Here is a 265,964-nt window from a genome sequence, read left to right as displayed (position 1 = left end):
GACCCATGAACCCTAAATCGCAGTGGCTCACAGCAGCATGCTGTGTGCCCGCCACAAGTCACCACCAGTCTGGCCCATGTCCTCTCTCTGAGACCCAGGTAGATGAAACAGCTGCCACCTGGGACATTGTTAGTCACTACACAAGAGAGAAAGAGACCTCACAAGAGTTTTGCCTAGTCTGGAAGACATACCTGGCCTTCTGCTCACAATTTACAGTCTGTGGGGACAGAGTCCCAGAGAGCAGTTTCCAGGCTCTCAGCCTCACATGGAAAGGTGCTGACTCGGGTAGTAGACGGCCGTCAGCTGTGATTGGTTGGCCATCAGCTGTAACAAGTTAGCCATTGGCCACTGATACAACTGCCGTGGCTGAGCTAGCAAGTGTGGATTGCAGCTAGCAAGTGAGGTCGGTTGGTTGGCAGAGAAGTGGACGGCGGATTATGGATCCTGTGGCTCCTGCTTCCTGTGTCTCCAACCAGCTCATATTGTCCAGTGAGACTATAGTGGTATGACTCCCCTACCTATGGCTTCGTGGGTGTTCCTTTTTGGCCTCACCATAACCTGCGTTCTTGTGCAGGGAGCGGGAGCTGAGACCCTGCATGACACAGTCCCATTGTCCTTGTCACGCAACCCACCCAGCCACTGCATGGTTAGGAAGTGCAATCCTTCCAAGTGCCCAGAAAAGGGGACAACTGGAATATTTGGAGTATAGCATAATACTAATGGTCACCATATCCATTTTCTAATCACCACACTTGACTGATTCCACAGTATCCTGAGCCTCAGTTTCCTCATCTGTAAGGAGGGAACAGTAATTTTACCTTTCAAGATTGTCAAGCTGACCAAGTGACATAATATCCAAAAAGCCCGAGCCTTGGAAAACTGACTCATAGTGATCTGTGTTCCTGTGTGATGTTCCGGAATACCCTGGGACTGGCCTATTTAACCACTGTTTGGTGAAACGACAAATCGAGCTATAGAATTCGGAAGTTTCCCATGAAATGAGAGGATGTGTTTTGTTTGCAAAGTGCTACTGTTCTCTAGGCTCATGAAAGCACCTTCAGGGGAGCCCGAGGGGAAGGAAAGTTTTCATGGTGATGGTCAGCAGCAATAACAAATGTGCAAATGTTATTATGTCAGTAAATGGTCAAAGTGCTGTACACTTTTGGAGGGCTCTTTATTTAGGACTAATTAAATACTCGGAAGCAGGAAGATTGAGAAGGTCCTCACGGGGAAGTTACTCCAGGCCAGCAAGACACTTCAGGGCCTAATTACAGCATTTGGAAAGCTCCAGAAGACGAGGAAGTGAGTGGCTCAACTTGGAACCACACTGCAGAGGAGGAACGCAAGGCTCTCAGGGTGAAATCACTCGAGACATTGCAGGGTTCTGGCGCCCCACCCTTGGTCTCTGAGGGTCTCAGGTTTTGTGTGATGTGAGAAAATGGACCTGGGCTTTGTGCTGGTGGTTGTGAAGGAGGAGCTGCCTGAGGAATGGTGTGTTTTAGTTTCCTATGGCTGCTGTAACAAATTACCACAATCTCAGTGACTTAAAACCACACAAACATGTTCTCTTCTAGCCCTGGAGGTCAGAAGCCCAAAATCAGTTTCACCGGGTTAAAGTCAAGGTGTTGGCAGGACTGGTTCCTTCAGGAGGCTCTGAGGGGAGAATCCATTTCCTTGCCTTTTTCAGCTTCAAGTGGTGACCTGCATTCCTTGGTTTGCGGCCCTTCCTCCATCTTCAAGGCTCACCACTCTAGTTTCTGCCTCTGTCATCACATGGCCTTCTCTTCTGTCATCAAATTTCCTTCTGCCTCCCCCTAATAAAAACATCTGTGATTATATTTAGGGCCAACTGGGATAATCCAGGATCATCTCCCCGGCTCAAGATCCTTAATGTTATCATATCTGCAAACTCACCTTTGTCGATCAGGTAACATTCACAGGTTCCAGGGATTAGGACCTGAGTATCTTTGGGCCATTACTCAGCCTACTACATGGGGCAGCTGAGATGGATTGGAAAGCAAAAGGGGCAAACATGAACCCAGCCTCACTCCACAGATCTCTCCTTGGGTCCCAGGGAAGGAGACACTCTAGGCCATGGCCATGGGTGGGACCTCTGTAGTGACCCAGGAGAGCCTGTGTCCACACCTCTCCTTTCATCCATGTGGCCAGTACTCAATACACAGAGCTACAGAGCAGCAAAGGCATATAATCAATCAATCCATCTATTAACAAATGTATGTTCAGCACCTACTGTGACCTGTGGGAGGTGATTCAGACCTGGGGCCCTGCTGGGTTCTCTGAGTGGAAAATTAATTTAGCAAATATTTATTGAGCCCCTACTAGATGACAGGCACCATTCTAGGTACTTGGGATCCATCAGAAGATAACCAAGACCTCCCTGCCCTCACGGAACTAACATTCTATTGATGGAGACAGAGAATAAAGAATCAACCTAAGTCAATCATATACACTATTAGGAGGTGATGGGGCTAAGAACAAAAAAAGATAGGACCGGGTAAGAGGGCTGTTGGTTTACCCAAAGTCACACAGGTAGTTTATGATGAAACCAGAACTTGAAGTGGCTTGCATTCCATTCTTTTCTTTGCTTCTTTTTAAAAACTCATTTAATTTTTTTGCACAGGTAATAGGTTTACCTGGTACAAAATTTAAAGGTATAACAGGGTAGATAAAGAAAATAAGTCTGTTTGGTTGGTGCAAAAGTAATTGTGCTTTAAGCTGCAATGAGATACCCCCTCACACCTGTTAGAATGGCTACTATTAAAAAAGACAAGAAATAAATATTGGCAAGAATGTAGAGAAGAGAGAACGCGTGTGCACTCTTGGTGGGAATGTAAGTTGGTGCAGCCATTATGGGAAATTGTATGGAGGTTCCTCAAAAAGTTAAAAATAGAACTGCCATATGATCAGCTATTCTACTTCTGGGCATATAACTGAAGGAAACAAAACCAGCATCTCAAAGAGATGTCTGCATGTCACATGTTCACTGCAGCATTACTCACAATAGCCAAGATATGGAAACAACCTAAGTGTCTGTTGCTGTATGAATGGATACAGAAAATGTGATATGTTTGTATTTATATCTATATATCTATATCTATCTTTCTATATATATATGAATATTTATTGTTCAGCCATAAAAAGAGGGAATCATGACATTTGCAACATGATGAACCTAGAGGGTCTTACGTGAAGTGAAATAAACCAGAGAAAGACAAATACTGTAGGGTATCACTTATACCGTGTTTCCCCAAAAATAAGACCTAGCCGGACCATCAGCTCTAATGTGTCTTTTGGAGCAAAAATTAATATAAGACTCAGTCTTATTTTACTATAAGACCGGGTATAATATAATATAATATAATATAATATAATATAATATAATATAATATACTGATGTGATGTGGTGTGATGTGATGTGATGTGATGTGATGTGATATATGATATAATATAGTACCGGGTCTTATATTAATTTTTGCTCCAAAAGACGCATTAGAACTGATTGTCTGGCTTGGTCTTATTTTCAGGGAAACACGGTATGTGGAAAAAAAAATTTTAACAGTTGAATTCATAGAAACAGAGAATAAAATGAACTGTGGTTGCCAGGAACTGGAGGAAGGGGGAGATGTTGGTCAAAGGGCACAAACTTTCAGTTATAAGACGAATAAGTTCTCAGAATCCAATGCACAGCACGGCAATTATAGTTAATGCTATATTGTATCCCTGAAATTTGCTAACAGAGTAGATCTTAAGCATTCTCACGCACACAAAAAGATAACTGTATCAGGTGATAAGTATGTTAATGCATTTGATTGTGGTAATCATTTCACAATGTACGTGTATATCAAATCATTACATTGAGCACTTTAAATATATCCAATTTTATTTGTCAGTTGTACCTCAATAAAGCTGAGGGGGAAGAAAATCCCTGCCTTTGAGGAGCTTACATTTTAATGTGGGGAAACAGATAATAAACAAGATAAGTAAACAAAATCTATAGTGTGGAGATGGTGACAAATGCTGCGGAGGAGGCATGTCGGGAGTACTGAGAGCTGGAATTTTAGGTAGGGTGTCTGAGAAGGTGACATTTGAGGGAAGTGATGGCCACTGGGGTCATAGACAAGCTGTTGCTTTCCAGCTCTCCCCTCTTCCCATTGTGACAGGCTGCTCTGGAACAATCCCTGTCATGTTTTATTGCTGTGTGCAATTCTCTTAGAGTGTTCGCAACCAATTACCTCATTTATTTATTAATTCTATTGATCCTTTTTATTTGTAATGGGAAGGAAACAAATAGCTGTGGAGTGTGGACTTTGTCCTGGGCGTTGTGCTACATGCTTTATGTCCATCATTCCATTACATCCTCACAACAACCTATGGAGATAAATTGGGTTATGCCCAATTTAAACGTGAGAAAACTGGTTAGTCACTTTAAGCATCTGGACCAGTATCATATAACTATTTGGTTGTTGCAAAAGTAATTGTGGTTTAAAAGGTTAAAAACAGTTGCAAAAATCCAATTACTTCTGCACCAACCTAATAGTAAGCTGAACATCTGATATTTGATCTCAATTCAAGTCTGACTCCAGAGTCTGCTTTTTCTATAACACCATGAGTTACGGATTTTGTAATTGTCTGTGTCATGGGGAAGAGGAAGCAGGTACCTGGGACAGGAGACACGTATAAATTGAACCAGGTGATGCCGACACTACCTTTCCTATGCCAGATTACTAATTACTGACCTATGTTATTCTCACAAAAAGTCCCATGGATTTGGTAGGCAGGTGAATTTAGTGGGCAGGGTAATTATTCCTTTGTTCCCATTTGGTAAGTGGTGAAACTGAAGCATAGACAGTTTTGTTGGTTTGCCCAACGTCACACAGGTAGCTTATGATGACACCAGAACTTGAAGTGGCTTGTATTTCACTCTTCTCTTTGCTTCTTTTTAAAAACTCATTAAATTTTGTTGCATAGATAATAGGTTTGTTTACCAGGTACAAAATTTGCAGGTATAACAGGGTAGATAAAGAAAATCAGTCTCCACACCCTGTCCTCCATCCACATCCCATTCCCCAGAGGCAGCAACCATTAACTTCCCCTTCTTACCCCAGTGGAAAAGGCAGAAGACAGAATCAGATCTGCACGGGTGCTGCCCTACCTTGGCTTGGAGTTCTGATTCAGGCTTGGTCACCTATTTATTAGCTGAGTGACCTTGGGCAAGTCACTAAACATCTCAGTATCATAGTTCTTCATCTATAAAGTGGGCATAATGTCACCTACCTCAGAGTGTTCTAGTGAGTTTCAAAGTGGAAGATAACATGCATGAAAGTTCAGTGTAAAGCACGCAGTGCTGCAAAAGCTGGTAAATGTTATTGTTTTCTGCCTTTGCTTTCTTCTCTTTGGAAGAGCCCAGAAATGACCACTATGTTCTCAGAAACAGTGGAAGGATAAATGGGAGATGGGAATCATTTTTACAGGATAAAAGGAAATGATTAAAATTGTACCAAGTGCAATTAAAGTTAAATATTAGAAGAAACTTTGTTTTGGAATCCCAAAGGGGCTCGTTCTTGAAAATTTCTCAAAAATACTACTACGAAGACACTAATATTCCCAGAAGCTAGTGGATGGATAGAAAGGCGTCTCCAGTCCTTTTCTCTCTGGAAATTAGAATTCAAGAAAGAGAGCAATTTAAGTCAAACCATCTTCTGTCCCCAGGTCCAGCTCTGGGGTGGCCAGATGGACTAATGGCCACTCACCAGGAATAAGATGGCCTCTCTGGTCCCTTCCTTCCTGAATTTAGTAATTCTCTTGAGTTAGAGAGAAATTTAAGTCAAATGACCTTTTGCCCCCAGGTCCAGCGTTGGGGTAACCAGATCAGTTAATGACCCATCAGCAGCCCCATTAAGACCTGGCCTTTGCTACTAGCTTGCCAGTTCTAGATGCACTTCCCAGGGTGACCTACCCTGGAGACCACCCAGAAGTTGGCTCTGTTGTTTGGGGCACAGAAAAAACGTTTCCATCCTCAAGGAAATGAAAAGGCTATAATCTGATGGAGATTTGGGGAAATGGGTAGGGGGAAAGAATCTTCTTATAGGAAGGAGACATACACAAGAGACTGGTACATCCCTTTTTGGACACCGGCAAGGACTAGAGTGAGACCTTCATCCCTCTGTGCCAGAAAAGAGGGGAAGAGGGAGAAGGAAGGACAGACCCTGACTCGTCTGCTGTTTCTCATACCCCTGATTTCCTCATGGCTTGTGTGAAGGATCTCCACCTCCCTTATGAAAACAAGTCCCCAACTCTCCAAAGTTTACAGCAGGAAGATCTCCAGGCAGGAGGGGCAGTGGGACCATAGACCACCATGGTCCCTTGGGTTTCCCTTTGCTTGGGTGCTTCTCTCTCTCAGACCATTGCTGCTGCCACCACCTTAGTCTACTCAGGAATAAAGTCCCCTGCCTTGTCTCCTCTTCATGTGAAGGATGAAGGTTGGAAATTCCAACATAAATATATAATAAGGGAGCAGGCAGGGGATGTAAGCAAAAGAATGTGCAAAGACTGAAACAGTCTGTCTTGTACAGCACAGGTGCTCAGTTCCCCTAGATCTGTCACACCCTTCCCAGTGTCCTGAAGTAGCTTCATAGAGTCCTGAAGGATTAGCACAACTTCACAGGCCCCTTGGTTTCTTCATTCCTACTCCTTGCCTGTCTGGGTGTGGAACAGAAGGACCCACCTCCCAAGAACTAACTCTCAATCATCTTGACCTTTTGAGGTCAATATTAAGGGGAAAAACCCCACTGTGCTTATTGCTTCAGGATCTTATCCTTTCTGGTCGGAGGGATAGAAAAGGCCTTTTTCCCAAAAAACAGGAGACAAGAAATAACCCCAGCCTTGTAAGGAAGCCCCACCTCATTCACCTAGATTCAGCAGAATAATATTACACTCCCAAAACTCTAGCATCACTTCCGTACCACAAGGAGGGGCTGCAGAGGTCCCCAGTCACGCATTCACTGTGAAGCCCTATATCTGACATTTGTGGAAACTGGCTTTACTGGGACCAGGATGGTAGAGGGCAGTATTGCTGAATCTACTTGGTACTGGGGAAAATAGTAAACTTAATGGTCCATAAAGTTATCATATATTCTTATTTATGAGAGTCTTCAATAAAAATATCTTAAATTAGTAGGCTCATGTAGGGCCAGCCCAATGAGCCCGCCCTTTCAACAAGAGTAATCAAGGTGAGAATGAGGACCCCCATCCATTCCCAGGATTGGAGCCAGAGTCAAATCAGCCTGGATCTAAATCCAAGACGATATTCTGGGACTTAATGTAATCAGATGGTTAAAGAGCCCAGGCTTTCAAGTCATAAGACCCAATACCACATCTTTCACTTATTAGCTATGTAATTCTGCACAGGTTGCCTAACTTCTCTGTGCCTCCGTTTTCTCATATGCAATACGAGAATAATATCTCCTTTCTAGTAAATAAAGCTTAAATATTGTAAAGACCTTAGCACAGTGTCTGGCATGTAGTATGTGCTCAATAAATGGTAGGTACTGTTGGGGGAGTGGTGCAGAACCAGGCCATTCCAAGGACAAGGGCCTTGATAGAGAAAAGGTCAGATGGGACTTGATAGGACATCAAGCAAAGAAAGATAGAAGAGACCCTTTTATGTCTGTTGAGGACATTGCTGCTCCTCTCTCCTCCCTACGGAAGCCATTGCTGGGTCTTCAACATGGAAACTAGGAAAACTGAGTTAGGCATCTTCTCATCCTGTTAGGTTTCACCCTCTTCATGGGTAGACAATCCCTAAATCTTTTTTTATTTTTTTTTGTTTAAGATTTTATTGGGGAAGGGGAACAGGACTTTATTGGGGAACAGTGTGTATTTCCAGGACTTTTTTCCAAGTCAAGTTATTGTCCTTTCAGTCTTAGTTGTGGAGGGCGCAGCTCAGCTGCAGGTCCAGTTGCTGTTGCTAGTTGCAGGGGCGCACAGCCCACCATCCCTTGTGGGAGTCAAACTGGCAACCTTGTGGTTGAGAGCCTGTGCTCCAACCAACCGAGCCATCCGGGAGGCAGCTCAACTCAAGGTACCGTGTTCAATCTTAGTTGCAGGGGGCAGAGCCCACCATCCCTTGCGGGACTCGAGGAATTGAACTGGCAACCTTGTGGTTGAGAGCCCACTGGCCCATGTGGGAATCAAACTGGCAGCCTTCGGAGTTAGGAGCACGGAGCTCCAACTGCCTGAGCCACCAGGTCAGCCCCAATCCCTAAATCTTTTAACCTTCATGCCAAGACGTGTCAGGTCCATGGCATTGAATGAAAGAAAGGCAGCACCTGTCTGTCCTCCCCATCCCATCCCCAGAGCAGAGAGAGTTGGATCCCTTAGGAACCCTGAGCAAGAGCCAAGCCCAGGTGTCCAACCAGTGGGGCTTCATGGAGCCCTCTCCTCAAGGTGATGGAGGAGGATAAAGATTTATCTTCCATTTAGCACCATGATGACGAACTTTAAACCTCCCCCAGGTCTTCCCTGGTGGGCCCATAGTGGGGCCAGATGTTACTATGGATTGCACAGTATTTTTTATAAGTTTATAGGCTTTAAAAGGTCAGGCTCTTTGGTGGTAAAAGTTTTACAGACCAGTAAAAATTTACTGCAGAAAATGGAAACACAGCTGTAATGGAAAAGGCTAGAGCCAGGAGTCTAGAGGATCTCAGCTCCATCAATAGCTACCTGTGGGAATTGAGGCATGTCATGAAGGCTCTCGGGGCTCTGTGTTTTAACCTGGAAAATGGGAGCAAGAACAGTGATAAGGATAGATGATTGGAAAGCTCCAGGCACATGTGTAAGTGCAGTCTTCCTTTCCAGGGTGCTGGGAAGCAGCTACACACAAAGGGAGGCCCAGGCCTGTGGGTGCTGCAGTCTGCAGCTTTTCATTAGCCACACTGGATCGCTGCCATCTGCATGTCTGCCTCCACTCCCTGGGAGGAGCCTGGCCGTCTGCAGCCGGAGCTCAGGAATCAAATTAGCTGAGCCTCTGCTTTTCCCTGATCCCCACTGGCCAAGGAGAGTTCATCAAGGCCTCGAACTAATTCTTATCTTGTTTAAAAGGGGCAGAAGTGACTCCACAGTTTCATCGGAGGCAATTTACACCCCGCCACTGGCCACAGCTCCAACTCCCCTCTGTCTGTTGTGCCATCAAATCCATTAATAGGAAATTACTTCAGGGCAAACTTGATTGCTACTCCATCAGAGAGGCACGCAGGCAATACATCTCCATCCGAGGACGGGGCCTGCCCGGCTCACTCTAATCCTGTTACCTAAGACGCTGATTCTCTAATGCACACACTGTGCTGGAGACATCTTCCTTCCCTAACACAATTGGGCAGTCCCAGAGGGTTCCGGGTCTGTGAGACGGGGTGTCCAGGCTTTCTCATTGCCCCCTAGGTGGGTCTTAGCACAGGCCGGTGGCTGGCACCCAGCTCCACAGTGTGGACAGCCCACGTTCCGGAGTCCCACGTGGGCAGCGCTGAGCCACATTCAGGCCACCTTGGGTTCATAGCTCAGCCTTTTTCTGCTGCGTTTGCTTCTTCCTTCTGCCTCCTCTTTCTTCTCTTCTTTTGCTCCTTGTATTTTCCTCTTTTTTCTCCCCTCCCTCCTTGCCTTTCACTCCTGTCTTCCTTTTACTCCTCAGTTTCCTACCAGTTTTCCTTTTCTCACCTTCCCTTTCATCTTCCTTTTATTTTTTACTTCTCTCCCTTCTCCTTCCCCAGATCCCCCCTTTTCGATAGTTTTACCTTCTGTTTCTTTTCATCCTCTTCTTGCCCCTTTCCCTCCCACTTTGGCGCTGCCCCTTTCAGAACAAGTTCAGTGACTAATGCGTCTTTCTACTCTGTCTCCACATGGCTCTGCTCTGTGGAAGGAATGAGCCCTGGGCCACACTGGCCTCCGCTTGGAGCAAGAGATGAGGGAGGGCCTCGTGTATATACCCAGGGAGAACTTGGGAGCAGTGGTTAGGGTGTGTGTGTGTGTGGGGGGGGGTGTTTGTGTCTGCTGTTCTTCGATGATGAAACAACTATAATGAAACCCCAAGTGGATTTCTTAGTGCCAAAGGTCAAACCCTGGCTAATGGCCATATGAAGGGACCCCATCAGTGAATGAATGCAGATATGCAGATTTGTAGATTTCATCATGCACACAAACAAGAGGAGAAAGCCTTCTAGAAACCTGCAGCAGATTTCTAAGTGGCAATGAAGGTGAGCATGAGCCTGAGAACTTTGCTCATCGCTCCAGAGGCTTGGCTGGAGGATGCAGAAACCCACAAACGCCCTCCCGAGTTGGAGCCTTTTGCAGAACTCAGCCTGCCTGGAGGCTCATGGCCGCCTGGTTCTTCTTGCATTACCTTGCCGTGTTGTCAAGCCTGGAGTCTGAGTACATTCTTTTAGGGGAGGGGTGTGTTGACCCTTTAAATTCTCTAAAAGTTTGGGGCCCCCTATTTTCTTCTATTTTCTACCACTGTCCTCATCATCTCCATTCCCTCAAAAGGAATTCTTGGAGCTGATTTTCCTTGTTTTTCTAGATTGTGCAGGAAGGAAGTACATGACCTAAAAGAAGGGCAGCCCAGGCACCTTGAGCTTGACTTCAAGGCTAAACCCTGGCTAATGGCCATATGAAGAGACTCCATCACTGAAAGGTATAATGCTATATGCAGATTTCATCATGCACATGAATAAGAGGAAAAATCCAGACAAAACTAAAAAGGATTCACCCCTGACCAAGGTGGGTTTTTTTTTTTTTTAATTTAACTAAAATTCAGAAAATTCTTCTTTCCTACAGTGTTCTCAGTCTATTCAATACTTAAATCCAACTGGAAAAGGGACCAAAAGCAACGAAAATGTTCTGTGGTTGAAGCTTGCCATGAATGCACTGTACTACAGTCACCTTCAACACACTCGAGGTGGAAAAGCGCACATATTCAAATGGCGAAGTGGGGGTGGGATGCCTAAAGTATAAATTCACAGCAATTCTTTTCTCAGACAATTTGTCGGCAACAGTTGGGTATACAAGGGATAGATACTTGCCTATTTAACTTACCAAACAGAAAGAAAGAAAGAAAAGAAACACTTCTTTCAAGAAAACCACATTTAAAAGGCAAGTGTTGAGATTGCTCATGAAATGATATTAAGCAACACAAAGGGGGGGGCAGGATACAAATTTATATGTACAGTATATTTACTTTATTATATACATATTATAGAAGGAAATTATAGAAGAACATACACCAAAATAGGGACAGTGGCTGTCTCTGGGTTGTAAGTACGCCTATGGATGATTTTAATTTTTCTTCACTTTTTTCTACAATGAACATGCATTGCTATTATATTTTACCTTCTATAGTATATAAAATAATTATATAGTATATAAAATAATTGTATAGTACACACACACACACACACACACACACACACACACACACGAGGTCCGACAATTAAGTTCACAAACTCATCCTAGAAACAGTGCTACATACCTCATTGCTGAATATCACTATGGCCACCTTTGAAGTACTCCCCTTGGGAAGCTCTGCACTGATGCCAGTGCCTAGTCCACCCTTCAAGGCAGTTTTGGAATTCTTTTTCTGGAATGGCCATCAGAGCTGCCGTCGTATTACCCCTGATGTTCTGAATGTCATCAAAATGTCTTCCTTTCAATATTTCCTTTGTTTTCGGGTAAAGAAGGACGTCATTGGGGGCCAGATTAGGTGAGTAGGAAGGGTGTTCCAATACAGTTATTTATTTACTGGCTAAAAACTCCTTCATAAACAGGGCCGTGGGAGCTGGTACATTGTCGTGATGCAAGAGCCATGAATTATTGCAAAAAGTTCAGGACGTTTTCATATAATGTTTTCACGCAGCCTTTTCAGCACTTCTGAATAGTAAACTTGGTTAACTGTTTGTCCAAATTCATAATGAATAATCTCTCTGATATCAAAAATGTTGGCAACATCATTTTGACTCTTAATTTGGACTGATGGAACTTTGTTGGTCATGCAGAATTGGTTGGCTTCCACTGTGCACTTTGATGCTTTGTTTCAGGGTTGTATTGGTATACCCATATTTCATCACCAGTGATAACACAGCCCAACACATCATCTTGCGTCTCCTAAAGGTCTTGACAAACTTCGACTCTCCTTTGCTTTCATTCATCAGTGAGCTCCTTTGGGACCATTATTGCACATACCTTTCTCATGCTGAGATTTTCAGTTAAGATTTTCCTGGACAACCAAGATCGCACAGCAGGTAAATGCTGTATTTACCTTCTCTCACAACCACGTCAAAATTACAACTAATCTACAAAACAACCATTATTGAGAATCACCTAAAATCAAGCTGAACTGAAGCCTTTCAACTAAGGACTTGCAAGAAAAGCCACCTCCAGACTGGTAGGACGGTCAGAGATGCAGAACGGGCTGGTCTCACACCTGCATGTGACCATTAAAGATTGGGAGGGCTATTTTGGCTATATGGGTCCCCCCAGTCTCCTAAAGGAGCAAGAGATCCCAGCTCTCCCCAGGCCAGGGGTCCAATGCCAGGGAGAAAAGTCCCCATAATTTTTGGTTGTGAAAAGTAGTGGAGATTGTGACTGAGTGACAGTGTGGCTGCACTCCCAGGAGTTCCTCCTAAAGGGACTGCGCATAGACTTACCCACCAGTGGAATCACTCACTCTGAGCTCCAGCACTGGGGCAGCAGCTAGAAAGGCAGCAGGGACAAATGCTAGAGAATTGAGTTATCTGGCTTGGGGCCAGGGCTGGAGAGGAGGCTTTCTCCTGGATGAAGGAGCTGGTGGAGGCCATTGTCTCTTTGTTGAGCACTCCCCCATCCCAGTGTGCTAATACAGGTGGCCACCCTTTCTGAGTTTCCACTGTTTGTTTGCCCCATCATGGCAATTTGAGACGTGACCCCACCCAACTTTCAGGCATACCCAGGCTGCTTTCAGTGTCTTTCTCATGCAGACCACCTGCCTTGGCTCAAGCTGCACTTTCCTAGGGTCTCTCAAATGTTCATGGAACCCAGAGAGCAGCATCTGGTTTGACCATGTTCTGCACCTCTGGCTGAGCAGCCCTAAACCGGCACTAGTGGCAGCCAGCCTTGGTTCGCAGCTTGGCCTCTTGAGGTACTTCCAAGCACAGCATGGGTGGCAGACATCTGCGGATTTCTTTATGGCTCTCGCTAGGTGTTTCTGGGTGGGGCACAGGCTGTGGCTGAAGTAGACCTGAAGCAGATCCCCTCCAAGGTGGTCCTAGGGCTGGCGCCCCCAGTGGCCAGCTTCAAAACAAGCTGGAGCGTCACCCAGCCGCCTTCAAGTACGACACATCCAAGGGGCAGACTGGGCAGGCACCAGAGTCCTGCTGAGGCAGATCCTGCTCTGTAGGATCAGCCCCTGCACAACAACTCTTCCACTATAGTCAAGGCCAGTCCTCACAACTAGTGGGCCCAACAGTCAGTCCCTCACACTGATGTGCAGTTATCAACCAAGGCTCAACTACAAGAGGAGGGCACACACATCCCACACAAGGGACACACTTGGAGTGTGTGGCTCAGGTGACCAGAAAGACTGTGCCACTGAACCCCACAGCACACCTACTACATAAGGCCACTCTACTAAGACTGGAAGACATAGCATCCCTACCTAATACATAGAAACAAACACAGGGAGGCAGCCAAAATGGGGAGACAAAGAAACATGTCCCAAATGAAAGAACAGAACAAAGCTCCAGAAAAAGAACTAAGTGAAATGGAGATAAACAATCTATCAGATGCAGAGTTCCAAACACTGGTTATAAGCATGCTCAGTGATCTCAGGGAGAACTTCAACAGAGAGAGAGAAAGCATAGAAATGGAGATGGAAACCATAAAAAAGAATCATTCAGAAATAAAAGATCCAATAATGGAAATGAAGAATATATTACAGGGAATTAACTGTAGATCAGATGAAGCAGAAGATCCAAACAGTGATATAGAAGATACGGTAGCAGAAAACACCCAACCAGAACAGCAAAAAGTAAAAAAAAATCCAAAAAATTGAGGAGAGTTTAAGGGGCCTCCAGGATAACGTCAATTATACCAACACTCGCATTTATAGGGGTACCAGAAGGAGAAGAGAAAGAGCAAGGAATTGAAAACGTTTTTGAAGAAATAATGACTGAAAACTTCCCTAATGTGGGAAGGAAATGGACATACAAGCCCAGGAAGCACAGAGTCCCAAACAAGACAAACCCAAACAGGCCCACACCAAGACACATCATAATTAAAATGCCAAAGGTTAAAGACAAAGAGAGAATCTTAAAGGCAGCAAGAGAAAAGCAGTTAGCTGCCTATAAGGGAGCTCCCATGTAACTGTCAGCTGATTTCTCAACAGAAATTTTGCAGGCAAGAAGGGAGTGGCAGTAAATATTCCAAGTGATGAAAAGCAATGACATACAATCAAGATTGCTCTACCCAGCAAGGCTGTCATTTAGAATTGAAGGACAGATAAGGAGCTTCCCAGACAAGAAAAAGCTGAAAGAGTTCATCACCACCAAACCAGTAATACAAGGGCTCTTACAGGGACTTCTTTAAGATGGGAGGGGGTAAAGGAGGGGTAAAAGGGGAGGGATTAAGAAGAACAAACTGGGTGTTAACACAGTAGTCATGGGGATGTAGGGTATAGTATAAGGAACATAGTCAATAATACTGTAATGACTAGGGATGGTGCCTGATAGGTACTAGACCTATCAGGGTGATAGATGGGAGTGGGGTTGGGAGCAGGGTGAAAAAGGTGAAGCCATTAAGAAATACGAGTTGACAGTTAATACAGTATGGGGAATATAATCAACAATGTTGCAAAGATCATGTAAGGTGCAAGATGGGCACTGGACTTATCAGGGGATCACGTCATAGACTGTAGATGCCTGACCACTGTGCTATACACCTGAAGAGCAGAAGTAGAATAATATTGAATGTCAACTATAACTAAATATATAGGTACATATAGTCACGGGATGTGGAGTACAACATAGGGAATATAGTCGATGGTATTGTAACAGCTGTATAAGATGTCAGAAGGGGTAGTAGCTTGGGGGGTGGGTTATCGCTTTACAAGGGGTTTAAATGTCTAATTATTGCATTGCTTTGTACATCTGAAATGAATAAAAAAAGGTTTTCCTAAATGTTTCTCTATCAATGTTTACTTGGTCTTCTATGCTTTTTACATAGTCAGCCAATGATTTTGACGCACAATTTAATGAATTTTGGCAATGTTTTCATCAGTTCTGCTCATTACTGGCCTCCCTGACCTCTCTTCATCAGTGACACATTCTCTCCCCTCAGCAAAACGTTTAATCCATTTGTACACTGCCATTTTCTTCATGGCATTATCCCCATAAACTTGGACTAACGTGTCCTTGATTTCACTTCCAGTCTTGCCAAGTTTAACAACAAATTTGATGTTTGTTCCTTGTTCTAATTCAAGCTCAGATATTCCCACGACAGCACACAAAAACACACAACAACAATAATGAATGCCACTCAGCAAGACACCACCACACATCAATAGGAACACAGCTGTGAGACACTGATATACCAAGGTTATGAAACCTTACTGAGCTGTTTGTACAGTGCTGCCAATGTAAGCGCACGGTGGCATGTTCACGAACTTAATTGTCAGACTTTGTGTGTGTGTGTGTGTGTGTGTGTGTGTGTGTGTGTATTCCTTCTAAAATATTTCAATATGAATATTTGAGTGAGGACAAAAGGGCAGACATTAGGCGACTCCAGGTCCCCTTCTACTGTCTGTAGAGATGCCCAGTCACCTGCTTAGCTAGGGGCACTATGTCACTCTGTGGAGCAAGAGCATGGCCCTACTGCTCCTCCTACCTCACCCCTCCCAGCCCCAGCCCAGTGCTACAAGACATACTTGCTGTGGGACATAAATTAAGGCAGCTGCCTGGAGCACCTCCCAGCAGACAGACTGTACCCTTGCTCCAGAGGCTCCTGCAGCCCCTGGTCCCCAAGCTGCTCCTTGGCCAAACCACCTGGCTGAATGGGTGGACTGAGCTCCAGCCACATGACAGCAGGGCAGGCTCCCTTCTCAGAGGTCCGCTCCCCTTCCCTCCCACCCTGAAACCTGATTCAGCTGAAGAATTGATTGCAGGCAAACTTGGCAGCTTCCCAACCCGGATGGGCTGAGCAGTGTCAGGCTGCAGCCTCAGAAGGTGCTGGGGAGCAGCCTGGAGAGGCAGGCTGGCTGGGACATGAGGCTGGCAGAGTGGGAATAGGCTGGCCCTCGGCAGGGCCCACCCTGAACACCAGTCCTCTCCGAGGCACCCACACCTTGGGGAGCTCACCATGCTGCTGTGGGTCCCACAGACGCTGCTCACCTTGCTTCTGGGCATGCTTCTGACACAGGGAGAAGGTAAGGGGCGACGGGTAGGACTTGGTCAGCCATCTATAGAGGGGATGGAGGGGGTGCTTGATTCCGCCAAGGGTTGAAGAAAATTGGGTTTTGGGGTGGGTACAGCTGCAGGAAATGCATGGATCTCCCACATATGAGCAGAAGAGCATTTTGAGGCACTGTGGTCCAGCTAGAATGTTGGGGAGGTTGAGCATCGGGTGACAGCAGGGCTTGCTGAGAGGGGAGCAGAGAAGCAGCCTGCTGTGGTGGAAATGCGCAGACAGGTGCAGGAGACGGGCTCCTCTCCACTGTGTCCTGCCCTACACTCGTCAAAAGGCAGCTGCAAAGGATCTTCATGCGCTCATTTGGTCCACTGCTTCTTGTTATAAATGGGAATGCTGTGGTTCAGAAAAGGGGAGTAATTCTCTCAAGACCACACAGCTCGTTAGCGGCAGAGTGGAGACCAGAATTAATGTATCATCTTTCCCCAGCTTCACTGGTTTCATTGCATGGGTTCTTTGGGTTTCCTAAAGTTCCCTTCCAGGGTTAAATTCCAATAACACCAAACTTCTCTCTGCATTCCCCACCCATTCTTTCTGCCTCCTGTGGATGCAGGGTATTTTAGTCACAAAAGGATCTGTTGTTTCCTTTTGCTGCAGATAACATTCATTCCCCATTTTGGAAGTTTTTCTCCTCATCCAGAGCTGGGTTGAAGCTGGGGCTGAGGCACAATTAGGATGGACGGGGGGCTGGACAGACATGAAGGGCTTATGGGCACGATGATTTTTCTCCTCGTGAGCTGTCATTGGGGAAGCTCAGCAGGACAAGCAGACCCAGGCTGTAAGTTACGACTGTTCTGGGGCTTCCCTGGCTGAGAAGAAATTCTGCCCCTCCCAGAAATGGCCCTTTGCTCTGGGGCCTGCAGGGCCCAGTCTGGTTCTCTCCAAACTGGTCAGGGTCCCAGACAATAGAATCTGGGCTGCCACTGCTGTAGTGAAGACACACAGGGCTCTGGGTTTGAATCCCAGTTTCTCTACTTGCAGAACATAGGACTCACCTTTCTGAGCCTTGGGGATCTTTATCTGTAAAATGGGCTATCACGACACCCACCCCAGTGGGCTGTTGTAAGATTGAAATGAGTAAAATGTTAACTAATATTATTCTAAAGGAGACACTCAATAAATGCTCTCTTATCTTCTCTCACTGCTTTCCTGTGTTCCAAGAGAATTTGGAAGTTTATCAGGGATAGGTAGGTGAGGGGCAAGAAGGGGACTCTGTAGGACCAATTTGCTGTACTGGTTACACTTATCATAGACAAGATGAGAGAAGAGGCAGTCTTCTTTAGAGAAAGCCAGGCCCGCTGGCACTAGGTCTCACCTTGCCAGTCCCCTCAGGCCTTGGAGCTTGTACCCTGGTCTTTAGGGTGCTCTCGCTTCCCCACCCTACACCTTTCACCTTCATATTTCTTGGCACCTTTCAGGAAGTGCTTCTACCATTTCCTAGAGGGCTATCTGAGGTGCACACGAACTCTCCATAGAATGGGGCTAGGGCCTAGGAACTGGGTTTTCTCGTCACTGTTTTGTACTCTTGCTCTGGGAACAATTTGGTGTCTCCTTGCTTCCTCCACACCTCACCCCTAACCCTCTTCCTAACTCCATCAAATTTGCTCACATAGCAACCTTATGAAGGGACCTGGTAAACTGTCCCCCAGGAGTTTGTGTGCACATAGAAGTGGGGAAGGGGAGCTACTTGGGGTGGATTTTGCTGGAGGGAGAGGAGATGTCAGTTTTCCCTGGATGTCCACCCTTCTTTCTTTGTCAGTTGCAGGCCGAGGTCAAGGAGATGATGAGGAGCTTTGTGGACAGTGAGTCTGACCTTGGCTGAGGCAGACCCTCATGCAGACCATTGGGCTTAAAAACAGTGCACTTAGGGCCACTTTTTTTGCATCCCTCTCACCTACCGGTTTCATACACCCAGGGCCAGCTCCCCTTTAGCTCCCCAAGAGCCCCTTACCAGAGCCCGCAGGCTGACCTCCTCTGGGCAGTTATCTACTCTCAACCATTCTCAGCCCTTGGCTTACTTCAGACCTCACCTGTCTGTTTTACCTTCCCTTACAACTCAGCTTCCTCTCTCATATAAATTAATGCACAGTTTACCCTTAAGAGATAATACCTTTGAATTTTGGCAGAAATCTCTGAAGATAAAATGCTATAGTGATGAAAATTTCAGTCTGTGGGGGTATCTGGAATTTTGTGAGGTGGGAATGGTGAGGACACTTTCCTTTTAATAGCTTTCAAACCTGGACAAGAGAACCAAAGAAAGACCCAGGCTCTGATGGCCACTTTGAACTGTTCTTTCTCCCAGCCAGGCACAGGGGGGGCTTCCAGGCCCATAATACCTCCAGGCCCGCTCTGGGGAGGCTGTCGGATTACCTCTTCACCAACTATAAGAAAGGCGTGCGACCTGTGCGGGACTGGAGGAAGCCAACTACTGTATCCATTGACATCATTGTCTATGCCATCCTCAGTGTGGTGAGTGCTCAGCCCTACTCTGCCCCCAACTCAGAGGTGGCAGCTTGGGGTGGGAGGCCAGTTATCCCCTGGGCAGCATGGCAGGCTTTCTCGTATCGATAGTACCCGTGGTCAGGTACCACGGCTCAGGACAGACTGCAGCAGACAGCAGCACCCACCGTGTGCACAGCTGCACAAAGCAGGAAACCAGGTGACCTGTGTGGCTGCTTCTGCCACAGCCCTATGGCCAGTGGGCCACTTACCACATGTGTTTCTTCACAGACGGTAGCATGGTAACTGTCTCCCTATGTAAGCTGTGTTACATAGGGTTCAGACTGTCCTATTCATCTCCGCGCCCTGATGTTTTTACACAGGTCCCTGGTACATGGTGGGTATTACTCAATGGTTGTTGAAGAGTTAATCATAAATCAATTAATTAATTGATTCCTTCATCAAGTAGGGCAGGGTGCACAGTCCAGCACAAGAGGTTGACCATGTACAGAGATAAACAAGTAGGCAATTATAGAAATGCAGGGCACTGGGCTGGGATAGAGTGGGCAGGAACTGACCTCATAATCTCCGATACAGACCATGTGGCTGTTTTGTGAAGGGAAATAGGAAATTAGATGGGAGGGAGGGAGGGAGGGTGATGAATTTTTCACTCTATATGGTTTCATACTTCTTGACTTCACACTAGGGCATATATATATATATATATATATATATATATATATATATATATGGAGAGAGAGAGATGATATTGTTATATATGCCTTGTATTACTATCTTCTATTGTGTTATATATATCATATATGTAAAATATATAACAGGGGTGCCAAAAAATGTATACACATTTTAATACATGACATAATAAAAGGTATATATAAGTGTGTGTGTGTGTTACTGCATTTCTTTGTAGGTGTAGCCTAGTAAATGACGAACTTTTCCTGGCTGGCCCCTTCTCCCTGCCCCTTTTCTTGACTCTCACTTCCCAAGGGACTAGGGATATGAAGCAACAGCTCCTTCGAGGGGCGGCCTGTGCAGGGCGGAACCCCAGACCACAAGGCCACCTATGCTAAGCTCCCTTTTCTTTCTCAGGACGAGAAGAATCAGGTGCTGACCACCTACATCTGGTACCGGCAGGTAAGCAGAACAGCCCTTCTCCCACGTTTCCTGAGACATGACTTACCCTTCAGGAAGGATTTCTCCACCTCAAGGCGTCAGGAAACTCAGAGGCCTTGGTGAGGGAAGTGGGGAGAGGTTCATGGGCGTGTTCAGCATGAGATCCAGGAGCCTGGACTCCTTGAACTCAGGACTGGGAATGGAAACAAATGTAAAGGTCAGTGGAGGAGAAATCCTCCGACCCGCTCTGGGTTCTGAAAACCTTCACGGCATCCCAAACAAGTGCTTGTCCAACCTCTGTTGATTGAACACCTCCAGTGACTGGGAGCTCAGAAGGCAGTTACTTCATTTTCAAACAGCTTTAATTGCTCGAAAGCTCTTCCTTCTATTAAGCCAAATTGAACAACAAGCAAATGGGGTGATTGAAACAGGATGATTCCCGTGCACTTAGTCCTCACATCCTTGGCCATTTCCCCACTCTTCCAGCTCCTGCTGGGCATTGGTCAGGCACTGATGTGTGGAAGTCTCTGAGGCCGTAGCAGCATTTCTGGCTTGGTGGGGGAGGGCAGGCAAACAGTGGCCTGTCCACAGTTGTGTCCTGCTCTGGCGGCCCCTGGGGCTGTGGGGGATCACATCAGAGCAGAGGGGAAGCTAAAGTGGCTGAAGAGAGGGGGAGCAGGGTGACGAGGACAGTTCATGGAGGGCGAACCTGAGAGAGGCTCTGGGGACACACCTGGTGTAGCACATGCGGGTCTCTGTTAAATCCCTTCCTGCGCCTCACGGCACACTCCACACCACCCGCTCATGAGATGAGGAGTGGGGTGAAGGAAGAAGCCAGAATACTGATTTCTGACATACTGCTCCCTTTCTGCCTCAGGGAGGTCCCTAAATACAGACCATGTCCTGCCTCAAGGGAAGGGACCCAAGAAAGAACAGGCAGCTAGGAGCTCCTTTACGTGGACAGCAGGCCTAGGTCCCACCTCTCAGCCTCTAGGGTCACTTGTCTGTCCCAGCAGTGAGGAGATACCCATCTATATATGCCAGAGACTGTGCTAAGGGACCAGAATTGGAGACACAAACTAGACTCGGGGTCCTGCCCATCGTAAGCTCACAGATTAGACAATTAGACAATTAAATGCAGCAAGACAGCCACCCCAATGTACCAAGGACAAGATGTCAACCATGAAAGTACAGAGGAGGCACGTAAAACCTAGCCTGAGGGGTGGGGTTCACAAAAGATTCCAGGAGAAAGGAACAGACAGGTGAGTTGGTTAAGTCTGGAAGGATGACTCACCCCAATAAAGAAGACAAGAGCTGCAGTATGGGAGAGGGGCAGGGTGTGCCCAGATGCGGAGGTTTCAACAGTGTTTAATTCCATGTGCCTAGAGTGTAAACGCTACAGAGAGGCATGGCAAAAAAACAAAACAAAACACTAAACAGATGGGTGGAGGCCAGATTTTGTTGACCATTAGGTTTAACTTTACCCTATTGCCCATGGGACGCCACTGAAGAATTTGAAGCAAGGCAGTGACATGATCAAATTTACATTTTATGTTTCTATAAAATTAGGGTAATTCATTATATTATATTTTATAACCCTTTCAATGTGTGTCCTTTTTGCTTTTTTTCTTGTGATTTAAAAGACATATTCTTATTTCAATCTAGTCATGCTTGTATTTAGTTCACATTATTTTCTCTGTTACCAGTGATAATACATAAACATAATCTATTAACCCCCCAAGTATCGCACCATTTATTTAGCATGCCAGTCCTCATAGACCGCTCCCACTGACGCACCACCTTTTTCTCATATTTTCAAATAACATGTGAAATGTTTAAATATATATATATATATATATATATATATTTTTTTTTTTTTTACATCAGTCATTCTGGCAAGATAGTGGAAAATGCATTGATCAAAACAGTGACCATGCCTACTTGTGAGGCGCACGTTATGCTCCCGATTTGCATACGTGCAGACCAAGACCCAAGAAGCTCTTTGTTTAAGATCCCTCAGTTGGTGGAGAGGGAATTCAAAACAGTAGAAATGACCTGTGCTTTGGCTGCACGTGTCTGTGTCGTATTTGCATGAAGGGAGTGAGTGAGTCCAGTGGCAGGGGGTCTCTCGGGTACTGCGGAGTGATTTGGAGGCCAATGACACCCGATGCTCGCCTGTCGCCTTGGCACGAGCGGTGAAGTCGGCCTGAGCTGAGGACAACCCCACTGGAGACGGAGGGGGCTGCCTGTGACGGCTCCTGCTCCTCCCTCCCCTAGTACTGGACTGACGAGTTTCTCCAGTGGAACCCCGAGGATTTCGACAACATCACCAAGTTGTCCATCCCCACGGACAGCATCTGGGTCCCGGATATTCTTATCAATGAGTTGTGAGTACTGGCATCAGATGCCGGGCGGCAGGGTGGCTGAGGGGCTGCGACGGCAGGGGTGGGGAGACCGGGTCACTGCTGCTGCATTTCGGCTGTCCCACCCAGACGTGCAGAACTGTAGGTAAAGTTGGCTTGGGCCCAAATTCCCATTTGTCTTTTTTTTCCCCCTTTGCTTGTGTAAAATTCCTCTTTTTCTATGCTTGATACTGAAACTCTAGTTCTTGGTGTAAGGGCCCCCTTCCTGGGGGAAGAGAAGCCAGTGAATGAACTCACATTGTTATAACAGCCAAATGAGAAACAGCTGCTTTTTAAAGAGACAGTAATGTCACTGAAAGGAAGGAAGTGCTGATGATGACCACTGTCCACAGGGGAGATTTGGAGCTGGGAGACACTCACATCTCTCAAGCCACACGTGTGCCTGACTAGCCACAAATTGAACCCTCATTCTGAAGTGGGTCCCACTTCACTCTCAGCAGCCAGACACTGTCTCTTTGCCCCAGCCCACATTCCTCCTCCCCGTCCTTCAGGTGTCTTCAGGCTCCACTGCCTGGGCTTCTGAACACAAGTGCAGGGAAGACGGCTATGGGTGACGGATGGAAGGAGAAGGTGGCCGGGGCCCGGTCACCCCCCACCCAGTCCCCACTGCATTGCCCAGCTCCAGGGGATGCCACTCACACTGCTTTTCATGAGAAGCAGTCAACCTGGAAACCCATGCCTGCATAGCCCAGGCTGGAAGGATTTGAGAAAAGTCCCAGTTTCTGGCTGGATCTCCAGTATGAACAGTGAAGTAGCTTTAGTCTTGAATTCTCATCTCTCAGCCTGATTCCACAGAAGGCTGAGGCTCAGAAATCTCAGTCTTAGGCCACTCGATGCCATAGTGGTCACTTGGGAGACGTTGGGGGTCAGGGATCTGCTGAGAAAGTGGGACAAAGTCTTTCCTGCCATGCCCAGTTCTTCTCAATGATTTTTCTAGTTCCTTTTCCTCCAGAGACAATTAATCTCATTTCACAGGACTTCTAGGGATGGGAAGCAAAGAGGAGCCCGAGTCAGGAGAACCCAAAGTTCTGCTTTCCCACCAAACCGTCCCATTGTCCCTTGGCTGGTCATCCTGGGAGCCGAGGTCTGCCCAGCCCACTGGGTGGCAGCACAGGGACAACTAGGCATGCTCCTGAGAGCCTGTGGCTGTGGGGTCCATAGATTCCTTGCCTGCATTTTGTGGCTAGGTTTCCAGTGAAATAAAGACATGCCCTTTCCTGCTTGGAAAGTCGCCTTGACAATGGCAGGTAAGGAAGCCTAAAACAGAGAAGGAGGCTGGAAAAATCAAGGCTAGGAAAAACAGTGCAGGTTGTCCTGCTGCCTAGACCCTCCCTGAATTTCTTTCCCTGCTGGGTTGCTCGGAGACCTTCAGACTCCCAGGGCTTGACCTACTCCTTGAGCTCCAAATTGACCCCTCTTCCCTGGCCAGTGTGGACGTGGGGAAGTCTCCAGATATCCCGTATGTGTATGTCCGGCATCATGGTGAGGTCCAGAACTACAAGCCCCTCCAGGTGGTGACTGCCTGTAGCCTGGACATCTACAACTTCCCCTTCGACGTGCAGAACTGCTCACTGACCTTCACCAGCTGGCTGCACACCAGTGAGTAGATGGGCTTCGGAGGTGGGGCAGAGGTTGGGGGACCCAGAGACACCCAAGTGAGGAACACATCCTAGGATGTGTTTTCCCTTATCCAACCTACTTATCATTTATTTTCTTAATGCCACTGAGCCTCTCTTTCCTTATCCTTCAAGTGGGACTAACATGGTTGCTCTTACATCTCCCTTAGTCGTCATGTGGGTTGAAGTGTAAACTGACCGCAAGACACTCAGTAAGGGCCAATCCTTTCCCAAGATCGCTACTAGGTTCTGCACTCAGCGTCTCTCCCAGCCACCCGCTTCTCCTGTCCACTGATTCATCCTCCCCCGATCCTGTGTCCAGGTTTCTGCAGTAACCTCCTGGCTGTTCTCATTGTCATTCCTGTCCCCCTCCCATTCATGTTCCTCACAGCAAACTGGGAGGTCTCATTAAAATGCAAATCTGATCAGTCACTCTTTGCTTAAAAGGCTCAATGGCTTCCTGGCACTCCTGAGACAATCAAATCCTTCACCTGGCTGATAGGGGCCTGCAAAGTCTGGCCTTGCCCACAGCCCACCTCTCCAGCCTCGTCTCACGCATGCTCCCCTGAGCTCTGCTCCGGCCCAGCTGTCTCCCTGGAAGGCCCCACAATCCCTGTTCTTTCCCTTTATCACATCCTGCATCCTCTCCAGGGCCACTTTGCTCCTCCCTCCTCTCTTTCCTGCTCCCCTTCTTGGCCCACTCTTGCCCCAACCACACCTGGCTCGTCCAACTCCTCTACTCACCTTCGAATCACAGCATCAGTGTGAGCTCCTTGGGGAAAACACATTTTATCCCCCAGAAGAGGTATCCCCGATGCCCAAATTTATAGCCTACTGTTCTTCCCACTTCTATTGCATTTATAAGTATTTGTTCAATGTCAACTTCTCTACCAGATATAAACTTAGAGAGGGCAGGAGCATGATTTCTGTCCCACCATTAGATACCAGCACAGTGCCTGGCACAGAGAAAGGTGCTGGCAAGTTTACACTGCGTGGGTGAATGCTAGGTGCTCACTAAGGTCTAATGAAGTGAGCTTCACCCCGCTGCGAAAAGGCGTCCTCCACATCTCTTCTGCTTTTATTGCACCCACTGGAAATTACAAAGGTAATGCATAACTTCCTTGAACAAAAACCAGAATTACAAATAACCTTTGGCCTTTGATCTCTACCCTCAATCCCAAACTCCACCAATTCCCCACACCTAGATTTACCAACTTTTATCAGTATAAGCTTCATATAGTATGTTCTTCCCAGTCCTTCTCTATCCTTTGCATATATATGTGTGTGTGTGTGTGTGTATTATACATAGGTATGAAAGTACATGGAAATTATTCTATAGTTGTTGTTTTTTTACATGAATGTATCATTTATGCTACTGCTACTTGATTCTTTTTACTCAACAACAGGTCTTGGACATTTTTCCAAGTTAGTGTATATTTAGATCTCCCTCAAATTCGGACTCAAATTCCACACCATATTTCATGGTATGCATACATCATAGTTTATTAGGCATTTTCTTGATTAGTGGATATTTAGATCTTTCCCACTATTTTGCTGTAATGGATATTCCTGTCCTCTGGTACATATGCATGTCTGTTTCTCTAATACAGATACAGAGAAGTAAGACTGCTATTCTGTAAGTGGGGGTTTGCTTGTTTCCTAATTCACCTTTAAAGACAGGTGGCTCTATGAAGGCAAAAGTGAAGAATATTGATTTTTGTTCATTTCCCAAACAGGTAATTCTAACAGGGACACCTAGAAAGTGTGTGGAAGCAGAGTATGTGTGTGTGTGTGTGTGTGTGTGTGTGTGTGTGTGTGTGTGTAAGAGTGGGGGCATTTCTAATAAATGAGCTGTCTGGTTCTTTGCATTTTGCTGTGTGATTTCATTCAAGACTCCATCTCCCTCACTACAGTCCTGCTGTCCAGATAGGTCAGCGTGAACAGTTATCTCATTTTGTAGCTGAGGAAACGGAGGCTGAGATGAGCTAAGTCGTGGGTGTGGCCACTCTGTGCCCCAGGACCACAGGGCCTGGTGCGCTCCGGCACTAAACTCCAGAGCTGGCTTGATTCCTTCTCTCTCAGTCCAGGACATTAACATCTCCCTGTGGCGCTTGCCAGAAAAGGTGAAGTTCGACAAGAGCGTCTTCATGAACCAAGGCGAGTGGGAGCTTCTGGGAGTGCTGACCCAGTTTCGGGAGTTCAGTATCGAAAGCAGCAACTGCTATGCAGAAATGAAGTTCTACGTGAGTGGGACAGGGAGCAGATGTGGGTAAATTGATGACTAGAACTACTAGAGTGTCACCCCCAGGTAGACTTAAGGAGGCATATGGGGCAGAAGCTCTGTGGCACTTTGCCCAACTCCAAGGCCACACTCACCACGGGATCTTCAAAGAAGTAGATGGGGAAACAACTGAACTTCCCCTCACTGAGCAGCATGAGGCTGGATCCAGAGACAGAATGTGGCTCTGTTTCCTTCTCTGGCAAGAGAGGTTGAGAGCGCCACAAAGCTAGGGGTCAGAGATGGGGTGGTGGCTCCTGGGTGCAGGCCCTGTGCGCCCCAGTCTTCCCCCAGAGCTGCTCTCCGGTCCCAGGTGGTCATTCGCCGGCGGCCCCTGTTCTACGCGGTCAGCCTGCTGCTGCCCAGCATCTTCCTCATGGTCATGGACATTGTGGGCTTCTACCTGCCCCCGGACAGTGGGGAGAGGGTCTCCTTCAAGATCACGCTCCTCCTGGGCTACTCTGTCTTCCTGATCATCGTGTCGGACACGCTGCCAGCCACTGCCATCGGCACTCCCCTTATTGGTAAGGGTCCCCCCTGGGGCAGAGTGCGGTATGGCCCAGGAACTGAGGAATGGCCGCCTCCCCCCTGCTGTGTGTGTCAGCCCTCGCTCCCTCCCTGCCCTGAATGCACAGGTGTCTACTTCGTCGTGTGCATGGCTCTGCTGGTGATAAGCTTGGCTGAGACCATCCTCATCGTGCGGCTGGTGCACAAACAAGACCTGCAGCAGCCCGTGCCCGCCTGGCTGCGGCACCTGGTCCTCGACAGAGTGGCCCTGCTGCTTTGCCTAGGGGAGCAGGCAACTTCCCACAGGCGCCCAGCCACCTCCCAGGCCACCAAGACCAATGAGTGCTCAGGTGAGAGGGAAAGGGTCCCAGTGTCCTTCTGGCCCGGGTGCAGACTCATGGTAGAGTGTCTCTGGAGGATGTGCCATGCTCTCTAAATGAGTGTTTTAAACCACTCCACCCCAGTCCTTTTCTTTTTGTCCTCCTTTCTGGCGAGGGCCAGGCCTTTTACAGAAGATGTTTGGTTAACCTAAGACCATCTCATCATGAGCTAATGAACTAGGGCACCCACCTGCCCAATGACTAATCTCATTGCTCACCTGGTGAAGGTAATGGTATCTGAAGGTGTGTTTTCCGGTGCAGAGACACAGAGTCACGAGAGAAAGCAGTGAACTCAGAGTGCCAACACCTAGGCCTTGGTGGCCTCACTGTTAAGGGATGCACCAGCTGTGTGGCCACAGGGTAGTTACATGACCTCTCTGAGCTTTAGCACCTTCACATAGAGTTAATTACCCCCTCTCTGCTTTCATGGGGCTGTTGTGAGGTTCAAGTGAAATAATGGACATCAAACTGCTAGGCAAAGCTCATGAGTTTAAAAACCAAAGTGCATGGGAAGGATAAACACCAATTTCCTGATGTGGTGCCTTGGAGCAGGGATGGAGGGTGTGACCACGCAGAGGTATACGGGAATCTTTCATTGTACTGGATTTCTGTATTTGCTTTAAGTCGGATGGTGGATACACAAATATGTAAGTTATTCTCGATACTCCTTATGTCTGAAATTGTTCATAATAAAAATTTCTGCAGGCCAAAGAAACATACGGTACAGAGTTCAGGCCATCGGCTGGGCCTTCATCCCTTGCCAATGCTCTGTCTTTCTTCCAGACATAGGAAACCACTGCAGCCATGTGGGAGGACCCGTGGACGTGGACAGGACCCGGAGGGGCAGAGGCAGCCCTCCCACACCAGTGCGGGAGGCCTCCCTGGCAGTGCGTGGGCTGCTGCAGGAGCTGACCTCCATCCGGCACTTCCTGGAGAAACGGGAGGAGAGCCGAGAGGTGGCCCGTGACTGGCTGCGTGTGGGCTCTGTGCTGGACAGGCTGCTTTTCCGCATCTACCTGCTGGCGGTGCTGGCCTACAGCATCACTCTGGTCACACTCTGGTCCATCTGGCAGTATTCCTGATGGGTATAGCCCAGCAGTGGGAAGGTACTGCTTAGGATGGGATGGGAGAATTTCAGAGCCCAGGGGACACCAAGGACGTTCTCAAGACACATGCACAGTTCCATCCTTGTTTCCAATGCCAGTTCATCTCTGCAATCCCAAACCCGGGCCTCAGCTCTTCCCCTCAAACCTTGATGTTCAAGACCCTTAGGTCCTCTCCCCCCACCACCTGTCCATTATGGTTTTAAAACATGTTGTCTTAGATTAAGAGAAGCCTGTGCATCCCCTAACTTCATTCTATATATCTATGCATCAAGCACAGTTTCTCCAGGGGTACCTCCCTGAATAAGATACTGTAGAATTCTGCTCATCTCCCTCAACCTTGTTTTTAGAAATCAAAGGCAAACCAACTCTCTGCTACTGGGGCCTGGTAACTCTGCATTGGGTTTATCTAATACTAATATCTCCTTCTTTACCTCACCTGTGACCACTTCCCTGAACATTCATGTTTCATCAGATGGTGGGGGTGGGGGGATAATAAAATGCGATGAAGCTCTAAACTCTCTTCTTGACCATTTGTCAGCAGCTGGGTCGGTGAAAGAAGAGGTTTAAAGTTACTGGTGGAAATGAAGTTGGAGAATTATCTGTGGCTTCCGTTGTTTGGTGCTTCCTGCCCCCAAGGAATTGGGTGGTGACCAAATGTTGGTTGTTATGAAGAAACAATAAGAGGTGGGATTTAAGGTGGGAGAGTCAGGACCAGGCGGTTTCTCAGTTCTGTGACCCCCTGGAAAGATGCTGGAAGGATCCACACAGTCCTGTAATCAACCTAGGCTCAACGAGGTCTCTCAGTGAAGCTGGGATCAAGTTCTCTCCCTGCTAGAGGATCCTGCAATGAAGACGAGGACATCAGCACCATGGCCAGCAGCACCTGGTTTTTGTGTTGGAAAGAGAGAAAGCTAAGGCTTGAGATTCTTAATCTCCTTTGGGAACTCGCAGCACTCAGCCCCTGGCACATCCACTAGCAAGCAGGACCATGAGGGAAGCAGAGGCGGGGACGTGGTATTTGATCTTACTTGTACCCTGGCCCCTCCCCCAGACTTCAGGGTTTTAAGACATGCTGAGAGCACCCCAGCTCTGTTACTCCACCCAGCTCACAAGCATTCCGAGGAAAGGAATGCCAGAACCCACCAAGAGCGATGATAGTGTCCTCCAGGATTGCCTGAGGCTTTCTCTGGTTCTCCCTTTCTCATTCCAGCCTCATCCCTCTCCTTGTCTTGGGCTGCCTCTCACTCAGAGGAAGGCATGTGGACAGAGTCTGAACACTGCCGGGCTAGAGGGAAAGGACCAAAAAGAAATGTCTGAAATGATGTGTTCCAGGTTAGCCAGTTACACAGGATTCAGCATGGAACACCTGAAGTTATACCTTCCCTTGGTCCCAAACTCTGCAGTTTTAGTTAGTAGACTACCCTGGAGGTTGGGGGAGCGCAGAATCTTGGGCCCTTGGGAGCCGAGAAGCTGAGGAAGGGAGCTTGTCTGGTTCAGCTTCTCTCAGCTTCTTTTCACCCCAGGTTCCACAGCAAGCAGCAAGATTTCATTCCACATTGTCTAACTGGCTGCTGGTTCCGAAGGTGAACTGCAGTGAGGTTTCATCTGCTACTTCTACACCAGACATGTGTGCTTTTGACATTTGTTAGGGATTTTATATTTATCCTTGTTTTATTGGTGGATAGGTATCAAGGTCTCCCAGCAAAAGCAGGAGATTGTGGGGCTGGAGAGTGGTGCCCATTCACAATTGTTGCTTCCTACTGAGTAGATATGTTTCATCCCAACACTCTTAGGATGGTCTCTGCAGCCCACACTTTGGAGCCTCGTCTTGGCATCAAAAGCTGCCCCACTCCACTTGAACTTGCTGGGCCCTCATACTGCTCAATGATTCTCATGTCTCAGGCCAGAGAGAGAGAAACTTGGACAGTCTGGCACTGTGGATGCACCACTGGTCAGTAAGTGGGTGCCTATTGACAAAGTGTCCAACCAGAGAGCTAGTAAGACACTAATTAACCTATTGATTCCTCATCTCCCCCTCCCCACCCTTTGCCCACAATCAATGGGGCAACAGAGCCCAGCACTGAGGCAGCCAATTAACCACCTCAAGAATGAGCTGCCACGTGTAACATCTTCTGCTCCACTAGCCACAGCCAATCAGCTCATCGATCTGCATGCCGGCTGTGCTGCCCAGGCATGGGAAACTGAGGCCAGGGCCAGCGAATTCCCAGTGTACTAACTCTCGTCATCAATATTGACCTTGATCTTCTCCCAAAGAGACCTTCACTCTGCCTGGGATATGAGAAGACCCAGAACGTCCCTGCCACCTGTTGTATTTCCTGGAACCTGCTTCCTTCTCTCTTCCTGCCACTTAAGCGCATTCCTTCTCCTTCTATCCTAAGCAGAGAGAACATCAGAAACTTACCACGTCTTTGCCAGCACTCCTGAGAAGCTCACCTGTTCTCTATCTCATCTCTACTCCTCTACTCCTATGAGTACTCCCAGGTCTTACCTCCTTTTCCCATCCACCCCACTTTCCAAAACCTGTCACTTCTACTCAGAAGATCCCATTAAAGGTTTTGAAAGTGTCCAATCCTTGGGAGTGCTCTAAGCTGTGGGGCTGGCTGCTGTGAAGCTACTGTGAGGCTGCCTTTCCTCCTGGATGATGGCAACCCGTGCTCAGAGCCCATCGCAGGAGTGCACATCCTGTGGCTTTCAGGATAGTCCAGGGAGAGTAGCTGAGCTCAGAGTCAGAAGATGGGCTTGGGGGGCGATTTCCCTGAGAGGATAGGAGGGAGGACAAGTTGCCTGGTAGGGTGAAGGAAGGGGAGGGAGAAAGTATGGAGAGGTGTGGTTTAGCATTCCCCAGCCAGATTCTCCTCCCTCCCCACCTCCCCCCAGCCTCTGAATCAATACATTTTGAATCTAATCTAATAACAGAGATTTAACAAGGCGATAATGTGTGTGCAGCGGCCAGGCGCTTTGTCTCTTCTTTCACGCGGCAGCTGGGGCCCATTATCCCGGGACAATGCCCCATGCTAATCACTCCTCTCTCCTCCCCAGTGTTGGGGAGGGGTGGTGGGCAAGAGAGGGCAGCTCCTCCCCTGACTAGAGGGGAGGGGAGGGGTGGAGTGGGGCGGGGAGAGAAGTGGAGAAGGGTCTGGAGAAGGGTCTGGACAGGCCCCACACTGTCTTGGCCTGACACCAACTCATTGGCCTTCTCCCTGGGCCCACATGGTCCGTTCTGACCGGCAGGGTTGGGAGCCCGAACTGCACACAAAGAGCAGATAATTACCTATCAGCTGCAGTACCAGTGGCTGCGAGTTGGGTGGATTTTGTTGCTTTTTTTTCCCCTCTAACTTGGTCCTCTATAATTTGAGCTCTCCCATTAAGTCCTGTGATTGGCCAGCCCTGACGGCCACAGTTAGAGAATTAAACCCTGGTTTAATACCCCTCTCTGAAACAGAAGACTGCTCTACATCCTCTATCTCTTCTATCTGGGACCTGACAAGAAAAATATTCTGAAGTGTTCTAAATTATAATTACAGCAGCCAGAGAGTGAGCGAAAGAGACAGAACAGCTAGCCTGTTAATAGCTGTAGGCCAGCTCTGCCAAAGACTGCTCACGTTCCTAGTGTGTGTTGGAACTTCAGATTAATTCCCAGGTGGCTATTTTCACGATTATTCTAAAGAGAGAATAGCCAGGCACCTTCGAACCCCAGGAGCGGCTGCTTCTGATTTACACATGAGCTTTCTGGGCTTGCCCACAACCTGTCCAAGGGAGCAAAACCACTCCTTCCTCGGACTCTGTGCCAATTCCAGAACTGCCTGCTTCACTTTCTCCAGTCCCCTTTGTCTATAGCTAATGTATATTCTTTCAGAACAGCTTACATCTTTCTCCCAACCCCCACTGGATGCATAAAAACACTGTAAAACTCCGGGACAACAGACATGTCTTTCCTGCCTAGCTCTGCTGCTGTGGTTTAGACCGCATGCCCCAAAAACCGGTCTTTTTTTTTTTTTTTTTTTTCTAGCAATGACCTAACAAACACTTTTGTTTAAAAAGACTTTCAGCCATGGAAGTTCCTGTCCCATACCTCTGTGTCCTTTTTTCTCCGGTTACTTCCCTCCCCACCCCACCCCTCCCCTGCACATTCCCAGCTCCTTTGCACAGAATTCCTCCCTAAAACCACAGCTTTGAGTTCCTGCTCTGGGAAAGTGTATAGACACTGGCACAAACTGGGTGGTCTATCCTTATTCTGGCTAGATCTCTCCTATTCAATCCCACCTCCCGTGTCCCCGTCTGCAAAGAGAGCTAAACTCTTGTCCATCTTTGGCCAGGGGCTGACACAACACTGTCCATCTAAATTCTTTCCACAAGGTGGCAGCAAAGTCCAGAGATTCTATGGAGGGGACTCGTGAAATATTTTATTGTCCCCAGTCCTCCCCAGGGGTCTCTGAAGCCCCCTTTCTTCAAGGCCAGCTCTTTCCTTTTGTTCTGATGATGTGGGCAGAGGCTAGCCACTGCCCCCTCTCCCCAACATACAGCTGTGCCCACACTGATCCCCTCTTAGGTGCTTAGGCCTGGACCCCTCTCCCAGCCAAATACTTAGTTGCTTTTCCATTTTCTGCTCATGCGATGAAGATATTACTGCCCGATGATGAAGCTTTTTTACCTAAGACCCTTACATATACAGGCCATCGAGGACTCTCTGCCTTTCACTTCTGCCCATGTTTCTAGAGCCCCAACTCCAGATCATCCCACGCGGGCTCGGCGACGGTCCTCAGTGGTCCTAAGAAAAGAAGGATGAGAGTAAGGTGCTACCCAGAGCAGGAGCTGGGGAGGCAGGCAGGGGCAGGGGTTACATGGGGAGGGTGGGACTCTGGGAGATACTCATCCAAGGGCTCCAGAGTAAGGACTGAAGAGGTGAAACTGCTCTCACACAGGGTTCATGACATAGTTTCATTACCTGTTCCAGGGCAATGCCCATAATTTTGCTGATGCCACATGCTAGCTGTGCGTACTGGTTCCTAGCTGCTGCTGCAACAAATTATCAGCTTAAAACACAGATTTATTATTTTACAGTTCCAGAGGTCAGAAGTCCAAACAGGATTGGCAGGGCTGTGTTCTTCCCGGAAGTTCTAGGCAGAATCTGTTTCCTCGCTGTTTCCAGATTCTGCAGGCTGCCTGTATTCTTTGGCCCATGGCCCCTTCCCCCATCTCCAAAGCCAGGAGTGTAATATCTTCAGATTTTTCTGCTTTGTCACACCTCCTTCCCTGACTCTTCTGCTTCCCTCTTTCCCTTATAAAGACCTTTGTGATTACAGTGGGTCTCCCAAGATGGTCAGAATAATGTCCCTATCTCAAGAGCCTTAAATTAGTCACATTTATGATGTCCCTTTTGCCTTGTGATGAAACATGATCACAGGTTCCAGGATTAGGAAGTGGGTATCTTTAAAGTGGGGGGGAGGGGCGGCATTCTGTCTACCACTCTATGAGATTTTAGGCAAGTTGTTTAACTTCTCTGTGCCTCACTTTCCTTACCTGTAAAATAGATACAATAATAGCACCTACTTAATGGGAATGTTGTGAGGATTAAGAAGCATTGCAAATAAAGGGTCTAGCATAAAGTAAATGCTTGGTAAATTTTAACCATGGTTTTATTATTGTTCTTATGCATAAATCTAGAAGCTGCTTGTCTAAGTTCCTTGTCCAATTCTGCACAGCAGAATTGAGGTGTGATCCATCTCAGACCCACTTAATTAATATTATATAAGAAATAATACTTTCTGTTAGCAAAATTCATTTGAGCAGTAATGTTAGGGTGATGGATGCTGAGCTACTCCGTGATCTTAAGAGACAGGGATATGAATGCAGAAGGCTGGAGGGATTGAGTCAGGACCCCAGCCTGGCAGCAAAGAGAGAGCATCAGGATGGAGGCAGCTCCTCTCCCCCCATCATTCCCCCACACACAGGGCTGCTCATTTTCCTCAGGGGAGAGGTGCTTGACAGTGGTAAGGGCTTCCTGAGGCAAGAGGGGTTAACGCTGAAGAGGGTGCAGAACCACTTCCCTCAGAAGCTTGTAACAGAGCCACCACCCCCTTCTCCAGAGCCACCTATTTTGTGTGAGAAAGTACAGGCAGGGGAATGGACAGGATAACCTCTAGAAGACCTTCCCAGCTTAAGGTCCAGGAAATCCGGCCTTTCCCTCTAGGTGACACTTAATCAGAGAGTAAGGCACCAGCTCCCTGCTCTGTCCGTTTCTCTTTGTTGACGTATCCAGCCCCCTGCCCTTCTCACCCAAGAACTCATTTTTCTGGTTCTCGTCGCTAATGAAACCCAAATCTATCTGCCATATGGGTTTGTCATTGGGCTTAAAATTCCCACTAAGGGGTTCATTCCTCAAGTCTTCTGAAGGTGAGTAGTATTTCTCCTACCACTTGAGCCTCACCCAGTATATACAGCTCTTTCAACACTCTCCCCAATTTCTTTCCTCTCACAACAATTGTTATTCATTTATTTATTGTTGGGGGATTTATTTAGCATTAGTCCTGGCTCCCAGACTGTAAGTTCCCCAAAGCAAGTATTTTTTGTCCTAGTCACCACTATATGTGCCTAACACTTAATCCGTGCTTTGCATTTAAGTGAATGGATGTGGTTGGGGAAAGAAACATGGCCTAGGCAGAGTGAAGACCTTATCTGAGCTCCTTTTTCTCACCTGCTCTTCAGCTCTCACTGGCACTGCCCATTTGGGTGGGGAGCAGGGAGTAAGTCATGAGAGAGAGACCAAAGGTACTGGGGAATCTGGGGGGGACCTTGAGGAAGTTGGGTGGGAAATCTAGAGGCGCCTTGAGGAGCCTGGGTGGAGAATGGGGGGTGGGGCCTTGAGGAAACAGGGAAGAGAATCTGTGGGGCCTTGAGGAGGCTGAGTGGGGAATGGGGCAGGGGGAGGGAGACTTCAGGAGCCTGGGTGGCCATTGAAGCCCCTGATGTCACTTCCTCAGTAAACCTTACCTGAAACCCTTTAAGAGAACAAATCACTTTCCCCCAGAACTTGCGCATTGTACAGTAGCTGTTTTGGGGCTAATTCTGCCAAAATCACGAGCTCCACAGCAGAAACAAAGTGCTTCTTACTCAGCTCTGTGTCTCTAGGGCCAGACACGTGCCTGGCATAGAATGAGGCTTGTTATTTGTTGAATGAAGGGGTTGGTAGTGTGGATTCTATATGAGTCCCTTTCTGCTGGGATGACAATATAACTTATCATCCATCTGTCCTGGTAATAGAGGCACTATTAATAATTATTCACAAACAGCATGTTGTACTGTGGGGCTGTCCCAGGCAAGGAGGGTGTATGGCCACCCTACTTCTTTAGGGTTTCCCTGGCCCCTCCCATGCTGAGTCCCTTCCCCAGCCTGTCAGGCCAAGAGTGCTTCTGGCCCACGGATTCTAGAGTCAAGAGACCTTAGGCTGGGGGAGGGGAGGAGAGGCCTCAGAGCCGCCCTTTGTCCACTGTGAGGTCATGGTTTTCCTCCTGAGCTTCACCTCAGAGGTCAGAAGGATTTCCTGTGGGGTCACAGGTCAAACGCCGCATGGCCTCAGCAGAGCTACATGGAGTCCCATTTTGGCCTCTGCCCTCCAGCCCCCAGCAAGAAGGATGAGCTGATTCTGGAACAGGAAGCAGCACTGGGCAGGCCTAGGCAGGCAGGCAGGGCTCTGAGGGCCTCCACCCCCACCACCAGAAGGGCATGGTTCTGGCGACTCCCCGCAGTGGGAGATGGATATGGGGTGGGACGGGGTGGGTGCAGGATGGAAGGGTCGCTGCTGGCAGAGGGGCCGTGCCCCATGGAAGTGAAAGTTCGCTACACTGGGCTGGATACACAAGGAATCCCCAGATAAACCATTGCCTTAAAAGTATACTTTTCATTAATAATCTCTTTTGTCGAGGAGGAAACCCACATGTCCCCCTGCAGAGTAAAGAGAAAATGCAATTGTGTTCCTAAAGGGGAAAATGCATTTGGGTCTCTCCCTAGCTTTCTGACTGCTCCCTGGGGGTTCCCTGGACTTTGAGAGTAGAACAGAAATCCCCTGGGGCCAGTCATATCTAAGCAGTAGCAGCCCTAAGGGGTCTGCTATCAGGGAGAAGGTAGGAAATGGGGATGAGGTGAGAGGTCCAACCCTGAACTGTGGTGTGTGCTGGGATTTCAGATCGGCCTCACCACCCCCTGCGTGCATCTGGACCCCAGCTTAGTAGAGCTGCGTGTCACACTGCACAGGTTGTGCATTGTACAACCCCGGAGGCACCATTTACATAGAACTCCGCAGGAACGGAGCGCCTGGAGTCGCGCCACTCAGGAAGCTCTGATCATGAGCCTTTACACGTTAGTCCCTCTACCTAGAATGTCATTCTGCCAAGTTCCTATTCAACCTACAAGATCCAGCTTAGATTTCATCTCCTCTGAGAGTTCTTAATACCTCCGTCTCCAGGTATTTGTAACACCCACACATACCTCTGTTCTACAACTTACTACACAGAATTGCGATGATCTGTTTAACTGTCTTCTCCACTGTTCTCAGAGTCTTAATCTCCTCCCTGCCACCTTCCTAACACAGTGCCTGGAATGTGGAGGCACTGAATGAATAATGCTGACTGAGTATTGGAGCTGGAAGGACCTGTCTTCTTTTGCTCTCCCTCCTCTCACTTTCCAACCATGGGTATTTTTAAGGTTATTTTGACTCTCTCTGCTGTAATAAGAAACCAGCAATTAACTATTATAAGGCTGTTTTACAATCGTGTGGAAACCCCTTTTATCCACTTTGCTTTAAATGGTTATATCTTTTATCCCTAGTTTTCAGGAATATAAAACTTTATAGCGTTTGCTACAAACCTTCATACTTTGCAGTTTATTGCCCCCTCTGCAGATATATCTTTCACATAAATAAGACTTTCATCTGTACAGTAGTGGGCTTGGGCCTCTGTGGCTCTCCGTGATTTCATCAGTGAGACTTGGCCTTGGACACAAGGTGACTCACCCAGAGCCCCTAACCTGGTTGGCGACCCTTGGGACCTTGTCCTCTGATCAGAGTTGGACTGGTAGCCCTGCCACAAAGAAGGTCATGGACATTAGGGAGAGGGAGCTGTGCTCGGGAATCCCAGAGGGGTGGTCACCACTCACGTTGTGCCTGATCTGAGGTTTGGGCCCCTGCAGACACCAGGCAAGAGTGTTCTGGCTTCTCCCATCCTTGGGTAGGGAAATCCTCCCTGAAAGTAGCTAGGGAGCAGCAGCAGTATCTTAGCCAGAACTCCCTGAGGCGTGCCTGGAGCAGCGCACAAGCCAAGTTCATGGGCAGCCACCATCCGGGCCTTCCTGAGGCATTACCCTGAGGGCCCCTCGAACAGAGGCTCCGTCTAGAACAGTCGTGGTGGCAAGGAGGGCCACACAGGCAATTCTGTCGCTAGGTGAATTCCCCAAGTTTGAACTGATTTTCTGGGTTGTTTTTCTTTTTTAATTTGGAGTGTTTGGCTCAAATGCAAAAATGGAAGGCACCCCTTTGATGGTCATGAGAATGCCCTACCCTAGCCTTCCAACTACACTGAGGGTAAATGATCAACAGCTCCAGCTGCTGCTTTGAATTTCATGGCCGCCTATGGCAGCATTTGTGCTGAGGCCATGCCTCCCGTGGGCTGCTTGTGGCATGGCTGAGTGTGGCAAGGATGCTAAGGGAGGCCCATTCCTGGCAGACAGGGACTCCTCTTATGGCCGACTGGCTGGGGGCCTCCCCAATAGCCTTGCCAAGCGTGTCCTTTTTTTTTTAAAGTTGTTGTTGTTGGCCAAACCTTTCTTACACTGCGTGGCACTCTAGGAAGATTCAGCCCAACCTTCCTTCCCTCTCTCCTTCACTAGAATCAAACTTGGAGAGTAATCTGATACCTCTTCCAGCCTGCACCGGCCCCCTCTCCGTCTTTCCCTCACAGGCATTTCCCCTAATAAAATCCTTGCATATTTAATCCCCTACTGGCATCTGATTCTCAGAAGACCAGGAATAGCACACTTCTCATTTACATAAGGAGAGAGAGTTGTGTACATCAGTGTCTTGGATGGAAATTCTGTGCCTACATGTTATTTATGTAGATAGCCGCTAGAAAGACAGACGGGTAGAATAGCTGCGTATGTTTCCGTGCAATGCCAGAAGTAAATCTATGTGTATCTCTAGGTGTGGTATGTCTAGATGGGTGTAAGCTGATAGTTATAAACATCCTTTTTTTAAAAAGACTTTATTATTTTAGAGAAGTTTGAAATTCACAGAAAAATTAAGTGGAAGGTACAGAACTTTCCCATACACCTCCTGCCTCCCCCGACACAGGGCCTCGCCCATTATCAACATCCCCACCAGAGCATATATGTGTTGTAATCGATGAACCTACGTTGGCACATCATTATCACCCAGGATTCATAGTTAGCATTCGGATTCACTCTGGGTGCTGTACACGCTATGGGTTTGGACAAGTGTCTAATGACATGTATCTGTAGTGTCCTCAGAGTAGTTTTCACCTAAAAGTCCTCTGTGCTCCACCTGGCCATCCTTCCCCCATACCCCTACGACCCCGGGCAACCACTGATCTTTTTACTGTCTCCATAGTTTTGCTCTTTCCAGAGTATCATATGGTGGAATCATACAGGATAAATGTACTTTTAAAACTGTATGCATACAACACTTGGAAATCAACTGCTAGTTAGTTGATGATGTTAGAGAGAGTAATGGATAGCCATAATAGCAATTATCTTACACACACATTTTTATTTATGCACGTGATCTCATTTAATTCTCACAGCAATTCTATGAGAGGTGCAATTATTATCTCTACTTCACAGATGTGAAAATGGAGGCCAAGAGAGGTATTCCAGTAGCAAGTGGCAGGGCCTGGACTTAACTCTGTATATACGCAAAGCTAGATAATAAATGTGCACAGAGAAGTAGGTGAGAACTGACAGTTAAGCAGACATACCTGAACATATGTGGAGACAGATGTGAGGCTCAGCAAATACAGGAGGATGTGCAAACCTTTCCGCACAGTCATAACCTCTTGTCTGTAACTCAAGACTCAAGATATGGCTGTTTGAACTTAAGCTCAGAACACTGAGCTCTGTCTTAGTAAATTTATTTCACTGCTCAGCGGTAAATTAAAATCCATTGCCTCTTCTTTTCACTCACCTAGTTATCTGGATTCCAGGAAAACCCGTCCCAACTCTAGGTATTAGCTCTAATAGTTGGCATCAGTAGCAATGATATATGTACAGCTTTGTATTTTATATAACTGTTACCATGTCTTGTTTTCAAAATAAAACTGCTCTTGCTAAGATCAGTAAAGACCTCGTTGTCCAATCCAATGGTCACATTTCAGTGCTCACCTTCCTGGCCCTCTTGGTGACATTAACCGTGCTGAGCACTCTCACCCTGAATCTCTTTTCCATGGCTCCCTTGGATATCACTCTATTCTGACTTTCTTCTTGCCAGTCTGGACACACTCCTTCTCAGTCTCTTCTAGGCTGTTCTTTGGAACAGACAACCCTGATTTCTGACCCAATAGTTTTCTCCCCTTGTTCCTTCCTGATGGAATCCTAATTTTTTCTGGGTATCATTCCTCGTCTGTGTGGCAGTGCATTTCTCAGGAGTTGGGCCCGTCGTTTGAGATGAATCCTGATCAGTCTAAACTGCTGGTTCTTAAAGTGTGGTCCCAGGACCAGCAGCATCAGCCTTACCTGGGAACTCAAAAATTCACATTCTCAGACCTCACTCCTGACCTACGGAACTGAAAGCTCTGGGAGTGGAGCCCAGCAATCCATCTTTTAACAAGCCCTCCAGTTGATCCAATGCATAATCAACCTTGAGAATCACTGGTCCAAGTCAATTGTGATGAGTGGTCTTATGCCCCTTCCCAGTGATCAGATTAGGCATGCATATGTGATGAAGTGTTTGCTAATGAGAAATGAGAGGACGTCTGCTCGTCTGCTCGGGGAGGGGGTCTTGGAAAGGCCTCTTTGCTTCTAAAAGAGATACAAGGAAGCGCTGCTCCCTCTTCATCTGATGGACACTGTTGTGCTGAGTATGATGCATGCGGCTGCTGTAGCTAGGTTTGACCTTGGGGAGAGCAGCCTAACGGCGAGCCAGCGTGTTGAGAATGGCAGAGCAGAAAGATGGACAGGGTCTGTATGGATTGAAATGTGGCCCCTAAAAGAATACGCTGAAGTCCTCACCCCGGTACCTCAGGCTGTGACTTTATTTGGAAACAGTGTAATTGCAGATGTAATTAGTTAAAATAAGGTAATACTAGAGCAGGGTGGGCCCTAAATATGACATGACTGGTGTCTTTATAAGAGGAGGCACGCAGAAAGGAGGCACGCAGAAAGAAGATAGCCATGTGAGGATGGAGGCAGAGATTGGAGTCTCTGACAGGTTTCGAAGGGAGCATGTCCCTGCTGACAACTTGATTTTGGACTTCTACCGTGTTTCCCCGAAAATAAGACCTAGCCAAACAATCAGCTCTAATGCATCTTTTGGAGCAAAAATTAATAAGACCCGGCTTATGTATTGTGTTATGTTATGTTATGTTATGTTATGTTATGTTATGTTATGTTATGTTATGTTATATTGTTATATTATTATATTATATCATATCATATTATAAGACCTGGTCTTATCTTATAGTAAAATGAGACCAGGTCTTATATTAATTTTTGCTCCAAAAGACGCATTAGAGCTGATTGTCCGGTTAGGTCTTATTTTTGGGGAAATACAATAGCCTCTGGAACTGTAAGACAATACATTTCTACTGTTTTAAGCCATCTAGTGTATGCGGCTTGGTTATGGCAGCCCTAGAAAAATAATACAGGCTCCTTCTGACCTATCCACCAATAATACAGCCACCCTACCTTGAGATCACTTGTTAAATGGAATAACAATTTTTCCTTATCATTTCATTTAGTTGGGTAGTTTTGGGGTTTTTTTTGTTTTTGGTGGGTTTTTTTTTTTTTTTTTTGCCTTTGTTTTTAGATTGCAATATCTTCATGACCGATAATCATAGATAAGTATCTATGTCCCTCAGGGTCTCTCCTTGCCCTTCTTCTCTTTGGACTTTACACTCCTTCCTGGGGAGATCTCATCCACTCTTATAGCTTCAAATATTATTTAATGGGCTCCTAACCCTTAAATCTGTATCCCCAACCCACTGCACTCCTGAGTTACATATCCAGTATTTATTTAACATCCCTTCTTGGAAATCAAAACTCAACATATCAAATTCCAATTGCCTATCAACCCTCTCCTTTAAGCTATACCTTCCATGTTTTCGATTTCAATGAATATCACCACTATTGAGTCAGATGACCAACTGTTGACCAGGGTGTCATTCTGTCACCTTCCTCTGATGTTTAGAATACCCACAAATTCTGTTGATTCTACCTTTTCTCCCTATTATCTCTTGTATCTACCTTCTCTTTCCCATTCCTATTTTCCCTGAAAGAATGTAAGTCCTCATCATTTTTGCCTGGGATATTGTAACTCTAGCTTTGAACAATTCTCCATATTACTGAGGACTTAAAATGTGTCTCTTAGATTTAATAAAATTAAATGGTGAAGTCATCTGGGTCTGTTGTTTTCTTTGTGGATATATATATATATATATATATATATATATATATATATATATATATATTGCAATCACAGGTCCAAATTCTTTAATAAATACAGGATTTTTCCAAATTTCTTTTTGTGTTAATGCTGTAAGTTGTACAGTCCTAGGAATTTGTCTATTTCATTTAAAATTTTAAATTTATTGAAATAAAGTTTTTTTGTTTTAACATCTTTGTATTAGTTTCCTAGGGTTACTATAATAAAAGCCCCCAAACTAGGTGGCTTAAAACAACAGAAATGTTTTGATTCCAAATCTGGGGGATAGAAGTTGAAAATCAAAGTGTCAGCGGTGTCATGCTCCTTCTGTAACCTGTAGGGGAGAATCCCTTCTTGCCTCTTCCTCACTTCTGGTCATCAGTCTTTGGTGTGCAGCGGCATGACTCCAATCTCTGCCTCTGTTGCCACATGGCCTTCTCCCTGTGTCTGTGTCTTCTCCTTCTCTTATAAGGACACCAGTCCTTATAAGGACACCAGTCCTTATAAGGAGTAGGGCTCAACCTCCTCCAGTATGACCTTCTCTTAACTTGATCACATCTGCAAAGACCCTGTTTCCAAATAAGGTTACATTGTTAGATAGTGGGAGTTGGTTTCAATTTATCTTTTGTTTTGAGCGGGGTCACAATTCAATCTACAGCAATCATTATTTTTTTATTATTTTATTTTAATGCATTTATATAAAAATGCTAAAAGCCAAGGAAATCTTGTAAGAAGAATAAAAAATTGGAAGATTTACATTACTGGTTACATTACCTTTTACATAACTACAGTAATCAAGATAGATTGGAATAGGGCCAAGCACCAACAAATATACCAATGGAACAAAATAGAAAGCCCAGAAATAAGCTCAAACATATATGGATACTTGGTTTATGACAAAGTTGGCACTGCATAGCAATGGTAAAAGGATGGTCTCTTGAATACATTAGGTGTACACCTGGGGGAAAATGAATCTTACTCCTACTTCACATCGATCACAAACATCCATTCTAGATGGATGGCAGATCCAAATGTGAAAAGTAAATCAATAAAACTTTTAAAAGAAAACATAGAATATCTTCATGATCTTCTAGTAGTCAATAATTTCTTCCCTAGTTTTTCTCTTCCAATAAATTGTACCACCACTCACATAATTGCCCATGTCAACTTTGATTTATGTATTTTCCTCCTGCCCTACACCTGGTCATTCACCATGCCGTCTTCCACTTCTAAAATGCAGATCATACCCACCCACATTTTCAGCTTTCTACCAGTGACTATGCACAAGCCATCATCTTCCAATTGCAAAAGCCTCCTAGCTGTTCTCTTTGCTTTCACCTCTTACTTTACTTTCCTGAGTAAGATGGCTCGTTGACTTCTCATGATGTGCCCACACCTGACCTGCTTCAGGATCTTTTAACACTGGAGTACTATTCCCTCCACTCCCCATATGATGGTCCATTCTCTACCTTTCTCTCTCAGCTCATACCACCTCCTTAAAGAAGACTTCCCTGTAGCTCTACCTACATTCTTCCCTCATCTCAGCTATTCCCTCACACCTCATGTTGTCTTTTCCTTCATTGCACTTACCACAATCAATAATTATCCTCTGTATTTTACTTTTACTCTTTAATTAATTCAATAAATATTTATTGTGTCTCTTGTGTGCCAGGTAATGTGTTAGGTGCTAGGAATAAAATTGTAATCAAATAGACAAGGTCCCTGCCCTGAGGTAGCATATAATTTAGTAGAAGACATTAATCAAATAATCATACAAATGACAATATAACCATAAACTCTAAGTGCTTGAATGAAAAGCTGTAAGAGAATAAAATACCTAACAATTTCCACTCCCTATGTTCACTCCCTAAATTCTGGTACTTGCTTGGTTTCTGTTCTCAGCCTTCTCTTCCCCAGATGTCCCAGGTAGGCTGGAGCTGAAATTTCTACAGCACTCACAAAGAGTAAGGCAAATTTTGGAGAGTAATTCAGCCCTACTTACTTAAATAACAATACAGCAATCCTGCTCCTGAGATCCCAAAACAATTCTCACAGCAGCTCTTGAGGCTCCCTAAACAAGAAGAACCATGTGGTATTACCTGTGACGGGATGATGCTGGGCAACCCGGCTGTCTGTCATGAGCTGGGTACATCTATGTACGCAGTGGTTATATAACCCGGAGTATTAGGCATCCATTAGAAACAACACATTTGATGTAAATGTGAACAGTGCTTAGTGGGAAAAGGTAAGAAACAGAAGTAGAGCTACAGCAAAATATTCTCTATATAAACTAAAGATGCATGCACATAAAACAAATATACACATTTTATAAGAATACATAAAAACAAAACTACACAAATTAAACAAAATAGAATGGTTGTTTAGAGGGACACAGAAAGGGACATAAAGTACAAGCAGAGGGACCATGTGTCCTGGTTTGCTGATGGCAGGCCTGATTTATACCTGTGGTCCAGCTTAATAACTATTAAAGTGCCTTTTTTTCCTTCTCAAAAGTATTCTTGCTTGTATGACAAATATAGTTGACCCTCAAATGACATGGGGGTTGGGGCATTGATCCCCACATAGTCAAAAATCCTCATAACTTTTGGCTCCCCCCAAATTCAAGTCATCCATCGGTACCCATGGGGGATTGGGTCCCCCTCTGGATACCAAAATCCCTTACATAAAATGGTGTAGCTCAATGCATAGTGTATGGTCACTCTAGTATGGAAATAAGAGGAATAAATAAATAAGAGGGAGACCTTGCACAGATCACGAAGAGATAACACAAAATGAGGACTATGGTTAACTCAACCCTCTGCACTTGAGATCCAAAACAAACTAAAGCAGGATAAACAACCACAACAAAAGTTAGTAAACAAAAAAAATCTAGACAAAAAAATCAACACCCCAAGATTTGAACAACACATATACTGACACACTCGGGCTGAGTATCATTTGCGTGTGGGGACAGGGACTCTAAGTATCTACAGTTGGATTCTAGGCACATAAAGGCATTCAGGTGCACTGGAAGGTGGAGTGGGAGACCGGGCAGCTGGCAGAGGCCAAATTATAAGAACTTCCAGGTCTCTGGGAGAGAATTCCCAATAAAGGGAGACTTCCAGGATGAGTACATGTGCCAAAAGCACCTGGTGATCAAAGGAGAGCAATGATCTAGTTGCTGATCCAGGTATCTACAGCAGGGAAGCTGCTTTGGAGGAACGCTCAGAACCGGGGCATGGCAGGTATGTCCCCAGGAACAAGGGTCTGAGGGTAGAGCTAACATCTCACTGTAAACAGCTGTATGGTCTGTGACAGCCTCATAGCCGAGTGGGAGGGCGTGCTCCCTTCCGACCTCCCAGCAGACACATGATGACTTTAACCTCCTGAATGGTCTCCCTGCCTTACTAAGCCACCTGCCACACTGCTTTCAGAGTGTTTTTTTCCAGAATATAATCTGAGTATGCCTGTCACATATTTAGCTTTCTTCAATAAGTTCCCATGGCTTTTGATAAAACTAAAACTCTTTAGCATCTATACAAAATCCTTCAGGATTGGCCCCTTCCAAATGATACCTCTTGGCCTACTCACATAAACTCCAGCTTTACTGAACTACCAGCCACCTTTCAAAAGGGCCTTGCCTTCCCTTTCCTCTGGAACTTTGCATATGTTGTGCTCCCTGCCTGGAATGCCTGTGCATGACAGGTCCCATAGCTGGTCCAAGGTCTTGCTGGCTTAACTCAGACCCTGCTGAGTAACTAACCCTTGTTCTAGCTCCACGCACAGAATTCAGGAGTATGCATGAGCCAGGTGTGCTGGGAAGTCTGAATCAGGTTTTGATTAAGCCTTAGTGTACTGAGTATACACTGCAGCCAATGTATTCTGAGATTGCCATGCACTTGGCCCAGGAGAGGCGGTCTCTGTCAAGAATGCTGTGTAGGTTGTGTGCTGGATGCTCTAGCCTCGTGTCTAGATATGGGTATGTGTGTATGTGGGCAAATGGAAGCAGATGTTCTAGAAGCTAAGCTTCAGGACCCCTCATTTGCATAAGCCCCTTCCAATGCCCTGGAAAGATGGATGTTGGCTGTGTGTACAAGCTTTTTAAAATGTGTAATTTCCTGATTTTTTTCACTCTAAAAAAATACTCATTTTGTACCTAATTGTATATTCATAATTTTATTATTTTTCTTAAAGAGGGCCTTTCCAAACAGTATAAGCTTCATGCCCATAAAACCTAGAAATATGTCCTTGCCTGGAAGGAGACTGGCTTCCAGACATGTCTAATGTGAGCCTCATTTATTCAGAAGTCCTCGGCTGCAACTATGGGCCGTTGTCCATAGGAAGGTTGTTGGTGTCTCTGCCATGTGTCCTGAGTTCCTTCCTACTCTGTAAATAGGAAACCCTGTTTGATTTACCAAGTGAGACCTGCCTCTGGTCTTTCTCTCAGCTCAAATCTAACATGGACATACAGTTGCCAGCTACTTCTTCATCTGGCTCACTCTTACTCACCTTTTAGGATCCAGCTTAGGAGTTGCTGTCTCCTGGAAGACTTCCTGATGCTCTCAGTCCAGGCTTGGTGCCCACATGTAGCAGACATTCAGTAACTGTTGGTTGAATGAATGAATGAATGAATGAAGCTGAGCCATCAAATTAGTCTGCTCTGCTTCTAGCAAAACACATCTGTTTTGGTTGGTTCCAGTGGAATCCTGAGTTCCATCTGAAACAAGCCCCTACTCCTCTGATTCCTGGGTTATTCCTCACACAGGATCCCACATCTCCCACTCCTGATGCCTTCGAGCAAAGGTGCTTCCATTCTCTATTCTCTTGCTTGACTTAACCCGTTCCAGTTCCTGACCTTTACACGCCACCCATTGCGGTAAGAGCCTTTACTGTCTATCATTTAGTTTTCACAACATTTCCCTAAGGTAGCTGTGGTAGGCTTCTAGGGCTGCCACAAAGCACCCAGCCTGGGTGTCTAAACAACAGAAATGTATTTTCTCACAGTTCTGAAGGCAGGAAGTCCACGATTCAGACATCAGCAGGACTGGCTTCTTCTCAAGTCTCTCTCCTTGGCCTGCAAATGGCCGTCGGTTCCTCCCTCGGCTCTCGCCTGCTCTTCCCTCTGTGCTTGTCTGTGCCCTAATCTCCTCTCGTAATAAGTACGCAAACATACTGGAGGAGGGCCCACCCACATAGCTTCACTTTACTGCAGTTGTCTCTTTTAAGGCCCTATATCCAAATGCAGTCATATTCTGAGGTGAGCACTGTAGCATATGGATTCTGGGAGACACAATTCAGCCTATAACAGAGTTATCCTCATTTTATATATAAAGAAACTGATACGTAACTTGCTGTCTTAGTCCATTTGGGGTTGCTATACCAAACATTTATTTCTCACTGTTGGAGGCTGGGAAATAAGATCAAAGTGCCAGCAGATGCAGCGTTTGCTGAGGGTCCACTTCCTGGCTTGTGGACATGGCCAAGAGAGAACATGTCTCTTCTTACAAAGGCACTAATCCTGTTCCTGGGGGCTTCATCCTCATGACCTAATTATCTCCCAAAGGCCCCACCACCTAACACCATCACATTAGGAATTCAGCTTCAACATAGGAATTTGGGGAGGACACAGGCATTCAGTCAATAGCACTTGCCCATGGTCACTTAGGCAGCAGGTTGAGGAGCTAGGTCTTCTGAACCCCAGTACTGGAGACATGTTACAGTCTCCAGAGTCACAGCCCCTCTCTTCTGGTCTTCTCTAAGACGTCTCTGTCCCTACTGTCATCTTCCTGCCATTTCATTTCCTGTATAGTGTCATATCTCTACATGCCGTGTGAACGTTGGTCACCATGACCATATAACTGGAGGGAATGCGATTGGGAATTCCTAAGCCAGTTGCAGTAGTGGGTGGGAGTGGGGGCTGGGCTGCAGTATAAAGAAGAGGTCAAGGGTACATACTTTGGAGCCAAAACACCCAAGTTCAAATCCAGGCTCACTTATTCTCTAGCTGTGTTATCTTGGCCAAGTTATTCAACCCCTCAGTGTTCTTGTCTACAAATGGCAATAACAACAGTATTCAAATCATTGCTATTGAGATGATGGAATGAATCAATATGTGCACAGCAGTGGCCAGCCCTTACTATGCCGTGCATGAGTGAGAACAATAATTATTATTACTACCTCTTCCAGGGGTAGGATTTCCTCAGTCCCAATTTCATACTGCTCAGTTGAATTAAAGTGCTCTGAGGCAGGAGTAGTGCTGGATTCCTGTTTGGGGCTCATAAGAGGGAAAGGATAGTAAAGAAGTATTGGTGCTTGAACTATGCCCCTATCTCAGTGGCAATGATTCCTGCCTTTAATTTTGGGCCATGAAGTTCAAGGAGAAACAAGATCCTTGGGACTTCAGGCAGGTTAGGGCCCTAGAAAGACCTCTGTGTCCGGCCCACCTTCAGGCAGCCCTTTTGTATATCCTCTGCTACTAGTCTGAGGCCTGAAGAGCCGGGTGACAGTGGGTGGCTGCCAAGAAGCTTTATAGTGCTTCATGCTACCGTAGCTCTGTCTTCTATTTCAGGACCCACAAAGGTCAAAGTCAGTCCCTGCCTGCAGAAATGGTGAACTGCATGCTGGGAGCAGCTGGGTTCCCCAGCCTCCTGGGTCCCACTAAGCAGGAGGCGGGAACCTCAAACCCATCAACACAGGGGTTGACATAAACTCCGCACTGAGCCCCCAGGGGCCAGCTCTGTACAGAGTCCCTAGTGAGCCCAAAATGGAGAGAAATACAACTTCCCACAGCTCATTCTACAGCTTGCCGGCCTCTCCCTTCTCCCATTCCCTCAACCAATGAAGTAACTTGGTTAAAAATTAAATACAGTAGCAATTTAAAACTGCCTGGTGGTGGGGGCCCCCATGGGCTGAACCTCCCCGCCTGTTCAGGCTGCTGTTGACTCTGGCAGGGCTGAGCTCCTCACCCCGCCCTGACCTGGCACTGACAACTCACCCATAAAACACCCTGTAAAGGAGGCTCTAGGGGCCAGCAAGCTACGTTTGTGACTGAGGCCTCCCTCCCACCGCCTTCCTTTGCACTGGAGCCCAGAACACTTTGTGCTTGCTCTTGCTTTAGCCCATTTCCCAGGGGCCTTGTAGATGTAAAGCGACCCCAGCCTGTCTACATGACTTCCAGGTCGAAAGATTTCAGGACGCTGACAGAGATCCTACCCAGGCACTCTGCAGAGTGGAGCCAGCCGAGGTGGACAGGAAAGGAATCTAGACTTGGGATCAGTTTCCATCCCTGACCTGGCACTTCCTAGCCACGATCCACAAATCAGTGGTGTCACGGTCTGGGTCCTGCGCAGCTGCACCCTCATCACTCAGGGACTTGTGGAAATGCTAGTTACCAGGCTCCACCCCAGAACTGCGGAATCAGAAACTCAAGCAGGAGCCCAGCAAACTGTGTTTTTTTTTACCTACCTACAAACCAAGCAACCAAGCAACCAACCAACCAACCAAGCAACCCACCCACCCACCCGCAAACCGTGTTTTACCAGCACTGTGGGTGATGCTGGTGCACCCTGAGGCACCAAACCACGGTCTGAGGTCACTTCCTTTGTCTAAGACTCATTGTCCTCATCTGCAAAATGGGGAGAAAACATCTATTTTGTAGGGTTATTGTATTAAATGAGATTACAGTCCATGCGATTGCCTGGCACCACATCTGGTCACACAGAAGGTGACCCACAAGTGTTGCTGCGATGGAGAGCTGAGGGTCCGGGTAGACCTGGCACCTGAGCCCTCACTCGCTCTCTGTGGAGAAGGGTGCCCGTCATTTGGCCCCGGCCTCCAGGCAAAATGCTGAAGCCGGACTGCATTTCACCACGCACCAGAGAGGAACTCAAAAACCAGCACATCCCACAGGCAACACAATACAGATCCTGGAAGCCCCAGGCCCTCGGGCCTTCAGTGTTCACCTGTCCTCCTGCCACAGATAATCCGAGGACATAACTGTCATTCTCTTCTCCAACATTCTCCACACCTTCTGAGCTGGAGTGCTCCCAGCTACTAAAAACAATCACAAATGTAGCTACTATGCATTATCTACCTCGTGTCTGGTGCTGCCGCTATGCGCAGTATGTAGCACACATATCTATTTATTTTACACTATCACACTAAAGAGTGGAGTATTCATCTTTGTTTTCATTAGTGAGAGAAACTGAGGCTGACAGTGGTCAAGCAACTATCCCCAGGTCACACGGGAAGGAGCAGGTTAGAACGTGAACCCAGTTCTCTCTAATTCCTATGCTTTTCCCACATATTATCTAGCTGTTAAGGTTTCCGCTGTATCTACCACTTGTTCATTCAGTTAACATCTATTTTTGAGTACCTATTAGGGGCCAAGCAATGTCCTGGGCACCACAGCGAAACTGAGTGCTGTCTGTTTCTATATAAGCCAGGTCTTTCTTATCCTTGGTATTAGGGAAAAAGATGTAAGTTGATACAAATGTGATTATGTTGGGCATTGAGTCAAATACGGGAATGTGAAAAATCTGAAAAAAGGGCATTTCAGGTCCTTAATTTTCTCATTTGTTATTTCTACACATCTCTCCACCAAGTTGGGAGACAGATCAGAATTATCTATAAATATACAGAGGAACCATGTAAATGTCTTCAAGGGCTAAGAGGAGAGGGTAACATACAGGGCACACTACTAGTGCCTGGAGGTACGTGAGATGTAATTTTATTTAAGCTTATCTAAATATCCTTCAACTAATGGGTATGTCCAGTCCTTTTCCTTCCCTAACCTTGCAAAAAAGGAGGAGAAGAAGAGAAGGAGAAGGTGAAGGTGAAGGAGAAGGAGAAGGAGAAGGAGGAGGAGGAGAAGAAGAGAAAAGAAAGAAAGTCTATTCTGAGATGGACTAGAGGTCCACCAACGGCAATCTATGCTGGCCTGGAATCATCCCGCCTCACCCATACCTTGTCCGTTTCAGCCTCCGGCTTCCAACAGTGCCACCTTTCACCTGTCACTGGGATGAGCGCAATCAAACCTAAGAGCCCATGGGCCCTGTGCAACGCTGCAGGTAGGTGCATAATCCTAGTTTTATTACTTACCCCCTCCAATATTTTATGTTTCAACAATACCAAGCACATCACAATGTTGTGGCCACTGGGGACAATGGAGCTGGAGTATTTATATGTTTGTATCCGTCAATCATTAGTCAAGGGTTACCCGCAATGTGTAGGAGTCAGGTTATCAGCTCCCAGGCACTCCGAGCAAAGCAGGCTCCAGCAGTCCTCCTAAAAAGAGACACAGGGTCTGGCTATTGGGAATGAACACACACCAAAATGCCGCCCACACGAAAGTGGCAAAGGGATCAGAGAGGATACTGGCAGAGTAGGACAGTATTTGCCACATAAAGGAGTTGTTGCAATTTCAGATGGGAGGGAGAAGAAGGCCTCACTGAGATGACATTTGAATAACAGCCTGCAGGAAGTCCCAGCAAGCTATGCAGGAGTCCCTAACGCCCATCACAGCATGTGCACATAGCAGATGCTCTGTATTGTTTGTGAAATAGATGGATGAAAGAACGAATGAATGAATGAATGAATGAATGAATGAATGAATGAACGAATGAACAATGAATGATGCCCTGTGTTCCCTTTTTGCCTTTATGGGAAGGATTCGGGGCTTCTGGTCTCCACGCCGAGGTCCAGGTCTGATGCTGTAGTGCTACCGTGGGTGGCTCATGCAAGCAGCAGGTCCAGGTGCGGGCCTCTTTCAGTTTCTCTCCTGCTGACCACCCAGAGCCAGAAAAAAGAATTAGCATCCTTGTGAAGTAAACACTCCAAGTGTTGGAGTTGCAAACTCACTGGGTGCGTGTGGGCTGCCTCAGGAGCAACAAATGAGCCTGGGCAGATGGTGCGGAGATAAACGGCGCCATCTTTTTACTGTAGCAGTACAGCCATAATTTTGCAGAGACATTTATTAGGCGGCTTCTCCCTTCTGAGGGATTGTGCTGTGGCTGGCGCACCGAGCCGCTGCCAGCAAGGTGGAATGTGAACCCCAGTGCTGATGGCCTGACGGGCACCCACGTCTCTCTCATTCCTCTCCTCCCATTCTTGCTTCTGACAATTTATAGGTTAGTTTGATGCTTGAATAGCTGGGTCTCTCTAGTAATATGTATTCTTTGTAAGTATTTCCTGCTGTGGCATATCCTAAGAGAACTCCATCAAATAATTATCTTCCCTTTTATTTATTCTCCTTCTTTTCACTTGATCTGCATCACTATAAAATATTTGATGGTCTCCTCTGAGTAGCAAGACTTCTCTGTGATTGTAAAGTGTATTTATGTACAGTATTAAATCCACACCCCGTAGCTCTTCATCTCAGCACTTGACAGATATGTCAGACTCTGGGTTCCCACCACCTTCAGTTGGAAGCGGGAGAGCTGGGGGTATTGAAGCCACTGGCTCAATCCAAGGCCCCAAAGGCATAGAGAGGCCAGCTCAGGAGCCTATGTCCAGCTGTACCTCAACACCCCCTGACCTTGACCTCTCTGTCCAAGATCCCCAGAGAGCTCCCTTTGCCATGAGGAGTCTTGCCAAATTTGGGCAAAATTTCCCCACCTCTCAGAATCTAGAGGAAGTGAGGGTTCATTAGGAGGCCACTGCACCTGACTGACTGTGTCTCATGTCTAGGGCTTAGCTGCCTGCTTGCTTCGAAGCTCCAGGCCTTTTTTGTTCATACTGCTTCTTTAATTGGACTGAAAGTTCCCTGTGAGCAGGCATGACATCTTTTACCTTCCTTGGTTTTCCTAAAGCCTTTAGCACAGAGCTGGGGATCAACTCACAATTAATAGTAAGTGCTTATGGCTTTGAGTCCCTTTCCAGGAAGCAAGTTCTGATAAAGCCCTTCCTTCCATGACACCTACGCTCACATTAACTGTCATAGTTAATAAATGGCTTTACAATTTGTAAGAATCTCTCCAACTAGATGACAAGCTGCTGCAGTATCTCACACTCTCACAACCAGAAACCTCCTTAGAGGTCCCACTGTCCCCCTTCATGGTCAACGTATGAACGTGAATCCTGGAGTTTCTTTTGCTCTTGTTTTATCTTCCCAGTGTCCAGATTACGCAACTTGAAGAAAGAATTAGCAAAGTGTTCTAGAAGGAGCACATATTTAGAGTCAAGACACTTGGTTTCTAGTCAGTTTGCAACTCTGCCCTTCAGAGATTCACAGACATTCCTAGCCTTCATTTTCTTTCTTTCTTTTTTTTTTAACTTCTAAAATTTATTTTAAGTGTGTTTTTCCAGGACCCATCAGCTCCAAGTCAAGTAGTTGCCTCAATCCAGTTGTGGAGGGCACAGCTCACAGTGGCCCATGCGGGGATCGAACTGGCAACCTTGTTGTTAAGAGCACCACGCTCTAATCAACTGAAGTTAACCAGCCTCCCGTGACCTTCATTTTCAGTCTATAAAATATGGAAATGCTTATGAGGTTACAAAAACCAAAGATCTAAAAGCCATTAGTTTATCCTTCATTCTTCTGCCTTCAGATGTGTATCTATCTACTCTGGAAAGGATGCCGGAGGTGAAAGTTCAAGAATCTGACCTGTGGCCTTGACCCAGGGCTTGAGCGCCCTGGTGTTCAGAAGGCCTTTGTTGGGCCTCTACAGCTTGCTTGCAGTTTAAGCAGAATCTCTGTGGTTTTTCAGTTGCTTACCAGGGAGAGTGTAGGTATTTCTCATTCCACAGTCTGGAGCTGAGTGGGGAGGTTAGAGTGGGGGTGAGGGCAGGGTGTGGCACTCCCCAGGGAACTAGTTCTCCATCCAAGTCTGTGTCAAGATAACCTGTGCAACTTTTAACATCTACTCAGGCCAGGGGCATGCCTTGGAGCTGCTGGATCCGAGTTTCTGGGGTTTGGGTCCCTGCATCTGTGGTTTATAAAAAACACCTCAGGGGATTCTGAAGCTCCATCAGCATTAGAAAGTGCCTGTGGGAGGTCCTGTAGCTCTTCCTCCTCACTTCACCCCAATAGGCAGGGACTGGAAAATCCTCTGGGGTCTCAGATATTCCTATCACTGGGCTGTGGAGCAGGACTTACAGACAAGGCAGCTGACAGCATCCACTTCAGGACTTTAGGACCACGGCCATGAATGGGCACCACAGTTTTGAGACAAGCCCAGGGCAGCAAGGTTGGGCCTGCACCAATTGTGGGGCTGAGTACAAGGCTGGTCCCTTGCCTCTCTAGCAGACCAGGGTGATCTTGTACCCTGCCAGCACTGCCTGGAGGAACTGTCACCCACACTGACCACCAGGCAGGTTGGATTGACACCAGAGCTGACCGGCTTCCGTTCCTGGTCACTGTGGAGTTTATTCTTCTGATAGCCATTTCATTTGAGGTCCTGAGAGTGTGCAGGCTGGCTGCTAAGATTAGACAGGTTTCCTGACTCAAAGATGCTTATCACCCACTGCCAGGCCTCATCCTCCATCCCACCTCCAGCCTTGGACTCCTCTGTATGCCTAGAACTTTCCAACGCCAGGGCTCATGCAGCCTCTCCCCTACACCCTTCTGCTGGGACTCCAGAGTACACCCAAGAGCCCAGAGGAAGCTGAATCAGGCCTAGTTTGCAGCAGAAAATATGCTGAGCTCTTTGGGAAGGAGCCATGTGGCCATACACGGTCACCACTTACAGGGCCTCACATCTTGGGCCCGACCCTTCTTCTACACCTTCCTGGTTTCAATGACCTTTCAGATTCTTCTGTCCATTTTCGGCTTTGCCAGTTCTCAGGCCTGAGCTTCTTCCATTGTCTCCCAGACCCGTGGGAAGATTCTTTATTTCCAGGAGCCCCTCTCACCCCTGAATCTGCCCCAATCTGCCCCAGCGTGGGAGGGTTTAGCATAGGGAGCACCCAGTGAGGTTTCCCGTCTCTTTCTGGAAAGGACATTTCTGAGCAATGCAAAGTACAGCCTGGGGCATCCCTGTGGGATGTGGCTGGTGGATGACTGGTACTCTAGGATCTGCGCCTCCTCGGGAGGGCCACAGACTGAACGCATTCTCTCCTCCCACGCCTGGCTTGACCAGCTCCAGAAGACTCTTTTCTACAGCTGACCATCCTCCTCCATCTTGGCTAGGGCTGGAGGTGAGCAAGGCCTGTCACAAGCTCCAAAAAGAGGTAATGGGAAGAAATGCCTTTCCCCCTGGCTCCTCTCCTCCTTTTTGTGGTGTGCTCTTCTCGCCCAGGGAAACTTCCAGACACCATGGAAAGTTCAGCAGCAGCTGTTTGGCATTTACATTTTACACAGTGCAAGGTTATTTGACTGCCACAATTTGATCTTCTCTAGTTAATAACCTTGACTTATGGAATAATAGCAGCAATGGCTCAGTTCCTTTTCCTGCCATGGATTCCTGTTGCTGGGAGTGGTAGTAGGTGAGCACAGACCCCTCTCACCAAGACCCTCTGTCTTTTTGTCCCACAGGGAAGGGAACCCTGCAGGACTAGAGAAGTCCAGCAGGCCTTGATGTGTGCAAGTTTGCAGCATCTCCGCTCTTCCCCTCTTTGTGGAGCAAGACCCCTGGCTCTGGTCCCTTTCTTTGGGCACCACCACTTGCCTGCCTCTCGTCGTAGCCCTCAGTCCAGAGCCACAGGTAGAGTGGGCTGCAATGTTCATCCCTCTTGTCTCCGCTCCAGGAGTCCTTCCCACACAGGGTTAACTGTGTGTATAAAATTGATTGCGATTTTAGTAATTCGGTATAATCACAGTCTACCAGCAGGTTGCTTTTCCAGCAGGAGGGTTTGGAATTATTTTCTGGAGTTTGCAATATAGAACTTAAATTAAGCCTCAGAAGTCAGGGGAGCTCCGCAGCATCCCTAATGTGGTGCTAAATTCTCAGCAGCACAGTCTCTGTATTAAAGCCTTCGCTGGCAATTAGGTTCATTAACTATCACAATACCTTATTTATTACTCGTCGTGCCATATGGTTTCCCAGCTAAAGGATGGCGCCCGTTCTCCTACAGACCATTTGGCATCATAAAAATGTTAACAAATAATATTATGGGTCTCGGGGGCACGAGGCCTCGCTGGGTTCTGGGTCTGAGCGGCGGGAGAGAATATGAAAACATTTTTCTTCTATGGTGAAATAAAAAATTCCTCAAGACAGAAGTATTCAAAGAATATAGCACTTGCATAACATAAACGGGAGTTTTATTTACTCTCATAATGGTTATGTCAATATTTGCATCGGCTAGGACTTTCACTCATCTTCTTCTCCGTTCTCTTTTGGAGTTCTTTTCACTTTCATCTTTCCCCCTCTTACTCTTCTACTTCCATGGCATGAGGCCAACCACAGCTGTCACCACCCCAAGGCCTGGGGGAAGAGGGGAATGATGGTGGGGTGAGAGCTGCCCACAGGATCCTCCCATGATGCACTTGCTCTGGGGTCTATTGAAGCTCCCACCTGGGTGTGTTGACGGCTCTGCTCAAATCCTGCCTCAGGGTTTTGTCTCCCAGTTCTATCTTCAGTGAGTGTTTGCAGCAGAAATTGGGAAGTCATGCATGTGCCAGTTTCGCCCTGTGATGAGCAGACTTTCTGCTGCCCAGGCCTTGCCAGTCCTCCCACTGTGGAGGGCATGGGGGTGGCCAGAGCAGGAAGTAAAGACCTCAGGAGGATGGGAGAGATGCACATCAAAGGGCCAGTCTGAGAAAACTATCTCAAGAGGACAAGCATCTTTCTATTCCTTATCCCCTAGATGTGGAAGTGCAATGCATATGTCTGGGGAATACAAGCAAAAATAAACAGAGGAGCTCTCTGCCAACTCTTTAGTGGGTAATGAGCAGGTCCTCCGGCTGTGAGGGGCTCCCCTCACTTCCATGCCATGGCCTTCCTCTCAATGGAGGGTCGGCCTGGCTAGTATCCAATGCAGGCTCCAAGGAGGACTTTCTGATTGACCTCCTCCCAAATGACTCCTTAGACCTGATGGAGATGCTCCTTGGGAAGCAATATAATGTAATAAATGATAAATACTGAAGCTAGACTCCCTAGTTTTGAATACGAATGTTGCCATCTACTAGCTGTATAAACTTTTTATGGCTCAGTGTCTTCATCTGTAAAATGGGATGATAATAGTACCAACTCTGTAGGCTTGTTCAAGGACAAAATGAGTTGGCCTCTCAAAGGGCCTAAGACAGTAGCTGGCACAAAGCAGGTGCTATGCAGGGGATAGCTGTGATTAGCAATAGTTCTGTTGACCTATCCATTTCCTTTGTTCTATTTCCTTTGATGCTTTGAGGCATTTGGGAGGATGCATGGCTTCCAACTCCACAACCACACAGCATCAGCCCCAATCCTGATTCTGACCCTGAAATCAAGCCGTGTGGGCAGGGGCAGTGACAGGATGACCTCTGCCCCCACTTGCACACCATTTCCTCTGTTGTGATGACACATTGTCATCTGGGGATCACAACTGCAATGACCCTCCCTGAACATAGTAGTCCCCGCCAATAGTGGTGGGCCGAAGCTGATGGAGACCCAATTGAAATAATAGACCAAGGATGTCAGGTCAGATGAGACTTTAGAGATGACCAGAGAAGGTGGCCAAGGTCATACAGCCAAGAAAGGGCAGAAGCAAGTCCCTCGTCTAAGTTCCCACCCCCAAGCCCCACTCAGCAGATTGGTAAGAAAGGGAACAGAGTGCAGTAGAGGAAAGCTCGAAATTAAACAAATTCCATTGAGTGTCAGTTACATGCAAAGCACAAAAAGCATCAGGCCCATTGCTGGAATCAGCGGAGGAGGCTTTGGGATGAGCTGACTGCAGCATGGCAGCACCAGGGAGCTGCTCCTCGTGCCCAAACTGCTGGGCCCCAGGTCCCCTAGAAAGAAACAGGCTACTCTGGGGAAGGACAGTGTCAAAGGAAGCCCATTCCCATTCCTATGATCTTGCTTCACAGTTCAAGGTGTGGGTTGACCTAGCTGGCTCCTCCATGTCTTATCTGTAAAATGGGGATCATAATTGTACCCACCCTGTAGGGTTGCCCCTCTCTAATGGAATCTCTCCTTCTGTCCAAAGGCACTGGCTTCCCTTTCTGTTGGTTTGCAACTACTGGTTACAGTGACTAGTTTGTTTCCCCTTTGCTTCACCAAGAGGTGGCCCCCTGGGGGAAACTCTTCTAGGAAGAAGGTGTGTTCCCACATGCACAATACTATGCAAATACTATGCCTAAGTATTTACACAGCCCAGTGATAAATTCTCCCAAGACATGTCATCAGATTTCCAGAGCTCACTTTTCACTTTCCAGGTCCCCTACTTTTTGCCATTGTGTTTGGGCATGTTTCCCAGTACTTCTCTACCTCATTTGTAAATGGGGGGAAATAAAAGGATTTGTCTCAGACCATTGCTGTGATGATTAAACAATACATGTAAAAAGCTTAAACAATTGTCCTGTGATGTCCTTTCAGTAAGTGGTAGCTATCACTCTAATCATTAATATTATGTATGATCATCTACCATGGGTCAGGTTCTACTATCTATCTACATGTTACATATATATTTTTCTATGTATGATCTCAATTAGTCGTCACAACCTGTAAGGAGAATGGGCTCTTCTCCATTTTACAGAAGGCAAGACTAAGGTTCACAAAGGACATAGCTAGCTAGTGGAAGCACAGCATCCTTGACCCTAAGTCTGGTGCTCATTTTAACATAGGGTATTGTGGGGACAGAGCCAGGAGTGCAGTTTCCAGGCTCTCGCCCTCACGTGGACAGGTGCTCACTCAGGTAGTAAATGGCCATCAACTGTGAATAACCAGTGAGCCACTGGGCACTAATATAACTGCTGTGGCTACGTTAGCAGCAAAAATGGAGGTTAGCAAGGAGATGGTGGCTGAGCTAGCAAGTGCGGATTGAAGCTAGTAAGTGGGGTTGGTTGGTTGACAGAGAAGCGGACAGCAGGTTGCAGGTCGTGTGGATCCTGTTTCCTGTGTCTCCAACCCAGCCACCAGAGAGAATATAGTGATATGACTCCCCTATCTATGGCTCCGTGGGTGTTCCTTTTTGGCCTAGCCATATCCTGCATTCTTACGTGGGGCGCGGGACTAGAGAACCCAGAAGAGACCCCGCCTGTCATCCCACATGACAGACCACTTGACTGTTTGCTTGAGAACATACAACCATGAAGTGGATCTGGCAGATGTTTGCTTTTGTGTCTTGACCCGCCGCCGTTGAGATTATGTGAGGAAGTCTGGCTGTGCCCAGAGAGAGTGGCAGTGCCCTGAGAGGCCCTGGCTATGTCCAGGGAATCTGGCTGTGCCCAGAGAGGGTGGCAGTACCCTGAGAACCCCGGCTGAGCCCAGGAAGTCTGGCTGTGCCCAGAGACAGTGGCAGTGCCCTGAGAGGCCCTGGCTATGTCCAGGGGGTCTGGCTGTGCCTAGAGAGGGTGGCAGTGCCCTGAGAACCCTGGCTGAGCCCAGGAAGTCTGGCTGTGCCCAGAAGGACTGCTGGTGCCCTGAGAAACCCTGGCTGTGTCCAGGATATTGCATTCACCTCCAGGCTCCTTGCACTGGGCCCCTTGCGGAAGATGCTTGTCACGTAGATTATGAGGTGACACCCTGTAGGGGTGGAGTGTGGGGACAGAGCCAGGAGTGCAGTTTCCAGGCTCTCGCCCTCACGTGCGAAGGTGCTCACTTCAGTAGTAAATGGCCATCAACTGTGATTGGATGGCCATTAGCTGTGGCTAGTTGGCCGTCAGCTATAACCAGTGAGCCATTGGCCACTAATATAACTGCTGTGGCTACGCTAGCAGAAAATGGGGGCTAGCAAGAAGATGGTGGCTGGGCTGGCAAGAGCAGATTGCAGTTAGCAAGGTGGATTGCAGCTAGCAAGTGAGGTTGGTTGGCAGAGACAAGGGCAGAGTGTGGATTGCGGATCCTGTGGCTCTTGCTTCCTGTGTCTCCAACCCAGCAGCCAGTGAGACTATAGTGGTATGACTCCCCTATCTATGGCTCCGTGGGTGTTCCTTTTTGGCTTCACCATATCCTGCGTTCTTACGTGGGGAGCGGGACCAGAGACCTCGCATGACACCCTGTGTGGGGACAGAGCCCCAGAAAGTAGTTTCCAGGCTCTCGGCCTCACGTGGAGGAGTGCTGGCTCGGGTAGTAGATGGCCGTCAGCTGTGGCTGATTGGCCGTCAGCTGTAGCCAGTTAGCCAATTAGCCGCTAAAATATAACTGCTGTGGCTACGCTAGCAGAAAGAGAAAGAATGGGGGCTAGCAAGAAGATGGTGGCTGGGCTGGCTTGTGTGGATGGCGGTTTGCGGACAGTGTGAATCCAGCCTCCATTGAGAGTATAGTGCCGCCAGAGAGAATATAGTGGTATGACTCCCCTACCTATGGCTCCGTGGGTGTTCCTTTTTGGCCTCACCATGTCCTGCGTTCTTATGTGGGGAGCGGGAGCAGAGACCCCGCAGGCCGCCCCGCATGACAAATGGCGCAGCGAGCAGGGTATGGTGCCGGCCAAAGCTCCCCGAAGGACGGTGGAGCAGTTTGTGCATATGAACACTCAGTCTCAGGAAGACCAGGAGGAGCAACTGCCGGAGAGCTGGACCCCCATGGAGGGGTGGGAGGACATGGACGGTTCTCCCACAGGCACAGGAAAAGCCATGCAGCTGCTGGAGAGATGGAGCCCCGTGGAGAGGTGGAAAGATGTGGACGGTTCCCCAACCAGCACAGGCCGGAGAAAGCAAAGGTCGTTGCAGCCCTGTGGGCCGGGGAAGTTCCTGCTCAGGCAGCCCGGATGCAGGACTTATAGTCCCAGGAGGTAACGCTTGCTGAGTCCTCCATGGGAGATGAGGGTGAGGTCACGGTCGTCCCTCACCCCCAGGACAGCCCTGGCGAATGACTATGGACTATGGGGAATTGCCTTCCATCCCTAATTTAATGGACAGCTTGACTGTTTGGGAACTGTTGTTAGTGGAACTGGGGGATATTTGCTTTTGTCTCTTGACTGGCCGCCATTGAGAATATGTAAGCACCTTGATTGTGAGTCGCTGTTGTTCCAGCAGGGTACCCTGAGAGGCACAGAGAGAGTGGCAGTGCCCTGAGAGCCCTGGCTGAGTCCAGGAAGTCTGGCTGAGCCCTGAAGATACCCTGGCTGTGCCCAGGAAGTCGGGCTGTTCCCAGAGAGAGTGGCAGTGCCCTGAGAGCCCTGGCTGAGTCCAGGAAGTCTGGCTGAGCCCTGAAGATACCCTGGCTGTGCCCAGGAAGTCGGGCTGTTCCCAGAGAGAGTGGCAGTGCCCTGAGAGCCCTGGCTGTGTCCAGGAAGTGTGGCTGTGCCCACAGAGAGTGGCAGTGCCCTGACAGCCCTGGCTGTGTCCAGGAAGTGTGGCTGTGCCCACAGAGAGTGGCAGTGCCCTGACAGCCCTGGCTGTGTCCAGGAAGTGTGGCTGTGCCCTGAGAAATCCCACAGAGAGTGGCAGTGCCCTGAGAAATCCTAGCTGTGCCCAGGGAAACTAGTGGTACCCTAAGAAGTCCAGGAAGTCTGGCTGTGCCCAGAAGTACTGGTGGTGCCCTGAGAAACCCTGGCTGTGTCCGGGAAGACAGGTGGTACCCTAAGAAGTCCAGGAAGTCTGGCCATGCCCAGAAGCACTGGTGGTGCCCTGAGAAACCCTGGCTGTGCCCAGAGAGCCTGGCTATGTCCAGGATATTGCATTCACCCCCAGGCTCCTCGCACAGGTCCCCTCGCAGAAGACGCTTGTCGCGTAGATTGTGAGGCGAGAGCCTGTAGGGGTGGAGTGTGGGGACAGAGCCCCAGAAAGTAGTTTCCAGGCTCTCGGCCTCACGTGGAGGAGTGCTGGCTCGGGTAGTAGATGGCCGTCAGCTGTGGCTGATTGGCCGTCAGCTGTAGCCAGTTAGCCAATTAGCCGCTAAAATATAACTGCTGTGGCTACGCTAGCAGAGAGAAGGAAAGAGAAAGAATGGGGGCTAGCAAGAAGATGGCGGCTGGGCTGGCTTGTGTGGATGGCGGTTTGCGGACAGTGTGAATCCAGCCTCCATTGAGAGTATAGTGCCGCCAGAGAGAATATAGTGGTATGACTCCCCTACCTATGGCTCCGTGGGTGTTCCTTTTTGGCCTCACCATATCCTGCGTTCTTGTATGGGGAGCGGGAGCAGAGACCCCGCAGGCCGCTCTGCATGACAAATGGCGCAGCGAGCAGGGTCTCCTGCACGACACCCTGCATGACAGTTGTGGGGACAGAGCCAGGAGTGCAGTTTCCAGGCTCTCGGCCTCACATAGAAAGGTGCTGGCTCGGGTAGTAAATGGCCATCAACTGTGATCAGATGGCCATCAGCTGTGGCTAGTTGGCCGTCAGCTGTAACCAGTGAGCCATTGGCCACTAATATAACTGCTGTGGCTGCGCTAGCAGAAAATGGGGGTTAGCAAGAAGATGGCTGAGCTGGCAAGCGCGGACTGCAGTTAGCACAGCGGAGTGCGGGTTGCAGATTGCAGAGAATTGGACAGCAGGTTGCAGACAGAGTGGCTCCTGCTTCCTGTGTCTCCAACCCAGCTGCCAGCAAGACTATAGTGGTATGACTCCCCTACCTATGGCTCCCTGGGTGTTCCTTTTTGGCCTCACCATATCCTGTGTTCTTATGTGGGGAGCAGGAACAGAGACCCCGCAGGCCGCCCCACATGACAACAGTATTGTCTTTCCTCCGCTCCTTGAAAGGACAGGCATAGGGCATGCAAAGCTCCACTTCCCCTGGGAACAGTGTGAAGGCTAAGGCACCACCCCAGCTTGCCCCACCCTTGGGGTTCACACTGTTCCCTGTTGTTGCCCCTGCCCAGATCCCTGGGCAACTCTGGGAAGGGGAGGGTCAAGCCAGTCTGACCTGGGATAGGTCTCTCCAGGGCTGTGCCCTCCAGCCAAGCCTAGGGGTAGGAAAGGCAGAGCAATCAGGAGTAAATTTACCAAAAGCTGTGACCATGAGGAAGAGAAACATAGGAGAGAATCAGGAGATCGTTTTCAGGAACATTAGACAGAGACCAGAGAGAAGTGGGTAATTTTAATCCCGTGCAGCTGCTGGAAATTAATTTAATTGTGCTGGCGCTGGCTCTTCTCCCTTCCAACCCATTTCATCCAGGGACTGATGGAGTGCAGAGCCTGAAGAGACCACCAGCCCCTCCAGGCAGCCTTGGGTACTGCAGCCCCAGGTGGACTTAACAGAGCTGATGCCTAAGCTGGCATTTTACTCAATCTAGACTTTTCTCTTTTTGAGTGTGGTGCTGAAGTGAGACAACAGGAAGAACTTCCCAGGAGCAGAGTGTGAACTATACGAATGGGGTTAAGAGACTGTAAACCATCTCCTCCTACTCTTAAGGACCAGAGATACTGACGGGACCCTTTGCTTCTGGAGTCTGTGCCAAGGATATGAGGTCCATCCCAGGTCACTCACCCCATACAGCCATACTCAGGCACAGGACCTCCACCACAGGCAGACACTAGCATCAGGGACACGCTGTGGGTGGAGGGAAACACAAAAGCTCAAATTGGTGCTCAGACATTAGACTCAGGGGCACACTTGAGGACGGACACATTCTGCCATATTCAGATGCTGACATCACTGCCACCTATTCTGGCACATGCACATTAGAAGCCAGCAAATGCCCCCATTTTAACCAGGGCTCTCCATCCAGGCTGCACGTTAGAATTACTCGGGAAACTTAAAAAAAAAAAAACCGACTTCGAGGTCCCACCGTGGAGATTTGGACTTAACTGGCCTGTGGTGGGGCCTAAACAGGAGTATTTTCAAAGCTCCTGGGTGATTCTCATATGCAAAGCAAGGACGGAAACCGCGGAGATTTGAGAGGAATCCTTGTCCCACTCTGGGCCAGCGTCCTGTTCAGTTCTGCCTTGTGACCACTAGAGGTCAGCAGGCCTTGGAGGAAGTTGCAGTGAGTGGCTCCGGCAGTGCCCTGCCCCGCGCTCGAATGAGTGCTCTGCCACCCAGTCCTGTCGCTGTTGTGTCCTCCAGTGGGTAGAGGTCAGGAGCCAACTGCGCTTGGGGCTGAGAGCGGACACCGCGAGGGGGCGGAAGTGGCCTGCTGGCATGATCAAGGCCTGTGAGCCACAGAAAGTCAACTTCACTTACAAGATTTTTAAAAAAAGTATCTTCCATTAAAACCTCACAATCCAGGCCTGTAGCAGGAAGTGACCCTCTGACCAGGATTTCCCCACCTGGTCACTGCCACACTCTGTGCACAGATGGGTGCACGCTGAAGGTGCCCACACACAGGGGACCTCCGTCAATATAAAAGAGAAATATTTTGCCTTTTCCATAGGAGGAGCCAGCATTCGGATTCCTAGGGTTGTTTATTTTGATTCACTGTTTTGACTGGAAAAGAGTAAAGCACACAGTTCCTTTACTTTGGTTAAGATGTGGCACACATAACCGAGTAAAGCCCAAATTTCAGATGAGCAAATAGAAGTAAACCAATGGTTCAATCTTTCATCATCTCCAGGAAGAATAATGTCAAGGGTAGAGAAAATAGAGGCTTCCCTATATTTCAGCTTAAGAGAAATGAAAACAAGGCTAATCTACCTTCTATTGACTATACTTGACCTCAAAAATGAAAAAAGCAGCGGCCTCCTTTTTCTACTCTCAGGTTCTGTTCCGGCCCTGGAAACTTCCTTGAGACATTGCACATGTGTGCTTCTCATTTTATTTTATTTTATGTATGTATGTATGTATGTATGTATGTATGTATGTATGTATGTATATTTTCCCCTTCTGCCTCCCCCGCCAACTCCATCATTCTCAGTCTAGTTGTGTAGGACACAGCTCCCTGGCCCGTGCTGGTGTTATGAGCCTTGTGCTCCCTCAGCCCCCGCTGAGGCATTCGATCACTAGTCATCAGTTGGCCGCTCACAGCAGCCCTCACCAGCTGCCGGCCACTCACGCTGGCCACCGGCTGCTCCTGGCAGCACATGGTAGCCCACGGCAGCCCAGCTCCAGGGAGAGCCATTGTTCACAACCTTAGCTGTAGAGGGTGCAGCTCACTGGCCAATGTGGGAATCGAACTGGCAACCTTGGTGTTAGGAACATGTCATTTCAGCCACCTGAGTCACCTGGACTGGCCCCCATGCGTGCTTCTTAGCGCTGCCCACCACACAGTGTCGTGATTGCCCTTTACAAAGTGCATCTTTCCTTCTAAACTGTGAGGCTGCTTGATGGCAAAATAAGTTCCTGGCACATAGTAAGTGTGCAATAAACATTTGTTAAACCAAAATGTTGGTTGCCAATATTATCTTTAATCTAACTTTCATGGTATTTAAAATTAACCCACAGCTAAATTTTTCTATATCCTTCTCTGTTCTGCCCCAAAGACACCCCAGCTGCCCATTCTTAACCCTAAAATATTTGGGACAAATTTGTTAAAAATCCAGGTTACTGAACCTCATGTCCCTAGAGACAGTGATTGGGTAGGTTTTAGGGTGGAGTTCAGGGACATGCGTTTTTGGCAAGTGCCTCAGTGATTCTGAATTGTCAGGGAGATGAGCCGTCCCCTCCCCTGCTACCCCCCAACTCCTGGCTGGGCTCTTTACCCACACTTGACTTCACCATGTGTGTGAAGTCCAGGGAGACAGGCCAGGGTGGCTTTTGATTCCCCTACAGGAACTTCAGTCGTTTTGTCCTCCTCGCAGGACATGCTGTGAATTGCTCTCATCACCCCCAGCAGAGAGGAATCAGGGTTCTCTTCTCTTGCTCCATCCGGCCTGGCTCACTGTCCACAGAGCAGCTTCTCTTTTCTCCTCCTATTTTATGTTACCCCTTTCCTTGGCTCCCCTTACGAGTCCTAGCAGCTGGGGCAGGACACACATGCCAAGACTATTGTGGGGGTTCCTCGAACTCGATTTGTAGGCTGAAGTTGAGGCCCTTGTGGGTGTGGTTCCAGGTCTCAACCTGGCCTTTAGTGGAATGAAGGGATTTAGGGCACCAGAGGACAGAGGGTCTGAGGGCCTAGAGTTTAACCAGCAGCCTGGTGCCCACCTGGCCACTGCCTGGAACTCCATCAAAACTCTCTCCATAACTTCTCCAAAGAGACATGACAGTTATGAGTTCTACAGCCCATTTTCCCTTCGTATGAAGATACAGCCAAAAAGGACGCCCTTTAGGGAGCCATCTCCCTGAGTGTAACTAGGTTGGGGGAAAAAAAAACTACAATAAAATAGCTTCAATTATTGAGCACTTACCACATTGCAGACTTTGACTAGGCACCTTAATATACATTATATTAAAACTTATACCAACATTGAATTGTAGCCACACATACATAGTACACTCTCCATTTTACAGATAAGACAGAAAGTTTAATGTGCCCAGGACACAGAGCTATATAGTAAAGGACAGATAGGATTTGAACTCAGATCTGTCTGGCCAAAGCTCCAAAACTTCACCTCAAAACTGGAGAAAAGTCAAAGCTTCTATTACTCTGCCCAGGGCTGTTTTGTGGCATTCTATGCAAAGTGCCTAGGGCCAACAAAGTTCTATGAAATTGCTTGACACTTGAAAAACTGCATTGACTCCAAAATACGAAGCAAAAATGACAGAATTATGTTTAAAGCCACCTATTTAAATGACAACAAAATGCATTATGACAAGTAGTTAACCACAACTCACATCTTACAGAGTTTGATACAAGTGATGTTTAATGAGGGGCAGAGGCACATTCTGATAAACTAAGGGAGGCTCATGAAGGAAGAAAGCCTAAGGCTACCACCACCATGCCCACCACCAAAACCTTCTCCCCTATCCCACCTGGCCCTGTCCATCAATAAATATTGTCACTTGTCCTGGCCCCTACAATGGAAACATGAAGGAATGCAAAAGGACCAGAGTAGAAATCAGGAGATTCTGCTTTGAGCAATCTCTGGTTAGCCACTTCATATTTCTGCCTTCCTGCCTGTAGAATGGGGATAATGTGTTTGTCCTGCCTGACTCCCAAATAATCACAGACTCAAATAAAACTGCCTTCAAAGAGAACAAAGTCCCAGAGCCTAGCCAAAGAGCCTGGATTATTAAGGATGATAATCTCTCAAAATGGAAAAATATAGGCTCAAATCAAAACAAGGAAACACATAAAATTTTTCATGCACGGATAAAGAATTCCCAGTGTCTTATCCCAGATCCCCTGGGGTTTCAGATTTCGTAAGGGTAATTACTAACACACAGCACTTCACATTCCTTACCCCATGTAACTGTCCTAAAAATCTTGTAAAGTAAATAGGACTGTCCATATTCTTCTGTCACAGGCACAGAAAGGTGAAGTGACTAATTCAGGGTCTCCCAAGTACCATGTTTCCCCCAAAATAAGACTGGGTCTTATATTCATTTTTGCTCCAAAAGACGTATTAGGGCTTATGTTCAAGGAATGTCATCCTGAAAAATCACTCTAGGGCTTATTTTCCAGTGAGGTCTTATTTTCAGGGAAACAGGGCAGTTAGAGCTAAAGCCTATAAGACTGACCTGGACACCAGCTCTCTGGAGGCTACTTATGTAATACACTGAAACGAAACTTTCTCATTTGAAAATATGGTACAGCAGGAACCATCTTTAAAATGGATACATAGCAGTCCCTACCTATCTTTTAGGATTATTTGAAGCTTGATGAGAAAAAGCATGAAAAATCATTCAGTGCAGTTACTATGTAGGTGTCATTATTATTTATTACTATAGTTATTATAACAGTTTTGTTCTTCCTGTAAAGCCTTTCCCAAACCAAGGCACATAAACTTTCTTTCCAGGAATAAAGATCTCAGATCTGCACTCCTTGGGGAGACTGGGCCAAAATGTCAGCATGAATTTGGCTTGATTCTCAAGATCATACAAAGGAGACAGATAAGTTAGAGGAGGAAGGAAACAAATAGCTGAAAACAGACAAAAAGTGAGGAGGAGAAAAGCCTGGAAGAAGACTGGGCTGGCAGCTGGTTTATTAAAGCTCCAAACCAGTTACACATCTGACACTAGTGGCTTGCGGGAGCCTGAAGGCTGAAGGGCAAAGTGTCAAAACAGGCCCTGGGCAGATGGGGAGGTTCCAAGGTACTTGGGAAGCTGGTTTCATTTCATTACCAACAACTCAGACCCACGTTGTCACAGGAAAATATAAACAAGTTAGTTCAAAGGCTGGAGTCACACTTAGCCTGGCTATAAAGTTAGCACTGCCCACGCCGAGTTCTGAAGGTGACTCCCCCACCCCTTTAGTGCAAAGAATGTGGGAAGGGAACCCTGGGAGGCCCTGGCTAGCTTGTTAGGTCTCAACTCTCAGCCTAGCACTACCATCCTAGATCAGACTAGCCATCAGGCCACAAGTGGCAAGCTGGGTTCACAACAGCTTTGCTCCAACTCTTGAGTCATCTTGAGCACAGGTGACCTTGGAATTAGACTTTGAAGGGTAAATGGCTTTGGCCCAGACAGACAGGAAAAGGTAGAATGCAAAGCCTGTCCAAAGCTGTGGAAGCATGACAACCTTCAGGAGGCAAAATGGTGCCAACTTATAAAGGTCTTAAAGGCCATGCCAAGTAGTTTAGGCCCTTTTTAAAAATGTAGGCCATGAGAAGAGCCATTAAAGAGTTTTCATTCAGGGAGTGGCAGATCTGTCCTTCAGAAAAGTAATTCCAGTGGCCATTTGAAGGAGAGGTTGCCAACAGGTAGCTAGAAGCAAGCTGACAAAGTGAGCCAAATCTTCCCCAAGATCAATCTACCCTCTAGTTATTTTAATCATATTTCTAGACAAAGAAGTATCATATGACATGACAGGAAAGGAGAAAAAACTTGCAGAAAGCTCCAATGAGCAGAGCCAGTCCTAGATGAGGCAAGCATGCAGTCTAGAGTGCACAATTTAACAAGGCACCAACCACTGTTAGAATAGGGCAGATTCTCTGAGAGTGACGCCTCCTTAAACTTGGCACCCTGGGGGCCTCCCCTGCCTCACTCTAGTGCTGGCCCAATCTGTAGTAGTGGGTTGTGATCTCTCCATAGGGGGCAGGCACAGAGAGCCAGCAAGCCTGGGTTTATTTGTATAATGCTTTAGTGCAAAGGCAGGACACTGGCTGTGGGCAGACCTGGGTCTAAGTCCTAACTCTTTATGAGCTTGGGTATCCTTATCTATAAAATGGTAAAATGATGTGAAAGTGCTGGGTACAGTGCTGTACAGATTCCAGAGATTACCACTCGTTTTGCCTTCACCTTGGCTGGCACACCCTCAGTGAGCAGGATGTCATGATGTATGAGGGTGTTTCTTTGGGAAGCAGTAGCAATAAAAATAACTGCAGTGCAATTAGCATGGCTACTTCAGAGCCTGTGGAAGGATACACTCCTCTCACTCCCTGGCGGTTCATTATTTGGGCCTGAATCCCTCATTCTCAACAGCATACTGCCTGTTCCTTTAAAAGTCTTGAGAGAGAGGGGAGAGGGGAGAGGGGAGAGGGGAGAGGGGAGAGGGGAGAGGGGAGAGGGGAGAGGGGAGAGGGGAGAGGGGAGAGGGGAGAGGGGAGAGGGGAGAGGGGAGAGGGGAGAGGGGAGAGGGGAGAGGGGAGAGGGGAGAGGGGAGAGGGGAGAGGGGAGAGGGGAGAGGGGAGAGGGGAGAGGGGAGAGGGGAGAGGGGAGAGGGGGATAGAGATAGAGTCTGAAAGGCAACACATTTCTTGCTTGGTTCTTTCATTCTTTGAACAAATATTTATTAGGAGCCTACTATATGCAATATGCAAGCATTGTCTGGCTGCTTTGGATACAAAGTGAATGAAATAGTCCAGCCTTCTGCCCTCATGAAGCTTATATTAACTAGAGGGGAGGCTCCAGGGAGGGGAGCCAGGAAACAGTCATAAAAACAAAGGGAACAATTTCCCCCCAAAGTGCCTGAGGGGGCAGAAGGTAGCTCCAGATAAGGCAGTGGTAGGGAGGATTTCTCTGGGGAAGTGCTGTTTAAATTGAGATCTTAACATGAAAACAAGTGTTTTTTGATGTAGAAGGGAAGACTTGCATGGGGGTTGGGGGGTTATCAGGTACGAAGGCCCTGAGGTGGGAACTAGCACCCATTAATTATGTTATCTGCTTTGGGTCAGGTAGGTGTACAGTGATACCTCGGTTTTCTAACGTAATCCATTCAGGAAGACCGTTGGAGTTCTGAAATGTTCGAAAACAGCCTACAGCTAGACCTCAGGATCTAGCACTCAGCAGAAGCCACATGATATTTTCGACTTCCGAGGCGTGTTCGAAAACCAAAGCATTTACTTCCGGGTTTACCGTGTTAGTAAACCTAAATGTTCGTCAACGTCTGAGACGTTCGAAAACCAAGGTACTATTGTACAATGTTTGGGAGTGATTTCTGAACAAGAGAGGAACAAATGTGTTTCTAGACCTGATTCTAAGCAGCGTATCTATCTGTATCTGTATCTTTATCTAATTCTCCATCCCCTTCTCTGTACCAAGGACACCTTGTTTGGGTCACAGCTAAACATTCCCCTAACCACAGTTGCCATGCCCCATCTCCCACTCTTTCCTTTATGACTTGGCCATGGCTTCTGATATTTCCTTGTCTTTCTAGAACCTCAGAGAGCCATCACTGACAGAAGCACCTTAGCATGTCCTGCCCAAGCTGAAGCCCAGCTCACTTTTTCCCTCCTCCTCCATTTTGACTGCTCCTGTATAGAGGTAGGAGGTTCCCCAACACCTACCGTGTTTCCCCGAAAATAAGACCTAACCGGAAAATAAGCCCGAGCATGATTTTTCAGGATGCTCGTAATATAAAATAAGCCCTAATGTGTCTTTTGGAGCAAAAATTAATATAAGACTCAGTCTTATTTGGGGGGAAATACGGTAGGGCTTATTGTATATTACGAGCATCCTGAAAAATCATGCTAGGGCTTATTTTCCGGCTAGGTCTTATTTTCGGGGAAACACGGTAGGTTCCCTCATGATGGGAATCAAAGCTGTAATAGAGACCTCTTCCTTTAAACACACCCACATCATGTTTCCTCTCTACCGAAGGTGCTAGCACCTACTTTCAGTGTATCTGATGGAGTTCACAGAATATTATAGAATTTTATAAACTGGAACGGGCTTGGCCATAAAACCAGTCTAATATTTTCATGTTTTCTATAAGGAAGCTAAGGCCCCAGGAAGGGAAGTGACTTGCTTAATGTCAGACATTACATTGGAGATAGGTCCTAGGGCTCTTCTCAAAGAACTGGGAAAGCACTTTAAAATAGTTAGAAACATTTTCCATATAATATCTCCATTTTTACAGAGGAGAACATTAGAACATAGAGAGATTAGTGACTTGGCCAGGGTTACACAGGAAGTTTTGGCAGAGCTAGCCTTGAATCCAGGTCTTCTGACTAGAAATCCAGTGTTCTTATAATTTCACCATGTTCTCTCTAATATGCCTAACAGAAAATCAATAAGTAAACATTCCAGAACATTCCAAAGATGTTGGGGGAGAAAAAAAATATACCATCCTCCATGATTACTTTTTTCTGTTTTCACTGAAGGCGCTCAATAGTCAGTAAACTCAATAGAAAGAAAATTCTCTTTCTAGGAAATAGGATATTAAGACTTTGAAAAGAGCTTCTACACAGTCAAATATTGATGCAGTTCATCTGAGTGCTTCCCCTTGAAAGAAAATCCCTTCCAATGACTGGGGGCTCCAACAGAATGGGGCTTTAACAAACCAGAAAAAGCCATGTCTCGCAGTAGGTTCTATAGTTAATTGGTAGTCTTTCTTGCTTTTCACCAAATTTCTCTTCCTGGTAATATTTTTGGCATTTTAATTTTAGACATGGGTGAGGGGGTGGAAGAACACGTTGTTTTTTTTAACTAAAGTCTAATACATATATTTCTAGAATGATTTTAGCCTATTTGCTTCTTTCATACAGGGCAAAAGAGATGGCTTTATAAAGCAGAGATATGGACCTCCTTTCCAATTCTAATGGCTACCGTCCTTATAGGGAATTGCCTTCTGCTTCCCTAAGTATGAGGTGCAGGTGGAGTGGTGTCCAGGAAACAGATAGGTTTGGGAATCTGACAGATTTAGGTTTACATCCTAGCTCTGTCCCTAACGAACTGTGAGATCATGGCCAAGTTTCTTCTTCACGGTTACGGAGAACTTAGGTAATCTCATTATATTGATGAGGAAATCAAGGCTTAATTTAAGAAATCTGCCAACTTTTACATGGCTCTCAAATCACAGATTTGGCTTTGAGACCCACATCAGTCTGATTCTAAAAACTTAACACTTTCTCCCAGCTCTGCCGCCCTCTGTGACTCTTGTTGCCCAGTATCACTACGCTAAATACACATGGTCCAGGTGAATTAGCTGGCAACTAACAAGTGGTACTGTCCCTGCAAGTTTCTGCTGGATCATTTAGGTTCTGGCTAACAAATATATGGCAAAGAGAAAAAGTTGGGGCTGGCAAATGACTTCTGAATACCGAGGCACCCAGAGTTTTACAACTTTTCCAGCTTTCCCACAACTCCACTTCCTATTGCCGGCCAAATGGAACAGGACACCCAACATTCCACCATTCCCCCAACACAAGGGATCAATCACCCCAGGATGGAAGCCTGGAGCTCCTTGCAAGGCCAAAGTAAACACACAATGTGCAGCCTGGGAAGAGGGGAGTGGTGGGAGTGTGCAGCCTGTGCCTGCCTTATCCTAGGCTTCTCCACAGACCCCCTGGCCTTGGCGCATAATCCTACAGGTTAATAATAATCACAACAGGCAGCCTATCATTGCCTCCCTGTCTGGCTGAGAGGTTTACAACTTAAACTCATGGCAGAGGGAGAAATTGGCTCAATCACTTGGAGTAATGGTACATGGGGAGCCAGTTGGGCATGACTGCTATTTAACGCAAGGAAACCAGGCTGCTGCGCTTAACGTACATACACGCTAATAAACACGTCATGCTACAAGGTGAAAATTACCACCACCCTCTGCACTCCCCATCTCATCCCAACCCAGTGAAGAAGACCAGAGTAGGAGAATAAGACCTCAAACAGATGCTCACAGCTACAATTATGCCAAGACTCACAGGTCACCTTTCACTTTTTAAAAAAGACTTAAAATTTATCTATCACAAGACCTTACCACCAATATTTATAAAGCATTTTGTAGGAGGAGGGTAGAAAGAAAGCTTACCTAAACTAACATCATTGCTAAGAATAGCTAACATTTTTCAGATCTTTTATTGTGGGCCAAGCACAATCTTGTGCATCTTTCTAGAAAGCCGAGAGAGGTGGGTACTATTATTGTCCCCAGAATACAGATGAGGACACTGCAACTCAGGGTGTTTAAGTAATTTATCCAAGATCACCCAGGACCTAAGAAGTAGTATTTGAACACAGACCCACGTGAGAAAACCAGAGCCCAAACTCTCAGCCTTTATGCGACACTGGGTTTTTAGGGACAAAGGAGGAAGTGGAGAATGAGAAGGTCACTGGCTTGACAGTGTTCTCAACAGTCCTAATTTTACTCCCTACAGTCTTGCATAGGTCCACATTACGATGCCTTTCTATCTGTCCTTCCCCAGCAAACATGCTGCTTTCCCACCACAAACAAGAACTCAATTTTTACCATGTGTCAAGTACAGTATGACTATCCTGTCCCCGTAGAGCTCACAGTCTAGTGGAAGAGACAGCTAGAGAAAAATAGGTTGATAGAAACTGTCAGGATCTTTCCTAGTTTTTCCATTGGCCCTGTCCACACAGAATGCTCCCATCTCCAGTTGGCCCTGCCCTGAATTGTCAGGAGGACTCTGTGGAAGCCCCTTTTCCTAGGCCAAAATCCTAGCTCAGATGCTGTGGCCCAGCTGCTTCTATCAGATGAAACAAAGTATATTAATAATCAGGGTAATGCTAGCTCCTATAATAAACAAACCCCAAAATATATAAAAGCTAAACACTAGGGTAGCCAGATTTAGGAAAAAAATGAATTTCTGATACCAATTTTTTAGTATAACAATGTTCTGTGCAATATTTAGGATACACTTATACAAAAAATTATTCATCATTTATCTGAAATTCAAATTTAACTGTGTGTCCTGTGTTTCATTTGGCAACCATACTCAAGACATTAAAGGTTTATTTCTTATTTACATGTATACAGTCTGCAGTGAGTATTCTTAGTAAGCAGGCAGCTCCCCTCCACATCGCAATCAGGGATCCAGGCATTTTCTACCTTGGCTCTGCCATCTTCATCACTCAGCTTTCAAGGTGACTATATGCTCATGGGGGTCAAGTCACAGAAGGGAAAGGGCATGGAGGATTCCATGTGGGAATTTTTGTGGGCCAGTCCTGGAAGTGGCACGATGGACTTCTGCTCATGGTCCATGTGTTGGCCAGAACTCAATTACATGGCCTGTACCTAACAGCAAGGTGAGCTGAAAAATGTAATCCACTGTGCGCTCAGGAAGGCATTTGCCAGTCTCTGCCACACCTGGAAATAGTAGAGCTAATCTGTCAGTACTTGTGCCTCATGTATGTCTCATATGCTGGGTTAAGTCAGTACTCCTACCCCACTGGTGTCCTTAGCAGAAGATCAGATGCTCTCTTCTCAGCCCTGGCCTGGTTAACTAATAGCTATTTGGGATTGAGAGTACGAGGCCATTGTGGGAGTAATGAGCAGTGTAATTCAAATCAATTCATTTTAATTCAATGCAATAATATTTATTATATCATAAGTATAATAAATATTTATTAATGCTTCTAGGATATTGAGAAAAGCTCGGTTCTATGTCCCTGAAGAAGACATAAATTGAAGTAGAACCCAGTTATATCCTCAAGGAGCTGTATACAATTAAATTTAACAGCTATCCCCAACCCTTATCTATATCCCATTGATTTTTCAAGGGTCAGTGAAAAACCCACAGCTACAAAAATTTCTGTCCTAAATGTTGGGATACAGAATGGTCTCTCCGCTCCCTAATTGCTAAAACATTATGTGTGTGTGTGTACATACATATATACATTCATTCATTCATTCATTCATTCATTCATTCATTCTTGTAGGCATTCATTTAATTAGTTCATTCTCTAGCATTTAAGAAGCAGAGATCTACTCTACCTTGAGGGTTGGGAATGGGAATTCTAAGTTGAAAAAGACTGGGACCTTGCCTTCCGGAAACCCACAATGGAGGGGGTGGTCAGAATGCACATAACTCACTCAGATACAAGGCAGATGATGGGAAATACTATCATAAACATTCAAATAGTGCTAAAGGACTTATGGGAGAAGGGAGATATTAATTCTGACTGGAAGGTGGGTGGAGAAGATTCCATCAAAGATCCAACAATGACTTCCCAAATAGACAATTGAATCTATCCTGACAAGTGAGGCCGAGTCAAAGCGCCAGGCTCAGAGCCCACAGCAGCCTTCCCCACACGGAGACTCTCTGTCTCCCACCTACTCAGCCCTAATGGAAAAAAGGCAGTGACCTTTTCTTAAGGGATAACTGCAAGGCAGTCTTTCATTTTATCTTAAAAATTCATTCAGATTTTGAATTCCACTTCATAGTATACCAAAATTTGTTTTGCTATAATAATTCTAACATAATTGGCTTAAATTACCTGTCATTGAGTAAACTAATTTCATTTGTGGCTTGTGCGCCACTGACATACCACTTCTATAATATTTGAAGAGGAACTTCTCCAGAAATTCAGCTTCTGAGAGTATGTGACTGGGATTTCACTTTTCACTTATCTCTTGTCTTTTCTCCTTATCAGAATAAATGAAATAGTCTGCATTAAAGACTCAGACTGGTCATGAGTTTTGTGAACAGAGAACACAATAACGATGGATGAGTCCTATATAAGACGAACACAGCAGTTTTCATACACTTCTCTCACGTTAGGGAAGAAGTATATGAATAGTACAATTTAGACATGAGTTGTATTTCTGGACCATCGTGCTTCTGGTGGCAACTCCAATGAGTGTCATAACTATAACACACTCCTGGTGTCAAACAGCTGCCCTGGATTAAAATCTATAAGGATTGAAATCTGTAACTTTAAACACCTCAGAAGTTAAACAGTCAGTTTTTTCAAGTTAAAAGGCACAAGAAAATGTTACATACTTCCCCTCTTCCTGGCCTCTCTAGGATGAAACACCAAAGTGTTAGAAAGACCCCGTTTCTGACAAGGATTTGAGCCTGGGTGCCTAGGGATTTAGCTATGGGACTCTCATCACTTGTAGTGGGAATTTTGCTGCTTTAATGCATGCATTCTGTATGGAAACCACACCTCTTGACAGCTGCAAAATTTTAGTTTTGAAATTGAGGCCCTCTTTCTCAGAACAAAGCAGATTTCCAGAATCACCCAAAACTATTCAATGTTGGCCCTGGGCCTGTATGTTTGTGCTTATGTGTATCCAAAAGGGAGAAAATGCCTTTCTCTTATGCGTAGATGCTCTTTCAAAGACAACACATTAAGACACGATGCCCAACAGCTGACAGCAATGGTTGCTATGTCTCACCCCAAAGCTTTGTGAGGAATCCCATAAAACCTGGCACATGGTTTGTGACACCCAGTGAAACACTGTGCTTCTTCCATAATAACCTGAGCCCCGCTGCCTGTCATTAAGGGACCTCTCTTATTAAGCATCTTTTTTTAAATGGCTGCCATCATCTGGTCCCAGTGTACATTAAATCCCATTATAATTATAAACACGCTTCCCCATAACATCCATTGCAGATTTCATCCACACTGCCTACCCCCTCAGGGCATCTTTGCACTAATAACAACTCAGATTTGCTATTTGAGTTGACAACATTCAGTCCCAACACCATTTGCAATATGCTGGGAGAAAAGAGTAGAAAAAGCTTTCTCTTCTTCAATCATGAAGATGTTGGGGTCCTAGTGACCGAAGACCTCAGCGGCTAAAATAAATAACCCCTCTTCTTCTCCCTTTGAAAAGTCACTTTCTGCCCTACAGATGAGAGGAAGGGTATACACAGAAACTGGAAGAGAAGCCCAAGTTTGTAAATGCCACTAACCAGGACTCCACCGGGATGGGGGTGGAGAGGTAGCAATTACTAGTCAAAAAAGCTATCTTCTTATTTGGTTTTATCAGGTTCAAGTAACCAGAATCCACATATCACTTGATTATTTTCCCCCTCTGCTTTTTGGAGGAGGCATCTAAAGAAGTGACATGATAGAATTAAATGTTAAAAAAAAAAAAAAAAAAAAAAAAAGGCAAACCAAAGAAAACTATCAATATATACACTGAGGGCAAATTTGACTGCCTAATTTTTGACATCATCTGCATCTAGCTAGTAGATATCTGTAATAATGACCTTGAAGCATTGTAAGATCCTTTGCCACTAGAAAAGGGCACAGCATGTTTGCTATTATCTTCTCCCAGGGTCTCCAGTGGGGTAAAGATCTGAGAGTGACAGCCTGGTACAGCCTCCAGTAGCAACCTGGAGTTGTCAACTGCAGTGGAGACTACTTTTTCCATTCAGGGGCTTCACTGCCTGCACCTCTCCCTGAAAACAATTCCCCATTCATCACAAGATTTTGGGGAAATGCAAAGTAGCTTCTTCTCCTAAAGGTAGGAGTCCTTGACTTATCTATTGTGATCGGAAAGTTTACCTTTACAATTTAAAACTATTTTTCAAATGAGGAGTTGGAACAAAATGAGTTGCAACATTCCATTAACAATCAGAGTACTTGAAACAACACTGTAACCTTCTTCCTGGGCATCTGTTTAGTTGAAGTTTTACTGTAATTCAAAACTCCCTCCTCCACTTTTGCCTGAGATTTTGAGGAAGGAGGGAAAGTGCAGGGATTCTGGGGGCTCTAAGTCTATTTACCGGGTGGTTTGATTCAATGGATAACTGTTTGGTCTCTAGCTTGGTGGCTGCTGCACAGAAGATGAGTAATAAGTGGAGTAAGACGAGAAGTAAATTAAAATCCCTTGTTTCCCTTTTCTATCTTGCTAGAGGCTGTATAATTTACAGGTTAAGATCAGGAGCTTTGTAGTTGGAATGGTCTGATTTAAAGTCTCAGCTCTGATCTTTAATAGTTCTGCAAACTTGGAGAAGATACTTAATGTCTCTGAGCGTTTTTTCTCATCTGCAGAAATAGGGAAAATAATAGTACCTGCATCAATAGGATTGTTACAAGGCCTAAATAAAACAACATACGTAATGTGTTAAGATTCATAGTCAGTATTCAGAATGAGGTGTTATTCCCATTGTCCCCTTCCTGTAAGATATCTTATTCCTGATAAACCATCCTCTTCCACAAACTGAGCTCTGAAAGGCTGCTACCAGTGGGAGGTGTATGAATAAAAGTGATGAGAGAATAAGAAGATTTAGCAATGGAATTCCAGCCATAGGTCAACTCATCTATTCCCTTGTCTCCAGCATGACCTCCCTCAGGCTGAGATCTCTTCTATTTTTAGGGACTGGTCAGAACTGATGTCCCCGCTTCCCTTACCACCCCTTTCAAGAAAAAAGTAAAAAGAAATTACTACAAATATACGAACATGAGAGAGAAAGAGAGAGAGAGATAGATTTTTTCTTGTAATTTTCCATCCTGCTTGTTTTTAGGTGATGCCATATGAAATCTCTGAACTGGGGATTCTCATCAGCGTTCCAGGGACCCAAGGACATAGCTGTGGCTATAAATGGTGCCAGTTTTGGTGGTAGAACTGCTGCCGCTTTATCTGGACCCAATAAACCTTATCAAACTGCCTTGCAGCCAGCCTTCAGCGCTAAGTGGAAATGCTTGGAACCCAATGCTGGCACTCAGCCCACAGCCTCGCCTGCCTTCCTCCTTTTGTTACCTTCTCCACCTCTTAAATTCAGACATTAATCTCTCTTTAACACTTACTAACAAGGGCTGGGCTTTTTAATAGGCAGAGTTTATGAAGCAAGGGAGATTTTCACATAGAGTATGGCGTGGAAGGTGGGGGAGTCCAGGGCCATTGAGGAATTGTTCTTTCTCTCCCATTGTTTCCAAAGATTCCCTTTTTCTAACTTAAGGATTAATAGAAGATTAGGATAAAGGGCTAATTTGTGCTTCAGCTACTGTGCTGGGGAGGGACTGGTAGTGGATATGGACTGCAAGGCAGCAACCTTCAGCAGGTAACATCTCGACAGAAGTGCAACAAGTTTAATGATTCTTCTATTGCCTTGGTGAGGCATGTGAGGGGTGTCTTTTCTCCTCTTCTGGCATCCCTCCCTTCTTACTCTCTTTCCAGATCAGTTTTCTTCACTTTCTTGAAATCCCTTTCCTCTTACAGACTGCGAAGACCCTAGGTAGAAAAATCGTCTATAATCGGGATTCCTCTTTATTGCTAAGCAAAAGGATACCCAGGGCTTGGGCTTTCCCATGCCTGGGGCAGGTGTTGCTGTGTACACTGTCAGAGGATAACGTTCTTCCTTCACCTTGGAGCGCGCTTCTCTGCCCTCTGCTGTCCTCTCCCCAGCACTTTCCCTGGGAGTAGGAGACAGAGCAACACTTGCTGGGATGGAATTGCCTGTCTTTGAGACTACCCCCATTAGCAGCTCTTGTGAACCCAGAACAGTTATGATTTGTAAACTCTGCCTCCTAGTGTTTTGCACCCAGAGGAGGATTTTTTTGCCTCTACTTGGCTTCTGCCACCTTCCATAATCCTACAGTTCTTGGGGCTTGACTGTCCCTCTGGGCAGTGCGGAGGCACCGAGGCACACATGGGGATGTGACTATACGTGAGTCTTGTGGAGAAACTTTGACCCACCCGCTTGTCAGGGGCAGAAAGTGGAGACTCAAGACTCCGTGATTGAAGCGCCCCGTTGCTAAGACTGCATGACCTCTGGGGCTGACTGTCCTGAGACCCAGGGATGGAGCTCTCCACCCCACGCTCCTTAACGTTAGTCGGGCACCATGGCCTGCCTGCACGCAGAAAAGCGCTTGCCACCTCTTGCCCCCTTACCTTCGCCAGGCTCCAGGGAGAAGGCAGGGGAAGAAGGGGACTCTCTAAGGGGACTCTCGACCGCCTGAGGAAGGGCAGATTTCTTTTGGTTGCTCTACACCCGGGTTAGTGATAAGTCTACCCTCTAAAGTGGAGCGGCCAGTTGAGAAGAGGAAGCACTTTGGGGGGCCTTCAAGCTTTCACCGTCCCCTGAAGCCTGCGCTGAGCAGGACGTAGTCCTTGGGAACTCTTTCCAACCGGGTTCCTTGGGGGGCAAAGAAGAGGGCATGCTCAAGCCTGAGAGGGAGAAGAGTTTCTCTCAGGCCTCGACCTCAGCCCCCAGGGGTCTGACAGCTGAAATGGGGCGTCCACCTCCAACGTCAGATCCCCGCGGACCCTCTGGCATTTGGTTCACCACGGTCAGCGAATTCTGCGTCTGGAGACTTCTCGCAATCCGGCTGCTCATCGCCCGGAGGCACACCGCAGCCGGGAGGCACAGGAGGCCTGGGCTGGGTCTGGGAAAGCAACCTTCTAAAACTGACGTCGAAGTACAGGGGATGCAGTCCCAAGCCCGGAGCAAAAGTGAAAGGCGAGAGGACACACACTGAATTGGGACAAACATTGAAGTCAGGGACAAAACTCCGCGCCTGGAGCAGCAGGGCAAACAAAACCCGTGTCCAGTGGAAATTAAAAACCTCGGGGTTGAAGGTGGAGGCTGATCCCCGCACCTCACCTCCACTGCCCCCACTGAGGCTTCCGAGTCCCTGGCTTTCCTCTTCACGATCTCCTTTCCTCTCCGCTAGGCGGGTGAGCGGCGGCCGCCAGCGCACCAGCAGCAGCTAGATGTCAGGCGAAGCCCGGAGCGCCGCGCGCGGGTAAGGGAGGGGAGGGGAGAGAAAGAGAGAGAAGCGAAGGGAGGGGAGGGGTGGGGCGGGGAGCGTGCGCCGGCTTGGCCAGTGCGGGGGGGTGGGGTGGGGGTGGGGGTGGGGGTGGGCGGGCTGAGCCCGGGGACGGCACGGGAGGGGGGAGTGGAGGGGGGCAGCTGTGGGCAAGGAGCCCGGCTCGGCCGCCAGCACTAAAGATGGAGAGGCGCCGGGGCCTCGTAGGGGAGGGGGCTCGGCGTTGACGTGAGACGCGGCGGAGGCGCCGAAGCCGGTGGTGATTTGCTAACCTCGCAGCAGAGAGGAGTTGAGGGCGATGAGAGCGGGTACTGCGAACTGCCGGGCGATGCCGCCGCTGCCGCCGTGATACCGAGAGCAACAGTTCCCCAGCAACACCCTTCCCCGACACTGGCACACACCCCCAAGAAGCACGCACACCCACCCCGCAGCGCCCGGCTTGGCAGCGGTGAGTGAGGGGCTAGGGAGGGGCGCACCGCCCAGCGAGAGCCGCGCGCCAGGGCGCCCCTGAGGCTGAAGAGGTCTGGGGGCGCCCTCGCTTCAGCCACTCGGCCGCTGGGCTTGTGCCTGATTTTATTCGGCTTGTTCCCTTCCTGCTGCTGCAGCCGTCGCCACCGCCGGTTGGGGGTCGACTAGAAGGGGGAGCCCTGGCTGTCAGCTTGGGCACAGCTGCTACCCTAACCCTTCCGCACCGGGGCACGGTCGGGGTGAGAGGTGGGGGCAGAGGGGTCTGTGGGGGCTGAGGGCGCGAGCGGAGGAGGGTTGGGGATCGGGAGGCTTTGTACCGCCGGGGACCGGCGGAGGAGCCGGGAGCGGGTGGGTGCTCATATGTATGCGGACCGGTGCGCGGTCGCGAGATAGGGTTGTGGTTTGTGTGTTTATTCGCCGGCCGGCTGGGAAGCTAGAATCAGGATCCGTGGAGTGGACCTGGGGGCGGAGGAGAGCAGGAGTGGGACTCACTTGGGTGTTGTTTTTCTTTGTAAAAACGTGGTGAGCCCTTTTTTCCTTGGTTGGACTTGATTACCCCTTTTTAGGGGGGAGGGGCGGCCGTGGCGGAGCTCCGGAGGGTCTTCAGGGCTCCGGGCCCTCCTCGGCTCTCGGCGGGACCGGCCGTGGCGCCGGAGCTCGCTGTGCGCTTCCGGCCGTACTCGGTGGGTGTCCCAGCTTTGCACCTGATGCGTTCGGGATGCCTTTCCCACCCCGGCGCACTGGCAGCTCGCACGCGCAGCCCCTGGAACACTCCCGCAAGCGCTCAAAATGCGCACGGTTTCGCTGGCCCGCTGGCTCGCCGACCCGCTGGAACGCACAGACGCACTGTGCAAGCGACTCACTCGTCCGCTCCACCGGACGCGCGCACGGTGCCTGGGCTGAGCAAGTCGGCTGCTGGAGGCTCCAGCCCCGCGGCCTGTGACCCTGCCCGTCGCTCCCGGGGATCACGGCCCTGGGTAGGAGAGGGAAGGCTGGCGGATCCCTTCTTGCGTTTCCTCCCACAACTCTCTCCTTTGCTCCCACAACTCTTGGTCCGGCTTTTGTGCTTTCCCTTAGCTGCGGGGTGGGTCCGCCTCCTAGCCGCTCTTGCCCCGGCATCCAGCCCGCCTGGACTCTTGCTTTTCGTCCGGGTCTCTTTCGCTTTTCCTCTTCCCTAGCCCGGCTCCCGTTCCTTCTGCTGTCCGGTTCCCCGGGAAAAGTTGCTTTCCCAAGTTTGCCGAAGACGTTTCCAACTCTTTGTGGGGGTGGCTGGGAACTAGGGGTGTGTGAGAGCGCGATCGATCCCCGGAGCTCGAGCGGGTTAGCGCCGGCTTTTCACCGCGGCGCAGGTCTGGGCGCTGCAGTCAACGCCAGCCTGAGATCGCCGGCGCTGAGAGGCAAGTCCGGGGGACGGCTGACCGAGGGCACCCTGATTTCCCTCAGGAACCAAGGAGCTTTCTTGTGGGAAGGAATTCGAGTAGCCAGCTTCCATTCTTTCGATTGCTCCCTCTTAGTTCTCTGAAACCCCGAAGTCTGTGGGAAAGCACATAGTGGCTAAGCAGGGATGAATGGCCATCCCACCCTTGATGGCCTTAGTCCCCATCCCGGGCTGGGCAGCAAAAGTGTCTTGATTAGCAGTCCTGTTAACCCTTTCTGCATGAGATTTGTGGCTCTGGAACCCATACGGCTCCTTCTGGGGGCTTAGGCAAGTAGTTTTGGAAGAGTGAAGGAGAACCCTTGCTCTGCTTTGCTCCTAGTTCATTTCACTGAAATATTGGCCACAGCAAGGCAGAGGCTGGGAAGGACCTGGGCCTGTGAAGTCTTTTTAACACTCTTTAAACAGTTCAGGAGTCCCAGGCCCTGTTACTGATCCTGAACTGGGCTCTGGGAGAGGCCTTTGTTTCCCAGCCCTGTCTTCCCTTCATACTGGTTGTAACTCATACCATAGATGCTGGTGCCAGTATTGCTTCTAGCACCTCCAAGCCATGTCCAGCATCAATTGCTGCTCCTAGTCATAGGACTTGCCTACTCCTGGGAGCTTGTGGGACACGCCTGGGGTTCATGTACCCAGCATGTACACTCCTGGCTGTAAGGATGCATGTTTCTTATGTTCTCTCTTCTTAGTTTCTCCATGACCTATCCTACATTTTATAGATCTTCCTGTCCAGTAGGGGGTAAGTGCGGCATCTTATATAAGTGTGCACACATGTATTAACTCTCTCCCACTCTGGCTAGTGTGTATGCACATGCACACACAGTCCAGATTTTGGATCACATATACAGTAATTTTGCGGCACCTACGGGTGGAAGCTAGTGTGTGGGTTATGGGTGTGTGTTCCTGTTAGTGCCTAAAAAGGAGATCAGGGCATGCATGGGTCTATAGGTCCTTTACAGCCCAGAGAAGAGTGGAAAGACAGAATCCCAGGGAGGCACTGGCTGATGGTGAGAGGATGGGCCTGGAGGAGGAGAGCTCTTGCCCATAGATTTCTCTGGGCCAGGACTGCAGGCTGCTAGCCCTAGCTGGGTTTTACTTTGCTTCTGGGGCTACCATCGTGAAGCAGAGTTTAGAAAAAACTTTGTTTTGAAAATGAGCTTGATAGTGAAATTGAGTGCTTTAATTGACTAAAGGAAGGGCTTCAGTTCTTACTAATTTTCAGTAAATGCTGGGCACCTCCCCATAGCAAATGTTGGCCTTGCACAGGATCTCCCCACTCTCAGACTTAAAGCCCAAGACCCAGAAGCTCCACTGTAATTTTCATTTCACTTGGTGTGATAGAAGTCATAGAGCAGAGAATTGGGCGTATGCGATGGCAGAAACTTCTCTTTGCTCTCATTCATGGGCTTGTAAAGGCAGACTCCTAGATTTCTGGGAAGCCCCCTTTCCTCGATTAAAATCTCCAGGATTCTCTTGCTCGCTGACCCTCCTGGAGGGGTGTGCTGTGTTGTAGTGTTTGAATTTTTACTTTTAGGGGCACTGACTGTTCTACCTTTTGTTCTCTTATCGCTTTTGCCTCCATCCCCTCTCCCCACTCTAGCCCTCTCCGTTGGCTCCAGGAAACCCACCCTGCCCCATCACGCAGAGCCAGGAACGAAAGAGAGCCTCATGCCTAAGCTGCAGGGAGCACCATGGATCTGACGAAGATGGGCATGATCCAGCTGCAGAACCCCAGCCACCCCACAGGGCTCCTGTGCAAGGCCAACCAGATGCGGCTGGCCGGGACGCTGTGTGATGTGGTCATCATGGTGGACAGCCAGGAGTTCCACGCCCACCGGACGGTGCTGGCCTGCACCAGCAAGATGTTTGAGATCCTCTTCCACCGCAACAGCCAGCACTACACTCTGGATTTCCTCTCGCCAAAGACCTTCCAGCAGATTCTGGAGTATGCATACACAGCCACACTGCAAGCCAAGGCGGAGGACCTGGATGACCTGTTGTATGCAGCCGAGATCTTGGAGATCGAGTACCTGGAGGAGCAGTGCCTGAAGATCCTGGAGACCATCCAGGCCACGGATGACAATGACACGGAGGCCACCATGGCAGATGGTGGGGCTGAGGAGGAAGAGGATCGAAAGGCTCGGTACCTCAAGAATATCTTCATCACGAAGCATTCCAGCGAGGAGAGTGGGCATGCCAGTGTGGCTGCGCAAAGCCTCCCTGGGCCCATGGCGGACCAGAGCCCGTCAGTCTCCACTTCATTCGGCCTTTCAGCCATGAGTCCCACCAAGGCTGCAGTGGACAGTTTGATGACCATAGGACAGTCTCTCCTGCAGGGAACTCTTCAGCCGCCTGCAGGGCCTGAGGAGCCAACTCTGGCTGGGGGCGGGAGGCACCCTGGGATGGCTGAAGTGAAGACGGAGATGATGCAGGTGGATGAGGTGCCCGGCCAGGACAGCCCTGGGGCAGCCGAGTCCAGCATCTCAGGTGGCATGGGGGACAAGGTCGAGGAAAGGGGCAAAGAGGGACCTGGGACCCCAACTCGGAGCAGTGTCATCACCAGTGCAAGGGAGCTGCACTATGGGCGTGAGGAGAGTGCTGAGCAGCTGGCACCCCCTGCTGAAGCTGGCCAGGCTCCCCCAGGCCGACCGGAGCACCCGGCGCCTACAGCTGAGAAACATCTGGGCATCTACTCTGTGTTGCCCAACCACAAGGCTGATGCCGTGTTGAGCATGCCGTCTTCAGTGTCCTCTGGCCTGCACGTGCAGCCCGCCCTGGCTGTCTCCATGGACTTCAGCACCTATGGGGGTCTGCTGCCACAGGGCTTCATCCAGAGGGAGCTGTTCAACAAGCTGGGTGAGCTGGCCGTGGGCATGAAGTCAGAGAGCCGGACCATCGGGGAGCAGTGCAGCGTGTGTGGCGTGGAGCTTCCTGACAATGAGGCTGTGGAGCAGCACAGGTAGGCCCCTTCCCAGTCCAACCCGACACCCCGCCCCAAACTCTGACACCCTGCCTTCATACCCAGCTGCTCCTGAGACTTGGGGCCTGGCTCCCTACTATTTCTAAGTCCTGGGGGTGGGGGCACACTTCTCAAGTGTGGTGAGAGGGTCTTGGGTCTTTCCTAAGCACTGGGGACCCCATGGGCCCAGCTTCTTACCAGGCTCTTCCTCTTTATGCTTTTGGGCTCCTGTTTGCTTTTTTTGCTGTTGGGTCTGTTTTCCTTTGCCTGGAGTGACTGATAAAGTGGATGGAGGGAGAAGAGGAAGTGGGATCGAAGAGGAAGGTCTCCCATGGCCTGGAATTGGCCATATTGCCAGGTTTCAGGTACCCAGGTTCCCATCAGTGGTTTCTGCCAAGGCAGGCCGTCCGCAGCTCAGGAGGATGGGAGGGGCCGGATGCTGCTTAGGCCACAGGAGCAGCTGCAGGTTCCGAATATCAGTCCTGATGAACATTCATCACCAGGAACGTGGCTGCCTTTCTCCCTTCTCATTCTCTGTTCCTGCAAACACATTTAGAGAGAGTTGATTTAAATTCAAGGGGGAAGGATAGGTATGAGAGTCTTGGTTTTGCAGCCTGCAGAGCCTATTCTTATCCCATCTGTAGTCACATTGAGTTAAATGCCACTTCGGGCCAGCATTGGCTTCTCTCTGGCTTATGTTTCCTTCTCTGTGAAATAACTGTCCACTGAGCTCTTATGACATGCCTGGTTCAATACTAAGTGCTTTATGTGGAGTCACATTTTTGTTACAACAGCCCTCTGAGGTAGGTTCTTCCTTTATGTGGGAAGATACTGAGACTTTTCCCTGGGGTCACAGAGAGAGTCGGAGGCAGAGCTGGATTCAAATTCAGGGCTTAACCCCCTTGCATTTTGCTGCCCCTTGGAGTCATTCAGTCTAGAAGAGGATTGTGCCTGTAGAACAGAGGATTTTGAAAATTGCTCATCAGAAATGGAGCAAATATGGAGGGAATCAGGAGAGCATTTGGTATTCACCTCCATTTGTCATCATGATATGCCCATCATTTTACCCTCAAGTCCCTGGGTCAGATGAATGGTGTTAAGAAATCCAGTTTCTCTTGTCACCGTGATAACATTTCCTCACATACCCTTTTGGCTGCTCTTTGGCGGATCGTGGGGAATCCATCTACCCCATTCCTCTGTTTCTCATTCAGTACAGGACAGGATGTGAGTGAGAGGGTGTGGGGTGGAGGGGGAGGCGTCTGCAGGTCGGTCTGATTCCCCCCGAGCTGAGCCGGAACCTGTTCTGATACTGCTTAATCAGTGGCTCTGAGACTTACCTTGTGGAAAGTGCTGCTGAGCTAAACGTAGCCAACTTTTTTCCAGTGGGTGCAAAAAATAACCGCCACTAAGGTGTGTTTTCGTGTTGCCTCTACCGCTCAGAAATAGACCGAGGTTGTGTTTGTTTTTGCTCAAACTTTCCTAAAGAGGAAACCCCCTCCCCAAACTTGACCAGATAAGTTTATCATCCTCTCCGGATGTGAATTATTTCAGTTCTGTGCTATGAGAAATGTCTATAGTGGAAAGTAAACTTTTTTTCTGGCTCTCCTCAGGTCCTAGTTGCTTTACTTTACCTGAGAGGGCTACAAAAGATATTACCCTCCCAGGAGTTCCAGATTGCCATTCTGTGGGACCCTCGGTCCTCTGGGGAGAGGTGGAAGGCTAACCGTGTTACACTCCACAGAACACCGGTGGTGAAACTAGAGCTTGGGGTAGTTACAGAACCTTTCTGAGCCTTGTTTTACACTTTTTTTAAAATGGAGATGGTCTGCAGGGCATGGTGCTCAATTAACGAAGTAATAGCTAGAAACCCGTAGAGCTGTGACTGGCCATAGTAACTGAAGGTGAAGAACAGACCCTTCTGTCCCCCGTCTTGTTTGGGTCTCATCTCTGCATAACTCCCCTGCATAGCTCCAAGTTCTAGTGTGTAGTGTCCACAGCGCTGCCTGCCTCCAGGGCTGTGTTGGCTGCATGGCGGTGCCGAGAATGTCCCTGTCCTTGTGGACTTGTGATGATGAGGCGCTGGTTCTGGAATCCTTGGTGTCACGCTGTGGGCTGCTGACATGGAGAATGTGCTTTTGACTGAGGGTGGAAAGTAAGCTGCTGCAGCCCAAGAAACTAGAGCCTGGGGCAGTGTCTTGGGTGGAAAGCTGTGAGGGTCTAAAGAAATCAAGGAGGGGACGAAATGTTCCTGTGTGTGCTCGGCCCTCGCTCTGACTGGCAGCCCTTTGGCTTCTGATCAGATGCCCTTTGTGAGAGGCCTGTCCCCTCTCTCTCAAAGCTCCTGGATTAAAGGGCTATTTCCCTGTTTCCTACTGTTCTCCGTTCCTCCCTCCACATCCCCACTACCAGTAAACACCAAAAGGCAAAACAATCAGAGTGGGAGACTCTGATGTCAGGAGACTGTGGAGTTGGCTGTAATGTAACAGTGACGAACATGTTGAAATAACAAGTTACAGGTGTTATTTTTAAGCCCATAGGCCCGAGTGTTGGTAAAGGTTAATACCTTGCAATTATTGCTGCCTTTTCTTCTTGGAGGAGCAGAGGGCCATGGAGAAGAAGGCAAGGGAGAGTGCTGGGAAGCCATGCAGGAAGGAGAGTTTGTTGTGGAATCCCACCAATAGGTTTCCTCATGACTTGGTCCCAAGCTGGTGATAGAGGAGCCTCTTGACGCAACAGAAAGTTGGAATGAAAGTTAGTGAAGTTGTGGTCCCTGCGGTTTAGGGCGAGATGTAAATGCTATATCACATATAGTCACGATTGATGGAAAGACTGGACAAAGAACTACTTGGGTAAGTCAGATGGGGCTTACTTATCGAAAGGATCCTGAAGGAAGTCAGAACAGTCAGAAGACCCGATGGAGCAGCACCATGCAGATGGAGGGCCAAGCTCTGGACCCCAAAAGCCTTCCTGAGTAGGCAGGCCCACATTACAGAGGATAACATCTGAGGGAGGGCGGGTCTCATTAAGCTTCTGAAGATTGGACTCACCTTCTCTAGGCTCAATCTTTCTCTTTCTCTCTGAAAGGCTGGAGCACTTCTGCACATAGGCTTGTCAATGTCTAATCTAGGTACCTGCTCAAATGGGCCAGGTGCACCTTCTCATTCTCAGAGTTACAAACATATAAGACTGCAGGGAACTGTATGGTTGGCTTAAGTGTAAACACAGCCCTCATTTATAGCCCTCAGTCTCCCCAGGCTCATATAGCCTGGTCTTAGTGTGTTTCTGAATTCAGTGCTGCAGAATTAGTGGGGTCTGGTTTTCTAGGAGCCTCTGTATCTTCTACAGACAAACCCTTAGACCAGCTACAGTGTGTGTTCTGCACACACAAAGTAGGAACTCTTGCCTGGTTCTTGAAGGGATGCTCAGGAACCACAAAGAATGGTCTCAGCCAGCTCCCTGGACCCATTTGAGCAGCCCTTTTCAGAGGCTTCTTGGGGCCAGCTCTAGGGCGCATGAGCCATGTAGTTGAGATGTCAGAGTTCTGCCTGGCCCGTTGCCATGGTCTCTCTCAGGTGGCCAGCTGCTCTGTTTTCAGTGGTTGACCACGTAGAAGGCCAACAGCCAGGGACCTTGGTTTTGGCCACTTTGAAGAGTTTAGAAGTTGCCCTGAACTCTTCGTCCCCTTGCATCATTCTGCCAGCTTTAGTCACCTCTGAGGTCAAAACAAGTTGTGTTTGGAAAAGAGTATGCTGTGGAATAATGATAGCAATGGCAATAATGTTAATAATGCCTTTTATCAGTTGTAGTACTTTCTCCTTTGCAAAGCATCTTTAATGACTATTTCTCTTAATCTCATAGCCTCTCCTAAGGAAGTACAGGTCCAGCATTCCACATTTGTGGTAATCAAGTCTGAAAAGTTCTGAAAGCTAAAAGGTTTTCTATAAGTTTGCAGCAAACTCATTTAGTGGCAAAACCTGATCTGAACTGATGTGAGCTATATTTATCCTGCTGTATTGAATATTCATATGTTTTGCTGCAAAAATATTAATGTGTTTGATTACAGAGTGCTTCCTTAGACTCCTCTGAGACTGGGCAAACACTATCAGCCCCACAGTACCTTTCTAAAATTTGAACAACTTGGATTTCTGAATCACCCTAGCGTTTTGGATAAGGGATTGTGGACCATTCTCAGCCCCAATTTACAGATGAGGAAAATGAGCTTTGGAGCCAGTAAGTGACTTGCCCAAGGTCACATAGCTATAAATGGATAGAACCAGGAGCTCAGCTTGACTTCTAATTCATAGCCCTGGGTGCTCCATGCCAGGCCATATAAGCACATGGCCGTTGCTGCTCTGGGTCAGCTCCATCTGACCTAGTCTTCGGTTGCCAACTCCATCCCTGAGATACCACCATTGGAGGCTACAGCTATCTTCCTTGACGTCAGTCCTAAAGGTCAGGTGGCGCCTAGCTTCTCTCAGTAGCTATTTATGGCTGATCTGTCATTCACAGATTTGCCCAAATCCTTTCTGAATCCATTTCTATTTCCAGGAAGTATCCTTTGGGGGGTGATGAATGACTTAAGTTTATAACCTCCTGGGCTCCTGGAAATCTATTCTTTTGGAGAGGACGTTGGTTGTGGAGATAGGAAAATGGCAGAAGGCTTTGTGGTGTTGTGCCCAGCTGTCACGGACGCCGGGCCTCTAGACGCAGCTCTGCATTGTTTTTAGCTCTGTCACCATTGTCAGTCTCTTTTTCATCCCGAGTTTTAATTTCTTCAAAATTAAGTGCCTTGTAAACTTAGGCATTTGGCAAGCTGTTTCTGGATTGTTGAGCTCTTTAAAAAAGTTTTTCTTTTACCACTTGTGCACCCACTCATATCTTCATGAAATCCTTTTGGTTAATTGAATTTTGCTCTGTTTTAGAATCTGGATTGGCAGTCAGCCAGCTAAAATAGAGGGTCAGTTAGACTTGAGTCTGTCTGCTCTGACTTCTTTTTAAAAACCTTCTTAGGGTTACTGAGTCATATGGGATCTAGGCTGAGCTCTTGGAAAATTTGAAGATGATTTATTTTATTTCCAGTGGAGAAAAGTTGCATGCTCTTTCATCTCAGTGAGAAGTTCCATTCTAATTTACTGTCTTTATTGGATGGTACTGCTAATTGTAGGAGGGAGAGGGAAGAAAGCTTTAGTTCCGCAACACTTTTTCCTTCTGCTTGTTCTAGGAACATTATTTATGAATCTTTAAAATAGTGATTATCCTAAACTTAAAGTCAAACTCCATGTACAACTCTTTGATTTCTTGCTATTTTAGGAGAAAAACATTTCCAGTCACTTTTATTCAGTCCAACTGAAAGCCTGAGTGTGAGACTTAAGAGTCTTGCTAAATGAATACAGGCGTGCCTCAATTTGTCCAGTGGAGGGTTCATTCCTGAATTTTCCACGATAACTAAAGGTTTTCTTAGTCAAGTTCTGTGTCGACGATGTTAAGTGAAAGCCCTGTCTCAATGGCAGTTATTTTGGTAGAAAGAAAATTTTACCACGGCATCCTTGCTGGCCTATCTCCGACACCAGGTTTGATACATAGTAAATGTGTATTTTGAACAAATGAGACTATCTGGCTCAGAATCCCAATTATACCACTTGCCAGCTGTGTGACTGTGGTTATGTTACATAACCTCTCTGTGCCTGCTCGCTCATTTGTGAAATGATATCATTTGGGAATAATAACAGTACCTACTCAACTGGGTTTGTTAGAAGAATTAATCAGTAAATATTTGTCAAGTGCGAGGAATGGTGGCACAAAGTAAGTACTCCATACATGTTTGCTGTTCTATTTTTATTGATTTGCTGTGAAATGTGTTCGCATTGGTCCAGGTCCTGCTTTTCCTCAGAGGCATAGGTTCATATAGTGCTGTATACACTACTGCCTTGGGCTGTGTGTGTTTGGGCCTGATGTGTAGTGAGCACTTTCCCGAGAAGCTGATCTCTTGTACCTTGGTGACCAGGGTACTCTTTGTCCCTTTGACCTGAGGCCTGATGAGTCATTCCAGTTCTCATTTAAATTTAGCTGGGCAGTGCTCCACCAGCACCAGTTCCAAATGCCCCAGGCGGCTCACCTATGCAGTGTCATATTGGCCATACAAGTGGCCAGGTGAACACATCACTGTGGTAGAGGTAGAGATGAGAGCACCAAACCACCTACTGAGGGAAGTCTGGGCTTGTGGGTGCCGGGTGTTCCAGAATTCCTTCCCTTTATTGCCTCCAGTGCAAAAGAATTCTAAGAGTAGATTCAGCAAGTACCATTTTGAGTACTTGATACATGTCAGGGTCTGTGCTAAGTGCGTCTGTAGTCAGAATCTCCCCAAACCCTCTAGCCTCTAGGTAGATATTAGTTTCAAATTCTCTGATGGGCAAAGAGAAGCATGGGAGGTTAATGGACTTGTCCAAGGTAAGACAGTAAAGGTGGTGCCAGGGTTTGTGCCTAGGTCTTCTGGCTCCATGTTCACTGTTCTTTCCATAACATCCTGCTTGGAACTTTGGTCCCTGGTGGGACAGAAGGGAAAGGGGAAGCAGGAAGGATCAGCTCCGTGTTCCCTGCAGCCGGTGACCAGGGACTCTTTGGTTGGCCAGCTTTGGTCTCCTAGTTTCCTCCAGTGGCTGGAGAGGAGGAAAGTAATGGGAATGCTGCTTATTGCAAAAGTTTCAGGTATTTGGGGGTCAGAACCACACAGGTCCAAAGAGTATTACATCTACTACATCATTTCTTACTGACATAGAGGGAGACTAGCTTCTAGCGATAGAGGACTTTTGTGCTGACTGGAAAAAAAAAAGAAAAGAAAAGAAAAAGGGAGAGAAAAAGAAACCCACTTAAAAAAATAAAAATTCCATGCTGTTAATTTCATGCCAGCCTAATCAGAGCATCCCCATTCTGTTTCCCCTTAAAAGCCCCAGTGTGTTTATTATGCTGGTTCATTCTGGAAAAAACTGTGGTTGGGTTTTGCCTACGTGAGGCTGATCTCTGCAGCTGCAAGGAGGGGGACCCGGTATACTTTATTGGAAACTTTGGCTAAAAATTTGCAAAAACCTGCTGAATTCTAAACTCCTAGCTCACTTACGACTCTGTCCTCAAGGTGTGATTTTCTTCAGCAGAAACAGATTGTGTTCAGCTTTGCAGTAGGAAGACTCCAAGTCAGATTAGAGAAAGAACTTCCTGAAACAGTGGGGCATTACTGGCAGTTTATTAGAAAACTTGGTTTAGGAACTAGAAATTTTGATGAAGTGGAGAAATTATGTATGGGTCAGTTGGAAGTGGTTTTTAGAGTTCTCCCCGCTTTAGGGCCATTTAGACCCCCCCCCCCCCCAGATAATAAGTAAGGACATATACCGTATTTTGCCATGTATAATGCGTACCCATGTTTTTGGCTCAAACTTTCAGGGAAAAAAACCTTTCGCTTTAATTTTTTAAATTCAAATATTTATTTGTTCATACCTAGGTACTTTTTTTTTTTTTGTATTATAAAGTAATGTTAGCATTTTTTTTAACGTATTACGGTACAAGAAATTTTATGTAACAAATAATTGTAAAACACGAGAACAGATACAAGGTACAAGAAACTTTATGTACCAGTAACAAATTTACGATATTTACCCATGGTAGAAGGCCAAGAACTCTTTCTTGTTGCAAGTTTGTCATAAGTTCAACAAAACTGATTATCATATTCCAGGGTATTATTTTACATACGGATATCGTTATTGATTTCTAGAGTTACACTTTTAACTCATAAGCATAAATAAAAGAATTAAAAACATTCATATTGATACAGAATTAGTACTACCCATGTATAATGTGCATCTTTATTTTTCCCTCACAAATTTGGGCAAAAAAGTACGCATTGTACGCGGCAAAATACGGCACATGCAAACAAACCACCACAGGCATACCAAGAGCAAGACTGATGCACCACCAGACCATTGTCTTTGTGGGGGACAAGGTTAGTAGTGCAAAGCACAGAGACACATGTTAGATATACTCAGCTTTAATGCTAGCACTACATTGTGAATTTGGGCAAATCTTCACCTGTCTGAATGTCAGGCTCCTCTCCTCCAAAGTGAGGTTAGCCCCTTATCTCTCAATGTGATTTTAAACATATGAAATGTGGTACCATATAACATGAAGCACACAGCAGGGACTCACATATGAGGCTGCCTCCCTGCTTATGATCCCAGCCTGACAAGGGAGTTGCTCACTGAGCCCCCCGCCACCCTTGCCGGGCCCACCCTCGCCTGGCATTGGTCTCTAAGTGGATTAGCTGAGCATTGAGATCTTAATGCCATTAGGCCTGTTGGCACAATTCTCTTTGCCATAGTGAGAAGCAGATGTGGCCGACCATAATGGCCCTCAGTGATCCATCAGGCCTGGAGTGCAGGGGGAAACATTATTAGTGTTAATTTGGGGGAGTCTCTTATGGTAGCTGGGGGAAATGCTGAGGGAATGTTTGAAATGTATTGATTGAAGCCGTTCAGCAAGTTAGATGCTGCTGGGGTCTACTGTGACTAAACTGCCCACTCCCCTCACCCCTCTTTAAGCACAGCCCCTCCCCAACCCTGAAGCCCAGGCCTGATTACTTCCAGAGTTGGAGAGACAAGTTAGCAGGCTCTTGTTTCTTGCCGATGTACCTTATTAGTAGCACCTGGCATCATAACCCACTAATGGGAACCAGCGCTCTCCTCCTGCGTGGCCAGTGACAAGTAGCCCTGTCAGCCGGAGCTCGGCGTGCGAGGAAGTTCCTATTAGCTTTATGGTCAGGAGAACTTGTCCTGTTCAGGAAATGAATGTTGCCGCTAAAGGTCCGTGGCCCTGACCCTGGCGGCGTAACCTGTGCAGGCCAGGGAGACCCCGCTCAGGATGCTTGGGATTTCAGCCCCTCTCTGGTTCTTGTCATATGTAAAGAGGGAATCACTCTGGTATGTTGCAGCCTTGAACTTTTGATTTATTCAGTGAGGGCGACTTAAACCGTTTCCATGCCTGGACGGCTGTGTGGTGACAGAGCTGAATGTGTGTGCCTAGATGTGTGTGTGGAGTCTGGGTGGGGGGGCGCAAGGAGAGACCCCCACGTGCTAACGGGGGTCGTCTCTGGGAGGGGAGATTTTAGGGGATGTTTATTTGCTTGCTTTTTGCATTCTTGCAATGTCAAAATTTTCTGGAGTTGTTGGTTACAGAATGGTGGGAAGCTGGGAAGCATTGTGTCTGCAGTTGAACCTGGATTTGAATTCATCCTCTGCCTCTTGGAAGCTCTGTGGCTGTGGGAAGATACCTAGGTGCCCGCTGCCTCATCCAGGAGCGGAAGTTGATAACCTTGACTTCTTGGCATTGTCGTGATATTGTTCATAGTGTGATGCGTATGGAAGTTATAGCCCAGGGTCAGGCAGGCTGTGTGGTCTCAGGTGGTGATGTTTGAAAGGAGGTGCGTATTTCTGTTTTTCTTATCATACACTTGTTTGAAAAATTACAAAAAATGGCATAAAACTTTTTTCTGTTTAACATATCAAGACCATTTTTTCCTCATCATAGCTTTAGAATAGTTCTAAAAAGGCTACTTCAGTTTTTCTCTTTTCCTCCTCTCCCTCCTCCTCCTCCTCTTCCTCCTCCTCCTCCTCCTCTTCTTCCTCCTCCTCCTCCTCCTCTTCCTCCTCCTCCTCCTCTTCCTCCTCCTCCTCTTCCTCCTCCTCCTCCTCCTCCTCCTCCTCCTCCTCCTCTTCTCCTCCTCCTCCTCCTCCTCCTCCTCCTCCTCCTCCTCCTCTTCCTCCTCCTCCTCCTCTTCCTCCTCCTCCTCTTCCTCCTCCTCCTCCTCCTCTCCCTCCTCCTCCTCTCCCTCCTCCTCCTCTTCCTCCTCCTCCTCCTCCTCCTCCTCCTCCTCTTCCTCCTCCTCCTCCTCCTCCTCTTCCTCCTCCTCCTCTTCCTCCTCCTCCTCCTCCTCCTCCTCTTCCTCCTCTTCCTCCTCTTCCTCCTCCTCCTCCTCTTCCTCCTCCTCCTCCTCCTCTCCCTCCTCCTCTTCCTCCTCCTCCTCCTCCTCCTCCTCTTCCTCCTCCTCCTCCTCCTCTTCCTCCTCTTCCTCCTCCTCCTCCTCCTCCTCTTCCTCCTCCTCCTCTTCCTCCTCCTCCTCCTCCTCCTCTTCCTCCTCCTCCTCCTCCTCCTCCTCTTCCTCCTCCTCCTCTTCCTCCTCCTCCTCCTCCTCCTCCTCTCCCTCCTCCTCTTCCTCCTCCTCCTCCTCCTCTTCCTCCTCTTCCTCCTCCTCCTCCTCCTCCTCTCCCTCCTCCTCTTCCTCCTCCTCCTCCTCCTCCTCTTCCTCCTCCTCCTCCTCCTCCTCCTCTTCCTCCTCCTCCTCCTCCTCCTCCTCTTCCTCCTCCTCCTCCTCTTCCTCCTCCTCCTCTTCCTCCTCCTCCTCTTCCTCCTCCTCCTCTTCCTCCTCCTCCTCCTCCTCCTCTTCCTCTTCCTCCTCTTCCTCCTCCTCCTCCTCCTCCTCCTCTTCCTCCTCCTCCTCCTCCTCTTCCTCCTCCTCCTCCTCCTCCTCCTCTTCCTCCTCCTCCTCCTCCTCTTCCTCCTCCTCCTCCTCTTCCTCCTCCTCCTCCTCCTCCTCTTCCTCCTCCTCCTCCTCTTCCTCCTCCTCCTCCTCTTCCTCCTCCTCCTCCTCTTCCTCCTCCTCCTCTTCCTCCTCCTCCTCTTCCTCCTCCTCCTCTTCCTCCTCCTCCTCCTCTTCCTCCTCCTCCTCTTCCTCCTCCTCCTCTTCCTCCTCCTCCTCTTCCTCCTCCTCCTCCTCCTCCTCCTCTTCCTCCTCCTCCTCCTCTTCCTCCTCCTCCTCCTCTTCCTCCTCCTCCTCCTCCTCTTCCTCCTCCTCCTCTTCCTCCTCCTCCTCTTCCTCCTCCTCTTCCTCCTCCTCTTCCTCCTCCTCCTCCTCTTCCTCCTCCTCCTCTTCCTCCTCCTCCTCCTCTTCCTCCTCCTCCTCTTCCTCCTCCTCCTCTTCCTCCTCCTCCTCCTCTTCCTCCTCCTCTTCTTCCTCCTCCTCCTCCTCCTCCTCCTCCTCTTCCTCCTCCTCCTTCTTTGCCTCCTTCTCCTCCGTTTTTTGGCCTGTAAGTAATGTTTCTACATGTGATTTTTGCAGAGAACAGCAGTGTTTGACCTTATTCTTGAGGGAGACTTTTGCCTGAGCCTTTGTGAGGAGAGACGTGTGTGAGTTGTCTGGCAAATGGATGCGTTACTTCTGCTGTTATTCCTGCCGCTGCTGTTTTAAAAGCCCCTGGTGACAAAGGAGTGAAATGCACTTGCAGTCGAAGCACGCTGACTATTGCCCAGAAAAGATGGGCCTGTGGGGGACGAGGTTGCAGATGACGCCTCCTTTAGGATTTAAAACAAATCTATCGTCTGTCTCTGGTATTTGTGGCATCGTTGACAGTAGTTCAAGGAAAAATAAAAATAAGTTTTTATCTGATTGCTGGGCTGGGTGCAAAGGACAGTGAGTAGAGGCAGCTGGACCTGGAGTTCTGGAGAATAAGACGCTGCCCATTTCAGGGTACACACACCTGAGGGAGGCAAGTTCTCACCTCCTCTCAGCCCTTTCTTCATCCACCACGTGAAAAACTGTGCATGTCTCAATTACGTAGCAGCTCTTGTCCCTCTTCGAGCAGGTGAAAGCTGCTTCGAAGGCGTTGGTAGAGTAGGGATTGAAAATGTTCAATGCAAAAGCTAAATCGTGACAGTTGTCCCCTAAATGCTCTGCTAAATTAAGGATCTGCTAACATTTGTGAGTCTACCTCCGTACATACCTCCACCCCCATTCCCTTGGCAGAAGGGATAAAGATGGTACCTAAAAACAATGTGAAAAGGCTGCTAAATTGAGTGACTATAAAAACATTTTTCTTTCCTTGAAGTTGAGTATGGAAAACCAGGGCTGTACTTGTGAGCGCTGCAGACCCACTTAGGACCCATGTGCCTGGCCCCTTTCCTCAATTTCTAGCACAATGGTTTTCATTGCCACCTCTCCCCCTTCTTCCCCCCTTCATAATTATCCACTATTTTACTTTTTGTGTCCTGACAGCTACAAGAGTGGTTTTTGTTTTTTGAGCTGAGTAGCTGCTAAATAGTCCCCGGCAGTTGATTCAATGGGTCAGGGAGGGTGGTGGTGGGGAGAGGCCAAAGCTTGGCATCCCCTGTTGCAAAAGTGAAAAATATTTCTGTTTGCAGTTAATTTTAGTGGTGAGCAGATCATGTTAACTGGATGTAATTGCTTCCAGATATGGCCGAGGGTTTTGTGTGTTGAGATGAAGGGTCTGGTAAGTGCTTACTTCCTGTGTAAATTAGCCTATTCCATTCAGTCTTTCATTCTGGTCAGCCCTGGATTCTGTCATTCTCCCATTTCCCCCCTCCCCAGCCTGTAGCCTGGTGTGAGAAGCAGCTTGCTCTGTCCCTCCGGGTACAATTCTTTTGTCACTTGGAGCCACTCACCTCTTGCTTCTTGATGTTAGTTTGCCCTTAAAATAAATGAGAGAAGGGTTTGAAAAGATGCCACCTGGACCTGCTTATTTCTGAGCCAAGGCAGATCTCCGTAGCCCAGGAGCAGACATCATCTGGTCACGTGGATTGTGTCTCGGAACCCAGAATCCTGGTTTTCTATGTATTTCCCCCCCACTGCCATTTGACTCACACTCCCCAATTGGAGAATACCTTTTTTCCCCCTTTCTGAACAAAGTACATTCCAGTGGGCCTGAATTTCCAGAAAAATGAAATGGCTGTTATGAGGAGAAGCTGGTGGTCACAGAAAAGAACTATTATTAGTCAGATGTGAAGCTACCTCTTTTCTTTGCAAAGATGGTTGGACCTATAAACACACCTGCCCCTGCCTGCAAGAAAGGGAGAGGAAAATCCACCCAAAGAATCTTCTCCAGGTTCCTGTGGGTTTCTAGGGTTGAAACTGAGGAAAAGTGTTAAGATTCCTGTTCTGCTAAATTCCGATTTTGTCCTGTGGCCAGTCCCACATTCTTAGTGCTATTTGCATAAGAGGTTGCTGTTTATCTCCCTGTATCAACTCCACTGATAACCCCTGTGGTCTGTTTAACAATCTATGAGGCGTAGATTACTTGATAAATGCTAGTTTTCCAATATGCAGAGATAAACTGTTGGGGTCAGGGTGAGGGGTGGTGTGTTAGAAGGAGGTACCAGGTGGGGAGACAGAACACGCTTTCAGATCTGGTTGGAGATGTGTGAAAGCACCTGATGGAAGAAAACAGGTATCTTGTAAAACATAGCAGCTGCATTTATCGCATAGTTTATCAGCTTCCTGCCCTCACCTCCTGTTCTCCTTCATGTGGACATGCAAAGCCTCTGAGAACATTTCACTGAGTGGGTTGCGGATGCCCGTGTTAATACAAGAGGGGAAAGGGTGTAGGTAACCTTTGCTCCTTTAGTTCTGAGCTTTTTCTCCCTTAACCCTCTGTCGCTCCCACAGGTTGCTGGCTGGTAAGTGATTGGTGCTTACTAAAAATACGTAAATCTGAAACCTTAAATGGATGGACTTTTCCCACTTGCTTGGAATTTACTTCTTCAAGCAGAGTGCCTGGTTCTGGAAGAGGCTAGGTGAAAAGAAAACTTCTGACCCCATCACACCTAGTCAATAAGCTGTCTGAGAGTCAAACAAAAGAGTTTGGACTGGCTGCTCAAGCTAGGAACCCAGCTGATAGCTTTGTGGTGATGTCCTTGTAATGTTTGCAGATCATGGAGGGTGCTATTTAAGAACAGGAGTATCTACTGAAACAGACTTACCAGGAAGTTGAAACAGCAAGCACAAAGTCCACGAGATGCTGAAGATAGTGAAATACAGCCCAGGAATTGTTGGGGGGTGGGGGGTGGGGTGTTCTCCCTGCATGGGAGAGGCTTTCTGGGAGGTGGGGGAGGTAGTATTTTCTAGGGACAGTGTATGTGGAGTTATGAGAAGAACACAAGCTTTAGAGTGAGGTATCCTGGATGAAAACCCATTAAACAAGTTACTTAGCCTTTCTGAGCTCCTGTTTCCTTTTTCTGTAAAACCATGAGGCCAACACCTTTTGGGTGGTTATGTGAATAAAATATGTATAAAGTGCATAGCACAGTGAATGTACTTTGTAAACAGGCACTGCTGAGCCATAGAACCAGGCCCTTCGAAGCCTGTTATTTTGGCCCAGGGGAGAAACTATGAAAGGAAGCAGTGAAATGTTCTGTTTTGGGCACTGCTAAATCGATAGTAGTGCCAACCCTGTGTGCTAGCAGCCAGCTGATGAAATGACAGATGGATAGTGTTAGTGCATTATGAAGATGAAGGTCCCCATTTGTGAAGGGCTACTGCCGTTCTAAAGAGGCATATGTATCTAGTAAGTGATCACTTAATCCTGTGATGTGGCCACGGCCCCAAACATTTTGGAAATCTTCTTTCGGAATCCTTTCCAAAGTTTGTGCCACATTCTTTTGCCTTGTCCTTTGGGAGGGTAGATTTCGCTGTCTGAAATGGTGAAAATAATTTGGTGACACATTTGATAAATATAGTGAGTGATGACATTGGGTGACTGTGTTTGACTTTGAAGGTGCATTCTGGAAAGAACGTGTAGGGGACTTGTCAGCTCAGCCCTGGGTGAATATTGGCCTCACTTCTTAGGTGGAAGGTAGACAGGCCAAGGGGCTGGTGATTTCTTTTTTTAAAACTTTTATTTATTTTAAGTATGTTTTTCCAGGACCCATCAGCTCCAAGTCAAGTAGTTGTTTTAATCTAGTTGTGGAGGGCGCAGCTCACAGTGGCCCATGTGGGGATTGAACCGGCAACGTTGTTGTTAAGACCACAGCACTCTAACCAACTGAGCTAACTGGTCACCCCCTTTTGTCGCCCCAAGGGGCTGGTGATTTCTAACTGCTGTGGTTGGAAGGAGTTGCTGCTACTGATTGCCTGGTGCTGGGGCAGACTCCTCTTAATTGCTGTAATGTTTTTGCATTTGTGCTTTGGCCTCCTGTGAGTCTGGGGTCTTGAGAGGTTCTTCTGTTGTTAAAACAATCTAGCCCACCACCAGTAGATGTAGCTTGGGATTGGAAAGAATAGGTTGAGTTTTGACACATACACTCTAAGGGAGTGGGCAGCGGAGGGACAGTGGCCTGAGTTTGAATCCCGTTTCTATCTCTTGGGAAGGTTCTGGGAGGTTAAAGAAGCTTGTGTGTTAAAATCCTAGGCCAGCACCTGGCACATCCAGTTTGTATTAGTTCCCTTTTCTAACTTTCCCCGAACACCTGTTTGCTTTTCCTGTAGAAGGGAACCTCCACCAGGCTGCTGGTTGAGCTCAGATTCATTCCCTGGATATTTTGTGACCTGGCTGTGCAGAGCCCCAGTGCTCAGTTGCTTAGAGTGTCTGTCTGTCTGTCTGTCTGTCTCTCTCTCTGCCTTTCCCCCTCTCTCCCTCTCTTCCTCTCTTCCTCTCTTTTTCTCTCTCCCGCCACCCCACATTATTTATAGTAAACCATATTAGAACAGAGTGTTAAAGAGGAAGGATGAGTCATCCCCATTGAAACCATTGATGACATAAATAAAAGCAAAATGCTTACTATGTGTTTTGCACAGTTTTTAAGGCCAGGTTGTGCTAATTTGAATGCTCCCAAACTGGATCTGTGAAAATATACATATGAGGGGAAAAATTGAGGTTTAACTAAAGGGGAGTTACTTACTGATAATCCATTTCAGTATCTGCTTTCTCCCTTTTATTTATTTCAGGTCCATATTCAAATCGTGGTTGAATCAGTCCCAGTGAGGGGGATTGACTGGCTTATTTACCAGCTAAGGTTCAGAGGGTTGAGGAATAGTGTGAGGAGGGTTCTAAGCGCCCTACATCCCTTTTCGTGCCACTCACTGTGGAAGGTACTCACAGCTCTCCAGCTGCTTTGCTGGTGTGGCTTCTCAAGGTGACCAAGAACCATAGAATATTAGAGCTGGAAGGGCCTATAAAATGGTTTATTTCAACATACTCATTTAAGGGGGACTAAATGGAGGACCAGAGAGGTTCTGTCATTTGCCTAAGGTCCCACAGCAAGCTAGTGGAAAAACCAGGACTAGAACCAATTTCTCCTCATTCCCTGTCTGCTTTAATTCCTCCTTCACAAACTTGCCTGTGACTACTCAGGTCTGCTCCCCACTTCCACCAAGGTGGGGATTAGAATAGAGTCTGACTTGACAGTAGTTTCAAATCTTTGGATGAGTGGTTCTGGGAAGATTTGGGGATGGTGACTTACCTCTTGGAGATTCATTAACCGGTCTGCTGCTTACCCTGAGTAGGTTAAATGTACATTGAGTCCTTAGATTTACAGGTGACACACTGTGTTGGGGGGGTTTAAGATACAAAGATGAATAAGACATGACACTTGCTCTGAGGAGCTTACAATTTGAGCAGAGGAGTTAAAATACCTAACGTGTATGTGTATGTTAATAATTCTGATAGAAAATGGAAAGATTATGAGAGATATACAGAGAAAACACAAGGAAATTCAGAGATGAAAGGCCTTCTACCTGGAGGGATTCAGTTTTAATTAGAAAAATTTGTTTAACACTTATTGTATGCTGGGCCCTAGAAATTCAGTGATGAACAAGACAAACAGAGCCTCTGCCCTGTGGGCTTTCCTAATGGAGGAGGGAGACTTAGCTAGCAATGCTATGAAAAACTATGAAATTGCAATTATGATTAGTCTGGGATCCTCGATAAAGTACCTTCCTGTGACCGGAATGAGTGTGATTACTACTAGAATGGTAGGTTGGGGCCAGATGGAGTTGCCATAAATGCTAGGCCAGGAGAGAAAGCAGCATGGAAAAGTGGGGAGACCACGGGAAGCCCAGCAGATTCTCAGGCTGCCACTGGCTGATTGCACGATCTTGGCCCTGTGCTCAAAGCACTGTGAAACCATGGTTTCCTCATCCCTAAAGTGGGGTGAGCGTGTGGGATATTGTGTGGGATTGCCTGAGGATTTCAGATAATGCATTTAATACATCCTGCCCAGTGCCTGGAACAAGGTAGTTGCTCAAGAAATGTAACTGTTTTCAGTGTTTGGACTTTCTCCGGGGGCAGTTGGGAGCCTTTGACAGTGTCTGAGGAGGTGAGTGACATCAGGGCTCTGCGTGCTGACATTGTTCATTAACCTATGTCCTGCTGCCCCCTGCTCCTTGTCTGCCTTCCAGCGTCAGTCTGAAAAGTTGAGAGAGTGGTCATTAGCACATCTTCCTGAGGCTTGTCCCTGGCACTCTACCAAGATTTGGTGAAATGACACAGAATGGACCCATGCCATCTCTTCTCCTTGGTTGGAGGGCCTGGGAGAGGGAGGTGGACTGGGGAGGGGGGCTTCAGCCATCAGGAGCAAAGGAAGTGACACTATGAAGCCGGCCAGCCGGACTGGTTGTTACTCGTCTCCCTGACTCTCTTTTAATAGAAAGGCGAATGTGCGAATTCAGGCTAACCGTCCCGGACACACTTTTGCCTCCCTGATAGCAAGCAGAGAGACGGCTATCTCCCTCAGGCCAGTCTCTGCTGTGGTTGTAGCACTATGCAATGCCTGCAAACCGACAGTGGCACAGGGAGATAAGGCCAGCGTTGTGTAACGGGGGGCATGGTCTGTTTGCCCGAGTGGCTCCTGGCCCCTGGTTAACTGCTAACCTCAACGGAGTGGCGGGCCCTGGCTTGGAGAGGCCGTTCCAGGGCCCCTCGCTGGTTCCACTGATGCCTTTTTGTGGTTGGATAAAGGAAACTCATGTCGGCCGCCCACAGCGCAGACAGGGGCTTGGGCTGCGGGTGTTTGGTTGTTTTGTTTTTCTCTTTTCTTTTGTCTTTTTAAAAAAAGAGAAGCTGAAAAGGGGGCAGCCGTGCTTGGCATCTACCACCTGTAATCCAAAACAACACAACAAACAATTCCTCAACATCAGTTAAAATTTAACAGGCGTTAGAGACGTCCGCCTTCCCTGCTCGACACCCACTGGTCCACAGAGGCCAGCTTTACTTAAGAAACTGGTTTTAGAGACTCTGGGTCTTGATTAGAAGCCGCTGACCTAGAACGTCAACATCATGCCAACTTTTCCAATACCCCAGAGGCTGGGACTGGCCATAGAAAATACATTGTACTTTGTTTACCTTCTTTCTTCCATCTTCTCCAGACATGAGCCATAACGCTGTGTCCCATGCCCTTTTAGGGGTGATGGAACCCAGTACGCTGGCTTTTGGTGTTGCCTTGTTGTGATGGGTGGTGGGCTGGAAAAGACTTTGTGGCCAGCCCCCATCCTGAGGCTCTGATATACTCTGCGCCACCTAACCTCTGTTTGGACCCCCTAAGACAGGGATGTTACTGTTGGCTGAGCAGCTAATTCTGTTTCCAGAGATTTTTTAATGCCTCCCACTAATTCAGCTCTCCAGAGTCAGACCTTGAGATGTTTGTAAGGCAGCTCCATGTCTTCCCCTTTAGCGAGTGGCTTCCCTTGAACCGTGATTTCAGTATTCCCATAGCCCTGTTTTAGATACTTCCATATTTGTAAGTTTTGTATCATTGTTTGATCACATCATGGTGATTGATTATGTGCATTAACATAGCCAGATGGGTTTGACCAATTGGGAGAAGAAACAGAATCTCACCTCCATTGTTTAAGATGTTATACTTCTATTAAGATGCCTTCTGAGTATCTCCCTTCTATTGTTTCTGTTGTACGCTCTGAAGTTATTTCCCTTGTTCTTGGCTCTCTACTTACTGCCTGCGATTGCAGTGCTTTTTGGGTGTGTGGGGGGGAGGAACTGGGGGCTGACAAGAATCAGGAGTCGGATCGGAGATGATCACTCTTCAAATATCACCTGAATGGATGGTCGTTTGCAGGCTTGGAGGTTGCTCCATGCCCACTGCAGGGATCTGGCTCACAGATAGTCAGGGAAGGGAAGGGGGTGATTTAAAAGATTCGGAGGTGGTGGCTTACATTGATTTTAGCTTATCTGACCCTTTAGCTAGAGGCTGCTCTTCCCTCAAGGTGTCTAACTAGCTGTAACATAAAGCAACAGAGAAATGTATATCATCCCTTTCTTTGCATTAATTAGGTCTGGGAAATTCATTATTTAGAAGGATAAGAGCTCCTGAGGAGGGAGGCTTTTGAACCAGTTGAGAGATCTGTGGCCAGACTGCGTGATTCCCAGGTAGCAGGTTGGGGGAAGGAGTTGATGAGGAGTGAGTGGTGAAAAGAAGTGATGCGAGAGTCAGGAAGGGGAGGTGGGGGAGCAGCACCCCAGAGCCCTGAGTAGACAAGCCTGGATCAGATACCCTTCTCTGAGGGGGGCCCTAAATTAGCAGTCCTGGGAGAAGGCTTCCTCACCCTGGATCTTTGGGGAGTGTTGCTTTCTGGGTTTAAAATGAAATGTTTACATTAACTCAGGCATGTGGTCTGGTTTGCCAAGGGTTCACTCCTACATCTCTTTTAGTCATAAAGCTGGTTACACCTGTGCCTTCCTCGGAGCCCTGTGCCTTCCTGCCTTGGTCAGCGGAGTCCAGCGGACTGACTGGAATGATCAGGGAGTGAGGACCCTTGTCCAAATTCCAACACCCTACCATGATGGTTCTGTGCTGAAGCTGTGAGGTGTCCGCAGAGGAATGGTGTGCAGTGACTCCCACCTCAGGAATTCTTCACAAGTTTTGTTTTGGACGAAACCTCTGATAACTTTGTTTTTTATTTGCTGGTTTATCCCAGAATGGAGGCCATGGCCCACAGTGAACAGTACATTTTTTCATCCTGGCCCAGGGCATACACAAACATTCCTCAAAGCACAGTTTCAGGGAAACACTGTTTATCTTAACGATATGCTATGGATTCTGATAGTTTCTCTTCTGTTCTACCTCCTATTTCATTTAAAAATGTTAATCAAGACCCACTAATGGATTGTTACCCATATTTTGAAGAACACCTCAATACGGTGAGGTCTTAGCCATGGGTATACAGTTCAGAAAACATTTACTAGCACCCTCTGTGTGCTAGGTGGTTGCTAAGTGCTGTGGGGCGGTGGAAAGATATTAATAAATCCATTTAAGAGCTCACAGTGAAACAAGTGATTACTTATCTATATATCTATAGATATCTATATATATATCTATGTGTGTGTGTATCAAATCATATGCTCAATTATTATATAAGTGAGGTATGAAGGAAGCACAGAAGGAATTGAACAATTCTGATTGAAATCTCAGGGGGGCTTCATGGAGGAGGTGGCATTTGGCCAGTTCTTGGACAAATGGAGATAGGAACTGTCATTTCTAGCTAGGAGGTGAGCAAAGATGTAGCAGGGTATGAGTGGGGATGGGAGGCCCATACACAGGGTAGTGTCCTGGAGTAGGGAGATGGGAGTGGGATGGGATGGGAGACCAGGCATTCAAAGTGGAATGCGACCAGGTCACGGAGCATTTTGAATGCCATGTAGCAGGTCTGGGTATTTGCAAGGCTCAGTTGGTTGGAGGATGGATAACTGAGATTTTAGAGGAAGACAAAAGAGGCAGTGAGGCCGTGCAGTTGCTTAGAGTGCTGCACCCTCCCTCCCCCCCAGCTGTCATCCAGCCTCCTCTGAGTATTTGGTGGTGGGGCTGGGAGTGGTAAAGAGCTTTGCAGGCCTCCTGGATTGGGTGCTTGCTCTTTTTCTGAAGTCCTTCCCCATCCTAACTCCTGCTCAGAGTCCACGCTCCACTTTGTGGGAGGCCAGCAACATTGAATGGAGATACATTAGACTTGGCGCACACCTGTCCTTTTTCACATTCACACTCTACCTTTGCAAACATGACGTAGCAGTGCAAACTCAACCCCTTGCCTCTGAGAAGTCAGGCCAATTCCAGGGGAGCAAGGTTGGAAAGACAGTGCTTTTGTTGTTGGCATTCCCTACTCCTCCCACCCCACCCCGACCCCCACCCGGATTGTCTCTCCCTTTCTCCTTGGCCTCCCAGTCCCAGCCAGCCTTCAGACATATCCAGGTGAGGCTTCTCTGGGAAGCAGGTCCCACTGTCTTGGCACTCTGGCCTTCTTGTTCATCTCTTGCAACATTTGTAATGTGCCCCATTTGATTGTAAGCTCTGCTGCCTTGTTATTACACTGTTGGAGCTTATGTTTCGTCTCCCCAACTAAAATACAGGTTCTGTGAGGATAGCGACCATGTTTTATCTCTCCTCTCGCCTGGCATTACCTGATGCCATGCTGAACACATACAGTAATAGGTGCTCATTAAATAATAGCAAGTTGAGCATTCACTCGGTACTAAGCCCTTCACTTGCATAAATACATTTCATCTTCACAGTCACTCATGAGATGGCTACTGTTAAAAGGTGTAGGTGAGTGCTTACAAATTGACTCTCCTCAACGTTGAACTTTAGGTTCACTTGCCCCAAGGAGCTCCTCAATCCACTGCAGGCCGCTTTTCATCAGATTGACCACATTGACACTGTGCTTTCAAAGGTCACTTGTGAACTCCTCGCTCTCAAAAGCAGTGTGGCCTCCTGGACTCAAGCATTGATTCCACACCACACACCCCCCGCTATATTTCCTGAAATTCCCTCCCTAGAGGCAGTGTGAACTTGGACATGGAGTTCTGCGGGATCTGTGTATGAATCCCAGTGTTGCCTTTCTCAGCGGCAAGCACTTGGGCCCCCAATCTGTTTCCTCCTCTGCAAAATGCTGGTAGTTTCTCTTCTTCAGAGTAAGGTGATGGGGTTGTCAGTGTGTGTCAGTTGATGTTGAATGTAACACTGTCATGCCACAGTATAGTTGTTCTTGCCATTTCTCCTCCCCCTCCATCTTTTTCTAGGCAGTCTCGTGGTTTCTGCGCTCACCTCTTTGGATGATGTCCAGATCTCTATCTCCAGTTTTTTTTGTGTGTGTGTTTTTTTTCTGTTGTTGTTGTTTTGTCTTGGACACATTTCTTTTGTAGCTGCCTGCTGGGTACTCCAGTCCTGCGAGAAACTGGAATGGTGTGTGTCAAGCTGAATTCAGCATTGTCCCTCTTGAATCTTCTGTACCCTCACACTCTGCCAGACGCTCTGCCCTCTTCCCCAGATGTTGGTGTCGTTTGTGGCCCCCACCTTGCTTTGCTTTCCCCATCACCATTTGCCTCGCCAGCCCCATTTCCTCACTCTCCCATAACCGGGTGGCCATCCCCGTCTCCTAACCAGCCTTCCTGCAGTTCCCCTGACTGTGGTTCTCACCACATCTCCCAAAGTAGAGCTCTGATCATGTTGCCACCCTGTTCAAAACCTGTAATGGTTCTCTTACCTGTTACAGAGAATCAACTAGAGTATTCTCAGCTTGACCTTCACTGCCACTGAGGATGCTAGATTCCAGCTGTTTCTACTCTTCCTCCCTTTCTCGTCATGTGCCTTAGGACGTACATCGCTCAAGGGCAGGGGCCGTCATTTTCATGTCTGTGTTACAACCTGTTTGTACATTGTCTAGCGTATGGCAGCTCAGTGTGTGTTGCAGTTGAATTGAACTCTTCATTCTTTTCTTCACTTTGCCATGTCCTCCTCCACTCATTGCACCAGGGCCAAAGCTTTCAGGCTGGAACATAAATGCTCCCTCCTTCTCAGCCTTTCTTGATGCATTGCCCCCGTTTGCTTGCAGTCGGAAATATGTCCCTCCTGAAGTCCCATGCCAAAAGAGGTATAGAATAGAGAAAAGTTGATCGTTTGTTATTGTTACTTCTGTTCATTTCTTCCCTGTGACACCCTAAGTTTCTGTGGGTAGCATGTGGCTCCAACTCAGTTCCATCGCCATCCCCCACCCCCCTCTATCCCCGCAGTCCAGCGCAGTGCCCTAGACATCACAGGTATTCCAGGAATCTGTTGACTTAGTGAACTGGAGGCTGTCTGATAGATGGCGGTGTTACTGTGAAGCAGGAGTGGGCTGAGGTTTCTGAGTCTCTGCAATGTGGTACTAGAGGGTTAACCACCAGGACGAAGCAGATAGTAAGGGGGACCCAGAAGCAGGCCCAGACTCTGGGATTGTCACAGTAGAACCATCTTCGCTTTGGAGTTTTTTCTTTTATCTTTCTGTCTTCCTTCTTTCGTTGTTGTTGGGTGGGAAATGTGTCCTACTTGGCATCTTTGTTATGGTAGGAGTAGTGGGTGGGGGGTGTGAATGCTGTATGAAGGGAGGTAGTTAGGGGCTGTTCGCACAGCGCCTTACTGTGCAGGCGCAGGTATTGATGTGCCACTGCCTGTGTTTTCCGGCTGGGTGACAGCGAGCAGGCCACCTGGGGCCAAGGACCACGAGACCTGCAGCTGGGTCTTGCTTCCCCTTTCTGGACCTCCAGCACCGCAATCCAGGACCCCTGCGACTGGACCACATCCCAGGGAGGAAAATCCATCAGGGAGCTTTGCTGGGAGGGGATGCAGGGCTCAAGGGTTGAACATTTGCTGACTCCGCCATTGGGTTTTCCCGTGGATTCGGGGGGTGTGGGAGGAGCAGATCCCGGGCAAGGGCTCAGACAAGGACGTCCTGCTGTGTTAGTGCAGGTACTGTACCACTCACTACATTTATGCCCAGGCCGTTCTTCAGGAAGACACAGAGCTCCCTGAAGCAAGGACTGTGCCTTTTTCTTTTCTTTATCCCAGTGCCCAACCTGGCAGGTAGCTCAGGGTAATAATGATCCATGATGTGTTCAGTGGGTTGAATTGTAGAGGTGCCCGGGGAGGAAGTCTGCCCTCTCTTGGCTTCTAGAAATCTTCGCCTCTCCAACTTGGGCTTGGACAGACAGAGACAGAGGCTGCTGAGTAAGCTGGTGGGGAAGCAGAGGGGATGATGATGTAGCTACAGTCCTCAAGTACTTGTTGGGGAGCCATCCTTTTGCATGTGCACTTATCAAAGTGCTGAGCGTTCTCTGTAGGGTTTGTGAACCTGGTACAGGTACGATGAGCTGAATCTGGAGACGAGAGGGGCAGGGAGGCTGGCTGCTCCTCCTTTCCCTCCTTTAGACTTTGTAGGTAAATTCCAAGGTGTTTGCAGTGTATAGGTCCAGAGGTTTTATAGGCACCCAGATGGCAGGTGTGGGTCTGTAACTGCTTGGGGACTTCCTGGAGCAACCAGCCAAGCTCAGGGCAGGAAGTGGCTGATTCTGGGTCACTTGGTTGCTGTTGTTTGTTGCTGAGATTGTTCCTATAATCAAGATCTTAGCTCGGGAAAGCACATGAGGAGGTCATCTAGTTTAGCTCACAAGCTTTCAGGCAAGAAAAGTGGCATTATTATTCTCATGCCCATTTCATGGACAAGTAACAGAGGCCCAGAGTGACAGAGTGGCTCTTCCAAGTCATTAAATGTGGCTCCCTATGAACTTCTCTTCTGTTCCCTGCCAGGATATGCTGTGGATGGTTGTGGGAGCAGTGTCACCTCACTAGTGAGGTATGTTTTCTGTGGGGTGAGGCCATTCTTGTCACTCAGGTGTCTGAGGCCTAAGGAGGTCGTGCCTAAGGGGGTCTAATGCAGGGAGGGTGGTGGGAAAACAGAGTGTCCTCTTGAACTTTTAGGTTTTATTGAGTTAAGGCTTTGTATAGGTAGTCCTGGGAAGCTGTTGGTGGCTTAGGAAGCAAAGGAAGGATGCTGGCCTAGCCAGTGGGCTCCCAGGCTTCCCTTGCCAGTCCCACATCACAGACATACCTGGAATTTCTGGAGGTGAGAAGATAGTTTTCGGGTTTGTACAGCTGAGGCCTTGTGCGGGGGCTCGTCCGAGGTCTGGGTAAGAACTTCCCAACCCGTGGTTTAGAGACCCAGACTTTTTGTCCCTCAATCCTAGGAAACTCCTTTTAAAACGTACAAAAGGACTCCATTCTCTTGGACGTTGTGTGGGCCCACCCTGCGCTGTTATGGAGGTCCGAGACCACTTTGCTTTCCCAGCCAGGGGAGGAGTGTGCCCATGGCTGCCCTGCCCTTTCTCATAAAATACTAACATCTCTACCAAGCTCTCAGATTGTTTCTGCTTTTTTTTTTTTTTTTTTGCAACATTTCATCTTTGTGGGAAATTTAAGAAAAATATGTATGTTCTTGTTTGTGCTTATTTGTTTTCTCCTCCAAGTTTCAGATTTCATCCTCTCCCCACCCCCTGCCAGCCCTAATGTGATGTCAGTGAGAATCACAGTGGGTATAATGGGGTGGTTAAAGGTCCAAAAATACTACCTGGCTGTAGAGAGGACAGGCAATGGATGTTTACCAAAGAACCTTTCACCATATTCTCATGTCTTTCCCTGCTACCCCCTGAGCCCAAAAGAATCAGCTCTGAGCCTGTCTGTGCACGGCAACTTCTATAAATGCTGATGCTGAGGGGTGATGGGAGATGGCTGAGTGGACCCGGGGGCTGGCCTGTTTTCTCTATATATGTGAGTTTGGTTGCTACTTCTGCATTTCTTTGTGCCTTCCCCCCCCCCCCCCCCCCCCGCCACAATCTTATCTTTCCTTCTTTCTTTATTGGGTTTTAAAGGTATGTGGCTGCACCTAGTATGACAGTTCCTATCTGCTTCTCCAGCTTGTTGAGATTGTGTCCTATGGCTACGATCAAGGGTGAACTCCAGTCTTTCAGTCCACTTCCCTTCTCCTTGTTTTTGTCCAGTTGGCTGGTCAAAGAGAACAAAACCAAATGACCTCCCCTCCCCCTCTCCTAAACCAGTCAAGCATTGGTGTTCTGAGATGATTTTCCTGGAACCACTTATAAAAGTGCTTAAATGCTTAAAAGCCACTGGGACTGACCAGGACCATCTACTTCTCCTCACTGACATCCCTAAATCAGCCAGGGCCGTATCCTTTTTCCTTCCTGCCCCATGGTGCCCAGGGGGTGCAAGGCCGTGGGCCTGAGCAGAGCCTCTGGGGCTGTGTTGACCAGCAGCTCTGTTACAGTAGAGTAGAAGGAGGTCTGGGGGGCCAGAGGGGCAGGTCAAACAGGCCTCTTTTATTTACAGTACTCTCTTTCACAGCCCTAGTGAAACAGGAGCCCCAAGAGGCTGCCGTGAAAGGGTACTGTGTTTGTGCATTCAGGCCTTCCAGGCTTGCTACAAAAGGTGGGGGCACCCGGAGCATTGAAGGGCCTTTTTGTCACTGGCGGTTTGGCTTGGGGTGGAAGAAAGGGCAGAGTGCAGGGGCCGCTGCTAGGATCGTGAGCATGTGCGTGTTTAGACAACTCTAAGCTGTTCCTCAGAACTAATTCTGTTGTCTGGGGTGGGGGTGGGGGGCACTCTGCTGTCTTGATCCTCTTATTTTGTGGAGCAAATGATTCCTTTCTCCCTGATGTTTCTCCTGACGGTCCGTTGTTGTCACATGAGCTATGGTTGGGGGTAAAGACCAGAGGGGACCCTCCTCCTCCCTCACTCTCCTCTCTCTGAAGAGACGTTTCATGGACAGTGATCGGCTTCTGAGTTCCTTGATCCTTGTAGCTGTCATTTCCTGATTCTGCCTCTCCCCATATTATCTCTCTGAGACTTAGTCTGCTCACCTGTAAAATGGGGGGAGTCATAGCAACTACCTAACATGGAGGGTTATTGTAAGGGTTAGGTCAGATAGCACATGGGAGTGGCTTGCACAGGGTTCTTTCCTTCCCAGTTTGCCAGCCCACGGCCCCTCTATGAGTCTGAGGAGCCAAACTGGGGACTCCACTTTGTAGTGCCCCCCAATCTTCCTTCCACCTGTCCCTGGCTCTTGAGGTTCTTCATACTTATCACCCTCTGGTCTGCATTACGTGATAAAGGGAAGAGAAGTTTTCCTGAAGAGCATTCAAAGGATTTAAGTTTAAAGGTGTAGAAATATATGAGGACAGTCATATGTTATGTGGTGTATACTACACCACACCCAAAAATTGCCCTTAAAAGAAGATTCAAAACCACCAGTGCCTGCCCTACATTGGTAAATCCTGACAAGCCCAACAGTGCGCTCTTTGCTGACTCGCTCTGACTTCCAGCAGCTGAGTCCAGATGGGTGTTGAAGCCGTGGGTGTTTTTGTCTTTGCCCTTTAAATTTTATCTTTGAGACCATATTTTCAGAACCGAAAATCAGGGTCACAGTTTAGCAGTGGCACAGACTGGTTAAATTCCAGCCTATCCTACCAGAGAGCCTTGGGTCATTTAGAAGCCCTGGGTGGTCCACTGTGGGGAAGTGAACAACTCATGGATGGGAGTCGTTGTCCGCCAGCTACAGAGGGGCCTGTCTTCCTTCAGCCTTTTTGTTCTCGGTCTCCCTTCTGTTCCTCCCCTACGCTTACCAAGGGGGCAAGCCCTTCTTCTGTTCTTGCCCTTCTTCCAGCGAGGTTGTTAATAAACAGCGTAACCAGTACTAGGAGAAGACCTCTGGAAGGAGGTGAGTGAAAGGCCTGAATAAGGATGGTGGAACATTGGTTTAATGCAGAATTAGGAGCCTCAGAAAATCTTTTTACCATGTACTTGCCTCGGGCCATTTCTATGTCCTGTCCCAGCAGCTGGAAGCAGCCAGAGCCTATAAAAAGATTGGAACAACACAGTAACGGAAGTTTTCCCTTTTAGCCAGCTCTGATTTCTCTGCTGCCAGGTTTCTCTGAGGGACTAATCTAATCTGTAAGAAAAATGAAGAACCTTATTTCTATCACTAAACCCATGTCCATTTTCTAGATGGTTTATAGAAAAGGCATCACACTAGCTCTTTGGGACAGTATGTCATACGCAAGGATTGGTCCTGGGTTGTTCTTACAGTGTCAAGAGACACTTTCTGTATTTGTGTTTTGGAATGGTGATGACATCATTGTTTCAGACTCTGAGCCTTTCTCTGGTTAAACGCTTCAATATAGGCCCTTAAAAAAAATATATTATATATATATTACATATATATAAAAATTATATATATATATATATATATATATATATATATATATATGATTTTTTCTTTGACTTTTCGCTAAAACAAAACCAAATTAGTCCACTGCTAGTTTGAGATGTTAGTTCATTTACACATTGGGATCCTGGACGAAGCCAGTTGAAAAGGTTTCCTCTTCTCATTGGTGAGGGCTTGGACCATCCCATTGATTGCAGTGCTGCGGCTGTTTGGGCACCCAGCCAGCTACTCAGGAAGTTTCTGTGCGGGCTCAAGCATGGCTGCTAGTAGTCCGCAAGGTGGGTGCTTATTTGGGAATTAGAAAAGGCGCCCCTTCTGGGAGGATGTGGCTCCTACAAGGGCTCTTGACTTGGTGAGTTAGTTGGGGCTGGATTTCAGACCTGCTTGCCCCTCAGTCAGGAATGCAAGGTCCCTGACCCAAGGAGTTTCAATGGTTGGAGAGGTCCTGAAATGAAAGCTGTTTTGAGCCATCAGCTCATTGAGAATATGCGTGTGGGAGCAAGAGTTTCCAAAGGCCAAGGCCTCCCGGCATCTGTTTCACTGATGCCTCAACCAGCCTTGTGTGCTCCATGAGCCCAGAGCCCCCCAGGGAAGTGCACCCACGAACCAGGCTGCAGGCCACAGTGGCTCAACTCCACAGGAGTGGGGGCCTCTCCACACGTTGCGCCTTCTCTAAAGCTGCCAGAAACATCAGATGGGGTTTATGGCATCCTTTTAGCATGATTGTCTCTTGTGACCACCGCCAAGAAAAACAACAGGAAGGGGTAGGAGTGGTGAAGGACTGCGCATGTGCGCGCGCACGCACACGCGCGCACACACACACACACACACACACACACAGACACACACACATACACACCCCGCAGTCACTGTCATTGCAGTTTTTGGGGTTTAGCTTGGAAAAGCACAGCATCTTGTACAATCAGTTTCTTCTACATAGATATGGAGCAGGGAGAAAGAGATCAGTTAACAAAGTAGAATTCAGCCCTTTGCAAGAAGATCCAATTATCTCGGCCCTTTTCTCACAGTTTTGCTCATCAAGGCTGGATCTTTTTAAAGCAACTGCTAGGCCTGCGCCTGGTGGGAGCAAGTAAACTCTAGATCTCTTTAGCCTGAGCACATTTGCACTCGGTGTAGATAAGACTCCGAAGTGCCCGTGGTGAGTAACTAGACCAGGATCTGAGAATAATTTCCACTTAACTAATTATTATTCTTATGCCAATAGATTTGAAATCTATTTAACTTTTCAGGGTCCTGTAGTCTTTTAAATGTTTCAAGTATATTCTCTCTGATAGGTTACCTTTTCTCTCCCTGAAGGCTATAATTAGTGTCCTTTACACAAAATTGGCTTAGAATTGGATTTAGAGAAGATAAGAATCAAATTACCAGTATTTATCTTGCAAATTCCAAGGATCTACTTAAGGCACTGTATTAAAAAAAAAGTTTAAAAGAAAAGTTTATTTTATGAAAAAGTAAATTTCTCATGGTCTGAGCATCCCAGGGACACTGCAGACTTTCCTTGGAGGCACCTACAGTTGCCTTTTCTCATCTCAGTTTTTATCTACAGTTGAATTTCTGAGTATATGTTGGATGGTGGAGAGCTGATGTAGTCTCTGTTTTCATTAAAATTTGGGGGTTTGGATTATCTGTTGTTTCTGATTTGTGGTAAGACATAAAGCTCTAACTATGCCCATTTTAAAGATGTACATGCAATTTTTATCTTGACATTTTAAGTTAGTAAACTGTTAAGAGATGGGAAGACAGATCTCTGGTCTCTTGCTTGTTTGCATGTCCTAAAATTTCAGCATTCTAGTTTTCGTGTGCTGCCTAGTACAGCGAGACCCTGGCAGGTTTAAATAAGGTCACATCAAATGTTGGCTCATAAAGGTGCCAGGCAGTAATGGCTTAGTCAGATCATTTATTAAGCTGTTCAGCTACATTCCCTGTACCCTACAAATCCTTCCTTTATGAAGGCGCACTTCGGGTGTTGAACTCAAAACTCTCACCACCACCCCCACCCCCCCCACCCCCGTCGAGTGAGGAAGTGAGGGTTTTGGGCTGCAGCCCCTGGTGCATGGCAGGGGTAGCCCTTCACAGGCACTTTTGTGACCACCGACCGACAGACAGACGCACTCTGTGTGGCTTTCTGCTTCAGCAACGTTGTAGGCTTTGGTTTTCCAACCTAATTCTGTTTTTCTTTTTTGGTTCTGATGAAGGTGTTGGATGCCAAGCTGCAAATGGTGGATTCCTTTTAAAGGAACAAAAATATTTTGTAAGCAATGCCACTTCTGGGTATGTACCCAAAAAAATTGAAAGCAGGGAACTTAAATAGGTAACTTGTATACACATGTTCATAGCAGCATTATTCACAATGACAAAAATGCAAACAACCCAAATGTCCATTGACAGATGAATGGATAGATAAAAATGTGGTAAATGCATACAATGGAATATTATTCAGCCTTAAAAAGAAATGAAATTCTGACATAGACACATTCTACAGCATGGATGAACCTTGAAGACACTATGCTAAAAGTAAAATAAACCAGACACAAAAGGGTAAGTATTGTACGGTTCCATTTATATGAGGTACCAATGTTTATATGAAGCAAATTCATAAAGATAGAAAGTAGAATAGAGGTCACCGGGCTCTGGGGAGAGCGGGGGAATGGGGACTTAGTACTGAATGGGTACAGAGTTTCAGTTTTAGATGATGAAAAAGTTCTGTGGATGGATGGTGGTGATGGTTGCACAACAATGTGAGTGTATTTAATGCCACTGAATTGCACACTTAAAAAGGGTTAAAATAGTACATTTTATGTTATGTATATTTTACCACAATAAAAAATTATTTTATGTTAATTGTGCTACTGTTTGAGATAAATTTCTTGGAAAATACTTAGAACATCATTTTGTTAAAAACTCTTTACTAATTAAAAACAAAAAAACAAAAAAAGCCAATTACCTGTATTTAGCCTTGAGTATCAGTCATTAACCGAGCATTACCTTTTAACCATCGTTACTGTTATTACTTAGGTAAAGTTATTTTTAATAGATGCTGCTCCTCACATGGTGTGATTACGTGTAGAGGCCCTGTTTTTACTACACTTATGATTCTAGAAAAGTCTCCCCCTTTTTGGCTCTTGAGACTTTCTCTAGATGACCTCTTCCCAGAGGGAAATCTGATGAAAATCTTCCACTCTGATTTTTTTTCCCCTACTTAAATAATTTAAAAAATGTCTGTGGCTTTACAACACAGGGAGGTTTCAGTGAGGAAGGAAATTCATTCTCGGTTTGCAAAATTTCTGAAAATTATGGAAGAGGTGTTTATGTTTTTAGACTTGGTACCTATGTGGTCAGGTTTTTAGAGGCTTTATGTTCACTGTCTGCGGTGTGCCTTGTTCCACGCAACTGGTCGCAGATGGAGGCAGGGTTTCTGTGAGTTTCTGAACAGAAACCTTTTCAGCTCTTCTTCCTTTCTTCTTAGTTTTGTTTTCATTTTAATGAAAATTTAAAAACTCATAAGGCAATTCAAAATGAAAATATGTGCTCAAATAAGTTAGAATCTGAAGATGAAAATGTAAGTTCTGGTGGTGGCATCGCAGCCAGCAGCCTGGTTCTGTGCTGCTGAGGGTTTAATGGGCAGCGTCTGAAGGTATGGGGCTCACCATATATATAGCACCAGGCGTGTGGGCACATTGGCGCTGATCTGGAAAAGCTTAACTTTGGCATTTCTAAGTTTATTTTAAACCTACAACCTTTAACGCCAGACACAGAGCTTCTTTCCCACTTAATGTAACTATACATTGATTGCTTTTAATTAGTGTTGGTTCTTTTTTTGGTGTTTTGCAGCTTGGGATATATAAAAAGTCTAACTTAAATTAAAAAAAAAAAAAAGCTAACTCTCCATGTTCTCAAGAGTCCTGCAGAAACAAGCACAGGAGCTTTTGAAATCCTAACCTCCCTGTCTTCTATTTTTATCTGGAGTCAGGTGGGCTGAGAAGTGAAGAGTCAGATTTAACCCACAGAATAGATGGAGGTAATTTTCTTATTCTGTTTTGGCAGAAATTAAACATCTGTGTTTAAGTAACAGTGGTGGTGAGCTGGATTTTTCATAGGCGTAAACATCGCTGAAGATCAATAGTGCCAGAGTAATGGGTTCTTGGCTAGGCCTTTTCGTTCGACCTTTTGGAAATGCTAATGATCATTTGTGGCTTCCAACCCAGAAATCTTCCTATTTGCTTGCACGTTGCCACCCCTGTGGGGAGCCTCCAGAACTCGCCAGTAAATATTTCAGACACCCTGGGCCCTGCTCTCCTTTCCCTGCTGTAAATTACATATTAAAGTAGCCTGGTAACTGAGCACTGGTTGCTGTGAGATAAGGGCTGGGAAATCAATATGTTTGCCATGTGGCTGCTTGTTTATGACACCTGCCTCTGGAACAGTTGAGCAATGTTCTGTTTGTTAAGGCTGCATTTCAGAAGCTTGTATCCTCCTAAAACAACCGTGATCTTACTGGGGGAGAGAGAGGTGCTACAACAGATATTGATTTTAGTTTTTCTAAGTATGGAATTGCACTTCTAAATAGTGGTGTCACAGCCTGGGATGTTTTTTTTCCCTTCAGGAGGGGAGGCAGATACTCTGAATATATATATTATATGTATGTATGTATATAAATAATAAGTCTCTTTTGTAATGTTTATAATGTGGTCTGTTAAAAGACGGAGTGTAGTTTATAATAAGGAAGTCTAGGTGTCGTTTAGATTTATCTCTTCTCTGGGTACCCCTCTCACACCAGTTCCATTCTCTCCAAACTCCTGATCTTCTTTGATAAGTACTTTCCCAATAGCAACAAAATGTAACAAGAAACATAGCTATTGTTGCTGGTAAATAAGCATTTTAACCTGTCTCCAGGGGGGGTTTATTTTAGCTAATGGATGTAGCTGTTGTCTTGTGACCCTGCCTGCTGGTGACTCAGTAGTTCTTACAGCTGTGCAGTAAGAGTGAGAATGTCCGTGTGTGAGTGTGAGTGTGTGTTGGAGGGTAAAGGGGTAGGAGGCGTGAACTTTGGAGAGAGTATGGAGGCAGCCTGGATCCTCTTCACTTGACCTTCTAGGTTGGAAAAGAGCAGCAATGATAGGACTTCTTTCCTTGCCTTAGAGATTCAGTAGTATAAATAAAATACATTTTCAAACACGTCTGGTGTCACGGTGAAAAACCTGTGTTGTGTTGGTGTACTTGGGGGTGCCAGAGGCACACGCCGTCCGCGTTCCTGCACCTTTCTAAGAAGTATTCAGCTATTTCCACCCCAGTTAGTGTTCTGTGGCTTCAGATGGACTTACACATAAACAGTCAGTTGTGCTTTGTTTTTCCAAAAAGTGAGTTAAAGATTTAAAAAGAAACACGAGCTCGCTTATTGAGCTGAGCTGGCACCCTGCACTAGGGTTCCCGAGGACTGGGGAGGCATTCTCTTAATGACACTAATATATTCTGAGACCTGATTTTTGTTTGCATGTTTTTTAACTCAGATTGTCAGGTTCTCCTTAATCAATAGTGGCAAAGTGTTACTTTCCTTTCTATTTTCCATGTGATGGTAGGCGCCTTATCCAGCCATCTCTCTCTGCTTGGGTTCAGCCCAAGGTGACACTTAAAATTGAACAGAGGTGGTTTGGAGGAGGGCTTGGTGACTTGAACTACACCAGTCCAAACACAGAGAGACTGAAGTTGTAGCTGCACAGACGATGGAAAGGCTTATGATCCATGATTTCAAGTAAAAAAACTGGCCCCCCTTTATTCCCCAGTAGGTGTTATAGTTGACTTATTTTAAGGAGGCTAGTGCATATTCAATCTTTATTTAATGTTTGTAGTTCTGGCCTGGCTGGATGATAACAGTGTTTAAACCAAGACTGATTCAAGCAAGTATTTTGCCCTGCTTGTCAGGGGAGTATGGTCATAGAGCAGTGTGCGAATTTGGGGGTGTTGGCAAGCTGGCCTCTTTCCTCTTGAATTACTCTACCACAGATGGAAAAAATATGAAACTTGACAAGGACCCTTGTATTTATTTTAGTTTTCTGGAAGATTTTTTTTTTAATCGTCAAGGAGTGCTGAGAACTGAAGTAACTCTGACCTTTCTTCTTGATAGACCCTTTTATGAGATGTGGCACATCTAGCTTTATGAAATTATTAACCTTTTATAAGACTGGAATAATTATAAACTGAGAGTGAGGCCAGATGATGGTTGTCGAATTCTATACAAAACTTAATGCTGACTTGGGGATCTGGAATGACCCCTGGGATGGTGAGAGACCCTAGAGTAGTTTTTAATGAGGAGATACTCACATCAGCTAGCATCTCGGGGGGATCCAGAGGGACCCTTACTGCTGGAACATTGCAAGCTGGGGGTGTTTGGTTATTTTGGATAGTTACCAGCTGTCAAGGGATTTAGCATATTCACTTACTTATGATCCAGCCCTTCCTATATTCTCCAGTTTGTATTGACATTCTTTGGGGCCACAGAAGCGTGTTTTCTTAGACTGGTTAATTTGTCTATTTAACCAGATTTACTTGAGGGGTTCAATGGAAATGAGAGTGACATGGAGTATAGTAGAAAGAGCCTGAATTTTGGAGTCAAGATGACCTAGATTGAGAGCGTGGCCACTTTTTAAATTGCGTGTTCTTAGACATTCTGTGTCATGTAAGGTGACTGACTTGTACGGTGATTGTGAAGATCCAGTGAAAGAACATACATAGATCTCCTTGCTATTATCATAGTGCCCAGTAAGTGTTAGCTCACTCATCCTCCTTTCTCTTCCTGAGAGAAGAGGACCCGCTATTATTTGTTCGTATTTTTCATGTCACTGCACACATTCATGTATCTGTGGCTCATTTTTATATATATCATGGTGGTGAGAAAGGAGCTGGTGGCACCTTGATAGGGAGGGCTCAAGATCTTACTGGTGGCTTTTAATTTCTCTTCCTTACGAAAGTGGGGCCTGCTCCTGGGACTAGAAGTCCCTGGGACAGTCACGTTCTCCCTTGCTTTGGGCCTCAGCATCAGGGACCTCTTCCTTTGGTCTGGTGGTCTACGTCCAGCTTCATTGTGGGTCTTGCAAGCGTGTGGGGTTGGCGCTGAAGACACTGATGATAGCTGGATGTCCTCACTCCCAGGAGATACAGGCCACAGCCGCTTCACCCTGCAGATGTGCTCTCAGTTGTGATTTCCCTTTCCAGGAAACAAACAAACAAACAAACAAACAAAAACCTTTAAAAATGCTTTGGGAAGGCTTTCACATTGTAGCTGTAAGGTGCTGGTGCATCATTGGCAGCCACGTCTGGGTTTGAATCTCCCTGGGGTTTGAGGCTGCTCAACTGCTTCTCTAACATACTCTTGCCTTTTATGCATAGACTGTCCTCAGGATCCTTGGTGAATTTTTACTCTGGGGTTTTCAGGAGAAAAGTTTGTCATTCATCATCACTCTCCTCATCCATCACCGCTGCAGTTGGAGTGATTAGAGGGAAAGGGTGCAATCAGTTGTTCATATATTTCTTTCTTCTGGGTAAGTCCCCCCCGCCATGGCTTTCTGGAAGTGAACCAATTGGGAAATGCTGGGACCGGTGTTTCTAGAATGAACTTGGCATGTGTAGGAAGAGAGATGCTTCTCGCTGATAGCCCTGGGGTTGGTCCTGCATCCCTGAGGTGTGGTTGAGTAAGAGGTAAACAGTCATTTAATTATTTATTGGGTACCTGGAGAATTTTATAGGCAGGAGAGCCTAGGGGCAATTCTAGAAAAAAAGCCAATCCTGGAGCTTTTCATGTGACTCCCTTCTTGGGCTTGAATCCTTTGATGCTCCCTGACATTTATCGTAGGTCCCAATGCCAACTGCTTGTCAGGTGGGGACAGTGGAGTCAGCCAAAGCTCTTTCTTTGCATGCGCCCATATTAACAGATCCAGTCGAATGTAGGTGCCCTTCCAAACCGATATGCCTCGTTCCTCTCAGCTGCTGGGAACATTAAAAGACCTAACTCAGACATACTGTACCAATGATGCTGAAACTGGAGATCTGTAAAAGGACACTTCGTAGCATTGATAATCACTCCTGCTTGGAGCCATAGCACTTTGATTACTAAGGTTAAAATGTAGGGGCTGAGAGAGTCTTGAGGTCATTGAGAGCGACGTCCTGCCTTTAGGCCGGGCTCTGTGTTGAAGGAAGGAGGGAGACGGGTGGACTGTGTAGGGAGGAAAATTAGATAATGACTGGAATTCAAGAGGTAGACCCCCTCGACCCCTCAACCCCAGAGCCTGAGACCAAAGCGCCGTTGGACTCTGTGATGGGCACAGCACTGGGGGTTTGGCCAAGCATTCTGCTTAAACACTTTTTTTTCTCTTCTTCACTTTTTTAGCGTGTACCATCTGCTGGGACTGAAGAGGTTTTTCTTTGTTGTTTTTTTAAGTTTGAGACATAGAAGTCTCTACTTGCATTTGTGTTTTGGTAACCACATGTAACAGCCGGTGGAATCTTTCTTCTCTTTGCTTTCTCTGAACTTTCCAAAGAGCTGGCCTATCTCTCGGGGGATTAACTAACTCCTCATGGCCCCTGTGTCGTTGGTGCTCCCCCACCCTGTGTCAGCATGTCAACCTCTGTACACAGGATGTTTTCTTTAGCGCTTATCAGATACTTTAGGAGATGCGAGATGGAGATAGAGGTAACGTTTAACCCATCCTGAATTCCTTTCAAGATGGGGGCGCAAGATGAACTCAGCCACAGGACGGAGGGAGGGTTTGGCTGGAGCAAATGATGCTGGGCCTTCTATCTCAAAGGGAGATGTGGGCGCCTGTGGTGCGGTGGCACAAAGGAGCTTCATTTCGGTGGCTCATTGAACACCCCTCCCTGACACCAGCGTGTGGGTTTGGAGCCTGGGGAATCAAAGAGAAATTTAACAAACGATTCTTTCTTGTGTGTGGGCTGAATAATTGAATTTGTGGGATATCCACACCAGTTTCTTCTCTTTTCTCATCCTTCTCCCTCCCTTTCAGACCAGCATTTTGGTCAGGGTGCCCAGTTTGAACTCATTTGACAAGGGAGAGTACGATGGGAGCCGAAACCAAATCAGGCACCTCTTTAGCAGTGTGAGCTCGTTTATACCCCCGTGCCTTTGGATTAGGTAGAGGTTGAGATTTTCTGTCTTGTCCCAGGTGGAACATGTGTAGAAAAGTGGGAACTAACCATGTTCTACTCTTCAGCCCCATAAGAGTTCCCACTTTGAAGGCAGAAACGATGGAAGCAGAATAGGGAGTGGTTTAACATAGCTTTGGGAGTAACAGCAGGCAAGTGATGGTCTGTCACAGGGTCTGCTAACTAGGGGAGAACACTGCTGGTGACAGAGAACAGCCTTTACTTCTAACACCCAAGATTTAAGCATTTCTTACTCTTTCTGGTCCTGGCCTTCTCTACTTTGCCTTTTCTTCCCACCTACCCCACTTCCCATTACAGGAAGAGAAAGGAAAGTGACCCAGAACACCCAGCAGTCAGCACTGTTCTAGGAGGGTGGAGAGTGAGTGGGCACGGGAGAGTGGATTGGTGCTGTTTTGTTGAGGTTTGCTGTGCATTATCAAAGATCAGTCTGGCCGTGACTATCAGATTCACTGAATGGATGGACCTCCTGAGAGCTAAGAGGTAGGAGATCTTGTGGCCTGGGAACTGGGAGGCCTAGACCCTGAGAGCAACTCACTGTGGGATTCGGCCCACTTGGCCTCCAAAACAGAGAAGGTCGTTATGGCTTCTGCATCATGTTTCCATTGGGAAGCCATTCTGTTGAATTGACTGATTCATGCTTTACCTTTTGCTGACACCAAAGAGAAAGGTAGTGTCTCATCATTGGGACATCCTTGTTGGGGCACCAGAGTAATCTCAACCACTTTGAGTAATAGCATTTGGGCATCAGAAGGGGAGTTTGTCATTACTGCTTTCCCTGAGATCAAGGTCGGTTATCATACTGGCAGTCAGACTTGACTTTTCTTGAACTATTTTTCCAAGTGAGCTAGAAACTTTACCTGTAGCTATCCACCCATCTGGGGAAGACACAGTTGTGAAAAAATTAGACCAGTTGGTGTTTTGGCACTTGCTGTGTCAACATAGCAGTACATTTAGGAAATTGCTCTTGATAACTGATCTTAGTTTTTCTCGTTATAATCTGAATATATTTCTCTGGTTCTTACAACAAGCCTGTGAACCCAAATTTCTGAATGAATTCTCTTGGGTGAAACCCTGGGTGTGGCTGTTTTTTGGTGCAGGTGACAAAAAAGAGGTGTGGTATCTATTTAGGTTTCATTCAGGCAGAGATCTGGCCTCTCTCTGGTTCCCTTGTTTGTTTTATAAACTGCTTAAATGAGGTTTTTCCCTCCTCTTGCTGTTCTCTCCTTCTCTTATCCTGACAGCCTCATAGGTAAACTTAGAAGACAAATACTTGTCAAACTGTCACTGAGGGTGCCATAAAAGAGACGTTTGGACAGTGGTGATGGGAGATCCTTGTCTTTGCTCCATGTTACTACACAGGGATTGGGGCAGCCCAGATCACCAGGGGAAAGCGGGTTTTCTTCATTTAGCTTTTAATTGCTTTCTTTCACTTTTATGTATAAAAGATTGTCCATTTAATTAACTCAAGAATGCAATTTCAAAAACACTAATGCTTTCCACATGATGGCTTTTAAAATAAAAGTAGCATTCTAATATTGCATAATGTTTTCCTTTCCCCTTGCTCTCCGCCTCCTCCACCCCCACCCCTCCAGTCTGTATTAACCTTTAACAGCCAAGGATGTTAGGAGCAAAATGCTGGTCTGGATGGCATGTCTGCCTCCACGTTCCCGAGTGAGTACTCTCAACAGTGATACAGCAGCCATACCTTTTGAAATGTCGAGCTTGTCCCTTGGCCTCGGCCTGTTTCATGGCTAGATTTACCCTCTTTTGAGGTCACGGGGCCCCTACTCCTTTTATTGCATTTAAAAAAACATCTTTATGATGGATTACATAGGAAAATGAAAAAGAAAATAAAACCTTAACACTTAGCCCTCATTTCCTTTGGCCATTTCATTAGCAGAAGCCTGTATAAGTTGTCCTGAGGGTTGAGTTCACCATCTTCTCTTTTCTGACTGAAAAGAAATCTAGCTCTTTCTTATTCCTTCTTATTCCCTTACCACCACCAAAAATGTTGTGAATTCCTCATGTCTTTGGTCTGTCTGCTTTTCTGATGGAGGTTCCTAACAGCCCAGAATTTTATCCTTCATACCATTCCTCATAGTCCACTTCCCCAGTAGGTTTTTGAAAGCAGTTGTTTTGACAAGTTTCATCTTCACCAGCCGGGCTGAGGGAGGGGCAGGAGTCTGCGTTGAGATACATGCACATGCCATGTGGTGGAAGGAGTCCTGGCGATCACCCCGATTTTGTAGATGAGATGAGGGAATGGGGCTCCGGAAGGTCAGTGACTTACCCGAGGTCTCACTGCCAAGGAGCGTCATAGTCTGAATGCGCTCTGCTTGCTGGGCTAATTGTTAGCCTGTGAGCCTGATGTCTCTCTGGATTTTTCTCTCATGGATTATGATCCAAGTCCTGGAAGGGACCTCGGGAGTTTTGTGACTCACGCACCTGCCTGGAAGCCTGCTTGTGTCCCTCATATTTTGGTTCTGATGATGTCCAGGGAAGAAGAGCTTTATCATTTATCGATCTTGTAGCACACACTGTAAAACACTTTGTGTTTAGATCTGATTGAGCTCTCTCAGATTAACCCTGGCCTCCCCGGCAATGAAACGCTTGGTTGTGACTCTGCCAAGGGTTTGTCTCTTGCGGTGCAGGTCACTTTTCAAAGGGATCCTCTTTCCCTCAGTGTCTCTTCTCCAAAGAACGTGACTTCTGAGCCTACCAAAGTGACTGCAGTGCTAAAAATTCTTCCCCCGGAAAAACAATTGTGTAGCTGTTAGATAAGTGACTAAAGCGAGAGTTTCTTTCCTGTGGTTGGGTGTGTGACACTGGCTTTTTCTCAACTGTGTAATATGGATATACCCATATGCACCGTGGGAGAACGGTATGCTCTCCATAGCATACTGTGTTGGTAAAAATGACCTTGGAGATGTATTTCAAAGAGGAACCGAGCTAGACCGACAGGGTGGAGTTTGGAGACAGTGCGCAGTGCAACCCTTTTTTGTTTTCTGTCCTATTTGGGGAGAGAGCTTTTCAAATTAACCTGGAATGAATAGAGAATATAGCGGGAGACATGGGACTAGATTTTGTTAAGAGTCTGCCTTGTAACTGTATCCTCTTCCCTCCTACCACCGTTAGTATTATTATCATTGCTTTGTACTGAGGAAGCATTCATTATAGAAGACACTGCAAGGGTTTTGAATGCTGCTTCTGAGAGCAGAGGCTGACAGGGACCATACGGCTTTATCATTCATTAATTCCTGCGTTCATTCATTGAGCTATTTAAACTTCTGTGTGTAAGACGGCAGCCCCAGATGGTCTTTTGGTGCCAGCTTTAGCTCTGAGACCTCAGGCCCTGACAGTGAGGGCACAGAGAGCAGCTGAGGGTACTAAGTATCTGCAGCCATTAGCAAACAGCTTACATGTTTCGGGGTACAGGAACTAGAATCCCTATCATCTCCAGCGTCTTAGGAATCGTTTCCCCTTTAAAAAAAAGAAAAGCCCAGTGTGAATCAGTAAGCTCGCTTCTATTATTGCAGAAGGGGTCACAGTATCTGATTTTGAGAGTGGAATTGATGTCCATGTGCTTATTCATGGATCTCCTCAGTCATGGCTCTCTGCCTTCTGTTCTGGAAGGAGTTCTCTTTAACATCAAGGTGAAACTGAGATGGTCTCCCTCCTCTCCCCCCTTCCTCTCCCCGCCCCGTCTCTCCTTCCCTTCTGAACTCTCTAAAAGACACTTAAGCTGTTAGGAAATGCCAGTAGGGGTTGATGAGTGTATTATAGATAGTGGTGGTGATTTTCTTAGGCAAGGGGGACGTGGCTCACGTAGGTGGGCTACCCATGGTGTGGCAGGCTCTGAGCTCAGCATTGGTATACATTATTTCATTCAATCCCCAGGACAGGCCTTGGGCATCCTGGTGTTACGGATGAGAAACCTCATTTGGATCCATGAAAAGTTCAAAGAGGTTAGCTATTTAGTCCAAGCTTTTAAGTTGGATAGCAGGAAATCAAACCAGGACTGCTTATGGCTTAGCCTGTGCTCTTAGTGCCTTCTTGGATTTTTCCCTCGGGTATTGAGATAGGCTGGCTTCTGCGTGGATGGGTAGACAAGGGCACCCAGGTAGAACCGCCTTCACCAGACTGTGGTTATGCCTGCCTCCCATGTTTGCATCCTCAGTGGGCTCAGTCCCATTTGGGGGCTGGAGATGGGGCACACGTGTGTCCTAACCCATGTCAGGCTTCACTGAGCTGAGACTGGCACTGGGGGAGGGGAGCTTTGGGAGGAGCTGGGTGGAAGAAGGGAAGAATATGGGGCACCTCCCGATTCTTGAGCTTCCTGTTTCTTCTAGTGGAACTCATGTTGGCCTTTCAATCCAAATGAATGCGGCAGCTGTCTAAGCAACTTGTTCCAGTGCTGACTACCTGGAGAGTCCTGGTTCCCCAGAAGTAATAGCTGGTCTGTGCTGAGTGAGATTGGTGACATCTTTCGTTTAGCCAGGTCTTTGGCTAGACTGAAAATTGCTGTAGCTTTCTCTGGCATTCCAGGCCCTTGAAGCCAGACTGCTCACTCTTGGAGACATCTGGAGGTTGAGGAGTTCCCCAAGGCCAGAGTTAGGAGCATGGAGAGGTCCAGATGTTTTGCATAGTTTTTCTGCTGCCCTGACCAGGAATGTGTTCCCTCAGGACAGGTTATGGCCTGGAAGTGAGCCTAACGTAAACATCCTTGCTGAGGCCAGTCCCCTTAATCGAATAGAAACGGTTTGGGGATAAGTGGGGTTGGAGGTGGGGGCAGGGAGGAAAGGAAGCAGGGAAGAGGAGAGATTTAGCAATTGAATTTAGAGACTGTTGGGGGCTGTTCTCCCAGTGGGTTCCCAGGCAGATGCTGAGCAGGAACTGGCTTCTTCACAGAGTTGGTGTAGTGCAGACCTGCCTGTTCTCTTCGGGGACTCGGTTCTCTTAGACAGTGTGATATGTTGAGGGAAAGCATGGAAGTCATGGTTCATTTGAACAGCTGGGCAGAGCAGTGAGGGAAACTGGGGTGTTCTAGAAGAGCCAGGACGGGGGAAGGAGCCGGTGTGGGTCACGTGAGAACTTCTGGAGGGCCTTCAACATCATATTCAAAATCGTACTGCTTTGGAAGTTTTGAGGGAACTAGACCCCCAGCAAAGGGATATGAAGAATGTGGGAGAATCGTGTGTATGTGTATGAAGGGGGTTCTTGGTGGGGACCTGGGTGTCACAGAGAGTCTGGCCCTCCTCACTGTGTCCCCTGCCCCTTTTCTTCCTCTTTGAGGGGCTCCGGCTGTCTGGGAGATTCTGGGTAGTTGACCCAGACCGTAAGGTGAGAGATTGGGCGCACAGTGGTCTTCTGCAGCAACTTACATACAGACCGCCCCCCCACCCCGGCCCCCACAGCAGTTAATCTGGGTCACTGGGGGGGAAGTTACATGTTGCTAATCTAACTTGGATAGTTTTTTCTTTTGTAGGGGAGTCTAGGCACACTCCAGGCAAAGCCATAGCAACTGCTCGTGCCGGCTAGTCAACCTTTAGGGCTTTTGTGTGAGGCTGGTTTCAAAGCGTTGGCAGAGATGCCAAGACTGGTGTGTTGGTTTTGCTGGTGCAGATTCTAGGAATAAGGGTCTGGCATCAAGGAAGACCCAGCACCACGGAGGCTGCACAAACCTTGCTCTTCTGACGTCTGGGAATCTTGATGCTTGAGTGTGCCAAGCAGAGGGAGGACAGAAACAATTTCCTTTGCCTTCAGGATGCAGGATCTAATCTAAACATGATTAAGCTGATCTGATTTTATAGATTGGAATTTCTAAGTGATAGAAACTGATGAGGTTAATGTGAAATATTTACTTAATAAAAAGCCTCATTACCTGATGCTGAAGGGTAGAGGAAAAAAAGATCCTTGGTAATGTGTCTGATCTTTTGGAAATGAAGTTGGGTTAAAGTTTTCTTGGTAAAAACTGAATTCTGTGATCTTGTTTTTGCACATGCTGTGCTTAAATATTAACACCAATTGAGCAAATTGCCTTTTAACTGCCTTTATTTGCTTTCATTAACAGTATAATTTAAAAGCTCAAGAATTTGCATGGAACCTGTTGTGCATGTTGGGGGCGGGGGACTATTCATAAATTAATTAATCCTGAGAACATTATCTTTAAGGAAGGTCATGAAACACCAGCATCGTTTCTGAAAAGCAATGACATGTTTTTCTTGGGGACTTGATGTACTTTTGGCTTTGAGAGCTGGGTAGGGGTGTGTGTGTGTGTGAGTGAGTATGAGATAACTTGGCTGGATCCAGAAAGATTTTAATGACTGGACATGTTTTAAGTTGAATGAACCTAATTACACTAGTTTCCAGAAAGCTAAAGGCAATACCATTGGTATTTAAGCACTAGTTTCAAAATTAAAACCAACCTATATAATTGGCTGTGCTCCTTAAATTGTTTATCTCCCCTCCCGTTCTTGACCCCTCGGCCCCCCTTCCTTCTCGCTCTTTTATTTCCACACCAACAGGGAACAGAAAGAGAGAGAGAAACTAGCCCGTGCTGCTAACCACGAGATTGTTCTTCCAGCGTGTAACATTCACTACATTGTCCTTTCATGAAATGCCTCTAAATATGTGAAAAGTTTCCAGAATGAGTTCACTGAAATCAGTTGCTTCCTTCTGTACAGATGTTTTTGTGGTTTAGAACCTCAGCCAAGGCAAACATTATGACTGAGATACAGAGACCACCGTGTCCCATGAAGGACTGGAAGTTCCTCTGGGACTTATTTTGCACAAGCTCTTCTGACACCTCTGTGTCAACAGTTCTTCATTCAGACTTTCATCCTCCTTCCGTCTCCCTCTCCCAGTGCTATTGGTTTGTTGTGGGTGGTGTCCCTAATTAATTTAATCTGCAGTCTAGTTTTTCAGGGTCCACAGATACCAGAATGCTGAATTTATTTATCTGTAGTGTTTTCGTTGGCTATTGTTAAAACACCTTTTTCCTCTTTTTTTTTTTTTTTTTTTAACGCTCTCTGTTCTTTCTTGAGGCTTCCAGTCCTGCTTCAGTAAAGAATCTCTTTCTTGTGAGCACTTGTCAGGTGTGTTTTCTTGGGTGTGTGGGGATAAATATATGTTTCAAATAATATGTATTTTTAAAAGGTCATATATGAAACCTAAAGTATGTAGAGGAAAAGATGGATAAGCTTGACTACATCAAAAATTTAAAACATTTTGCTTTTTTATTGGGGTTTTGTCTTTTCCTTACACATTTGTTGGTTCTCTTTCTATATAAATCAGAAATGTTAATCCTTTATCTGATGAATGCATAGCAGATATTTTTCCCAGTCTATTATTTGTCCTGTAATTCTGATTCTGGTTTATTTTATCATATAATGGTTTTATAATTTATTTCATTTTAAAATGTCACAGTGATGTCTGTAGAATGGATAGTATAAAGCTTTTAATGGCCATATTTTAGAATTTGAATTTGGGAAGAGTATTCAGGAGAGAGAGAGAGAGAGAGAGAGAGAGAGAGAGAGAGAGAGAGAGAGAGAGAGAGAGAAGAATGAATGATGTTAACAGAAAGATTGATTTTTGTTTTTTCTGTGAAGAATTCCACTGTCTCCAGAGGACTTTTTCTCTAAAGGGAATATTGTTCTGGTGCTTTAGCATGTACTTGCAGCACAAAGATTTTCCTGTTCTAAAGAGACTTATTCTAAGAGTTGTCCACAGAAGGCAGCTCCACCCAGTTCTTTCTCTAGTCCTCCCCAGTCTTTAACATCTAGTTGAAACGAAAACTCCGTCAAGCCATCTCTTTCCATACACTTCATTTTTACCTCTCAAAGCTTTCTGGCTCATGGCAGAAATACTTCTGCATATCAAAACTTTCTTTGAGTTTCTCTTGAGAGCAAAGACCTTCTCATTCTGTCTTACTCATCTTTGAATCCTGCACTGTCTTTAGCAGTCAGTGTATAATAATGATTTATGAATAAGCAGTTTACCAAACAGATCAACTCTCATCCATTCCTTTTTCCTACACACTCTTCTGAGAGGTACATCCTTCAAAGAGGTATTTGGGGCCTTGAAGTCCAACATTGCATGTATTTTGCATAAATAAGGTTGCCTTAGAAACTGGTTGGAGTTTTGAGAAGAAAAAAAGGGTTGAGAACCAGGGAAGAAGGAATTCCAGAGCTGCTAGCATGGATCTCAGCATATTCCCAATCTAAAACACATTTGATCATGACCTTTCCCCAAAGGTGAGTTTTGGCAGCTTATTCAACAGGTATTTATTGAGTACCTGACAAGTGTTTTGCTTTGAGTGAGATGATGTAGCACAAATACAATAACTCATGATCTTTGCTCTTGTGAAGTATTCATAGTTTGGGATTTGTTCACGGAAAGGTGTTTAAAAAAATGCAGACATTTGGTAAATGACCCTTCCATGTTATCTTATCCCTCTTTCTATTTGAATTACCCATCCACTCAATTCCTTTTCCTAAATGAAGCTGGTTGGCGCTGTCTTTTTCAAAACCAACTCTATTGAGGTTGTTGGGGGCAGCCGTAAGTTAGCTATCTGGTCATCCAGTTAGTCTTCAACTGAAACCTGGCATTCCTTCTTTTGTTTGAGTATTCATTTATTCATTCAGTTAGTCATTCAACAAAAAGTTGTTTCATCAATATTGGCTAGGCTAGTCAAGTTTTAAGTACGTAAGCTCCCAGTGTTTTTCTACCAGAATGCTGATTTCTTAGTGGAAATAATGGATGGTAGGGATAAAACTGTTATTGAAAACCTTATCCCATGGGTTGTCTTATAACCTCCAGGTGATTCAGTAGAAATAGTACTTTTTGTATCTCCTTCACGTATTTTCAGAAAATCAATAGAAATACTTGGGTTCTTCTCTTAAGGGTCTAGAATAACCTTATATTCTAATTAGAGGTGATTACTGGAGAATGTGTTCCTGATACTCAACACGGTGTCTGCCACAAAGTAGGGGACCAATAAATGTTTGCTGAAAGACACAATAATGGATGAAGACCTGAGTTAGGAAATTGATGAGAGAAGTTATTTTGCGGTAAGGAGGGCAGGAGGAAAATCTGATTGGGGAGGGACATATGAGGAGCTTCAGTGTATATGTGTGGTTGGTTGTAACATTTTTAGACCTTTTGAATAGCTGAAATATTTTAAAAATGTCTTACTATTCTCCCATCTGACTGATCTGTGTCTTTCCAGCTTTAGTGCTATAGAGAGAGAATATTTAAGCTGTTGTACAGTGGTATCTTGGTTTTCTAATGTAATCTGTTCCAGAAGACCTTGGAGTTCTGAAACGTTCGAAAACAGCCGAGAGCTAGGCCTCAGGGTTTTGCACTCGGTGGAAGCCACGTGACATGTTTGACTTCTAAGGCATGTTCATGTTTGACTTCTAAGGCATGTTCGAATGCTTCTGGGTTTATGGCGTTCGTAAACCGAAATGTTCGTCAATGGAGATGTTCGAAAACTGAGGTACTACTGTATTTGTAAAAAAAAAATAAAAGTTTGCTTCTGTTCTTAACAGTTCTTTGTAGGAATAGAACACATGTTACTTTTCAATACATTGGATGAAAGTCAGGGTGGAAGCTAAGGTGTTCCCTTGAATGTTCTAGTCCTAAGCTACAGAGGCACAGAAATAAAGATCTTAGGAACACAATTCCTCCCTCGCTCTGTCCTTCCATACTTCTTTCCTTCCTTCCTCCCTTCTTTTGTTAAGGGGGAGGTCGGAGAGAATTGAGTAAGGATGGAATAGTGCTGCAAACTTCTAGAGCTATTTAATTTATCTTATCTTCACCTGAGGAGCTGAAGCGTTTACAACCTCTGAGAAAGACCTTCTAGAGAAAGGAACCTTTGCTTTTATATGTGGAGGTGACCAGAGCAGGGACAGTGTGGGTCGTCAGCACCATTTAAAGTATTTGGGGTCTGTCTCCTATTCAGAGGTCAAAGGTGAGACAGACTTTTTGTTGGTGTTGTTATCCTCCCCCCTCTTTTTTTTTTTAACTCCTTTTCCTTGTTATCTCAACTTCCAAACATCAGCTTTGAAGTCTATTGTTGGGACTTCAAGAGGACTCTTAGCACATCGGCAGGTGTTGGTTTTAGTGAGCAGGCGAGAGTCACGCATTCCTCTAGGGAGAGGAGTGGGTTGCACACACTCCCTCCTAGCTTTTTCCCTGGAGCAGCACCAAGCTGCGTTTCCTGCACTGGGAGCAGGAGTCCAGGGGTGGCCTCTTCTCAGGCCCTGGGCCCTCTGAGGGTGTCTCCCGATGGCGTGGCGGGTGTGCCCCAGGGGTGTGCGGACTTTCTCCCCATCTTTTTAAAGCCTGTCCTAAAGGATCTGTCTTCCTTCAGAGCTGCTGAGAAGAGGTTGTCTAACAGCCACGTATTAAGGTTTCATTAATCAAAGACACTTCCACTGCCCCTTTACAGAAACACAACTGCTTTGGCTGTCTTCTGCTGACAGCCTGCTAATTTATCTTTCCTGGAGGAAGGGAGGGGAGAAGGACAGAGAGGCAGGCGGTGTCTGCCTGCTCTGCAGAAGGGATCGCCACACCAGTTCCTAGCATCATAGGTACGTTCACATGTTGCCTTTCATGTTTTGTTCAGAGCAGTCGGCTGCAGGCTGCCTCCCCTCCCGACCCTGTCCACTCAGCAGGGGATTAAAACTCCCGAAAGGAGACACTGGAGATGTGTTTACGTGGTCTTCTTTTTTTTTGCCAAGAAAATTTTCATTTCCAATTCCCAGCCCCAAGGTTTGCTGAAATTGGGGGCGGAAAGTGCTAGAAGAAAGAAATAAGTATTGATGCCTTTGTTTAAGTGTGTTTAATGGACCTTCTAGGTGAAGTGAGGGGGTGATGGGGACATTAATACCTGGTGCTACTGACCTGGAGTGGTACAGTCTTCCTTTTCAGTCTTGCTGAACTACTCACTCTCAGGTTGGAATCTGACCTTCTGTAACCCTCAGCTCAGAAGATAGATATTTGGGCATTTGGAAACCTCTCAAGGCCTCCTAAGTAGGTGATTGAGCTGTGTGTGTGTGTGTGTGTGTGTGTGTGTGTGTGTGTGTGTGTATGTTTAGAGATAGGTCTCCACTGGGAAGTAGCTTTGAACTCACTTTATTCAATTCATCAATTATTTACCGAATACCTACCAGATGTGTTTAGCTCAGTTGGAGAAGTAATGGTGAGGCACAATCCTTTTCCTAGCTCTTAATTTGGGGTTAGTACTAGTACACAAATGGCTATAATAAAAGATAGAATAAAACATGTTCCCCTAAAACAATTAGAAAATGCATTGGAAGCTCCAAGAGGGGCATGATCACATCTGACATATTCATTCTACAAGTATTTATTGAGTCCTACTATATACCAGACAATGGGGATACAGAAATCCAAAGACATGGTCCTTGCCCCCCAAAATCTTATAAGCTAGTAGGGAGAGGCAATACATAGACACGACAGTGCATTATAGTATAATAAAAATGGTAATAAAATGAAGAAAACAATATAGAGGGAACGGAAGTGAAGCAGTGATTGGCTATGCTCTGGGAGGGGCTGCAGGCAAGACTTTGCTGAGAAGGTGACATCTGAGGAGCGTTTTGAAAGAGGAGAGAAGAGCAATGGTTAGACGAGAGGGAAGGAAATTCCAGGTAGAAGAAACAGCATGTGCAAAGGCCCGGGGAAGAAGGAGCAGAGAAGGACAGGCCATTTGGTTTCACTGGAGCTTGAGATGTATGAAGATAGTCAATCAGAGGTAATGTTGAGCCTATTATGAAGGTTTTGTTTGCTCAACAAAGGACCTAAATTTTATTCTTGTACATTTGGGGCAAGATGTTGAAAGATTTTCATCAGGAAAGTGAAATAATAGGCAGTACATTTTTAGAAAGAGCACTCTGAGTGTAGCATTGAAGATGGGTATGTGGGAGTCAGCCTGGAGTTAGAGGCACCACTTCGGAGCCTGTTGAGTGGTTTGGGTGAGAGATAATGCAGGCTGAATTATGGCAGTCGCAAAGGAGGAGGGGAGGGCCTTGTAGATTGCAGGGGTAGGAGGGAGTTGAGAGACATCCTGAATTTTGGCTTTAATAACTGGTGGATGGACTATAAACGAAGTTTTGGGTGGAAAAATCATTAAGTTTATGCTTTGGACATGCTCTTTGAAGAGATCTTGGAAAAACTCTGTAGAGGTAGTCTGCGTATTTGCAATGGGTCAAAGATATTTTGACAAGCAGAAGTTGTCTGTATACTAATTCCGTTGTGTCTATTGACTTTTGATGACATTTTAAAGTATACAAGAATCAGGGGTATCTTAATTCCATGTCAGAAGGCAGTATTTTTGGAGTCCCTTGAATAATGAAAAGTGTTTTCATCAAAGACCTTTATTCGTGTGTGTGCTGACATCTGGAGAGCAGAGATAGATAATTTCCTTAGGTTTGGATTCCCAAGCCATGAGCTCTTCCCTTGCTCCTAATTAATCCTTTGTAGTTAGTGACTGATGAAATCATGACTCTATGAAATTTTAATCCTAGACACAACTGACTTTATCACAGGACCCCAGGTGTGTGTCTGAAATTAGTGTGTTGAATCTATTGCATATTTGATTACTTTATAAAAGCCACAGGATCTGGAGAAAACAGGCTAGAGTTTTGGGGAGGATTTTTTTTTTTTTTTTGGTATTCTTGACTAATTCTCAAATGTATATCATAGAATCTTAGAACTTAGAGATCACAGTTATCTTATCTGAGGAAACACGTCCTGAGAGTTGAAGTGACCAGTCCTTTGGCCTCCTGCTTCATAGTCCATTTCTTCTCTCTCCCCCTAAGAGAATAGGTTGAAGAGAATCAGTCTCAAATGACGGGTTAGGAAGATAATAATGTTTCTAATGAAAGGAGGGTTAGGATGTGTGTAAGTGATGAGACCGAGTGTTCCAACTTCCATGGTTTTACTTATCTCAAAGTAATGAACTCTGGACTGGAACAGCAAAGGATCGGGGTACACAAATTACTCAGCCTGTGACTTGGAATTCAGTTGACATTTCAGGTTGACCTTTATGATGAAGAATTAAGGGGGTGGTGTATGTGAGTGAATGAGTGTGTATGTGTGTGAGTGTGTCTGAGAAGTGAGTGTGTAAGAATGTATGGAAGTGTGTGTTGAGTGTGTGATTGAGAGTGTGTGTGAGTGTGTGAATAAGTGTCTGAGAAAGTGTATGAGACTGTGTGTGCGTGCGTGCGTGCATGTGGGTGTGTATTACAGGTTTACTCTTCACCAGCACCGTCCCCTTGGGGAACCCTGGACTCACTTGTAGGATTTCCTATGAAGGATTCGTACTAGGGGCCTATTAATTCGGTACCCACTGCTCTTCTGAGTGATGCACAAGGCCCTCCCCCTGTTAACGCTAGCAAGACCTAACAGTAACAGATGCTGTGTTTGTGTGAGGGGTGGGACTACAACAGCTTAGACTTGGACAGCGTGGTGGAGAACTTCTGTCTGGTCTCACCTGCAGAGATAGAAAACTTCTGTTTGTGATGGGAATTATGGGTTTTCACAACAACCAGAGCAAGAGCTCTCCTCGTGAGTGCCTCTGTTATGTCAGTCCTAATATTAGGGGCTTTAAAAGTCAAATTTTATTTAATCCTCAGAACAAGTTTGTGGTGAGTATCATTAAATCGGCATACAGATAATAAATTAAAGCTCAGGGTGGTTAAGTGCCTTGCCCGGTATCACACAGCTAGGAAGTGGTGGAGCCGGGATCTTGACTCCAATACCCCAGCTCTTCCCACTGCCATGGCATGCTGCTAGTGAGGGAAGCTTTTATCACCAGGGATTCACTCTGGAGGGAGAGAGAAGCACCACTCTTTACAAGAGCGATTTCTTAGGAGAAAGATTACAGAGTTGTCTCCAATGATTACAAGAAGGGCAGAGTCCTGTGGACACAGTTGGAAAATCTTGGAGGCAGAGGAAAGAGCTGGGTAGCCTGTTGGGACCTTTGCAGGAGGGAAGCCTGTAAGAGGAAAGGTGGGACTCTACATCCAATCACTCAGAGGTACCTGAGGCCAATGAGAGTCTTTCCCAGGGACCAGAGAGGCTGTTGGAGGCCCCCTCCCACCCACCCGCAGGCCTCTGTTTGGGAGGTTCTCTCAGGATTCCAGAGGCAGAACCGGCACTTCCTAATGAGCAGGACAGGATGTCCCCAGCAGGGAGTGAAGAGGCTCCCCCCCCCCCCCCCCCCCCCCCCCCCCCCCCCCGCCCAGACCTTGTTTTGGCTCCCGGTAGCTTCAGTCATCTTGAACTTCCTGTCCCCTGCTGTTTCATACCTCTCCTTTTCTTCAGTCCATTCTGTATCATCCTTTAAAACTGAGTTTTCTTTTTATCTATGTTATTGTCCTCTGAAGTGGAAGAAAGTTTCTCTTCTCTTTTATCCCATTTTCTTCAACCACTGCCCCTCTGGGTACCTACTCCATATTCACTCCAGGGAACCATTGAGTTTGAGTTCCTCTGCATGCTTTTTCTGCATCTCTTTGGGTGCTTTATTTATTTAACTCGATCACAAGCTCTAAAGCGTGGCATCATCATGTTAGGAACCAAGTCCTAAGGGCTTTCCCAGGGACCTGAGAGCCTTGGTCAGAATCTATAGATTATGATGATGGTGATTGGTCTGGAGCTGGGGTGACGTGCCGGGAGTTGAACAAGAAAGGTGAAAAAGGGAAGGGCCAGAATGGGCCCTCGGGTGTCTGTCCCCTCATCGGCCTTCATCTCTAAATCTTCTGCTTGTCCCTCAGGACTTTTCTTTCCCTCTTTTGGGAAGTTATGTAGGCTTAGCCTCTCCAAGATGGTGCCTCCACTGACAAGGCCTTGCCAGGGAGCCAATCTCCATAGTTTAATAGTTGGGGGAAAAAAGCTAGCGGGCCAGTCGTGGATGCCTACTTGCAGTTTCTGGATCCTGTGAACTCCTGCCTGACACATGTTCAGAGAAACCTTTGGATTGTACCGAATCATGGGAACAAAATGATGTCCAGACCCCACTTTCCTAGTGAGGAAGCTTTTCCATTGATGTGTTAGGCACTGATGAACAACTAACTCTCCAGGATCAAAACACCTGGTTTGTAGCATTTGTTAATTTCCATCATATAAAGATTGCCACCATGGCTGGTTTCAAGTTGCTAACATGGTCACTGAAGACAGAGTTGGGAAGAGATACCCACGGTGGTGTGAACTGGCTCCAGAACACCACAGCTTCTGGAGGGAAGCACCGAAGTACCAGCAACCCCAGTCAGGCTCTAGAATGGAGGTCTAATCCTTAGTTGGGCTGCCAGTAAGATGGGGGAGGTTATTTCCTTACCAAAATCAAAACATGACGTCCATTGATCTGTTCTTTGTCTCTGCTGTTCCCATGCCTGGTTCTTGATTCTGGCTAGCATCATGGATGTTAAGTAAAAATACTGCATACATTGCTATCATTAGTTGAATACTTATGTACATTATCTCATCGAATCATTGCAATAAACCCACGAAATAGGGACTATTATTATCTCCATTTTATAGATGAGCAACTGAGACACAGATGGGTAAGTTACTTGCCCAGGGTTACGTAGACTGCAAGCATAGAGCCAGAATTTGAAACTAGGATTGTCTGATCCCAGATCCCAAACCTTCACCCACTGTATTATACTGCCAGTTTTATAGCATTTCACAGATGTCTCTCAATTTGACTCTACTCCCCAAGGGAGGGTCCTGTAGCACAACCTTAGGTCCTTATGGCAGCTCTTCATTTTGGACTGTCAAGATAGATTCTCTGAGATGTGAGATGTCATGACCCCATCTTCAGTCAGTTTGGTTGCGAGGAACTGCCTGTCCTCAAAGATACTTCCTGAGCTCCAAGATTACAGATTTCACGGAGGACTGAGATGGCTGCATTCTTCATAGACACTGGGTTTGCCTGTTCCAAAAATGGTGATTTCTATAGCAACCATTTATTCTAGCAGATGTGTGCCTGGTATGGTTGGCAGAAGGTGAGATCAGAAATGGAAACGGCCTTTTATTCTTTACTTGCTGAATGCACACCCTGTATGTGAGGCACTTAAGAGGGAAAATCATGGCTTCCGTAGGAACTGTATAAGATCTATGGCTCAGCAAGAGATAATTGTTGTTTAAGACTGATTTTTGTCTGGAGCTTGAGTTGGGTTGCATTTGGTTTCTGCTTCTTTAAGGAATGTTTTTGGCAGATGTACCTGTTGGATTCATTTCAGTGGATGTTTGCCACTTTGGTTTCTGTAGAATGTGGACATTTACTGTGGGGGTAGCCAGTTAAACATGGAGAAGACACTGTCTCAGCTCTTACAACATCTCAAAGTCTGTGTTCATGTATGTTGCTTACAGCTCTTTTGGTTGTAGATTGAAAAAAAAAAAAACAACCCAATTTGTGCCAGCTTAAACTAAACAAGAGGATTTGTTGTCATAATATGGGAGTGTTTCATTGAGCCCAAGGGCAGGGACACAGCCCCACCTTCGAAAGGTGAGTGAAGGGAACTAAGTACTAGCTGTAAGAAACTCAGGCAGGATGCTCTTTCTTTTTCTTGTCCTCGCTTTAGTCTGCATACCTAGTTTCATTTTCATCTCTCTGCAGATGAGAGGGAGTCGAAAAATGATGACCCCAGGATTCCCAAATTTACATGTGACAAGAGCTGATTGAACTTTCCCTGTGTGAGTCCCAAATTCTAGAAGAGAAGGAATCTGTCCAATGGATCTTGCGTAGGTGTCCGACCTTGGCCAATCAGTCACTGAAGGCTTTGTGGTGAGGGCCCTTGTTTTAGCTTGGGCTGCCATAACAAATACCACAGGCTGGGCGGCTTCAACAACAGAGTTTATTTCTCACGGTTCTAAGGGTAGGAAGATCCAAGATCAAGATCCAGCACAGTCTGGATCTGGTGAAGGCTCTCTTCCCAGCTTGCAGATGGCTGCCTTTTCGCTGTGTCCTCACATGGCGGTGGGTGGTTGGGGGTGGGGGAGCATGCAAGCGAGTACAAGCTCTCTGCTGTCTCTGCTATAAGGACACTAATCTATTTGGATCATGACATCACCCTTATGACCTCGTTTAACCTTAATTACCTCCTAAATACAGTCACATTGGGGGTTAGGGCTTCAACATATGAATTTGGGGGGACGTCATACAGTACATAGCAGTCTTGTAGTATAACATGGCTGCCAAGATCCACCCTTGGGCCCTGTCGATTGGAGGGGGACTTATCAGACCCCCCAGAAGGAGACCACTATAGGTGGGAAGGCTGAACACAATGGCACATGCCACATCAGAATCTGACCCTCACTGTCAATGCACTGCATTAAGGGTGCATGACCCTGCTATGTATACATATGCACGTATGTGTGTGTGTCTGTGTGTATGAGGTCTGACAATGAAGTTCGTGAACTCATTCTAGAAAAAGTGCTGCATACCTCATTGCTGAATATCACTATGGTCACCTTCAAAGTACTCCCCTTGGGAAGCTATGCACCATGCCTAGTCCATCTTTCAAAGCAATTTTGGAACTCTTTTTCTGGAATGGCCATCAGAGCTGTCATCATATTACCCTTGATGTCCTGAATGTCGTCAAAATGTCTTCCTTTCAGTATTTCCTTTGTCTTCAGGTAAAGAAAAAAATCATTGGGGGCCAGATCAGGTGAGTAGGGAGGGTGTTCCAATACAGTTATTTGTTTACTGGCTAAAAACTCCCTCACAGACAGTGCCATGTGAGCTGGTGCATTGTCCTGATGCAAGAGCCATGAATTGTTGGCGAAAAGTTCAGGTCACCTAACTTTTTCACACAGTCTTTTCAGCGCTTCCAAATAGTAAACTTGGTTAACTGTTTGTCCACTTGGTACAAATTCATAATGAATAATCCGTCTGATATCAAAAAAGGTTAGCAACAGTGTTGCAACAACTTCAGGGGCTTAATTGTCAGACCTTGTATACCTATACATACATCCACACATATATATGCACACACACACATGTGTGTGTATCTATATGTATATATAAATATATATATAACATATAAATAAACATATATATAAAACTAGAGTGGACTTTTTAGAGAAGGCATGAATGAATTTTTGAGGATGGCCTTTGGTCGCTGTTGGCTATTAACACGGTAATGAGCTGCTTTCCACATTGGTTTACACATGGAGTTTGTAATTAAATACAAATTTCCATTTCTCATGCTCATGGGCTCTCTGTCTTCCAGTGGAATCAAGGAAGAGCTGGATTTACAGTTTTCCCGTCTTTTAGCTCTACAATCCAGAGGAATTAAGTGTCTCTTACTGACAGTGGCCTTAAAATTGGGTTTTTAATAAAATAAAAAAAGGCGATATGGGGCCATGCACTCCTGTCACCTATGGTTAAATGAATATATGGGCGCTTTTTGCAGCATTTGCCCCCAAGCCAGTGGGATACATGCTGCTACAGAGACCAGATGACGAATATGTTTTTAAACTTGGAACCCGTGAACCATTTATTATTTCTGAATTAGGAATCAAAACATATGAATAATCCCAATAGGGTTTCAGCAGATATATTCTGCTTTTAAGGCCACTTTTCTTTGGGGAGATGGTCGGGGGTGACGGGGAGCAAAGTCCAGCTTGAGTCTCTCTGTGACTTAGGACATCCGTGTCATGTTTGCTCAATTTACCAGTCACCGTAATTATGAGAGGCACATCGCTGCAGGGTCAGGGTAACTCATGGAAGCAAACAGCCTTCTTTATTTTTTAATACATCAGTGTCACCAGTGCTTACAACAGAGGCTGTGAGAAGAAGATGGGCTCTGGGTGGCCACGTGTACAGCTGTGATGACTGAAAAGGCAACAGCCTGCAGTAGAGTTTTCAGGCTTACCTTAAATGCCTCTACCACCCTCTCCTGTCTCTCACCATCTCTCCCTTCATCTCTTCCCCCAGCCTCCTACCAAACAAGGTCCGGGAACTGAGGTGTTCTGGGATTCCACCCTTGCTAAACTCTGGGATTAGGGTCGGTCATTTGGAAAGGGGACGGTGGGAGAGGAAAAAATACCCAAATATTAACCCCTTGGGCCCATAGCACTGAGAGGCCTCACCATTTGGGCCACTGGCAAATCAGCGTCTCTTGGCCACATCCCTGAAACCTGAGCTTGACGCAGAAGGAGACAGTTAAGCCAAGCCAGGGTGATGAAAATCTCTCTGTCCTTAATAACTCTGCCGGGCACACCTGTTCCAGCCTCTCAGTCACCCTCATTGTCAGTGGGATACTGGAATTGAATGACTACCGAGTACAGAGTGAAGGGGCTGTGGAGGAGGAAGGGTCATGAGCAAGAGAGAGGCAGTGTCTTGTCCTCAGGGAGCTTGCGTGCGACTGGAGTGTGTTCCTCCGTCCACCTACCTAGCACTAAGGGAACGGGCCAAGCCTGTGGGGGCAGGAGGGCACTAACCATTACTGATTCTCTTCTCTGTGCCAGGCACAGATTCTACACCCTCTACCTTCCTCAGCTAATTGGTTTCCTTTAAACTTTTGCTGGAGTTAAAAAGAAAAAGACATTTTAAGAAACGAAGGACTACAAAGATATATGAAGAGTTAACAGTATCCCTCATCCCCCCTGCATTTCAACCCTCCTCTCAGGAAACTAGTATACGTTTTATTTTTAAGAACTACTTTCAAACTTAAAAGTTTCAAGAAAAATACAAAGAACTGCCATTTTGCCTTTACCAGTTTGGGGTTTACCAATTTTTAACATTTGCCCCCCTGGGTTTCTTCCTGATCTAGCCTAAGCATAGAGCAGCCTTTTGTGGTAAGAGGTAGATGGTATTCTCCTTTTCCATTTGGACGCGAGGAAGTCGTGGCCCAGAGCAGTTTGCCCAAGGTCACATAACTATCAAATGGCACAGGCAGGGTTCAGACACACGTCCCTATCATGTCACTTGTGTTTTAATTTTTGTCTTTCCTCTTAGGACTTCTAGTAGAACTCGTAGAAAGAGTAGAAAAGTAATTGCTAGGGGCTGGTGGAGGGGGATAGGAAGAGGTTGGTAAAAGGGTACAAACTTTCAGCTATTAGATGAATAAGGTCCTGAGGATCTACCATATAACGTGGTGACTATAGCTGTATAATTGAAATTTTCAAGAGAATAAACCTTAAATGTTCTCACCGAAGGGAAAAAAAAGATAAGTGTGTGGTGATGAGTGTGATAACTAGGTGGGAGGAATCATTTCACAATGTATGTGTATATCAAATCATTATAATGTACACTTTAAATACCTTACAATGGTATTTGTCAATTATAACTTTATAAAACTGAAAAAAAAAATCAAAGAAAAAAGAAAAAGAGAAGAACTAAGCCATCTGCATAGTTTGACACTGGGATCTGTGGAATACTGGGATACTATGAATACATAATTGATATTTAATAAATATTCGTTAATTGAGAAAAAAAAAAAAAAAAAAACTACAGAAACCACATCCATTTTCTTCACAGGGAGGGGATGTTACAGGAAAGGAGAAGGTGAAAGTCTTCCTCCCATTGTCCTCCCGACCAGTGAGCTCCCCCTAGCCCACCGGTTTGGCTTTCCCTGGAGGGTGGGGGGCTGGGGTGATGGGCTGCGGAATGGGGGTCCAGGGTGCTATTTGTTGCAGGAGGGGCACCTTGCTTCAGACACTTTTTGCTTTGGACAGCTAGGTAAGGTGTTTCAGGATCAAACCCAAACCCATCAAGGAAATTCACCCCACAAATGCATTTTGTTTTCCATGAAGAGGCAACAGAGAGAACAAAGCAAGCAAAGTGGCCCTTCTCATAGAGAGATGAAATTCCATTGCCTTTTGGCCAGATCTGGGTTCACACATTCAAAGTCTCGGAGCTGATGTGTCCTCAGAAGCAGAGAACTGGGGAGCATTGGTGCTGAGTCCTCGGTTATACCCAAGGCCCTCAGCCCCTGCTAAATGCGAACTCCCGGATGGAAAAGTTTGGAATAAGCTGTGCTCAAAGGTTCTGCCATTCTAAGGCTCTTTCTGGCTCTGAACTTTTTGCTTCTAAGATCTCTCACTGGAATTTACCCATTTTGCCCAGGCCTGGATAAAGCTTTTATCTAATGCCAGCTCTGCTTCAGCTGGTCTTAAAATGAGGTGGAGCTGCGGTTCTGTATTGACAAATCTAGAAGGGAGCCACCAACTAGGAGCCTGAGATCCCCTTCTCCCTGTTTCATTATCTGGGTGGAGCTTTTCTGGCAGCGGCGCCCCTGGCCCTGTTCCTCTCTGAGGGCACATGTCAGATAGTGGCCTGGGTGTAACGTGCGTCTGGACCGGCCTACTCAACTGGATCCTGTGGGGATGTCCCAGGAAATCCGCCCGTGAAGGAGCGGGGCTATGGGCTCTAGAACAGGGAAGGTATAATAGTAAGGCCCTTCACATCTGACTGGAGGGAGGAGCTACGTGTTGTTGAACGTAGCCTTGGCCTTGTCTTCATCAAGGGTGGGCTTGGGGACCTTGGCTGCAGGGACAGCAGCGAGCTGAGAGCTGAGGCAGTGGTCAGACATGACTGCCCCTCGAGGGAAGTTCTGAAAGCTATTCTCTGGAGACTTTTACAAACTGGAGGGAGGCCCTGTGTGTCCTCTGCTGAAGCCAGAGGCCCAGGTCATACTTGGCAGGGGTCCACTCCTGGCCCAAGAGCCCAGTGAGCTCCTGTACCTGTGGGGGCCCCCTGATCTCTCCACCTCCCAATCCACAGCAGAATCTCTGCTCTACAAAATGACATTTAGTTTGAGACCAGCCGTAGTGTTCCTTATTGTTTTGGGGGCAATAGCCTCATCTCCCGCAATGGGGTGTGAGCATCCTAAAGGCCAGGACCTGTCCTGTGTCCTTTCAGTAGAGCAGAGGCGGGGAACGCTGGCTCCTGTACTCTGCCTCGGGCCCTGGGGTAGCTGTCCCTGGCTCCTGAATCAGGGTTGCCCTGCCTTTTCTTACCTGCTCCCCTCGCTGCATTCCCACCCCCAGGAACTCAGCCTACTCCTTTGAGTCACAGCCTGGTGATAGCAGTGTTTCCCCAGGGTCAGGTCCTATGGTGTGTGTGTGTGTGTGTGTGTGTGTGTGTGTGTGTGTGTGTATGCATATTTTAAAAGCCCTTCATGTGTGATATGCCGTCCTGGTGCAGCTCCTCTCATGAGTCTCACTCATGTAGATGGTTTTTCTCTTCCACAGCAGCCCATAGATCAAGGGGTTCCCAAAGTGACCTGCTGACCCACGGGGCACATGTTAAAATATCTTGGTCCACAGCGATGGGCTGGAATCAGAATCCCTGGAGTGGGAGTAGAAATCTGTATTACATATGCTCCCCAGATCATTCTAATGTGCACTGAAGTTAGAGAACCACTGTGAAGGTCTGAAGCACCCCACTTCCCTGTCCCCTCCCACCCACACACACACCCTGTTCAGTGGCAGCTTCTGCTGTTGAGACTGCTGGGCCTTCCAGGTGTCTGTGGGTACGTGGAGGAGTGTCTGAGTATGGAGTTGGATGGGCTCTCAACTAGGACTTGTGTCAGGGGTTAGAACAGGGAAGGATTGGAAGGGGGGGGGTCTCAGAATAGGGTTCTCGTGAGGCTGCTGGGGAGTCAGAAGGGCTTAGGGAAGGGCCTGCTCCATTGCTGGGAAGCTTGAAGCTGCCATTCACGTGGCCAGCCCATGGCCATGCAGATCTCTGATTCTCTCATCAGATGTCATATGTGCTCCCTTGGCCGTCCTGAAGTGGGGCTTTGGGAAGGGTTATGTGATTAATCTTGTGCCCTGGAGAGTGCAGTTCAGCACGTGTCTTAGGGATGCAGTTGCAGCATCTTGATGCTGTCTCCTCGAAAGGCTAGAGACTGGCTGCTGAGAATAGGGAAATCCTTCCTCCGTCCCCAGCCTCTCAACTGCATCACTAGTGACAAGAGACAAACTAATAAAGATCCAATGGGAAGGGGACAGGGCTGGGAGTTGGGCCTGGCCAGATCTAAGCCTTTCTTGCTTAGTCTTCATAGGACTTTGGAAAAGTTCTTTCCCCGTCCGGGAGCTGAGTCTCCTGAACCTTGCTCCCATCCCGTCTGGCCCCTGGCTTTAGTGCAGTGTCCACGGCTACAACGACCAGTGAGAAACCACTAGAGCTGTGTGGCCTCCTTAGGAAGGCCTTGGGGAATCCCAAGGTAGGTGTTGGTGGGTTGGAGAGCTATGTCCGAGTGATGCAGTGTCAATTTACCTGCATGCTCGTGCCACGTCAGTTATTGACACCCAGAAGCACCTCTCAGGGGACCCCTCCCTGGCTGAGAAAGGGTAGTCAGCAGCTTGGCCTGCTCTTGCCTTATTGCTGGGCAGTCCCCCAGCTGTTTCTGAGAGGCCACATGGAAGGTGGCTGAGCCATTGTTCTGGAGAAGGGATGCCATCCACGTGGGCACAGTGAGGCAGGCTGAAGATCTCAGCCTCTGGAACCAGGCAAGACTACATTTGAATCCCAACTACCACCGTCTAGCGGTAGTCTTGGGCAGATTACCTCACCATCTGATGCTTAGTTTTCTCATCTATAAAATTGGGGATAAAAACAGCAGCCAGCTTCTAGGGTATGTTAGGAGGGTTGGGTGAGGCGAAGCCAAGAAAACCGTCATTAGCGCCTGACCCACAGTAAGCACTAAATGAGTGTTAGCAGCGGTTGTGATCCTGGGTATATTCCAAAGACGCTTCTGATCTTGTAAAGTGAAGCTCAGGCCCTCAAAGACACGTGGTATCTGGGCAGTGGAACCCTGGCCTGCTGTAGGAGGGGTCTAATTAATGCAATTAGTTTGCCTTCCCCAGAAGTGGGCATACACCTGTCATCTGCCCCCTGATGTGCCATTTGTCCTACCCGAGCTCCCTTCGTTGGGGCACTAGAGCAGTCAAAGGGAGGCTGATATCTAACAGGGGTAAATAGAGTCTGCAGGCACCTGGAGCCCTAGAGCAGGAGGGGAAGGGGCATGGACAGGCCCCAGTGTGGGGGCCAGGTGGGCAAGGAGGAGAGGGCCAGGTCCCTACCCATGTGCGTGCACCCAGGTGCCAAGAATCTGTTTCACAACCATTATTTTTAGCCCTGGGTCTGGATGGGAGGTGGCGTGCTGCTTCCCAGGGCCCATTTGGACCAGGTACACAACAGCTCACTCTTTAGCTCCAGGGGCTACTCTGCTCTCCTTTTCTTTACTTTGAAAAGAGTCAGCAAAATCCTTATTTCCATAAGCATTTTTCTGGCTGTAAAGAGCTGAATCCCAAACCTGTTATTATAGCTGTTCGTGCTATTTTAATCTGCTCTGTTTAGAGGTAAGAGGGTAGCAATGACTCTGCAATTACTGAGTACATTTGATCCATGGCGCAGCTACCGGAGCCAGCGGAGGGCTCTCTGAGTGGGATGGGGCTGTGTGTAGCAAATCACTTTTGAATTTACTAAAAATATGTCCCTTTGCGGCCATGCAGATATCATAATTTTCCTCCCTGAGGCTTGTTGAAATTCCCGGTTGCTTCCTCCATGCGCGTACTCCCAGCACGTGTCCCTGGTCCCTCCTGCCTCTTCCCTTTCATTCTTTGTCTTGGCCTTCTTGGCCAGAGTCTGTCTGAACTCTCGTACTCTCTTCCCTCTGATCTATCCCACCCCTTTTTTCTTCCTGTCTCTTCATTTCCTGCTCAAAAATATTTTGTATTCTATTGACCGGCGCAGCAGTGAAACCATTTTTTTGTTTTCCATGGTCAGGAGAAAAATACTTGGGATTCTAAATCTACCAACGATTTCTCATTTAAACAAGCTGGCAAGCTGGACCTGCGCCGCGTCCCCTACATACAGTAATTGTTGCATCCCCAGGCTCCCTGTTCTATCTCTGTTCCTATTTCATTCACTTTTCTATTTGCAGCCAGCACAGAATGTGGGCGTCTCCCCCTCCCTTTAGCTTGCAGCCCGCTTTCTATCCAGTGACCTTGGCTTCCCTGAGTGCTGCACTGTAAATGAAATGTGGCATTGCCACATGTATCTTGATAAAATATATCAGTGGATGAATTGATTTTCATATTGATTTCCTTGGACGGGCAAGGTGTGTGTGGAAATCAAGTGTCTCTTAATGATAGCCCTGGAGAGATTCAGGACGCCTAGGGAGGAGCGGGCTGTGTTTTTCTTTCACTTAGAAGTTTCTGTTTGTTAGTTTGGGAGAGAGGCCTCTGGTTTGTAGGATTGAGGAAAGAGCAAATGTCATCAGGGTGGGGCTCGACCCCAGAGAGAGGGTTGTGCCATCCCAGTGACTGCCTGGTTCTTAGGGAAGAACATGAATCTGGACGCCCCCAGCTACTTTGTTATTGGCGAAAGCTGAGAAACTCTCAAGCCAAGTTGGAGGCCATGTGCACCCAGCAGCGTGGAGGGGCTTGGATGGGGAGATGAATTTGCATGTGATCTTCATACCCTCCCCTGGCCACTTTCCACTTTCATTTGTCAGGTTAGTTAAGATGTGACATTTGTGAATCCAGGACTGATGTTATGGCCCAAGGGAGCCAGCGGGGATGTCCTTGACCAGGTATAATTCATATGTGTCAACATCAGTGGATGGGCGTGTATTGGTATGTGTGCTTGCAAGTACACGCATACAAAGATCTGTAGGAACAATTTGTGTGTGTTGGGTGTGGGTGTAGGTAAACAGCAGTCTACAGGCTTGCAGTGGCTTTTATTAGGGAGCTCTGGAGGGCCAAAAGGACAGTATCCAGTGAGGTGATCAAAACTTCATTTTCTCTCCTCTGCAATTGCTTTCTCAGTTCCCTTTCCCAACTGCTTTTAAATAAAATAGATGCTTTCAGTCCTCTATTTGAGCTAAGAGGTGAGCTGATAGCTGAATCCTTTTATGGGGCTGAATGAGCGTAGCTTAAGATGACGCTGTGTGTGTGTGTATCTTGTGCAATAGAACACAGCTACCTGGAATATTTGGAGAGGAAACTATGGTAATTCATTACGCTTGCTGCCTAACTGGGGCTTAACTGGAAAATCCTTTTGGTTATAAACTCTGTTGAAATTTTTTGTAAAACAAAATAGTACATTTTTCTGCTTTTGTAAGCACCAGGTAGTGAAATAATTCAGTCTTTGGCATTTTATGAGCTTGCAGCACATGAGGGCTAGTATTTCCATTATCACTTAAAATTGTAGGTGTCATGTAGAAGATGTTGAACTGGCTTGAATTAATGTTTACCCTAAGAAGGTGGTTCCCAAGCAGGGACAGTTTTGTTCCCCAGGGCATATTTGGCAATGTCTGGAGACATTTTGGGTTGTCACAACTGAGGAAGGTCGTTACTGGTATTAGTGGGTAGAGGCCACAGATGCTTCTAAACTCCCTCAAATGATCAGAACAGTCCCTCACCCCCACCCCATTACAAATAATTATTGGCCTATCATGTCAATAATGTCAAAATGCCAACTTAAGACACACCTTTCAAAGTTTTGTCCAAAAACTTTTACTAAATTCTTGCACACAGAATATTTTGTTTTAACTGGTATGGCTTTTCATGAGTCAGGTGCTGGAAATGTTCTGAATAAGTGAAGCCTCTAATTCATTGACATTTATTGTTCCACAGAACAAATAGGGAAGCTTGCCAGTTTCCAGATAGGCAGGCCTGTCCCCAGATGGTCCGCCAGTGAATGCCCAGATTCATTGAATCATTTAGGACCATTAAACACCATTAGGGCCACCGTAGCTTTTAATTGAACTAAGCAGAGTACATAATCCCAGAGTAGTTTACTCTTCTCTCTTCATCCTTGCAACCCAAACTAAGTTCTCAGAGTCTTCCAGCAGAACTTTCTGATGATACAAGGCTTATTCTACTTACCATAGGTCAGAGACAGCCTGACATTGACACCCTTCAAAGTGCTTCCAGAATCTGTAGACACGTTCTTTGCTTTTGAATGGCCCACCACGAGCCTTTGTCGGAATCCTTCTGGTTTGGGTGCGACGGGTGTACTGGAGGGCAGTTGGGGAGATTTTGCATACTCTGCACGTTTGTCATCTTTCTTTGAAGACATCCCTGGGAGTCAATGAATTCACATACAAAAGCAGTCCTTTAAGCAGAATCTAAGTGGTTTGGGGGGTTGGGAAGACTGCAGGGTGTCCTTTATTAGAGTAAAGGAAAGACTTGTACTGTGAACTTAATCTCAAATGGAACTTCAGTGACAAATGTTCTGGAACTATTGCATATCATTTCATTAACCTACACCTTTTCTGTCTAGAACTCTGTAAAAGAGTCTAGTTAAGTGAAGTCTTATGTGTCTGTGTGTCAAGCAAATGCGTGTGAGCAGTTGGAGATAGGACACCGAATGCTTGGTTTAATATCCAAATTTCCCATCCACGGTAACCTCTGGCAGGGGTTCATTATTTCATATAAACTAAAAAGGAAATAACTGCCCCAGCAAGACTGGCTGATTTTTCAAATCAGTCACGCAGGGGGTGGAGTTATGCAGCGGAAACGTGGTTCATCTCTCAAGTTGTGTTTTAGAAGTTTGCCTTATAATGTGTATCAGTAGAGGTGGCTGCTGGCAAAGAGGACTAGGGGTGAAGTCAGATGGCCTAGGTTTTCTGCCTGGTTCTGCTGCCTTCTGGCTGTGTCACCTTGGACAGGTTGTTTAACCTCTCTGAGCCCCATGGGGAGAACAATATCTATCCCCCTCTCACCCTCCGGCAGGCTTGTTTTCAGGATCAAGGGATAGGAAAGCACTCTGTAAATTGCAAAGAGCTGAGTAAATATCATGCACTCTGGACATTGTTCCATTGTTAAGCAAGAGCAGTACCACTTGTAAACCAGGTTTTGATAACATCCCAGGCGTTGTTTGTGAGAGAGCCAGAGCTTCTCTAAGAACTCCTTTAAGAACTGGAGTCACTGGCCACTCCATCTGCTGTTTTCTAGCTGAAAGGCTAAATGGAGTTGTGGGTGTACCTGGGGTCTTTCTCATTATAGTACAGAATCTTGGGGTGGGGGGGCGATATGTGTCTTCCCCTCCTTTCTCTTAGAAGGAAGTGTATTTATAGCCTGGTATAAATACAATCAGAAGGTTCATATAAAACTATGTTATTACTGCAGCACAAAGTTAGAAATGCTTGAGGTTTTGGCTTCTTGGCTCTTCCATGCGGCAATGAATATTTTATGGGAAAGGAAATACTTAGTGTCTGACTCTTTTTATAGTGCAGCTACTCACAGGCTGGTAACCTTCCAGATCTCTCCAAAATCAAAATTGTTGCCTATCCATCTCTTCTTTCTTCACAAAAATCCATTGGTGCGCTGCCTTGCTGAGGTGTCCATACTCTCATGGTGAATGGGTCCATTTACAAAATACGTGGGGTATAGTTTCCAAAGCTAATTAATGCTCCGAACTAGAGGAATTGGCTGCTCACCAGGTCCACCCCACCCCTTCTGGCACCTTGTTGTGCTGGTCAACCCCGGGAGAGGTGTCCTGGCAGAATACCCCTGTGTTCTCCATTTGAAGGTCTACATCTGCATTTTCCACCGTACCTTCTTTGCTGCGTGCCCAGTAGCCACTGGAGGACGTGGCCCAACCTTTCCAAAGTCCACGCTGACCTTGGAATGAAAAAGCAGTAGGTGAGTCTGAGGTCCAGCAGAGCCCAGAGAGGTTTTTCCCCTTCAAGGCCTGAGCTTTAGGCTGAAGGCCTTACCCAGAACATCCATGAGGGTTGATGAGATTTCCCTGTCTGGTCCTTTTACTGTGATCCTTTCAGTGACCCCATGTGTAAGGCAGGAAAATGGGGCCTCAACAGTATTGTCTCTGGGTTGCTAGGTCCAGGACTTTAAGTAGAGGAAACGGGTCTGCTGGCAGGACAGCATCCTTGGGAATTGCTGCTGTGGCATTATGAGGCCATCCTGGCACAGGTGTTTAAGACGAGTTGGCCTGGTGGTCCTCGGAAACCTGGAATGACTAAAGCAGTCCCACAGACCAGGTTTACAGCCAGATTACGGTGTCAGAGAACTCCCTGCCTCAGGTACCTGGCCCACAGGACTCTCCTCAGAGGCCCCCACAAGCTAGCAAAATACTTAGGAGTTCCGTGGATGTGGGCTCAGTGGCCTGGGCCTTTTTACCAGCGCCCAGAGAGCCCTAATGTGGAAAGGACAGCAGGTGTGAAGTGTGGCTTCTGAGACACACAGGAGCAGTGCTAGCTGTGCCTCAACACTGGCTGAGGACCGTTTTTTCTTAGCAAGGGTAAGTCTGTGAAAAATGCTTAACACAATCTGAATATGGATTCCACACTTCATTTAGTGGGACTCTGGGAGCTCAGCAGCCTCACTGTGTTTGCCTTCCGCTCTGCCTCCGGTGTTTGTCTTGGCGCCAAAGTAGGTACAGGGAAAAAGTGATTTGCAAGCCTCTGGCGGCTTTTTTTGATCTCCCAACTCTGGTTGTGTTACTGCCAAATAGAGCTGTATTTCCTCACTACAGCTTTGTACTGGATCTTACTCTGCTGCCCCCCTTCCTACTTTTTGGTCTTCGAGCTCGGTGGTAGCGCTCGGCAGGGCTTTGGCTTTGCCAGCTCACAGACTCAGTTGATGAGGTGAGGAAAGGGTTATTTATTATTATTAATACATAGGAATGGGATTAGCCGATGGGTCACTGGAGAAATCACACAGCATTTTATACCTGGGATTGACTACGCAGGATGTTGAACACAGCTGATGTTGGGGTTCCTCTGACCACTGAGTTGATGGGTGGGATATAGGCAAGGCTCAAAATATTGAAATCCACCAGTGTTTTCAAAGCTTTATTATTGGTCCTTACTCATATTTTACCTCTCCCTCCCCATCTGTAAAGGAAACAATGAAAATGGATAAAACAAATGGAACCAGAGAGAGAAGAGACTCTTCTCTCACTGCTCTCTCTCCCCACTTTTATCCAGTGCCTGTTGTATGATAGACACTGCCCTGTGCTTTTAAATCAATACCTTTCAAATTAATACCAAAGCTAAGATGCAAGAATACCCTGGTTCTGGGACCTGGATGATCTGTAGGTGGGATTATTGGCCTTGAGATCCGACAAGCCACCAGTATTGAGTGTCTCACTCAGTATCTAGAGTTGTGCCAGTTTCCACGGAAGGTTCAAGGACATGTATGCTGCAATTCCTCTCTTGGGGGTTGAGACCACATACCATATATAAATGCACACGGACACACAGGCCTGCATGCACAGAGGTAGATAGAGCTGGTGGATCAGGCCAGTGCAGGCTCTGCATGCCAGCACTCCAGAAACTCACCGGGCATTGTGACTAGGGTGTCCGGAAGTGAGTGAGACATTCTCCCTCCTTAGCAAAGCCTTGTGGGCTGCCGTGATGGAAGGTGTAGGCAGCCTCAGGGCATCAGGCAGAAGATTAGGACAGAAAACCCTGCTCCTAAAGACACATGGTTAAACAGGAAAACAAAAAAGATATATGGTTAGTGAGTATGGTAGGTAGAATCGTGGGCCCCCAGAGACGTCCATGTCCCAATCCCCGGAACCTATGACTGTTAGGTTACTGGCAAAGGGGAATTAAGATTGCTAAACAGCTGACTTTAAAATAGAGAGATTATCTTCTGGAGGGAGATAGACCCTCCTAAAGGAACACAGGACTGCCCACACCTTGATTTTTAGCCCAGTGAGACCCATTTTGAACTTCTTGCCTACAGAACTGTGAGATAATACATTTGTAGTGTTTTAAGCTGCTAGATTTGTGGTAATTTGTTCCAGCGGCCAAAGGAAACTAACATAGCAAGGCAGAAGAAATCTGAATGGCTGGTCCTCAGGGGGAAATGAGAGGCAGTGCTCTTCATTCTGCTGTTCTCAGGAGCTCTCACAACACGAAATGACCTTTATTATCCCTCCCTGGGAAGCCAGGCAGGACTGACCCTTCTTGCGTAGCTCCAAGGAAAGCGATTCTTCCCTCTCCTGTACCGCAGTTCCTTGTTGTGGGATGGCTCCTCTCTTCTGCAGTGCTGTGAATTCACTTTGTGGGTGCAGGATCTCACAGTGGGGCTTTGACTAAATAAGGGAAGAGGGCTGCATGGAATTCTGTTGAAATCCTTCTGCCTTTAGGTACAGCCATAGGCTTAGACCCTGGCCAGAGTGATATCTGGGGTTCTGAAGTCATTACCTACCTTCCCTTGCTCAGGTCCTTCTATTAAGTTGGCTTCTTTGTGTGAGCAACCTGGGGGAAGTTTTAAAAATAAGTAGATTCTCCCAGGAAGAGCTAAAAATAGCAATTAGCCTTCAAGTACTGTCTTGGCATTTTGTTAAGGTTATTTACCAATGTTTGGAGGATAATGGTGCTCTGTGTCTTTTTGGCCACCTAAGAGCAGCTGTGGAAATAGGGTTTTGCCCCCATAAGGAAAAGGTGCCCATGAGCTCAGAGAACACAGATGTGTCCGTAGGCTGTTGGAAAGAACACCCTCGTTTTACAGGTGGGGAAAATGAGGCCTAGAGAGCTCATACGAGTTCTATAGAAGATCTCGTAAGTTTGTGACCATGTGAGATCTTTTCCCCCTACTGGCTTTGGAATGTTCTAAGATTCTTGCTATCTAGTATTGTCAGTTTGAGGCAGTAGTTATAGAGATCGGCTTTCCAAAGTTCCCTGGAAGAGATAAATGAAACTAATCATCAGGCAGAGTATTATCTGCCAAAGGGTTTGGTTTGGGAGGTTTTACTCCCCATGATGGAACCTGAGAATAATGTCTATTGAGAATGACTTTGTCTTGGATGTTTCAGTTTTATTTTCAAGATTCAAGTGTCGATTTAACTGAAAGTCATCAACCCCCTTGAAGGGCACGTTGTGCTGCCTCTGGGGTTTATGATAGCTCTTTTTACTGATATGTCCAATACGCTCTCTCATTGTCCTGTTCTCCTACCCCCTCGGTCTCCACAACTGCCCTGTGTTCTATTTGGCAGTTCTTTTCTGGGGGTTCACCGAGAATACGTATTCTAGGTGTTCTGTCTGTAATGCATGAGTACATTCATTCCTGGGTGCATACAAGGCCCAAAGACCCCACAGACCCTCTCAGCCCTCTGATTCTTAGAAGGTTAAACTATTATGGAACCAAACACTGCATCTGTGTCTTCTCTTATTTCTCACATGCAGGGTGACCTTTAGGGTACATTGTTCAGGAGACCAACCATTATCTACATTTGAAGTCTGCTGCTCTCATCTCTCTGCTAAAAGAGAAACTAAACCTCATTGTCATATGATTAAGGTCACAGCCAGTTAAAGAAGCCGTTGCCCCTACTCCCATCCCCACTGCTCTCTCTTCCCACCGCTTCCCTCTCTAAGATGCAAGTGTCTTAGGAAAGAAATGGAGTTGGGAGCAAATGAGATAGATGAAAAGGCTGCCCGTGGTACTTTCCATCTCTCAGCCTCACTGTAGAAGGAACTTGACCGAAGTGACATGATGTGGATATTCAGATGGCAATTAAGTGTTTCTATGACTAGACCTGAGGATTTCCGGACCATGACACTTCCTAATCCTTCCAGCCCATTTGTAGAGAGAGGCCCGGAGGCTTCCAGCAAGACAATTAGCACGTGAATTAGATTGTGTCTTCTGGAAGGCAGATGAAGTTCCCTGCTCACTCTATTACACTTTTATTTCATTAAGGTTGACCATATCCTTTTCTTTGGGCAGAGAGAATAAGGATGGATTCTATGGAGAAACCAGGGTAGCAGTGGCTATGAAGAACTGCTCCACTGCTGGAGTCTCCCTCTGCCCTAGTGAGTTGGGGAAAGGTCCTGCCTGGCTGCTCTGAGCACATTACCATATATTCTGGTGATGAGTGCGGTGAGCCCCATATTTTGCATTGGGGAGAGGTGCGGAGGGGACAGAGCACTGCTCTCTTTAGGCTGCTCATGAAGAAGGCAGCAAGCAAGGAGAGGCCTGTGGGGCTTTGGAGAGGAGCCTGTCAGGGAACAGGATGAAAGGGTGCCTGCGAGCTGTTGACAAGCCCACCCATCAGTCCTCATTCCCAAGCTGGAAAGAAAAGCAGGTGGCATAGGAGGGCAGAAGACAACTCTTAAGGTCATTATAGTGTTTAGCCCTGGGGTTTGCCATTTTGCAGAAAAACAGGCTGTGTGACTGAAGAGTCAGTAGGATTAGTATTTCCAGCTTGACAGACTTAGAAGTTTGCGATGGAGTCAGGAGAGGATGGAAGAGCCGCAGGAAGGATGCCTAGGGGTTTGGAGATGGATGTGGTGTTCCCAGACAGCAATAAACCTTAGAGAAGGGGCTTTCCTGCTTCGTGGCTTGGAACTTAAATTCAAATCTTTCAGCACTGTTCATGTAGCGTTCAGCCCACATTTCCCTTGTTCTTGTCACATGTTGTTAGCTTGCACTGGTTTTTAATCTTTCACATGCATATGTCTTATGTTCCCTACCAAGTTTGAAGGTCCTTGAGGATACAGCCTGCATGTTGCATAATTCTTTGAACCTTTCCACAGTGGCTAACTAACTATGCCTTGCATTTTGTAGGTAATAACTATTTGTCAACTTTGCATAAATGAAACTGCCTTCCCTGTCCCTCCCTCTTAGGGGAGCTGCTCCTCACTGTCCCACTGCCCAGATTTCTCTCTCAAAAATGGGTTGATGAAATAAGATGAAAATTGTGGGATGCAAATGGACAAGTAGGAGGGAGGGGTCACTGGAATGTGACCACACTTCTGCAGACTGAGGGAGAGCCTTCTCCAGGCTGTCACTTTGATTTGCGCATTTTCCACCACTCGTTGGTCAAGCTGATTTTTCTGTCCCAAAGGGGAAAGGGGATTGCCTGTAATCCCCTGGCACCTCATGACTTCCTCTTTGCCTCCAGTTATTATTTTTGCCTGCCTTCCTTCCTTCTTTCCTTCCTTCCATCCTCCCTCCATCCCTCCCTCCCTCCCTTCTTTCCTTCTCCTCTCCATAGTGCCGTCATTTGCCAGCTCTTCAAGTTTGTTCTGTGTGATTGTTTCAACTTTATTTGGAAACTGGAAACCTCATTTTACTATAATAGTTCCTCAGTGATTTTCTAAATTAAACTCATATACTTCATCTGCTCCCTCACTTTTCAGATATTAAACAAATACTCTAAGAGGTTCCCCCCCCCCCTTTTTCTCAGAGACCAGCAGTTTGCTCAGCCAGATGGTGATAGATGGGGTGTGTTGAGGGGGATTCTTAGGGAGGGTGCTGGTTTCTGTCCAGCATTTTCTTGTCTTGTTGGCTTCCAGCTATGGGGCAAGACAGAGTACCCTGGCAAATGAACAAACACAGAGTGGGTGGCAGGAAGGCCCTGTCGCCTGATATTCCTGCGAGGAATCCACTTGTCTGTGAATGGGAGGCTGTGGAGGAGGTTGGAGAGCAAGTGTCTGGCCTGTCTCCAAGGCCAGCTGTCCTGTAGTGCCGTATGTCATATAGGAAGGGTAGGCACTGAGGGCTTCTAGAGTATGTTAGACCTCTGTTCTTGAACCGCCGCAGTCCTCATGTCCGCCTCCCTCCTCTGTCAGACACTTGTCATGGCTCCCTCTGTGCCGGCTTTTCTCTCCCACTAGCTTTCTGGTCTAAAGTAGTTTCATGTGACTCCACAATACCACCTCAGCTCCAGCTCTCCTGTCTCTGGGTTGGCTGCCCCTTGTGCAGGAATGGGTGCTGTTCTTGTGCCTGTCTCGCCCTCATCTGATGTGTCTTCTCCCTCTTCTCTCCCTGCTACATCCCTGGTGTCTTCCAAGCTCAGCCTTGAGCCCACCTCTTCAGAGAGGCCGCTGAGATTTTGGTTCCCACTGACGCTGGGTGTGGCGGTTGTAGTCACACTGACATTTGAGCACATGAGTAAGAACTGGTTTGTATGATTTTTGTATTTTCTTCTCTCTTCAATGAAATGGTAAGATTTAGCGGCACAGGTTATTGTCCTATGCTTTTTTCATATATTTCACTTTGCCAAGTAAATACCTAATTGATTCTCAACCTGTCTGTGCTTGTGAGAGTGGGGATCTGGACAGCCCTGCTCCCCAACCATACTGAGTTGGTAACCTGCTCCAGATGACTCAGGAAAAGAAGTAATGCAGTCAGCTCCTCCACCGCACCTGCTGATTGCCATCTGTGCTCTGACCAATCAGTGCATGATGGCCGGTTTAGTTGGGTGGATGTTGCTGCCAGGTAGCAAACAGAAGCAGCAGCTCTTGAGTCCTCTGCCATGGTGGCTTGTGGTCCACAGAGTCAGGCACCTGTGCTAGGCAGCAGAAATAGCTGGTTTGTTCCAATCTCTGTCTTCTTGTACCTTCTTGGGGAGCACAAGTGTGTTACAGATGCATGACAGGGATATTATGTTAGTACTTTTTTCCTGAAAGACTGACCTAACTACTGTCTTTGGAATGTCCTCATTCAAGGTTGGCCTCTGTTTTAGGACTGCACGAACCAGCCCATTCTAAGACTTCTGCAAGCTTAGGCCCACTCACTTCTCCACCTGACCACTCTGGATAAACCAGGCTCAGTTTGCCAAGGCCTTGTCCATCGTGACTTGCTCATTCCTAATGGCAAGTCTTGGCTCATGTGATGCCTCCGTCACGTGGAACACTCTCCCTTGTCCAAGACCTTTACATTTTTAACATTCCCCAACATGGGTGGCTAGATAGCCCCTGAAAGGACCAGCTCAGTCTTACTGTGTCCTCAAGTCATCCCTAGCCACCCCATCCACTGTTTATCTCCTCTTCTGAGCACCCATACATTGGTTATGTGTTGACATTTGGCACATCACCACATGCTCCTTTCAGGATTCTTTTTCTGTCTCTTTCTCATCAGCTATGTTATAAACTGGCCAGGGGACAAGGGTCTATCTTTTCCTGCAGCGTTATACTTAACATAGCATGTTCTCAATATTGTACTGTCTCTTTATGAGCACAATCTCATTTTTCTATCCTCTGAGATAAGAATATTATTATCCCACTTGATAGATGGGAAAACTGAGGTTTAAAGAACACCAATGTCTTAAGACTAGTAAGTTGTAGACCTGGAATTTGCAATCAGGGCTGGCATCAGAATCTGAGTTCTTAGTTTTTTTCTTGTACTAACTCCGTTTGTATCAGGCTCTGCCAGTTAAAGCTTTATGATCTCGGGCAAGTTGTTTATTTCCTTGTGCCTCAGTTTCTTCTTCAGCAAAACAGAGATAAAAATAATACATGCCTCATAGGATTGTTCCAAGGATTGGATGAGATAATGCATGAAAATGCCTGACACATAGTAAGTGCTGAAGTATGGCTTGTGCACATCTGTTCTTTATTCTCAATGTCATCTTAACATTGTTATTTGTATTACTCTTATTACCTCTTGTGTATCTGGCATCATCTTAGCACCGTGGACGACAGTGTTACTATGCACATGGCTTGTGTTCAGGAAATGCCTCATTAATGAACGAGAAGGCACTTGGGCTTGCCGAGGTGACTTGGTGACAAATACTCAATATGATTTGTCTTTGTGGCAGGTGCTGATGAAGAGCTTGTCTTTGCCAATGTACAGCCTAGGCAGGTTCTTGCAGTAGCAGTGGGGAGTTGGGGGGGAGTTGGCAGTAAGGCATTGTGGGGTGTGATGGACGCTGCAGTCAAGAACCTTCCTGTAGCCTACAAACTTTTTTCCTTCCTTCCCACCCCCTTCCCCAGTAGCTCTGAGCCCTGCCAAGTCTGTGCAGAAGCCTTGAAATGACAAAGCACCCTTTAGTTAATTGCACAACGGATTGCCTAGAGTTAAAAGTTCTGATTTATATGACTATAGCTCTAACTGCTCAATAACACAGGCCTGTAATCTACTTTCATTTCAAACAGAACGGTGATTTATAGGGCAGCATGCCGCTTTAGCTCAGAAATGAGGTGTTCAACATATGCTCTGTTGACATAAATTTGGAATTTATCGCTGTTGTCAAAACTGCCTGTTGGACAAAGGTGGGTATTAAGGCAATAAATGGCTCCGAATAGTTTTCTGTCACATTTCCTAACCATTGTATTTAGTCTATTTGAGGAGAAAATATATACTTAAAAGTAATCAAATGTCCAAAATCCATGCATCTTGTTTTGAGTGGTGAGAAGGGAGGAGGCAGGGAGGACGGAGGGGCAGAGGACTGCGGGGGAGGGGGGTAGGCTGGGGTGTTGTGGAGGAGAAAGCTTTTCATGAAGTTATGGCCCATTTTAAAAAGATTCCACTTTGCTTCCTCTCCCCCATCCCCATTAGGAGGTGGGCTTTCCTTTCTCATTTACAGAGAAGGGGAGGAAAATGAAAGCTCATTAAATAAAAATAGTAAAGGACATTTTTATGTGCGGGCTTAAAGCCAGCGATGTCAGGGAGGAGTTAGTGAGTGGGGCTGTGAGGGAGGCAGCGCAGGGGTTTGTTTATGGGGAAATAAAGCCCCCAGCCAGTGTCGGTCTCTTTGCTGCCTCTGCCAGCTTGGGCTTGCTTGCAGGCTCCGAGGCTCCTGTGGGCGCCTGGAGAACCTGAGGAGCACTTGGGTACCAGGCTGTACATAAGACGCTGTATGACACCCGTCCAGGTCCTGACTTACTTGCTACCAGCAGTATGGCCGAGAAACACGTACTCACCCACTCACCCAAAACATGTCTTGAGCACCCAGCTGATGGCATGGCCTTTGCTAGGCTTGAGAATACAGAGCAGTGAGGCAAAGCTCTGTCTTCAGGTAGTTTTCCAGATTTAGAGAGACAGACAAACAAGCAGATGCCACCCCAGTGCCACCAGTGTGGCAATAGACGCACATGGTGGGGCTAAAGTGGACCAACTTTGGGAGCAGAGGGACCAGGGGAGGTCCCTAGTGATATTAATTCTGCCTGGCAAAATGTCCCTTTTTGGGCATTAGGTCCTTGCAGAGAGAATACAGCAAAAAATACTGGTGATAGAATTTAAAAAAAAAAAAAAAAGATGTGTGATGCTGTGTTCAGGTGATGACTGGCGTGTGTGTCAGTTGGGTTTTCTGTGTCGTGTGTTGTAAGGAGGAGGCCAGAGTCCCTGTGCATCGAGGCTGCTACCTCTGTTCTCATGTGCATCAGCTCCACGCCGTGGACTGGTCGCCACATCCCCTGGGTGCAGGGGCTCCAGGCAGGTAGCATAGAGGATTTAGTGAATGCAGTCAGAGTCAAGGTTAAGAATCTCCTTTTTGCTCCATCCTTTGTTGTAATATAACATAGCTTGCGGTGTGTTGTCAGTATGTGTCTCTGTGAGATGTGAAGTCCAAGCATATCCAGAGAGCCGTCTGTGCCTTGGCTGTCACTGGGCCCGGAGTGGCTGGTATTATGCGTTTCATGCATGCCCGATTGGCAGGCTTACAAGCAAGATAGGAGCCGGAGGAGCAAAACGCTGCCTGGTACTTCTGCCCCTGAATATCAGGCCCAGCAGGGGAAGAGGATGCATATTTGTTGCTTTTATTTTACTTTTGCTTTTATGTCCGTACCCACACACTTGGAGTCTCTCAGCATTGATAAATGTGTGCTCTCTCTCACACACACCGTCCCGCTTTCTCTTTCCCGCCTGTGTGACACACACACACACACACACACACACACACACACACGTGCAGTCCTAAGCACACTGGGCATGGACACCAATTGTAAGCCTCCTCTGTGTGGCTCACCGTCCCTTTGCCACCAACCCTGTCCTTTTCACACAAAGCTCCCCGTTGGGAAAACTCATAATTTTTACACCACACAGTCTTGACTGGCCATTGCTGGAATTACTGTCTCTTTGAAGTGCTTTCTGCTAGGGCATTTACAGGCTGTTTTAATTACCTGCAGCTTGCAAGGGGCCTTGCTCTGTCCCAGCCTTTGTTTGTTTGTTCTTTGCAAGGAGTCTGTGCAGAAAGGAGTACGGCAGCCTTCTTATACAAAGAAACAAAATGGGGAAAAACAGTTTGGGGGACCCGTAACAGAGCTTCTCCCCACAGCCTGTTTCGGAACACCCTGCCCACTTGAACAAGCACAGGAAGAGAAGCCAGCCTTGCTGTTGGCTGGTCCATGTTCTCAGCTCCGTGGGTCCCTCTCCTAGGCTCTGCCTGGGATATTTATGTTTGTGTGTGTGTGTTTTCAGTATTATTAAATATATTTTCCACCTTCCCGTCATAGACAGCAGGGCTGTCAAATAAAGCTCCCTTCATTGCTGACCCAATCAAAGCCAGCTGCAGTTGAGCTGGTATCCTGCTCACATTTTTTCAACTCAATCTATTTAAGGAGTGTGTTATTAAATTATTGAGTCTGTACGTGGGGTGGAAGGTGGGGTTTGAAATCACATGCGAAGGTAGTACCCACTTTGAGCCGTCTGGTGTGTTACTTTCCTGTCTTCATTTTTCATTTGATTCTCTCTCTAGAATGAACGAACTATAAATAGCCTTCTTTGGGGTTTCTGTTAAACACAAGTGTGGCATGTTATGTCTGCAGATGAAGATGCTAGTTTACCAGAGGAGCTTTGGAAATTTATCCCCGTCTCTGGCAGGTTTTACAGCAGCAGGAATATTCATTCATTTAGTCCAAAAATTTACCAAGAAATCAGAAACCTCACACATTGCTGATGGGAATGTAAAACGGTGCAGCTGCCTTGGGAAACAGCCTGGTAGTTTTTCAAAAAGTTAAACACAGAGTTACCATTGACCAGCAGTTCTACTCCTAGGCATATATACACGCAGGTGATCTAAAAGCATATGTCCACAGATAAAACTTGTACACAAATGTTCATAGCCTCATTATTCACAATAGCCAAAAAGTGGAAACAGCCACATGTCCATCGACTGGTAAATGGGTACATTGAATGTGGTACATCCACACGATGGAATATTATTCCACAATAAAAAGGAATGAAGTGTTATGCATGCTGGACCATGGATGAACCTTGAAAACATGCTCAGTGAAAGAAGCCAGACACAGTAGGTCACATATTGTATGATTGCTTTTATATGAAATATTCAGAACAGGCAAATCCATAGTTAAAGATAGATTAGTGGTTGCCAGAGACTGGGGGGTGGGGGGGATGGGGAGTGACTGCTCATAGTTATGGGTTTTTTTGGGGTAGGATGATGAAAATATTCTGGCATTAGATACTGTTGAAGGTTGTATAGCTCTGTGAATATACTAAAAACCACTGAATGGTACACTTTAAAGGGGTGACTTTTATGGTATGTGGATAATATCTCAATAAAGCTGTTACTTAAAAATATGTATTGAATGCCTACTGTGTACCAGGCACTGTGCCAGACTGAGGATACAGCAAATGGTTCCTGCCTTCATATAGCTCACAGTCTAGGAGAGATGAAGAATACTAGTGTAAAACCAGTATATACCTGTAAATTGTGTTACGTGCTATAAAGGAGATCAATAAATAACAGTAATGGAGACTAGTGTTGGTATAGAACTTACTTAGATGGACTGTGTTTCAGGTGCAGTCTTAGTTTCCCAGAGTCTGGCACACAGTAGGTGCTTAACAGATAGAGAGTAAATAGCGGTAGAGGACAAGGTGGGTGCCATCCCTGTAGGAGGTTATAAAGTCCCTTGGAGACTCAGTCTGGCCATGGACGCTGGGTGCCATCATTTGCCTTACCTGTCTTCTCAGTGGTTCCTCTGTTCTTGCTTCTCTCTGTTTAGGGTTGGGTGAATCCCAGGCGTGCTCTCAGTATATCCTTTCTTGCTGGTGGTTTACTCCTGCATCTTTTAGGGGGAGGCTCTGGGAGGGGATCTTGAGGTGAGAAATCTGGAGACTTCCACCTGCTCACATGGGAAAGTAAGTCACTTTCTGTTTTCCTCATCTACAAAATGGGGCAGCACTGTCTTCCCCAACCACAGGGTGGTTGGATCCTCAGGAAGCCCTTTCAAAGTGACATGATATGTAAATGCATTAGCATTATTATTGTAAAGCCTCAGTGGACTTGATGTATTTATATTTGCATTTTTGCAAGAAGAAAAAAAAAAGAACCGTTAAAGAAATGAATATCTAGTTGGTTTTTGCCTTTTTCTTTCGTTAAAATGGCAACTTTCAAAAAAAAAAAGGCCACTTTCACAATGTGATTTGGTGTCCATACAGGTTAATCTGCCCCGATCTCTTATTTTGTGTTCGTAACTGATGTTTACAATGACGGTTCTACAGCTCAGAATCCTCATAGAAAAGTAATTTAATTTTCACTGTACTAAGGCAGAAAGAATGAGGCAATACACATTAAGCAGGTTTTCAGAAGAGTTTAATTCCACAGGAACTTTCTTCTTAGACGCTTTATAAGCCTCAGTTATTTTCAAGTCTCTGAGGATCCATGGCTGGTCTGTGGGATATGAAGGTAGCATTTTGGCTTCCTGGCTAAAGTGAGAACATGTAAAAAAAAAAAAAAGAGCTTAAATAACCAGTTGATGAGGTTTCCTCCTCACACCCCGGCAAAACAGGAAGATAAAGGAGGAATCTGTAGCTTTTTGAAAACTGTTTTCCCAGAAATTGGCTATTGTGCTGGTAGAAAGCCTCATATGAGTGTGAGAGAGAAAAAACAAAAACCATGTTCGTCCACTATCATTTCCCTTATAGGGTCTTTTAGGATCTGGAATAGTTTAGATTTATTTTTGTTTCTCTTGGGCTGACATCATCAAGCATGCATCACGGTGCCCTGTTTGGGATTTGGAAAAAGCTCTGAGAAGTTATAAATCTTAAGGCATTTTACTGTTTTTCCTCTTCCCTTTTCTAAAAGCACAACTTTTCTGGTTTCTTAAAAAAAAAAAAAAAAAAGAAAGAAAGAAAGAAAACTACAAAAGTGTGTATTGATCCCTTTCCCTCAGATCTTAACTGCCCAGGCTGTAATACCTTGCTTACATCTGCCGGGTTTTTGTGCAGTTTTGCAACATGTCCTTAATCCAGTGAGCATAAATAGAACATTTCAATCATATTTGGCTACCAGGAACTTTGCAGATAAGCACACTAAGACCTTGTTGAAAGAGACTGTATGAGATTGTGTGTGATAAGATCATCCTAAAGCCCAGTGCACAAATGAAAAACTTTTGTTCTTGGTGAAATTTGTTGATAGAGATATTTCAAATAAATGACTTGGGAGAACTCAGTATTTTAAAACAAAGGCCCAGTTACGTAACAACCAGAAGCTCAGGCCTCATGGTGCTCGGCAGCCATGAAGATCCTTCTTTGAGCAGTTGCTACAGGGAGATTAGCACGCCCCTTTGTCATTCTGACATCGTATTTGAACACTCCAGGCAGCCTTATCGGAAAGCACTGTACTTGGTATGGTTATGGCCTGGGGGGGGGGGGGGGGGGCGGGGAATGCTATTGTCCTTCCTCACATGTTCAAGGCTCAGGACAGCTCCCTCCATTCCTTAGTCAGCTCCAGGTTGGCCTTGATCCCAGGCCAAGGCAGGATGCATGGCTTTCTTTCTAAGAACTCCGAGGAGGCCTTCTCTTTTAGACAATAGGGACAACTGTTCTTGGTGTGTGTGTGTGTGTGTGTGTGTGTGTGTGTAGAGGAGATGGGTTTTTTTACCTCTATGTTTTGCTCTTCGAATTCCCTGTCATGTTTGTTTGTTCATTCATTCAACAAAAATGCACTGAATCCCTCCTGTGTTCTGGGCTCAATGATGGAGGTTGAGGGGATGACTCGGGTGCCGCATGGCAGCCCCACAGCCTTTCTGTTTCATAAACCCAATTGGAAAGGACCAAGAAATCATCTAACCTCAACCCTTATACATTGTTACAAAGGTGTAACATGAGATCTGGAAATGGTGAGTGGTTTGACCAAGGTCATCGGATGGTCGCTGGCAGAGCTGGAGTGAAAACCGAGTCTCCTGCACCCAGTCCAGTGTTTCAGTCAATGTGTCACACTTGTAATTTAGATGATTCTTGTAAAAATGTGCCTTCTTTGTTATTCTCTCCCCCTCCTTTAAAAGGCTCTAAAACAACTAAATGGTCACCATCTTCCATAGCTCCACTGGTCTGGATGCCCAATAAAGGGGCACTTGCTGTGTCCTTCCGACCCCTCCCCACCTTATGCAGCAAGGAAGGCGTTAACTAGCACTCTGTTAGTTCTTGGTTGCTTTTTTAATCTGTTGTTTGAAATCCTTGCCTTTTATTGGTATATTTACTTTATGGCATACATAAAGAGCTGTATTAAAAAATAAATTGTGTTGTAAAAGCATTTGGTAATGTTTATTAATATTGACTAGTCAGGGAGCAACGAACTCTATCGCTAGAAGGATAATTTGTGGTAATACCAGCTAAGTGTTCACAGCTTGTCAAATGACTGTCTAATCTCAACATTAAAAAAACGTGGGTAAGAGGATAATTTCCCTTATGCCTTGAGAAAATGAAAGTGACCCATTCCGTAGCCAAGATTAGAACTATCTCTGCTTTTTCTCCCCGGAGGTAGCAGCGTCCTCTCTGAGTCCAGGCAGTTCCAGGGCAGTGTTTCAGTGGCCAAGTATCTCTTCGTGTCAGGGCGCTTAGCAATGGCTTCACTAGCAATAGCCGTTCATGTGTCTTGTTCTGTCTGCCTGGCCCTGTGCTGAGGGGTTCGGACGCAGAAATACATTCATAGTGCCTGTCCTCAAGGAGCTTATAGTTTTGAAGAATTTATAAATGGCTTAGTCCTGAATCATGGACTTAGAACTATAGAACTAGTCCTTAGTTCTAAGGACTTTCAAGAAAGTACATAAGGAGAGTGACACTGGGTTTGACTAATGACCTATCTGGGCTGGAATATGTCACTCAGGGTAGCATTAAGAGACATTCCTTGGGAAGATACAATGTTACCTTTAGAATATAGGGAACATTCCCTGAGTATCCCATGTGTCCAGTGAATGTCCTGTTCTGGCTTTGCTTGGAGGCCACTAGTAGAAGAGGATGCTCAGACTTTTCCCTCCAACAAACCACGTGGAGAAAGTATAGGACATTGGACCCCATAGGGAAACACCCTGTCATCCCCCTGGAAGTTGCTTTTGCAAGTATATTCCTGATAGCCTAATAACTTTTCAGTCATCTCTTCCTTTTAAAATTAGAGCCCAGAATGTCACTGACTATCTGGCCTTCCTCTTGTCATTTGAATTAAAGGTAAATGGACCATGAAGGTACCTTTTACACTTAAGGGACTGGGGAAAAAGAATAAGCCCATTGCCAAAGTCCATATGGTCTTCCCTCTATCTGTTCTCTTTTTACTTGGAGAGGTGAGTGAGGCCGGGAAGGTTCTCTTCCCACTGGGCTTATGAGCTGCTTTTAAGACTGAGAACATTTCGAGAGATAGAGCTTTGCGAAGGGACTGGCCTCACCATGCCCACAAGGGGAGACATGGCAGCAAGTCTGTGCCACTTGGCCAGGTCCTACTCAAGAGAAGGGCAGGAAGCTCATGTGGTAGAAGCTGGTTCCCCATGATTAAATAGAGGATCGTGGAGAGTATTGGTCCCCATGTGGGCGGTAGGTTTTTGAGAGAAGGGGGTCATTTAGACCTTGGTTTGGATCTGGTTCACAGAATCTCCTATCTGGTCCTTGCCTATTCTGAGGACCCCTAGAAGCACTGAGTAGGTGAAATTGATGGTCATGCAATCAGAAAGCAGAAGCCCCAACCATCAGGGTGACTGCCGCATGTGGAGCGGCTCGGACCACAGAGACGGGTGAGTTGAAAGGACCTTCAGGGCCATGCGGGCAGGAGCTGAATGTTGGTTCAGGGGATGGAATCAGTAAAACTGAGAACAAGGAGCACATCACCTTATCAAAGCTCTTTTAGGATGGATTCCCCGCTTTATTTTTAACCATTCAGAGGTGGGTGGTCAGGTGGTGCAGCTGTGGTGTTCCCTCCTACTTGCTTTCCCAAATGACAGGTCCTAGTTCTCAGTGCTGGTCTGCCCAGCAGAACTCCCAGGACAGATAACTTCAGCTCCCCAGGAAGACAGTGAGGGAGTGCAGCCCTTGGTTATTGGAATAGAATTCCCTGTCTAAACCTTCCCTGCCTCTATTCTCAGCTCTGACTATGTTTGTCTCTGGGTAGAGGAACTTAGGAACAAATGGAACATGGGTGGTGCTAGACCTTGAACGTCTCTCTCAGGCACACAGAGCCATTATCCTTTCTCCGAGCATTTTCTTCTTGGTCCTCGGTTGTGTGGGACAGAGGAGGGCTGAGCTTCTCCTGCAGAGAGTAGTTAGAGAGGGCTCCCCGTAGGGAGTAGCTGTCATGGTCAGCTGTGCCTGGAGGCTGAGGGTGGGGAGGGTGGGGTTTGGCATGGGTCTCTGCTTGCTTGCTGCCACTTATTCTGCAGTTGTGTCCTAGGTGGGCCAGGTAGATGAAGGCTGATCTTGTGGGATGAGGTTGTCTGAAGCTCAGGCTTTATGCGGCTATAAAAGAGCCATTGGCCTTCCTCATGTGGACTTTAGGAGCCACAGGACAGGTCCAGCACTGGGTTGAAGGCTACTCATGAAGCTCTCGTTCTTGGAATATTGTTAGGATGAGAGGGGGGATGGCTAGATTCCACTTTAGATAGAGGAATTTCTTTAGCAGCGTTGAACCATCCCTTCTGAACTAGGCCCTATGAAGAAAAGGAAAAATAAACATGGCTTCTGCCGTTATATCACTCACAGTCTAAAGCAGATACAATCTGTATGAATTTTCAGACCAAGTAGCACAAAAATGGTTTGGATGAGCGTGTACTTGCTAGTTTGGTTTTACTGAGAAGAGTTGTGTGGTTGAGAATCAGTAAGAAAGAATGAGTCTTTCTCTTTGGTTACTTGTTACAAGGTTCCGATTTGCTTAGACATAATTTTTCATAATGATTCAGTTCTCTTGGGAAAATAGCTAGAGACCTGTTAAAGGTTCATTTTTCTTTGTCTTTTGGACATGGGTGGAAATCTGTTAAATTTAAGGTGAATTTACCCAGTGAGCCAGGCGTGGTCTGTGGTGGGGCAGTGCTGGGGGTGGGGGAGAACTTGAGCCCACTCCCCAGAAGTGGATGGTGAGGACCTAAGCATATGAGGGAGTTGGAGCCTCTACTGAGTGTGGAATAGGGACGCGCTTGGGCCATGCTAGAACTGGAGCACTTTCGAAATGGTGTTGAGTAATAGTGCTTCTTCTCAAAAGAAGAGAGTGTGAAAACCACGGCAGTGTTCCAAAAGGTGCAAAAATGTCCCCCGCTGCCCTTCTTCCCTGATGACCTCATGGCCAGGAGCAGTTAGACCTTGTGAAAAGACAAAACCAGACTGGGAAAATACGAGTTTGTGTGTAATAAGGAGGAGGGAAGCAGACAGAATTTCCATTTTAATCAAAATGCTTTGCAGTTGCCTAATATGATGGTGGCAGTGGAGGTTGTGGTCTGAAGAGTAACAAACTGTGAGTTCATACAAATGTGTACTTTTACTCCAGAAACCAGTTGGAATTCTATTTCCACTTTGGCCATTCTGCAGACTGTGCCATAGAGATTCTATTGGTCGCCAAGTCCCTTGAATGTACTTAAATTCTTCTGTGCCATTTCCTTTTCTTTTGAAGTAGGAGAAGTCTTCACTTTTTCACATTCTTCCTTTGGTGCCGGAACAATAATTAACGATATGAGCAGACTAGTGCTGGGTTGTGTTGAACTACCAGGCCTGTGAGGTGCTCCCTTTTTCCCTTGTGAACTCTGTGCTTTGCCCTGGTCTCTTTGCCTGGGCAGGACCTTTGTTCCTGTATTCCTGTGGGATCGCATGGACATCTCACTCACCTCTGGTAACCAGTGTAGGGCACTGAGTTAGTGTGTCAGGTGCAGGCCAGTGTCCTTACCCCAAGAATTAGAAAGGATAGGACACCTGTGTCTCTGAAGGCTGAGAAATGCATGGCAGCAGAATAGTTCCAAAGGGAGGCTGGTGATGAGTTCCAGAAGTTTCTTTCACTGAAAGATAGACTGCAAGTGAGGAAAGGAGGAAACTTGGGTCATCTGGATTAGGAGCTTTTGAAATGAATAGATTTCTGAGATTGGCCGTCGATTTTTGCTTAGACTATCTTAGCCTGACTGCCTGGGTGTCGTGGGACATGACACAAGTAGAACGTGGCTCAGAGAGAATAATAGTGTGCTTTAGAGGAATTCCTTGGAGGCTAGGTAAAAGGATATGAGCGAGACTTTTGAATAATAAAACTTTGGCTCCAGAAGGGACCAAAACCTTAGATATCACCCACATGACTTTACAGGTGAAAAAATGCAGAGATTGTGATGGCATGATTTGTCCAAGGTCATAAAGCAAGTTAATGGCCGAGTCAGGATAAGGATTCAGGATTTCGGCTGGTCATCTTGCGTTCTTTTCTGTACTCTGCCACCTCTGTAGTAGATGGCAAGGGGGTGTCACCTTTCACATCATACCAATGCAGTGGGCCCAGAAAGCCACTACCACCAATTGTCAGGGAAATCATTTGCATCTAGAAAAAAGGCAGTGGGGTTACCAGAAAGTGTTCATCTGGGTAAAACTGTGGAATCTGTAGGGCAGATTAGGGATGCTTACCCTGCTGGTGGCTGCTGAAACCTGAACAGTTGTCACTGCAGAGTCCTTTGGGAAAACAAATCCAAATGGGTGCTTGTCCGCCTGTTGCTCCTGACAGCCACTCCCTGAGAGGTGGACACTCTGGGAGCTAAGGAATCACTGGTGAGGAAAAGGATGAAAGTAAGACTAATCCCCATCCACTGCCACCCACCAGCCCTGACCATGAATGTGGGCAAGAGGTTCACCTGCTGAACCACTTGAGAAGAGAACTTTTGCCGCTCCCTGGACCATCTTTCAGAAAGCAAAATCTGTCATGCCCGGCAAGTGACCGGCAAGTGTCGTGCATGCACACACTCATATGCCTGGGGACATGGGGTAGTCCCCCCATCTGTAGTTTTGCCTTCCATGGTTTCAGTTACCTGCAGTCAACCGTGATCTGCAAATATTAAATTTTCCCAGCCATCGACAGCGTCTGCTCGTCACAGCCAACTATTGACGTCGTCATGGCTCGATGATCCAGGATCACCCGAAGCAGACGATCCTCCTGACATGTCTTTAGAAGGTCGATAGTAGTCTAAGGCTATGTCACAGTACTTACATCATCTCTCTCTTCATGTAGGCATTGTGTCGTCTCACATCATCACAAGAGGAAGGGTAAATACAATACAATAAGATGTTTTGAGACAGAGAAAGAAAGCAAGAGAGGGAGAGAGAGAGAGAGACCATATTCACATAACTTTAATTGTAGTATATTGTTATAATTGTCTTATTAGTTGTTAATCACTTATTATGCCTAAATCATGAATTAAACTTTATCACACGTATGTATAGGAAAAAACAGTGTGTATAGGGTTTAGTACTATATGCAGTTTCAGGCCTCTCTGGGGGTCTTGGAATGTACCCCCCGTAGATAAAGCAGGGTGGGGGTTGGGGGCCACTACTGTGTTTGAAAACATTCTCTGCTCAGAGTGCTGTTAGGACATGTCCCAGTGCCCAGCATTGTGAAATATATTTAGAGTTAAGAATGTTCAGTTAAAATGTTCTCTACTGTTACTATTTCTCAATTGGGATGGACTAGCCGTGGCCAGGACTAAGATAACATGGGGGTGGGGTGCACTACAGTGTTAGAGGAGGGTGCGCGCGTGTGTGTGTGTGTGTGTGTGTGTGTGTGTGTGTGTGTGTGTATGTGATTGAGAAATCACTTGTTGTCTTTGGCAAGGAGATAAAGGGAAAATGAGCAAACAAAACTGATTGAGAAAGAGCTCTCCATTGGGGACTGGGTGTGACTGCTCTCAGAGGCCATGCACGCTGGACACCATATGCTGTCTTCAGGCCACCGTAGCCCAGAGACTGGCGCTAAGGAGGCTCACCTGGGGGCTCGCATGGTTTTGACACACCGCTGGGTTCTCGTTATGGGATGTGGAAGGTGGGGGAAGTGGGTGGCTTAGTTTACTCATCATGATCTGGGCACTCAGGCCCAGATCTCGGTGCTGCTGGCTTAAATGTATGACACTCCTTCTCGCTATCCTGTTTATCTAATATGAGTACCAGCAGTTCTCCAACCTTTTACTGTGGTCCTAACACATCAACATTCTGATTGCAATAGAATGTTGGCTGTAAGGCGGCCTGTATGCCCTCCTGCCTGCCCAACCGCCCTCGACTCCTGCCCTTGGCTGCCATTACCCGCCCTGTTCCCCAGGGCCAGGCCCCTGGGGAGGTGGCGGGCGAGGTGCAGAGGTGGGTGGAGATGGATTCTGGATCTGGCAGAGGCATGTAAGGGCCTGAGAACAGGAGTGTGGGTGGGAGGAAAGTCAGTGTTTCGGGCAGATGGCCCATATGCCAGCCAATCGCTCAGCCTTGTGTGCGCACAGACCCTCTTCCCGGTGCTCAGCTTCCCACTAGCCCTCCTGCTTCCCTGCATCTTATTGGCTCCATTGCTGGCTCCTGACGGAGTAGTGGGGTCTGGTGAGAAAGACCCTGGGTTGAAAGTGGGGGTCAGAGCACTGTTACAGACTGGGCCTGTGACCATTTGTTAGCAGGGCCTCTGTCTTCCTGGGATGATCGTGTGTGCCAAATCTATCTCACAGAATTGCAGTGATGGTAAAATGAGACAACGTGTGTGAAAGTACTTTGGAAGGCCAAAAAGGACTACTACTACCTTTCGTTGACAGAATGTTATCTGGTTTCTTGAAACCTTTCTTTCTGTCTTAACCTGTGGCCAGAAATGGAGGGAAGACATAAAGCTGGGCCTTAGGGGAAGGGCGTGGGTGTTGGGGAGACGCTGTGGTCCTGAGAACATCTAGATGCCCTGAGAGAGAAGCAGCTCATGTCCATAAAGACATCAATTCATCAATAAGCTTATTCAGTGCCTGCTACGTACCAGGCACTAGAGTGGGAGCTGGGGGTATGAGCAAAAAGGCACAGGTACAGCCCTCCTAAGTCTAGTGGTGTCGGGGAAGAGCCAGGAATATGCACAGTCGCAGGACAGTGAGGACAGTGCTCAACTCTCGCTCCCATGTCCTTCATTCCCTTCTTCTTGTTCTCCTGCTGGAGGGATGGCTGCAAAGCCCCCAGGTAGGGGTGGGCCTGCCTTCTGTCCAGCCAGAGCAGCAGCAACCTATCTTTTCCTTTCCCTACAGGAAGCTGCACAGTGGGATGAAGACGTACGGGTGTGAGCTCTGCGGAAAGCGGTTCCTGGATAGTTTGCGACTGAGAATGCACTTACTGGCTCATTCAGGTAGGCGAGGATGCCCTGACTGGCCCCTTTTAGCACGGGCAACCACCTTTTTCCTGCCTTTGCCCCTACTCAGAGCATGGATGCCCCACTGCCAGCTGGAGTCTTGGCTCACCTTGTCCCTCGGGTGTTCCCTCCAGATTCATGGAGCAGGAAGTCCATCCTGATCGTGTGACTATCTGGAGGGACCCATCCTCACGCTCTCCTGGGTTTCCCAAGGCATCGGTCGCACCAGTGCCCTGTGTGATCTACCTTCCAAAGTAGACTGCGATTTCATTAGCAAAACAGTTGTGGAATTAGGTTCTCACTGTCTAATGAATCTAACTATTGGGTTCACATTATACCAGAGCCTTTAATTAAATAGATATAGAAAGGTTGGAACACAAAGCTAGTTACACCGTGCTGTCTTTTGCAAGTTAATTTTATCCAATTGTAGTGGGGTTGGCTAGGTGGCTGCCGCTATTTTTGCTCATGTTTGGGCAAATTAGGTGTGGAAAGGGGAGAAGCCCCTGGCATCCAGCATGCCTGGGTGTTCTTGGTGGAGGGAAGGACATAGCAGGTCTGCTGCTGCTGCTTTGAGGCCCAGGGGTTGCCTGGCTTCAGTTGTAGAGCACCCACACACACACGTCCCTGCCAGGGCCTGTGCATTCTCCCCTCTCATTCCCTTGTCTTTCAGCCTTGGCATCACGTCTTGGGGGACAGGAGAGGGCTATCTTCTTATTTGGTCTTGCTTCTCCCCTCATATCATCAACTGTCAGCGTCTGCTGGCTCTTTCCCCAGATTGCCTCCAGCATCTGGACCCCCAGGCAGTTTAGTGTTTGTGAAATGAACATAGTCTTTGGGACTGAGCAGATGAAGGTTCGAGTCTTGACTGTGATGTGTGCTAACTGTATATATGACCTTGGGCAGATTTGCCCTCTGAGCCCGTTTCTGCATCTGTAAAGTGCAGGTGTTGCTCACTCATACATCATTTTTATTTTTAGTATTAGGTGGCAGAATATATGTTGAGGCATCTGTAGTTCACTCCCTGGTGTACAGTTGATGTTTAATAAATGGCAGTTGCTTCTGCTTCCACCTTCCTCTCTTTGCCCCACTTCTGATGTTGTCACCCTGGGGCATGTTCCATTCCCTGTATTCCAGAGCTTCCGGTCTGGCTGGCTGTCTGCAGTCTGTCCTTGCTTCGTCTATCACCTGTACAGTCATGTAAATGCTGCTTGTAGTTTCTAATGCTTCACCTTGCCGCTGCCTTGCTACAGAGCCCGTGTGGCTCTCACTGCATTGAATGCCATCTCTCTCCCTGGCCTTCATGGCCCTTCCAAAAGTGCCCTAACCCGTTCTCGCTTCCCATTGTTCCCTCTTCAGATCGAGGGATTGGACCACACAGACACCAGGTGGCCATCTATCTTGGCATGTCTGCTCTGTCCCATGTCTTTGTGTGTCCCATTCCTCCTTCCCGTTGGGGCTCCCCAACCCAATCATGGCTTCACTGACCATCCTCGTCCCATCCATCTGTCCCGTGTTGGCCTGGTGTCCTGAGTCTAGGTGTTCACGGGTTCAGCATCTGCTTGCTACTCATATACTCCTTGGTTCTGTTTTTTAACTTGCAGTTCATATCTTCTTGCTTCCTTTCAGCTTTTTATGTTGTCGAGGGTTCAGTGTGGGGTTTCATGAGCTATCAGTCAACAAGATTGGTCACCCCCCAACCAAGTACAGAGTGTGGGTCTTCTGTTTCATTTGCTCCCTGCTCCAGGCCTCTATGTGGTCTCTGTGGTGTTGGACACTCGTGTGTGAGTAATACACTGCAGCCTGTGGTTCCAGCATCCTCACCCTCTCCTTCACTCAGCCCAGTGAGCACCGTTTCTCCTAGTCATCCCCGAGTCCGGTGCTCTAGCCAGCTCATCTGCTTATTGGGTTTGCTCTGTGTGCAAAGCCCATTTCCTCTGCATGGAGTAGCCCTTCCCCCACCTTCTCAGATCTTCACGGTCCCTTCTGCAGTGCTCTCCTTGACACTTTCCCACCCCCAGCAGGAAGCAGTAGTGCCTTCTTCTGGGTATCCATATTTCTTTTATCTGAAGCATCTTTGGACATAATCTTTGTGTTATGGTTATTTGTGGACTTGCCTTATCTCTTCTACTTGGGAGTCAGGATTAGGAATTTGGGCACCTGCCTCCTGACCATGTGACCTAGGGCAATAAATATAAGCTCTGTGAGCCTTTCTCCATATCCTCATTTATAGATGAGTTCTGCACCCCTGCTCAGAAAAATTGTGAGGCCCACATCAGACACTTAGCGCTGTGCCTGACACAGTGATAGGCTCTCAGCATATGTAGCTTCCCTTTCTCTCTGCTCCTCTAATAGACTGTACGCTGCTTGCGGACAGGGTCTGTCCGCAGTCCGTGAAGCCATGAAGCACATTGCCTGGACATTAGTGGAGTCTCTAGGTATCGGTTGAATGAATGAGTGCAGCCTAGGAGGCCTATGGTCCACTTAGGGAAACTCCAGTCTCCTGCCAGTTCTCTTGTGTGATGGAAATTGTTTAAATTGTGTCCCAGGGGTTCACTCGGGGGCAGGGAGAGCGCAGCCAGGAGCCCACTGGCCGTGTTGGTTGAGTGTGAGTTAGCTGTTGTCTCCACTGAGAAGCACACTTTAGCAGTGTCTGGTGAGGCTGGTGGGAGTGGCAGAGAGTGAGGGAGCTGCTTATGCACTTTCAGGTGGGCTGAGAACCCCCACTTCAGACAAGATGAGTATAATGGCACCACCCCCCTGACTGAGCTCTACTTCAAGGCCTCATGGTCTCATTGGGGTGCCCTGGCAGCTTTGGGAGCTGGGTCCTATTTTCCTTTCTGTGCCTGAAGTCTGTGCAAATGATTTCTTCCTTTGAAATTCACTTACCACTATCCTTGTGAAGAAGGATTTGGTGATGGGGACAGTGTGATGGGTCATAAGAGTGCTTTAATCCACCCCTGCAGATAGCTCGTAACCTGCTTAGACTGGCATTTCTATTCTCTGCTTTTTCTTTCACTTGTCCTGCAGACCTCTCACCCCGGTGCTAGGATGTCTTGAAAATAAAATAGCAACAAGGGCTTAGTGAGGCTAGACCACGTCCTAAATTGTTTGCCACCCCCCCCCACCCTCACCCCCCACCTCCGTTAAACAGTGAAGGCCCATGGCCTCTGGAGAAACCTGGCTTTGTGGGGAGTTGGGGTTGGAGGGCTGGGCTGGTGGTGCCAGGCCTTCTATCAGATCTTAGTGGCACAAGTTAGGTTTCACATTTTCTGACTCCTCTCCCAGTGGCAGGCTAACAGAACTGTGTGATGTTTTAGAGGCGATGTTTAGTTAGACGACACGAGACCCAAGATTTTCTGGCTGCTGTGTTTTGAAGGCTCCATGCAGGAAGCTGACAGCAAGAATGGCCCCTAAGGGCCTGTAGTGCAGAACCCATTTTACAGAAGATCATCAGGGTTGAAGCAGTAATACAGAGCCTGAAAGAATGGTAGTTGCTCCAGAACCCTGGGGACTGGGTTTTGAAAAGGGGCAGACTGTGGAGAAGTGAGTCTGGGACCTGGGTCGGGATCATGGGGCGCCTGGTTTCCCCTAAATGTTGCTGTCCTTGCACAGGCACATTCCTGCTGTTGTCTCTTGCTCAGCGGAGCTGAAAGGCACTCACTTCCTCACTCCCTCGCTCCCTCGCTTGCTCTGCGTGCTGGCCGCCCCCACCCCCTCTTGGCTAGCATGGCCTGTGTTTGTTGTTGTAGCTCTGGCACCTGGCCAGGCCTGGCTGGGAGCCAGCCTTGTGGGTACAGTGTGTACAGTGAGTGCTGAGCCAAGTTTGTCATCATACACGATTAATTTTTTTTTTTTTCTAATCTGGTAGGGGTGGGGTGAAGAAGGAGGCAAGGAAAGAGTTTCTCTGACGTTTGAGAACAGCCCACATAGAATTCTGCAGAGATGTTATTTATGAAAGGATGAACCGCTCTTGCTTGTTTATCCCTTTCAGCTTTTCCCCCTTCTCTCCTCTTCTCCTGCACATTTCCTTGTCCGAGGAAATCAGCCTCTATGAGAGCAACAATGTGAGGTCTTATTTTCAGTGACTAGAATACTAAATTTACATTCCTAAATCAGTTTTCATTGTGTTGAAATTGACAATTTGTTTAATTAGAAGTTTGCCCTGTAGGAGGCCCTTCCTAGAGACAATGCCTTCTTTTTCTTTCTCTTTCTCTCTTTCTATTTTTTTTCTCCTTTTTAAGACCCTAAATGGTAGTAGTGAGTGTTCAGTTTAATTGAAGTTTCTGTTTCGATTTGAGTGTGTTAACTAATCAAGTGTTTATGAGATATACCTGATGATAACAATAAGTTTAAATGAACAAACAATAACCTAACTCATTAGCTAATGAGATTGATCTGGCCAGGCCCTGCATTCTGTTTGAGGACCCAGGAGGGTTTGAGGGCTGGAAAAGAGGCTGGGGCTGGAAGAGTGACCACCTTGGATGCTTTGCAACACTGCCCCTTCTGGAGCATGAACCTTGGGTGTAGGAGTGTGGCAGCGATTGGGGGGAGTCCCAGTCCCTTTGTGTGCCAGGATCACTCTGAAGTCTCCATCCCTACCCTTTGCTGCCATGTCCCTTGTGGAAGCATTAGGGACATACTGCTGTCTCTTAGGCACTCCTTGTTTTCACTTAACAGGTGATTCCTAGCTCTTGGATATCCATGCAGAAACCGCAGCCTCAGGCAGTGTTCTGGGATTCACTAGTGTACAGTTTCCCATTAGGTAGTATTTCCTACATCTTGGCTTAACGTACTAGTGGTTATAAATGAGCACACCCAGAAGTGCTTGCCCCTATTTTTGACTTGGCTGTGTACTCCTTAGAGGTTTGCATATTTCTGTGGCCTGCCCCTGTTCTGGGAGTGTCGTTCAGTTTTGGAGCCACTGGACATTTACTGAACACTAATTATACGTCAGTCAGGCTATGTATACTTAACTCTGGAGAATACTGCAGCATCCCTGGCCTCAAGGAGCTTAAATCTTGTAGGAGAGATGCTGGACTACAAAGTAATGACAAAAGAAGGTAGTGTGTACGAAGGGCCAAGAAAGAGTCTAGGAGGAATTCAGAGGAGGAGGGTGTCCTAGAGGATGGCAGAACTTCAATGGATGGTGAGGGTGGGATTCTGAGAGGAACTGCTAGGGGGAAGCCCAAGCTGCCCTTAGTGATGTGCAGAGTTGCTGGGGTGTGTAGGATGGGGTGGGGGAGAAGAGGGCAGAGTTTAGAAGGGGAGAAGGATGGGGTACTATTGTGGAAGGCCTTGAGTAGCTAAACGATTTATATTTTATGCAGTATTGGAAAGCCACTGAAAGACTGAATAAGGGAGTGACACTTTTTTACCTCTGTAATCGAAAGGACTGTTGGGCTTTTTGATGTAGAGTAGGCAGGAATACAGCATTTCTAAGACCCGTTGGAGAAATGGCGTGACTGGCAGTCAGTCGTGGAGTATGGCGGGAGTGTAGAGGCTGGTGCCTCTTGCACTGGTTAGGGGCACGCAGGCTGCCTTTGGGAGTCCAGTCCTGCTAGGGGCCTGTGCCCTGCACGCCTTTTTCTTTCTCAGGCACCATGAGCCACAGCTATTGAGAAACGTCCCATGATACCAGACTCTTCCCCATAGTCAGAGCCACGGGGAAAGAATATGCTGATAGACTTTCTGATTCTAGCAGCAGCATGGGGTGGCTAGGGCAAATCATCCGGGGCCTGGGTCATCCATCTGGCAGGAAGGGGCTGGAGGGAATGGGGCCAAAACCCAGATTGGTTCTCTCGTGCTTTCCTTTGTCTGGATAGAAGGGAAGGAAGGAAAACTATGAGATATCCAAGATCTATGGAACACTTAGCTTTGGGGTTCAGGCTTCCTCTTCCCAAAGACAGAGAAAGAAGGTGGGGGGAGGAGCAAAATAACTGGAAAATTCTCCAGGACTTTGAGGTGAGGATGTGAGCTGGTCCACATGCCAATGATGGGAGAGGCATCTCAGCATTCATTGATGGCTTATCTAGACCTGCAGTTTCTCCTGACCTTGCAGCTTCCTTCTTTCATTCACTTCTCTCTTCCCAGATCAGGTATCTGCTAAGAGCAAGAGATTGGGGGTTATCAGCCTATGGTCAGTTCATTCCCTCTTTGCCCTCTCTCCAATGAATGCCAGCGCTCCCTTCTGCTGGTTCAGCCATCAGGACAAAACCCGGAGATAACCAAGAAGAAACTGCCTCGGGTTTTCTGACTCCCTCAGCGTGCCTTCGGAGGTGGGCATGATGGAGGGTTTGGGTTCAGAGCACGGAGAAGATCAGATGTGAGTGGCTCAGAGGCCCTGCTGCCTTCCCTTTGGTCCCTGTGGGTGACTGGGGTGCAGAAAGAGGAAAGAGGGAAGAGAAGCCACTTTCCCTGGCTCTCTCTTGAACATACTTCTCTCTCTCTCCCTCCCTGCTCTGAATTTGGCCTGCTTCCCGAACTTTTTCCCAGAGTGGTGTCGTCACTGGCCTGCCGGCAGGTCTGGATGTTCTGCCAGCATTCCAGAGAGTTTATGATCGCTTGCAGATGTGCCTCCAAGAACACACTGTACCCAAAGCAGAAATTAATGCAGGCTTGACTGCCGTCCAAGCCCATACACGGGAGAGAGGAAAAAGAAAACAAAAACTGTTTAATGCTGTTTATAAATTATACACTGGCTGATGAAAAATACATTTCTTCCCCCCCTCGCCCCCTTTTCTCACTGCCCCCCACCCCTTCTTGCTTTCTGCCTCAAGAGCCTAAACTGAGACCAGAAGAATATGGTTTTGCTTTTAGCTCCTGTTTTGGCTGGGATCCGAAACCCTGCTGCTGACTCACAGCCAGAGTATTTTTCCCCTTTACCTGATGAAATATACTGATTTTTCCAGTCCAGACGGAGTGTTTTTGGTTTTGTTGTCTTTTTTTCTTTTTTTTTACTTTTCTTCTTTTGCCAGGAATTTTGTTTATAGCAAGTGACAGACAGGTCCTGTGATGGTGCTGGGTGCGATGCTGGCCCCCGGGCAAATAAAGCCCCCACATCTGTCTGCCTCAGTGCTGCTGGGTGTGCATGCCTGGGTCCCCTGGCCTGGCAGATTTTGCTCAATGTCAGGCCAGCTGAGCAGAGAAAGTTCGGAAAGTTCATTGCAGGTCATTGTATTAAACAGTGTTTTCAGCACTTCCCTCCCATCCCTTCACCTACAGCCCCCGTGTGAAGAGGGGGTTCACATGGCCCTCCCCCCAGATACACATGTCTCTACCTCCATATGGTGCCTTAGCAGGGGTTTGGGAAGCTCGTTGCATCTACCCCTCTGGATCCCAGCCTCTCCCCCTACACTCAAGTCCCCCATCCCAATTTATTCTATAAATTCGTTTCCACATTATGTCTATCCATTTACATGGCTTTTGTGTTTTTTAATACTGCTAATGTTTATCATTTGCCCAACAGGCTCGACAGATTTTGCTTCCTGTAGAGCATCGAGGCTTTAGAGCCCCCTCGTTGCTAAGTAGCAGTCTCCCTGTACTGTAATGGGCTGATTTTGTATTCTGTTCAGCGCTGTATCTTATTTTTGTATGCAAGACAAAGTGTTTTGATGGAGGACGATTGCGGCAGTGTCTGGAGGCTGTTTGGAGTTTTATGGGCTGTACAGTACACTGTGTGCTCTCTGAACAGAACACAGGCTGTTGAATTTGGATTGGATTTGTCATTTTCCCCCCTCAGAGAGGAGCCTGTCAGATAGAACATTACTTTAAGGGTGGAGGGAAGAAAGTGGAAATTATGTAATAACCTTCTCTCTGTCTCTCTCTGTTTCTCTCTTTCTTGGTCTTTCCTTCTGTCTCACTTTCTCCCTCTCTGATTTTCCTATCCCCAAACAGGGGGTTTCTCCCCACACACCCTTTCATACCACCATAGATTTTGTCGAGCTTGATGATGACATTCCTACCAGGAAATGAGTGACCCTAGAAAGATGGATGCGGGGACATCCTGTCTGTCTGCTGTTTATTCTCTCTCCTTTTCTCTCCCTTGCTCCTTCCATCTTTCCTAGGTTCTGGGCAGCTGTGCCGGCCGTTGTTTTTGTCTGAGGCTGTTTGTGTGGGATCCATCTGAAGACAATGCCATTTTCTTATTTCCAGGGCTGTGTCACCTTCTTTTTGCTTCCCAGATGTGCGCCCCACCAGGATTTTTAGCTAGTCCTCGATTGTCACCTTCTCCCCTCAGTGCTCATGGCCTGGCCCTCTAACCAGGCTGTGCCTGGGTCCCAGTGTCCAGGGCTGTGTCTGAGACACCAGATCCGACCACACCCATGCACTGCACTGTTTGCGGGCTGTCATTCTCAGCACTCTTCTGAGCTCTCTGTGGTGACAGGTGTTTATTTTTCAACTTTGCTCTTCTCCTTCCACCCCTCCCCCCTGCCCCGCACCCAATCTCCTTTCATCTCACTCCATCTTTTTCTCCCTGTCCTTGTGTCTGAGTCGGCCTTAGCCTTTTCTTGATGCGCCTGTGTGGTTTCTGTCTTCCTTCTTATGTCTTCGTCTGTCTTTGTCTCCATCCGTCTTGGTTGGTTCTCTCTCTCTCTCTCTCTCTCTCTCTCTCTCTCTCTCTCTGTCTGTCTGTCTCTCTCCCCCCCCCCACCCCAACCCTCAAAGTTTCTTAGCTTGAAAGTTGTTTGGGGATTGGGATGGGGAACAAAATGTCACTCTGGCTCAGAATGCCTGGGGAGGGCTCTTGAGCGAGTGTCCGGAGAGTGAACCCAGCACCTGCGTGCAAACTTGTGTGCTCCTGTCCCGCACCGTTTGGGGACCCTTCTTTGGCTTGGCTCCTGATTCTCCTGGGTCCCTGGTTTTCTTAAGTTGAGCTGAGTGTGGGCAAGTGAATGAACAGGATTAGGGTTTGTAAGTTCCTTATTGGACTTGACTCCTAAAAAGCATGTCGTATTGGCACTGTGCTTGCAGAGGTTTGTACCAAGCACCTGAGTGCTGAGCCCTCCAGGCACCATGTGGTTTGTTCACCTTCATGTACCAGGGACTGGCCTCGTGCCTGGCACATAGAAGACTTTTTGATAAGTTTGTGTTGAATAAGTGAATATCCTGTTACTAAAGTATTTGTACTTCTAGGGCAGGTCTGAGTTTGGTGGGGTCTGAGATTTACACAATTTGGGGTGTACTCTCCCAGAAAAAGATTATGAATATCAGGTGTTAGAGGAATGGGCTGATGCAAGGCGGGACCTGAAGCTTCACCTTGATTAGCTTCAGGGAGAACAGGCCTGTGTGAGCCACTGTGAGGAGCTGCCAGCTGAGGCCCCACAGTGGGAGCAACTGAGTGGGGAGAGTCAAGAGTGAGGACAGGATGGTTGTACCTGCTCAGCTCAGGGGACCCTCAGAGGGTGGGGCAGCCGCGTTCGCAGGCCTGGCGTCTGCATTCTGCAAGTGTCAGGACAAGTTATCCCACCTGTGGTAACTGCTGTTGGTCCCCATGGACCTGGAAGCCTTTGTATTTCATGCTTTCTCTCAACAAGACCAGTTGGTAAGGACAGACTCAAAGTCCCATTTCACCCAAAGTCACCATGTGGATTGATACACACGGTAGCATCCAGGCCTCCACACAGACCTTCAGGGACTCTCAAGGAAATGACATGACACCCACCCCTCTCATAAGTGTTCCATCTGCCTGGGTCTGTGGCTTTGGTTCTCCTGCTTCCCTGGGCCAGTAGAGTTGTGTCTTAAGGGGGCACAGCACTGGTCCCTCACGTGTCTTGGAGAGGATTCTTGAGGCCAGGGGTCCTGGAAGTGATAGGCAGTGCATGTGGACATCTAAGAGTCTGTGCTGCGGAGCTTCCAGACTCAGTCGCATCTGTTTATTCGGGTCAGTGGAGGAAGCAGGATTAAACCGTTCTTTGGGAAGGACACTACTTATTTCCTGGAAGGTGTGGAAAAGCTGCAGTTACATTCCCAGAAATGAGGGTCAGCTGTGTGTGCGCGTGTTGGTGTGTGCATATGTGAGAAAAAAGAGAATGAGAAGAAGCGTTTACATGAAATGCTCACGATTGTTCCTTTGCTGTAATGGCCCCACACAGACCATTACCTTGCAGATTTAAAAACTAAATGAGCTCATCATATCTAGTGACTTCCATCGACACTCATGCTTGATTGCAAAGCCTGTGTTACCTTTGAATTTCAACTTCATTGTTTGTTATTAACTCTCCGATATTGGTGGTACAGTTTCCCCTCTTGATTCAACCATGAACATGTTGATTTTGTGTGATGGATGGAAATGTTTTCAGCAGGACCCCACTGAAGAGCCTTCTTGTTTTAAAAATAGCCCGTGACCTCTAGGGCTGCGTCTGGAGTTTCCGAGGAATCCAGTGGGCTGAGGTAGACATGGGTTGACTTTGGAGGGAACTGAAGTTCTGTATTTTTTAATTTAATGATTTGAGTTTCATATGAATGATTTTGCGTTCCGTGCAATACTCTGCATTTTCATAACTGTCTTTTCCACTTTGGGTAAAGACGGGGAGGGAAGAAATAGCAGCAGCAGCATTCTGTGGGCAAAGGAAGAAAACAAGAGAATGGGGCAGAGAACAGGCTAAATTTAAAATTGTAATTGGCTGACTTCCACTGGCTTGCGGGTGTTTTAATGACTCATAATAACTTCATTTAAAACCAGCTGAGCAGAAAATAGATTGGAGAGGAGCCTCGGGCCATTATGGATTTGTTTTTTTTTTTGACAAGCTCGGTTTTCAGCAGCCAGGAAGGCTCTCAGAGAGGGCTTGGCTGTGTTCTCTCTCGCTCCCTCTCTCTGAGGGTTGGTGGTCTGCCCAGGAGAGATTGTATAGAAACCAGGGCTGCTCCCCCTCCCCTTTTTTAAAAAACTGATTATAAATAGATGCCTTGAGGTATTATTTTAGCATCAGTAGGATTATTATTTTTTTTACTTTTCATGTGGTAAATGGAACATAAATAAAATTGTTTTTGAAATTACTGAATTAATTAGGTAGTAAAGCAACTACAATGCATACATTTCCTTTGCCCAGTGCCCTGATCCATATTTGCGAGGCATTCCCCTTTTCTCCCAATCCCCTCCTCTTCTCCCCCAGCAGCCCCACTTCCTGCCAGTGTGAACCCTCCCTTTGAGTGGCAAGGTTTTATCATCCCTGTAACAGCTAAATTATTTTTTAAAAGATCTGTAGGATTTTGACAGGATTGGTTCTGTCCAGCTACCCAGTCAGCTGGAGGAAGCACGAGTTTTGGGAATTGCCAGAAAAGGCTCTAACCTCATTCTAAATAGATCCTGCCTGTTTCCCGTGCTAGGATGAACGCCAGCCTCACGAGTGCTCCCTTTTCTCTTTTTAAAGTCAGCTGGCTCAGCCATCGGATGCGTCTGTCTGGGCAGAAGATGTCGGCCCCCATCTGATGGCTCATAGCCATTTATCTATCCATTCTTATGGCACCTGTCACCTTCTTTGTGTCATAGCTATTTATTTTCTTGTCCTTTTTCGCCTACAAGATCTAAGCTTCTTCACCACATGTGATTTATTTCCACATTCTCCATACTACCTAGCAGCGTAACCTGAATGGTGGTTATAACTCATTCGTTTCTTGAATAAGCTGATGGGTCAGTGGCGAGTGTGTGGAGAGGCGCCTGGCAGGGAATAACCCTGAAGCGCTCCCCTGCTTCCTGTAGCCCTGGGAGTCAGTAGTCTGGACCAGAAGATGTGGAACCAAGGCAGGACATTATCGGTGGCACGCTCTGCTGCATCGCCACAGCCTAACACGTAGCAGGCTCTCAGCAAATATTGGTGGAATAAACGAATAGCTCAGGATGGATGACAGGAATGAGGGGAGGAGGGAAAGGCACTTACATTTATTGGATGTCTGCTGTGTTCCAGGCACAGTACTTGGCACTGTGCATGTCTGAACTAACTTAATCTTACATTGATCTTGGAAGGTAGACATGCTGATTTCATTTTGCAGGTGAGGGCACTAGGCTTAAAGAGTTGAAGTATTTGCTTAAGGTCATAGCCAGGGCTCTCTGACCCCACACTCTTGCTTTTCTAGTATACCATACTGCTGTACCTGGGACGAATGCTTGCTTTTCTGTATATAGAGATAACCAAAGTCGCAGAGACTGGGGAGCTGAGACGGGGAGAACAGAGAAAGCCCTGTTGCCAGGGGTCGAGGTGGGGTAGGGCAGTATAGTAATTGGATACTGCTTAGGGCCTTGCACCTGGGCCACTAGGAGCAGGTGTATGGCTTATTAGCCTCTTCCTACTCTGCTGGAGTCGCATGTGTTCAGTTATAGCTGGCATTGTGGTTATTACTTCTCCCCATTGCCTTGTAGGGCTGGGGGTAGGGTGGTTCTGGGAGCATTGCTGGAGGGTCTGTGGGTGAGTATTTGGCCCTCCCACCCAGGCAAGAGCTTGGCTGTATCTTTTCCCCACTCCTATCCCTATCATGGCCCCACCCATAGAGAAGAGATAGTACCAGAGAGCTGCCTGTGGTCCCTCCTGCATGGGGACCCATCTGGGTGCTCTGCTCCTGGGCAGGGGGGCCCTCTGATGCTGAGTCAAGACAGAAAGGGGCAGCACGCTAGTGCTGCTGCATCCAGAAACATAAGAGCTAGCACTACTTGTCACTAGCTCCTTAGACTTCCAGTGTCTTAGAGTGTGACACGTCAGGAAGATTGGGGCCTCCCTGATCTTTTGGATTCTGTCCAGTGAAGCTGGACCACTTGGCATGAGGCTCATTAGGTCTATTCTCCCAACAACTGCATCTTCCCCAGGCATGTGCTGGGGATGCTGGAGCCTTCTCTGGGGACCAAAACATCAACCAAATGGGAACCAGATGGTGAAGGGTGGGCAGGAGAGAAACCTCGATGACTATTCTGGGTCACTACATGTGGCCCTCTTGGGGGGAAACTGTTCATGAATGAATTCATCAGTTAACAATTATGAATACAGGGCCAGTGGCAGGCAAAACTGGGCAGGACAGTTAGAGGGGCGACAGCCAGGGTGTTTACCTGCAAGGAGCTATTGATCTGGCTGAGTGGATGACATGAGCCCCTGGCAGAAGAAAGTGCCATACAAGCCTGGGTATGCTCACCGTTCCCACAAGGGGGAAAGAGTGAGTACAGCAGAGTTTATAGGAGCGAGAAACTCCCAAGGACCAGGGTGATGAGGAACAGCTTTCCAAAGGAGCTTCATGGGATTTTGATGGGCTCTTTCCTGCTGGAATGTCCAGATGGAGCTTCATGGTGGGAAAGGGACCTGCTTTTCTAGGCAGGAGGAAGCAAGAACTTCTGTGAGCTACAGTCAGCCAGGCAGTCGTCTCTTCCCTTCTCCTCCTCTGCCCACTTAGAGCCCAGATTCTCATACTTGAGAATCCTCAGAGCTCTAAGGATGGTATAACCCTCCTTGGGCTACAGGTTGAGAAACACTGCATTAAAAATCAACAACGTGCACTTCAGGTAGTCCCTTCACTTGTGAGGTATCCACAAAACAATTGTGAAAGTGAGGTTTAAAATCAGATCAGATCCAGAGTATTATGGCTTTGTCATCCAAGAGTTGATGAACCCCAAATATGTCATGAGTGCCCAGGGCTCCCTGAAGCCCAGGTTGAGAACACGGAGACTTCGAGGGATGCGCCTTGCTGGGACTGAGGCCTGAGACTTGGCTGTTCTGGAGGGAAGTGGAGGAATGGGGGGACTGTGTTAGGCCAACGCAGCCAGGGCCCAGCCCTGTTCTCGGGCCACAGGAATGAAGAAGCCCCTGTGTATGCCTTTCGTGAAGGTGGAGGTAATGCCCCCATGGGTGGAAAGCCAGTGGGAGAGAGGGGTGTGTGCCTCTGTAGTTAGGGCTCCCTTCACTGGACTCTCCAGGATTCAACCTGACAATGACATCTCTTCTAGACTTTTTTCCTGTTGTTAACATGCTCCTCCTCCTTCCTCCTAAACCCCTGCTTTTACTGGAATTCTTTCACCTGCCAGAAAAAAGAAAAAAAAGCAAGTCCTAAGCTTTTCATTAGGTAGTTGGAATAAGAAGTCTTCTGGGGTGGTTGGATGAAACCTGCACAGCTCTCACTGACTATTATAAGCTAATTGAGCACCGGGAGCTCCTGGGTGGATGCGATGAACATTTTGCTGGAGTGATTATACAAGGCCACAGTCGTTTGCAGCAACAAGGCAACTCTAGGTATGGAGAGACTCCCTGAAACTCTTGATTTGCTGGAATCTTCCTCAGTTGTCTCATTAATATGAGTTGAGGACAGACAAAGGCCCAGAGACCAGATCTTTTGGGAGACTGCTACCCATCAGGGATTTCTGCCTGAACAGCCCAGATCTCCTGGTACCTCTGCTGGAGTCTGATGGGAACAACCAGTTTCATGTGGGAGAGCCCTGCTGGGCCACTTTTGTACTGATTCAGATTTGGGGTCTAGAGTGAGAGGCTCTGGGATATAGGGTAGAGAGGGACAGGTGCAGTCTTGGGAAGCCTAGGGACAGCTGACCAGGGGCAAGGACTCACAGGCCAGCGTTGACGTCATTGACTGATGCACTGAGAGCAGGGCCTGAGCCAGGTAACAAGGCCGGAATCATCTCTCTTTCTACTGCGGTCTGTCTGTCCTGGGTGAGCGAGGTGTGGACCTGCAGAACAGCTTCTGGTACTCTTTTCTGCTGCAGAGGATTCTTTTTGGTGAAAGTTTCTTAGACACGCCGTCTTCCCCTCACACCCCACCCCCAGCCAGAAAGGAGGTGGGAGCCTGAACCTGCCATCCGCAGGTCCTAGGTTACGTGGGCTGGGCAGGGCCCTCTCAGTGCCCCCTGGCAAGGGCCCTCTGGCCTTGCCAAGCTGACATGTCCTCTGGGTGGCCCTGCGCAGCCTCTGGCCTGCTGCCCATCAGTGTTGAATCATGCCCCTCAGAGGACAGCATGTAACTGTGCTTCCAGATATAGCCCCTGGCCCCTCCCCACCGTGACAGGAAGAGTCATTGTCAGAGAGCACTCCATCTTTTTGACACCACATGCCCCGCATAGCTTTCTTCTCTCACTTCTCAGCCCTGCACAGCCTAGAATTCTGTTCTGAAACATATGTAGAGCTGTTGAAAAAAAATATGTGATCCTTCCTTTCTTTTTTTTTTTTATCTTCTCCATCTCCCACATCAATTTTCAGCACTGCCTTCAGACTCTGGCCTGTACCATCTTCTGCCTCCATCTCACAATTATCAATGTTTGTCACAGTCAGAGGCTGGCTGCATTGAGGCAGGAATGTGGTGTTTGGTAAAATTGTAAAATTAGCTAGGGAAGTTAATGAGGCATCCCTCCTCTGCCTTCCACAGAGCAGGAGGTTTATGAAGGTGCTTTGAGCACCTTGTCTGAGAGGAAAGGGAGAAAGGAGGGAATGTGGAAGAGCCTCACGCAGGTGAGTTTGCAGGCCTAGAACCCGACTGTGGCCTGCTTAGCTGAGGGACCTGTGCAGTCATCCCCTCCAAGCTTCTGCTTTGGGGCAGGCTCCACCAACCACTGTGAATCCTTAGGGGCCCCCTCCCCACATCCAAGGATGTCCCAAGACTGCACGCAACTGGGTATGGTTAGCCATTCTAGCTGCAGTTCTTTTTCTGTCTCGTGTAAGGCAGAAGAGACAAAGACTAAACACTTGGTCTCAGAAGGCACCCACAGCAGAGAGAGGACCAAAGCTAACTATTATAATAGCAGCTAACATTTACTGAGGGCCGACAGGTGCCAGGTACTGGGCCAGACACTGTTCTCTATGATCTCGTTTGATTCCCACAAACCCATGTGAGGTTCATATTATCATGATGTCCATTTTTGGAAGAAGAAACTGAGTTTACTTGTCTAAGAACCCCCAACAAGTAAGAGGCACAGTTGGGCTGTAAACCCAAGTTCGCCTGACTCCCAAGCTCTTGGTCTTAACAACCTCTGAGGCAAAGTTATTTCCATTCCTTTTCCAGGCGGCCCACTTCTCCCTACCCTGAGTGCACGTGGCACAGATTGCACACTCGCAAATGCTCACCCGAAAGCTTTGGAAGTCATGGTTTCAAAGGCGCGTGCGGAAGACCTGCCAACAGTCTATTTTCTGCACACACCACATTCTCAGGTCCTCTAATTACACCAAACAAACCTTCCTGGTTTCGAGCGGCAATTTGATGTCATTTTAGTGGTCAGATGCACTTTATAATGCTTAACATGGGAAAGAGTTACCCCACCTGGACCTTTCACTTGAGGTCAGCCAGGAAAGATGAGGGTTTTGTTCTTGTTTTGTTTTCTGAGGAGAGGGTGGTTCATGCTAAGACTGGGCATTAAGTGTGACAGGCAATATTTCTGTTTTGAAAGGTGTGGAGTCTTAAGGCTTCTGAATTTCGAGTCTGAAAATGTCAGTGCTGTAGCTGTAATGTAACACCTCAATTATGGTGCAGGGGGTAAGAAAGAAAGACTCTGAAACCTGCAAGGTTCTTTAGATCCGCAGCCTGAGCCACAATTAAGGTTGCAGAAACACCAAAGGCGAGCCAATGAGTGTCATTTTTAACCAGTTTGAACATTTTACTACTTCCTAACATCAGAAGCAGCCAGGCTGCAGAGCCTGCTTCTCGTCCTCAATAAAGTGATTAAGCTGAATGGGTGTGGGGAGTATTATTAGGCTGAGAAGGGCTAAAAATAGAAATGCTCTGTTTTCTGAAAGTCACAGCAGGCCTGGACAGACTGGCAGCCTGGAGGTGCCACTGAGGGGCCTGAGGAAGGGGGAGGGTGGGTGGCAGTCCCCTGGGTCTCAGATGGGTGGTTGGTAGATGTGTGGTGACGGGCAAGCCAGGTGACGGGCCCCTTTCCCAGCTGACATCAAGAAGAGAGTATCCGTGGAAACTATGGATTGCTTGCTTCTGCCTTGGTTTGAAGAAATCCCTTGGGTGTGTGTGTGTGTGTGTGTGTGTGTGTGTGTGTGTGTGTGTGTGTGTGTATTAATGAATTTAAAGTAACTGACAATACTGGAGTCTAGGATGAACACCTCAGACTAAAATTTACATATTCACCCCCCAAAATAATGGATTTACTTGGTGTTCTTGGGGAAGAAGGGGTCCAATTTGGGCAGTAAGAAAAGGCAAGTTATAACGGGCACATACAGAGAGAGATGGGGAAGGGAAGAGCGCCTCAGAGCCCAGAATGAGCATCTATTCTGCAAATCCTTGCTTAACTAGGATGAGTGGAATCAAGGGACTCTTTGGTAAACTGAAGGGCAACCAAAAGCCTTGTCTATTTCAGTCTTTGTAGTTTGCTGTCATTCACCAATGTGAAAGTTCATTTTTTCTACTTTAAGTTGATTGTTTTTTATGATAGAACATTTTGCTTCGAAGTTAAAGGGAGAATGCTCAGGAAGAGAGCCAGTCATAAGGATATTCCTAATTGGGGTTTTGTTGTAAGTCATTGTGTGTGTATGTGTGTGTGTGCGCACACACACAGAAAAAAATCAGTATATTTTGCTTTGGAAATGTATATTTTTCCAGTTTTATTGAGAAATACATGCATCACTCTATAAGTTTAAGGCATACAGCATGATGGTTTGATTTACATACATTGTAAGATGATTATCACAGTAGCTTCAGCTAACATTCATAATTTCATAGATATATATAAAGAAAAGAAAGAAGAAAAGAAAAACAGGAAATAATTTTTCTTCTTGTGATGAAAACTCTTAGGATTTACTCTCTTAACAACGTTGCTGTACATCATACAGCAATAATAACTATAGTCATTATGTTGTATCTACATTATATCACTAGTACTTACATATCTTGTAACTGGGAGTTTGTGCCTTTTGATCACATCCCTCCAAATAATTCCCTCTTTCCCCATCATCTGTCTCTGGTAACAACAAATCTGATCTCTTTTTCTATGAATTTGTTTTTTAGATTCCACATATAAGTGAGATCGTACAGTATTTATCTTTCTCTGACTGACTTATATCACTTAGCACAATGCCTTCAAGGTCCATCCATGTGTCACAAATGACAGGATCTCCTTCGTTTTTTGGCTGAGTAGTATTCCATTGTACCGGGGGTGCCAAAAAAAAGTATACAAGTGGACACTTTGGTCAACATTCCTCAAGCAGTAGTTCACCATAATCAGAAGTGTCTGGACGCGCTGATGGTAACCACTTTGAGCACCTCTTGTAATTGCAGAAGTCAAACGTGACTTGTATTCATCTATTGTTATCGGTATTCATTGAGTATTACAATTTTAATAGTTTTTTTTTTCCTTTCTTAAAACGTGTATACTTTTTTTGTCACCCTCTGTATATACCACAACCTCTTTATCTGCTTATCCACTGAGAGACACTTAGGTTGTTTTCATGTCTTGGCTGTTGTAAATAATGCTGCATTGAACAAAGGGGTGCAGACAATTTTTTGTTAGTGTTTTTGTTTCCTTTGGATATATTCCCAGAAGTGGAATTGCTGGATCACATGGTAGTTCTATTTTTAATGTTTTGAGGAACCTCCATACTGTTTTCCATAGTGGCTGCACCAATTTACAATCCCACTAACAGTACACAAGGGTTACCTTTTCTTTACATCCTTGCCAGCATTTGTTATTGCTTACCTTTTTGATGATGGCCACTCTAACAGCCATGAGGTGATATTTCGTTATGGTTTTAATTTGCATTTCCCTAATAACTAGTGTTGTTGAACATATTTTCATGTACCTTATGGCCTTTTGTGTATCTTCTTTGGAAAAATGTCTATTTAAGTCCTTTGCCCATTTTTTTAATTGGGTTATTTGTTTTTGTTTTTTGCTATTGAGTTGTATGAGTTCTTTATGTATTTCAGATATTAACCTCTTATCAGGTGTATGGTTTACAAACATATTGTTTTTCATCCTATAGGTTGCTTTTCACTTTGTTTATGGTTTCTTTTGTTGTATAGAAGCTTTTTAGTTTGATATAGTCCCACTTATTTATTTTTTATTTTGTTGCTTGTGCTTTAGGTGACATGCCCAAAAAATTATTTTCAAGGCCCATGTTAAAGAGCTTTATTCCTATTTTCTTCTAGGAGTTTCATGGTTTCAAGTCTTTAATCCATTTTGAGTTAAGTTTCTGAATGGTGTGAGATAGGGGTCTAGTTCATTGTTTTACATCTGAATATCCAATTATACCAGCGCCATTTATTGAAGAGACTGTCTTTTCTCCATTGAGTATTCTTGGCTCCCTTGTCAAAACCCAGTTGACCATATATGCTTGGGTTTATATGTGGGCTCTAGATTCTGTTCTGTTGATTTGTTTGTCTGTGTTTGGAGTGTGATGAGTCCTGTATTGTTCTTCTTTCTCAGGATTTCTTTGGCTACTCCAGGTCTTTTGTGGCTCCATATAAATTTTAGGAGTGTTTTCTTCTACTTCTTTAAAATGCAGAAAATGTGATATATCACACTGATTATTTGCATATGTTGAATCATCCTTGCATCCCAGGAATAAGTCCTACTTGATCATGGTGAATGATCCTTTAAATGCGCTGCTGAATTCCGTTTGTAAGTATATTATTGAAAAATTTTACATCTATATTCATCAGGGATATTGGCCTGTAGTTTTCTTTTCTAGGAGTGTCCTTTTCTAGATTTGGTATCAGGATTATGCTGGCCTCATAAAATGAGTTTGAGAGTGTTTCCTCCCCCACCCTTTTTTTTAAGGAAGAGTTTGAGAAAGATTTGTATTAATCATTTTTAAATGTTTGGGAAAATTCACCAGTAAAACCATCTGGTCCTGGGCATTTCTTCATTGGGAGATTTTGTATTATTGATTCAATCTCCTTAGCAGTAATTGGTCTATTTAGAATTTGTATTTCTTCCTGATCCAGTCTTGGTAAGTTGTATGTTTCTAAGAATTTTTCCATGTCTTATAGGTTATCCAGTTTCTTGGCATATAGTTATGAATAGTAGCCTCTTATGATCCTTCACATTTCTGTGGTATTAGTTGTGATGTTTCCCTTTTCATTTACTTTGTTGATTTGGGTCCTTTTTTCTTTGGTTAGTCTAGCTAAGGATTTGTCAATTTTGTTTATCTTTTCAAAGAATCAGCTCTTAGTTTGGTTCATCTTTTCTGTTTTTCTGCTCTCTATATCATGTATTTCTGCTATGATTTTTATTATTTCCTTTCTTCGCCAACTTCCAGCTTGGTTTGTTCTTTTTCTAATTCCTTAAGGCATAGAGTTAGGTTGTTGATTTGGGATCTGTCTTGCTTCTTAATGTAGGCATTTATTACTATGAATTTTCCTTTTAGAACTGCTTTTGCTGCAACCAATAACTTCTGGAATATTGCATTTCCGTTTTTGTTTGTCTCAAGAAACTTCTTTATTTTCCCTTTAATTTCTTCTTTGATTCATTGGTTATTCATGAGAGACTTGTTTAACTTCCATGTGTTTGTGAATTTTCCAGTTTTCCTCTATTGATTTCTAGTTTCATGCCATCATGATAAGAGAAGATACTTGATACAATTTCAGTCTTCTTGAATTTGCTAAGACTTGTGTTGTGGCCTAATATATGGTCTATCCTAGAATATGTTCCATGTGTGCTTTAGAATGTATATTCTGTTGTTGGGTAGTATGCTCTAAATATGTCTGTTAGGTCCATTTAGTCTATAGTGTTGTTCAAATCCTCTCTTTATTGATTCCCTGTCTGGATGATCCATCCATTGTTGAGAGTGATGTAAGTCAGTCTTGAAGATCAGTTGTACCTTTTCTTCTGTAAAGCCCTACATGTTTTCATGTCCTGGAACTCATTCCTCTTTATAACAGCTTTAGGTGGCAGGGAGGGGCTAGGAAAATGATGACAGTTTGCACCTGGAGAAATGGAGGCCAAGTAAATCAGGATTCTAGAATACACTAAAGTCCACAGCAGAGCCAGATCTAGACCCTGGTGCTGCTGACTCCCAGTCCAGACTCTAATGGACAGTGGTGCTAATTCCTGGACCAAGAGGTGAGGATTGTTCTTAATAGGGAAATGCTCAGAGAAGAGGGTGGGAACTGAGGAGAGTGGCCTCAGAGCTTATGGGAATGATCCCCTAACTCCGAGTGAGCCGGAGTGTGGAGAACAGCAGAGGACTCGAGCACACTGCCTTTGGGACCTTTTCCTATTCCCCTTAATATGAACTTCTTACTCCTTAACCTTTTATATAATCAAAGGCCCTTCTAATTAGGCAAGCTTCCCATGTTGCCGCCCTGTTTGAGTTAGTTTCTTTATCTTTGATACTTACTAGCTATGAGATCTTGGGCAAGTAAACTAAGCTCTTCAAACCTCAATTTTCACATCTATAAAACGGAGATAATCTTAGAATTAATAGGAGAATTAAATGGCATATAGTATATGAAATAGTACAGTTCTGATTTCATAATAAACGTTCAAGATGTGTTGGTTATTAATATTATTACTATCAATGCAGCAGCATTATTATTCCTCATTGCAGGGCAGCCCTTGCAGGACCCCTAGGATCCTGGGAAGGGAAGAGTTAGGGTGCAGTTGCCACGTGCCAGTTACCATTGTTAGGCATCTTCTTGTGCATCATTTCATTTAAACCTCCTACCAACCTTGTGGCCTCATTTCTGAGTGAGTGGTGCTCCCTGGAGTTGCGCAACTTCAAAATCCTGCTTGTAGGATAGGAGAGATATATCATTACCCCTTTAGCAGGTGAGGAAACCAAGGATCAGAGAGGTTAGACTGCTCATGGCTCTTGATGTAGCTGGTGGGTACCTGAGTTGAAATCTCCGATCTGTTGACATCCAAACCAGCGATAACCTTGATGGTGACGCGCCTCTGCTGACTGAGTCCTGCTTCTTCCTGGCAGCTCAGTCTGGAGGTCTGGGCAGGTTGTGGCATGGCTTCCTGATGGAGCTCTCAGAAGAAGAGAAACTCCTGTCTGCATAGGGAATAGTCAACATCCACTGCATGCAAAGCCCTGGTCCTGGTTTCTTGGAGAGTACAATGGTTATCACACTTGTGGTAGCATTTGGAGCCCTCTGAAATGCTTTGTTTCTTGTCACTTGAAATATGATTACCTACAGTATTTTAACTTACACACACACACACACACACACACACACACACACACACAGTTGCAAGTAGAATTGGAGAGAGGAGCTAGGAATAAGGAGAGAGCAGGAGATTCTGAGAAGAGAGGGGATGAGGGAATTGTCACTATCGGGATCCCAGGGAGATCCCAGCATTGTGAGAGGACTTGGCGTACTTTTCAGTCAGTGAGAAATTAGAAGAAAGGGACAGAGGACCAGAATGCAATTAGGGCTCAGGAAGGCTGGCCTATCTTCCCTCTGAAAATACCTCAAGTGAAAATTTAATTGGCAAGAATGTTGGGGGATGTTGGGAGCCTGGGGTGGTGGCAGACATCAGTTTGAAATTTGTGGATAGGCAGGGTTTTGATTCTGGCCATCACTCGTAGAGCAGCCTGGTTTTGCTTTGCTCCATAGTTCCTGCAGTATTCATAAATCTTACCCTGGGGAGGTGTGTGTGGGAGGGATCCCCCCACACCAGATTTCAGGTGATGGCCTCTGACAGAAAACTCTGGAGGTGCTTCAGAAGAAAGGAGCAGGGTACCTGAGGCTGAGAGGAGGAGGCCAAAGGCTCAGGTAACAAACAGAGCTTTGGGGCTGCTGCATGCTGTCAGAAACCCCTTTTTACATTCTGAACCTCTCACCTGAGAATCCGCAAGTGGAGACCAGGGAGGAAGACGACTGCTGGTGTCCAAGGATTGAGGGGATATCCCATTAAATCATGGCAGAAATCCCCACTGGGTTTTTTCTGTCCTTTTAACCTCGTCTCTAACAAATGCCAAGACTGGAGTGCTATCTCTTTTAAACAAAACAAAGCTGTGAAAACCTGAAAGCTTCAGTGTTCCCTGGAACTCGGGGGTCAGCCTCTGCCTCAGGCTCATTGGCTCAGCCTGACTCTGTCTGGCTAATAATTCTCGTAGTGTCTGGACTCTGTTCTACTTTGCCTGCCTGATAGAGCAAGGTATTCCCCTTGAGGAGGAATCCCCTGGCTGAACCAGGGAACCCAGCCCCAGCTTGGTCCAGATAGCACCTTCCTGTCACCAAGGGTTATAAGCCGTTGAGCTCCCTTTACAGCCACATTTCGCTGTCTTTGTCATCTGCTTCCAGCTTCTTCTCACACGGCACCTGTGTTCATCTGCTATTCTCCCTTAGGGTTGTCCTGATTTAAAACTTGCCATTTATAAATGGAGAGGTGCACTAATTTACCCAAGGCCACACATCTCGGGCAAGGACAGTCAGGACTCTGAGTCCATTTCTCTTTGTGGTGCTCTAGGAACGCTTGGGTGCTCCTGACTGGAAGAGCCCTCCTGGAGACAGCTGTCCACCTGCCTCATCTGACGGTGACCCTTTCTATCATCCAAAACAGCAAACAGGATGTGTACAGAGGCCCGGGCAATGCAGTCTCACCTCTCTAGGCCATTTACTCATTCCCCCAGGAACTGGGGGCCAGAATGTTATGGGCTGGGGTTCCTGAAGGCTTAAGCCAAGGGTGGCCTCCTGGAGCTCGTCAACTTGATGAAGTAAAATTATTTCATAATCATATTCAGACACCTGGTATATGCCGGCAACTCCATATAGGTTCTTGTTTAAACTGTCTTGTGAGGGTTAATAACCGCATTTTAAGAAGGAAAGTGAGGCTACAAACTTGATGCCAGGACCATACCACCATTGACTGGCAGAACCCTAAAGCCATGGCTGACCACTAGCCGCTATAGGACTTCCCCTCGGGGACATTTCCGAGTTGGCACAGTGTCTGGAAGGAAGTCTAGGGCATCACAACAGGGGCTGACATTCTCATCATAAGAGAGGTGCTTGTGCCATTGCATTGACTGCCACCTTACCTTGACCAGCCAGTCATGGAAGTGGCCAGGGTCAGAATCAGGTGAAAGGCAGCGGTAAGGTGACCGCCCGCCCACAAACCAGTACTCAGACTTCAGGGAGATTTGTATGTTGTTGCTGTTTTCACTGCAACAGATTTACGTCTTACTTGTATTTTATTTAAGATAATTCACCTTAAGTAGGATTGTACTCATCTTAGTAGGAAGGTGATAATGCCGTAAAACTTGGCCATGAGTGTTGGGGGCCGACTGGAGAGAGGCCATTTCTTTGATCTTCTCCCAGGGCAGGTTGATTGGGCCCTGTCTTTACTTGCATATTGTTGATTTGTATACAGGGTTCTTGGAGCTGCACAATCATTAGTGACATCTGCCTTTCTTTATCTTATCCACTCCCTAGAAAAAGTCTGCTGAAGACTTGGCCACAATGGATGTCTTTCCTCCCTTCTTTTTATCTTTGTGCAAAGATTGGGGAAGTAAGAATGTTTTAAATGTTATGTTTATTGCATGCATTTGACGTCTACGTGGGTCTCAGACATTGACATTGAGGGAGAAAGTAATGGTAATAATGACGATCTTAATCACAGCTGGCATTTACTGAGCAGCCAGTGTGTGCTAGACATGGTGTGATGGACTTTACATACACTGTTTATATTAATCATCACTCAACCCTGTGAAGTGGCCGCTCTGGGCCCAATTTTACAGGTAAAGAAACAGGCCCAGAGAATATAATTAGGTAGCTCTAGGTGGTAGCTAGAAATGGTAGGACGAGGACTCGAACCGGGGTTTTTTTTATTGCAGAGCAAGGATTCTTCTCATATGCAGCTGTATATTGAGTGTACGTGTTTGTACTGGCCAGAGTCTGTGTTTCTAAGCCTCTTGGGTTACTGCTGGTGCTAAAAGTGGCAACAAAGGAGCTTTGCAGGGATAAGGGACAAGGTGGACTTCTGTTTTCTCTGTGGGATACGAGCAGCACCACAGAATCCCAGTGACAGCCAAGGGCACCAGGGCAACATGGAACCTTCTGGTAGATTGGGGGGATAAGAAATGTTCTCTCAGACTAGAGTTGCCTCAGCATTTCCTTTTGACCCATTCCAAGGTCTCCTCTTCTATAGAATGGACATTTTGCCAAAGGTGAGGTGTCTAGCCACTTACCAGGTCTTTGATGGGAAATTGATTCTGAAGATCAGAAACCATGCCTCCGGCAATCCCCCATTCCCCTATCTCTGTTGTGGTGGCCTGGGAGACTGCCCTGGTGGCTTTCTCAATCCTCCCTTTGATGGAGGTCCTACATCATTAGTGCATTCACCCTTCCATCCTGTAGTGAGGCCAGGCCTGAGGACCTTTCTCCCAGTTCATTGTCAAGTAGAAATATCCTCAAACCATATCCTGGGCCAGTTGACAGGGCTGATTGTTTTCCAGTCAGCCCACATTGGCCCACCTGCTTCCCCTCGTCCCTCTCCCCTGAACGTGTGTACCTTACAGAGATTCTGGTTCTGTATCAGTTTTTGTTTTGTTGATAAAGGAGAAAGAGCCAGAGGGAGCATGAGAGAGCACGCCTCCCAGCTCCTCTCGGGGAGCACACATCTCCTTGAGTGAAAGAACACGCAGTGCTGGCCTTTGGAATTGGCAGCCAGTGTACTGTTCTCTGTCTGATAAGAGGTACTGTAAATAAAACTGTACACCATGGTCCGTTGTAAAATGCCCCACGTCTGTACTCATTGTTCTGACAGCTTATGCTTTTTTTGGGTCTGCTGTTTTGGTACACTCTGTACTTCCTTATGTAAGCAGGCGTGCATATCTCATCAGAACATTCAAGATGTTTATTTTAAAATCTCAAGGAATTAAAAGAAAAAGGACACATTACTCAACATTAGATGCTGGCAAACGTTAGGTGATTTTTCAGTGGTTCCTCCTCCCATTATTAGCATAGGGTGGGAAAAGTTTTGGAGAGGGAGGGATTTTGAATTTCTTTCTTCTCTCCTTGGCCTCTGCCTTATTTACTTCAGAGAGACAGCAGCCCACATCTGAGTGTGTTCCACATCTTGTCCCCTTCCTAGAAGCTCGGGACCCCAGCCCATTTCTGGTGGGGAAGGCAAGTAGAGAGGGAGACTCTGTACTTTGCCAAGAAGGAGAGGCCAGAAGTGGTGTGGGGCGGGCAGCTGTGGGGAGCCTGACGCGCTTCTGCTTCTACTGGCTTTCAGCTCTGTTGTCGTTGGAGTGCTGGCCATTGAGAGCTGCTTTATGGTTTTGAGAGCGCTTTCCTGGCATGTCCCTCTTGATTCCTGCGAATCAGGGTGATCCTCAGCACATAGCGTGAAAGCAGCTCCCACACGAGGAGGTCTTAGACCAGCTCCAGCCTCCATGTGGGCTGTGGTGGCTGCCTCCCTTCTTTTCACCCAACCGTAACCTGCTTTGAATCCTCCTCCTTATTCTAGCCCCTCTCTAGCTTTCTGGAGGCATCAGGAAGTCAGGGAGAAAGGGGAGAAGTAAGGGTGTGGAAAATTCAGATTGGTCAGGCAGCTCCTGCTCCCCTCAGTGTAGTGCTTAAGCCCTCCCATTCCTCATCTGCAGGATCCCTGGGAAACTGGCAGGGGCAACGATGTGTGTCTGTCTGTCTCTTTAACACTGACTCTCAGATAAACTCAGTGCCTGGGCTGGGAGTGGGGGTCACTCAGCAGACCTCTGGCAGCCAGTCAAGGGTCCACCCTAGCCGCCCAAGGCTGCCTAGGATGGGAGACTCCTGAGTTGCTTCTTTGCTGCAGGGGTGTGAGTCCTGGGTGGCTAAACAGGGAGCAGAGCTGATAAAAAGGAGATCTTGCTCCAGAGGAGACAGATAGCCCCACTTCCTAGCCTTTCCTTTCTTCTTCCCACAACTACCTGAGTTCTAGCCAAAGCCATGTCCTTGAGTTGTGAAAAAGTGGCAGTGGAGAACCCAGAGTGTGTAGAATAAGGACTCTGCCACCCCCTAGGGGACAGCCTGGCAGTGCCCGGCATGGCCACTGCCCCCTTCCCAGGCCAGTTCTGCTCCCAGGAACCTGGCTGAGGGTTTCTTTGTTTAGCAGGCATTTAGTGAACACAAACTACACATCAGGCACAGAGGGGGGCACTGGGGATAGAGAACAAGACCGATGCCAGCCCTGCTGTCACAGAGCTTACGGTCTGCTCTGGAAAATGGGACAGAGCCCAGCAGCACAGGACGGGGGAATGGGGCTCCTGAAGCTCGTCCTGGGAGGATTTAAGAGTCGAGAGCTGAGGAACTGCCAATACTGACATGCTGGTCCCGTGACAGATATCCCTGCTCCCCTCAGCAAGACAGTCACTCACCTTTAAATCAGAGGGACAAGGTGTATGTGTGAGATGATAGTGAAATGTGTCTTTACACATGTGAGACTTACTTCACACAAGATAAATGACCCCCGAATAACTGTACATTGAATTTCAGTAAAAAAAATCAATCGTACTTTGCACAAAAGAGTTCTTTAAAGGAGTCATGACCCTGGGCCTGACTGGTGATAAGAGCTACTACTTCCGCGTTCTGTGTACCTACCTCGCCACAACCCTCTGAGAGACGTACTCCTGCTGTTCCCACTTCACAGATGGAGCGAAAGGCTCACAGAGATTAGGCAACTCGCTGAGGGTCACAACTGGTGATTAGGTTGGCTGGGATTTGAACTCAGATCTGTCTGACCTGAATCCTGAGCCTTAACCACTCTACTGCTTCCCAAGGTATAAATGGCATCAGTGATCTCATATCCAAAGAATGCTTGGTGATTAACAGAGTTTTACGTTTATTAATATCCATTATCTCTTTGCATCCTCACAGCAGCCTCAAGTGAAACAGACAGATATAGTCACCCCATTTTGCAGACTGAGAAACAGGTTCATCGAGGAGTGAGGATGAGTGTGATGTCCAGAGCAGAGGGTGGCTGAGCCAGGCCTGGGACCCAGCTCTCCCCACCCGAGATTTTACTGTCATCTCTTTCAGTTCACTAAAATCTGTAATTGCTAGGGAGGAGAGCAGAGGTCTAGCCCACTTCATCCTGTGGTTCTCCCTCTTTGATATTTAATTTCTCTCCCTGCAACCCATCCCTTACTTGACCCTATCTCTTCCTTTCCTCTCACTGACTCCATTCCCACCAAGTGGCCTCCTCGTTCTTCCTTTGCCAGGAACAGGCTTTCCCACATAGTGGTGTTGCTTCTTCCTCTCTCACCTTTTTCAGCTCTCCACTCAGATGTCAGCTCATCAGTGAAGTCTTCCTGACCACCCCGTATAAAATAGCAGACCCTGGCACTCTCGATACCTCTGTACTTAATGTATTTCTCTTTTTATTAATTATTACCACCGTATATTTACTTGATTTTTAAAAATGTGCCTTCTCCTCTAGAATGCAGGCTCTTTCAGGGCAGGCATTTGCTTCTTTTGTTCATGTACTGTAATTTGCTCTTGGCATGTACTTAATGGATACCCAAAAACATCCCCTGTATACAGGAAGGATATGGTGAGGAGTAGTCATCGCTGAACTGTACCCTGGAGTTCTCCCCACTCCAAGATGAGACCCAGGAAATACCATGGGGGATAAATGTTGCTGATGTGTCCATATGTACCCATTGTGTTTAACTGACATGACCTCCTTCCTTCCCCCATCAGCCCCTCGCAATGATGCTTTATAAATGTATTAGTGGCTGAATGATGTCACCGTAATGCATTTTGGGAATAACCATGTGGTTTATACACACTTGAGTTGCTTTGAATGCAAACCTGACATCATACTGAAGGCAGCAGTGAAACAGCATATGCACAGTAAACAGGCAGAGACTGTCTTATTGATTAACAGATGAGGCCTCTATTATCGATCAAAGCTTGGCGAGAAAATTTATCACTTTTAATTTCAGGGCTGCCAAAAATATCTGCCTCTGAGCCAGCCATTACAGAGGCAACTTAAAAGCACATGCCTCCTTGGGGGAGAGGGGTTTCTGCCTCTTGTTGCTGGCTCTTGTGTCCTGGAACTGCCTGTCTTTGCTGCTGGGCTCACCCTGGGGAGTTGGGAGGAGTTGGGGTTAGGGTACAGGGTGTACTAGGGCTGCATGAATGGGGGCCAGTGTCTGTGGTATCCGTGTGTGATGAAGGTTCTGACTGGGGGTGGCTGAGGACGGGAGACATTCACACACTCAGCTCAATGTTGTGACTTCAGCAAGGCAGGCATGCATGGGGGAAGACTCTGAGGATGGCCAGATGTGGTCAGGCTTGGGCCAAGCCAGCACCCTTCACTAGATGGTGTGTGTTAATCTGTTTCATCTTTATCTGAACTTGTCTGATGGCACACATCCGGCCCCTTTATTTCCTACCTGCCCTTCTTCCTTTCTCTCTGCTTCTCGGTCATTAAAGCAGACGCTAAGACAGCCACATCGATGACTGATTTCTAAGAACCGTCCTACCACATCCCTTTGAAGCTGTGTACTGGGGCCTCCTCACCCCATTGCAGGGCTCCACAAGAAGGCCCCAGGGTGCCCTTCCCTTTCCAGTCCCCACTTCCCTTCTCAGGCCTCCCCTTCTTCCCTTTTCTTCTTGAGGGAGCCGTGAGAACTGATAGAACCAAAGAAAGAAATACAATTAAAATCAGATCCTTTACAGATGTGCAGAAAATCAGTGCTGGCTGATGATTGGGGACTGGTGGGAGTTTCTCCTTGTGAGGGGCTGGGGCCTCATCCACTGCCAGTTTTCCTGCTCTGGCCCTTTCTGCTCTTTGAGGCACATGCTACATTTCCAGTGTAAATGCATGAAAAGTGGTCCTGGCTGCCACCTGTATGAACACACAGTGTGACTGCTTAGCCATCAAGTTTCTTGGTTTGCTTCAAAGCTCTCTCTAAGCTGCTTATAGGTCCTTGGCCCCAGGACGCCCTGCAGCTTAAAGGGACACCCAGAAGGGATCACGGTGTCCTCCCTGCCTTTAGGGAACGAGCCGGCCACCTAAGACAAGTGACAATATTTGCTTTTAAAGCACTTAAGGAAAAGTGATTTCATACCTTTCTTGGAGAATTTTATTGCTCATTTATTCAGTCAGCCAACTAATATTTATTGAGCACCTACTAGAAGGTATATCCTGTTTGTCATTAGGAATGTAGACGAGGTCAGTGCCCTCATAAGACCTGCCGTTCTAGACCGACCCTAGGACCCTAATACCCGTCACTGGCAGGAACTATTGGTGTTTAAGTCCATACGGTGCAGCTTGTGTTCTGAGTTCTAGTCCTCAAAGGTGTGCAAATTCTCCAAGGTAGAGGCTCTAAGCTTTTCTAAAGGAGTGGAACCATTTTCCAAATAGAATTTTACACAAACCTTTGTTGTATACAAGGGATTTTCACTTTTTTGATTTGGGGAAGGAAGCCCAGAGCCCACCTTCGTACCCACACAGCACCTTTGCAGATGGAACCCTACGGAGGCTGAAGGTACCAGGATGAAGAGCAAAGGCTCTGCGTCAGGCTACCTGCCTTAGAGTCCACCTCTGCTGTTACCCACTGTGTGACACTGGGGAAGCCACTTAACCTACCTGAGCTTGAGTTTTCTCATCTGCTAAATGGGGTAATAATAGTATGTACTTTAAAAGGTTACTAGCATCAAATGAAATGATGTATCTTAAGTACTTAGCCTCCTGCAGTAGACGATAAAGCCTCAGGAACTCTGAGATGGTTTGAAAACAGCACTAGGCTATTTTCTACCACAATACATGTAAGAAATAATTCTGCCTCTTACGAACTCTGATACAAAACTACACCACAGGCACACTTAAAGAAGTGCTAAGATATGTTGAAAGGAACAAAGTTCAGCAGCAGATTGGAAAGGGCAGAGCAGTGAGGGCTTGGTGCATGCATACTGCGGCCTGGAAAATGAAATGGGACTGGAATAGACAGAGGAATGAGACTGGGCATTGCTCAAGCCAGAGACTCAGCGAAGGTCAGACAGCACCCAGAGAGGGCCAGTGAGGACAGCTCCCTATGGAGCTGGACCGCTGACTGGGTCAGGTTATAGAAAGCCTTGAAGCCAAGTAGAGGAATTTAGAATCAATGCAAACTGGGAGCCATTGTGTCTACTTGAGTAAGGAAGTGTGAGGAATCAAGTGGCCTTCAAGGAACCTGCATCTGTTGGGTAGATCAGAGGGCAACTAGTGGTGTAGCAGCCATCCTTGTGTCTTCCGGCATCATGGGCATGACCTACCAAGGGCCTGAATGGGGCAGTGATTACAAACATACCATGGAAGAGATGCATCTAGAAGACATTTTGAAAGGAAACCACCAAGGTTCACAACAGGTTCCCCCTGGATGAGATAACATATTAGAGCCTTCAAGACTATTAACAAGTGGTAAGAAGTCCTGTTTATCTTGACATTGTCACTTCGAGCATTGTAAATAATAGTTCTTAAAAAGTTTATCAAATTGATTCTCACTGAATTGATTTAGTTTATTCCACAAATATGTACAGTAATAGTTCCCACTGGGGGTCAGAAAGGTGAAGCTGTGCATCAGATGGCATGCTCCCTCCCACGGGCTTACAGTGTGCCCGGAGATGAAGGCAGGTCCACGGGCATTTATAAGGGAGCACGGTGGCACGGTGAGGCTATGACCTGGAACATACAGGATGCTGTGGGAGCATAAAGAAGGGCTGCCTCCCACAGGCGGGCGGAGCGGGGGCGTGGGTAAGGAAGCTGATGCATAAAATGATGAATAGGGATTGGCTATACCCTGGGGCCAGGTAGAGGGGCAAGAACGTCAGAGCCAAAGGTGGTGCAACAGGACAGCAGAGAGAAAGGATACGCAGTGAGAAAGAACATGGCTTCTCCAGGGAACCAGAGCAGCTCAGTAGGGCTGGAGACTAGGGAGCAAGAGTGAGGGATGACACAAAACAGGAAAGAGCAACACATCAAGAAGTGCTCTGTGAGTCCTCCTGAGGAGTTTGGACTTTATGCTGAAGGCACCGGGGAGTCATTCAGGCTTTTTAAACGGTCAGCTGCAGGAGGTGGCTGGGGTGGACAGTGACTTTAGTTTTGGACACACTGAATTAGGGGTTTATCCAAGTAGAGGTGTGTCAGCAATTCCTCCTTTCCCATAAAGTATAATCTAGGCAACAGAGCACATTTCCCTCATTGTATCGTTTACTTCTTTCCATCCCTCTCCTGGAGCCAGTCCCCCCAAAGTCTCCTTCTTCTTGGGGCATCTCATCTGGAGCCCATCTCTGTTTGTCTTGATTATTCCGATTTTGTTCCCTCTTCTCTCTGGGAGGCCCTTAGATGGGGGTATTTGCAGTTCAGTTGGGTGGCTGATCACCCTTTAGAGGTAGGGCTGGGCTGGCTGCTGGGGCCATGGATTATTCCTGACCCTTCACAGGTATTCATCCCCCTCCCTCAGTTCCACCTACATGATTTTGGCCCAGGACCCCCACCTCCTAATGTAATATTACTCTTGATAATAAGTAACCACCTACCCTTTCTTTCAGCGGGTGCCAAAGCCTTTGTCTGTGATCAGTGCGGGGCCCAGTTTTCGAAGGAGGACGCCCTGGAGACACACAGGCAGACCCATACTGGTGAGTTGGCTTTGATTCCCATTCGCCAGGACCTCTACAGCGTGACAATGCATGGCTATCAGGTACCTTGATGGCGCCCTCTTTCAGCGAAGTGGTATCCGGCCATTTCCTGGAGGAGCTGTGCGTGGGGAGGGCTGTGCCAGGTTCAGGTACTCTTGCTGCCTGGGCAGGAATTTACTAGTGTGACTTTGCCCCTTAAGAACAGCCACCCGGGATTAGGCCAAAATCTCTGCTTCTAACAGGCCACTGAGGTCTCATCTTTACAGAGACCTCTAGTACGCTCTTGTTGAGACCGTAGAAAGTCTGTGATGTTGTCTAAGCATCCCCTTTCCTCTGAAGGGTCAGGAAACGTCTCGTACTCCATGTGACTCACTCTGAAACGCTTGTGTGACCACACTGGGCTGGTCTTCCCTCTGCGAGAGTCAGTCATTGTCTAAAAAGATAGCAGTCTGTACCAAGGGTGTATTTGAACAATATTAACAAGCAACGATATCACTTTATTTGATTTCAAAGCATTGATTTCACAGCATCAGCTCATCATTGTAATCTGCATGACTGTCATTGTCCCGTCATCATCATCAGCGTTCCTTACACTTACTGAGTATTCACCATGTGCCAGGCACTGTCCTCAGTGCTTTCCTTGATCTCGTTTGGACAACCTTTCAGTAACTCTGCAAGGTAGGAGGCTACTCGTGTGTCATAGGTGAGGAAACTGAGACTTAGAGGAGGGAAAGTGACTTGCCAAAGTGAATAGAGGGGACAAGATTGTATGGCTTAGACTGCCTGGGTTTAATCCTGGCTCTACCACTTGCTACCGTGTTTCCACAAAAATAAGACCTAGCTGGACAGTTAGTTCTAATGCGTCTTTTGGAGCAAAAATTAATATAAGAAAAAGTAATATAATTATATTATATTATATTATATTATATTATATTATATTACATTTATTATGTTATACTATATAAGACACAGTCTTACATTATAGTAAAATAAGACCAGGTCTTATATTAATTTTTGCTCCAAAAGATGCATTAGAGCTGATTGTCCGGCTAGGTCTTATTTTCGGGGCAACATGGTATATGTGGGACCATCGATAAGTTACTTAAACTGTCTTAATTTGAGTTTCCTCATCTGTTAGAAAAGTGGAGTAATTATAGTACCTACTGCACAGCATAGAGTTGTTTTAGGTATTAAAGATTTTATTTGAAGTGCTGTGCAGAGTGTTAAGCTCTTAGTAAGCATTCAATAAACAGTAGTAGATATATTTAATTGAATAAATATTTTTTGAATTCCTACAATGTGCCCAGCACTGTTGGGGCATTTAAGGTACAATAACATATGAGACAGACAGCATTCCTCATGGAACTGAGATTCTAATAGGGAGACAGTCTAGGTAAATAAGTGTATAATATAATTTCAGGTTATAGTAAGTGGTAATAAGATAAAATTAAGCAGGATAAGGGGTAGAGAGTGACAGAGAAGAAAGTGGTATTTTAGACCAGAAGGTGACATCTCAGCAGTATCCTAAAGTGAGGGAGTGAGCCACGTAAAAGTTTCAAATATTTGTAAATCATATATCTGATACGAGACAAAGTTATAAAACATAAAGTGCTCTTATGACTCAATAATAAAAATACAGCTAACCAAAATAAAAAAATGGTAAAGGAGCTGAATAAACATTTCTCCCAAAACGGACAAACAGTCAATGAGCACATGAAAAAATGCTTGACCCCATTAGCCATCAGGGAAATGCAAATTAAATCTCAGTGAGATACCACTTCACACTCATTAGGATGTGGCTATAATAAAAATACTGAAAGTAAGAAGTATTGGCGAGGATGGAGAAATCAGAACCCCCGAACACTGCTCGTGGGAATGCAAAATGGTGCAGCTGCTTTGGACAACAGTCTGGAAATTCTTTAAAAAGCAAGAGAAATGAAAACATACATCTGCACAAAAACTTGCATGTGAATTTTCATAGCAGCAGTATTCATAATAGCCAAAAAGTAGACATAACCCAATGTCCGCCTACTGAAGCATGGATAAACAAAAGGTAGTTTCTCCATACAATGGACTATTAGTTGGCTATAAAAAGGAATGAAGTACTGATACCATTCTATAACATGGATGAACCTTAAAAACATGATGCTCAGTGAAAGAAGCCAGACATAAAAGGCCATGATTTCATATATATTAACTCAGGTATGATTTTATTTATATGAAACATCCAGAATAGGAAAATCTATAGAGACAGAAAGTAAATTAGTAAGTGCCAGGGGCTGGGGAAGTGCCGGGGGGAAATGGGGGTGATGGCTAATGGGTACAGGGGGGGTCTTTTGGGGGTAATGAAAATGTTCTAAAATTGATTGTGGTGATGGTTATACAACTCTGAATATATTAAAAAACCACTGAACTGTATACAGCTCATCCTTAACACCATGGGTCCTCTTATATGTGGGTTTTTGTTTTTTTTCAATAAATACCTGTACTGTTTACGATCTGCAGCTGGGAGTGTGTGGATGTGGAGGGCCAATTGTATGCGGTGTTCCACACCGCTTTAAATAGGGGAGTTGAGCATCACAGATTGTGGTATCTCTGGGGAGTCCTGGGACCAATCCCCTGTGGAAAACTAAGTTTTGGAGGAGTCAAAAGTTGTATGTGGATTTTCAACTGCGTGGGAGGTCAGCACCCCTAACCCCTGTGTTGGTCAAGGATCAACTGTACTTAAAAAGCATGAATTGCACATTGTACGGTATGTATATGAATTATATCTCAATAAAGCTGCGCGCGCGCACACACACACACACACACACACACACACACAACATTTACAGAGAAGGGAGAAAAAAATCCATTGGAGGGTTTTGAATAGGAGAATGACATGACTTGATTTATGTGTGTTTAAAAGCTCAGCCTGGCTTCTGTGTTGCGAATTGACCACTGGAGTGTTTCAGTTATCAATTGCCATACAAGGAACCAATCCAACAGTAGATTAACACAACACAGTGTGTTGTTATCTCAGTTCTGTGGGTTGACTGTGTTCAACTGGGCAGTTTTCACTTAGGGTCTTGCATGTGGTTGCAGTCAGCTAGTGTCTGGGGTGGAGGCATCTGCAGACTGGATTGGGCTGGATGTCCAAGACGGCTTCCTCACCCACATGCCTGATTCTCGGTGCTCCTTGTGGTCCCTCTCCATAGCCTGGGCGTCTCACATGACAGCTTGGGGCTCCCAAAGTCAGGAAGCAGAAACTGCCAGCCCTCTTAAAAGCTAGACTAGAAGCTTACAGCATCACTTCTGCCATGTTTTATTGGTCAGAACAGGCAAAAGTCAGCCCCAGATTCAAGGGTTGGAAGACTAGACTCCCTTTCTCAAGGGGGAATGACAGATACATAAAGGGAAAGAGGAATTAATGTCAGCCATCTTTGGATTCAAGCTACTAAACTGCCATGGGGGACTGGAGTGGAAGAAGGAAGACCAGTCAGCTGCTGCTACTGTAATTATTGTCATCAGTGTTTCCTTGTCCTGCCACCTCACAAAATCTGCCTCTTCTGAGTGAAAACATACCTCCCAAAACTGGTATCAGGGGCGTTGGAGTGGTGTGCCCTATCCCCCTAGCCTATGGTAGTGGAGGAAAGCTTTCTAGGTGAGTTGTCATTGCAGTCAACATCTCCCTGGCCCAGTTACAGAAAAAGTGACTTGGCCAGATGATTTTACTCCAGATGATTTTACTCCGGGTTCCAGGGCTGGTTATCTTGAAAGCTAGGGGAGCACCCAGGTCTCCCAGGGTCCCAGCAAATTTCTTATGCTAGGTCACATGTAACCAAGAATCCCACTCTGAGAATTCTGACCTGGGGGCTGGGGAGACTGAGCTGTGGGCCCGTTTTGCCAAGCAGCTTAACTCTGTCCATCCAGATTAAATTTACAGCAGCAGGGAGCAAGCTGCCCGCTCAGCCAGGGCCAGGGGAAAAGGCTGAGTCCCTGCGGGATGAACAGAGGGCCATGTTGTTCACAAGCAGACCCCAGGTACTTACTGAGTACCTTCTGTGTGCCTGGCACCCACTGAGGATACGGCAGTGAGCAACACAGACACGCTCCCTGCCCTTTTTTCCCCCAACACCTTTATTGAGATATAATTCACATATCATACAGTTCACCTATTTAAAATGTACATTTCAACAGTTTTTGGTATAGTGTTCTGTTAATGTTTAAATTGGTAAAACATATAAAAATTTGCCATTTTAACTAATTTTTAAGTGTACAATTCGGTGGTAATAATGACTTTCAGCCTAGTTTTAGAGTTTGAATAGTGATTCAACTTTGGAAGTCAGGCGGCGTCTTAGGACCAATGCCTTTCTAGGATTTATTAAGTCACTGAGAACTTCAAAGTGGTTGGCGCTTTCCAGAAAAGGATATTTGTTTAAAATATGATTGGAAAGAACCTCAAGTTTGAGTCAGAAGCTGGGACAGGGGTTCTAACTCCACTATCTGGTAGGTGAATAACTTTGACTTGTTACTCGTCCGTTCTGCCTTTCAAGTCTGCTCACCTGCAAAAGGAATACAACGCCAAGCCCTCCTACAGCGCAGGTGGGGCTCAGAGCTTTCAGCCTTACTTTTGCTTTATCTCCAGGTTGAATACATAGAGCTCTTGAAAGGTGAGAGGAATGAAAAAATGAATTTAAACTAAGGATGAGAGATCAAGGCAGATGCTTTGAGAAAGACTCCCTCCCTGCCTGCGTGTGGGCTCTGGGCAAGCTCCCTGCATGGTGTGGGGCATTTGGCCACTTCCTGGTGCAGGCAGACTGCGTTCTACTGAGCAGAGATGGAACAGGAACCCTACCCTTAGCAAAGGGTTGGCAACAAGGTGGCTCTTCCTGATACATGGCAAAGCTTGTTTATCACTTAATAGTGCTATTTCCGGGGAAACCCAGATAACACCTCAGACTTCTCTAACAATCAATGAAAGAACACACTTTGAAACCTAGTTGCCATCTCTGTTCTAGAAAAGGGACCCCCGCCCCTTCAGGAGGAAGGGAGAGGATTAATTATAAGGAATATTGAAAGTAGCACTAAAGTTATTGGCCTGGGGAAAGCTAGCAGGGTGCCAGGTATCATTGGAGAGCCAACAGGAGAGCAGGGGGGGAACTCTGAAAAGGAAGAGGAATGGAAACTCTGGGAGAGTAAAGTCATGGTAGTACCACCTTAGATTCCTGATACCTCAGTTTATAAAACACTTTCCTCTATTATACCCATTTAACAGATGGAAATATGGAGGTCTAGAAGCCACCCACTGGGAGGTGGAGAGCTGGAATTTGACCCAACCCCAACTTCAGTTCTCTTTCACTACGCCCCAGCTGCCTGCACCTTGATTTACTGTTGTCCATGGGTCTATGGTTAAATGGTTTAGGGAGAGCTTGTCAGAGACCATTTAGCTCATGGTCCTGTCCTGGGCAGGCCTCTTTAGATCCCTTTGACCCATTTAAAGACTCCTCAACATCACGATGCCCATGTCCCCCTCCCCAGATAGGATACAATTGCTCCGAAACAGATTGGGTCTGGGAGTTCTGCGCCTCAGGCCGCCATATGGGGAAGTCACAGAGCTAACATGTAGCATCGCATCAGAAGCGTGATGATGATGTCGTGCATGGATTCTTGACACGGAAAAATGAATTTCGTAGAAAGTATCTCCAGTTCCATTTTAGCCAAAAGAATGTCATCTTCACATCTGACCCTTTTGATCCCACTTAACATGGATTTCTGTCCTGGTATGTGTGACTCCACCTTGCCCTCCCTCTGAGATCTTGGTGAGCTCAAGCTGGTGCTCTGGAAGGTCACACTTACGGTTGGGCTGGGCTCAGGCTTTTTGTCACACTTCAGTTTTCTGTTTTGGTACAGTGAAGACATTGAGGAGATAAACAGAAATCACTTTACACCTTTTATATTATAGCAAATACATATTGCAAAACACTGCTGCTTCCAGAATGTTTCGGTTGCAGAGCAGTGAGGGATTAACAGCTATGCAGCTCCCTGAGATGCTGGTACTTCATTTACACATCAGAATTTTTTTACACTGTTCAGTAAAATAAAAAGTGAGAACACACACATACATGCACGTACACATGGACATGCACACCCAGCGCACCGCTGGAGGAAGGCCTGTATCAGGAAGGTCTTAAATTAGTCAGTAGTTCTCTAAGTCCAGATAAACTGATAAATACCATTAACTGCTTAATTTATACTCTGGGTTTGAAATTTGACACATGGACACTATCTTGGCTCAGGAAACACAAGTGGTTTTGTGCCAGAGGTTTTAATGACCGATCAGTAATATAAATTGCTGCATCACTGAACAGAAATAGCTTCTCCATGTCATTTGATCTGGAAACTTCTCCGGCCAGGCAGCAGTTAATAAATTTAAAAATAATTACCCTCTTTATTCAAAGTCAAGCTAATTAGGAGTGGTTTTTACAAATCATAATGTTGTTCAAGCCACTATACATCCCCATTTGGGACTTGAACAGTCCTGGGGGCAACAGATGGGACTGGGTGGCATTAATTAGAGGGCAGGGGAGATCCCGTGACTGCTGAGCTGAAGGCGAGGGGCTCAGGTCAGTTTTCAGCATGCCCTTTGGGGGAGGGAGGAGGTCTTGGAGGTGGCCTATAGGAAGCTTCAACTCTTTTAATCCATGTGTAGGGAACTCAGAGCAGCCGCCTTCCCGGGATCTGAACATGGGGAGGTGAGCCAGTGCTGGTGTTTGTGGGCAATGCCAGAGACCACGAGAGCCCAAGGAGCAAGAAAGGCAGATGGCACATGGCTCCTTGGGGAGGGTGGACCTGCCGAAAGGCAGGGGAGTGGACAGGATGATCTCTAGAGGGCTTTGCTCACTAGGCAAGTTTGGGCCCTAATAGGGTGGATCAGGTTTGTCCTGTAGGCTTCAGGGAAGAGGGACCATTGGAATGTGAAGTCACAATGTGAAATAGGGTTTTTGATGCATAGTGACACCCAGAACTTGGGATCTAGTATCTGTCTAGATTCAAATCCCAGCCCCATTGCTTTTGATCTTAGGTCGCTTAATTTCTCTGAGCCTTGGTTTTCTTCTTTGTCACATGTGGGCAATGATAGCGTCTATCCTGTAAGGATTCTTGTGAGGATTTAATTTGATAATCCAGGTGAAGCACTCAGCATAGGCCTTGCATAGAGTAAACTCTCAGTAAATGATGGTGCTGGTTCCTGTCGTTGCATCATCATGACCTTCTTCAGCAGCCTTCAAGGACACCCATTTCTGTCCATGGGGTACATGAGATGGGAAGGGCCAGGCTGGTGGTAATGGTGGTGGAGGAATAGGAATGGTGTAGCACCGCTGCCTTGCCAAGGTGGAGATGGGATCTTCTAGGATCCGACGTGTCCTCTGGCGAGGAGGCCATTTCCCATGTGCCCACACTGCTAACAGCTATTGGAGCACTCTAAGTGCAGTTGGGGGAGGTGAGGGTGGGATGAAGTTCTTCTTGTTTAAGGCCCTGGTTCCTGGAATGCCCAAAGCTGCTCAAGGGGACCATCCCTACCGCTATCTAAACATGATGCATAAACCTAGGCCAGACAAGCTACAGAGCTGGGATCAGCATTAAGCAGGTGTCTACCCGCCCCAGAAACACCAGGAACGGTCCCTGCACATCTTAGAGGAAGCCTCATGGGTTGTTACCTTTCAAGGCTCGGGAATCTTGAGTCTCCTGATATGTCCTGGTTCAGGTGTGTTACCATCAGGAACCTGGGTATTTTGGATCTTGTGCCTTCTTAAAGTAAGACCGTCTATGTCATCCCATCTGTGCCCTCTAGAGCCCTGGGGAGGAAACGAGGCAGACACAAGATAGCGAAAGTCATTCCTGGGTTAAGGAGTTCTGGGGCTAGGAATCTTAATGGAAGCCTTCGAGGCCCAGGACACAGGTTGAACTAGATCTCCAGACTTGTCCCAAAGCAATTCACCTCTCTCCTCCAGCTCCTAACCTGCCCCATCAAGTCTGCAAGGTTAGTGACTTGTGTTTGCTGCAGATCAGAGTACTCTATGCAGCTGGTTCATTCTGCCATCGCTGCATTCACTATTCCCTCAATTTTAAAGTACCTACTATGTGCAGGGGGCTTTGTGGTCCCAATACCTAATGGTGAACAAACCTTGGTCCTTGCCCTCTTAAGGTTATAGTGTTCTGAAGGAAATGAATATGAAAGGAGAGCGTGCCTTGGGTACAGATAGTATACTAGCCGTATTCTAAGGGGGGTTACTTGGAGTTATGATTTTAGGAAGTTCTTACTACAGTTCTAAAATATAGACATTTTTCCTACCAATCTTTGCTAGAGAAAACTAAGACCGGGAAAGGTTAAGGAAGACCAGTCCAGGGTGGAGCTAGGAGGTGGGTCTCGGGCTCCTGCACCATAGCCCTGTATTCCCGTCCAGTGGGGGCCTGGGTGTCGAACCTAATGCACAGACCAGGGGGTCAGCTCTGCCTGTCCAACAGCCTAGGAAACCAGGACTCAGAGGGCCACATTTGAAAAAGGGGGTTGGTTAAGAACTAACAAGCCAAGCTAGAATTAGGACCCAGGAGTTCTTCTCATCCAAGGCTCTGACTACAAAATAAGGACTTTCTTTTACTGGCCTAGAAAAAGTTGCTTAGTTTCCACATTCCTGTGCCACAGAGGAGGCCACTCAAACAGATGCAAATGTTGAGATGTTGGTTCTCATCCTCTCTGTGTTGGCTGCAAGAGGTTCCTATAGTCCAGAAAGAGCTAACACACCTAGCAGCAAGGCTAGCGGTGCTGGGGGATTGCTCTCCCCTTTGGAGGGAGCCCTGCCACAGGCCCCCTCCTTTCCAGTGTGAAGGAGGCTAGGAGGCACTTTACTGTAGCATTGGAAGGAGGAGGCAGCAGCGATGACTCTCTCTCTCTCTCTCTCTCTCTCTCTCTCTCTGGTGCTCTATGACCACCACCTTGGAAGGTGTAGAGCTGTACCCCCTCCTTGGTGTTGTCTGCTTACCCCCTCACTCCTGATAACATTAATGATGCTTGGGGAAAGCTTCAGGGACAGTCTCTGGCTCTGAACTTTAGACTAGAAAATGAAGTCCTTGTTTGGAGGACTTACTGTGACGGGTGAGCATGGGAGGGGTGGCAGGAGGAGCAGGCAGGGAGGGGATTTAACTGGTAAGCAACAGCATTCCTTCTTTCAGAGTGGCTGCCAGCTTTGCTACTCTCCTGCCCAGGATCTGGCACAAGGGGCAGCATTGGGCACTGAGGAACTGCGTCAGGGTGGCTGGCCCTTGTCCCACAGCGGTAGGAAAACCAGCAACTGTTCTGCCCCACCTCCCAAGGGCAGCCTTCTGGTGCCTGGCCCCAGAAGAGCCAGGGGAAAGGTGAGAGGATAGATGATGAGAAACAACTTGATCTAAAACTTTGCATGGAAAAAAAGGCAGAGCGAGCTTCGAACCCCTGCCCACGCTGGAGGGCACTGGGGAGGACAGGTTATCACATGGACACGTGGACTCCTTGCAGGTTGGCATGACCTCCCCATTAAAAACATAATAGCATTTGACTTTTATAAATATCAGGGGTGATTTGTATAGCATTTCACGTGGTGTGCCAAGGAATTGAACATGAGAAAGCTCAAGCTTGGGAACGGCCTCAGGACGTCAGAGACACTTTGAGAGGGAGAGTCAGGTGCTGCTGTTGGTATAGTTTGTGTACCAGCATAGGCTCACTCTTGACCTCATTTCATGCTGTTACTATAAAGGCGTATTTGATGCCTAATATAGAGTTTTATTTTTCACGCACGGGGCTCTTAGCTCCGTTGGAGCTGCTTGCCATGGAGTAGGGAAGGACAGCCCAGCTGTCACCTGCTGGCCCAGACAAGCCATCCTTCTCTGCTCTTCACCCTAGTGGCTCCCAGGCCCTTCTGGAGGGGTCCCCAGTGCTTTTTTCTTTTTAATTAATAAACGTTATTTTTTTTAGAGAAATTTTAGATTTACAGCAAAATTGATTGGAAAGTACAGAGTTCCCGTGTACCCTTTCTCCCGCTCTCACAGCCTTCCCCACTGCCGACATCCCCACCAGATTGGTACATTGTTATAACCGATGAACCCACACTGACACGTCATTAATCACCCTAAGTCCACAGTTTCCAGCAGGGTTCACTGCTGGTGTTCTGCATGCTATGGGTTTGGACAAGTGTGGAATGACATGTAGGCAGCATTGTTGCATCATACAGAATAGTTTCACTCTCTTAAAAATTCTCTGTGCTCTGTCCATTCGTCACCTCAGTACTTTTTATGTGAAGTGTTGCTGCTTTGGGCAGTGCGTCGGGGGGATCGGTGGTGTTTGACTCTCTTGGGATGCAGGGAGGAAAATTGACCCAAGGCAGGTTTAGTTAGAAGACATTGAAGCTCATTCACTCAGTAGACATCTTGAGCATCTGCTTCGTGCCAGACATTGACACTGGGCCCTAGGACACAGGTACCACAGCCAGCAGGAGTCACAAGGTCCCCACCTAGGGGACCATGAACGTTATTGTTATGTGGGGGCAGCATGGCATTTGAAAGCAATGAAGAATTAGGAGAAAGGAGAGAACTGAGTTCTTGTCCTGGCTCTGTCACAAGCTTGCTTTATGACGCGGGATAAATTGCTTTGTTTCTCTGCCTCTCAAATGTTGGCGTGGGAATTAGGCAAGCAAAAAATACTGTCTGGGGGGTTCCGTGGTCCCAAGCACAGCCTAAGGTTCTCATTTTTGTGATGATGGTCTACCTTTTTCTCAGCCTCGGTTTTCACATTTATTAACTATGACTAACAATGTGTGGTTGCCGAAGGACTAAATAAAAGAACGCATGCGACATGCTTAGCCCAAGGGCTGGAACACGCCTTAAGTGGTGGCTTTTCACTGTTACTCTTTTCAGATGTCTACAGTTTCTGTCCTTCCCCAGGTGACAAGTATTTCTTTCACTTTATTTAGAAACTTATTCAATAATAATTTAAGTGCATTCTGTGTCTGGAAAGGGGTTAAACATGAAGATCTTTGCCTTTTAAAAACTATCCTAGAAATTTGAGGGGAATGATAGAATTTTATCTCTGAGCTGCTGTTCAGAGCTTGGGCTGCCCAGCACTGCCACTTGTTACGGATTCTCTAACATAGCCATCACAGGACCTCTAAGAGGCAGGCTCCCACCTGTGCCACCAACGAGGACTTCAGGCCCAGAGAGGCTTCATTAATATGTCTCATTCAGCTGAAGCATTGGGATCCAAGTTTAGGGGCCCCTGGGGTGAGTGTAATGGGGCTTTTGGGGCACCCATTGTCCTCTCTCCTTTCCTGTCCGCGTGGTCCTGACGCCAGAGTCCTGGTTATCAGCCTCAGCCCCTGACTCCCGGGTCCCACTCACCTCTCCTAGCTCCTCTTCCCAGTCCCCCATGGTTCTCCTTTCTCCCTCTACCCCACTCGCCAGCTCCAACCCTTTTCTCTCTGACTGTCCTCCCTTCTTCCTTGTGACACCACTACTGCCCGATGAAAGAAAGGAGTTAATAAAAACCAATGTGTAACTGAAACTTGAAAAGCCATAAATTGCCTTGTTTTTTTTCTGGGATGTTGGTAGCATTTTGATTTAATAGTTGGACAAACACAAGGGCCTATTTTATTCAGAGTTTACAGGCCTCAAGGCTGTTATTCCTCCAAATTTAATAGCATTGAAATTGCAGGGTTTGCTATAATTTGCCTATCGCTTTCTGCTCCACCATTGATGTTTATTGTCAGCGGGATGGAATCTCAATCCGACTCACTTAGATAACATGTCTGTTAAACATTTAGATAATTGTACCATCATTAACTTGTCACATTATTTTAAAGATTCAAAACAGAAGCAGGGTAAGTAGAGGTACCAAAGGCGGGTGGAGGTGGTGGGAGGAGGAGGAAGAGGAAGGGAAAACCTCTTCTGAGTTAAACCACCAGCACATGAGAGTTGACTGCACACTTGACATTGCGTCGGAGATGTCTAAGAGTGTGTGCTGCAGAGCTGTGCTGAGCCAGGGTCAGCCTACCCCTGGGACAGTGAAGCAGATGCTCACCCCCCCCCCCCCCATTGGTTGTTTCATCCCCAGCTTTGGCCTTTAGGTTCCAAAGATAAATTTTTTAGCTTCCCTTAGGGATACTGATTACAACATTATATGTAATTACAAAGCTGAGAACAACCTAAATGTCCAAAGGTAAGGAGTCTTTAATTATGTACCTGACACGGAAAGATGTCATGATATTTCGGTGATAAAAGCTGGTTAGAGAAGCCAGGTCATACAGTGTGAGCTCTCTCATTTAATAAAAAATACAGGAGCCATCCTGTGAGATTCTCTAAGACTATATCAAGTGGTTACCTTTAGAGACTAGAATTACAGAGCAGAGAGGGTTTTACTTTCTGCTTTATCTATTTCTGAATAATAATTATTATTTATTTTTACTTATTGTATAATAATTATTGTTTACAGATATATGTACCATTTATATGATTTTAAAAATTAAGGTCACACTATATAAATAAGAAAAATATCACCTTTGAGTCTCATTTTTTCCACGGAGAAGGACTTAAAGAAAAGGCTACAGGTGTAAGTAAATAGATTTTGAGAGAGATCCAGGACGTTACTATCTCAGCTGCACTGGCACGTGCCTCAGTTTCCCACTGTTAGGACAGATAAATGCCAGATGAAGAGCTCAGTGCTCTGGAAATAACGGGCCTGCGCCAGCGCTCTCAGGTCACAGCAGCTGTCCCAGTCCACAAAGGGCCTGACAGAGGAATTGGGTAGCCATAGATTTTCATTACACGTAAGTGAGGACCGAAGTCACACCTGGAGAGGTGACTGAGGCCAGGGATAAATAGGAATGAGTTCCCATTCCTCAGAATGGGAGATTCTGGGAGCAGCTAAATGTCATCAATAGTGGGGCACTATGCTTGGCATCCAAAACTGCCCCCTGGAAATTCTGTGGTGTATGCCCCTGGTCCCATGGGGGTGACAATCACAGAATGTGACTGCCATTCTGTCCGTCTGGTTTGGGACACCGTGTTCTCGCCTGCATTCTCAGGGCCTGGTCTGTGGTTTGGTCAAGAGAACTCACTGTTGCTTCTCACAGCTTCTGCATACCCACCCAGTGACACTAAGGAATAGGGAGAAAATGTACACGTCAGAAAACAAAGGTTAATGTTTCCATGATTGTACTGTAAATAATGCAGATATTTGGGGTGGGAGGAATAAACAGTGTAAATATTTTATCGACTGTAGGCTAAATAATGTATATATTTAGAAAAGCAGCTTAAATATTTCATACGCTGTAGCACAGATTCCTGCATAGAGGATGAACAGGGCTGGTGAGGCCTGTGGGATAAGGGTGGGGGTACTGTGGAGCCCTGGGGGAGGGACAGAGGGATAGAAAACGTCACAATAAAAGTATGTGTGTGAGACTGGGGTGCAAAAAGGACGGGCAACTGTCAGCTACTGGGAACCCAAGCCGTTGGAAGTTTCAGGTTTTTTATATCATCCTTTAAATATCTTGTACTCTTTTATCTTGTTTTAATGTGGGAGAGAGAAAACTGACAACCTAATAAACAGATTTTATTTTTAAAAAAGTAACTTCCAACCCAAGAGAATTGAAAACAACATCCACGTAAAAACTTGTACATGAATGTTCATAGCAGCATTATTCACAATAGCCAAAAAATAAAAATTACCCAAAATGTCCATCAGCTGATGACAGGTAAACAAAATGTGGTGTATCTGCACAGTGAAATATTATTCAGCCACACCGGTAAAAAGGAATTTAGTACTGATACGTACGACAACATGATGAATGTTGAAACCAACATGAGAGAAGCCAGGCACAAAAGGCTACCTATTGTATGATACCATTTATGTGATATGTACGGAATAGGCAACTCTGTAGAAGCAGCAGATTACTAGTTGCTAGGGGCTGAGGGGAGGGAGAATGGAGAGTGAGAACTAATGTGTGCGGAGTTTCTTCTGGGGGCGATGAAAATGTTCTGGAATTAGGTAGTGTTGGTGATGGTTGTACAACTTTGTGAGTGCATTCTAAACCATTCAGTCGTATACTTTAAAAGGGTGGATTTTATGATTTGTGAATTGTATCTCAACTGAAATAGAAAGCAACTTCCAGGTATGTTTTTACACACGCAGCCCAATCTCCTCTGCCTGCTGCCTCACAGGAGTTTCTAGAGAGGTGGCAGTTTGCATGATAGTGACTGTTCAGACAATGAGGGACCTGTGGCGCCTTTGGAATCATTCTATTCCTAGAAAGCAGCAAGGCGAGGGTGGCTCAGATGCCCCATTCCTCCATTTTTAGAGCTGGGAAGGAAGAAGGAATCAGGTCAGGACCCTCTACGAAGAAGAATGTGACGGACATCCACAAAGTCAGAAGGAGAGTGGGGAGTTGCCTTCTGTGCAGATCTCAAGAAGAAAAGCCAGCCCTTATTTTTTTGCCTTGGAGGAGTCGTTCTTGCCAAAGGCAGGACTAGGACAGGATGGAGCCAGTTTTACGAAAAGAATCACTCACACAGTAATATGTGCTTAGTGTGGAGAAACTGGAAAATACACGTAAACAAAAGAAATGTGTCTTCTGTATGTAGTCCCATCTTTTTCTGTTTTATTTTAAACAAAAACGAGGCGATAACACACTGCGTGCTATTTTGTAAGCTGTTAGCATGCCAACAAACCTGTATCTTGATGATTATTTGAACAGTTTCTTAGTAGTGTCTCCTGCCTCCATTCATGTTTTTTCTGTAAGCCCTGATACGTATGTCTTACTTGAGCACTGGGATGCCCCCTTTGCCCTCCGTGCTTTGGTGCAGGACCAGGCCGCGTAGCCGAAGGACCTTCCAGGGACTGCAGGCAGGAGAAGTGACTAACAGAGATGCAGCACTTTATCACTGCTTACCTATCGCTTCTTCTGTCAACAAGATAAACTGGGCTGGCCAGGCACTTTTGCAGCAGCTGTTTACTTGGCCATTCTAGGCAAGCTTGAGATGCTGGAAACATACCCAGTCCTCACATTCGATCTTCTCAGAAGCTGTTTCCCTTTGGTCTTTTCCAGCCTTGCAAATGGCCACTCGCCCTGGGCAGGGTGTGGGCAGGTAATTTACCTCCTTTACTAACTTAACGAATGGCACTGCCTTGGGGCTGGGCAGCCCGAGGAAAATAAAGGCATCAATTTATTTGCCAAGTTAAACCCAGAGTGGGGCAGCCGGTTAGCTCAGTTGGTCAGAGCGCGGTGCTCTAACAACCAAGTTGCCGGTTCGATCCCCACATGGCCCACTGTGAGCTGCGCCCTCCACAACTGGATTGAAGCAACTACTTGACGTGGAGCTGATGGGTCCTGGAAAGACACACTTAAAACAATTTTTTTTTAAAAAGCTAAAACAAACAAAAAAACAACAACCCAGAGTTAAGTAGCAAGTTAAGCATCTCCGTATGTTACGTGTCCCAGGCCCAAGTAGGAAAGATTTCCTTCAGGAGCAGAACTCCAAATATTAGAAAAACAACTTTTCTTTTGGAATTTCCTTCCCTGAATATTAGAAAAAGTTACCTAACAGAGGGACTGCAGGTTTGGGTCAGACAAAATGTTCCCTGCCCCCGCTGGGAGAAGATCCATTACAGATGGGAAATGACTCTGTCTCTAAATGCCCATTGTCAGATGGGATGCTCCCCCTCAGCCAAACAAATATAAAATGCTTCCAGCCTCTGCCTTGGATTTTCTATTACTGTTTCACAGGACTCCAGAGAGTTTTAAGATAGCAATTTGATTAAGCTTATGGGGAAGATCCCATCAGATAACATTCTTTTTCTGCAGGTAGAGATAATGTGTTCAAGTATTAAGTATGTTTTAAAGGTAATTATCTTTTCCATATTCATTTTAGTTACAGGAATTGAAAAGGGGGAGACTTTGCATCTGAAAGCTGCCCCTTGGGCCCTGAAGTCGCTCTGACTTCTCTCCTCTGGGAAACACACTTGAGGTTTTTGACAAATGAATGAGCGCCAAGTGTTTTTCTATTTTGAAATTACTTGGGATCCCTGTCTCTAGAGAGGTGGTCCAGAAGGTGAGGTCTTGGCCTGACCTCATCAGGCGCCATAGCTTGGATTCCCTGTTCTGGAATGCTTCTGGGCCCCCCATCTATTGTGCTTCTGGCTGCCAAGAGGGGGCCTGGCTGCTGCTCAGAGGACTTGCTTCATCCAATGGTGAGTTATACTGCTACATTCCGCACCTTCCAAAAGTAGAGCCTGGAATTACCATTTCCATATATTAGGCCCAGTGTTAGGGTGTATTCAGATTGGAAGGGCCTAATTCGAGGTTTAGACTTCTAACATTGGTGGACTCGGGCTTCAAACTGGAGCAAAGGGCATAGGGAGGGTGACCCTGAGCCACAGAGAGGTTCAGGGATTTGCCCATGATCACACAGCACATTAGACACACTAGAACCCAGGAATCCTGGTCTTGGACCACCCCTCCTGTCCCTCAGGATACCCACAACTCTGCCATTTCCAGAAAATAACCCTCATCCTCTTTCCTGGAAATCTCCGGAGTAAGAGTTTCTGTCCCATGCGGCCTCCTTGGCAATCCATCGGTCAGGGTCTGCACTGAGAGCTGCCAGGGCCCCTGCAGGCTTGAGGAGCCCAAAGCAAGCATAGTGCTGATGCTTTGGAGTTTCCCAGACCTCACTTACCTACTAGCTATTTGCTGTTCTAAGCACTCTTGAGTTTTTACAAAATAGAAAAATCAGACCCAACTCCTGCCTTCAAAAAGCTAACCATTGCTAGGGAGGAAAACACAGATGTATCTAAAAGGATAATTAACAGAACAAGGCAATATGATAAGCGCCGTACGGGTTTAGAGTGGTGTCTGTAGTGTGTCATATCCCTTTGGGTGCCTGAAATCCTTTCTACTGCCACCGGAAACCCATGGTCCCTGCACACAGTATTTCCCCACATTATATCTCTGCCAGATTGTCCGGGAGCATGAGATTAGATGGCTGCAGCTTATTGGTCTAAAGGCAGCTGACGCTGGGAAAGGACCCCAGGTGACAGGTTTATCATTGAAGAACCTAGGATGGTGTTGTAATGCCCCATTGTATCCGAATCCCTGCCCCATTTCCATCAGACCGAGACGGCAGGAGGGATGGATGCCAAGCCTGTGGGTCCAGCCCAGGTTTAGTGGTGCCCTGTATTCTAGGACAGGATGGCTCAGGCATCTAACATGCTCCCCCAGTGTGGTCTTTCCCGTGCTCCTCCTTCAGCGCATGCTCGTTGTCCTACCCCAGCTACACATTACAATCATTTGGGGAAGTGTTTTGTTTTTTTCGTTTTTTGTTTTTAAAGCAAGGGCTCTTACCCCAAACCAGTTCATTTGGAATCTCCGGCGTGGGGCCAAGACGTAATGTTTCATACAGCTCCCCAGGATATTCAGATGTATGGCAGGGTGAGAACTTCTGGACAGGATAAGGGCAGAGTCCACTGCGTGGCCAGGAAGTGTGTCACAATCAGAGTCTCGCGCCTTATCTTTAGCTGTCCTCTACAATGTGTCCATAAAGAACAACGTACAATTTCCCATCCTCTTTGCTGTTTTTCTCTTCCATGTATCTTCCCCTAATTCCCACACTCTCGTGTGTCTTGTGTGCTTGCCATATTCTTCTCAGCTCAAGTGCGTCAGTTATGTATTGAATGTTTGTGTCCCCCCATCCCTTGCCAAATTCATATGTTGAAGCCCTAATCTCCAGTGTGACGGTATTTGAAGGTGGTACCTTTGGGCAGGTTTAGATGAGGTTGTGAGGTTGGAGCCTCCATGCTGGGATTAGTGTCCTTATAAGGAGGAGGAAGAAACTGGAGCTCTCTCTCTCTCTCTCTCTCTCTCCCTCCCTCTCTCTCTCTCTCCCTCCCTCTCTCTCCCTCCCTCTCTCTCCCTCTCTCTCGCTGCCATGTGAGGACATTGCTGGAAGGCGGTTGTCTGCAAGCCAGGAGGAGCACCTACCAAGAACCCAACCATACTGGTACCCTGATCTCAGACTTCTAAGCTCCAGAGCTGGGAGAAATAAATGTCTGTTGGATAAGCCACCCAGTCACAGTATTTTGTTATAGCACCTGGAGCTGACAGACAGTGTCCTTCTCTGTCACACCCTCCCCCACCTAAGCAGCAGGAAGTGCCTCCTCCTTTTGGTCTCCTGCACCATGGACATTACTCCCCTTCAGCATGGCTGTCTTGCTACTCCGTGAGTTAGGGTCTAAACCATCTTTGGGTCCCTGGGCCCTTGTACTATGTTGTATGAGCAGTCACTCAGTATTTGTTGTATGGTTAACCAAAGCAAAAGCAGTAAAGGGAGCTTCCTGGCTGGAAGCAGGAAAGGGGAATCTGTTCTTGTCTGAAGTCAGATTTTTTGCTCTTCACTTGCCAGCTGTGTGGCCTTGGACAAGTCACTGAATGTTTGCAAGTCTCAGATTCCTCATCTAAAAAATTATAACACACTTGCCCTCTACATCTGAAAGATAGATCTGAGACCAGAATGATCCTGGCAAGGGTAGCATCTTTGTAAGGTGTAGGGCACAATTCATACTTAGGGTACTGTTGTAATTGTGACATCTCTCGGGACCCTCAGGGGCTGTGGCTTCAGAATGTCCTGCAATGCCAGTGCACCCCAGCCTGTGCCCTCTGCACCACCTCCCTTCCCAGCTCTCGCAGGCCCTTCCCTTCCCTTGGTGACTTCTATTGCACCTGCCATATTCTCCCCTGCACATACAAGGCATGCTGTATGAAAGCATTATAATATATTTTAAATTCTAAAGAAAATAGAGAGGGAAGCAAGCTGGTCCGTTCAGTAATTAAGTATTCAGTGTCACTTGATGGGCAGAAGAAGTTAGGAGCGGTATCCTAGGATTTTTGACTAAATGTAATCTGTGTAGGACTATGAGACAGATCCCACATGCAGACCATTCCACATCCATAACCTCTGTGTGGAGAGTTTCAGAAGGAAGAGATTCCCTTAACTGTCATTCCTTCCTCATCTATCAACTGGGATTTGAGCACCAACGGAGGGCATAGATGCCGGCATCCAAAGGTAGGCTGCCTCACCTGCCCTCCAGGAGATCGCAGACAGAAAGAGGGCTGTGACAGAGGAGTATGTAAGAAGGGCAGGTGTCCATCCCTAATGGGGGCAAGGAGCGGGGAAGGCTTGGAGGCCGGAGGAGACGCTCAAACTGAATTTTCTTCTCACTCTCGTCTCTTCTGCTATCGGGTAAACTTACTTTGTGGGGATGGGGAATGATACTTGCCACGTCTTGTAGAATAAACCTTTGTGTGCATGCATGTATATGTAGGCTGTTACTACTAATCCTTTTCCTTTCTGGGACTCCTGCTTCTGAGGCTAGTGGTGCCGGAATTTGTGGAGGGAGGAAGGACATAAAAGGGCAAGACAGGAGACTCTGGTGCCTGGATTCAGAGCCTCTGCATTCCGGAGACCCCCCAGAGGCCCCTCTCCCTGGACCCTTGAGCTCGGGAAAGCCTTTGTGCTCTGTCCTGGCCTCTGACCCCGTGGCTCTGGGAAGCAGCAGGTTGTTGACACTTGGACAATCATTTCTTGCAAGGCGACTGCCTCCCTCAGGAGCTCCCCTCTCTGCCTTGGGGTGGTGACTGTTCCCCCAACCAGGAAGGGGGGCAGTGCAGGAGGAGGGACATTAGCTCTTAGGATGAGAGGAAAGGAGGGCGCTTCTCAATTTCAGGCCCCCCAGGCAGCTTCCCCAGTTTTCTCCGCAGTTCACTCCTCTCGCACCTGTCAGTTCAGAAGCACCTCCTCCCCAGGGGTAAGCTTCAGGAAAACGAGTTCAGGAGACACATTTCTGGCCCAGAAGTCCTCTGACCTTCTTGCTGTGGGCCCCTTGTTTTTCTGGGGAGCCTAATATGTCTTCCAGGAAGATGCCTGTCGTCTCTTGCAGCCACAGGAACAAAGACTATTTCTTTTCCTGGTGCTGCTACTTATTAGGAGCAAGACTTTGGGTAAGTCGCTTGCCCTTTGAGAAGGTCAGTTTCCTCATTGGTAGAATGGGCTTAAAAAAACCCACTTACCTAATGGGCCTGCTGTGAAGCTCAAATGAAATAATACAAATGCAAGCACATTGTACTTTGCACTCTGTGAAGCAAACGTGTGGCGTGGTGATTACGGTTTCTGTTACAGCCAAGGCTGGCGTTTTGTGTGTGCAATTCTTAGTTTCTGAGTGTGGGCTTCCCAAGCATTTTCTACCCCCTTCATTTTTCTAGAGCATTTCAGGAAGCATTATTCAGAAGAGGGTGAGGAGGGACAGAGGGACTCTTGACATTTTTTAAGTGCCACTTTGCATTCCTTTACCTAGGTCCTAATAATAAATAACTCCAACTACGCAGCCAGGAGCTGGGATGTTCTGTCCAAAAGAACGTGAGAATGTCTGCCAGGCGTCCTCATTCAGTGGGCCTGCGCAGTACCATTTCTCCAGCAACGAGAAAAGGTCCTCTTGCTAAGCCACAGAAAGATCTCCCTTGTGCTCTCATTCTGGAAGAAGCGGATTAGTGTGGCCATATTTAACCTTTGACCCTGACACAAAAGCATTATCAAAATTAGTTACCAAGAGGCTCTGTCTTCCTCTCCCTGCCCCCACATCCCTGTTTGCCGGGGCTGGTTTAGGATTTTGGTTAACTTCTTTGGAGCAGGAGCCAAGGTTCAGAAGAACACTGCTGCCTTAGAGACATCAGGACTGGTGCTCCATGCCAGAACCGTCTGGGTCCAAGGTGGGCTAGAGGACAGTGGGGGTCAGACATTATGGGCTGGATTTTAAAACTGTCCTCTGACCCAGCCTAGTTCTTACCTATCTTGAAATTTGGATGCTGAATTTAGACCCACATTCATCAGAACTTTCTCTAATCCCTCCTTCCACCTGTTGGCGGTACGACCCAAAAGTACTGTTTGATCTGAAGGGTTGATTTCCAACATCTTCCCCTTCCAGGCAGCGAGGTGGCAGATGGAATGGAGGTGTCTCTGGACCTGAGTCACTTCTCTGGGTTTAAATCCCTCCCTCCCGGTCATTTGGTCATTGTAGCCTTGGGTAAATTATTTGAACTCTGAGCCCCAGCGTCCTCATCTGTAAAATGGCCATAGGCCCATCTCCTAGAGGTATTTTTGAGAATCAATAATGGGATCCATGTGAAGTGCTTAGAATGGCGTATGACGCTTACAGGTGTTTTGCATCTATTAGCTTCTGTTATCACTGTTGTTATTGTGGTCACCAGTGTCATCATTATTGAGTCCTCATCACCTCTCCAGGTCCTGGTTGGCTCCTGCCACATACACTCACCCCTATGAGCCCCCACCACATGGGGGCTTCCTTGGTGACCTGCCCCATTCCCTGCTCCTTCACTTCCCTAGCTTTATTTGCAGTCATTTTCGGAGTCCCCTCTTGGATGGGGGTGGGGAGGGAAAGATTGGCTTCATTCCATACCAGAAGCCCAACTTTGCAGTGGGGGATTGGAAGGGAAAAGCGCTTTATAAGCTTGTGATGAAAGCTGTAAAACGAGATGGTCAAGGAACTGGCCGGGCCTGGTTCGGGATTATGGCTGGCCCCTGGAATGCCGAGGGGGCCTCTTTTAAGAAGCCAGTGTCTATTTACAGTGTATCTCTCATAAACCCCGACGCCGGGGCGAGGGCAGGGGGACTCGCCCTCCTGGCATGTGATTGATTATCTGGTATTTATGCCATTGAGGACTTGTCAGCGGTTCGAGGTCAAAGGGTCATCTCGTGTGTCTTGCCGCCAGTCCACCTCCTTTTGTACAGTGCGGGCCGGGTGAGCTGTGCACAAAACGGCTTTTTCTTTTCCTTGGGAAAAGGGGGAGGGAGTGGGGGGAGTGTCAATGAAATTTTTTTTCAACCTTTTCTGAATAGTGTCCTTTTAATTCTAAAGAACTTTTAATTAAAAGTAGCAGGAAAATTCATCTTGAGAAGGTTTAACTTACCTTAACAGATACTTTTGTGTCCCAAGAAGCTGGGAGTGACTTTGAAAAAAAGAAAGTAAGTAAGGGTTTTGTTGTATCTCTTCCCCTCCCCAGACATCTTCCAAGTTCCCTGGAGTTCCTTGCCACTCGGGGTCTAAGTGTGGCTCCTACTTGGGAAAGCAGGAAGGAATGAGGTCGTCCTTCGACTGTGGCATAGCCATAAACATTTACAGAGGGACTTCAGTGTCTCTGGTCCAACTTTCTCTTGTTATAGATGAAGGCACTGCACCTCAGCAGGTGAGGACACGTACCCGCAGTCACACAGCCAGTCCGTGGCAGCGCCAGGTGCTGAGATCTGCCGTCCTTCTGATGCCCCTTTTTGCATCCAAGTAGTTTCCCCAAGTTTAAGACGCAATATGAAGATAAACATAACGTTACTTTTTTTAGGTCCTAAATACTTGAGACTTGGGAACCACTCCTATGGGACACCCAGCTCCTTCCCTCTGCTGCTGAGTAGGCAGTCTACGCTTACACATCCCAGGGGCATTGCTCTGTGCCCGCTTCCTAAAACGTGCAGAGAGACAGGCTTCAAGGCCTCTGCTTGGTAGAAAATACCAGCACCCCTCCTCCAAAGCCTTGTCCTTCTAAGCGGTTAACTCAGTTATCTCCTGCTGCAGCGCAGGAATGGCCCTCTCTCCACCTGCATGCCAATGGGGGACTGTCCAGAGCTGGGACAGGCCAGGACACCTCGTGCTCCACTGTGGCCTCGTTGCCGCAGGGGGCTGTTTACCTTCTAAATTCTCACCCAGGCTCCTCCTGCTCTGGTGATGCCCCAGCACAGTTCAGTGAGACCTTGATGGGACAGACCCTCTGCTCGTGGCTCTCAGCTCATCAAACAATGGTGGAAACCAGGCAGAGAAATTGTTTGCCTAGAGTTAGTTATTTGTGGGAGTCACATGAAACTCATGTTCCCTGTATTCCTGATGTTTTCCTCTCCACCATTCCCAGTTTTTTAAAAATGCAGTACCAAGAATTGTCTATCAAAGAATAGCTTTAGAAATCCTAATTCATTTCTCTTCCCTTTATTCCCATTCAAGATATTAGTGACTGTTAATTTGGACTGATGAGGCACCACTATGAGGAAGAGACTAAAACTGTGCAAGATCTGGTTCTCACTCAAGAGGAGAAACCAGCAGTTTTGAGTTCTTAAATGGAATTTACTGAGTGCCGTGTGCTGTGCTAGTGTTTTCCTGAGATCATTTTACTCAGTCCCTCCATCAGCTTGTGAAAGCAAACATTCTTGTTTCCAGATGAGGAAGATATGAACAGCTTTCCCTGGGGTCTCTGATAACCATTATAGCGAATATTTATTGAACATTTGCTTTATGCTAGCTAGTATTAATCCTGAATCCACATGATCTCCTCAAATCCACATAAAATCCCTGTAAGGTTGGTATTGTTATTATCTTGGTTTTACAGAGGCTGAAACAGGCACAGGGGAGTTAGGTAACTTGCCTGAGGTCACACAGCAGTAGCCAAGCTGGATTGGAGCCACAGTGAACGGCTGCAGAATTGATACTTAACCTACGTTACCACTCTGCGTCTTTAGGTTTCAGAGCTGGGCGGAACCCTGAGCTTTGTGATGCCATTGCTCACATTGTTGTCTTTGCCCACTATCCTAAGATAAATTTGCTGGGGGACACTACATGTAGACATATATAAATCAACCAGAGACCAGCAAAAGGTCACGGTGTAATCAGATGGCGGCCTCGGTGCTGCATGGAGAGGAATTTAGAGGAGGAATATGTTAATGGGGACAGTACTGAGTCTCATCTCTGGGCTCCCATAGTAAAGGCACAGTGCCTTATTCATCTCTCCATCCCCAGGACCAAGTACACACGAGATGCTCCATAAATGCAGGTGAAATGACTGGGGAAGATTTAGTGGGAGAGGTGGGGTTGAACTGAATTTAAGTTTTAGGAAAATGATATTGAAAGCTATCTCCCTTTTGTCGTGTGCTACTGACCAGGTGCCAGGTACTCACAGGGTCTGTTGCTTAGGCCGTATTTAACTCTTGCAATAGCCAGCCCACGGCTGATATTATCCCCAGAGTAAACTGAGAGAGGTTCAGTATCTTGCCCAAGTTTTCAAAGCCTTTCATTTTCCCCTGACTTCAAAATCCATTTTCTTTCCCAAAGCAGAGGAAAAGGCACGCAGGAAAGGGTAAGAGCAGAAGTGAGTGAGGACTGCAGGGAGACGGTTCTATTGGTCCGGGGGACCTGGAACGCCAGGGAACGAGTGTCCTCTTGTTTTCTGCTCATGGTCGGGAGTTGCCTCTTTGATATAAGGATTTCTAGATCTATGACATTATCTGTGGCCAGTTAATTGAGTTTATAACTCCACACCAAAATGCTGAAAAGGATTGTCTTTTATGTCCCTTAATGAGTGCTATAAAAACAAGTTGTGAATCTAATTTTATGAATGATCCTTTATGACTTACCTGATAACTAGTAGTTGTTCAACACAAAGGACTCATAACTCAGTCTGGACCTCAGCTGACTGCCTGCAGTAACCAAGGCTTGTTTTCAAGTTGCTATCTTGTTCCTCTTGAGTAGTCCCAGGATTCAGTTGTTCCCTTCTCCGCTGTCTCCTCTGGCAGAGGACGAGGCTCAGACTCCTCATTCCGACAGAATGTGGAGAAGGGTCATTTGGCCTGCCAGCCCCGGTTGTCCCAGAACTCACCACTCAGAATTGGCTCTTCCCAAGAAGGAGAAGGGAAAGATGGCGGCTCATTCTAGTCTCTCATTCATGGAGGATGGAGGATGTTGATTGATTCCACCTCAATGTTTCCAGCTATTCTGGGGAAGAGAATAGAAATGCAGAGAAAGATGTGCAGGGGATGTACGAAAGAATTCCTTTTACCTTTACCCTATAAGAGGCACGGAACAGGAAGGGGAGGAGGGAGGGAGGGGAGAAAAGAGGGAAGGGAAGAAGGAAGGAAGGGGAAATTAGTCAAGATGAAGGGAGAGCTAGGGAAAAGAAACAGAACCATGTGTTTGGAAATGGTGGTGATGGCTTCAGTATTGTGTCTGAGACAGATGTGGAAGATGAGGCTGGAGATAGGCCAGCCCAGACCACAGAGGTCTTGTTAGGCCATCTGAAGGTCCCTAGATTTCTTCTGTAGGTGATGGGGCATCCTGGGAAGGCTTTAAAAGGAAGTTTTGCAATCACATCAGTTTCTGATAGGTCACTCTGGTGGTTGTGTGCAGGTCAGATCTGAGGCAGCTGAGCTGCCTGCAGGAATCTTGGTGAGGATGTTGGTGGCTTGGATGAGGCAGTGCCTTTCTGGACTGAGGAGGAAGGGACAGGTACGGGAAGTACTTAGATAATAACAAATTAGCTGGATTGGGATGTGTCAGGGAGGAGGACAAGGGGCTTCCAGGATGACACGCAGATGTCAAGCTTGGGTGACAGAGTGGAAGTTAGTGCTAACAACTGAGACAAAGATCCAGGAAGGGGAGCAGAAGATGGGGGTTTCAGGTTTGGACACGTTGAGTATAAGGTGCCTGCAGGACATTCAGGGGAACTTGGATTTATGGGTTTGGGGCTGAGAAGAGAAGTCTGGGCTGGATGTGTGGTTACTAGCCTCAGAGTGGTCACTGAGACCATGAGAGTAGAGTTCACCTGGGACAGATGGGGGTGGGAGCGTAGTGGGTAGAGGACTGCGGGGGAAAAGGGCCCTGTTCAGTAGAGATGGGCCTCAGCCTTTGTCAGCTCCTCAGGCTTCGCAGAAGAAGCACAGCGCCTGGGGTGCGGGGGCTTCTCTCTGGAGGAACCTCAAGGTGTGATCTAGTGCAGGGATTCCCACAGATAGGTGGGGACTCTGCAGGGTGAGGAGGCTCTGCGTGCCCAGCTCGGGGAGGCTCAAACCCCAGGCATTTCCTTTGCCCAGTGCTGTGGCCTGGGGTGGGAGAGAGAGGCTGACAGGCTGAAGGAACAATCTCAGAACGAGTGGAGTCTTAAGGGATTACATGTCTACCCTCCTGCTTCTGGGAGAACTGGACAGTCAGTCATTCGTGCAGTTCCAGAAAGATCTTAGAGAAGGACCTGCCCTGCGGCATGTAGACCTTCCTGGAAGTCTCACTTAGGTGAGCCCTCATTCTAGTCCTATTGCCCCACAGACCTTTGCGTGTGTGTCTTTCCTGAGGTTTAGTACGTTGGTTCTTTTTTTCTGGAGGTAATATAATTGTCCTGATTCTTTCCAAAGGAAGCAGAGAACAGGGCCTCTGGGCCCTGCCCTATTTGGATTCTGTTCTGCCTAAAACGCCTTCTTCCACTTTTCCTCTCCCACACTGATCCCTAAATGAACACTTCATTTGGGACGCGTGCCCCGCTCTCCCTCTACGCCCTCCTCCAGGGGCTTGGCATTTGGGGACCAGCTGCCAGAGTGATTGACATAAAGCCAATCTATAAATAAAGTCTTTTTCTTTTCTCATAAAGACTTTGTGGTTGAGTTTGCCTTCAAGGTCAAGATCAGACCTTTCTAAATAAACACATATCAAAGGATCATTAGCAAAGCAGCACTGTTAAATTGAGATATTAACTTCTGTCAACTGCCTGTTTCTTTTTTGTTCTGTAACTCATGACTGCAGTAGGTTTTTATTATTTTGTCCTTAGGCAGTAGCATCTGGCTTCTGTAGAGACTGTAAAAATTAAAAAGCAACACAAATCATTGCGAGAGAAAAGCAGTAAATTCAATGATAAGAATTTAAAATTAAAATGTTTCAGCGCTTTTATATTCTGCAAAACATGAAATGAATGAGTTTGCTGCCTGTTGCCATAAACCTAACCCAGCTAATCGTCCGCTTGAGTTTTTTCCTATCTCCTCCGTTCATCACCATCAATTCTGTCTTGGCACAGGCGAGACATAAAGTGAAAGCCGTGTGTGTGTGTGTGTGTGTGTGTGTGTGTGTGTGTGTGTGTTGGGTTGGGGCAGAGTGGCAGATGCCCTGACACCCACCTCATTTGAATGGTGGAGGAAACAATAGGGGTACATCAGGTGGGGAAGGAAGGGTTGGAGATTGGCGCATCCCCATGGATCAGAATCCCCTTATTTCTTCACTGTTTCTAGTTATGCATTAAAAACAAAACACAACAAAGCAACAACAAACCCCACAGGTCATAAATGTAAACAGCAACTTGTAGCATCCAAGTGAAATTCTAAAAAGGAATTTCCTGAGCAGGTGCATGATGCTCGACTGGGGTCCTGAGCAGGTGCGGGCTCCTTCCCAGCCCCAGGGAAGCCCCAGCCTTGGGTAGAGCGCTGGGCTGACGAAGCAGCATCTTAATCTCTGTGTTCCAGCCAGAAGACTCTGGGTTTCTGTTTTGGGGTCATTCATTCTTACTGCAAAATCAGCTTGTGACGCTGGGCTTAGGTATGTGCTGGGCCATGAGGGAGATGAAAGGAGAAGATCATTTTCTTTCTTGCTCTAGAGCAGGGGTGTCCAAACTGCGGCCCGCGGGCCAACTGCCGCCCGCAATCCATTGTTAATTGGCCCACAGCAAATTCCCAAAATACATTTAGTTTACTTAAATAAACCAGGTGAGGCAATACGTACTGCACCTCGAGTGAGTGGCCCGGCTGTTTGTGGATCTTACCGCATATGGCCCTTGGTGAAAAACGTTGAAAGAAGTTTGGACTCCCCTGCTGTAGAGGAACTGTAACTTAAAGATGAAATCTAGAGGAGGCTCCCCATGGTAAACAGCTGGAGCACAGTTTAAGGCAGGTGTGCGTAAGGACTCGCTGGCGGTGTATAACCCACGCGCAGGAGTGCTGGGCCGTGTGCGGGCTATCAGAGTGCAGTGGGGCCAGTGCAGGGTCAGCTTTTCGGACATGAGCTGCCTTGAGCTAATTCTCAAGTCCATCAGCTTGGGGCCTGGAAGCCCTGGGAACCCCGGGGAAAGCATTGTCGGGAGTTTATCCCCATGGCCAACCAGGACAGTCGGGGCCAGCAGAGTGGGGGTGGCGGTGGGAGGTGGGGCTGCAGGCTGCAGGTCCCTATTCAGACAGCCTGTCCCAGTTTGACTGCTGGACCCACAGGCATGAGGGCAGAGCTCTTTGTCCCAGGCAAACTTGTCCAGCCTAGGGAGAGGTGAGAAAAGAGAGCCAGTCCTTGGTCTCCGTCAAAGGGAATGAAGGAAAGTGTGAAGATTAGGGAACGATGGGGTCGAGTTAAGAGGGTATGACTAATACGGCCGGTCATTCAGATAGGAAAGCACATTGTTCTCTGTGCCCAGATGGTCCTTGGAATAAATCAGCTCAGGCAAAAGCAGACTTCCACTACAAGAAGTTGGAGCAACTGCATGCCTGCTATTCTATAATGACATAGCCCGGCCCTGAATAGCAGCCATTCACATCTCTACTGTGGGTGTTGGAATGGGGGAAAGCGTGCGCGTGTGTATATGTGTAAGTATGTTATTATATAGCCTATTCTTCACGAAGAGTGTACGAGGGTTTATGTTCTGTGGGGATACTTCTAACTTGGAGTCTGATCCCTTCTCAACTTTAGCTTCCAACCCTGAGATTCTTATAAGTAGGTCTTTGTGTACGTTTGTCTCCTTTGGTGGACGGGAAGCTCTACGAGGGCAGGGACTGTATCTGTCTGATTCACCAACACATCCTCAGACCCCATCTAGCACAGCGGTTGGTTCATAAAGGTGCCTAATGAATATAAATAAGAGGAAAGCTGTAGTTAGTCCCTTATAACCACCCATTAATTAATTAAACTAATAATTATTCATAAGTAAATCAATCAGTTAATAGTCCAGCATTCTCATTGGGGACAGTTATGAGGACTGAATGAGATGGAGCAAGGACACCTACCACAGCAGTCACTTAGAAAGTTTTGGGTGGTGCAGAACTATCATAAACATTTTCAAGGTAGATATCTTCCCCAGTTTCTCTGGTCGAAGATCTGCAGACATCTATGGGATATAGAATACACGTAATCGTCACAAAGCTTTGTGGCAGCTTCTAGCACAGAAGCCCACGTACAACGGAAGAATCAACCTTCTCTCCTCGCTCTATCGTCTCTGTCCAAAGGCTGCACTGTTTCCTTTCCTGTACAGAATCCATTTAGGCTCACTGGGTAAATAAGAATAAGCAAACAGATACTCCCTGGAGAGAGTTTTCTTTCTATGAAGATGTTAATTAATATGAACACTCTGTTCTCGCATTCAGAGGCAGCCTCTCAGCGTAGACTATACACAACTGCCGATCCAGCCCGAATACACTGCATTGTTGGGGACTTGAGCCTTTGCAGAAGGAGCTTCTTCAGGGGAACCAAGCCAGATCCTGCCTGTTCTGAGAGATTAAATACATCGCTTTTTCTAAAAATAAGTGCATATTAAACACATGACATTGAATATAGGAAAAAACACCCTAGACCTTGATACCATGGAGTTAGAAAATGTGTCAGGGACTCCGCCTGTGTCTCTTTCCCCAGACCACCCTCCCCTCAGGTCATCCTGACTCTCCACCACCCTCACCACATTTCAGAAAACCCAAAGCTCTCAAGCTGCCAAAGTGTCATAGTTGAGAGATTTGGGGGTTATTCCTTTCCCATCCATATCTGAAGCCTTATAAAGTCCTCTTGGCCATTCGTGCGTGTTGTATTCTCCTGGGCCCTCAGATGAAGAGGTGGCCATTACGTTTCTCTGACTGTGTTGGTATTACTGCGTAGGAAACTACAGTCTTCTCTCATGGGCATTGTTTCAAAAAAACAACTGCAATGAGTGACACAAGGCAAAGGACAGAAAGGGGAAGGAGAGCGGGGTGGAATGTATGACCCGGGAAGTGTTTGGAGAATGGAGGAGCTGGGGAGGAATAAGGAATTGGTAAGTACCAAAGGGAGACTCATGTTATAAAAAGTGGCCATGAACACAAGACGTCCATGCAGCGTTGTCTCTGATATTCCTTCATGGAAAACACTCAGGAAATAACACCATCCTGGGGGAGGGGTGGTGAGGAAACCATTGTGATGTAGACACCTTTGGAAGGGTAGGGTCTTTTTGCTTACTTTTGACACTAATCTCGGAGGCTTCAGAATTTCCACAGTGCTTCTTGCATGTGGGCTCCAATGGGAACATTTTGAAGATTCCTCGCTTCTTTCTTGACCTCTGCCAAAATCCTCCAAACTCACAATTACTCTAACCTGAATGAACAGAAAGTGCCATTAATGTTTTCTAATTCTCAATGGTTCCTTTTATTAGCCTTAAAAAAATCACAGCTCCCCACCCCTGAACAAAGTTAGGAGAGAGGCATAAAGGTGATTGAGTAAACATTGCTTATCTTTCTCATTTTTAAGCGTTCTTTGAACTTGAGAGATGGGGAATCAGGAAGGAGTGAGCATGGTGTCTGGACAAAGGAAGGGACCTGAATGGATATAGGCAGGGTCAGGGCACAATTGCCTGGGAGCTAGTACATCTGGGGCTGCCTGTCTTGTCACATTTGCTTACAAAGACACCTGACACTGCCCTCACCCCTGACAGGTCATCCCTAGAGCCACAAGAACTGGGGTCTTTGGCCAGGGCCGAGAACAACACTGGACCCAAATCTTACAAAAGCCTGTTCAACTCTTTAAGAAAAATCAATCTTTATTTTCCTAGCTGGATGGTATTGGAGGTCACAATTTATGTGCGTCTTGGTGACACAGCTTTTGGCATTTCCATTAACAGCCCTCTTTTAGAAGTTTTCCATCTGTTATAGAAATCGAACTTCAGAATAGTATGTTATGCATAATCACTGAAAAGGGATGAAAATCCACCAGGAGTGTGATTTTAGGTAGGCCATTCCCCGAGAACAGAGAGCTCTGGCACTGTGTGCCTATGGCAGCTCAAAGCAGGCTCTGCAGGAATTGCCGAGGGCTTGTTGCAATCAGTTTTGGAGGAGGGAAAGGTAGGAAGTGTGCACCAGAGGCATCTGCAGCCTCGGGTCCATGTTCTGCTAGTGGCCAGGAGGGGGTGCTAGGTTTGACTTGAGGTGCTTTTTGGCTGCCCGCTCACTGCTTTGACCATGGAGTAATATCTGCTAACTATTCTGCAGCCCTCCTGTTCACACTCCCTCCGTTGATGGGAATGATTCTCCGTTATGAAAAGACGTCTAGGTAGTTTTGCACTGGGTACCACATGAATAAGTACTTCTGTGTCGGGAGGAGAAACCAAGCCCAGGAGAGGCCTGATTTTAAAGCATGTGGATACAAGTGCACAGTCATATGTGTTAAAGACATAGGAACATATAGGTCCGAAGCCTGCAGCTCACAGGGAATCTGAGCTGGTGGTAGGGTGGCTGGAGAGGGTAAGGAGGTATGTTTACTTGGAGTTGGTAAGCGTCAGATATTAACGTCTTGGGCTCTAGAAATCATGACTTGCCACAGAGGTATTAATAGGTTAAAAAGTTTATGTACTCATTTATTTGTTTATCTATTCAGTAAATACTTATCAAACATCCATTATATACGTAGTAGTTTATTAGGCTGTGGGAATACAGTGGTGAGCAAAACAGAACCCCTGTCCTCTTGGGGCTTGTGCCTTATAGGGAGACACATAAGTAAGGAAGGAAGTCATGTATAGGACAAATATTGTTATGTTGGAGGCGTAAGATGTTAGAAGAGCACACATGAAGGCCTCCGCCTTGGATGGGGAATTGTGAAAGCCTCACAGAGGTTGTTCATTCCAACTGAAGGATCAGAAAAACTTACTAAGTAAAGAAGGTGGGGTCATGGGGGAGAAAAAGAAGAATGTTAGGCTGATGTCAGCATGGGTGTAAATGTCTCGAATTGGGAGAGAATAAGGCAAGTTCATGGCACTGAAAATAGGAATGGGGAAGGCGGCCACGACCTGAGACGGGACACGTAAATGGTATTTCTGTGAAAGGCCCCTGAAAACTACTTTGAGTAGTTCTGCCTTTTCCTGAAGGCAGTAGGGAGCCATTAAAAAGTCTTAGTCGGGGGAGTGACATCAGATTCTATTTGAGAAAAATGACTTTGACTACATGGTTGTGAATCGACTGGAAGGATTTAAACTGAAAGCAGATAAGATATTGCCATAATCTAGGTAAGAAATTATGGTAGCTTCAACCAGTGTAGTTGCAGTGGGGGTGGATAAGAAGTAGAAAAAAAATCAGGATATTCGGGAGACTGAAGAAATTTGGTGATTGATCTTTTGTGAGAGGTAAGAGAAAGGAATCAAGGATGGTGGCCCCTTTACTCGCTTGGGCAATTGGCTGATGGCTGAGCTCTTTCCTGAAATGGGGAACACAAGAGGAGAAGCAGAGTTTTGTTGTTGCTGTTGTTAAGAGAATGAACAGTTTTGATATTACAATAATGAGGCTTGTGTGACATCCATTGAGGAGCCATCCGGGAGGCGTTTGGATATACAGTTATGTCTGGAATTCAGAGCTCACTGAATGTATATTTTGTGCAGTCGTCAGCATACAAATGATCCTTGAAGCCCTGGAAATGGATGAGTTTATACAAAACAAGAAGATACAGAAAGAGAGCTTCGAACAGAATCCAGAGGAACCCCAACATCTTACGCTCCTTCAGAACAATCACAACCCACAATGGAGATTGAAGGGGAGTCGCTGGAAGAAATAAGAGGGAGACCAGAGTGTTGTGTGGTGCCATGGAAGCTAAAGGAAGAGGTTTCAAAGAGGAGAAAATAGTCATCAGTCTTAATGTTGTTGCAAAGTCCCCTAAGAGGAAGACTAGAAAATATACCTTAGATTTAGTGACATGGGCGTCATTGGTTGTCAGAGGCAAACAGTTTTGGTCTTAGTGCTAAGATGGAAGCAGGAAAGAGATCATGGTGGGCTGAGGAGTTGATGAGCACTTGGGAAGTAGAGGCTGCATGTGTGGGCAGCTCTAGGAATGAAGAAGAGGATGAATTAGGCTGAGCCCAAGTCAGGGTTTGGCTGGGTGGGTGCAAAGGGAGGATAATGGGCAAGAAGGTTCAGGCATCTGCAAGGAAGCAGCTGGTAGGTAGTAGAACCATGGACCTGGGAATGTGGACTGCCTGGAGAAGGAAGTAAGGAAAGGAAGGGCATGCTAGGGATGTTGGGAGGTCAAAGAATGGTTCTGGTGAGAGTGACTGGATGGAAGAACTTGAAGTCTGGGAGGGAGGTTTAAATTTAACAGGGTAGAGGAATTGCTCTTTTTGGTGGTGAAAGGCTGGGAATGTTCTCTCTAAGCACCTTCTGAAGTGGGCCTGCTGAGTTCATGGTACCTAAGTGAAAACACCATCCACTTATTTACATCCCTGTCTCCCCACAGCCCTAACCCAGTCCGCTAGATCAATGTAAATGGCCGCCATCTCGATTCCCTACCGTCTGGCACTGTGGTAGACATTTTTCATATATTATCTCTAGTCCTCCCAGCAACCTTGCATAGTGGGTATTATGACTCTAATACAGGTGAAGAAACCAGGACCCATATATTAGGAAATTTGCATCTGGTTATATAGCTAGCAAATTAATGGCATAGCCAGGATTTGAACCCAGGTTTCATCTGACTTGAAAGTCCCGGCTTTTTTACTCTACACTTCTTAGTCTATAAGCTTCTTGGGTAACAAGTATCTTCTTAACATTGTAGCTTTGGTATTTGATGCCTGCACAGAATTGGAATTCAAGAAATGCTAGGTGCATGAGTGAGTGAGTGAGTGAGTGAGTGAGTGAGTGAGTGAGTGAGTGAGTCTAAAAGCATCTCTCCAGTACTGTCTCCCAAGGGAAGTAAAAGTACTACCACCCAAAAAGAGGAATGAAGATCACTGGAAGGGGAAGAACAGGATAGGAAGATTTGGCAATCAAGGGATGCAAGTTTGGGACAGAGAGAACAGAGGTGATTCTTCTGGCTACTGTTTATGGCCAGGGTGCTGGACACCTGGCTGTGGCATGAGAAAGTCAGCCGTAAGGTTTCTCATCTGCTCTGGGGCCAATCTCAAGCTCTAGTCCTGTCAGGAAGTAACCTAGAAACTCCAGAGGAGGAGTTGAAAGGGGAGGTACCTAGGAAACCAAACCCACACGGGAGGAAAGAAGAACCCCAAACCACTAAGTGATGTTTAGCTTTGCATTTCCTTTTTAGAACCCGAGGCTGGGGTTTCTCGCCAGACCTTCCTTCAAAATGTTAAGGGGGGAGAGCGTGTGCGTGCATGTGTGTGCGTGCATGTGTGTGTGTGCGTGCGTGTGTCTGTGTGAGTGTATGTATGTGTACACGCATGTGCCTGCATGGGAGGACCAGGTTGCCCATCAGTTGTCTGAGGAGCATGCACAGCACCTGATGTGGCCTCTAGGTGCTGTGTGTCCCTGCGGGATGCTGTCTCCTTTCTCTGGGATAGAATTAAGGAGCCAGGAACACAGTCTACTTGGAATGAGGGTGGTTTCAGATTTGGCGGAAGTGGGAAGGGCTGATAGACAAAGTGTTGTATGTGTGTTTTTGTCTTTTTTTACCTTGACCATCATCAAATTCCTCTCCACCATCCCTGAATAGCACAAAGGACAAGCTCCTCCTTCCAGGTTTTAAAAGCCATTGCGTGCCACTGATGCTACATAAAAGCCTCTTCCTCAGGTCTCTGTGGCTGCCTCTCATTGCTTGTTTGTTCAGCAAGTCTACAGATTCACTGTCCTCCCCCTCACCACTATTACCACCAGTGCATATCCTCTCTGCTGGGTGGCAGGACATGCATGAGGCTTAGTGAGCCAGTGCAGGACCGTCCCTGAGGTCCACAGGAAAGTCCTGGGGCCTGAGGGCCCTGGCCCATCACCCTCAGTATTCCACGTCGGACAGTCGCTCACCTGTGTGTACACAGCACCCACTGTCTACTGAGGGCTGCACGCTGGAGGTAAAGGTGTGGGCAGTCGGCATGGAGCATCGCGAGCAGATGGAGCCCCTGGGGACTGCGGGACCTTACAGGGTCACAGAGCTTCTCCTCTATATCACAGACGACATTAGGGTCCAGAGAGAGAAAATGCATTTGTTTAATCCTTCATCTGCCCATTTGTCCTTCCCTCCATCCAGTAAATACTCACCTTTACCTCCTGTTGGGTCCATGCAATGCAGTGGTATATAAGAGAAATAAGGTCCCTGCTCTCAGGCAGCTTTCGTTCTGTCGAGGAGAGGAGACCATACACCTTGAACTCCAGGCAACTCGCCCATTGCTAGTTGGTGTCACACTTGAGAAGTGAGCCTGGACCTTCTGCAGTGTATTTTCTAAGGACCCATGCAGGACAGCTCCCTGCTGCCTTGGAGCCTGAGCTTTCCGTTCTGTTCTTCACTGCAGACAGAAAAGCTGAGAAGGAATGAAATTGGAATTTAGTCTAGCTCCTTGCGGGCAGCAGAGAGGTTGTAGAGGTATAAGTAACTTCTGACCAGACTAAAGATTCTTTTTTTAAATTTTGGTTAAATATGTATAAAACATAGAATTTACCATTTTAACCATTATTAAGAGTACAATTCAGTGGCATTAAGTACAATCACGTCATTGTGCAACTGTCGCCACCATCCATCCACAGGACTTTTTCATCTTCCCAAACTTTGTACCCGTTAGACAGTAACAGCCCCTCATCCCTCCGCCAGCTCTCTAGACCAGGAATTCTTAACATTTTGTGTCATCTGCCCCATGGGAAGTTTGGTGAAATATGTGAACCCTTCCTCAGAATAATGTCTGTAAATGTATGAAATAAAATACATATGATTATAAACGGAAAGTTTAAATACAGGCATCAAAATATTTTTTTAAAAACATTTGTAATATAGTAAATGTGTGATTCTTTGTAATCCTGTTAACAAGCTGTAGCAGTAGTTGAATACCTATGGTTTACATAAATATTTCGAGATAATTGCAACATTTCCAATGTGGTATGAAAATTTCTATTGACAAACAAGTCACAAGTACAGCTAATACCGCTGGTTTATTATTGCTTTCATTCCTCATTGAAGGAATTGCTAACTTTCAATTAGAAGTTGGTGAAATAAAGGTGTAATTTTATGGACTGTAGGTTAAGAAGTCCTGCAAGACAGCACTTGCCCCACCTTTTCTGCCTGGAAAGGCAGTGCAGGGGACAAGGAGTGTGCTGAGGAGTAGGACCTGGTGACAGAAACCCTCCCTGTGCTCGGCCTGTGAGTGAGACAAGGCCGGAGCATCACAGGAACCCAGCCAACAGGGAAAACGTGCCCCCATTCTCCCCAAGCTGCCAGGCTGCTGCCTGAGGTGGGCGGGGCCAGTGCCCCCTGGAAGTGTGCCTTCTGGCAGCTTCCCCACCCCCCTTTCCACCCTCTTGTCCAAAGGCTCAATGCAGAAGGGAGCCATATGGTCCTTTGTGGACACATTCTCCCTAGTACAGTATCTTCCTGGTGTGAATACAGCGTCTGGCTCCCCCGAGTCAGCTGTCCCTTCCCTCCCCTACGGCCTCACCCCCCACAGCCAGCCCAGAGAGTCCCAGGTTGTGGGGGGCACGCTCACCCAGTCAGGGAGCCGTGCAGAGCCAGGGTGAGCGAGGAGGCTTTTAGTAACACCCACCCACACACTCACACAGAAAACTGTTGAAGTGAAGTCGAATGTCTCAAAGTCAGATCCCTTTTTAGTATGAATTTGCTGTGTCTCATTCTGAGCACTAATTCCAATTTAATTGCAAGTGGCCTGAAGCCTCTTCAATAGGAGTAACAAATGGTTTGATTTTGTAAACTTCATCAGACTGCATTTTAAATGCGACACAGTAGCCCAACTCGAATGCCAATGAAGCACTGGAGTAGCTCTCTGTTTACTAATTATCCGTTTTTACTCCAAGCCACGCTGGCTGGCTTGTCTGATTAAATCGGATTTGTGGGATAGAGAACAGCTAGCAGAGTTTTCTCTATAGTAAACGAGATTGAAACTATGGGCCGCCTGGCTGCACACTGTAAATTATATTTCCTTTTAAAGGGGACGTGTCTCTCTTATTTCTCTGTCGTCCCTCCTGCATAGTAAACTACCGTACAGAAATGTACCCGGCTGCTTCTAAATCTAGCCTCTCGCCCCCTACCTGGTAGCCAGCTCACTTCTGTTGCTTTCCATCTTCCTCTCTGAAGAACTGGAAAGGAAATTGGTAGCTACATCCCATTTGCACCCCGCTCCACTCTTTTCCTTTTTCATAATTTTCTCCCCTCTATCCTGGGGGTGAGATTTCATTATTCTAAAAGGCACCTGTGATGATTTGGAATCTTAAATCCATACTGAGTTGACTAAAAGAGAGTTTTAGCAATAAAATGTACTGGGATGAAATAGACTGGGCTTTCAGCCTTTCAGAAAGATGAATTGGGGGTACGGGCTGGGCGGGCAGGGGTTGGGCCTGAACTGGCAGTGACTGTGCACAGTGAAAAAAGAGAGTCAATTTCTGAAAAATTAAATTTGTTCTTTTAGTCCACCCTGGAATGAAAGTCTTTCCGCTGAGCAGAATGAAATTAAGACCACCGGGGTCCTACCTGTGGTCCTGCGTGGAAGGCTGCTGGCAAGGTGGGCACGGATGGGTGCTGGGGGACCAATGCCCACAGTTGAAGCCCAGGATGGGGCAGCTGGTGTGTCCTTCCCCCACTCCATGACTAGTTTTGGGGTCACACATACACTACATAAACAGGTGCAAGGTGTAATCAGGCTATGCTGAAACCCTGCTGTTGGTAAAACTTTAACTCGAGGAGCATGACCTACCTAGGTCCTCACTCTATCTTTGTGCAGGAGCTTTTTATATTTTAATTTGTTTCTGAATGTCTGCAAAACGAAGGTGTCTCCACTTTTCCCTGTCTGGCCATTGTCTGTAGTACAGTATGGGAAGGCCTGACAGTGCCTCTGATAGCCTCGTTACCGTGGGAATGAATGGCCACCACACTCTCAGGCTCACAGCCCTGCTTTTAATTGTTGACAGTAAAAAGCATTTAAATGCTGCTTAATTTGTAATCATCTTGGGGGGGGCAGGGGTGGGAACGGACAAGAAGAACCATTAAAATGTCAGTAAAATGAATACGTCCCTACCCCCCCTTTTTTTTTTTTTTTGGTTTGGTTTGGTTTATTTATATGGGGTAGGTTTTCTTTTCATTGCCCGATGTTTGTCAGATATTTAAATGTCTCTGAAACAATAAGTATTTCATTTATTTTGAATTTCTGTCTTCCCCAACCCCCACTTCCCTCCTCACCCCATTCTGTTGCTCTGGGTCTTTGTCTTGCCTCTGTCTATCTCTCCTCATCTGTCCCTTCTCTTCTATGTGGCCTCCTCTTGACTTCACTTCATGGTCTCTGGAATACATTGGGGTTTACAGGAAATTTTAAATAAGACCCCAGCTTCATTGTTGTTGGTTTTTCCCCCAAAAGACCCAGTTCTTCCCCAGGCGGCTCAGGATGACTTTGGAGATGCCTGGAACTAGAGAGTGAGTCTCTATAGAAAATGCCTTGTGCACAGTACAAGAGATGAAAGACCTGGTGATAACTTATTGTACAAATAAGATATTGGGTCTCATCTTCAGGGGGAACTTCTGTGCCCTCCCATGAAGCTCTGGACACACTGCTCAAAATGTAAGTGCCTACTGTGTATTGGGCACCATGCTAAGGAACTGAAAGCACTGGATTCAGAAGTGTGGTTCTCTGCTCGCCCTCTGCGCCACATTCACTGGTTGTCTTTTCTGTCACCCCAGTGCTGACACCATGGGAGAGAAAGCCTCTGCTCCCGATCCCCACCCCATCAGCCAGGCTCTCCCCCAGCGCAGCCGGGTTTGCAGGTACCCTCAGACCCAGAGACTCAAGAATCGCCCTTCTGGGTATATGGCCAGTTTTTAGAGGTACTAGCAGGTAACTGGTGGTCCCTTGAAAGGACCTAGTACGTTCTCTCAAGTCTTTCTTTCCCCACCTTCCTAAAAAATCCCTGTCTCACAGGGCTGTCGGAGAAAGGTTCAGAGTAATAGAACCAGATTGGCTCCTAGAAAATGCTCAGTCAAGGTTAGATCTTTGCTCTGCTTTGCCTGCGACTCTCCCTCTGAGTCTGACAGTGGTTCCTACTGAAGCCTTGAGATTCTCTTTAACTGAAAGAAGGCTGTTGAGGCAGACTTTGAAGGAGAAATGCCTGAAATACATCTCATCAGCATAAATGACTTTTCAGTTTTCCAGCACCCTCTTCAATAGCCTTAGAACCTAGCTAGAATGAGGGGAACCCTGGAAGAATCATTTACTTCTACTTTCATTTTTCCGATGAGGAAACAGGCTCAGAGAAGTTTAGTAACCTACCCAAGAGTGCACAGCAAGTTATACTGTCACTGAGCCAGGACTTGAAGACAGGCCTTATGGGTGAAGACTCCAGTGATTTCCACTCTTACACCCCTCTTCAACCGGAAGTCTAAGTGAAAGGTCACAGGAAAGGGTACGGCAGGAGGACAACAGCAGGATGATTACCCTGGCCTGTACATGCCATCCTGACTTCCTATCACACACTTCAGGGGTTCTTTTCCCAGAAGCCTCCAGGGCCAGATGAGTTAGAGACTGAGGGACTCTAGCTTCTTACAGTCTAGCTCTCATGCAATTTTGCAAATAGCTGCAGGCCTCCCACTGAAGCTCCAGGCAGAGGTGCAGAACTGAATATCTGCCAAGGAGGCTAGACTGAGGAAGGAACCCACTGTAGCTGTGTGTGTGTTTGCTATGCACCTACCCCAAAATGAGGGAAGCAGGGAGTCCTTTGGCTTTGGGTACCCAGAGGGTAGACAAGTGCCTGTCTCTCTTTTCTGAACTTTATTCCTACAGAACAAGCAGTGTAGGGAAACTGAGGAAGACAGTTCTCTGCATCGTGGGAGAAGTGCGTCCCTCAAGGCGGTACAATGCCCACCTGCCCGATCCCCCAGCCATCTCCTCCGACTGGTCTCATCTCAGAGATGCCCCTCCCGCTGCCAAAATGGGCAGTACCTAAGAGAAGCTTCTGTTTCAGATTCCCCCGGGGCTGGGCTAGGTTAGGCAACTGCGGGTGGACCCTCTCCTCTCAGGGCTGTTGAAGTTGGTCCAATTTTTCAATCGTGGGCCAATTAGTTTCACAAATGGGGGCCTCCGTGGTGCCAGGGCACATTTGTTCCGGGCCTGCGCACTGGCCGGGGGCCCATTGTCCTGCCTCCCACCCCCGCGTGGGCCCATTGTCCTCGCCCCCAGCGGGTGTTGCTCACCACTGATTTCTACAGGCAGGCATCCTGCGGGCTCCAGGCTGTGCCACCACAGCTGGCTGAGGTGCTTAAGGCCTTGGACCCCATGACCTTTGCCCCAGTCCTGCTGTCATTTTGAAAGTTACAGACCAGAGGGTTGCATACCTCTCCGGATTTACTTCCCACCCCAGCACACACACACACACACACTCACTCTTCTTCTTCCTCCCCCTGCTCTTGTGGTAGAAATTTAGATTCACTCTGGAATATCTGGAAGGGTTGAGGAGCTGGACTGGGAAGGGGCTGCGGTGGTAGGTACCAGGAGGGGCAGCTAATTTCTCCAGATGTGGAGGAGTTTGCTGCTTCCTTCCTGTGGCTTTTCAGCCTTAGTTACATATCCTGTGTGGAGCGGGAGAAATCAAGGAGTGTGTCCCCATCGGTGTGGCACTGCCAGGGATCCACGCCTTGGTTTGGCATCTCAAAATTGAGTTTGCCCTTGGCACCTTTCCTGCCAAGGGCCCATGTACCCTAGAAAGGGTGGTCCTGTGGCATGAAGTAGATCGAATGGGAGGTGGTCATGTAATGAGGCAGCTAAGCATAGACTTGGTCCTATCTTAACAGTTTACTCCCTCTTGCAAACTAAACTCAACTTTCCCTCCTTTCCTTTTTTTCCCATCTCTTTTCTTGTCCCCCTCCTCCAGTCTCTCCTTTCTTGGCTCGTTTGTTGGAGTGATTGACAAAATTAGCAAATCCATTCATGTTACTTTTATTATGCAGGTCTCAATAAATCCCCTGTGTCCGGGGTGCACCTTAATGAGCTAGTGAGCTGACAAATTTGTTTACTGTAGCTGGAGGTGCCAAGTAATGAAATGCACTTGTGTCTGCAGCTCACTGCTAAACAAATACATAGTTTTCTGGGAGCCAGCATTGCTAGCTGCTGCCTGATGATGCAGCCACATTCCCCGAGACTGAGAGGTGTGTGTGTGTGTGTGTGTGTGTGTGTGTGTGTGTGTGTGTGTGTGTCTGTGCGTGCGTGTGCATGCACACACACACACACACACACACACACAAGCACAAGCACTTTGAGACATGTAATCACTCACCCATCCATGGCTTAGTTTTAAAACAAATTTGAATCAGCTGTTCCAACTCCTCCCCTTTTTGGTTATTCATTAAGAATTCCTGCTCCCAGGACTAACAATTTGAAACTATAACGTTTCCCCTCTCCCTTGTGAAAATGAAAAATTATACAGATGTATATAGATGCCTTCCAAGACTCTAAGCAGGTAAGAAAGAAAGGAAAAGGGGTGTGGAGGGCTGGGCAAGGAGACTGGAATTGACAAGGCTGAAATTTACAAGAAGGTTAGATGCTAAGGTTTTTAGCTCCTGGCTTGGTTTGGGAAGATGTAACTGAGCACATGATTAAAGGTGCCCAGCAGTAGGTGACTCTGTATGCAGGAGACAAGCACCCATGCACAGGCCTGTGGCTAATTTGGTTTGAAGCAAGCCTCCCAAGATGTTTTCTTGGTCTTTTTTTACCCTTCCTGGGAGAGCAGCAGTAGGCAGTAAAAGAAACAGAGGGACTTGTCTCCCATTCTCTAGCAGCTGTCACTCCAGGGGTCAGTGAGCTGACACTTTTTGGGCTGGACAGGCTGGGCTCTCATTGTACCTGTAGCTAGGATTTGTGGGCGTTCAGGAGCTCAATCCCAAAGGGTCCTTCAACTTATGCCCAAGATGAAAACCAGAGAGGGGGCTCTTGACCCTTTCTCTAGTAGACCCTTGCAAAGGAGCCAAGCCCTACGTGATGGCACCGGAGGAATCAAAAGGCAGACACCCCTGCCAATGTCATGGGCTGGGCCTTTGGTTCCTTTGTTTGTTCTCCATCCCTCTCCCGCCACACCACTAACCTTCTCTATCCTCTTGAGATGCAGACAGAGCCTTCCTGCGTTTGGTGTGAGTCAGCCCTGGGCTGCTCGCCTGTGTCTGTCCTCTCCTGCTGCACAGTGGATGATGCAGCCCCACTGCGTATTTAACACGGCCCTGGGGGAGGGAGAAGGACGGGCAAGGGGAAAAGGTGGCAATTGCAGTAGTGGTTTTGGTGTTGTGGTTACCAGGGCTGCCCAGGGCTGGCGATGGTGTCCTAGAAAAGAGTAATCCTGGGGGGTCAGAGGAAGTAGAAAGACATGCATGAAGGACTTGGAGGTGGGGTGGAGGGTGGAAGGTGGGAGATGGTTCCATTTAAATCAAGGTTTTCGTACACCCCTAAATGTGACATTTTCTTCCTCTGGAGAGAAGAAGCTGCTGGAGGTGGCAAGGTGGGCAGCTCTTCCTTTGTTGGGTAAGGTCACAGGGAGCTGAACATGAGAAGCCCATCCGTGGTTCACATGCCTGCACACGCACACTCTGGCACATACACATGTAGCAGTCACGGCCAGCTTACCAGAAAAAGCCAGAGTATATTTAGATCCCTCTGCTCTTTTGATTAAGAAACTGCTTATAGCTGGAGATAATAAGAGCCTTGCTCCAAGAAGGTGTAGCACCTGAACATCCTCTCCAGCTGTGTACCCCTCTCATCCTGTTCCTTCCTTTCCATTAAAGAGCTAATTGGTATGGAAATGGTACAGGTGTAAACATGACAGTTTTTGTCTCTTATGATTTCAGACCCAGTCATCACCTGGGTGAAATAAATACCCTGCATCTATGTCACCCCTCCTGCCTCCTGTTCCACCCGTGCCTTGGCTTTCTCCCATTTTTTGGCTAAAATTAAACTCATTTTAAATTGGGAGTCTGTGAATCGTACATGCCGTGCAGCCAACACTGGCTGTGTTGCCCGTGGGGGTAGAGGGTGGGTGTGGTGTGGTCACCATCTCCAGAGGTAGAATTGATGCAAAGGGGGGCCCAGATATTTGCATGGACCCTGCCCACAGTACCCGGAACAACTCTTCACTCAACCTACCACACCCACTCCCTCTTCCTAGTTCCCATTCCGTTCAGGCAGGCACCCTTGGACCTAAGACTGAAGCCCATTCTTTCTTCAGAAGAGCAGAGGAAGTGCTATTCTTTGAGCTGGGAAATTCTTTCCTTGGGCCAAGGCTAATTTATATAGCAGATTAACATTGAAATTTACAGATTGCTAGAAAACAAATATTTATGTAGGGATTCCATACTCAAAAATGTTTGTCAGTTGCCTCATAACAGCACTATGCTGTCGGTGATGTTAAGGGAAGGTTAGTTATGAATGCCATTTCCTAGATGTAGGAAGGAGTTAAAGGGCAGCAGCTACCTGGCCCAGGGTCAGTAAGCCAGGACGGGCTGCCCCTTTGTGGTGGAAATGGGGTCTTCTGACTGTTTTACTGTGTGATGTGGTAAAACTGGTGCTTCTATGGTCTGGGTCTTCAGTTCTGAGCAACAGAGCTCAGGCTTGGATCTAAAACTGGAGAATCCTATCCAGCCCACCACACAGACATGAGGGGCCCCAAAGAGACAAGCTGCCTGCGGGTCACTTTATGTTCCTTGTTTCTAAAGAGAACCTTGCTGGAAGCTCTCAGTAATGGCTGGCTACATTTGGTCTATGCTTTCCCCAGCTCTAGCCGTCTGTCTCTCTGAACCATGACTTATTCTGCCCCATGTCCCCCCCGCCCCCCGCCCTTTGTGACTGCCCCACAGCTCCTTATTTATTTGTTAATGCACTGTGCAGTTATTGAGTGCCTACTCTCCGCCAGGCCCTGTGCTCTATGTTGGGGATATAAAGATGAAGAGAATAGTTCCTGCTTTGGAGGGCTTACAATCTATCTAGTAGGCAGAGCTGAATGTCAAATACAACACAGGGTGTTATGCTGTAATCGTGAGGGCTCGGAGGAAGATGTTCTTGGCACTGAGTCCTAAAGGGGTAACTTAGCCAAGATGCCTTCTCTAGGGTCAGCTTCCTGGAAGAAGCAGCCCAGATTCGATAAAACAACTTAGGCTTGGGTATTGTGCAGGGCTGCCGTGATCCGTAGCCAGGTTGTCCACTGCAGGCGGATGCCCAGCTGAGGGGGGTGGAGACTGGAATGCAGCCTATGTTACTCGCCAGAGCTGTGCACCCAGGCGGGGATGTGTCTGCCCAGAGGAAGAGACATGATTTTCTAATTCAGACAAAGGCGTCGTCTGGGTTGGCATTGCCTCTGCTACCACTTTATAGCTATAAAGCTTTTTCACGTGGGTGTTTTATGTGATGCTCTCAACAACCACACGCAGTACGGCAAGGATGGGCATAGTCTGGCCCGGAGAAGTTCAGTGACTTGCTCAGGGTCACAAGGCAAGTAAGTGGCAGAGCCCGGACATCTGTGCTTCTTTTGTCTCCCTTTGGTCATGCTGACCATGTGATTTCTGAAGGTCTTTGGTAATCAGTGGAGGCCCCTCTCCCCTAGCAGGGTCTCTCTGTAGCAGAGGCGGGAGCAGCAGGTGCCTCAGGGGCTCAGGAGCTGAAGGGAGCAGACTGTTCTAACATTGCTGGGTCCCTTTGCCCCGCCACACATCTCACTGCAGCTAATGAATTGCTAATACAATTTTCTAGATAATTTTATTTCCATAGTCCCACATTTTAATGTGTTTCCAAAAGCTAGCATGTATTTGCTTAATCTCCCAGTGTAATAGAATCTGCCCTGACTCATCATACATGCGGACAATCAGCTAGGCAGAAACTATGGCAAATTGTTTAATGACTCAGATCAGGTCTGGAGATTCTTAACTTGCGTGCGCCAATCGCTTTTCTTGTGTTTTGTTCACTTCTCCCCCTACCCTTTTCTTTCTTCTTTTAAAATATTTTTCCATTCTCTCAGCTGTTGGTCTCCAGACACAAGAATAGACAAAGTAGATTCGTGATGTCAGAGCCCCCTTCTCTTCATCTCTGAGCCTCAGGTCAGGTATCAGTGGCCAGGGACAGCCTCTGTGCCTTGTAGGATGTCCCAGGAAGGGGCGAGACCATTGGAGGCACTTTGTCACATTTTCTTTCTAGGTGGTGCTGTATCACTTTAAACCTGTCGCCAAGGTGCAGAGCTGGCTGTCTGGGTCTGTAAGTGCACCACGCTTCCCGACTTGAGCCCAGGCCCCAGGTCCTGCCCTGTCACCTTCCTGGGTTTCATTCCTAGACTCCTTCCTCCTCCTGCCTTCACAGCCCCCATCCTAGTCTGGTCCCCACCCTGCTCTAGTGCTAGCACAAAAGCCATCAGCTCTTCCCTGCTTCCAGCCACTTGCCACTGCTGTAGGTCCCCATGCGACCCCCAGGGTCGCTGCCCTTACACGCTGGTAGGATAATGCCAGCACCCACATCCGTTCGTGCCCTGCATTGCCTGTAGAATTAAGTCTAATCTGTCCCGTCTGGCAATACGGCCCTCTGTGATCTGACCCCCAATAACCTTCCCTGCTTGTCGCCATCCTCAGGGCCTGTCCTCTGTCCCTGCCAGTTCTGAAATTTGCTTGTGGTGTTTCCTTAGCCTGGCTCATGTGCCCTACCTCCTAGTCCTCGGCTTCTCGATGCTCCTCATTTCTCAAAGCCCGTGAGAAAAATCTTCTCTCAGATCTTCTCCCAAGCCTCTTGAAGTTACGCTGTTTTATCCTCTGGCTGGTATTTTACTTGTCTGTGTCCCCGCGAACCTGGGACCCTATTCTCTGGATGATTTCAGCATCTCCCTTGTCACCTAGCACAGTGTCTGTACTTGGTCATGTTCACTGGGTCAGCTGAAGGACGTGAGGTGGCTTTAGGCCGTCCCAAGAAGGAGGGATGGCATAGTGGGCAGCTTCCAGGGGCCTTGGGAAGGGCAAGGGAGCAGAGTGCTGCAGGAGTCTCAGTCTGCCCTGCGTGGTGGTACCAGCCCGCAGCGCTCCTCGGGGCCTGGCCTTTTAGGGCAGGGTGTCCCACTGGGAATGTCATTCAAGACCTTCTGATCCAGGCTCCTTCCAACCTGGGGAGTTTAGGGGATACATAAGGAGAAACCTGGGCTTTTAAAGGCTATGGCTTGCCTAGGAAGCCTGCTCTGTCTTACCGATTTAAAGCAGCTCTTTGACATCTGGCTTAATTGGAGTTCACTGTAGGGTGAGGTTAGGGGCAGAGAGGGGGCTGGTACTGGGAAGCCCTTGGGATGAAGCATCCAGGACTCCCGTGTCACACAACATTTGGCAGGTGGCCTCTACTCATGGGTATATTGACCATACTGGACTGGGTTTTCAGGACTCACTGTCAGCCTGTGGTCTGCTTCTGCCTGGGCAGACCACTTCCCTCAGTGTGTCCCCTGCAGCAAGTGGAGCCAAGTACCCCGGTACCTCTCAGAGAGCTTGCTGGCTCCCAGAGAGTTATGCCTGTGACTCCACTTCCAGTGCACTCCTCTCGCCCAGGTTCTCTAAGCATTGCTGGAGCAAGCCCTGGATATATTGGAGCTCCTGAACCAGCCAAGTTGGAGCTGGCTTGCTGGTGTTGTTACTTTGCTCTTCGAGGAGAAGCCCAGACAGATAGGTGGCAGACCCAGAGGTAGACATGGGCCCAACCTTGTGGTTTCTGAAACCAGACCGACCTAGGCATTTTCAAATCTCAACTCTGCCTCTTTCTCACTTTGTGACCTTAGGCAAATTATTTAATCATTCTGTTTTCCCATTTGTAAAAAGGGGGTTGAGAATGCCAGCCTTGAGGGGTAGCAAGTGTTAAATGAGATGACAACATGGATAAAGCACCTAGCGCAGCACCTACATCAGTTCCCTTCCCTTCTGCTCTTTGAGGCCAGCATCAAATCCATGCCCTTGTTTGTATTCTGTCTCCCTGCTCAACCTTCCCCGGACCTGGCTGCAGGCAGTGCAGGTGGAGCATGGCTGCAGGTGCCTAGTGTCTGGAGGAATAGGAGGGAGTGAGAGGTCTTGCCTTTCCACTAGTCCATCCCACACCCAGCCATGAATGGGACTGAGGTGGAAAGAACAAACCTCCCACTTGCCTTCTCCATTGGTGGAGCAGGGAGGCAGCCAGGCTCTTCACGCTGACCTTCTCTTCACCCCACTTTCCACCAGGAGCCCCCTGATTCCACACTGAGCAGGCCACAACTCCTGGCAGCCAAAGCTCTGCCCCTCCCTCCCCTCTGGGTTGGGTTGACAGATGCCAGGCCTGCCCACCTTTGCTGTTGGTGTCCCTCACACAGGGCTGAGCACAGGTGATATTGCCCAGATGCCAGCAAAAAGATAGGCTTCGCAGGGGAGTTCACATGCTTAAGGAAACAGAATCCAAAATGGTGGGCAGGGAGCCACCAGTTAGGACTCAGATGGGAGGGTTTGGCTGCTTCCTCAGGTGCTGCTGTACCCAGAAAGGCCGTAGTCTAGAGCAGCATTGGTTAGGGGTTGATAAGCAATAGAAAATGGTAGCCTGGCTCTGTGTGTAGAGGGTACCTACCTACCTGTGCTTCTGATCAGCATAGACTGGACTGAATTAAATGAAACGCTCATGTCACTCATTAGCTTAAAATCCTTTGACAATTGCCCACTGGTCTTGGGATGAAACCTAAAGCTCTTAATACGGTTTTCAAGACCCCACATGACCTGACCCCGTCTCCTTCTTTGGCCTTCCCCTCTACTCCCTGCCTCTGCAGCTGCGTGGTTCTTCTGTCCTCTGGCCTGCCGTGTTCACAGCTATGTTTTGTCTTCCAGGAACGTTCTCCCCATCCCGCCCCACCCCACTGACCCAGGGATGAGACCAGGGACTTTGTATAGTTTTCCATGGTCACATCCCCAGTATCCAAAGACAGTCCTCCTTATAGAAGGTACTGAAGTAACATTCGTTGAATGAGCGGACCCTTAAGATGTGTGCTTTCATGAACGGAGAAGTGGTTAAAAGCATAGAGTGTGATGTAAGTAGCATCCGGAGGGGACTGGCATCCAGGCTGCCGGGGTGCGCACCCCAGCTCTGCTGCTCAGGAACTCCCGGGAACTTTGGACAAGTTACTCATCTCTCTGTGCCTTGTTTTCCTTAACCTGAAGGGTGAGGCTGTAGAGCCTACATTTTGGAGATAGGGTTTTAAATTAGTTACATTCAAACAATGGCTGGCAGATGTTCTCTGCGTTATTGTGATTCCTCACAGAGGCCACCTTGATGTCCCACCTCTGGTATATGGCAAGTACCACACCTTCGACACCACACCCCATACAATTGCTGACTCCCATGTGCTGTTGTGACATGTTTGATGAATGCCTCTCTTTCTCCCACTAGACTTTAGGTTTCATAAGGACAGGATGTGCATTGATTTTTGTCCACCACTGGGTGACACAGTGGGGGCTCCATCAACGTTGCACGTCCCGGACCTCTTCTGGCTTTGCCCCTGAGCCTGGGGGCTTGGGGCGCGAGTTCTCATGCTGGCTCTCGCTCCAGCCTGGAGGGGTAGAGAGAGGCTTTGTGTCCCACCTTTCTGAGGCTCTCCCTGCTTCTGTCTCCCACAGGCACAGACATGGCTGTCTTCTGTCTGCTGTGTGGGAAGCGTTTCCAGGCGCAGAGTGCACTCCAGCAGCACATGGAGGTCCATGCAGGCGTGCGCAGCTACATCTGCAGTGAGTGCAACCGCACCTTCCCCAGCCACACCGCCCTCAAACGCCACCTACGCTCACACACAGGTAGGCCGGTCTGGGCGACAGGTGGATCAGGGTTTCTGGGAACCAGTGTCTGGATTTATATCCAATAGCAAAGTGGAGGTGCCTGATGGAGTTGGCCTCCAGCCCTTCTTTGCTCAAGGGTTGGGCATGGGTGGGAGTTGGGGGCTTCCATAATACAGGTCAGTGTTGATAGTTTTCCCCATCCCACCTTGTGGACCTCACGTTCTCTATCTTTCTGTGCTCAACAGAAAGGGTACTCATTAGCAATGTAGTCCTGAGTCTCACCCGCAGAAACTTTGATTCAGTGGCTATGGGGTGGGATGCAAGACTCAACATTATTAATAAATACTCTGAGGTAGGTGGACCCAAAACTCATTTTGAGAACAACCTACCTGTTTTGTCTCTGTCTCTGCCACACACCCCTTTCCCTTTCCCTGGCCCCACCCCAAGGATGCACACTCCTAAAGTCAGCCTCAGGCTCTTGAAGGAATGTTGCAGAAGTGGTCCTAATTTCCCCACACTAACAGAAGCACATTTCCTATACTGGGGGCTTACCCTCGTTTAGGGGAATAAACAGTGAGCCATGAAATATCCCCACTTAGCCAGTTCCAGAAGATGGGGGAGAAGAGGGTGAGTCAAGGGGGCTGGGCCAGGTGCCACCACCCTCTAGGTTTTAGGGATGGAGCACTTGGTCTGTGAAGGCCAAGAGGCATTTGCTTCCTTGCAGCAGCCCCTGATCACCTAGCAAGGGAATGGGTGACTTAAATTATTTTTTTTCTCTACGACAAAATTGGGTCCTCGCTGATTATATGACGGTTGGACAATTAAGTTCGTGAACTCATCCTAGAAAAAGTGCTACACACCTCATTGCTGAATATCACTACAATCACCTTCGAAGTACTCCCCTTGGGAAGCTATGCACCAATGCCAACGCCTAGTCCACCCTTCAAAGCAATTTTGGAACTCTTTTTCTGGAATGGCCATCAGAGCTGTCGTCGTATTACCCTTGATGTCCTGAATGTCATCAAAATGTCTTCCTTTCAATATTTCCTTTATCTTCAGATCAGGAGAGTAGGGAGGGTGTTTCAATACAGTTATTTGTTTACTGGCTAGAAACTCCCTCACAGACAGTGTCGTGTGAGCTGGTGCATTGTCCTGATGCAAGAGCCATGAATTGTTGGCGAAAAGTTCAGGTCATCTAACTTTTTTATGCAGCCTTTTCAGCACTTCCAAATAGTAAACTTGGTTAACTGTTTGTCCAGTTGGTACAAATTCATAATGAATAATCCTTCTGATACCAAAAAAAAAAAAAAAAGGTTAGCAATATCGTTGCAACAAGTTCACGAACTTAATTGTCATGCCTTGTACGAAGCTAAAGGACTGCCCATTTCTGAGTCTGCATGTGTCTCTAACTTGTGTTTTCTGTCCTGGGTTTGAGCTGAGAGGTAGTGATGGGACGGGGCCAGGAAGACAGACAGGCAGACTCTATACCTGGATTGGTAACAGTGTGTATGTTCATGTGTTGGAAAGGGAACAAAAACTGTGTGTGCCTCAAGACAGGGATGGTTGAGCACTTTCTCTCCTTATTCTTAAATCATAACACAGCTCTGGGTTTAAGTATGCAGGCCATGCCTTTCCTGGGTGACAGGCTCTGCTGAATAAGGGAGGCTTTATTTATCATGGACTGAGCGGGCCTGTCCTACCAGCAGTGGGCGTCCTCACCAAGGAGCCTGCCTGGGCTCTCACTTCTGGATTCCACTCTATTCAGGGGAGCATATTGCCTTAGCATTACCAGATTTGCTTAGAAGTCTTCAGAATTGCTGGCATAGGGCGGGGGGGGGTCCCATGCCGATAAGGACTCCCTCTACAGTGACTGCATAAGCAACCGCTGCAGGTATATGCACCTTCCTGTGTCCACAAATTCAGCCTTATCAAAAATGGCATCACCTTCAGTCACATCTAAGGACGCTGCTGGGCCAAATCTCTTGGCTTCATGTGACTTGAATGACCCCGGCTTTGCTAAGTCTACCCAGGATATGTACTGCTCTTCTCAGACCACCTTCAAAGAGCTCGGATATCAAAATGCCACCTGCTTCTGTGTCAGTCGTGGCTCAGATCTGTGGGAGGAGCTGTTTCCAGACGTACTTTGGGAGAAGCACTTGCTTAATCTAGGAAATATGGAACGTGTACACTGCCTGTGCACACATGCAAACACCCATCGATTTCCAGACCAGTGAGGCCTGTACACACAAACCATATACAGGCTGAGCACCCTCCACACACAATGCCTCATTAATATTCCGTTTTTCTTGGCCCATTTGCTGCTGGGGCCTGGTGTTTAGCATCAGCAGCTGTGTTTGGTAGGTTAGTCCAGCCGCGTTCTTGGCATTGATGGGTCCCTGATTCACACGAATCATCATATAATAAACTCTCAGCTGTGCTGCAGGGAGGGGTTTGAGGAGCGGACAGAATGAGACTGGGGTGGCCAGTGCCAGGGAAAGCACCAGGTAAGGACAGACCGCTGGGGTCACAGGTGCAGTGGGCAGGCCAGAGGGGCTCTAATTAGTCTCGTTTGTCCTACACTTAATGTCAAGCTCATTAAAGAGGCTACAGAGTTAATCAACACACCACAAATTGGATTTTGAGTTCTGCAGCCAGTTTTGTGTACATTATGGCACGATTAACTCTCAGGGTGAGGAATTTAGGCCAGGTGCTCGTGCATGCACACGTGTGTATGTGTGTGTGCACGTGCATGTTCTTTTTTTTCCATTACGTTCATTCCTTTCCCTGGGCTGACTCTGGAACTTTCCTATTTAAACTCATTTACCATGTGATCTACTTCATAATTAAATTCATAAAAATCTGATCAAACAAACCTCTCTGTCTTAACCCTTTGTTTTTTAAACTCTCAGGGCCCCCCTCTGGAGGGGAAAGGCACAGACACTGTTTCCCCCCAGCCAGATGGCTGCCGATGTATGTTTTAATTACCGGCTTCGGCTGAAGTCTCATGTGGCCATTTATTTATTTATTTATTTATTTATTTATTTATTTATTTATTTATTTAAATCTCAATGAGTTTACTGAATCTTTGATTACAGTTGTACTCGTTGCTGATTCAGTAAAGAGGGGGAGGTGGATGCAGGCAGGGCTGTGTGTGCAGCAATTTATACTGAGAGTGGCATGCAAGCACAGGGATGCACAGACTGACTGTACTCTGTTAGACACACAACTAATTAGGACCAAGGTCTACACAGGCCTCTACTCCCCTTGGTTTGGATGGGGCTGGAGGCTGGGGACCAGGCAGTAGGCACAGCCCTGGCAGCGAGAGGATGGGCAGGTGCCAAGAACCCGAGGGCTCAGTTCATCCCCAGATCTGCATGTGAGGGACTCACTGACCGTGCTTCAGCCAAGGCAGTTCCCCAGAGGTTTGTCAGAACTGGTACGGAGAGGTAACTCTGTTCTCTGAGTTTCTCCTGTCCAAATCCTCATTGGAAGTGTTCCCACCCACTCCTCTAAGCCCTCGGTGCTTCTTAAAAATCTTCCACCCATGAGAGAGCCTGCCAGTGGGCAGACCCCAGCATCCATTCCCCACAGAGCCTTTAAAACCCTTCAGAGCCATCAGGAGAGATGAGAATTTATGTGGGTACAGGGGCCTGCGTTCAAGAGGGGGGAGCTTGGGTTCGCAGCCTGAGGAGGGGAGAGAGAGAAGAGAGTAAAATACAGTTTTAAAGAGGAAGTGAAGGCACAGGCACGCGAGTCTATAACGAGAAGGACAATTTATGCCCAGGCACGAGTGCAGTTTGACACGGGGATAATGAAAAAGCGTAGGTCATTGTGGATGACTTAAACCTTCAGCCGCTGAAGAAAATGTATGAAATGCAGAGGACATTACACGGTTGGCAGCCCCGCACATCTGCAGAGGGACAAGTGAAATACAGTGGGCCATTCTTTACCATAAACTGTGGTTGTTGGAGATGCAGCCCAGAGAAATTGTAATTACAGTGACAAGACGAATCAGCGATATTTAAATATTCATGAACGAAGTCTGGGGTGATCAATCTATCTTTATTGTCTGTGCCTTCACTCCTGTAATAAATAAGTAGCTGAAGTCCTCACCTTTCATCCCCCAAAGACCCACTTTGGGTACAAAATGAAAAATAGTTAACCCCCACACCCTAACCCAACCTCTTGCCCTCCCGGGGCCATAAGAGTAGAATGCACAGAAAGGAGGCTAGTGGGCATAGATTCCAGGCCCAGGAAAGGCAGTTCTCCCCAAGTTTCATATACCCAGCATTTCCTGGGTGTCTGCTCTGGATCGTCCCTATGCTACGTACTGAGGCTACGAGGCTGAACGAAGCTCCCTTTTTACCCTAGAGGTGCTTCCTAGAAGCACGGTGGGCATAACAGCACATACAGTATATCACGTCAGTTAGCAGTCTGGGAAGTGTCCAGTCTCCAGACTTGAACCAGACCAGAGTCTGAATCCTGACCCAGCTACTTACTAGCTATTTGACCTTGGGGGCCACGTTTAAGCATCTCTAAGCATCCATTTTTTTTCATCTATAAAATGAGAATAATAATAATATCTTTCTTGTAAGGTTGTACAGTGATTATATGATATGATCCATGTGAAGTTCTTAGTATAGTAAGTAGTGTGCACCTAACAAAAATACGGGCCACTTTAATTAGAAAGTGCCATAAAAATTATACTACTCTGGTCAAAAGAACAAAATGCTAGGTTTTTCTTATCTTTGGAAACAGAGAAGATAGTGTAACTAATTTTTCCTGGGGGACTCAAGGGAAGCTTCCAAGTGGGTGATGTATGAGCTGGGCCTTGAAGGATGACTAGGAGTTCACCGGGGAGAGACGAGGAAATCAAGCGGAGAGAATAGCTGTGCAAAACTGTGGAAGAAGGAAAGAGCAGAAGGCATTTTGGGGACAATGTTCTCATTGTTCCCCAAATTGGTGGGATGTTTTTGAGGGTAGAGGAGTCAGGCTGGAGTGGCTTTTGCCCCTAACCTAAAGGAAAGGAAGAGAAAGTAGCATGAGAAGCTGGGGGCCAAAGTCTCAAAGCTCCCAGGTCTGCTCTACACTTGGGGAAGCCTGTTTTCTGGGGACTGCTGTTCATACCTGAACCAAATGGGCTGTCTTTTCCCAAGACTGGCCCTTGACCCTTCATGACCACTGGGCCACAGTAAAGTATGGACGTGTGTAAACACATGGGCTTCCTGTTTGTGCTATGGGTGCCTGAAGACGGTGGGGGTCCTTAAGTCGTCTTTGCAGGTGGTGAATGCAGGTAGTCTCAATGCTCCTCATGCACTGAATGTGCCCTACTGACCCCTAAAGTGGGGTCAGGGGTAGACAAGAACCTGAACCAGCTCTTTGTCCCCACAGGTGACCACCCGTACGAGTGTGAGTTCTGTGGCAGCTGCTTCCGGGACGAGAGCACACTCAAGAGCCACAAACGTATCCACACGGGCGAGAAACCCTATGAGTGCAATGGCTGTGGCAAGAAGTTCAGCCTCAAGCACCAGCTGGAGACACACTATAGAGTGCATACAGGTACTGAGGGCCAGTGAGGGCACCTGAGCTGGCTCTGGAACCTGGGTGGTGGTGGGGCACAAATGGTTCCCCAGAGGAGCTCAAGTGAGGGTGGTCTGAGTCTGAACCAAAGAGTTAGAACAGATTCTGTTACGAGTTGCTTTGTTGACTTGAGTGCCACTGCCTCCTTGCAAGGCCGAGACAGACATTGCTAATCAATCACAGAACACTTTCCATGAGCTCAGACTGGCCCCCTAGGCAGCCATACTGATAGTTAATTCACAGATGACATGGAAGATGATACCTATTCATGAATCCTGAATTAAGGTTCTCCAATTAGCTAAAAGTAAAGGTTAGGATTGGTTTTTTTACTTGAGGGTTAGAGTAAGGGCACTGATTTAGGTTATGATAAGTGTTGGGAAATTGTAAGTTAAAGTTAGGTTCTGAGATCAGAGGAGCAGATATATTTAATAAAACCGCCATATATAATGTTTTACCGTTTCAAAGGGACTTCACGTTTCTTTTTATGTAAAAGAAATGTTAGGTACTGTTTTCCCTGGGGTCTGAGGACAGAACAAGTGGAAGTGGTCCCAATGTCTAGAACTGCCAGAGTTGGGGGCAGCGGAATGCTGGATGTGGCCTGTACCTACTTGTGAAAGCCAATTTTGCACATCTCTTTCCAACTCCAAGTTCAGTGGCATGACCTGGGTTGCTTAACATTGGCTGTGGTGGGAGTATTCACAACATCGCCATGCGCAAATGCTACAAATCCAGGCTCTGAGGGGAACCAGTTGTTCCACATTTATCACCAGTACACCACTGGTCAGGGAAAGGTTTTCAGAAGGACTTCCTCTGAGGATAAGAGGTGGTAGAAGGTAGTGGAATCTGGCAAACTAGGAAGCCTCCTCTGATTAGGGGGGATAGCTGTCCTTTGCAGAGGAAGGAGAGAGGTGACCTCTGGCAGAGGAGTGGTGGGCAAGGAGAGCAGTAAGCAAAGGATATGTGTTGTCATAGTTCAGCTTTCTTGCCTCCAGCATCAGCCGGAAGGAGAGGATAGGGTGCTCGTTGTTGACCACTGGAGTGACCCAGAGGATTCCCCAGAGCCCTGGGGCTTCCTTAGCCCCTTGCTGCGGATGTGGCCTGGCAGGTGGATCATTAAATGCATTGGCAGCGACTATTGTAAATAGCAGGTCGATAGTTAGATCACTTTGGCTGTTCATTACTTCATTATTTGCTGGGGCCGCTGCACGGAGGAGTATCAATAGTGAGATGGCTGGCCAGTTAATTACTATATGGAAACAAGGTTCCCTCACACCCTCTGCTCAGCTCCAGGGGACTCTAACAGAGGGGAGGACGGGTAACAGCTAGAGTGTGGCTGTGTTCTCCCAAGTTCTCTGTCCCTCCCCCATTCTAGCCCCACAGGGCAAGGCAGAGTCCATTATAGGTTCTTAGAGCCTTGAATGACTAGAAAGCCCCAGATGCAGCATGTTTAAAGGACGGGGTTCCCTCAGTTTCACCCCATCCCTACTCCCTACCATCTATTGCGCTGAAAGGACTCCAACCCCTTCTTCCCCCTGGGAGGAACTGTGCTGAAGAGCCATCTGCAAGGATGTTAGGGGCCTCACTGCCCCTTTTCGAGACCTCCATTTCATTTCTTAGGAAGAGAAGGGTCTGTGCCTTTGGGAGAGTTAGGCAGAGCAAGGCAAGGGGTTAGCCGCAGGCATTAGCTACCTGTGTCTATTGCAATCAGTTACAGCGAAATGAGATGAAAAGTGTAGGTCCAAGTCGCACGGGCCACATTTCAGGAGCTCAGTTGCGTATGTGACCAGTGGCTATCATACTGGACAATACATCCACGATCATGGGACATTCTAGTGGAAGGTGCTGAACTAGAGGGACATTCTTCAGTTAGCCCAAGGGTGCACCGAGGGCCTGGAGCATCGCTGTGGAGGCCTCACAGCCTCTCCCTCTGCCCTCCTTCCACAGGTGAGAAGCCCTTTGAGTGTAAGCTGTGCCACCAGCGCTCCCGGGACTACTCAGCCATGATCAAGCACCTGCGGACGCACAACGGCGCCTCGCCCTACCAGTGCACCATCTGCACGGAGTACTGCCCCAGCCTCTCCTCCATGCAGAAGCACATGAAGGGCCACAAGCCCGAGGAGATCCCACCCGACTGGAGGATAGAGAAGACTTACCTCTACCTGTGCTACGTGTGAAGCCAGGCCAGGCGGGGGCTGAGTGGGAGCGAGAAGAGACGAGTTAGAGCAGGGTGAAGTCGAGGAAGGACTGTGCGAAAAACAGAAAAAAAGAAAAGGAAAAAAAAAAAAAGAAAAAGGAAACCTGATAGCTGTCTGGCCTTGGATTCTCTCTGGGGCTCCAGGTAACCTGGATGCCTGGCCACTGCCCCTTCCTGGGGCCTCCATCCCTCCTCTCCTGGCTGGAGGTTGGCCTGATCTTCTTGGGTGGGGGTGGAGGTGGTTTTGTTCGGCTCAGATGGTAATGTGTTTCTTTTCCCTCCACCCAGACTTTTTTTGTGTGCAGAAATGGAGACTAGGACGGGGGTGAGAGCCAAACAATCTCTGCCAGCCTTCCTCTTACTACTCCTCAGAGGATAGGGGCTGGGGAGGAAGAAGGGGCAACCTGCAGATGGTGGGGCTCGGCTGTGTCACCGGTTGACACTCAAAATGGCAGCTCCAGTTTGCAGGGGGCATATTGGGGTGGGGAAGGGCCCTCCTTCCCTTCCCATCACTCAGTTCATCTGTCGCTTTCCTTTGCTCTGCCACATCTGGGTGTCCCCTCATGGTCTTCAGGAGCCTCACGGCTCTTCTCCCCTCCCCCAGCTGCTTGCCCCTGCCTCCCCTTAACTCCTGTCCTCCAATTCCAGGGGGCACCCAGCCCCTCATGGATCTGGCAGGGTCTCCCTCCTCCTCTCTCCCTAGTGGGGAAGCTGTGTCCAATCGCAGAGCCCCCAGCCCCACTCTTTACTTCTGAGAACATAGAATAATAGAAATGAAATACCCCACTCTCATCAAGCCGTCATGAGTGAGATTCCTGCTGAGCTGCTTTTACTTCCCAAATGGAAAGACATAACAACTAAATACATGTGATCCCACCAAACAAACAAACAAACAGGAATCCCTACCTCCCACCCCTAGCTCAGTCCCTAGGAGAAGGGATCCCTGAGAGCACTTGTCCAAGGGCAGGCTGTGGAAGTCCTCCAGAGGTGCCCTCCATCTGTCCAGGGGTCCGGTAGCTGGCCAGGGTAGAGCACTGTGAGTCTTTGTGGGGACCCTTTGAATACCCCAGACTTGGTAAGTCAGCAAAAACCCAGGTCCAGAGAGCGGCACAGGCTTCTTGGCTTACAGGACCCCCCAGTCCACAGGGAGAAGGAAGAGGAGGAGGAAGAATTGTTGAAAGTGCTTTGGCCTTGTGTTAATATGTTTTTGCTTCTTTTCTGTGTCCCGGGTTCCCCTGTTAGCACGTTGTACTTGAATTACCTCAGTTTTTTGTGACCTCATGAGCTTTTTTAACCCCTGTTATTTCTTTTTTGGTTGGGGATTGAAGGAATGGGGAGGCTGTTCTTTTCTGTTTCTTGTGTAAATTAATAGTTGGTTTAATAGACTTCAGCTGGCTAAGGCCCTCCCCATCTCCAGGCGACCAGCATCCCGGCTGGGAGAAGCTGTCCAGAAGGATTGAGTTCTCAGGATCTGAATGTGGCGGGTGGAGGGGGAGTGTACTGGGGGCCTGCGGAGTCACTGTTGCCTCTGCCCAGGGCATGCGCTGTGCCTAGTCTAAAACCCTCTGGACAAGATCCCCCCGTTCTTACAATTTGCTGGGTCATTGGCACTTGGGGGCCTGTGTTATTCAGATCCTTGGAACCATGTGGCCCCACCTCTGTGTACATTATCATTGCCAAAATGAGTCTATTTTCCTGGCTGGTGAGGGATGTGCCAGTCTTGGTTCTGTTGCTTTGGGGTGGGGGTGTTGTTTTTCTGAAAGCTACCTCTTATGTTCGTCCAGCTCTTCTTTTGTCCCTTTTCTGCCTCTTGTTCTGCTGCTCTGCACTCCCCTTCTCCCCAACCTCCCCACCCTGAATTTTGGAAAGCATATTTGCAATATTTGTGTTCACCGTGGGATGGGCCCTCCGTTTCATCTCATGCTTTATTTGTAAGAGTTCCATTGTTGTTGTTTTTTCCTTTCTCTCTCTGAGAAAGTTGTGGCTGCGTTTTTATCTTAGGTTTTAAAAAGTGGTTTAGGGAAGCGGTTTGGGGGGAAGGGGTTGTGAGGAGTATAGAGAAGTTGGAGGGATGGGTGCTGCTGTGACCACCCCCCTGTCCCTTGCCCCATCCCTCCTGCCCTCCCCTGCAATCTAGCCCACCAAATCTGAAGGCCTTAAAAATTGTGTTGGGGGTATATTAATTGGGGGACTGTGTTACCAGACGGTTCATTGGGGATGGTGAAGGAGGGAGGATGCTGTTTTGCAACTGTAACAGTGATTTAGTGCTTTGGAAAGGAAAGAAAGTTAAACTTGAAATGGGTGACTAGAGCAGTTGTGTCGTGTTTATAATGTGAAAAGAGGGAAATCTTGTGGGGGAGAAGCAGTCTGTAAGAAATCATTATGCACTATTGCTTCTCCCCCCCAGTCTGGGAAGAAAGGGGGACTGGCTGACCCTCAGGGGATGTGTAAATCCTAGAAAACAGTGTTTTAACAGCAAGTTGTCATTCAACTTTGGTGGGGAAGGAAACAAACAAAAAAACCTATTCCATAGACCTAGCTGACACCTCTCACTCTCCCCTACCCTTCCCACGAAGCCTGGGTCTCCTCCCCTGTTCATAAAAGCTGAGAGGGTTGAGCTAATATTTACAAATTGTAATATTTTTGTAATGTTTGTTAGTTCCTTCGTCAGTTCTACAGGACCTTGCCCTTCCCTTTTGTAATGTGAATAGGAAAAAAAAAGACAAAAAAAAAAAAAACCTACCACCACCACCACCACCACCAAAATCTCCCTCTGTATGTGTGTACGCACGTGTGCTATTTGTGTGTGGTTGTGTGTTAAATCACTCAGCATTGTTGTAATCTGCTGGTGCAGCATTGGATGGTACTAAATCAGCACCGGTCTGCCCCCACCGCCCCTGAGGGGTGCTAGTAGGGAGGCAGGGAGAGAGGTTCAGGGCATTGGTTTCTGAAGGGTACTGGATGGGGGACGGCTATAGCTATACTTGGTTTGCTCTACTCTCCACCGCCACAAAGCCCTCGACACCCTGAATAGAGTCCAACATGTCTCTTTCAGCTTCCTACTCACGAAGACAAGAATTCTGATCTTGCTAAGACCTTTCTGGCCAGGCCTAATGGCCAAGAGGAGGCCAGTTATCTGGGAGATTTTGATGTGTCTGGATAAAAGGGGCTGGGGAGACTGGGAGGGTCGAGGCTGCTCTCCTTCAGGTGAGGTCTGTGTGTTTTTCCTCCCCTCATCTTTCTGCCGTCTGGCCCCTTGGCCACCCTGCTGCCTTTAGCTGTAGTACTGCTGATAACCCTACTTGCTACTGCCTTACCCAGCATCGTGAAACATCTCTAGTCTGCCAAGTCCAAGTTGGTTAATAGTCCCTTCTTTACGTTCAGCTCCAACAGGTGTGTCCCTTGATGCTTTTGGTGACATTTACCCCTCACTCATGTGCTCTTTCCCTATTCACTCCTTCACTCATTCAAAGCATTAAAATCCTATGTGTATATAGGATAGACAAATATATAGAGAGATATATATATAGCAAGAGAGAGATATAAAATAGTAAATATCATTGCTGCTTTGGGCTGCTTTGGAGGAGGCCACAGATATGGGGAAGGTAGATCTGGGCTGCAGGGGTGGGTAGGGAGGCTGGGGGACCCAGTGATTCAGTACAATCCAGGGATACAGTGTGGGCTTGTTTAATCTTTGTGCCTGAACAGTTTTTCCATGTTTAGAAAAAAAGAAAAGAAAAAAAAAAACTGCTGCAATTTTTTCACAAGTGTATGGTACCCTTCCAAGTGCTACTGGTACAACCAGCTGCTGGGATGTGGAGGTCCTGGAGGGAGGGGGCCATTTGGCTTACCTCCTTCCTGGGGAGTGAGCAGCAGTGGGGGAGCCATTG

At 47.0% G+C, this 265,964-nt stretch overlaps 2 protein-coding genes across 6 annotated transcripts; both read left to right on the top strand.

Annotated features, from left to right (window-relative positions):
* The first annotated feature begins 16,215 nt into the window (after positions 1-16,215).
* Positions 16,216-29,028, top strand: HTR3A (5-hydroxytryptamine receptor 3A). 2 transcript variants are annotated; one of them, XM_019753304.3, is made up of 9 exons: positions 16,216-16,459; positions 18,803-18,969; positions 20,047-20,091; positions 22,348-22,457; positions 23,923-24,092; positions 26,192-26,352; positions 26,701-26,911; positions 27,023-27,244; positions 28,058-29,014. In XM_019753304.3, exons 1-9 carry the CDS (start codon positions 16,393-16,395, stop codon positions 28,354-28,356), a joined length of 1,452 nt encoding a protein of 483 aa, XP_019608863.2. In that variant the 5' UTR covers positions 16,216-16,392; the 3' UTR covers positions 28,357-29,014. The 2 variants fall into 2 exon arrangements, with proteins under 2 accessions (XP_019608863.2, XP_019608862.2); XM_019753303.3 differs by having other exon boundaries at positions 26,701-27,244; positions 28,058-29,028.
* Positions 29,029-80,412: 51,384 nt separating this feature from the next.
* ZBTB16 (zinc finger and BTB domain containing 16) lies at positions 80,413-264,900 on the top strand. 4 transcript variants are annotated; one of them, XM_074335449.2, is made up of 7 exons: positions 80,413-80,853; positions 84,381-85,739; positions 172,917-173,014; positions 205,406-205,492; positions 254,148-254,318; positions 259,692-259,859; positions 261,825-262,177. In XM_074335449.2, the coding sequence occupies exons 2-7, from the start codon at positions 84,472-84,474 to the stop codon at positions 262,052-262,054; spliced, it is 2,022 nt and encodes a 673-aa protein (XP_074191550.1). In that variant the 5' UTR covers positions 80,413-80,853; positions 84,381-84,471; the 3' UTR covers positions 262,055-262,177. The 4 variants fall into 4 exon arrangements, with proteins under 4 accessions (XP_074191550.1, XP_019608868.1, XP_074191552.1 ...); XM_019753309.3 differs by lacking the exon at positions 80,413-80,853 and adding an exon at positions 80,979-81,325 and having other exon boundaries at positions 261,825-264,900; XM_074335451.2 differs by lacking the exon at positions 80,413-80,853 and adding an exon at positions 81,393-81,584.
* Positions 264,901-265,964: the final 1,064 nt, after the last annotated feature.

The sequence above is a fragment of the Rhinolophus sinicus genome, chromosome 14 (genome assembly GCF_057876585.1).
Source record: "Rhinolophus sinicus isolate RSI-liver-muscle chromosome 14, RSI-T2T, whole genome shotgun sequence".
NCBI lineage: Eukaryota > Metazoa > Chordata > Mammalia > Chiroptera > Rhinolophidae > Rhinolophus > Rhinolophus sinicus.
Note: the sequence above shows the minus strand (reverse complement) of the source record. Positions and strands in the feature narration are given on the sequence as shown.

Excerpts from the sequence above, each read along its gene's own strand:
- ZBTB16 (XM_019753309.3), top strand. The coding sequence starts at position 84,472 with ATGGATCTGACGAAGATGGGCATGATCCAGCTGCAGAACCCCAGCCAC. Across the intron at positions 173,015-205,405 it reads GCACTTACTGGCTCATTCAG|CGGGTGCCAAAGCCTTTGTC; the intron begins GTAGGCGAGGAT and ends CCTTTCTTTCAG. Across the intron at positions 259,860-261,824 it reads ACACTATAGAGTGCATACAG|GTGAGAAGCCCTTTGAGTGT; the intron begins GTACTGAGGGCC and ends CTCCTTCCACAG.
- HTR3A (XM_019753303.3), top strand. The coding sequence starts at position 16,393 with ATGCTGCTGTGGGTCCCACAGACGCTGCTCACCTTGCTTCTGGGCATG. Across the intron at positions 16,460-18,802 it reads GCTTCTGACACAGGGAGAAG|CCAGGCACAGGGGGGGCTTC; the intron begins GTAAGGGGCGAC and ends TCTTTCTCCCAG. Across the intron at positions 26,353-26,700 it reads ATGCAGAAATGAAGTTCTAC|GTGGTCATTCGCCGGCGGCC; the intron begins GTGAGTGGGACA and ends CTCCGGTCCCAG.